General features: G+C 37.4%; 1 protein-coding gene and 1 long non-coding RNA gene across 5 annotated transcripts; one reads left to right on the forward strand and one right to left on the reverse strand.

Moving 5' to 3' along the window:
• The first annotated feature begins 34,281 nt into the window (after positions 1 to 34,281).
• Positions 34,282 to 36,040, forward strand: LOC137470693 (uncharacterized). Its single transcript, XR_010997208.1, has 2 exons — positions 34,282 to 34,837; positions 34,889 to 36,040. It is a non-coding gene; the product is annotated as an uncharacterized lncRNA (long non-coding RNA).
• Positions 36,041 to 37,846: 1,806 nt separating this feature from the next.
• On the reverse strand, positions 37,847 to 231,360 carry HS3ST5 (heparan sulfate-glucosamine 3-sulfotransferase 5). 4 transcript variants are annotated; one of them, XM_068184289.1, is made up of 4 exons: positions 231,064 to 231,360; positions 130,919 to 131,126; positions 44,176 to 44,314; positions 37,847 to 39,599 (listed from the first exon to the last, which is right to left on the reverse strand). In XM_068184289.1, exons 3-4 carry the CDS (start codon positions 44,280 to 44,282, stop codon positions 38,669 to 38,671), a joined length of 1,038 nt encoding a protein of 345 aa, XP_068040390.1. In that variant the 5' UTR covers positions 44,283 to 44,314; positions 130,919 to 131,126; positions 231,064 to 231,360; the 3' UTR covers positions 37,847 to 38,668. The 4 variants fall into 4 exon arrangements, with proteins under 4 accessions (XP_068040390.1, XP_068040388.1, XP_068040389.1 ...); XM_068184287.1 differs by having other exon boundaries at positions 229,974 to 231,360; XM_068184288.1 differs by lacking the exon at positions 231,064 to 231,360 and adding an exon at positions 229,678 to 229,848.
• Between the last annotated feature and the right edge of the window lie 56,998 nt (positions 231,361 to 288,358).

Below are 288,358 nucleotides of genomic sequence, written 5' to 3' on the forward strand. Positions count from 1 at the left end.
TTTCATTTTTCTGTGCAGTGTATTCATGTCTTTGTCATGTGCGTAAATAAAATTAATCTGTTTCATGTTGTGCCTGGGACAGATGTACACACTCACTGAATGTCTCCTGCAATTGCCTGAAACTGGTTCCGTCTGCAGTTGTGTGCCTGGCAGTTTGATAGCCAGGAAAACTCTGTCTTCAGTGCACAGCACATAAACCTGCAGATGCAGGTTTTATTGAAAGCGGCATAATTCAATAGTTCTAATGCTTGTCTTTAAATAAATAGCTAGAAGCATCAATATTCAAATATTTTCTATTAGAATCTTACCTTTTAAAGAGTTGTTAGGAGTAGGAAGGTGGATTAGAAGAAAACTGCAATGGTAGGTATAGTATAATGAGAGCAAAGTAATTAACTTTTCCTATTTGTATTGAAGGTTTTAAAAGACCTAAGGAAAATGTTACACATTCACCTTTAGAAGAACTTAGATGTCTCACATTATCTTTTTTAGTTTAAATGCCATTTATTGCTGACTGGCTAGAATGCCTGGTATATAGACTTTTTCAGTGGTCATTGTTTGCAGAGACAGATCAATTTAAATTATTCTTGTTTTCAGTGAGAAAACTGAATGATATCCTCTGTATCTGGTAATGTCTGAAGAAAGACTTATTTTTTTTTAGAAAATCTGACAGATATTTATGACATTCAAATGACATACAAAAAGACATTATAAAAATAACTATCCATCATAATATATTTCCTAGAGACAAAGACCTCCATATCAAGAACTGTCCTTGTAACTTACTCATGTCTGCTTTACTTTGTTTTATTCTATTTCTAAGCTAAATACTGAAGTTGAGTGGAAGACAAATTTGTAAAAAGTAGCAGACAGGTCTTCTCAACTTATAAATGGTGCTTTAATAGCTCTGTATTAATATGCTTGCAAATTGCTAGGGTTAAATATATTTGTTCGTAGCAACAGTATAATTTACAGAAACCTGTATGGACATAGACAGGTAAGGGTTTGTTTTCAGTATGTAGTGGGAAACTTGTGCCATGCTAGTGGAAAACAGCCAACTAATAGGGAGTTCCCAAATGAGGAGCATTGCAAGACAGAGATGAGCATGGTGAAGAGTATCATGGTTCTCCACCAAATCCTGAAGAGTGAGTCTTGTACTGCCATAACCTATAAATCATTTTCTTGTTTCTTCCGTGGTGTGTCAGCAGCTGAGCAGGTCACAGCTGATCAGACATTCTAGTCCCTGCATGATTCCCTCTTCCTCCTGTTTCCTTGATTAACCCTTGATCTCTCAAGAAAGGAAAACCAGTGAGCATTTATACAAACATCTCATCAGTGTTAGTTTTTGCATATCTGGTGTACCATGTGTTATTAAATAAAGATGTGTCTGTAAAAGAAAAATGCACCAATTTATTTTAAATCCAATTTAAATCTAATTTATACTGTCATGAGGCTTTGTATAAGCACTATTTCAATTTGACAGTGGTGGGTTAGTTTCAGTATAAACTGACTAATCTTTGGAGACTAATTGATATAAAGCAGCATCCACATAGTTATTTGTATCAATTAGAAAACAATTAAAGGTAAACAGGAAAAAATTCTCTTAGAACTGGTACCTATCAGTCTGAATTTCCTATTTGACTGAGTCTTGGCAGTAAAAAAATTGCCAAAGCATAAAATCTGACAAAATAAATCGAAATACGGAGTCTACAGATAGTTCACTGCTCCGCGGACAAGACCACTCACCACAACTTTAGCCATAACAGTAAAAGTTTTAATAACAGAAAGAGTGATCTGAGGATGGATGCGTCTGAGGAGATGTGCAGTTATCAGCATGGAGATGAGGTCCTTGGCAATTCTATTTGACTTTATTTCCTCTGTACAGAAATTGCCAGCAGGTTGTGGATCAGCAATCTCATTATTGCAAAGTCATGAATGTTCCTTCTTTCCTCATCCGTTGTTAGGGTGGATATATCACAGGTGCAATGTACCACGACATTTCTTTGCAGCACAACAAACCTGGGTGTCAAAAAACAGAAACAAAGATGAGCAAAGGTTTCTTGTTAGTTCTCTTAAATCTAGTAAGAAAAAGGTTATAATTTAGAACTTTTTATGCACTGATGATTTTTTTTTCAAGAAATACCACTAAAAAAAAATTAGTCATTATCTCTCCCAAATACCAAAATATCCGTTCTGCAGCACTGACTCAATATTACATTCTAGAAACCACATAAATTTACCATTTTAGGGCTTTGCTTTATTGGTAGTTTGTAAGAATTTGTCATATTTTATCCAGGTGAAAATACTGCATTATATATACTGTGCATATTTTGTTCTTTTACATGCAACACTGCCTTCGGTAAAGGAAGCAAATCCTTCTCTACACCTTTCTGCCATCATTTTTCCTGGAGCCATCAATGTTGATGTGCTGGCTGAACACTCACATCTCTGTTAATATTCCTGTTTCCTTGCCTCACCCCACTCAGTAAGTAGATTTCTTTGGGAATATAGTATTCATGCAGATGGTGTCTGGTAGAGCAAAGCATTTGAAGGGCAGGATGAAACATGTTTCTTGTCACTGGAGTGATTAAGGAGCAAGCTACAGAAAATAAAGGAGAAAGTCACTGTTACATATTTATTCCCCGTTAAATTGCCCATGGCATTTTATATGCTTTTTAATCAGTTTTAGCCCATGATATATTCAATATCAGGGTTAAATAACAGACATCTTGGAAGACTGTCTGACAGCTGGTATGGCCACAATCTATCTTGACCATACAACCCTTTTCTATTTTCAGGGTTGACTATACACCCTAAAAGCAGGCCACTGTATCAACAAAAGGGCCTACCTAATGCACCACCCTCATCTCTTCAGTCCTTTCCTGGGTTTCTGTGCAGGTCTGTGTGGCCCTAGACACATCCATCAGAAGGCCATTGTGGACAAAGGTCAGACAGGCAGGTGGGTGGGTGTGGCAAGCACATTTCTCTCTCTCTCAGGATTTTTATAAAGGTGCACAGAGAGAAGTGAAAGAGAAAACAATTTCTATTTCTGCTCCTTGTTTTTCTCTTGTGGAATGTGTTTGGAGAATTGTTTACCTAGAGTGAATGCCTGGTTGGATCACGGTGGATTGTTTGGGCCTGATGGCCAATCGGATCCACCTGTGTCTGGACTCTGGCGAACAGGGTCACAAGTTGTGAGGGAGTTAGGATAGTTAGAGAGAGTAGCATGTAGTTTTTAGTATCCTCTTTTATATAGTATATTAATGTATCATAGCATAATTATAATAAAGAATTCATTCAGCCTTCTGAAATAAGTCAGACATCATCATTCTTCCCATTGGGTTCACCGACATCTACAGCAGGTGGGAAGTGCCTCAGTGCTTCACCAGTGAGAAGACTGTTGGGACCCATGTTCTCCAAAGAAAAGAGCCATGCAGTGAGTCATATCTGCTGAGTATTCTTAGGATATTACAGTAATGTCCATTAGGCTACAGCTAAGAAAAAGAGAAAGAGTAAATGTAATGGTATAAGACTAATAGAAGTGTTGCCCTCTAAAATGATCAGGAGTGACAAGGAATCAGTGTGCTTTAGCAGGATCATAGCTGAGAGGCTGTGACTAGCTGTGCTTTACATGTAGCCAGACTCTAAAGCTCACCTGATTCTTTCATATCTCCAACCCCACGTGTGGTCTCTCATTCTTTCCAGTGTCACAAATTCCAAAGTCTTCTGGTTGGCAGCCATATCTGTATTTTAGGTTTTCCATGATACTTCCTGCCTGAGGAAAGAGGGCAAGTCAAAAAAATGCATTGAGCTGATGAGAGAAGCAGAGGAAGAAAGCTGGTTCAGGGCTTAATTATGACTGCTTTAATTCTAAGCTTTAGGTGTCTTCTATCAAGCATCTTTTTTTCTTCAAATGGTGGTTAGCTTAAGCCTGTCTATAATTATACCAGCTGAAGAGCTGGACAAGCTACATTCCAAATGATTTCCAAACAACTTAGTTTCACTGCAGTTTACTTAAATAGTCAAACCTATTTTGAGAGCCCTGAGTAGTTATTTCTGCTACTGTATTTATGTCAAAAGCTTTAACAGTTCCAAATATATGTTGAGTTTCCCAAGAGACCTAGACATCAATATCAAAATATAGGAAAAACCAAAGACTTTATTTCCAACATGAAGAGCAAATAACAGAACTAAATCTCACATCTTTTTTCAACTCAAGCATTTAATACTCTGTCATAGACAAAATGAAACCCAGGTTACTCTGTCATACATAACCTGATAGCCTAGCTCTCCACTACTTTATTCTTCATACAGTCCTGAATTAAAATTGAATTTAAGACTGTTTATGAAGTGTTCCTTGATTCAGATTTTTAGGTGGCAATGATTAAACATACTGAGATGTTAGTATGCAGCATTCACAATGTTGTGAACTGCATTTTTGAACCATAAGATGGACACATGAAGCTGCATCTGCCTACCTTCTGTTCCAGGTGTGGGAAAGAAGTAACTACAAATTTCTTTAACAAAAAGCTAAGGAGACAAATATCTCCAGATTTGGCAGTTGAAAAGAAGGGATAATAAATTTGCTAGTTATGAGAATCCACCCAATGAAGTCGCTGCATTTTGGACAACTGACAGATTCTCTGCACTGAGAGATTCTCAGTAAGTAGAAAATACTCCCAAAATAAAAACAAAAAAACAAAACAAAGAGCCAAAAAAAAAAAAAAAAACCCCAAAAAACCTCCAAATTTGATATTTTTTTCTTCCATCCATAACAATAGTTGCAAAGTATTTGCTTCCACAAATCTGCTTGAGGGAATTTGTCCTTATGTGAGAAGTAACTATGTTAGTAATTAAGAGCATTTGCTATTTATAAAATAAAAAACTCCTTTCATTAAAAAAAAAAATCCAGACCCAGTGCTGTCATATTATCAGGTGAATGATAACTTTTGCATGATCTCATTAATATGTACCCCACCATCCAAATTAACATTGAGGTTCCTGAACTCAGTCCTCCTTCTGACCTTCATGTGTCCTTGGTTCAGCCTCAGCTTGCAAAGGCAGAATATCATTGGTAAGTATTTGGAAGCTTTTTCCAGCCCGAAGTTTAGAGAAATTTGATGGTATATTGTAGTCATTCCTCTTCTGTCTCTGATAAGCAGTGATAGAAGGATGTTGACATTTAAAACATTATCAATGGGTAGCTAAGTTGATTCTCACTGAGAAGGATGAGGAAAATTGTTCCTCAGAACATTTTTAGTTAAGGTTCCAAAAGTGCAAGCAGATGCCACTACATCTGTTACATTCTGTTCCCATGTTTGAGAGCATGTCTCCCACCATGTTAGCTGGAAATTTCATTCTGATGCAAATACCAACAAACATAGATATTTCCCCTCAGCTCCCAAATCTTTATGATCTGGAGAACAAAGAAATAACATTTAAAAGATACCAATATATTTTACAGCTTACTTGCCAAATCTAAACTCTGCATGTATTTACTATTAATATTCATGCATATGATGCAGAAGAAACTTATTTTTATAATTTTTGGGTAAATAGCTAAAAATGTGTGTGCTAAAAACAATGTGAGACTAGAATCTAATGAAATATGTCTCTCTAATGTGAGAAACCTATCCAATGTGAGAAACATATAGGACAAAATGCAGTACGTGGTCTATATGGCCATTTTCACAAAGAGAATTGCAAAGGAAACAAGCTGTAAGTGACTAAGTAGAAGCAGCATATTTTCATGATGCTGCTTGCAATTATGGAATACTTATAGGTCATTCATAACAAAGAAATGTAGTGTTTTTTGTTAGTCCTTTTATAAAAGTGATTCAATCATTTGCATATATGTATTTTTTGGCATGTTGAATTAGTTTTCCTGGCTTTGAAATATTTCTATATGTCTATTAATAGCATTGTTCTCAACATCACATGCTTATAACATACAGAATTAGGGTCTTAGGGCTGTGAATCATAATTTAAAATCATATTCAAATCCTGTTGCTGACTTTGATTTATCAAGGCAATAATTTTCAATGGCTGCACAAGTTACCTTTTATTTTTACTTTTGTAGCATTTATACTACAGTAAATGCCAGTGGAATTAACTGTTGAAGCCAATGGAATAAAATGAGCACAGTGTTTACAGACAGTTATTTAAGGGTAAAATATCAGGGAATCTGTTATGAAAGTCTCCAAGAAGCTCTGTCAGGAATCAGTAGGACAGCCACATGTTAAGGGAGAGCCTGAGGAAAGGAATACTTAGTTCATAGTTACACACTGAAAACTTTACCTGTTAAACTACCATTCAGATGGAGAAAGGCAGCTCCAGACATGCCTTAAAGGAAAGGTTCAGGAGAAATTACAGTCAGCACCAGCTTTCAGCATCAGGCTGCGGGTTCCAACCAGACAGAGCACCTATCTTGGAGATCCTTCTGAGCTTTTTAATTAGCTGGCTGTAGGTGGCTTTCCATCAAACTGGGTTCCTGCAGACAGCCCCCATTTATCCTGCAACCTGATACATACCAAAAAGTCACTGAAGAGGTTAGCTGTCTCAAATTCTCAGACATTAAAGTTTTCCTTAGCAAGACAGTTATAGAAGTTCCAAAAATGCAAACAGATCCATGACTCAGATTTGAGTATAATTATGATCTTTTCCAATAGACAATTTGGATGTGGCCATCCGGTTTGGAAGGCTAAGGTAATTTTATGTTATGAACATGTGCTGTACTCTTCCATTTGACTTCAATGCCACAGAGCTGTCCTGAGCTTGATTAAATTACTAATTTAAAACATAGAAGAAGAATATATTGTATTTAGGGCTTACTGTGTTAATGCACATTGTCTAGTATTAGTTTATATTTCAGACAGAATTTAGCCTTAATAAAGATCCCTTGTGCATAAAGTCTCTTTTTGCAGGTTTTACTTCAGAAAAGTCATACTAAAAGTTTATTGTGTTGCTTTCCCCATGTATTATAAGGGATATTTTTAATTGACATGACAACACAATTAAGCAAAAAATTCATGCCAGTGGGGGACACAGCAATGCATTTTGTTTGGCTGGGGTATTTTTTAAAGCAATTCAAAGCAGAAAGTACTAAAATTCTCCTTTCTTTTTCATTAGGAGGAAGGAGCATTTTTTTTTAAATTCTCTTTGTTGTCATTGGTGACAATTCTGACCTTGAAGTCAACGTCTGCTAGTGATTTCTTTTCCCTAGACCATGCAACCACTTCTTTAGACAGTACTTTTTTTTTAATTGACTTGCTAAGCTTTTCTCCAAAAGATTTTTTCCCCTTTTCTTCTTAATTTCTTTTTGAATTTAGAGAAGGTAGTTTCGACTTCAGTCTGTTATAGATTCTGGAAATATTCCAGAGGCAAATACAGGACAAAAGCAAACTGGCAAAATAAATTATTTTAAAGGTTTTGCTTTTAGTTTAGACAATTTTGACAATAATGCTGAAAGGATGCTGCAAAATGTCACAGTCTGGTCAGGAAACTGCAGTATAATGTGTAGTAAATAAATAACACACCAAGTGACACTGATAAAAGAGTTCTGGGGAAAATAACATCCTCAAAATGTTTTCAAATTGTTATACTCCAATTTCTGGTCCCACTTACATCAAACTAAGTCTGCAGCAATTTCACAGACAACATCAAGACTGGATTCTTTATTGCCATAAACAATTTTTTTCATGAAAGGTGAGCCTCATTGGAGTTATTTCAGCAAGAAACAGAGATAGCTCAAACTTTAAGTGAAGGAAAGAAGCGCAGGGGTCATTATGTCTTCATTTCACATAAGCAGTGGGTGCATGGCACTGCCTGTTGGCCCATTTTCCTTTGCAGCAACCAGCAGCATTCCCTGGTCTGGGTGTCTGGGTTTCTTCTCTGTGAGAACCATATGAAGAGGAATGGGGCCGAGGAATTCAGCTGAGACATTTTGACATCCTTTGATACTGATATATGTACTAGTACATATATTTACTAGTGCTTCAGAACACATAATTCATCAACTCAGACTAAACACATTTTGTACATCATGCATGAAAATAAAAGGACTGGTGGATAAGAAACTCAACACAACCCTGCAATGTGCCCTTGCAGCCCAGAAAGTTAACTGTGTCTTGGGCTTCATCAAAAGAAATGTGACCAGCAAGGAAAGGGAAGTGATTCTCCACTTCTATTCTGCTCTCCTGGAGTGATGCATGGAGCTCTGGAGTCCCCAGCATAAGGATATGGAACTGCTGGAGCAGGTGCAAAAGGCTACAGAGATGATCAGAGGGCTGGAGCACTTCTATGAAGGCAGGCTGGCAGAGCTGGGATTATTCAGCCTGGTGAATAGAAAACTCCAGGGAGACCTTGTAACATCATTCTAGTACCTAAAGGAAGCCTACAAGAGAGCTGGAGAGGGATTTTTTTACCAGGGCATGTAGTGATAAGACAAGGGTGAAAGACTCTGAGCTGAAAGGCATTACGTTTAGATTAGACATTGCAAACAAATTCTTTACTGCAAGGGTGGTGAGCCACTGTAACAAGTTGCTCAGAGAAGTGATGGATGCTGCATCCCTGTAAGTGTTCAGAGCCAGGCTGGATGATGGGGCTTTGAGCAGCCTGGTCTAGTGGAAGGTGTTACTGCCCATGCAGAGAGCTTGGAACTAGATGATCTTTAATATCCCTTCCAACTCAAAATTTTCTGTGATTCTATGACTCTGCAATTCAAATACAATCCTTAATTCTGAAGATGTAGCACTGATTACTATATTTTCTGCAACTTACATCATTGTAGCTCTCTGTAATACTGTAGCTACACATTGTAGTTCTCCAGTGTAATACTTTCCGGCTTCATGAGCTGATGTTTTGCAGCTGTAAAGCAGGTGCAATGTTCTCCATCATCTAGCTGTTCACTGACACAACAGGTGTGTACAGATAGTCCCATATCTGTCCTTCTAGAAGAGAGACCAACTACCCTTCAAAGATGATGTTCAAAGACTGTCTTATTGAGTAGTATTTGGGATAATTACATAAAATGATATTTTAACAGACTTTCTGTGAAGGAAGTTAGGGTAGCATTCCAGTTTACCTGCATGTTTCCCCAAAGATATTTTTCATCTTACCTTTTACTTTTCTGTGAATTTCTTCAAGTACCACCTTCCAATGAAACAAAACCCTAGGCCTCTCAAGAATTCTCTGTCCCTTAAGGCATGAATTTGCTCAAATATATACCTGGGCATTTGTAAAGCCACAAAAATAGAAATAAACTGGTTTGCATTAATCTCAGGTGGAATGTTGTTTGTCATGAAAACAGAGTTTTGTCAAAGGTAAACCTCGAACCCACAAGATAAATTACTGAATATCCTTAACTAGTCAATTCCATACCAGAACTATGTCATTACTTTGTAATAAACCTAATGTGATCATTCTTTAATCCCTTTCTTAAGGTGCACATAAAATACTCAGTGTGAGCTGGTGAGTTGCTTACTTATGTTTTGCAATAATAATAAATGCAGCTTCTTTTTTTTTTATGTTTGTCTCCTAAAAGGTTCCCTATCACTACACACTATACACTTTCCTTTCTTATCAGAAGATGAAGCAAGTGTTTGATTTACACTAGCTGAGGAAGCAATCCTAAGCCTAACACTTTTCAACATATGGAATAAACCTGCCTTTATATTACTAAGAAACAAAAGACTCCAATAGCATAAAGTGCAGATGGCTAAAAATGGTAGAGGCGACAATTTCTGTCTTTGAGGAAGGCAGCAAATGCTGTTTTCTTGCCTTGTCTCCTCATTGTTCACAACCTCCAAATTCGTTGTCTGTCGTCTTTCACAGGGCATGAGCTTGGCAGAGTCCAAATGCCACACATCGCTATTTTTGCCAGCAGGAGAACTCTTGCGTCTCTGAGTGGATCTCTAGAAAAATTGCCTTTTATTATATTTTGATTCATCTGGCCCTGTGATGGAGTTCTGCTGCAATTGTTTGAACAGTTTTCAGTAAAGGAATAAATGTTCACTGAATCCTTGGGAATGAAAAGAATGCATCTCTCTGTTAAATGTCTCAGAGTTTAATTCAAAAGAGTCAAATGATCTGCCCAAGAGTATGCGCCTTATTCTCAGAATTTAAAATATGTTCTCCCTTAGGTTACTCAGGTTATGTATTTACTTTTGCTTGTTGTTCACTCTTGGCTGTCCACCATCCAAATGAACACCTGAAGTAGGTGCAAAATGAGCTATTAGCTCATTTTCTCTTCCTGGTAAGTGGCTTGGACAGCCTATGCATAGATTAGCCTTCCAACACCATTGGCATTCAGCTTGAGATGACTGAACTCATCTACACAGGGCTAAGGGATCCTCTTGGAGTATTTTGGGTGACTTCAGCTTTCACATGGCCATTTGATTAGCTCAAGCAGCACCAATACTTTCCTATTTGATTTGTGGCTTGGCATTTTAATAGAACAATTAAGCAAATCATTGACTTATCCTTAACTAGCACAGCCCCTTCGATTTTAGTAAAATAACTGTAAAGTGAAAAGTTTTCCAACACTTACCCTACCTTGAAACTGCTTGTGTAGCTCCAAATTGCATTTTCTCAGTCTAACAGTATTCCAGTCTACTGGATTTGAAAAAAGTAAGGACTATTCTAATGCTAAGCATAGAACTATTTTTTCAAGATTTTTTTTTTTTTTTTTTTTTTTTAAATGAATGACTATTTGGTTGTTAAGTGTTACAACCCTTTCTTCAACTTCTTACTGGAATGGGTACAATTAATAGGCTTGCCAGACATTTAGACCTAGAAAAAAAAATACCATTCTGTACTCGAAATAAAACACTGTTACCAGTGGCAACCTCATTGCCTGTTTTAGCAGACAGACCAAGTGCTGAAGAAGCACTGGGACAAATCCACTCTCCTCAACATGGGAGAAGACTCTTCTTTGTCAGGACAATGTAAGAAGGATGCTCAAGCTATACTTGCTTTGTGTAAAATTTCAGAGCCACAGCTTCTAACATGGGTTATTCTCTAGTAAATTACTTTTAGAGCCAGCCAGAAATAACCAGAACAAAGCAGGATAATAGCTGCTGTCATCTGCTTTCATGTCTCCAATGGGAACTAAATTCACTAAAATGAACTGTAAGAAATCGCGGGGGTGGCTCTGTTCCTTTTCACCTGAACCTGAATATCTGGCTTCATCCTTCAGCTGGGTTCAGGCAAATTAGCTCGTTGAGGGCAACAGCCATCTTGTCTTCAGACCACTGAGAACAATTTAATTTAAAATTAAATCTTTCTGCTTAGTGAAAATTGCAGAGGTCATTCACTGCCAAAACAATTCTGTGGGGACTAAAGGACTGGGAAATAGCTAAGAATTACTAAGAGGTAGGCATTGTCCAGTAGAGATCTTTTTATCCTCAAAATGACTCTGACAACAATTCAGAAGAAGGAAATGCAGGATATCCTGAGTACAGCCCTTTGGGTTCACCCAGATGTTAGCACATGAGACAAAACACCCTGGATGGAGATGCCTGTGTTCATCCCGCCTATGTTAGTGCAAGCAACAGAAACATGGGAAACAGCCAGACTGTGAGCTGAGAGCCAGACTGAGACATCCCAAGGGATGGGACAGCAACACTAAGCTGGGGGTCCACCGCACCCTCTGAACTGGCCAGTAGCCAAACACTTGAGCAGGAGGTTTTAGGTGTCAGATACTAAGCATCACCTGAAGCCAAGGAGAAGCCAGGCACTGCAGCTGCAACAGGGATCATAGGGACAGGAGCTGGAACAGCAGAGCAATGAGCCCTGAGAAGTCAGAGAGTCACCACAGTCATCACACATCTGCCCAGCCCTGTCTGTCATGGACTTGGACTTTGCTGCCGGCACAGACTGCTGTGAGAAATTGTGCTTGGGCTCAAGGGTTCAAAGGCTCCTGGAGACCTGAAACTGCTGGACCTGCTTCTCCCTCAACACCCACCACAGGCACAGTAATCCCGAGTAGCCCGTGGTGCACACAGGACTTCAGCACCTGCTCGTGCTGCATGCATCCAGGCAGAATTGCTTGATGATTTGTGCCATTTATGCTCCTTCCATCTTGGTTTGACATATGAGCCAAAATCTAGGCACACTTCCTGCAGCACATCATTCCATATATTTTTTTTCCTTTGTTCTTTGCCACTGGAAAGAATGGCAAGTTTCTCTTCAACAGAATTTTGCATTATTGTTGCACTCTCCTTACAATTGTCTGTATTTACTGTTTGTGTTTAATCTTTCCTCTTCTGTGTCTTAGAAACACATGCTTGAGAGGTCATCATTTACTCAAGACAATGACAAAATATTTTATTATGTTTTATTTTAGAATTATAGTGAGGAAATGATGCCTCAGTCCACAGGGTTTAGTAGCTCATAAACCAAGGATTATTTAGAGCAGTAGTTGACATAGCAAATTATTTACCTCTGAAGGCTCCAGAATGGATGAGGGATTGTTTTTATCAGTTTATAGTAGGATGGCATCAATCAATGGGAGAAACACTTCATTGATGAGCAATTACTTAGCAGATCTTTTACTAAAAGACAAAAAGTTACAGGGTGAATAAGAAAAAATAATAGGAAATTTATTCTCAGGGAGAAGCTTATTTGTGTTGTAAATATTTCAAGCAAAATAAAGCATAGATAGGATGCTGATGTAGACTTACCTGTCATGGAAATAGCTACCCTTGTCAGAGATAGCTGACCATCAATTACTGAACCACAAAATAACCATATTCAAAGCCTTTTTTAAGTGTTCTGTACTTTCTCCAACCACAGGCTGTTCAAGATTTGTACAAAAGGACATTCACACAAAACGTTTGCTAGTGTTACATATTCCTATGCTTGCAGACATTGCTCAATCTGCAAACTTGATTTTGAATAAATTATTTTGAAGTAATCATTTGCATGCAATCAAGAATAAATCACTGGTTGCATATTTAATTTTCCTGTCATAGTTCATCTTGGATTATAGATAATCCAAAGATTGAGATACAGTCACATTTCCACCTCAATAGAAGCAAAGACCACTTCACTGCATAACACAAGGGAGAAAAACCCTCTTGCTTTTGTGGAAATTTCACTTATAGTGTAAAAAATTACTCATGACACTTCTCATCCTATGCCTCTACTACAGGGGAAAATTCCTGAATCTAGGAGGAGACTATTAAAAAAAAAATTTAAAAAGTAGTTTTTACACAGTGATTAGAAAAAAAATACAAGTGAAAGATTGACAAAATGAAATGAGGAAACAAAAGCAAGCAAGAGAAATTTGAATTTGGAAAATATTTTCCGCAAAGAATATGGTTAAATAAAGGAGCATATTGGCCAGAGATGATGTAGAATCTCCATTCTTGGAGATTTCCAAAGCTGAGGTGGACAAGAGCCCAAGAAACCTGGTCTAAGATTAAAGTTAACCATAAAATGCAGAGGAAGTTGGACTAGCTAACCTCTAGAAATCCAACCAATCTGCAATAATTGATGACACTACAGGATGTTGTTGCTGAAAGGGGTTGAGGAATACAGATCATATCGGGAAATTCAAACAGGGATTAGACAAATCCATTGACAATATGTCCATTAATAGGTAGCAAAGAAAGAGGATGTGCCCTCCAACATCCCCAGTGATCATGGATGCTAGGGATGAACAAAACAAGCAGTAGATAACAATATGCTCATGATGTCTCTCTAAGCAGCATCTCCTGTTGACATAGTCAAGGGCTATGTCAAATTTAATTAGCAAATGAGCAATTAGTCTGATCCACAGGACATATAATTTTATCATTAATTCTTCTTACTTATTGGTCGAATACAGCACTACTGCTTCTGTGTCTCTGTTACATTTCCTGGATCCAGAATTTGAATTACAAACGGCGTTCAGTGCAGAAGATGTGGGCATGGAGATACAGACCTTGGCATTCTGATATTTACTAGGGGACAACTGAGCTCTGTATTTTGGGATTAAGCTAGTTTCTAATTTGTTAAGAGAGTAGTTTTTGATCACACTTCAGAAATCATCTGGGCTATGCCTCAGAAAACAAGACCAAACCCAGTGTATGTTTTAAACTTCAAAAAAGACTTTTTGTTCTTTGATAGGTTGTGAAAAAATCAAATTAAAATCTTAGGTAGCAAAGAAATACCTATAAGCATATCTCAGCATATATTTACTAAGAGAAGCCTGTAATAAAATGCTTGTATTTAAACTGGTAGTGGTAGTCAAGCTGATTGAACTATTCAGCAGGCCGGAAATGCTCTCCTTGAGAAGCATTCTTACTTGAGCTGGGATCTAAAGCCTTCACTCTGCAAAAGAGTTTGGTGATACCCAGGTTCTTCCCACCCTGCTGGAGACATTGTGGTTATCCAAGCTAGGAATGCCTCTGGAACTTCTGCTAGGCTAGCATGCAATCTCAGTCTCTCTGGAGTAGTCCCATCTGTCTATAGCATAATGATTCACACATTGCTCCTTAGTACAGGGTAGAGAAAGTCAACACTCTAGGAATCTGCAATCCCCTTTGGTCGTCCACTACGCCAGAACTTTGACAACAGCTTTCATTACTGTGCTCTAGTTTTAATGGATTATCCTTTCTTTTCTGACTGCAGTAGCAGTTCACAGAAATAAACCAAAATTATTCCTTATATTAAAAAAATTCCCTAATCTTCATTAATGTTGATCTCTTTAGTGTTATTTATTGAATGATAAAATTACCATTAGCAGATGGCAAGTGAAGTATATAAAATGCAAATGCCTACAATATCAAGCAAGCATATTTTACAGACAAAATTTCATATAAGTGCACATCATGATTGGTCTTTTTTTGTGCAGAGAATGGAAGATAATGGGGATGCCTCTCTTAGATTAATTAATCTATTTATTCAACAAAACAAGCTGATGCCACTAGTTAGGTTAACAACATGGAAAGATACATGATATTGGAGCATATGGGCTGCTGTTAAAATAAACTTTGTTATTCTATTAATAGTACTTTTTCCTTGTGATTCTAAATTTTAATAGTACAACACCCAAAGCACAAGATATATTAGATAATAAGGTTGTAAATTGTTTCTCAGTCTTACTCAGAAGCCTCAATAATCCTATTTTACAGATGAGATTCAGAGCACTGAGATACAGATTCTAAATACCTGAATAATATAGAGAATATTCTTTCTCTGGTCACCAGGGTTCTCCATATTCCCCATGCAGTTTGTTTGAACTTGTACATCGAATTCCCATTGATTTCAGTGGACTTAGACAAGTATCAAATATTCAGAGCTGTAGCCTTTGCAGATTATAATATAAAGTTAATGGGAATCATACAGAGTATCCCCATTGTCTCATTTCCTGATTCAGCAGGTTTAGTCCTTCCTTTATGCATCTAATTCAGCAGAAGCCATCTGAAAAGTCCTAAAAACATCAGGGTAACTGCACAGTGGGGATCCCCCCAAGCACATATTCTTTCTTAATGCACCTGTGAGTGGAAAGGCTCCCTCATTACAGAGACAAATGAAAAGTGTCTTCTTTGGCGGGAGTAGCAGTAGCAAAACCAATTGCATTTGCTGCACTCTTTGTTTCCTTTCTAATCAGCCCATGATACTAGAGCATTTGCAAACCACAAAGCCAGCTGACATAGGGCACAGAATTATTCCTACTGGCATGAATAGAAATTTCTGATGCAGCCTGGATTTTACAAGCTTGAGTTTGTTTCGTTGCACATTGTTTGTGACAAATGAGAGACCAATAATAATGAGGACATGGGGTATAAATGTTATGATAGAGTTACTGGACTCTGCTACATCTATATATTGCATGTCCATGGAAATGAAGGTGTAGGTGAGGAAGGAAAGGGTTTAGTCAGCTAACAGGACAGTAAGAAGAATCAAAACAAATGTTTTCTAGAAAAAAAAAGTATAAAGTGTTGCCATGTATGGGGGATTTCTACAGTTTTAATGTCAGAGAGTTTTAAGATCAGACATGGATCCCTCTACTTGGTGGATTTAATTTACATTTAAAAGTAAAAGAAAATCCTACTGTGATTGAACTGCTTTCAAAGTATAAACTATGGCTTCATGTGGCTGTGAGTAGACGTGTCTGGCTGCTGACCATTTCCCTTCAGGTCTCCTTGTGTGGATTGAATCATTTGGAGTTCCAGGTCATAGCCCAGAGGCCACAGAATATAGAAAATACGAGCAACATTGATTTTTTTTCTCAGTAAATGTATATGGGCAGGAAAGGACTATCAACTGTGGAGCAGTATAATTTCTGCTTTCCCTTCAAAGTCATAAATTTGTGACTTGAGCTGCTGGAGAACCAGGGAAGGGGTTTTTATGCTAGATGATTATAGAAAAGACAGCTAAAAACTAGACTGAGGCTTGGTTGTGATAGAGGGTCATATTAACATTAAGGTAATTCTTGAGAGTCTAAGGAATTATTAATATTTACTTACAGTTCTACAGATTTTGTTGTGTAGCATAGAAGAGTAGCTTTGTTTGCACCAGCTAAACAATAATTAACTAAATTTGACATAAGTAAGTAAATTAAATCCCTTCTGTCCATTTAGCTGCAACTTATTTCACTTTCAAACAGTTGCTACTCACGTTGTTTATTTAAAATTGAGCATAAACCACTCTTTTCTCTCAGCAGATTCTACAGCTGTACCAAACTTACAGGTAGGTAGGTACATACAGAGTAGGTTCCAGGAAAATCTCTGGTTTCACTGGTTTCACTGGCTGTGTCTGCCCTGCAGTTTCTGTTGAATAAATATGTATAATTTACAAAGATTTGCTATTAGATCTCTGGCAACCAGGCTCCTGAATGACTGAACACTCAGTCCAGCTGCTTGGGAGGAATAAAGGGCAGTACCCAACTCCAAGGTTTCAGGATTGAGCAACCAGTGAGGGGCAAGGCTGTATGTGCACAGTCTACTGCAAAACTCTGAGGGCCTACAAAATACAAAGTCTAAGTACTGTGCCAGGAAAAATAGTATAAAACTGTAGCTTTTAAGGGCTTTGGTGGAGTGACATTAATGGGGCCAAGAGGGTAATTTTCCTCTCTACCTACTGCATAACATTAAAAAGAAATCCAAGTGATAGAGACTGTGTAACGTAAAGCTTCATGAGTTAATTCACTTCCTGAAAGAAGTTAAATTAAAACCAGATTCTAACAGCTAATCATCATTCTGAACTGTATCATGGAGTCCTAAGAGTGGGACCAGGCCCCTGACGAACCTCAAAAACAGTATTTCTGAAGATCCTGTCAAAAATCTAGGGTATTATAATAATGCACAGGTCAGACATAAGCTTTATTAACTATGATTATGGTGAGCAAACATTCAGCCAGTATCTCCTCCTCTGTTTGCCTCTTTCTCTGTGAAGTAATTGCAGTGACCCAGCCTATGTGCAGTTTAAGAAAAAAATAAAAACCCTACAAATAAAAAAAAAAAAGAAAAAGGAAAGGAAAGACAATAATTTCAATATTAACAAATCCAGGTACCCATTCCAGGGAGGGTTGGACTCATTAAGTATCTTACTAACTGCCACAAATAGAAGAAGAAATCAAAGAGTAAATGATGTGAAAATATGGAGAGAAGAGCCTATAGGAGTGGCAAAGCCACTACTGTCTTTACTCAATATGAGGAGGTGGAAATTGTCACAAACTGCTAGTATTTAGTCAGCAGGAATGTTCATTTATTTAGGACAAACTTCTTAGCCAGATCAAATTTTTATTTAATAATAATAAATATACTATCTCAGTGTGACTGAATGTGGACAGGCAGAGAAAGCTCTAATGTCACTGAAAGTGTTGCAGAGGGCATCTTGGTCAAATCCCAAGAGTCACAGACATCTTTTCCTGTTTAGGATAATTTCATAGCTGTGTGACTTGTCCTATGACAAGTCAAGGTGAAAGGACACCGGGGATACTAGAAGCACAGAGAAGGGAACAAAGTCAAGTCCTGTTCCTGATGATGATGTTCTCACTCACGCTCACCTACTTAGTGACAACTGTTTGGTACTGGGTATTTGCTCCTTTCCCTCACCCCTCATTGTCTGGGTATTTTCACACTATTAATGATGCTCTGAAATTAATTCAGGCAGCTGATTGACATTTGACATATACTACTTATTCTTCTCCACCCCAAAATAGTGATGTGCTGTGTTTTGTGTGATATATACTGCTATTTTGATTGGATTTGGGTTTCTTTATTTATACTGAAAAATGTCTATATCGGAGAACTAAGGTTGAAGAAATGCAAAATTTAAGGCTAAGAGTCATCATGTCTTGGAAGAGTTCCTTCCACATTTTTTGGACACCATGGTCTAGACCTCCATGACTGTGTGGGAGACTTGTCCTCCTGTGTCCCCTTGTTTTAGCACTGGGTATTTTCTAGCCCCTCATCTCTCCTAAATGTGGTGTTTGGCTGACATTGGGCAGTGGGGCTGCTGCAGGGGTGCTCTGCTAAGAGCTCCCTGAAACAACCCATCTAGCAGGTCTCCTTTAAGCTGTGATGAAGGGTGAAGGACAGGGCTGAGCCAAAACACAGGCTTTTTGTACTACTTCAGGGTGTGGGTATCAGATATTTTATGGTACAAGAATTGGAGATTGAATAAAATCATACTTAAATCCCCAAAGTCACTCAAATAAATTTTCTAGTCTTCTCTGGCCTGTGTTTCTTTAAGGACAGTCTCACTTCTACATGAAATTGCTTTGCAAACTATATATCAGCAGTAAGTGAGAAAATATTTGGAATAAAATCTCTAAGATTTTGAAGGCTAGGATATAATGGTTCTTCTAGTCAAAATGAGAAATCTGTATCTTGTATTGCAAAACTGGTTTCCCATTGTATTCCTTGAGGGGGAGCTCCAGTTAATGAAAAGGATGCAAGGTGAAATCCACTGAAAAAAACCCCCAACTCTACAAAGTAAAGGAATATTTTCTAAAGATGCTAATAAGCCAATTGAAGGAATGAATCTCTCACTCCTTTGTAACAGGTTTTATCTTCTAGCTGTTACCCTGCTTTTCCAGCTGTCTCCCTTCAATTAGTACACAGCAAAGATTTGTAACCAAGATTTCTGTGCCATCTTCAGGGGAATACAACATTCTCCTGTACCTGCAGCTCATGTTCCTTGTGTGCACAGATTTCTCAGCCTCTCCCAGCCCAGACGGCATGTACTACTTTTCAGTGAATTCTCAGCTACTCTCTGGGGAATAATAGTTTTCACTAAGTTAAATATTTAAAAAAATATATTTTATGACATGCAAAGAGAAATTAATAAAATCTTTTGTATTTTAGGATGAGTTCTTCATCCCAACCTTTGAGAAAAAGGTAAAAAAGTGCTACAAATTCTGTATGGAGTACTAACCTCAGTTGTTTTGAATGCAGAATGAACTGCATTTTAAACTGCGGATTCAGAGGTTCTCATAGTAATGTAGAATCTTCCAGCTGTAATTTTTCTTCCTGAACATGTTTCTCTTTTATTGAAACAGATTGTCTTCTTCTCCCTCTGTGCCACTTCCCCCCCCCACCCCCCGCCCCCCTTAGGTTTGTTTTGTTTTTCTACTTAGAGATTCATTTTAACATGGAATTATAATTGCACTCTATGAGTGAACAGCTACATGATTAAAACCTTACTGCCTTTGAAATGCAAATAGATTGCCCTTGCAAGTGTGTCTGGGCATCAATTTTGTCTATTATGCTTAGGAACAGGCTAAGTTGCTAAACACTGAGACCTCAAGGATCCCTGTTCTTGTTATCCTGTATTTCAAAACACCAAAATATCCCAGTATTTGGATAAGAAAGCCATGAACCAACATATCATCGATTTGCCTCTATATTCTCTGCAATACAACAAAACCGGCAACTACTTAAATAATTTTATGGCCTTTGTTAGTTATGTAGTTTCTGTAATGTTTTAGGCAGGCCTTAGGCATCAATGACCTTCTGTACAGCTGGAAAGAAAGGAATCTTTACTTCTGTGTCCAGTTCTGGGCCCCTCAGTTTAGGAAGGACATTGAGATGCTTGAGCTCATCCAGAGGATGGCAACAAGGCTGGTGAGGGGCTTGGAACACAAGCCCTATGAGGAACGTTTGAAGGAGCTGGGGTTGTTTAGCCTGGTGAAGAGGAGACTTAGAGGTGACCTTATTGCTCTCTACAACTTCCTGAAGGGAGGTTGTAGACAGGTGGGGGTCAGTCTCTTCCACTGGGCAGCAAATGACAGAACAAGAGGACACAGTCTCAAGCTACGTCAGGGAAGGTACAGGTTGGATATTAGGAAGAAATTTTTCACCAAAAGAATAATAAAGTACTGGAATTGTCTTCCCAGGGAGGTGGTCGAATCACCATCTCTGGATGTGTTTAAAAAAATGACTGGACATGTCACTTGGTGCTATAGTCTAGTTGAGGTGTTAGGGCATAGGTTGGACTTGATGATCTTAGAGGTCTCTTCCAACCTTATTATTCTGTGATTCTGTGATTCTGTGATAACTATTTCTACATGAATAAAAGCCATAAGATTGACTTACTTTATCGCTGCTTTTCACCCGCCACGGCCTCTGGCAGCAGGAACGCCCGGCTAGAGCTGCCCTTGCAGAGACTGTGGCTTCCATGTGGACGGGCGCTCCAGGGCTATGGCGTTCGCCTCCCTGCTAGTGCTGAGCGCTCCAGTGTGAATTTGCAGCTTTGGTAGCTTCATGCTGAGAGGAAACGAAGGGACGAGAGAGGCACACTCTGCCGGCAAGGCTGAGAACTTTTATTTCCCGCGTGGTCACAGCGGTGGTCGGAGCGGCCGTTCCCAGCACAGTGCAAGGCAAAATGGTGCTGGGACAAAGAAAGCATTGGGTTAATAGGGGCGGGCGGACAGGGGTGGAAAACCCCCTCGCCCAATAGGGACAGACAACAGGGGAGTGACATAGAACATAACAACCTGTGGGAACATGACAGAGGTGAGTACAGCGTTCTGGGACAAATAGCATTGCAAAGGTGGGGTGATTGACACAGAACTTTCTGTGAAGAAACAGGGAGTGGTTACAAGATTGACGTGTAAGAGCTCCCGTGGTAGACAGCTTGGAGCAAACCATTGTGAGGGAAAATAGGGGTACAGAGAACCAACCTAACTTTTATTAAAATCCCTAACTAAACCAACCCAAACTACAACACTTTACTATACTCTCAATATGCTGTATTTTATCTGTTTTCATTTGCTTTCCATATACAAGCATAAGGGAGTTGTGCAGTGATAAGGCAGCCATTAGTCTAAAGATGAACTTGACCACCATTCTTCCATTGTGCAGCACGTGGACAACACAGGCCCAGTTTCCTGTGACTGAGGGAAGCTTTCTCTCAAAGGGCAAAGAGAGGTTGAAGGGCTAGAATGGGCCGGGCTTTCAGGATGACTTGGCATTATAAATCTTTCCTCTTAGGCAAGTGTGCACAAAATGAGGAAGAAAAGAAAAGGAAGATGCACATTGGCCCATTCGCTGATCAAAAGTTACCACATGTAGCTGGGTTGGTAGTTTCTAGCTTCTACTGGATTAATGGAGCTCACGGCTGACCAAGCTGCTCCCTACTGCAACAAGAACTGTATCTCTGGGCACTGCTGCAGTTCACTCCAAGGCATCACCTCCTGCCAACCATTGCTCAGCTGGAACAGGAGCTACTGCCTGAGGAAGAGCTTATCATCTGCTGCTGCAGACGTGGCAATGGTCAATGTTGAGGTCCTGCAAGTGCTTTGAATACAGCCATTTCCTTTCAGAAAGTGACTCCTGGTGACAGTCAATGCTGTCAGCTGTACCTCTGCAGCTAAGGCATACACTCTGAGTGTGGGGGATATTGGCAGTGTTAACAAGAGGAGAGGAAGCATGATATTAATTGAAATTAAGGCCTTGGAGACAGATTTCTGTAGATTTTATAGGTCCATTCTGTCTCAGCTTGGTGCTTTGTGTTGAGTATAAACAGAAGAATGTTTCTACGCCTTCTTTGTGACTCAGTAAAGCGTTGATGCTCATGATCTGGTACAAATCTGGTACAGTACATATTGTGGTATGTACCAGAATATACCTTGTGCTGAATGAAGGTAGCCTTATTGCTGCTTATCCCAGTTTTTCAGCACAGGATGGCTCCCTCAAGGGATTCTTGGTTTTTCATCTCCAAAGCATCTCCTTTCATGAGCTCTGCCATCTGTTTTATATTAAACTAGTCTTAATTATGATGATGCCTCTGGTGTTACCTGTGATCATGGCCAACAGACAGTCTCATTCTTGGAATGTGGAAGAAGACTGAGACCTCCCTACTTCATCTCTTAGGCAACATAAAGTGGCCAAGTTACAGCTAGCAATAGTGAAGGAAGAATATATTTGGCTTAGACCTGAAAAAAAGGCTGAATGTTTTTATTTGTTTATGTCACATACATTTTATCTTAAGCATATTGTAGCTTTTCTGTATGCTTTATACCCTGGTATTATACATATATATACATATACCAATATATACCAATATATACCAGTAAAGAAGGTGTCTGGAAACTGCTTGTTGCCACAAATCACTTCCTTGCCATAAGGAGTTCTAGCAGCATGCACCATGGTAAGGCAGTGCTCTACACTAAGACCTACCCCTGATTAGATTATTGATAGAATAATATAGTTACATAGATAGAGTAGCCATGGCACTAAACAGGTTTCTTTCCTTGTAACAAATTCTTGATACACTTATTATTATATCAACACCCTTATTTAAGTAAAGTATTATAAAACCCCAGCCTTGTTCTTCAGACTTCTAGAATTGAAATAAAATTAAGTATAAATATATAATGGTTTATTATTTCCTTAAACTGCATTTAAAAGGTGCTTAGTCTGTATTGGCTGCTTTTCACCTTTTTCTGATATGACATTTTGTGTTTTCTGCCCTCTATGTCCCACAAGGATGGGGTGTTGCTTGTAAAAAATATATTCTGCTAAAGCTGCTGCTCTTCTACATTCATCAGTTCTTCTTGGCATCAGTTATTTCCCTGACAAACAACTCAGAAATGATGAATTACATGGCCAGATTCCTCTGTAACTAATGTCTTAAGTAGATGAGTGATACATCTCTTGAAGACTTCATTATCAGTAACCTACACTTTTTTGTGTTCCTCATCCATGAACCAACGAGACTCTTCATTTGACTACTGGGCTCTAAAAAAAGCCAAGTTAGTCTCCTTCAGCCTCAAAATCCTGAATGTGTTTTGTGCAGATTGTTGGAAAATTAACATGAGCTTCATTGGAAGTATTCAGCTTTGATGAAAGATCTTGACAACCATGCCCTTGAGAGCAGTTGTACAGGGCCTGCTTAGGACATTTATTTCCACAACTACATCAGAAGGAAAAAGTCTCCTGACAATACTCCCTAAGTAAAAACATGAAATAATTCTGTGATGACAGCTTCACATACAGGTCTTGCAATGCAAAGCTGGATCAAGTCTGGTCCTGGTGGTCTGCAGTGAAGGCTGGAGGATAGAATAGCATGTTAATGCTAAGTGCTCACACTGGTAGCGCTGGCTGCAGCTTTCAGAAATCTGTGTCTTTGTCCTACAGGGCATATGTAGCATGGACAAGATTTTGACTTCATTTCCTTGGTTCTGTATAATTACACCTCTATAACTGCACCAGTGAGACCTCTGAGCACCTTTAGTCCCAAAGTGCTAAATGTACCTAGGATCTGGCCCTGCCTCCTTGTATTTCACTGACTTAGATGCAAAATATCCCTGTGAACAGTTCCCACTTCACAGTTAGCAAAAATCTCTGGACCATGAATTCCTGTATGTAGGTATAATGCTGTAATAGTAAAAATTAATAAACAATAAGATTAGAAACTGGGAATCTAGAATAATTTGCAAACAAACATAAATTAAACAGAAACAAAAGGAAGCAAATACAGCTGAATTTTTCCTTATCTCTGTAGATGTATGGTTCATTAGGCATGCTATTCAAATAAATTTTAAATGTGTAAATATGAAAAATGTAAATATCTCTTTTTATTTTAAATATAAATGTATATTTTTTTCTGTGGATTAGTAGTTTCTTCATGAAAGTATGCACTGGTTCCATCACAAAAGGAGTCTAAAAAAATATTTGAGCTGTTTTTCCTTGTCTTATGACTACTGCCAATCTTCAGATTTAGCTATTAGCATCATGCTCAAAGATCAGAGAATCACATAATCACTTAGGTTGCAAAACACCTCTGAGATAATCAAGTCAAATTTATGACCAAACACCACCATGTCGACTAGACCATGGCCACCTAGTGCCACATTCCTTAAACACCTCCAGGGACAGTGATTCCACCACCTCCCTGACAGACCATTCCAATGTCTACTCACCTTTTCTATGAAGAAAGTCTTCCTAATGTCCAGCCTAAACCTTTCCTGATGCAGCTTGATGCAATGTCCTCTTGTCCTGTCCCTTGCTACCTGGGAGAAGATACACACCTCCAACTGGCTACAACCTCCTTTCAGACAGTTTTAGGAAGTAATAAGGTCACCCCTGATCCTCCTTTTCTCCAGGCTAAACACCCCCAGCTCCCTCAGCTGCTTCTCACAGGACTTGTGCTCCAGACCCTTCACCAGCTTCATTGCCCTTCCCTGGACTTGCTCCAGCACCTCGGTGTCCTTCTTGTAGTGAGGGACCCAGAACTGAACACAAGATTCAAGGTATAGCCTCACCAGTGCTGAATAGCGGGGGGAGATCTCTTCCCTAGTCCTGCTGATGACATTATTCTTGACACAGGCCTGGATGCTATTGGCTTTCTTGGCCATCTGGGCACACTGCTGGCTCACATTCCGCCAGCTGTTGACATTCCTAGGTCCTTTTCCACAGGGCAGCTTTCCAGACACTCTTCCCTCAGCCTGTAGAGCTGCTTGTAGTTGTGTAGGACCTAGAACGTTGTCTTGTTGAACCTCATGCTGTTGGTCTTGACCCATCAATCCAGCCTGGCCATATCTCTCTGCAAAGCCTTCTTACCATCCAGCATCCCAACCCAAGTTGTTGTCCTCTGTGAATTTGCTAATGGTAGACTCAATGCCCTCATCCAGATCATCAATAAAGATATTGAAGAGGACTGGTTTGATCTCTGGGAGACACCACTGGGATGGATGTAACTTGATGCTGCACCACTCATCATCCGCATCAGAGATGGATCATTATCTCTTTCCTAGTCCTTTTGTAAAGTATAAATTATCCTGTGTATTTCTTTTGTGGTGACACTTTCTGACCTAATGTGACATGTTGGCATTCCAATCATATGTCTGTTTGACCTTATGAACTTCTCAATTTATATTTCACCAGCTGGTTCCAATTTATTTACACAAATGAGCTTTCTGTTACTGCTTTATCAAGCAATTTCTTGAAGAAAAAAAATTATCTATAGATTCACACAGGAATGAATGCACACACTCTTGTGGACACACACAGACACATACACACAATTTAATTGAGGAGGCAAGGCATACTTCACTTTCAATTCATTCAACACACTCTCACTGCTTCTATGAGTAGCTCAAGATTTTGATAGAGGCAATGGTTTGAATTTCAGGGGCTGCACATCTAAGTTGTTTTGCACATAATTACCTAATGCAGTAAGGGTGCAGAACAGGTGCCTTCTCTCATTTGGCATCTGCTACCTTATCAGACTGAAGTTCAGCTACTGAAGCTGGAAGATATTTTGGATTTTGGTAAAAGTCCAGCAACTCTAAATGTCAAGGGAAAAAAATATAAAACGTATTTATGATTTTTTTTCTGATAACACTAACATAGATTTTTGTAGCCACCAACTTCTCTGATTACGTGTCTAATTTATTAGCTCCTTACTGCTGTACATTGCCAGGCTCAGATGGTAATGAATTTACCTGGTATAACCTCTACACAGCATAGAAACTTGATTCCCACTTTGTTGAGAAGAAACTGAGACATAAGTGACCTGCCAAAGGTCATACAGGGAGAGTGAGGCAGAGCCAGAAATTCAACCCATAGTGCCTGACTTTTCAGAGAGAGCTTTAATAGTAAGATGAGCTTTTCCTTTTTTCATATCATGTATCTTTTTTAAAAGTCAGTGATTTCTAGCTGGAATATCTAAAGTTTGAAACATAAATCTGCATTTGTGAGTTCTTTCATAAATATTTGCTTTTCAGCTACTTCTTCATCTGCTGACTTGATGCTTCTTTTGAGATTTTTGTTGATGTTTTCTCTACATTGTAAAATATATTCCTGAAAGTGGCAATACCACTTATAAAAATAATCTTCCTATGTTTTACTTTGCAATTTATAAACTGGCATGAATATCAGTTTCTTGGAACAGTTAGGTTTTTAACCTTAAATAGGCAAACACATATGGATATTCATAGAAGTAATATTGTTGCAAAAATCTTATGGTATATAAATACCAGAAAAAATTTCTTCCACTTTCTTCCAACTCATTACTCTTTACAACCATTGTGAAACTTTGTTATGCAGTCACTGAAGTTTTATTATGCTGTCTATATCCTTTTGATCTACTGAAGATTAATGCAAGTCAACTGCCTTATTGCCTTTCTAAGTGAGACATGATTATGCTTCATTCAGGAAGGATGACTACTTTTAAATCAAGACATTTTCCTTTTTTTGAAGTGTTCCCATCTGATCTCTACAAAATGGTAGCTAATGCTTTACTGAAAAATAAGTTAGGCTAGTTGTTCTATAATTTCTGTAATACTCATAGGATTTTGTCTTAATTATGACATTAAACTGGTCCATTCTCAGTCATCAGAAGTCTCTGTTGAACATTGATTCAGTGGTTTCTTTTAAAAAACTATCACTAAAATTTTCATCAGATAGTTACTACAGTTGCTTTTAGAAACCTTGTCTGTTACAGAACATGCCCTTATTCCTGGCTCATTTTACTGTAATAGAATGTTAGAGGTTTTAAAATGTTACTCTCTATGAACAGGAGACCCTGTCACATGAATCAGCTGATAAGCAAAGGATTTGAAAAGGATATGAAGAATAGATCAACCTCGCTCCTCTTGTCCTGCTTTGTCCTGCAGTTATTGTAACATTGTAGAGAAATTCACTCTACTCTTGGCTATTTGGTGCTATTCACAGCAGTCAACAGGGCTGTCAAACAAACCACTTTGTTGTGCTCTGTGGATATGTTCTGAGGCTTCTTCATGAAATAGATGATCTTATTCTCCTAGAGTATGTGCACTTTTTTTTTTCCCCTAGAAATTTCCATCCAGTACAAACAATTTTGACTCATCCATGACCTAAGGATCTTGGCCGTTGATTTGGGGGTTCCTGATATTCAGCATCTCAAGTGAAGCTGTTGAACCAAAGCCAGCTGAGTTGCCAGAAGTTTGGAAATCCTAGCCTTGCCAGCCTAACTGCTGTGCATAATGGAATAGCTCATAGGCTGAAGACATTTGCAAAAGAACAGAAATATAGCAACCCCCAGACAGCTATGAAAACTACCCTGCATCCTTATAACTCATCCTGCAGGTGATATAGAAGGGACTTGCTCAGTATCACATAACAAAGTTGGAAGGAGGGATGGTGAAACTGAAGGAGATGTAATCTAAATGGTCTTGACACTGATGGAGCAGTTCCGCATAGAAGCTGACCCTGATCTTTTTTCTGTGTCAAGTTCAATAAAGCAGTGATGTATTTTTGGTCAAAATGACAATAAAATACAATCATTGGGTAGCAGTAGCTGACTTTCTGATTATTCATTCTCTCACCAATTTTTATGCTATCTGGAAATAGCTGGGGAAAGACTTTTATGAACATCAGTGTTGATAAAATATTAAATATCTTTGAGTCATTGAAGTTTCTGTGTTTAAAAATGAAATTAATTATTAAATAATTGTGTATTTAAGATATCATATTAAAAAGATGCACCACAGGAGTTATGTTCAATTTGATGAGCTTTACAGCAGAAATAACCTTGGACAAAATGATGAGCTGCAGTGCTACTCATAATATATATGTATAGATTGCCATTTTAGTTATGACTCTGGCCTTTGAATAGAAAACTGACACCTCTGCTTCTGCGTGAAGAGCAGAGAGGTCTCCCACCAGCTCTGTTGGATAATCCAGCTCTTACATTCTCATTATTATCACTATTATTGTTTTTGTTGTTTTTATTCTTAGAATGACAGCTACATTAGTTCTTCAGAATTAGGGCTACATGCCTTTGTAACAGCTTAAAGTGATCTAGCTATGAACCCACCTTAACAGCACTTTCAAAGCAGAGAAACAAGAGGCAAAGTCTATTCCAGAGACAACCATGTTCATCTTGGCCACAGTTACCCTTTCTATGAAACCCTGATCATGAGGTCTGCAGGTGGAGACCAAGAGTCCAGATTCCAAAAGCTGAGGAAATTCAAACCTAAGTATCCAGCTGCTGTGGAAGGTGCTTTTTTGGTCTTTCTGTAAGAGGTAGGCTGAGGTCAGGATTGCTTGGAAATTGCTGGGAACAAGGTAGAAAGCCCAGCTCTCACATCAGCACTCAGCTGATGTGGAGCAGATCCTTTGAAATGATCCTCTATGACTTATAGAGGGAAAACTGAAAAAAAAAAATCCTGTATTAAACTGAAAAAGTCCACTTGAGGTAAATCATTCTTATTTACTTATCATGTTATTTTCTCTGTTGTTTCATTTATCCCATATACCTGTAAAAAGCCTTTTTGATTCCTCCTAAATACTTTGTCTGTCACTTATTAGTTTTGCTTATTTCCAGTTCATACATTGTACTCTCAAATATAGAAATTTATTTATTTTGTTGTTCCTTTCTATAGTAAATATATTTTTTTCATGTTTGCAGCCATAGGCTTTTATTCCTTTTTCTTGCCAAGGTGCATCTATGCTTGCTTCTATGTATTCTTTCTTCTCAAAAATCTAATGCCTTTTTTCTATTACTTTTATTTTTCTACAAGGTCCTCTTTTTTTTTTTTTTTAATTTTAAAGTGGCTTTTATTCTGAGAGACAGAAGCTGGTTTTCCTTCCAAGATACAAGCTACAGGATTATAGCAATGATTCATTTGGACAATTCAAGTTGGTTAGCTCCACGCATAAAATTTCTCACCCACAAATTTTCCAGCCTCCCTTCCCTCCTGCAGTCTGACAAGTTCCCTATGTTGGAGAAATAACATAATCCTTGCCTGAAAGGTATGCATTAACTGTACCTGAGTAAAATTCATGCAGGTCAGGAATCACAGTTTGACCATCCCTGCTTTATAATAGCTCACAATGTGTGGGGACATCTTCCTTCACTTGAAACCTTGAGCTGACAACTGGAACAAGTTCCTTTTTAAGTGGTTAATTTCTCCTATGCTTTGATTAGGAGGATAATAAACTGTCAGTCATGTTCATAGTACCTTTGGCTTGACATACAGAGCTGCCTTTTCTGCCCCTCTGGAAATTTGGTAACTCATCCAGCAAGAAACTGAACAAAAGGACAAGATTTCTCTCATGTGAGAAGTCTTAGCAAGTCCATAACTACTGCTTTACTCAGCACACAAAAGTCACAGAGTCCCTTCTGTACTGCAAATCCACAACAAAATATGTGAACAAACAAACTCTTTTCAAAGCAAGAGATTTTTAAAACAGCCTTAAGGTGAGACAGAAAAGACCCATGCCAGTGTCTGTCTCCCAGGTGTATATAAAAGACTTAGAATAAAGCTTGCTCTCCATGTACATATACAGAAAGGTTATACAGCAAGGGAGAGACTTGCCTTTTATCCCGAAGAAGATGAGAGCAGTACCCCCAGGAATCACAATTCTTTGCTGAGTGATGGGCCAAAGTGCATCAGCAAACAAGCCTGTTTTGCCCTTGGTCTCCCACCATTGCAGATTTTGGTTCCTGCAGGAAAATCAAGCCTCTCTGCTAGCTGGGGAATGCAGACCAACCCACAGAGCTGCACTGAGGCTCCTTCTCAGCTCAGGAGCTTCCCTGCTTTTGTCTGCTTGTTACAAACCAGCATCATCTACAATCACCCACAAAGAGACACTGAATTAGTGATTATTCTGGATTTGTTCTTCTTTCTATAGAGATTATGGAGAGCCTAATGGTGTGGGACCTAGAGTGGAAAGGTGATGGAATAGATTAGGCAGAGGAGGAGGAGAAAGGCTGCACATGTGCTCCCACAGGTGCTGTGTCGGTCCCCCCCAGGGAGGTTTCTGTTGATTATCTATCAATACTCAGGCCATGGCAGCTCAACACCAAAGGACTTTTCTCAATCTGGGTGCAAGCAAAAAATTTTCTGGGATACAGTGGATATGCTAGGACCCAAATCAGTACAGAAAAACTATATTTACCACAAAGTCTTGGCCTGCCTTTCAGGATATGTTATTTTGAACAATGGCTCCAGCCACTGTCATAGTCCCCTCTTTTCCACACCTGAAACTTTCCTCAGGAAACTGGATCACAAAATTTGCTTTAACAGAGCTATTTCCCACCAATTTGGCTGTACATGTGGTCTCTTAAACCAAAAGCAATGGAGTTTTATTTTTGTGAGGTTTCATTCTGTCCTGGGTTTGACTTTCATTTATGTGGGAGAAAATTAGCTCCTTCTAGATTCTCAGAATGCACTTACAAAAAGCTGCAGCAGAAAAACTGAATTAATTGAATACCAAGTGCTACTAAACCTTCAGCTAGATTACACACAGAGCTGTGCAAGTTAAAAGCACATCAGAGCTGTTGAATTGTAACTATTAACATAACATAAAGGACCTGAAATGAGATCACCAGTGTTACTCAAATGAAATCTAACGCTGTTTTCATAATGCATTATCAGGTTGGACAATTGCTTGGTGACTAACAGAGGAATTCCAGCACCCAACCAAGCTCTTGACCAAACTAGTTAGAGTGGTTAGTTTTCCCTATGCCATGTGAACACCTACAATGAAATTACGCCCTGTAATTCACTATTCAGAGATGAAATATTGCAGAGGACCTGGTCTCATCTCTGTGCAGGAAGCAGTGGCAGTTTTGGTTTCCCTGTGCAGGCTTAGAGGGTTTTAAGTTGGCTGCTAACTGGCAGACCTAGACCGTGGTTTCACACATAAGATTTGCAAGTTCAAGGGCATCACTCCAAGACATTTGGGTAAGTGGGGATCATTTGTGCAATGTCTAAGCTTTTTAACCACCTCACAGATTTTGTAACAGAGGAGTAGCTGCTAGGTTATTTCTACACAAGTAAGGATAGTGACTTCTAAGGATTCAGCAACCATTACAATCAATCATGCCAGATATACGTTTATAACCTCTTACCTCTCCAAGACTTTGTGGCATCCATCCATTAGGCTTCCAGAGGAGGCTCTACAAGATCAGCTGGTGCTAAGCAAGCCTAGCAAAGAGTCATAGCACACAACCTTGATTTGCCACTGTTTTGTCTTTGTTTCTCAAAATGCCTACCTTACATTTGAGTTTCCTCAACTTAGGGAAATTTGAATGCTTGTCTCCTGTGTTCAAAGAATATCCTAATTATGGTACAAGCAACTACAGCCTTTAGGTATAACTCAATGCACTTTTGGGGTCGAACAAGAAAGCTTTTAAGAAGAGTCTTGTAGGCTTACACTTAGGAACATCCAGGAAAAGAAGGTACCTATCATTTTAATCGACTCCTGTGATTATTTTTACTATTTCATGCAACATAAAAACGCATTGCCACTACTTTTATTTATCAAGTTACTTAGTATTTTGTGCAATTGTTATTCAAATCCACTAAAATGGATTAAAAATAGAAATCTGAATTTTTTAGGTAGCTCCAAGCCTTGAGAAGATGTCTGCATAGTTATATTCTGGCTTTCTTTTAATATATAAGTGTCAAAAGTGAAAATGAACATGACAGCTGTGAAATACTCAACTTCAATTGACAGTATTTTAAAATAAAGCCTTTATGGCTTTGCAAAGGAAATTTTGCTGGATCTTGAATATAAATGCACCTGTATAATTAGCTCTGCTTGTTCCTCTTTTGTTATCAGTGGACAGAATGGCAGGCCACTGTGCCAGGGCAGACCACTTGCATAAAGGTGGAAATTTTATAGCCCTGGTCAGAAATATAGTCAGACTTTTTACCTCATCAGCACTGAGTGGAAGTTTCTTCTCCAGTTAATTCTTGGGGCACTTCAGAGCAAATTGATTGAAATGTGCCTGAAGGGGTAATAGTAGCTGCCCACTGTATGGGATATGCATTGCTAATTACTACTGATGGAAATGATAATTACTTGTGGCTACCTCTTGGAAGAGTAGACTTACCATTCACTTTATAAAAAAAAGAAAAAAAAGACATTGTTATTTCCTCCATCTCCTTGGTGCGGGCTGGCTGTTTCAATGCATACCAAATGTGGAGTTTTAAAGACAAATGATGATTTCACTTCACTATACTTAAAGGTTTGGGCTGCATCTTTGCAAGACACTGTTCTGCTACATAGCCATCCAAAGTAAAAAGGCTTTTTTTCTGTTCCTATAAAGCTGTATTACTAGTGGAGCTTTACTGAGGAGCTTACAACAACTGGAGCAATTTTTCTGAAGATGAAGTTAGTAATAGTGCTGCTTTGAGTTCCACCTCTTATGAAATGTGTATAACTTTTTTCCCATATAGTAGGGAATTGTAAATTAATTCTTATGTCTCCATGGGTTTAAATGAAAACGAAGCCTTCACAGTTCAATGAAGTGGAAAGTCTTTCATCAGAAGAAAATCAGCCAAGGAATTGGATGGCAAAGACCTCATACATTACAAAACAGTTGGTTGCAATTAAGGCCAGGGATAAGATGTTCATGATTCTGTCATGTTTCCTTTTGTCTGTTTAATCAGCCTGAGGCATAACATCAGATGGCTTGAAGTAGCATTGTTTCCTTGTCATATCCTATGTTTTGCTGTATATTATGCGAACTGTATATGTACTGTATCAAAGGACTACAGTCTGTTCAAAATATAGATGTTTCATATCCTGATCAATAATCAACACTTTCACAGAAACATTAACATTCTAAAGTAGTAAGCACTGCTGCTGAGGGGAAATTATTTTGGAGGTTGTTAGGGAATCATGTAGTAATCATAACGACGTCAGCAGAGTTAAATTCCTTGTACCACATCCCTTCTCTATGGTCACAGTGGCAAAGACAATGACAGCCTGTGCTGATAATTCTCTTTCTGTCTCATAAGACATACATTTCAGGGAGAACTGTGGATCACTGCACCATGAGAAAAAACTTTGAAATTAATAAGAAGATGAACGGCATCAAAGCTGAACTGAAAGTGAGCTAGACATAAACTAAAAAGAGTCCAGGAGTTTGGTCACAATCAGCTACTAAAGTCACGCCACGCTACTGCCAGTTTTACTAAAAATCTCAGAACAGCAGGTAATCTTATTTACCATATGCTAAGCACGGTGTAGCAGATGGACCATGGCATTCTAGTCTTTTCTGTGCTTTCCTTGCACTTGTCAATTCAAGCCCTGGGAAAAAGGCTGGTATCCAGATTGATAACACATGGATGTTCTCTGAGGGCTTGACTCTTTCATCAGTGCATTATTGCAGAAAGGACTGAAAATCCTTTCTCTACAAATATAAATGAAGTTAGGGATAGTTGGTGGTTCTGATGATAGTTTATTATGTCTGTCTCAAAGTTGTCAGAAGGTAAGTCAGCCTTTAAAGAACAGATTAGCCAGGGCTGATCAGCTGGTAGAAGAGTGCTATGAAATATCACATGTAATGTGTCTCCTCAAAGAAACTCATAAACAAAGGAAATATAGGTACTGTTGATGGTTAGTCTGGGCACATGACTGTTTCACTAGCATGCATGAGCTTTCAGTAACAAAATTAAGTCTTTAAAATGCAATCTTAGACTCACCAGATCTTAACTATTGAGTTTTAAATTGTTTTTTTTCTTTGTGAAGTAAATTTTATGTGGCAGACTCTAAATTAAATAGAAAACTAACAGCAGTGTGGCTAAGTAGACAGTTGGTGTCCTCAGAATTGAAGAGTACAATAACAAAAAATGTCTGAGATTACTATTAAAATCACTTTTAATAATTTACACGAAGTCCTTATCTCTGTAAACAAGCTCTTTCAAAAGGGAAATTTAACATTATTTATTCTGCTTCTACAGTCTTTTATAAATCTGAGGACCAAGCCTGCTCAGGGACCTTCAGTAAGTATAAAGTAGTGTGGCAAGTATTTTTTCAAGAAACTAATTAGACAATCCATAGCATTTTTGAGGTAAGGAAGGAAGATAAAACTTCTGTTATAATATCGTTATACTTATTATCAGATTTTAAAGGTACTACCCAAATTTCTCTGATTCACTTTGCACATTTATTCTAGCAAAATGATAACATAAGAAGGCTTAGAGGACTACTTGGGGACACCTCTTCAGTGGGTTCAAGGTATTTTTGGCTAAGTACAAAAAAGAGGAAGGCACTCAGTGCTGTTACCTCTGAAGCCTATCCTCTCCCGCTGGAGACATCCAACGACTGCCAACCACTCAAGCACGGAAATATCTTAATGTTTTCTTTGTTTTAATGTCCTGCACAGAGCATTAAATTACTGGCCACTTCTAGTGACAGATCCCGATTTTAAAAGATGTTTGCTCTGATCCAGAACAGTTTTAGTGACATTACTCATTTTTTTAAACAGGTTAGTCTTCTGGCTGCCTAGTGAACTGAAGTAGCTCCACATGGAAGGGGCAGGCAATCATGAGACTCAGTGCAAAGGGGTAGGAAAGAGCACATTGTATGAGGACAGAGACTGGGACCTTGGCAGGCATGAGCTGGGTTGACTTAAAATTGCCGTGGGAATGTAGACTCCTTCTACAAACCTGGTTTCTAAAGTTATTTTTACACAGGAAAGAAATAGCATTTTATCCCATTTTAAATGAAAGCAAAGATACCACTCCCTGTAACATTCAGCTCCTGACATCCCCTTCATGAAGAAGGGTCCTTTGTGAACTTCCTGGTCCCTGTAGTCTTCTCAGTCCGTACTGAAACTAGCAGCAGTGATCTGTAGCACTGCTATTAATGAAAGATCTCTTCTATCACAGGGTTCCAGTAAGTTCCAACATGAGTTAGATCAGCTGTACAGAGAGTAAATATGTGCCCTGTAGTGCTTCCATACCCTGGGTTTGAGCAGTGGCTGGACTGGCTTGTGACACTGGGCTTCCACTTTCTCTGTGGTCTGTACAACACTGAACCAATGGGCAGTACTCAATAAGAACTAAATGGTATTGAGAGATTTTTCACAAGGTCACAGCATAATTGAAGTTGGAAGGGAAATGCAATCCCCACTGCTCAAGCAGAGACACCCAAAACCAGTTGCCCAGGACAGTGTGCAAATGGCTTTTGAATATCTCCAATGATGGAAAATCTACAACTTCTCTGGGCAACCCATGCCAGTGCTTTACCTACACATTATAAAAGTGTTTCCTGATGTTCAGATGGTGGTCCTGTGTTTTTAGCTTGTGGCCATTGTCTTCTAAAAATCTTGGACTATTATAATGAAACATGTTGTTAAAAATGGTGTGTCTTTTTTATTCTTAGAGATTGTGGAAAAAAAAGGAAAAAAAAAAATCCATTAATATAGGGTACATGCATTTCCATCATATCTATTCCACTTTCCTGAAGAAAATGCATTATAGTGGGTTAATAGTAAATGAATCTCCAATTATCAGTCCTTTATTTACCTATGTACTAATTTCTGAAAATACAATTTCAAATTAATCTCTGATAATCCTTTATACTGCAAATTGTTGTCCTATGTATTTTAAATAGCAGCTGGGACAATCTGATAAAATACACAGAAATATTAGCTGTTTTAATCCAAACATTTACCAGAGCTGTGAGCCTGTAATTTTAGAGTACAGAAAATTGGAAAGATGCAATGTCTTTAGAGAACTTAAATGCCACAAGTTAACAGCTGCAACTTCATGTAGCTGTGCATCACTCTGAAATCATAATTTCAAGCTAAGAATGCTCTTCCCAGACTGAACACTCATGATCAATTTGAATAGAAATTATTCACTCAGAATTTGGGAAGCGCAGCAAAGAGGTTGAAGTGAATTATTCGGAAATTGCTCCTGAAGAGGAAAGTACCATAAGGTCAGGACTTTACAAACTGGTTATGAGCACTGAGGCAAAATCCCCATTAACCTAGGAGAATGCTTTGGGTGATGTATTGTATCTATATATTATGAATCAGTTTTAAAATTTTCTCTTCACTGGGTTATGTCAAGTAGACTTGACAACATTGCATTGAAGGCTTAGTGAAAATGAATCAGTCTCCTGCTCTTTTAGTCTTCTTAATATACATTATAATGCCTTTGAACCCTCTTTCCTCCCCTGCTGTTCCTGACTATTCTTCTGTGCATTTTTGAACCAGATTTGTCTAAGATATAGACTAAATTTATCCATGTCTCTCCAAAATTGCAAATGATAAGCTGGAGTTAAGCCAGTTGACTTTAACAGGAATGTGCGTAGTCGTGCCTGGTAGATCACAGTCTCTGTGGCTCTTCTGATCAATGCAGAGAGGTATTATATTTGAAATACATATTTTGTGCTTGGAGGTAACTTTGACCTAATTAATTTGTCCCTTTCACTGAAAATACATCTCAGTCTTCAGTCAGTTTGTAGCCAGGACCATATGAAGTATCACCCAAAGTATCACCCAAAGCTGCCTGGAGTCTGCCCACCTGAAGACCATAAAAAGGTTAAATTGGATAAAAACTCCCTGTTCAACACTATTATATAAGTTAAATATCTGTCTTTTTGTCTGGAAGTAGGCAAGATTAATGGCTCTTATACAGGGAAACAGTGAGTTGTATTGTAGCTACTGCAGAGAATTTCACATATGTTCTGCCGTGTTGCGCTGGCAAGGCTCCAATGCAGCATGAAGAAAGGGCACATTGCTCACAGTGTTAGCACATATGATTAAAGATACAGCAAGACAAGAAGCAGTCTCTCAGAAGAGTTTTAAAAACCACTTATTTAGAAAAACCAATGCTTCCAAATCATTGAACAAAATAAACAGCCCATGGGGAACACTTGATCTTCTTTTAATCTGAACTACCAGCCACTCTGCTGCCATAGCCCAGAATATTCAGATGTTCTGGACCCCTTCCAAAATTTTTGTCTCCATCAATCTCTAGATGGTGGCTTTAATGTGGTTGGGATTTTTTTTTTCTTTTACTTCACTTCTTTCTTTCTTTTTCTTCTTGTTTTAAAATACTTTTTAATTTGCTTTCATTGTTTTTTTTCTTGTGCATCTTTAAAAGCCATACAACATATAATGCATGAAAATATTAATTTCCTGAATTAATTTCTTGTCGCTTATTGAATGGAAACATGAGATATATGTTTATCCCAGTAATAACAATACTATTGTTGGTCTCTTCAGAGCAGATGCATGCATTATGAGACGAAAGCGAAGGTATCACAACTGTTTTCTATGACTTCTGAAGCATCACCACCTTTTGGTGATGAAATCACCAAAATCTTTCTTCTAATTTTGTTCTGTCTGTTTTTTTTTTTTTTAATTTTAATGAGGACTCAGCTTTTTTGATATATCTGGTTACAGTAGGCTTTTACAGTCATGCTTTAGCCTCAGGGGTAACTGCATTAATTTTAGCAAAATGCCACAACAAACAGCAACAATGTTCTCTGAGGTGCACATTACACTAGATTCCTAGAAGGATGAGCTTTTTAATAAACCCTGCCTCCCTGCATGTACCACTTTTCTCAACTGTCTATAAACCAAGCTTACCTGGGCAAATCTCTCTCACACATACCTATGATCTGTGTAAGCTAAGGGACCACACTGACATACATCAAGCAAAGATAAAAAGCCATTGCATGTATAGGTAATTTTAATCCATTCCATCTTTAAATACCACAATAAATTTAATTTTCACAATAAATTAAATAGCCATATTCAGTTTACAAAATAGAATTACTTAGTGTGAAACCAGTATTTACAAACATTGTACACTATGTACACCATGTTTATCTTTGTTGACACACAAGTATAGAAGAAAAAATTATTTGACCTTTTCTTGACACATGATTGACATGCTACAAGTGACACTATGGTCCATACAATAAAACAATAGTGCAAACTCACCACAGGAACTCTAAAATAATGTAGTTTGTATGAGATAAGATATTCATTTAAAATAATAAGAAAATAGTACTATTCACTCTCATTGTAAAAGTTCAGCACTGTGTTTAAAGTGTCAGTTTTCCTTTAGCAATACACATACCAAATATAGCTTCAAGATTATGCTTTCTCACAGCTTTACAGACTTTTGACAAGAATTTTTATGGCATAAACTAATGTTCTGCTTAGATCAATAAGTATGTCACATAAACACTTCACTAAGCGAGAGGAACACTGACCCTTTTAACAGTGTCTGACTTTGTTTCCCTAAATACTTCCTTTCCCTTTATTATTGTATCTTAAAAGATGCAACTATATTGACAGTAAATTTATGTTAGTTACTACTCTGTAGAAAAAATCAATCCCACCGTATATTTGGTCACACACTGCATTATGTACACGTATGCATGAAAAAAGTTACTTTGCTAGTCGTATCTATGAAAAGTGCATATTTCAGCAGAGACATCCTATTGCATGCCTCAGGTGCAACAGAAAGTGTTGTTTGAAGTTTAGTTTAGGGCCAGTTAAATGTCCTCCCCGTGATCTGGTAAAATTTTTGATTAAAAGGATGGAAGAACTTGCGCAATTTGGTAATGACAGAGGTGTCCACCTCTGGATGGATGCGTCCCTTGCTACCCGCCAGGCACTTGTTAAAGACAATGTTAAATCGCAAGCAGTAAAACCCTCTGGTGGCATTGAAGTATAAATTGTACTGACTTATCCTCGGAGGAAGATTTAGGAACTTCTCAACCAGCTGGAGTTCTGGCAGTGGTTCTGTGATGAGCCGGTCTCCGTCCACAATATGAAACTGCTCGATTGGGAAGTATTTTAACCATCTCTCCAGATGTTTTGTGTAGATGCTGGTTCTCACTGCCTTATACTTAGTGTTCACTTCGCAGGTATTAGGATCAATTGCCAGCTTCTCAAATTTGTAGTAAGTTTTGTTCTTTCTTTCCTTGCCTTCCAGCACCTGAGTGTAATCAGAAATAGCTCTTGTGGTAGGTTCCCTGACAATGATCAATAATTTGATAGATGAGTTCATTTTGTAAATCCTTTCAGGTACTTCCTCGGTGATAAAATACGCGGGGCTTTTCTCAATTGTTATTTGATGAGGGTAAGAAAAAGGCATTTTTTTCCGGTACCACTCAATTCCCTTGGCATAGTTTTCATCATTGTCAAAGAAGTGAATCTCTTGAGAAGCTTTGACCACTGCAGGGTGAAGGTTCAGCATCTCCAATAGTGCTCGGGTGCCTCCTTTCCGCACCCCAATGATAATGGCCTTGGGAAGCTGCTGAACCAGATTGTGCAGTCGAATTTGTTCCTTGGTGGCATTGCCCTTTCGAAATTCATGGAGCAGACCTCTCTTGAACTGCAGGGCTCGCAACGGCATTTCGTCCTGGCCGCGGGGTCCAAAACGACCATCAATGGGGCAGAGGGGCTGCAGTCTGCAAGTAAAATAAGAGGTACTTTTAAAAAGAGGATATATCTCAAGACAAGTTTTACGTACAAGGGAATCATGATTTTGGGAACATATTCAAATGTAATGTGATGTGCCCATCTTTCAACTTTTATTTTATTCTGCCAATGGTTAAATAATTTGCATTTTTTAAATTATTTAATTGCGGTTTTTTGCTCTGATTTAGTTGGGAAATTTCTAACTTGACCCATCTCTCCTTTGCCAGCATAGGAACTGTGAGTACTGCTCTTAGGTCTTCTTGAACCTTGCCTAAACTTCCACATTCCTCATTAATTTGTGATGGGTTTGGCAGTTTTTAAAGCATTCTAAGATGAATATATTTGGACATTTTGATCTGAAAATCCAGTTGATTTAAGTAATCTTTTTCCCACACTTTTCTCATTCTAGCCTGAAGTCTTCCCATTGTGTTGATCCAGAGATGGCTTTTTAGTGAAGAGGAGGAAAAGGGATGAAAACCAGCTTTCTAAGCATCACCTTTCAATATTTCTCGTCCACTTTACAATATACCCAGTGTTTTTCTGCCAGTCAGAAACAGAAAGTTCAAGGTTCTGATTGGTAAGATTAGCAAGGTACAAAAAGAATGGCAAGAAGAGTTTTTAAATATGTATTTATTGCATTGTTACACAGATGATTTTCTTATACTCACTCTTGTATCCTCCCACTGAACCTTATTTTTTGTTTTATTATTTCTTCTTTTGCAACTGCATTTTTGCACTATTCTTTCATATTCAGCTACAATTATTTCCCCTCTTTTCTACTTTCTAAATCTTTGTTCTTGTATCTGATACCACTGGATCCAAGAAGTGGTTCAGTAAGAAAAATGTTAAACCTTTACTTCTACAGAACCTTGAACAAACTCTCATCTCCACTCTCAAATCAGCACTTTGGACATTATACAGGCCAATATTTCACTGAAGATTAACTTGGTGGGTACAGAGAGCTTCCAAGGTCCTACAAAAAATATTATTACTAATTTTTTGGAGCCATGCTCTCCAAAATTAAGGCTATGTAAGAACAAAGGTTGCCTAGGCAATTTTAGTGTGAGCTTGCTGTGCACATATATTACGATACAGTTCTTAAATTACACAGCCGCATGCTATTATTTTTCACAGGACCCCTGCCTTAGCCAGTATACCAGATGGGCAATGCTCATTAATAGCTGTTTAGGTATTCAGTATTTATTCTAGTTTCTCAGCATGTGTTCCCTCACTCATTTACTATATATTATTCAAACCTGGCTTTCAGGACATAATTATTTATTTCTTTGTAGGTTTTCCATCCATCACTGCTTGTTGGGGTCTCTAATTTGACACTGATTCTAGCACAATGTATGGTTGGGACAAAGTAAGTTTGATCCCCCTGGCTGACCTGTTAGCTGCTTCCTTGATTATCCAGATGCTGAGAGATATAGCCTGTCCAGACAGAGCCAAAGAAACAATCCATATGACATTGCTGGGTTCACATGAGCTCTAGCTAAGTCCTGCAGACTAATTAGAAAGTGTGATGAAAAGTGAGTTCCTGTTATTTCTTTTCTCAAGTGTCTAGCTTCTTCTGTCTCTTTGCTCTCTGCCATCTACTGAAAAAGCCTGACTTAGTGGCAAAGACTGAATCATTGAAAAGCTGATGCAAACCCACCCATATTGGGAAAAAAAAAGTAAAAAGGAAGAAATGTCTTAACAATGCTACAATTTGGTCAGACTGTAGTGTGGCTGGTGAGAGTCTTAATGCATCAGCAAGGTGGCAGTTAAAAACATAAGAAACAGAAGCTGCAATTGCCGTCTCTGTTCTCTTCCCTCTCCTTCTGCGTATTTGTTATTTGTTTTCAAGCAAAGAGGATTCCACAACAGCAGACCCATCTCAACTAATTTTATCTCTAGCTAGCACTGCCTTCAGTGTAACACAACAGCTTGTCAAACAGGGTGGTTTCCTTTGAAAATAAATAAATACTCAAGATATCCTCTAGCCTAAGGGAAAAGATTGGATGTTGTTAGAAGTCCTTCCTCAGCCTTTATATTTCATGTTTTTTTACTCTTTCCCCCTGTTCTACTCTCCCTAAACAATAAAAAAGTAACTTTTAAAAGATCTTGGCATTTGTAAGTAAAGGGCATATCCTCATAGTTTAAACCAAGATGTAACTATTTACTCTTACATTGCAACATGCCAATATTCTTAATTGTCTGAGTAATTTTCCCATTAAATAACAGTTCTTTGCTAAGAAAGAGTATATGGCACTTATTATATCACTGAGTTGCTCTCCCAGGTAATTTCTCAAGCTGTTACAGTAAAACTCCACAATTCTTCTTGAGAGAACCCACCATAAGCCAATTAATCTCCAGGAACTGTATTTCTGAAAAGTTTAAAAACAGCTGAAGTAAGTCTGGCAATCTTAATGACCTGTCTCACCTGATCCAGAATACTTGCTAATTTTCTTGCAATGAAGGTGTCACAGCAGCAAAAGATTATACGCCTGGTTCCAGCAGGAGTATTTTGTAGCATGGAAATCAGATGTGGAGGCTCCTGGTGCTGCTAATCAGGGAGTCAGGTGACACAAAAACTAATCTAGATATGCTCAAAATTGCCACAGAATCTATTTGAGCTTCCACATGTGAAGCAGATTCATGCACTCAGGAGCTGAAGGAAGGTGGCCTCCCCTGGAGGAAGTGCTCATCTTATCAGATTTTATGACTCAATGAATCATATAAACTAGTGGTAATTTCCCTTTGGGCCTAAGGAAACTCAAGACACTGCCATTGGAGAGCCTAATCTGAGGCTATTAAACATGAGCCACCCCCAGCTCTCTCGTTCAAATTAGATCAGCATAAATTAAGCATAAATGAATCTGGCTTTCTTCCTGAACCATTAGTTATTCCAAAGTCTGTTGAAGCCACTCAGCGTCCTTTTACTGAGAGATTCAACAATGATGAGGCAGAAGAATATTTCTAGTTAATTCATCTGTGTCTTGTCTTTTTTAGTACTTCTTTCTCTCTATTTCATAACAACTCCATACACAGCACTGCTTTTTAGCAGTGTGGTATGCTTCACACTGGGTAAAGCAAGAGAACAAAACTGAATTTTACTGCCGTTGGCAACACTATGTATGAAACCAGCGGAATTCATTGCCACAGGAGGTCAGCGAGTCAAATACTGTGGAGAGATAATTTTATAGCCATCAGTAAATTCTGAAGATGTGCAAGCATAGATAATAGGAGAAGGTTAATTAAACTTCATGCCTCTGAGCATAAAATATACTTTTGCAGGAACCAATAAGGATTTCTGCCTCCATTTACAGAATCACAGTAGTCTCAGTGAAGTTTCTACTTCTGAAGCATCAGAGATGGTTTGACCATCAGGGGAAAGAAGATATAAGTTCCAGGGCTTAATTTGCAATGCACTTGGTCCTAGCTGAGTACATGTCCTCCTTCTTCTGGAGTGGATTTGAGGAGTCAAAGAAGGCACCCAGTGACTGCCAATGGGGCCCAATGTTAACTAGCAATGGACAATAGGTAGCTGTGTTTTCACTTCTCAAACACTGGATAGTCACACAGCATTGTGTGACAATTTTGAAGCCAACAATATGTTACATCATTTAAAAGAAGGACAAGAATATAGCATTAACACTTGCAATCTGTCTACCTGCTTCTGGAAATCTTGTAGGTTTTTTTTCATTCATTCTTTCTAAACAGCTTTCTTCTTTTCTTTGTTGTTGTTTTTTTTTTTTTTTTTTTTTTTTTTTTGTTTTTTTGGTTTTTTTTTGAGTCTGTTATGCCTTTGTGTAGCACCTACCCCAGCAATCCCAGGCCATTTCAAAGCTGACAGGAACAGCAGTGTCAGTGCAGGTAGCACTACTGTTGCATTGTCAAAAACCAGTCAAAACTCAGCTCGGTCAGAAGTGCCAAACACTCTTTGATTTTTTTCTTCTGTGGTTTCTACTACTCTTCAGGAAATCATTTGCAGAGAAAACCCACTTATTTAGCACATTCAGCTACAGAAAATACCAGCTAATTAACATAGTTAAAATTCTCAAACCCTGAAGCAATCTTTCAAATGAAATAGTATTCAAAATTTGACGAGCTGCTCTGCAGGCTCATACTTAATTTTAACTACCACTGTAGCACATTAATTGCTTGCTCACAAATTTAGAAAAGGAGATGTATAAATACATCATAACTGTTTTGCTGAAACTAGAGGTCAACACACAGATGTACACAGGCAAAATGAGCTACTGTAATGACATTTTTACTGGATGCTGGTTTATTTCTTCTCTGAAAACAAGTGTCAGTGTGCTCAGAATACAAATGGACAAACAGAAAAACTTTGACATGGATGACTGTGACTATTTTACTACTCTCTTCTCCAAAGGGTAGGAATAAATAATGAAAACCACTATTAAATTAGCCAGTCTTTCTGTCCTCCCATACAATAGACTCTAAGAAAAAAAAACAACAAATCAAAAAACAAAGCATGAAAGCAATCAGACCCCTGAAGCAAAAACTCAGACAGTCTTAGCCCATTCTACATAAGAGAGCAGCTACTTAATGACTTACCTATCCAAACTCCCAACTCTGGCAACTAGATATAGGAGACTTCCAATAGCAAGGCTGCCTAGCACAAAGAGCTTCTGTCTCAGCAACGCCTGCTGTTTGAATAGCATGGCCCTCCATCAATCTTCAGGACTTCTTCAGTCTGCAGAGACAAGAACACATAAAACACTCATCAGAAAGCATAGTACGTGCAGGGTAGTGTTTAATCAGGTGTTGCAGCTGATTAAGCCAATCTTGCAAAAACTTTGCAAAACTGCAAAATAAGTAGTTAAACTTCCTTTTTATTTTTGCTACCATTTTTCAGTCCCACATGGCAATGTATCTGGGGTAGGATGATAATTCTGGAAGCGATAGTTCAGCTGCATCCACCATTACTAGGGCTGTCAGATAGCCACAATGTAGGTCTATACTGTAGAAGCTCATATTGTAATAGGATATCTTCTTAGGTAAATATGTTTATATTTTAAGCCTTTTGGAATCAGACAGATTTAGATTTAAACAGAGATTTAAATGCCCTGATGTAAAGTAAAGCTGCAGTAACCAAGAGTTAGGCTTGCAGGTCCTGTGTAGAGTTTATGGAGGCACGTTTACACTGTCTCTATGATTATTAGAGTGTATGCTAGAGAGAAATCTAAGAAAGATGTCCTGATCCATGCCAGCAAGTCAATTATGACAGAACTGAGAAGCAGGTAGCTGGAGTGGGCATAATAATGATTTTTCAGCATCAGTGTATTCTATCAGCTGTGCCAGTGCTGGGCATCACTCTGGTCTGTTCTGTGGAGAGCCACTTAAGCTCCTCACCTGCATGACACCAGCCTTGACTGTCACCTCAAGACCTGATGGGACACAAACTTTCACCTTTGAAAGTAGCATGCCTACATCCCCAGTTTTTAGCAATACCGAAGCATATATTTAAATTTCTTTTTCTGATGTGCTTCAGAGACCATCTAAATCCCATAGCTGAGCATTTCTTCAAATACTATAGTTATTGAGGCAGTCAGGAGTAAAAATACATGACCTTATGCCAAGAAGATTTAACCAGGAGGTTCCTAGCCAAGGTAGAAAGAAGTGTTGAGTAAAACTGCTTGTCTTTAGTTTGACTCTTCCTTAAACATTACATTTATGTTCTGGACTGGATTACATGTGTGATCTGTGCAGACCTCTTTAGGAGACTCAGACTTGGATTCCTGATATGTTCTTACATGAACTGAGGAGAAAGATCAGCTCCTCCTTTCAGAACACAGTCAAAGATGACATGTTTCTTCATTCTGTACCAGTTCTGAGCTTTCTTGTAGATATGCAAGAGAATTAAGTTTCAATCATTTCACTGATTCAGGAGGAGTAAAGCCATACCATCTACCTACCTACCTAGAAGAATGATTTCATCACCAAATGGTACAAAAATCAAAAACATAAATTGTAATAATCTGAAATACTGATCCAAAGTCTCATTCCCTGTATCAGGGGATATTTACTGTATAATGGAGTAGTTTGAACAAAAACTTTTTTTTCCAGCTTTTGGCTGGACTTATTATGAACAATTTTTGATGTCAAGTTTCTTAAGTTTTACTACAGCAAAGCTTCTTCTGCAGCACATTTTCTTCTTTTTCAGCCTTAGGATTTACATATAGCAAGACTAGGATGCATTATTATAAGCATGAAACTATATACAGAGGCAGAATTTTTGGTGAGATTGCAAGGTTTGGCTGGCCACTGCTAAACACAGCCTAAAAACATCTTTCCATTTCTGGAAACATCTTTTCAATTTCTGCTCATGATGTTAAATTTTTGGCCCAGAAAGCTTTCTTAAAAATCCAGGAAACAGTAAGGGAGATAATACAAGCTGGATGCCTTTCCCAGCAGGCAGCACTCATGTAGCCTGCCTGCCCCAGGGCTGGCTGTGTTTAAAGGTGCAGATGCAGGTCATTCCAAAATGGTTTTCTTCAAGCGTGGTTGAAAAGCCATTCTGAAGCACATTTATTTTACTGTTATAGAGAAAGCTTTCTAATTTCAACCCACCATCTCTTGATAAAAGAGCCATGCAACGCTGAAGTTCGGAGTCTGAGTTGGTCTCTAAAAGACTTCCGGTGCAATAATAATAACTCCTTTTACAGCCAAGTCGCAGCTCAGGATAACCTATCATGCAGGATAACTAATCATACATAATATATTGCTTTCTACGTAGATAAAAGGAAGTCTATAATAAGAACTCTTAGATAAGATCTTTATTGCAACAAGAATAATAAAAAACACAGAGTAAAAGCAGTTTGCAATGTAAATAGAGAGACAGAAGAAGTATTACCGTCCTTTAAGAAATAAATGAGGAGCAGAGGTACAGAGAGATTAAGTGATTTTCTCAAGGTCACAGAGAAAACCTGTAGCACCAGTGAGATTCCTCTGAAATAATTTCTTTCTAGCATTTTAACTACATGGTAAACTTTTGCCTTTTTGTAATATACCTTTTTTTTCCCATAAAAAACATGGATAAATGATGAATTCTATACATTGAGCAAGGCAGAAAATATGCAGCCAAAGTTGAACTATTAAGAAAAATGCACAGATGCTGCACCTCTGTGTTGATTATGTTACTGCTAATTACTCTTTTAACAATTTAATTTAAAAAGATGAAAGAGAAGGATATGAAGAAGAGGATGAATTTTCATAGGTAATGGGTTTTAAATCTTTCAGTGCTGCTCCCTCTAAATGAAGGTTTCACTTCAGTGCTACAAAAAAGAACTTCGTCTCTCAGGAAACATATACATATGCAGCCCTCTATACATTAAACAAAAGTGTTTTCCATGTGTTCTCCTTTATACAGGCTCTTGGACCCCACTTCAATCCTGCCTGCAAGCCTTAGTGAGGCTGTGGAGGTCATCAGGCCACAACAAAATCAAATTAATGACAAGCTGTTTCCTGAAATATATTCCACAAGGCCTCATGACCTCAATATTAATGTTTGAAATTAGAGTCGATACAAAAAAACAACAACCAACCAACCAAACTACAAAACAAACACAAACAAAGCAAATAAAGCAAATCAATCAACCAAAAAAAAGCCCAAATGAGTTCCAGTTTTACATTTGCACATACCTAAGTAAAGAAAACTTTTCCACAGAATGACAAGTATTAAGCAAACACTAGAAATGTAAAGATGACATTATGTATTTGTTTGTTTCATTTTTGTTTTCATTTTTAGCATCTAATTTAAAGGCCATGGAAAGAGTTTTATTCCAGAGAGATGGTCTCAATAAAACTTTCCCTAGATATTAATTTTTCCTGAAAAAAACATAGAAAAATAATATCTTTACTCCAGAAAAGGCTACACCTTGCAATGGATGTACTGAGACAGCTCTGTGTGCCAGAAGAGAGGACTGAAAAAACATTTCTATTTAAGACAGAGTTAATACAACCAGAATGTGATTAAGGTGAAGGTCCCTAAGGCAAAAATGTTGCTGGAGACTAACACGGCAACACTTAAATGAAATGGAAAGAAGAAATTAAAAGGAAGAAATTAAAATTCTGGGAAGTATTATCAGGTGTACAAAGTTTTCTATAAGGAATGCATACTTTTATATTTTACAAGAAGCTGGAAGGCAAGATAAAATGTAATCCAAAGTGACAAGATTTTTAGCAGTTATTTGAGGCAAATAAGGGTGTTAAAAAAGTTTGCTCTCTTTTAGGGACAAGAGCTGAACTGACCCAAAAGCTGCTGACCGGTGGGAGGAGGGTTGGGAGAAAGTTGCAGGCAGAACTTTCCAAGTAGTTGAATGCTGAATGTAGAACCTCCCACCCAAAGAGATGACAGCACATTGTTGCACAGCTCCAATGGGCATATATTAAAAATATCTGTCTTGGACAATTTAGTTAAATATGCATAGAAGAAAGTTCTTTCCTGGCTATCTGAGAGAGTCTTAATGGACAAAGAGCAACACAAATTACTGAATGCATGATTCCTAGAAATGTAGAGCAATTTCTGAGAGAAATGGGTCACGATCTAGATGTTTATGATTTATGTGTTTAGAGTGAAGGTTGAGCTACCCCAGCCTAGGCCTCAGATGTGGGCCTTGGAGGCCTGAAAGCCTATGGCACAGTTAAGAATAAGTTTGTAGCACAGTCAGAAATTATGTTAAGGTATAACAGAAAGTACTGAGCTATCTTGGTGTGAATTAGTATAGGTCTGCAGTGTGAAACTTTAGCCACTTTACGACAAGAACAAACAATGTCTGCTTGCCAATGAGAGTGTGCTCACAATTGTAAACTATCTAGAAGTATATAAAAATTACTGTCTGTAAACAATAAATAAAGAACGTAGGATTAACCACATTGGTTTGGATCTGCGTTTGTTCCTGTCCAGCCACCCTTTTATTATTAGTCCCTGCTTCATAGAAATGTGTGAAACATCATGTATATTTAAAAATGTGGTTTGTAAATTCTGTGTAAATTAAAAGTAAAATGTGGTTTGTGATTTCAGATGTACATCTGATCTGAATTGTTAGACTGACACAGTACAGTTCAATAAAGAAATATGAGAAAGTGGCCTTACCAGTGTATTGATGTGAATGCCTCATTTAACCCCTTTCCCTACATTCCCATTTTGCTGGTGAGAGGACCAGGGTTATTGAGTGAATTGCCAAGAGAAGACAATACAACTATGTAGAACTCTGATGATAATACCAGCTGAAAAATAGATGGTCTGTTCCTGACAAGATGAAGGGATCATGGATAAAGTTAGATAGTGGGTATGCCGGACAAATAATGTAATTTTTTTGTGAACTGTTGTAAAAATTAGGTTTTGGTTCAAGTTAGGTCAAAGTCAAATGAGTAGGAGAAAACAGAAGAAGAAGCATACTAGTAATGATGGCATTACTGATAAAAATCTGAATTGTACAGAAGCACAGAAAAGAGAATCTGCTGCTGTAATCACTTATTCCAAATAAACAGACAATGAAACAAGAAATTGCCAGGAACTTGTTTGTAAATGATCAAAGGGAAATTTTTGGACACATGGAGCAGACATGAGAAGATGTTATAGATAAATGAATAGCATGTGATTGATTACGGATGGAAGGATAAAGAACATCAACATCCTTTCTTTTTGCAAACAGGCTGAACAGATACAGTCCAGATAGAGTTACGCAATTAATCAAAATGAAGTACAAACCAAAGGCAAATTGTGCACAAAAGAGGTTGGAAAAATAATAAATAGGATGTGTTTTTTATTAGAATTTATTGTTTGCTGTGTTTATTTTTTTTTTAATTTTTCACACCAGCAGGGGTCAGCTGTTGACCAACAAATATTTGTTGTCATAGGCTGCAGAATGCTCTTTGAGTTTATAGGAGATTTAAATACAGTGATAGGAAACAAGTCAGGGAACTTATCACTGGGCACGTTTGCATTATGTCTCTTGAATATTAACTACAGTTTCTTCCATTTCTCACTGTCACTAAAATTCATACAAATCAAGCACCTAGACTTTTTCTGGGGTATGAAATCATATGGTGATTGGGAAAAGAGGGAATTTCTGTCTCAAACTGTGTGCATTCTCATGGTCTTAGTCATGGTCTGCCTGGAAGACCATGACCTGTTTACTGCTCCTTCTTCTCCTCCAGGTCCTCCCCACTCCCTTTTTTCTGTCTCAGTGCTGAGGAAGGTCTGGGCTAGTGGCTAGGAAAAGACACAGTGCTGCTGTACTTTTTCCCCAGTAGCCTGTGCTTCGGTGGCTTCCTTAATTGCAACAGAACTATTGCACCACATGAACAGCGTTAAAGAACTAGAATGATCATGATAGAACATGATTTTTCATTTGAGAGAGGATTTTTCATTCCTAATAGCACTGAATGGTCTAAGAAGAGACAAAATGCTTCCCTTTTTTGACACAGTAAAATAAAATGGATAATGGGAACTGAAAGATTTAAAAATACCATATATTTTAGGGAATGATAAAGTGCTGACCCTGCAGAAAAGGAACTTGGACTTTTTTTAAAATTTTTCCTTAGTGGTTCATATTTCAATATAAAAAAGAAATTTAATTCTCATGAGTAATCACAGTTTTCAATTTTTTCTCTATAGTTTAAGACTGAGATGGAATGAAGTAAGATTAATGCACACTTGCCCAACTCAGGTTTCAAAGAAAGAAAAGAAGGAAATATAACATGAAAGAAGTTCATGTGTCCCTGTGTACTAGACCTGTCCTTTTCTCCTCATGACTCATATTGACTGAAAGAGTGGAGAAGAAAATATCAGCAAAGCTGATGGAAAACAATAAATAATGTAGATAAACTCCAACATAAAGATTTCCTATCCTGTTATGCCACAGCTGTGACAATAACCTAAAAATACCCTTTTATTTTTGTCTGCTTTTGCAGAGTTTTGAGATTTAGGACAGTCTTTAAGCTGCCTTTGAAGCCAGTTCTTTGTGTAAAGAAGTGGTGAAAGACTTTCTCCAGAAAAGCTGCTAGACTCTGAGACCACCCACAAAATCAGCATCTGTATGTGGATACTAGATAAGAAAATGTATGTTCATTTCTCAGAAGTTAGCACAGTATCAGTGCTGAAAGAGTATTTGTGACTCATAATCCCCCATCGGGGCTGGCTTGGGTAGCCAGATATCTGTGTTCTCTGGAGTTCATAGAGTGGCAATGACTATTTATTTAGTCCACTGCTCACAGGACATTTCACTCCAGACACATTGAAGACTCATCTACCCATAATTGTGCTATCTCTAGGAAGCTGCTGTTCAAGTGACAACAGTACAGAAGGCCATAACCAGCTCTTTATCACATTCCTTTCTCAGCCTGACCCTTCAAATTTTTATTTATTTTTTTTTTAATCTCACTTAAAGACATTGAGCAGTATGGTGCTGGGAAGAGAGAAACAACTCAAAAGCTTGCTATTGACTTTGTGGTGCCCTGTGCCAAACAGATCTGCTGCCAGATTGTCAGAGCAGTTAGGAATCTCCGGCGCTTTGATGCCCTTGAGGTCTCAGGCACATCTGCTTAGGAAAACTGCCTTATTGCATCTGAGCCGGCGAGGCGGGCGGCCACGTTCTGCTGAATGATGGCTGGGTTGCCATGATCCACACTTAGCTACAGTGTTCCAGGAACATTTCCAAGCACATAGATCTTAATAGAACTTCATTAGTCCAAAATACAGATGCCTGTCTTCTTGCCAGTATCCTGAGTATATTACCTAATACTGCTCTTCATAGAGCGTGAGATTAATCTGATAGGGTTGGCCCTTTTCTGTGGATTAATGCTACTTCCCCAGCTACTTCCCTCCTTTTCTTCCGAAGTGATCACTTTTCTGAAATGATCACCTTCCTTGTCTGCTCCATTTCTCAGGAATGGTGGAGCTGATGACACTGAGATAGAAAATCTGTGGAAATGTAGTCATTGTTATAGAGAAATTATAATGGATACTAATTTCACAGTCTTTAAAAGACAATACCAACCTTGTTTCTTCAAGATGGCACTAAAACAACTGTAACCAAAAATAACAGTGATACAGGAAAAAGGAAGCTGAGGAAAAAATTCAGTGACATGGAAGAGGGAAGCAATGACTGAAAAACCTATGAGAAATCATAAAGGGAGGCCAATAGTAGTGTCATGCTAGGAATAAGCAGTTTGCTTTTCAACTCTGGGAAAGACTTAAAGAAGATTATGAGTCTTCTGAGAAAAAGCAGGTAGATATCCAGAGCTTTCTTATTTTGTCCATCATTTAGAGTTCAGTCCTCATCATGAACAGTTTCACTGCATTGAGCAGTATAAGAAGGCAGAGAGTTATTGCTTAATATGGTTTAGTGCGAAATAAAATTACCTTTTGTCACATACTAGTAATTTTGAAATGTTCTTTTCTACTACTTAGAATCACATCCACAGTCTATTGCTCCTTTTTCTTTTTTCTTGGAAAAATTACCCTTTCCCAAATAATATCACATCCAAAATAAGACATATGAAAGGCTGTTTAAATGTTCCTTAATTAATTGAAACTGGCAGATAATTTAAATTAAATTTCTCTTAGATATAAGGCAAAAACTATGTGGCCTTCTGCAGCTTCTTGTGGCTCTGTTTTCCGGTGACTTCCCTTCAGAAAAGCAGCAAAATGGAACTAAATTGAGAACATTACTAGGAGTCAAAAGCATTGATGGGAAAACTAACAGTAAAAACTTAACCAAGCTGCAAATATATTTTGACGGTACACTGCATTTACAGTAAATCCACCTCATAGATTTTTGCTCCTGGCTTTTACCCCGCAAAGAGAAAAAATACCATTGCATGAAAGTACCCCCCATGCCTCTGTGCAGCTCATATCTTCATATAGTACACTTACTTATCTCTTTTCTCTTTTTCAAACTCATATTCTGAACTATCCCATTGCTGATGAATAGACATCACACTGTCTGATATGGAGCAACTACATTTGTTCTGAATGGTAGCATCTCTGTCTTTTACTCAGACACTTAATCTGAAACATGACCAGCTCAGACTGCTCTCTGTATGCAGGCTAAACTTCATAACGTCTTTGTCATAATTGTCCCAAAGATTCAGTCCATTACCCACCTATATAAGTCTAAGTTTTTTCCATGTGCTCTCTTCACCATTTTATGCCAACTACTGCAGTGGTCTTTTCTCTGCCCTTGAGCAATGTAACTGTCCTTCATTCATATCCATTCTGAACTATGCTGCAAAGGGCATTCTTCTATTCCAGCTCCCTCAATACACTTCTGTCTAGACACACTTTTACTATCTTCCCATTTTCTTTGTCATACCTTTCTGTATATTTTTGTGTCTGGATATCCCATGGGGCTTCTGCTGGGAGAACAGGAACAAATGGAATTCAAAAACTTGACCCTGGAGATCGTTATTTTTCAGAATGCAAAGTCTCAGTTCTTCCCCTGTAAGTCCTGACCACAACATTTTCCTTAGAAGTGCTGCAAATTTTAATGTGGAAATCTAAGTGAAAACATTAATGACAGTTTAGACAAGAACTTGTTAGTGTGCCTCAGTGAGAGAGGCAGACCTATTAACAGCTTTTTCTGAAAATGAAGGAGCTGGGATTTTATGCTGTGCATGTGTTCTAAGGGCCAACATTACACTGCTGTATTGATCTGAATGACACATCACAGATCATTTGGGTGGAAAAGAAAGGGAAAACAAGAAGACAGAGCTGTTACAGTGTTATGGTGTTACGGAGCTGCCCAGCCCAATGCCCAGTGCTGGAGAGCTCCTCATAAACGAGCTCTCTGGTCACTACACAGTCCTCTTATACTGGCACAGCCCATTCATTCGTCTTCTTCCCCTTGGGCAGCCTGAGCTGTAGCTTGGGTCTCCGTTCTTTCTCTTACATGTACTCAGCCTGGCAAATATGCCAGCTTCATGGTTTTAAATTCTAAAAAAAGAACATAAAAAGTCAACTGAAATATCTTTGCACATACTTTACGGGTAAGTTCAGACACAAGCAAATGCCAGCAGAGAGGTGTGTGCTTCTGATCTTTGCTGGCACTCACACCAGGAAAATTATTGAAAGGCTGCTCTTCTGCTGGTATGGGATGCCTCCTCTCTCTGTTTCTTTCTAAGCAACTTAGAGAATACTTTTCAGCATACTATTCATGATCCTTATACTGATTTCATGTTAATGCAGCTTGATTGTCTTGAAGAACTAAATTTACCTTGGGCTTCATGGAATAGAGAGGCTCTGATCCTTTCTTTGTGGGTGCTTGTTACATAGTATCACTTTCCTAGAGATGCATTTTTTAAATTTAATTTTGATTTTTTTCCCTGACCCATATATAAACATGGTGTGTTCATCTTTTCGGATATAGACGTATTTTACCTGCCTGGTAAAATATGTTAGAAATGCTGCCACTAGGAGAGGCTGTCGCTTGTTTCCCACATAGTTACTGGTGAATCAGTGAAAGAGACAGGAGGCATGGATGTAACTAGATGGAAAACTCATGTAGTTTATCCAGGAACTTGAAACAACTGGACTATGCAGTTCACATTTGTAATGGTAATTATTCAAGGTATCTCTGGTTTGACTTTGCTCCTGATGCTCATTTACAGAACCTAAAACCTGATATCTTTTGCAATCAAGGGATGGCTGGAACCTCCACCCTGACTATTAAATCCAAATATGGAAAACTGTAAAATTAGCTGCACAATTCAAAAATATCTTGGTTGGGTGAGAATTAATCCCAGAATATCTCAGCATTTTGTTTACTTGGCTGTGAAACATACAAAACACTTTCTCATGCTCTAAAGGACCTAATATTTAAAGCAACTGCCATTAAGTACACAATAAAGTTAAATTAGTTCTGTTTGTCCATGAAAGCATAGTTCCTAAAGGGTCCTGCTTACAAATTGTATAGCTATCAGAGTGAGTGACATCTTATGAATGTCTCAACAGATGGAATAGTTGATCTAATAATGAAGAAAACAATACTCACAAATAATTTATTTGTCATTTGGTGGGGGAAAAGAAAAGTGAATAATTTATTTGGTCAATATTATTCAATCATCAATAGAACTGGTAGAATAATTTATAAATTTACTTATGAATAATTTATTCATCAATTGATGGCAGGAGGAAATTAATGAAGTAAACAACATTCACATAACACTCAACAGGCTCTCAGAGGCAGGCAGGCAGGCCAGGCAGGGAGGAACTGGGAGAATGGATCCCTTTTGTTTGGCTCAGAGCACAGGTGATCACCAAAGGGCAGATGCCCCTCAGTCACTTCTGTAGCTTGCTGACAGTAGTGACCTTCTTCCTCATTTACCCACCCAGAACAAGAGATCTGCAGAGGTGCCCTGAGAGCACTGTATGGTTTATTTACGTGTTTGGGGATGGTGGAAACTACCTGGAAATTCCTCCTCTGGTGTTCCACTGGCTTCTGCTGTGACAGCTCAGGGCAGACGCTGCTTGCTCTGACATTTGGCAGCAGAGGCTGGGGGCCCTCTCAGCCTCCCAGCAGCATGGAACTTGTCATGCAGCTGAGTAATGTGCTGGGCTCTGCTTGTGTATTCAGAGTAGGAGGCAGAGGGTTTCCCTCAGGAAGCCACAGGACACTGTCTTCTGCTTTTGGTTAAAAATTTAAACTTCTAGGAATCTTATAGAAAACAATATTGGTTGTGTAACTGAATTGTGCTGTGCCATAAAATATGTTACAATTGCTGACATGCAGAGTTGAAAACAACCCTTTTGCCCACCATATCGCTTCAGAATGCAACTTCACATGTCTGCAACCATCAAAATAATTTCAAAGCAAAACATATCTGAATGTAAGTTTTAGATTTCTTTAACTTAGAAACATCTTTCCAATGTGGCTGTGGGTGGGGGAGGTCTCATTCCATGTAATTCATCCAGAAACACGCCACTGCCTTCTGATAGCGTTCACTAGTTTGCTCTGAATTTGCTCTGCTGTCATTGAATGAATCCCTAAGAAATCCAGTCTGAACATTAACCAAAAGCCACAACAGAATAATTTTAAAACAAATCACCTGGAAATGGCTTTTTGTGTTATAATCTCACATTGCAATAGCTGTCATAAAAATATAAATATAAAGTAGACATAAGGATGTGAGTAGAAGGCTTCTTTTTCTGTTCTCAATGTACTAAGTTTAATGGCAAATATATGTGTAGTTTGGGATGAGAACAGATGCCCTTTATGAATAGACTAAGTGGAGGAATCAGCTGGTTTATGTTCTCCTCTCAACTCTCACCAGGATTTTTCCACTCTGTTCCTTTGTTAGCTATAAACTGCAACTACTGAAAATCAAAAAATGAGGGAAATTTTATGAATTATACACAGTTGCAGAGTTTATTAGTCCTCCATGCTCATCCTCTTGGGAGACACTGCAGGAAAAGCTTTGAGCAATTTCCAAATTTTCAAATGTGTTCTCTATGTCTTTATATGATTCAGTTTTTGATATGATGCATAAATTATTTATTTGGACTACCATTATTTTGTTAGCTTGTGTAGTCCTCTGGCACCATATCTACAGAATGATATTAATTTTGCATTTGCAATGACTAACTTAAAAGAAATCAGTTCATTCTTCTTCTATTCAGCTCTCATTCTTCAAAATGATATGGGAAGGACTGAGATGTGGACAGAATTCCTTTTGACCTTGAATCCTTATTACTGTTTTCATCCTGCCATTTCACAAGAGGATGTAAATAAAGTAAATTTAAGAAATATTTCTATTTTCTTCTCTGTCTCTGTCTCTCTCTCTCTCATGGAAGAAGGACTAGGAAATAAATTCTTCAACACCATTAGAGCTTAGTGAATTATATACTTTGCTGGTTAATTCAGAGAAGGATCTTTTATTATATATATTTTAAGTCTGTTACCTTCAATTTAATTTTTGAGGCTGTCTCTTAACAGCTGCAATAACATCTGAATGGAACACCTTCTCAATTACATCCCCTTACCATGTATAAAGCAGAGACTAGTCCTTTTCCACACCTAAATGTACAATGGGTTCTTAAGCAAATGTTTGTTATGATTGACTTCCTCCTTTGTTGATCCCATAACACACTTACATTCTTTCCTGCCATCTCTCACCCTGCTCTGCTGATATAATTACCAGCAGGAAGGTAGCAGACCACCAGGAAAATTTCCATTTAACAATTTTTATAGGTAGCTTTACACGTAAAAGAATGTGATAATGCACTGGATCCAGATCATAGCCTGGTGGAAAACTTTATCCTCACTGTTTGATACAAGAGCAGACTCAATTACACCAGTCCAAAATAATTTTACTTCTGCTGGAAAGCACGACTGCAGTGCATCCCCTTCAGGGCTCCTTGACTGAAGCCCTCTTGCAAAAAAGGAGGATGTTCTAGTGGGAGTGGGCTCATGGTCATTTCTGTCCAGCTGTGGTTCACCTCTAGCAGAGGACCTGGTGATACCTGGTCAATAGTCCCAGCCTGTGAGGAGGTAACTAGACTGAACAGCTGGCTGGGAGACACTGTGATGGAGCTGCCTGTGCTTCAGGGCAGTGGCACATCCCCACCTGAGGCCCCTGTCAGGATGGAGGATGGATGGCAGTGCCACAAGTCCTTCCCCTGAGTTGACAGCCACTCAGGCAAACAATCTGCCTCCTGGCATCTCTGCAACAGACCCCATTTTCTGCAAATACAAGATCATAGCCTAGATTAAGGAGACAGTATTGCAGTATAACCTAACTCTATTTTGCTAATGTTAGCTATGGATTAATTCACTGATATCTTTCAAATTTCTGTCCTCTCTGCAGGTTCGCTTTAATCCTTCAGTCTTTAAAGATGCTACTCTCACGGCTCTATGAACATTCCTGTTGCTAACTAACCACTTTACTTGTTTCCAACTATATTTGTGGGGTTTGTGTGCATTAATATACTAATGTCCTGTATTACTTTCTTGAGCAGTTCTCATTCTTGAGAGTGGCAGGCACTTTTATTCTTCTGTGTTTGATTAAATTTAATGTATTTAGTAGTTCTGTGGTACAGATCACAACTAAGAATCCAAGCATGTTTGATGATGCCAGTGTCCATGCTGTTATTATCAACAGAACCAGACTTCTGGAGAGTGCAGAATGAGATAAAGCACCTCTTACCTCCAAGTTAATGCTGTCTATTAAATTAGTTGCCTGACAGACTGTGTTTGTAGATGTCTTTGTGTTGTATTAGGTGAAGGAAGGAAGTCACTAAATTCCGTTTTATAAAGCACATGTATGTAAGTAAAAAAAAAAGTGCCATGAAGTTGAATATATGCAGAGAACTTTGTTTTCCATTATGTCCTTCCTCTCTGTGTTTGTATAAGTTTTTTTTTTGTGGTTTTTTTTTTTTTTTTTTTTTTTTGGCTCTGACAGGTGATGTTTCAGTACCTTTACCAGGTAAACCTGCAGAAAACAGGTCAAAATAGTATCAACAACAGCAGATTTATCAAACTATCCCATATCAGAGGAACCATTCCTATGGTCCTGCTGTGACTTCTGGAGCAAGGCATTCAGGCAAGTACAGGTGTCCTGCTGATTCCCTGCCATGGGGTGACTGCTCCCTGCTGCTCTCTGCTTCTCCCCAGTTTCCTGCTGATAGGAAACCTGTCCTATGGAGAAGATGTGAGACTCCTGCCCAATCCACCCACACTCCTGGGCCATGAGGGACAAGCTATACAGATGGTAAGAGCCAGGGAGAGGGCATTTCCTTGCACCTGCCCAACTTGAGATCCCTAGGGGCTCCCTGTACTATTTATATCTGCAGGTCATGGATTTCTACATGGACTCTTAGGCTAGTACTACATAAAAACTGGCACTAAGCCTCATTCTGCCTAACTTACCCCAAAAGGTGCCACTCCACATCAGTTTACACAGTGCCGAGCTTTATTCACACTGCTGTGTGAAGAACAAGGCTGACTAAAAATATACCAGCACTGCATGTACATTCACACTCCTTATCCTAAATACTCACAGATCTAGCAAGGTCTGTTGGAGAAACCAGATGTATGAATGTGTTTGCGCCCTTTGATGCACCAGGCAAAAAAAAAAAAGAAAGTAAAAAAACCCCTCTTTTATCTCTAGGAATGCTAACAGTTTTTGTCCATCTATGAAAATATCAAATACTTGTTTTGAAATTAAGTCTGTAAGCTGAATATTAATGAAATACCTAAAAATTACTAGTGTTTAGTCTGCAGTGTAAATGTAAAAGAAAGAAAAATGAAGTCATCCCTCCAGTTGTCTCCAGTCAGTGAGAGATGGCTCTGCACAGAGCTGAGCATCCTGCTCCTTCCAAGGTCACTGAAGAGGCCAGCCCTGGCACTTGGAGCCTCTGCAAATGTTATATCTGTTACTGCAGCCTCTGTAAAGATATAAATGTTACACAACAAGAACAGCTGCTGGGCTTATCCCTTGAACAAACAGAAGAAAATGCAATTGAGTTTGCTTTTGGCCAAGAAAGGTCTGGCTTAATGCTTTAGATAGAAATGTGGATCAGATATTTCACACCAGTTTAACACCTGGAATTCTAGAGCAGGCCTTAGCCACTATATTGCTGCATTCCTACACGTTTCCCTACAGTGCCCCATGTCCAAGCCTTGATAGCTGCAATGCTGTGAGAGTGCTGTAGCCTCTCTTTCTTGTAAATGTCTCTCAGGTTGCAACTCTGAAAAGACAAACTTGTTACACTGGCAACTTCTTCCTTTGTTCAGTCTAACCATTTTCTTCCACCACAGCCTTCCCTTGCTAGCTAACAGGAGTAATGGAGCTGAGACCTCCGCTGTGACTCAGAGTGCTTTGTGCTGTACCAACCATCTGCCTTATAGGAGGGCAGATCTGTTTCAAATTCCCATAGAAGAACAATACTATTATTACTGCTAATTAATAGTAGGCAAGGACACAAACCCATTCCAGATCAAATTAAGTTCCAATCAAAAAAGTCAGCTGTGATTTCTAATTGATTGCATTTTAAAATCAATCAGCTGGGTTGTGTATGTTTTCTTCACAAGATTCAACAGCTTACTGATGCTTGTCTTTTTAGTGGGACTGAGATTCAAGCGGAACTGAGAAGGTTTCTTCTTTTTTTTGAAGTGGATTTTTTTTTAAGCATTTCTTTTTTTTTTAAGTGGAATTGACTTTTTAAATGGAAGATCTATTTTAATTAAAATTTTACAGTAAGATTTGTCAAGCTAACGTTTCTCTGGAAGTTTATTATGAAGCTAGGTGGAGAGAAAGATGCTCTATGTATTTATTCTCTCCCAAAAGGCCAGATGAAGTTAAAATGAACCTCTGTGCCTGCTAGCACACACAGACCCCATGGGCCTCCTAAATTCCTGCTCAGCCAAGGCTGCTTCACACTGAGAAAAGAAAATATCATCACCTCTCTTCATGATGGCAGATTAAGTTTTCCCTTGTTCCCTCTCTTTGAGAATCAGGCTCCAACATAACATTTATGGGTGCTAAGGAGCTGAGAGAGTTGGTCAAGTTTTAAACCAATAACATCAGCACTCCAGCCAAATGGGGCATGATACAGTTGAGTTTGCTCACCCCATCCCTTCTGTGTGTTTTATTAATAGTTTAATTTAGTACTTCTGGCCTTCTTCTCGCCCAACTTTCAGGGAATAGTTGTTGAATAGCAGCTACCTACAATTGGCCATAAACATTCAGAATTAGGAGGAGGGGCATTCTGTGGAGCACCTTGATTCAGACTGTGACATTGACAGTCTTGGTAAGTTACGATAGTATAACTAATGATATTGGAGTTAAATCTTTCATGCTGCAAGGGAAAGCTATTACAAAAGTCTAAGTCCCCAAATTCCTGGACTCTGGGTAGATTACGACTGTATTTTGAAAAGGTTCATAAGGAAAGAATATAATGCAGACTAAGCACTCTGTATTATGAAGGATGAATGAAGGAATCCCAAATGATAACAACCATGGATCAGAGGAAGTCAATACCATATGACATACAACAGCGATGCAGGTAAACATGTTGCTGAGGGAGCCTTTGGAAAAACAGGTCAATATTGAGTCAACCATTCATCACTATGGAATAACCATAAAAATGATGGGGTTCAGTATCAGAACACAAAGACTTTGGTTAAAGGCACATCATATTAGTAAAGAAGCCCCAAACAAATAATTCTACATTTAACTGAGACCAAAAAATCAAATTTATGTCTTGGGCAGAACCAATATCAAACCCTTTGGGACTTAGCTAATAGACTGGTATGTACAATAATGGTCACATTACCTGGGACCCTGGACAGATGTCCCTGTTTACAATGTACATTTTATTTACTTATCATTATTCTTCATGTTGCCAAAGCAAGTTAAAGTTGCTGGAGAATCAAAGTATATCTCCTTCTTGCTATTTCCTTCTAAGTAGGAGGAAGGACAGAAGCTGGCTTTGGTGTGTTATGTTCCAGTGTTCCTAACCAGGTGAACACTGTGAGTTGAAAGCCATGCTCCTGAGGGACACAATAGTGCAAACATTCTCTAACTTTGGTGCAACTCCGACACTCACCCTCCAGAATGTGATTTTCCTCTCTGAAGAACATACCTGTCAGTCAATAACTCTCTTCTCAACCCTTGCTTTTAGGAGAAGTGGAAAACTCATTATATTCTTCTTACACTCTCTCTGTTTTCTTTAACTAAATCATATTTGCCACTGTAAAAGACCTATTGATTAATTTAATAGATCTTTTGCTCTTTCTACAGATTAACATCTTTTTATCTTATTTTTGGTGCAATCTTCACTTCAGTCTATTTAAGCACGCTGAAAGCTTTATAGCATTTTTAAACCCTTCATTCTTTTGTCCCTTAGGTATCACCCTAGACAAGGGTGAAATCACACAAGCACTCAGCAACTACCAGCCACAAACAGGGCCCTTCTCCCTAGAGTGGTGTCTGGTGCAAGGATGACAAGTGCCAAAAGCACTTGTCACTCAGAAAGCTGACATCAGGACTGCTGGACTAAAAGTTGCCTCCAAACCCCAACGGGGATGAATAGGAATACATAAAATTTTCTTCTTTTTGTAACAGAAAAAATTCTGACTCCTCAGATCTCATCTCTTCTTTGGCTAGAGCCTTTGGAAATCAGTCTGGGTTTGAAGCTGCCATAAAACCTGAGGACTTCAGCAGAGGCAAGAGGAGGACAACTAATATATCGGTGTAATAATGTGGTGTCTACAGTGTCAGGGTAGGAAAAGCAGGATGCAATGCTTAATGATACAAGTATCTCCTCAGTCAGTGCCTTAAATGTCAAAAGCCTCACCAGTTTCATAGAGACAGAAATCTTGCTTCAGAGCCACATTCTGGAAAATCACTTTCTTCCAGATATCAGTCTTAAACCATGACCTCACAGTGTGCACTGTTCCCATTGAACTGAATTTTTAAGCTTTCTCACAGATTTCCCATCTGCAAAGAACAATTTGTTTGTTGATGTTTAGACATGATTGACATAATTTGACAATCTGGCTTATTAGCTTGCTTTGTAACTATGTAAAATGCTGACAATGATTATCCCAGTTGACTGAGGACATGCTTCCTATGACAGAGTAAACAAATGCAGCAAAGAAGTCATTTTTCCAAATGATTGCTCCAACCCCCTAATGAGACTGCTAACTTATTTCATCAGGGTTGCACTACACCAAGCGTCTTAATGAATCCTCAAGTCACAAAGCTCCGTTTCCTGAGCCTGAGGTACAGCAGCTAGCATTGTATGCCTATGGACTTTTCTCTTCTCTTTAGCTGTGTGCTGCATTATAATGAACCTATTTATTATACTGCCTGCAAAAAAGACATTTCTTTTTAAAAAAAAGTATTTTGCAGACTTAGTTTCAAAACCTACCAAACTCCTTAGAGGAGTGCTTCCTCCTATAAATCAGTGCCTCTTAATGGAAAGAACATGATGAAAGAATGAGTAATGGTTGGTAAAAAAATAAGGATAAATCAACCTGATCATTAACCTGCTTGCACAGTAAATTCTCTGTGCTCTGAAGGCCAGGATTTAAGACAGTTCCTCTAAATCAAAGGATTCTTATGAATCCTGTTTGCAGCTCCCTTCTATAAGTTATGTTTGGGTAGTCAGTGACCATGTGTAGTGGATATTTCTCAGGTGTTCATAAATATCAGCAGTGATTTATTTGGATAAAATAACACGTGGTGTTCCCAGGGGAAAAAATTATTACTTTAGTTTTGGTGCATCTAATTACAGTAAGTCTATCATCCTCACCATCTCTCCTAACTATCCAGGGAATTGGCAGAGTTTAACAATGAAGAAGACATGCTCCAGTGTCCAATTAAGGTTTTCTTTGAGGATTAATAAATCATGTCTCATCAGCCCCACTGACCCAGAGGTGTTAATCTTCACCTTATCACTCTAATCTTAAAGCAAAATTCTGCCGATCAAGTGCAGCACAATGGTTGAGATAATTGTTCCATTAGGCTGATGAAGTCTTTATACCTGTATCCAATAATACACTATTCTCTAAGTGTGTTTTGATGCTTTGTTACAGAGCAGAAAACAAACAGCAAAAACAATTGCCACAGCTATTTGGAATAGGTGACCAGTACCATACTCAACTCTTGCTATAACTGAGCTGCAATTACATACTGGAACAAGGCACTGAAAAGATGAGTAACAGCCAAGAGAGGTTTTAGCACATCTAAATGCAGTTGCAAAAGGAAACAAATCATGCAGTCAATAATGGAAAGAAGACTTAACAGTTATCTGCCCTGTAAACAATATCCTTGATTAGAAGACATTAAAAATACTGCTTTATTTAAGGGCAAGGATCCAAGTAGTTCACTGCAAAGATTTTTTCTCACTGACAAGTCTACAGTAATCATGGAGAGTGTGGCAAATTGAGTTAAAATATGCTCCTAAGCACTACAATAAATTAGAAATCACATTTTAACTTGTTTCCAGCCCACATTTATTTGCTCTTTTTTCTAAGTAATCAGGCAGGTTAAATTCTTTTGTCATGAACACTCACAAAAAATACTGAGCTTATATTAAAAATCCATTTAATAACCATTATTTTTCAAACAGTTCCTTCTCCTGATCTGAGTTAGGCAGGAAATGTCAATTGATACCTTTCAGGGTCACATACTTCTGTGCCACTGAACAAAGAGCGAGAGGGACGGGATCAAAGCCAGAATAATTTCATGGGGTGGGTAGAGGGAAAAGGAAGGAGGGCTGGATTTCTAAAGGGTTTTGAATGTGTGATCTATATTCCAATTCACACAATATTTGCTTCCATATATCTGTCTCCTTTTCTTCTAAACAAAACACAATACTTTCCATCTCCCCACTCTGTCCCACTCCTGAAGCAATGGGACTCAGACTCCTCCCTCTTCCAGATACATGACTAAGGAGTTTGTGTTGAATTCAAGAGAACAGAAGCATATCCTTGAAAGCATTAAAAAAGGTTAAAGTGTTGGGTTAGAGAGAGGAAAATGAGTATTTTTTCCCCCTCTTTCTTTTTATGTGTCACATACTATGCTATTTTCCAAAACTCACGCAAAGACTCTTCTTTTACACTCTGAATTTCCCCCTGAATATATGACCTGAAGAAAGAAAGAAAACATTAAACTATAGGTTTTTTTATATTGTTTGTCACAGAGATTTCTCAGAGAAAATGGACAGTTACTATTTCGTCCATACTATTATTTCACCTTTTTTTGCATATTGGAGATATTTCAAAAAGATTCATCCAAAAATAAAAACAGATAAGCTATTATCATGTCTACCCTCTGTGTCCAGTGCTGAGAAATGGAACAAATCATTATACTGACTTCAAAGCATTTAATCTGTAAAAAAGACAAGTAGCTTATACATAAAAGTGTGCATCTTATGAAGCCCCTAGATGGGATCATTTAAATGATTAATTTAACCAATACAATTTTGAGATAAATTGATTTGCTTCTTTTCCCCTACTTATCATCCTTTATTCTGTTAAACAATTTAGTGTTTAACAAAATACTACCAGACATAGACCATTCCCAAGGTCACTCTACTAACCCTCCTTCCAGACCCACGTTGAAATCATCCTCTAGTATAAGACTGTGAACAAAACAAAATTAATCCTCCCTTGCCCTCCAGCCTAAGAGGATTCAAACTCACATATCTCATCTCCCAAGAGAATTGCAGCTTCTTCCTCTGCGTGCTGGTGTATTTATGTATGCACATGCATATGCCACTACCCAGAGACAGAGAGATGGACAGAGCACTTTGTGCAGCTCCTGAGAAAGCTCTTTTGTTTTACATTAAATAATTAAGGATTCCTTGGAACAGAGAGCAGGACAGAGCACGGCCATAGGGCAGCAATTAGGGCACTCAGCTGGGAAAGAGGGCTGTTTTCTGCTCTTTGCTTCAAAAACTACTTGCCATTTAAACCCGTGACTGCTCTGAGTTCTTCCCTCTGCCCTGCCTGGTGAAGCATGCAAGCCCTCACCTTCCAGGTGACTGGTCCTTCCAGCAGGACTCCCAGGAAAAGAGATCTTCCCTTGTTTGCTGCAGCTTGTGTCTCCATTGGGGCAGCTTCTGATACTGACTGGTTGTTAGGTCATCATGTGGTCAGGTCACTGTCTTGACAAATACCCCAAAAAGGCAAATAGCATCTCAGAAAGCTCAGGCAGAATTCAGCTACAGCTGTTGCTTTTATGCTGTACTGGTATTAGACTGTCTTCTCCTTCCATGGGTTGGAGGAAATGCCAGAACTGTGACAGTGCTTGTCTTTGGGTAGGCTTAAAGAAAAGTTGTGGCACCTCAGGTGAGTCCTAGCACAAACTAAATAGCCCCAGGTCCTAAAGCTGAATACTCAAACAAGACAACTCTCTACCCATTTTTCTAGTAATGCAGGTTCAGAGAAGTGCCTTCAGAACATGTCTAAGGCCTTCAGAACATGTCTAAGGCTGTGGTTAATTACTGCCAACAAGTAGGTCACTCAACTAGGCTATCAAGATTCAAGTCCTTCCTCCTGACAAATAATTAATCACAAGCCTCTATTCACACCAGGTGAATGAATGAATGGATGAATGAAAGAAATATCAAGGAAAAATGAGAAATAACGTCTGATCCATAAAATACAGAAAGAAGGCTTGGCACCAATCTGTAAAGCAGGGTTTACAGTCAAGGATGTCAAGAGAAAGATGTTTGTCTGGCCAGAGGCAGATGCTTCTTTCCCATTTATTTCATTCCTTATTAGTTCTGGTGGTTCCTGCACAATTGCAAGGTGGAGCACCACACCAGGGAGTTGGGAGTCTGGGAGATGAGAGCTAAATCAAGTCAGTACCTATCTTCCAAATGTCAGAGCACCTAAGAGGGTATAACTTACAACCCCTCACCTGTATTCTTAAGATGTACAGAAGAAGTAGGTGTTTCCAAAGTTGGCTGAAGACACTCGTATTCAGTTGTTGTTCCCAGAATAGAAAAGTGTGAGACAGTACTGGAAATTGTGGTGTTGACAAAATAAAATAATTTTCACAGAGAACATTATTGTGAGACAAGTAAAATGTTTGGAAAGTAGTTAATGCCAGATCACTCCCAATCATACATTTTTAAAACAAATTGGTAAAATACATCTATTTTGTAAGTCTTTTGCCTTTCATATTTCTTGTTAGTTTCTTCTGTTATGGAATTCCACTGAGGGACTATCTCTGCACATTTTGTACAGAACATAGCAGAGCAGTGGAATACTTTTATATCTTCTTCTGTCTCCCTCTGCCTGAATTTTAATAATAAATGGTTAGAACACAAAATTGACAGCAAGCTGCCTGACAAAGCAGGCAGAATGTATGAACAACAGCAGTATTGCCTTACTTTCCAGATTTGTGACAAATTACATTTAGTTTATACAGAAGATGTTATTACTTTTGTGTTTCTGAAAAAAAAAAACCCAAAAAAATTACTACATTATAGTTGTCATTGTGCTTGGCAACAAAATGTTTAAAAAAAAGAAAAAAAAAGCAATTAAAAGGATCAAAAACCTGTCTGAGTTGATGAAAAATAAAGTGTGAGCCATGTGTACGTCTCTCACTGAACAACTTTCAGTTCATCAGCCCAGGCATCCATTTCTAACATTTATAACAGTTGCAGCCTTTAATAGAAGCCCAAATTCAATTTGCGGGAGCTTAAAAATGAACTTCTATTTTAATCAGCTGAACCTTAGCAACATGAAATTGATAGGAGCATTTCCACACACTTAATATATTTGGAGTTGCACTTTTGATTTGCACCTAGTTTGGGGCACCTTTTTCTGCCAGTAGCTGGAAGACTGCCATTTTGCATCTGTGATATTTACTCTGGTTTCTTCTCCAAGTTAGAATTTAATTTATCTGTTTATTTATTTTTAGTTTGAAATAGTTCTTTTGTCACCCCAGAAAGACTATAGTTGAGGTAATGGTTTCTCGTGGGGAGAAATGTTTCTCTTTCATGGAAAGAGGCAAGCAGAGATGGATGAATGAAGAGAAGAGAGCCACTGCCATAAATGAAGCATGTTTTTTCTGCCCAGGAAGAAAAGCCAGGAGCTGTGGAAGCATCCAAAATCCTTAAAAGTGCCAGTAAAGTAAAAAAAAAACCATCTCACAAGCCTTGCTTCACACTAAATATGACCCTCCCTTGTGGATAGCTGTTCATTCTTAGAAGATCAGAGCTGCAATGGGCTGTCTGCCACATCCTCTTGTCACCTCTAATTGAAGTGTAGCAAATTAGTTGCCAGATTCTGTGGCACAGATTGAAAAAAACATTATCTTGGCTACAGGGAAGGAGCTTTTGTCAAAGACTTGGAAGACTATTACTTGATAAAAGTTAACAAGGTAGAAATTTTATTTAAAAGAGCCTGGTTTCAGTTTCAAATCTAATAGAAAAGGGTATAGCATTGATTTTGAGCACAGTAGTTATTACAGTTTGCATCTGATTCTTCAGGGGAGAAAACATAGGCAACTGCTGGCTGTATTTTCTTAAACTGCTTTGTATATCCCTCACTAAGCATGGTGTGAAGTCAACAAAGAATGTATTTGGATTACCCTTCGGGGATCATCCATTTATTTTTTGCTAGTCTTCACGTGAAAGAGAGGCTCTTGTAGGTCTTCTACCTGTGAATGCCCTCTTTCTAAAGGGAACTCTTGCCAGGTTTCCTCCAGCTGAGTGCACACCCCTCTAGGGACAACAGGATTCCCTTTCTACCCTTTCCTTGTCCTTGGCTCTCGCTGAATATAATTTATATTGGTACACAAATCTATTGCAAGCAAAGATTTAAAAACAAAAATATTGGTCTACTATGCAAGTATTAGACTGCAAGCTCAGCCCAGCAAATTTATCTTCTCTAAGATTTGATTTCTTCTCTGTCATTTCACTTTCTTCACCTAACAATTTTCTCAAAAAACCAAGTTTTGTGAACATAGCTGCTCTCAGCATACTGTCCATATTACCTCAGTAAAAGAAGTAAATTTGATTTCTGGACATATGTAGTGTTGTGGAAAAGGATCTTACTTCACTTACTGACAAGCCTAGTGGTATAGCTAACAGCATTTCCCAAGTGGGGTGGCCTTGCTTTAAAAAAAAGAGAAGAAGAAAAAGAAAAAAATCAATATTGACTCTTGACACATTTTCATTTACATCACTGCATGGCTTTCAGACTGGGCACAAATCAATAAGCAGCTTTTAACACTGCTCAACCAGTTTGTTCTATGTAAAAGAAGAGAGATTTGCCTCAAGTGGCTTGTTTTTCCCCTTTGGGCTCCAGGCAGACTCTCTACCATTAACAGTGTGTGATTCTCTGAAATGAAGTTGAGTTTATTTGACTGCTCTTTCTGTGACTGATCAGAAGAGCTTGAACTGTAATATTAATCACACAACATTTTCTTCATCACTACTTACAGTCAATTGACTTTGTACTTAGTGAAAGCATCTCAGGCAGCCAACTCAATGTACTAGAGGGCAAGAAGTCAATAGGAGGAAGAAAGATTTAGTTTCAAAACACATAGGACACAGCCTGTGGAGCCACTGACACACACATATTGGGCACTTTATCACAGAGCAGGTGTGGTGCTGTCACATGTTTTTATTTGCGTGATGAAGGCACCCTCATCACCTTTTGTTCAGTAGACCCCCTCAGCTAACTGCAGCTTTTCCTTCAATCTCAGGGTTACGTGGAAGGTGTAGGGACCAAGTAGTTTCTCCAAATTGCACTGGGTACCGCAATTATTTAGTTTCAATTTAACTCTCTATATATTTCACCAGAGAACTGACCCATGAAACAGGCACCTCCTGCCTCAGAAATACTGATGACTGTTACTCAGATGCCAGGCATATGTCATGCTAATAATACTATCCATATGCTTAACAAATACCAATTTGCCTAAGGCACGATTAATGCCATTTTAATAACCACTTGCTTACAGTGGGCCTTCTAAAACCACATCATCACATATTGATTTTTGGATATAGAAGGGAGGAAGTACAGATGCCCAGGAGGTACAACATTATCAGTTTTGTTTCCTAGAGTCTCAGCATACAACCTCAGAGAATTTTTAGCTCATGAAGCCTCCACAGAAGTTTTCACACCAAAGAAGTGCACAACATTGAAAACAAGAGCCTGGAGGATTCATTTATTGGATGTGATCCCTTAGAAATGTTCTTTACTATAAGCAGACTCTGTGTGAAGTCCAACATGCCATAAAACGGGCAATTATGTCTTTTCTATGGCACATTTTAGACACGCATGATCAGAGTCTTCCCACTTGTGTAAAATATCCCGTTGACTTCCTTCATTGCTTTCATGGGGATTCTCCCTAAATAAAATTGATTCCTCAGTAGTGTGGAACTGATATAACACCAAGTAAAATGTTGTCTCATCTTCTCTGGGCTTTTCTGGATTAGATTTCTAATTTTCTACACACATAGATACAAGTAATATTGAAATAATGTATAGTAAATGAGTACATGCTCATATTAAACATGTTTAGTATCACTTTATTAAGCAAATACATTGGTTTCATTTTTATGACTGAACTAAAGTTTATTCAGCACTGTTTTAAGTGGATAAAATTAGTGTTATTTGGATAAAACACACTGAGAATATTTTAGACAGATTTTTTCTGGTTATTAAATTTTCAAAATTTCCATAGGCTGGCCCATACCAGTATGAAATGGCTGTCGTCTTAGATGGGCAAATCAATTTTGGTTTAAACATCCAAATTTTCCTGACACTTGTCTCCTACTAGTTTAGAGTAACAGGAAAATATGTGTTTGCCAGAGGAAAAGGGTACAGTCATAGTCAGATTAAAGAAGGACTTTCAAGGACACTCACAGAGATCAGTCAAAGAAGACAAGACTTTAAATCTGCATTCTTATTCTGTTGGGAGGGGATTCAAATCAAATCAGTAAACTAAAAAGTAAAATTAGCTCTCTATTCAAATCAATCCAAACATTAATCTGGAAATCAATTCTGTATACTACCAATTTTGCACAAAAATTGGTGCCCTCAGTTTAGCCCTCTTTAGCCCTCAGTTCCTGATGCAAATACAGCAACCACTTGTTCTCAACTTTATCCCCTGACATTTGTGAAATAGTAGGCAAAACTAAATTAATTGCTCAATTAGGAAGCATAAAATTGTATTTCTTGTGGAACCGATCCATTTCATTACAGTTTGTACTCCATGTACCAGTACCAGATACATAAGGCTTGTATCACTACTCACCAAAAAGCCCACTAAATGCCAAGTCCACAAGCATGCTCCAGCTGATCTATACTGCTCCACCAGTGGGAACTGAGGTAAATTACCCTGTATATTGTGATGGGCTGCCGCGCAGAAGCTGTGAATGTAGGCAGTGCACAGACACAGCAGCCAGCTACATGGAGCAGCAGGAAGGTGAAGGATGAGGGCAGGACTGCTGGGAAGTCAGCTCTGTCCCTATCAGATGACAAACAGTGGGCACACCAGAAAAGCTGCAGTCAGGCTGACCTGCTGCCCCTACATCCCATCTAAAATTCACTGGCTACTTAGCTGCAAAACGTGAGCAGTACCTTCATCCCCAAACTTGTAGCAGATATAACATTTCACACTCACCGTAAGAATACTTGCAGCTCCTGATTTCTTTTGTAGATCTCCGATACTATGTACTTTCAAAATTTATTCTGAACACCTACTACACCAAGTAAAAATGGGCACTATATAGCAGTTGATATAAGCATAAGAAAATCTGAGGTCTAAGAGGAAAGGTCACTTGAATAACCTTAAATCTGATTTTTCTGTAGATTAAATAGGCTCATCCTAATTGCTGAGACTACCACTGAAGATCTTTCACCAGGATAGAGGACCTCACCTTTATAATTTCCCCATTTTATAGGGGCACAGGTAGAAGGAAAATAGAGTTGAAGCATCTTGTCTGAGCTCATCTATCAGCCCAATGACCAAGAGATCACATGAGCCAACCATGCATCATTTTCCACTAGATCTGTGAGAAAATCCATAACTCTGGAGCTGAAAAGTTACTGGGGAGAGCTGAGGGAAATGATGGATACATGAAGCTGTGTGTAGAGTATAGAGAGAAAATACACTTGCCTTAGTGAATCTTGCATATCTGTTGGATTAAGCACAGCATGACAGACTGTGCTTCAGCTCTGACTGTTCCAGTTTAGTGGTAGAGTCTAGCAGAGATAATGCTAGGCAGGGTTTCAGTGGCTTTGGGGTGAAAATAAATTGTCCTAAACCTCCTGTAACAGAGTCTAGCACTCCCTCCCAGAGACCACACTACTGAAGTGCAGCATACGTTTAAGTGGACAGTCAGAGTTCAAACATATGCAATCACGCTGCTATTTCACAAAGGACTCCATTTGGAATGAAAAAGAACATGAGTATAAGGCCATGGGAATTTTTCACCATCTGTGATAATAACTCAGAAAAAGCTTGGCATGCAATCTGCAAAAGATAATTCTCTTTTGGGGATGCAATTCTAGGATTTACTTCCAGGATTCAAGTATTAAATTTTTTTAACACCTTATGATCATTCATAAAGGCAAATGAATTCTGTGCATGGCACAACTCTTTGAATGAATTGCTAATTGGTGTAAAACATTTGGCACAATGTATTTGGTCCAATATTTGCAAAAGACCAGACCCAATACCATGCTTATGCTGATTTCCAATACAATACTTCACTATAGGTTATCCTGGTTTTTCATAGGATGTTTTCTGGAATCAGAGAGTAAAGGCTGATGTGACACCAAAAAAAAAAAAAAAATCATCTAGTGGTTTTCTGAGTATTTTTCTTACACCTATTTACAAGCAGAAAACTTTTGTAACTGTAAAGCAACAAATCTCTGCAGGTGTACATGAATTAGGATTCTCAAAATCATACTGTTAAAAATCCCAGAAACTGCCATTAGGAACAGGGATATTACCAGTTTAAGCCAAACTGACAGCTTGCCTAGCTAGTGGTTGTCCATCTGTGCTCAGGGTAGAACTGTCCTCTGGGCAGGTTGGAAATTTCAGCACTAGTTTGGACCAGTGTCCAAAATGCCCAATAAATAATATGTCCTTTCATAAGGTGTGCCTGACCCAGTGCTAACTCTGCTGCCTCTGGGCACACAGTGTCAGACCTGTTTTCTCAGGACTGTTCTTTCCCCCTATACTGAGAGAATTCCAGTTATTCCTAGCCAGTTATTCCTAGCAGTTTCCATGGGAGACCAAAGTCTGCCGGCCCTTTCCTTCTCCCTACTTCTTCCTCTCCCTCAACTGAATGTCATGAAATTATTAAGAAACAACATGGTAAAATATGATCAAAATGTTCATTTGTTGATGAACTTGCTTAATGGGGAAACTAGTTCCTGACCCTCTCAGCCAGTGATTGGGTTGTGCTCAGGATATGGCACTTTTCTGCTTTCATTATTTAAAAATCTGGTGTCAAATTTAATCCTATTCAGTTTGTGTCCTCAATCATTTCTTTTGACAGCAAGATCCATTGCTAATAATTTATTCCTGAGTTAGTTGGGGCTTGCAACACACTGGTTATTAATCAGATTGGCTTTTGTATTCATTAATGGTGATATGCACTGAAAAAGCATTCCCCTTCCTCAGTCAGACTAATTCCAGCACAAATGTGGATGTGGACTGAAATGAAACCCCCACAGAGCTGAGAAATTCTGGCCTCAGCAGGAATATTAGAGAACTCAGGACAAAATCCTGCTCATGACTCATTCTCTGCTTTGGCTTTTTCTGAAGTTCAGAATTGCAACAATTCTGATCCTGAGACCATAGAATGCAAGGGCAGTCAAGATACAGCTAGAAGGAAAGTATTTGGGGAACATCCTCTTTTCTACTCATTACCATCATTAAATCTCATCTTTCAAACTTTTGTGTTATATTGGTGTTAGAAACTGGAACGCTTTGTGTGAAGCCATGGCAACATTGGACATTCAACAGTTTTGTTGGCCTGGGTGTCCAGTTCTCATCACTGGTGTCTGCCACTTGTTCCTCCCCAGCCAGGCTGGCACAGCACCAGTGTGCAAGTGCCTGCCTGTTTATATTTATAATCCTGGTCCGGGCACACAATGGCAAGCAGGGCAACGTGAGCGTTACAGGCAGGGACATAAATAGGTAAGGACATGCAAAGGTACCAATGAATGTTGCACATCCTGTGTCTGCTGTGATATTTAAGTCCTTTGATCTCAAGTAAAACTTACAAAGCAAAATAAGGATAACAAATGTCCCAGCATACACACCAGCAATGTAAACATCTATGAGGGAAATATATTGGGGTAATATTTAAACCTACTTTTATGCAGAAAGAGAGTTTTAAAAATACACTATTAACTGAATTCTGTATTAGTTTGCAACAATTAAAAGTCTAATACTGATGAACAAGTCTCTGTAGTATAGTGACAAAATTGCAATGGCATCCCTTCAGAGTCCAGGAACTAATATCAATAACTTTATTTCTTTTATGCTTCTCAGTAGTACAAGATTAGGAGAACAATTTTCCTGCCACAAAGAGTACTAAGAGTTACTGAGCACAATGTTGCATCTTTATGCTGCTAAAAAACATTTTAAATAGCCCTCTGGAGAGACAATTTAAGGGAGATGGATTTTCCACTAAAAGGTGCACATGCTTGTTTTACATAAGCATTTCTCCCAGGACATGCTTATAGCACAACCATGTATCACCGGAGACACAATTTTTTCATGCTAAAGGCTGATATTCCACCATGTGGTAACACTACAAGGCAGAATGCACATGGAGCTGAGAGGTGTTAAAGCCATGAAGTGTCATTGTTATTGCAGTATCCAACACTACATTGGGACTGGCCTACTCTCTGATCTTAAAAGAAGTTTGCAACCTGAAGGCTAAATACCTTTTAAAACAGCTATTTTACTTACAACCTCCTGAACAGTGCTGGAACACTGGCTTAGGGGATTCTAGGTGGCATGAACACAAATGCATGTCAGGGAGAATGCTCTCTGTTATTGAACAACCATAGGACAAAGTTTTATCCTCTGTCCTGGCACTGTCTTACCAATGTGGGTGCAGCCCTTGGTACCTATGATCCTGAGAGAGGATATAAAATGAGAGGATATTGTAACCTTGGACCTGTACTGAGATCAGATTATCTAGGGTATGGGAAGGGTGAAAGTAAGAAAAATAAATGGGCTTTTCATCAAAATCTTCACTCATTTATTGCCTAGAGAAGTTACATAATGATTACCAGGTACTACAACACTTTTATCACTTTTTGAATTTGATTTAGTGAAAGATTCATATTGTGTTGCCTGACACTAACTTACACAGATGGTTGCTTGGTTTATGAGCATCAGGTATTTATATTCATTATATAAGCATAAATATACATTTAAAAGATCCTTTTGGAAAAAAGCAAGGTTATGATTTCACAGAACTACTGCAAAACCAAAACAAAATTTCTCCTGTGTTTGGCAGGCCTAGGAAAAAACTTTTTGAGGACCATCAAATATATTCCTATAGGAAATAGATTTGCAAAAGCCAAGGATAATTTTAATTCAATTGAGTCATACTCTAGGAGGGAAAGATTAAAGTGACACGTTATCTTGTGGTTTTTCCATGCAGGCTTTCTGCTAACAATCACTTTTTGATGAAACGTCCGATTTAGTTTCAAAAATCTCTAATCAGATTTGCCCAGCTTTTCCAGAGGAAGATGCATTTGTGTAAGAATTACCTGTTTTTCGGTTCTTGCTGCTGTCTCCATCCAGAGATGGATAATTTTAAAAAGTAAGATGCATGTAAAACACTTGTTTTACTAGGTATACCCTAGTTCTTGTACAATATCTTCTGTATCTGTCATTGTCACTGTTTCTGCAGTTACTGATCATTTCATGGAAAGATTTTTTTTTTTTTTGTCATCAATATTATGATTAGCTATATACAGAGTTGTGTGAACGTAGCCTTGTTGTAGAAAATATAGAATCAAGGAATTACAGAGTTATTGAACAGTTTATGTTGGAAGAGACTTAAGATCATGGAGTCCAGCTGTCAGTGCAGCCCTGCCAAATCCACCACTAAGCCATGTCCCTAAGTGCCATCTCTACACGTCTTTCAGATACTGACTCCGCCAGTTCTCTGGGAAGCCTGTTCCAATGTTTGACGGTGCTTTCCACAAAGGATTTCTCCAAATAGTCAGTCTAAACCTTCCCTGGCACAACTTAAGGTCATTTTCTCTTGTCCTAACAAGAGATAATTCTTGTCTGAAGAATAAATGAGGGATCATTCCCTCCACACTGACAGTTAACCTTGCAAAACTGATCTTATCATGCTGAAGTTACCAGACTACCAGAGGTGTGTAGAAGGCACTGGGGGCTGTAGGGCTGTCAGGATAAGCTGCTGCAGAGGCCGCTGAGTAAAGGCTGGTTGCATGGGTGCCCTGAAGTGCTCTAGCTTCAGGGCCAGGGCACTGCCAGCACTGCCATAGCAGAAATCCCCCTTTTTCTCAAGCAGAGTGTGGGTACTGGAGGCAGCAAAAGCACCTCCACCAGCAGCACTCTGTGCTCTCTACTTTCCTACTTTGCTTTTCCCATGGTGCACAAGGATGCTCCTTTCTTTTACTTGTCACAAGGACAACTCCTCCAAGCAGGCTTACCATGCTATTTTTCTGCAACAGTGCCTGAAATTTCTGTTTTCCCACCAAGCTCCTGAAACTAGGGCCAGAACTTAGAAATTTGCGCTGAAGAAATCAGGTGTCCAGTTTCTACTGTCCTTTCTTTAAGGTGCTGTCACTCTCCATAAGAGCAAATGATCCCCCATCCTGCTATTGCTAGAAACTCAGTGAATCCCATGTTTGCATTGCAGCCCACTTTAAAGGAAACTGAAATACACAGGCAGAATGTATCCCATAGCTACATTTTTGGAAGACAGCCATTTTCTAAGGAAAATGTTTTGATAAATTAGTATGTGGTGGGAGGGTTATATTAGGAGTTAGTAATGCATCAAATTCCCAGATTTTTCTCTGTGAAATTAGGGAGGTCACAAAGAACATAATATACGTACATATATACACACATATATGAAGAAAGGTGTGTATATATATTAAAAATATTTGCCTAAAAAAATATATCTGCTTCTATTGAATTCTGGAGATACCTTATTCCTATTTATTATCAAGATTTGTTTCAAAACTATCATTCAATGTGGATATATATAATTTTTAGCAGGTAGCAGTACTTAGGAACATAAGAAAAACTCCTATATTTGGGTTTATGTGAAAATTTCTGAAGAATTCCTGCTCCAATATTTCAACATGTGCTATTTTCCTCTTAATCTCTCATGTAATTTAAAATGGTAAACCATTAATACATATATATTATTAGAAAATAAAGTCACAGAGCTTCTGCTAACACAATTAAAAGGTATTTTTTATTCTACCCTCCCCCAGTAATTGTTTTGCCTTGTACTTCCTGATACAACATGTGCTTACACTAATTGAATATCTAAATCACAGTAAAAAACGTACATGCTGTAGGCTCTACCTTCCAAAAAATGCCAAATGTCACCACGTGAAATTACAATTGATGTGCAGACAAGAGAGAAAAGAGGTGTTTTAATTACAGGACAAGAAAATCTTGTTCTGATCTGGTAGAACTGTGACCATTTGTGTGGAACAGAGTATTTGGCTAAAACACAGATAAGAAATAAGGTCCTTCTCTCAAAAAAAATAGCATAAAAATATTCTTCACGTTTCAGCTCCATTTGAATTATACCTGCTGGCCATACAAGCATAAAATTGCTGTTTGTCTCAGTAAGAGCTGATTTTTCTCTCTCTATCCCACCTTCATCTTTTTACAGTGCACATTCAGTGACTAATTTCTTTTATAAATCCTAATTTTCTAGATCCATGTGATTAAAGATGAGAAACAGAATGAAAAAAAAACCCACCCTATTCAATGTAGCAGCAGCCAACTGACCAGCTTTAATGGCCATAGAGAACAGCTTGCAAACAATATTGATGTGGTGTCCAAAAGATAAGCTGGAATCTGATAAAAAGACTTTTTTTTTTCAAAATTTTTTAGCAAATCGTGGGTTTTGTGACCTAACTAGATATTCTGGCTGACTATGCTGAGTCCAAGTGAATCCAGTGTCAGAAGGCTGCTGAAGGTGGTGCTTTAAATCTTCTTCCTTGGTGCTGGTGCCCAAGGTTACCTCTTCAGTGCATGTCTGAAAGACTGCAGGAAGGGAGATAGAACAGCTCCCTGGAAGGCATCCCACAAAATACAAACCTGCAGAGCACTGGGGTCATGACAATGCTGAGCAACAGCACTTTAGCCTTCATATAACATCAGCCAGCTTGATGCCCTGGGCTTCTTGTTACATCTTTTGAGGATGAATCAGGGAAATATAAGTTCTGTCTTAGTTTTCTGCTGCCATATCTGCAGTCTTAAGAAAATAAATTGGTAACAGCACCTGACAGCTTGTTAATGGAAGTTCTATCCTCTGGCACTTCTGGTATTATCTTTGACCATTATATACTCTGGCTGAAAAAAAAAAAAAAGAAGTACAGAGCAGGATAAAATAAGATAAAAAGGGGAATAACAGAATAAGATGGACAATAGCAGAGAAACATGATCACATGGTCACTGAATTTAGGATACTTCATTAGGACTCAGAATGTCCAAGTGAGTTTCCCTTTCACCTAATGACTATTTGCTGACAGCAAAGTGTTTAAGAATATCTGTACCCCAGCTCCATGTCTTAAAATATATTCTTTCTTCATTTCATCTAATTAGATTCAATCTGTTCAAGTTAGGGGCTTTCTCTAGCTATGTACAGTGATTAACATGAAAAGATGTGTTGTACTGAGTGCATTGGCTACATATGCACTAGTAAATTAAATAGTGACATCTACATCTTTAATAATATTATCTTCACAGAATCACTAGGTTGGAAGAGACCTTCAAGATCATCAAGTCCAATCCAGCCTTAACAACTCAACTAAACAATGGCACCAAGTGCCACATCCGATCTTTTTTAGGCACATCCAGGGACGGTGACTCCACCACCTCCTGGGCAGGCAATTCTAGCATTTTATCACTCTTTCTGTAAAAAAAAAAATTCCTAATATCCAACCTATATTTCCGTGGCGCAGCTCGAGACTGTGTCCTCTGGTTCTGTCAGTTACTGCCTGGAGAAGGACACCAACCCCCACCTGACTACAACCACCTTTCAGGGAGTCGTAGAGAGTGATAAGGTCACCTCTCAGTCTCCTTTTCTCCAGGCTAAACAACCCCAGCTCCCTCAGTCACTCCTCACAGGGCTTGTGTTCTTCTAATAGTGGTCATATGTGCAGACTTTATTTTAGCCTTTAAGTAATGCTTAATATAAAACTACATTGTCCCTATCTACAGAAATCATATATAAGATGAAAGAAGTATTGTCATAAGGATGTGTAGTATACTTATATTTTTCACTATACTGTATTGTTCACTATTATTATACTTTTGTTACACTTTTGTTATAATTTTTGGTATATAACTACATATTATATATATATATATGTATGAAATTGTATATTAAATTAAGAATATGAAACCATATGCCTTATACACAACCTCTTTTTTTCTGTCTCAAGATGCAAAATTAGCTGTTTAGCCCTTATGTTTTTAAGATTTATAAGACAGTGCCAGTTAATCCCACTCCTGACTCTAAACCAGAATAGATAGCTGCATGTTACAACTTCTACATATGGTACTTTCATATGTATGGTTTGATTGGAATTGTGTTTTGCTGTTAAATATTTATTAATCTAGTGAAAATTTTTCTGCCAATAAGATAGTTCTGAACATAAAAGGAATATGTTTCTCTTTTTTGTTATATAAGTTTTTGACTTACACACATTTATAAGAAGTCTCTCTCCCTCTGATGTAAATAAACCCAGAGTGGTTTCAAGGAAAATATTGTAAGAACTCCACATCAAACTTTGTGCAGTCATTTGGGGAAAGAATTGAAATTATTTCTGCCCCCTAAAAGCAGCTTCTGGTACTTCTACCTACTTCTGGAAAAGACTGTGTAGTGGTATGGATTTGATTAGCTCATCTCTTTTCTTTTGAGTCAGAGACAGGGGAAATAATGAATGACTAATCACTACAGGTAACTGTTTTTTACACTGAGGCTATTACAAAACCAATTTTAAAAGTCATACAGAAAGCTATAGAGATGTGATTAGGTTATAATACTAATGCAGGGAATTGTGTATAGATAATTATTCTGCAGTAGAGATAATTCCAACAAAGACTAATCAGAAGATGTATCAAACACCTAACGATCACAATTTTGTCTGAATTCCTTTTAAATATTCATTTAAAAAGCTGCAGATATATTGTGACTTTAAAAAAAAATATGCTGGGCTCTTTCCTTCCTCGCCTTGCACAACATTACCAGGCAGTTTTCACAGAAGCTCATTTCCCACTACATTCCTACATTCATCACAGCTGGGGTGTAATTCAAAGCAGCTTTGGACTTTCTTTAAATTCCACCAGCTGGTAACAGTTTTCTAGGGACTAACCCAGGCAGCAGAGGCAGCAGAGCACAGGCCAGAGTTCAGCTGCTGAAGGGGATCACGCCTCTTCATCCAGGGCTGCTCAGTGAGAGGCCAGCAGTAATGACACACTTGCAACAGCCTAGGTGCAAAAGGGAAAATGACAGACTGTTAATCGAGGTACTGCTGTGCTACCCTTTTTTTCTGATTTCTAGGAATGGAGAGAAGGCTGGAACAAACTTTACTGTTATTATCAAATATGGCTCCTGTGCTAACGCCATATTTTGAAATGCGGAAGACAAGTGCTTCTTGTGTGTGTGACTCCTCCTGACCTTCCGCACTGTATTTCCTTCTCTCCTCCCTTGTCACCTCTCTCTTCTGAGTCCTCTCCTCTGCAGCCATGCTCAGAATAGGTCCTGCATCTCCCTGCTAGTGACTCATATCTTATCTCAAAATGTATGACTCAGTACGATGTCTCTTTCTCTTTTTCATTGTTTATGTGTGCTGTACACAAAGTCATGCTACTCAGTTCTGAAAACCTCAGTGCAATTCAATTCACGTCAAATCAGCCAGTTTGTCAGCTTCTCCATCACCTAAAAGCTCTATATTCACTGACTGACCTCCCTGAGCATATCTGCTACCTTCCTGCCTTCTGTCACATAAAAAACCCCAACCTTGCTGCTGTGGTGCTTTCAAGGAATTGACTGATTTGATATATAAATTGTCTGTTGTTTTCCCTTTCTTCAGTGTCTGCTGACTTTTTAGCTGTTTCTTCTTAACATGCTTGTTCCTCAGGGCAGAAACACTGCTCAGAAAGCATTTAGCATGCATGGTGAAGTGTTTAAATCATGACTACTGCAATGTGTGGCTGCACAAAGCCAACATTTATAGTTGCTGTTTTATTTCAAAATGTGTTTTTAGATCAGTCCTTGAAAAGTTTCAAATAACAACATTTTCCCAACAAACAATGCTCTGTGAAAATCTTTCAAATAAAACCTTTTAAGAGCTGCTTTTTAGGATCTATTAATCAGGAGACATGTCCTGTATAAAGACCATTTGAAAAGCTTAGCACCAGCCAAGCCCCTGTGAGCTCTACAAGGCTGCCACATCCTGCTTCTTGAAGTGTCCAGCTGGAAATCCTTTTCTGGCTGAGCATGATCTGTAGTCTGAGTGGCTTCTGAGGGTGACATGAGTTGTAGCATGAAGTACAGTAACAACTTAATAAACACATAGAAAATCACAGTCTTCTATCTTTCTGAGGTCATCTAAAAAGATAAATTCTAAATACAATTAAGCCTTGATTTGACCTGTCTCATGGACTTTATCTTTCAGTAATTTTTTAAATCTTAATTAGTATTTAGCATTTATGCAAGTATGTGTGATTTAAGAGGCTGTGTGATATATGAGTGCAACAGAGTCCTCAGCTGAAGGACAAGTATTTTAGTGAATGCGAGACCTGACCCAAAGGCTATTTGCAGCAGTTTGTCATTTAGTACAGGGAAGGTTAGGTAGGTTACAGTGATATATGATCTCTCATGCTCTGGACCTAACAGCACAGTTGAGCTGCTCCTGGGACTTTCATTAACTCTGTGCAGCTCTTTTCATATACAGAGTAAACTGAAGATGTGACAACCCTTCTCCCTGTGACTGAAAGAAAAGGGAAAACTTCTGATAAGTTTGGTCAGTCCATCAAAACTCCGTGCTCAGTCCATGTAAGCCTGAATGCAAATTTCTGCTGAGTTTATTTTGCACTCATTCATACACCAAGAGGAAGAGAGGGGAAATCTTGGCGAGTGCTCCACATGGAGCACTGCCAACATGCTGCATTGAACAGTCACCCCGGTGCAGGAGCAGCCCAGGGAATGCCAGGGAAAAACAGCACCTGCAAGTGTTCTGCAAATGGCATGGGGCTATGGAAGGGGTGGTGAAAGGATGTAAATGGGCAAAATATGATGAAAAACTGCTAGCAGCCACGGGCAGGAAAGACATATGGGCAAGGTTTTCTGCTTAAGGGGACAAGTTAGTGGAACAATTCTTCTCTTCCTTTCACGTATACATAAGAAGTAGAGCCGTTAAAATTTCAAGGAGTGAGAAATGGACATTTTTTCTAAACAAACAGTATTTTGAAAAATGCTGCTTTGTTTCACATTGTTGCCATTTTCCCCCTCAACATTTTCCATCAGAAGACTGATCAAAAAAACATAGAAAGAAAAGCTGAAAGACAATTATTTTTCTCTAGCCAGCTGGACAGGTACCAGCAAAACCAAATAAACAATCATATCAAGAGGCAGTTCATAATATAGTTTGTAATCACATTTTCATCAATAACGCTCCTGGTTTATATTGAAAATATTTTCAGTTGAAAAATTTCCAGCAAACTCTAAATATAGTGTCGAGTGCCAGATTTTCCCTGTAGGCTGGTGAAATTGTTCTGTGGAACTCAAGTTGCCTCGCATAAAACTAAGCTGGATGTCTGTTGTGTGTTACTACACCAGCTGGGGGTTAATATATGAAATTCCTCATTAGTGGCAGACCTCTTAACAATTCTTCTGGTGTATGGCAACAAGAGAAATAAATGTTCAGGTATGAATATGAGCAATAAAGGAAGCAAATGTGTAGTAATCTTTAATGACAATTTTATAATTCCTCCTCACCTGCAGCCCTCCAGGTAACAGCTGAAGAGGAAGACAAGTTTTCAGGAAAAAGCAAACTCAGTCCTAAAGGCAGAAAAATTATAATAGCTATAAATTAAGAAAATCATCAACTGGTTTACAGAAAGTCAAGAAGTGTGCAAACAAAATTTGTGTTCTTGCTTTCCATTCAGTCCATAGCGGGAATGGGCTGCCCCTGTCTGACCCTTGCCTAGCTAATGTCCCTTTCCACAGTAGGGTTGGGAGGAATTAAGGAGGAAAAACATAAGACTTCTCCCATCCACACCATAACATCCTCACCAAGGCAAGACTGAGAGTAGCATGCTGGCAACAAACAGTGAGAGATCCCTTTCTCTCCTACATTTACTCACAGGCAGCTGATACCATCTGATATTAGCACCGATATGGATCTGCCTGGTGAAGCTCTGGGTGGCATCCACAGGACAGCATTGATTGTTTAATTCAAGCAAGTCATGTCAGTGAGAGCATGAGTCAGGCATAATGTGGAGGGGCACATGCCAGCCTTCAGCCTCTTCCTGCTGCATGGCATCAATTTGCTTATGGAGCAGGGTTTAGAATCCCTTTAGTCCTGGGTAGCTGTTTTCTATAATGATTTTACTAAAGTGACTGAAATAAGCTGCTCTTGCTTCTTATTCCTGTAAGGCTGATTGTCAGTAGTCATGTGTGACCTTGCAGCATGCATCCTTCCTTTGCTCTAAGATGCTGACTCAGTGCCAAGTACAGGATGAGTCAAATGCATTATTGCAGTTGCCTTAACTTCTGTAGCTTTGGAAAGCAGCTATTTCACAGTGCCTCCCACCCCCTCACAGCAGACATCTGCATTTCTTCTATATATAGACCAGAAAAAAGCCTTAGAAGGAAGAAAGAGAACTGGCATAGTGAGCAGCTGGAGGAACTCATGCTGGGAAGCTCCCCTTTACATCACTGGCTACTCCCAATCTCTTCGGGGAGTCTGTGGCTGCACCTCTCTGATGTCAGAGGGGATTGTAGCAGCACTCGTTGCACCTCTGTTTTTCCAAGATGTTGACATTTGTGGCCAGCAGTGTGGCCTGAGGGGTAGGTACTGCCTTTCACTGGTCTTGCATCAAGGTAAAATCTTTATGCATCTTTATTTTTTTTTTAATTTAAAAAAAATTTTAACCCTGAGGTTGAAGTACATTAGGCAGCATGATTTCTAGACTCCTTCTCTGGCTCTGGTAATTCTGTAATTGTTACTTGGGGTACATGATGCCCTGCTTGTAAAGGGAGGACATATTCTTTTCATTCACACAAAGCAAGTCTATAAAGACTAGCTCCTATAAAGACTCTATCATGGGACTTTCCATGAAACAAATTCCCTGTATACTGGACCGGAATATCAGACAAGAAACAACACTAGGCAGAGCAACCTGTAGCTGTGGTTATCTGCATCCTTTCATGCAATGTGCCACTCATCATGTTTAGGTGCAGCAGCGAAGTGTGGGAGTCCTCCCACAGAGTGCTGTGGTGCTGCAAGACCAAGGGAACTTCCTCCACTTCCACAGCATTCTTCTGGGGGGTCCAAGATTCTTTGTTAACAGAAAAGCAATTGCAATCGTGGAAATCTGGACTATAACTGTGATGTTTCTTATTAGATTCTTTACAAAAAGAGGTTGTGTGGAGATTTAAAGGACTCTTTTGCCAGTCTATCTAAGGAAGATTAAAAAAATAACACTTGATAGACAAGGCACTCATTTAAGAATGTTACAAGTAACCCAAACCAGTGAAAATCACATTTGAAATCTCTGAAAATTAAAATGTCTCTGCTTTACTGCACCAGTCCTCCACTTGGCTTTTAAAATTCAAAAATTCTCTGCATTTCCCTTACCAATTTGTGACATTTTTACTGTTTTCATGATATATTTGTTATTTCTAACCTAAATTTTCAAGACAGCTTTGCTGAGAAAATTCTAGCACACAGAACCGCTTCATGAAATTAGAATGGCCATCAGGAACTAACAAATCTACAAAGCTTTAAATTATATATTAAACTCTGTTTCCAACTGCCTTTTACAGTGGAGTGATAAGACGGATAATTCTGGGGATTTAAGCCTCCAAATATTTTTCAAAATTTCAGCATATGAAAAACACGCAAATCTAAAATATATCATCTGAGGTGTTTTTTGTTCACCAAAAGAAAGTGATTTGCTGTTTGCTAGAACAAAAATTACCTTATCTTCAGATAGTTACCAGGGGAAAAAAAAGTCTGAATTAATCAGAGAAATTAATCCAGCAAATTTTATTGGCACAAAATGTCACACTTGTGAAACTGCTCTCCCTCGACACCCAAGAGTGAAGCCTGGTGTCTCAGTCCTGTGTCGTGTCACACAAAGCTGCAGAGCACCACCCCAGATGTCACCTAGGAGGTGAGTTGCAGGTGGTTGTGCTGTGTGCTGTGGAAGGGGATGAGGTGCTGGTGCTGTAGCACGGACCAGGGATGTCCTCCGAGGGAACTCACTGCCCAGCTCAGGACAAGGGACCTGGTCTATTCCCCACCTGTCTGCTGGTGTTGGTTTTCACAGTAAGTGGTCCAAGGTGATGTCTGGGATAAGAGGCTGGATTGTTTTGTCCTTTCTGTTTGGGAACTGGAGCACTGTGCAGCAGGATCCAAAGGACTGGAGGCAGCCCTCAGCAGCTGGGACAACTGATGGTGAGGGTAAAGCTACCTCAAGCTGCACAGCCAGCCTGTTGCCAAATGTGCTGACAAAGGAGTTTTCAGCTTTCCCTAACAGCTGTTTTCCAGGGTGCCAGCTCTGAGACAAACCTTTTATCTCCAGGGAGCCAGACCTCTAGGTCCATAGGGTTTTCTCCTTTTGGTCCTATCGCTGCCTGGCCATCTTGTTTTTTAATGTTCACTTGTAGAAGGGGCTGAGAGTCATTAGCTCCCTTTGAACTCACTATGAATAAAAATAATTTAGCATCACAAGCATGACATGATTTTGAGTGAAATCCTGGCATATTTGAGGCAATTAAATGAATGGGTTGTTATTGGGTCTTTTGTCCAATTGATGCATAATTTTACCACCTGAACAGGAACCTTCTCTATTCTTGCCTCTTTAGGCACATCCCCTGCTCCACTAAAATAGAAGGACTTAGAGGTGGGGTAGAAATTGCTGATCCAACTAAAAATTTCCTGATGTTTCCTAACAGCAGAGGATGCTTTTTTTGTCTTCAAACTCTCCTAGATTTTGAACAAGCAGGCTTGAGATTTCTGTCTGGTGTCTTAGACTCACTTTTGGGCATGGAAATTTCATAATCAAAATAATTCATCAGTTTCACAAAATGAGAACCAGCATTGAACTGAGCCTCAAAATAGAATAAAATTGGAAAAAGCATGGGGAAGTAATGATACAAAGAAATGGGCTGAAGTATAGGAGCCAGCAAGTAGAGTAAGTAGAAAACTGAGTATGAAAGAAATATGCATGCCCAGATACAGAGCAGAGGATCTGAATTGAGTGCTAGCATGCTCATAAAGTGAAAATAAATTGTGTTGCCAGTTTTCTACTATATGTCTAGGAGTTATTTCATGCAGTCTGTTATCAGACTCGTGCAAGGTGACTTGCAGACACAAAGGGGTAGGCAATGAAGGAGCATTGTTTCATCATCATCTCTTCCCAATTGCATTTGGGAGAATATTAAATAATTGTTTCTTGGAGAATATTAAATAATTGTTTCTTTTGCTAGCAAAACGCATCTCTGCTCTAAATATATTCAATTTTTAAATCTGTTTACGTGACAATGGCTACTTGCTTTTAGAAAGTAAAAATCATTATAAGTGTGCAAACTATTAATTTTGTTTTAGCATGACTTCAGACATCCTGGGGACAACTCTAATATGCAGCTCAGCTATAAGATATAAAAAAGAGGGAACAATCACATGGAAGATTGAAAAATCCTGTTGAAAAAGCACTGAAGAGAGATTGATTTTTTTTTTCTGACTGAAAAAAAACTTATGCTAGTTTTTGTTTGCCATTTTCTCAAATATAAAGCTCAAAATTTTCATCTGGAAGCTAATACTAGTTTTTACTCTACAATATATTCTTGACAACTGTCAATAGCAGTTTTTAGATTAGTATTTTCTCTTAAAATCTCTTTTCTCCCCTTTACTACTATATTTTCTGTGTGCTCTGCATATTAATATATCTTTGTACTTCTATGGGTAGAAAAAGTTGAGTCCCTTCCCTCATTACAGAGGAAATTCCTCTTGTTTATGTTTGTCATATTTTACTTACATTGGAGCATTGTCATGACTTCACCTTAGAGCAAAGTCCTTTTTCTTAGCATGAATCACAATCTTTTTTTTTTTAATCCCTCATGGCATTGAACAAAGTCATTTCACTCAATGTAGGATTTCTGAGAAAGAAAATTATCTAAATATTTGCTTTCAAGGAAAAGCTTTTTGTAAGAATGAAGGTTATCTGAAAGGATATTTGTAAGGATTGCTGTGAAAGCACCTGTAAAAACACCTGGGAAAGCAGAGTAATTAAGTGATGATTGCTAACTATGCTGTTAATGTGCTCTCTCATTCTGGGCAGCGCATCGACCCATCTAAAATAAGAAACCCTTTCCCTTCACCTTTCATTGTTTCTATGTTAGCTAGACATCCTACAAATATAAATTTGCTTTTCTTGACACCACTGTCAGGATTTCTATTGATATGAAGGTACATTGAAGAGATTAGGAGAAACACAGGGTCATAGAAATTGCCAAGGTAGATTAAATCAGAGGTCTATGTAATTCATTGCCAGCAAAAGTATTAGATAATCCATAATCTTTAGGTAACTTTCTTCCATAGAAAGTTGATGGCTGAGATCTAGACTGTAAAACAAATTGGAAGAGAACTGTGACCTCTTTCATGGAAATGACAATCAACATGTGAACAACCAATATTTTTTTGGAGGATATCTTAATGTACACATTTTTAAATATAAAAGCCTCTTGAAAGAAAGTATTACTTTTTTAAACACGAACTCACATATCACGGTTCATACTATCAAGAGAATGACAGCTCTTTTCATTGGCATCTAGTGTTAGCCATGTTTCCTTTTTTACATGAAAAATTACATGGAAAAGAACAGTTTTCATTTCTTAGCAATTCAGTATTTCTAACAGGAAAAAATATGTGGAAACCTTTAATAAAGGCTGTTGCTAAATGTAAGGTCCATTACAATTTCAACATCTTGAAACATTTTTCCTTTCATTTTTTTTGCAGATGTTGCTTCTTGCATCAACAAGGTGAAGTATGCAGCACAATCTTGTGATTTGTTACAGGGAAGGATAAGTTTACCCAGAGGATACGACACAACACACCTGGGACAAAAAAGCTGTTCTTTAGGGGTAAAAATTTCACAGAAATTGAATCAGTGCAGTCTGCATCTTGCTTTCCATGTTCACCTCCAGGTACAGACATATTTGTTTGAAAAAAAATTAAACAATTTGTTTTGCTCGTTCATATTTTTTTTAATACATCACTCTTAAGTATCTTTGTAAAGAAGGTAACAAAATCTAATAAAGCTTTGATATTTAAGCCTAAATATGATTTCTAATACCTTCCATTTTGATTCAGGAACAGAACCTTTCCACACAGTAGAAGCAAATATTCTAATAACAAAAATAGTCACTTTCTATATTCAAATTATTTTCCCTCTGTAGCTATCACTGACTCCTCTACCTTCTCTCAAGTTTGGTTAAGGGTTTCAAAAATTAACAGGAATGCATAAGAGCCTGACAGACAAATATGGACAGCATATTTAAGTAAATCACCTTGTCTTCAGAAAGGAAGGGAATAAAAAGCAGATTTCATTTATCTTAAGGAGTAACTCACATAGCCTGTTGTGTCAGTGTCAGCCCTTATTCAGGAAACATATTCACATACAGGACAGCTTTTTACTGAAAAAGTGTACCTCCCAAATTTCATATGCCAAATAAACTGAAAACTGCCTCACAAGTTTTTGACTTTGGTGGACCCCTGAGAAAGAGGTGTTTCTCATCTGCTGGCAAGGCATATTTGTCACATTTCAGGCAAGAGTATCTGACCATGTTTTAGCTATCTATTTGCTTGCCAGAAAGAACAGATGATGTTAATCAAAGCAATGATGGAAGAGAGCATCCAAAACGTCCACATGGCTTTTGATTAAAGTGTGTGAGATAGTGTTTCAACTTCAAGGGTTTGGTTGTTGTCACAGATCCCCATAGGGATGCCCCTAATACAGCTGTGCTTTTTCACCAAGTATTTATTGTATATGGTATACTAACTCTCTTGCTGTTGGTTTTTTTTTCATATATCTTTTTCTATTTTCGTTCAAATGGTTACTAGAAACAGTTTTGCACAACACCCAAAATGTGCCACCCTGTCCAGAATGTGTCAAATGCCTTGCTCAGACAAGCTTTGCTGGCAGTGCTAATAGGGTCTCAGAGGCACTAAAATTTTCATGGTGAGTGCAGCAAACAGAGTCCAGCTTCACTTGAGAGTGGGACTATGGCCACTTGGAAGGATTGGCATAAGACTAGCTGAAGTGACTGAAGGACATCACCCCTGAATGCCCACAATTGCCTCTGAAAGAAATTAACACTGGTTTAATCCTAAATTAATAATGTGAAGGATATCACCTGCCTGGGGTGAGCGAACAGGTGAGGATGTATCAGAGAAAGGAAACTTTGAGGATTTGGAATTCCCACAGAAACCCATCACAGACAGGTGGGAAGATAGAGCACTGTAAAACTGCAGCTCAATTACTACATCAAAATTCCAGTTCTTTCTGAAGAAGAGGTTTAATAAACAACCAGTCTCTCTGAGGAGTCTTTATTCTGATTTGTCATTACACACAGACAAAACTGACTTAGAAACTGTGTTGAATTGTGAGGCTGAAGAGTGAAACTGCTGAATTAAAAAATTTCTGGAACTGTTGGAAACAAAAATTTCACTTTAGTCTAAAAAACTCCCTGATTAGGAAGACTTGCAGAAAGAATTTCTGATCAAGCTAGTCTAGTAGAAGCTGTACATGCTCATGGCAGGGGTGTTGGAACCAGGTGATCTTTAAGGTCCCTTCCAAACCATTCTATGTATTCTATATATGGTACCAAATAATAGAAAAATGAGATTGCAGAAAAAATTCAGTAATTAAAAAGTAAAACTAATACTTTGTATTATGCATGTAGTTTACACTAAAGCATAGTAATGAAAATCAGCTCTTGCTTCATAAGAAATAGCAAAGAAATGGTAGGAAAAAAGGGCTAGTAACAGTGGAAACTGTGTACCCCTGTGTGTATTCCTGGTGTATCTACATTTTAATTCTGCAAATAGTTCTTGTTGTGTCGCTTCAAACGAGACCAATAGAATTACAAGTTTTTCAAAGAAGCTGGGTAATGCCTTTTCTGTGAGAGGTAATTGCATAAACTGGAACTCTTCAGGTTGAAAAAGGAATATTGGTAGAAGGAAAATATGATTTAAATCTATAAAATTGTGAATTTCATGTAGATCTGAACATGACACTGATTATTCATTATTTTTCAGGATGCAAGAACTAGGAAGAACCAAATGCGATTATTATTAGGTGGTTTAAAATAAACAAAAGGAAGTACTTTTTCAATTAAGGCATAATTAAGTTGTGGAACCCTTTGCAAATGTCAAAAGTATAAGTGGATTCAAAGGCAGATTGAAGACTTTCAATGAAAAATCCATCAAAAGCTATTAAACACAGTGAAGTGATTATAACATACAGCTCACAAAGTCTCTGAAATGCAAATTTCTGGGAGTAGCAAGGGTACAAGTTAAAGTATCCTTCTGTATTTGCCCTGTTTCCATGATTCCTTCCATAAGCATGCTTTATTTATTTTTGGCAGAAGTGGGATGCTGGAGTAAATGCACTTTTGAGCTGGTCCTGCACAGCTGTTCTGTAAGCAGTATATAACTCAGATTTCACTTAAGCCAACAGGGTAATTTCATTGATTTTAATGGGAGTTGAATTAGGCCATCTGAGAGAATGAGCCTCCCAGTCCCATGTTTTACTAAGGCTGTGAAAACTCAACTTCTTAGATTGCTAAATGCAAATTCAAAGGAATCGACAGTTGCCCAAACCATGGAGCATGTGGAATTCAGCTGCAAAGAGAGATCACTGTAGGGATTTATTTTAAAACTGTATGCAAAATCTCTAAGTTTATGATTGATCTATCCGTGAATTTAAGTGACTGGTCAGCTGACTGCTTTTGCTCTCTTGAGTGGTAGCTGGCCTGTTTGCATGACTGTTCATCTGAGGTTGTAAAATGCACAGTCAATGCAAGGTCAGCCTATAGTTTTGTGGAATTAAGATGATAATAGATCTGGCCAAACTACAAACATATCACCTCCTTTTTCCCAAATTATTTGCTTCCCTGAGGCACTCATTAGTAAGTGCACAATTAGATCAATTTTATTTGGTTTTCTTTACTTTTAGAGAAAGAACTCTTTTAGACCACAAGTCATGTATTTGCAGACAGAACGTGTCCTTAACAAAGAAAGAAAATAAAACCAGACCAGAATGTTTTGAGTGCAACCCACTAAGTTATTGCTTCAGTCATACTACCATGAATAAGTTTGTTACTTAAGACAAATTAAATACCAGTGATGTACTAGCATATATAAACTTACAATTTTCTGATAAAAATATTTATTATTTGAAAGAACAATATTTTAAATTTCCAGGAAATGTTGCTTTGCATATGTAAGCATGTTCTCAAGACATCTCTCATTCAAGAGCTCTAACAGAAGGGCACTTCTTCATGAGATCCGCTGTATGCTATCTGAGGAGGAGGAAAAAATTCCTTCCACTGCAGTGCCCTAAAATGTGAAGAACAATGCGGGTACCTAGCATAGCCATTTAACACCAATTGAGATGCTCTATGGCAATTCAAGATTACATGCATGATGTTAACAGCTTTGACACAGGAATGATGCAGGACTCCCACCTTACAGAGCTGCAATACTCTGGGGCACCACAAAATGCACTAAGGACACATATTTAGGTATTTGATTACTCCCCTAGGTTTCAAGTGTAAATAAGCTGTAAGGGCTCTCTCAGTGGAGAGTAACAGGTATGTTCCAAAGGCAGTTCATCTCAGCCTGTGGCATCATTTTCACACAGGTCACACCTGCCACTTGTGGAAGGTTGCCTTTCTCTGTAGAGAGAAGATTTTAATGGGTAACTACTAATTCAGACTTGACTCCTAGTTCTTCTTCAACCAGTTCCAAGAGAGGTCAGTCCTGCAGGGGGACCATTACACTGTTACAAAGCAAATACTAGTGTTGCAATGTGGTTTTGTTCCCTGAACTCACAGCAAGGTCTAAGGATTTAATGTGAAATGTTTCTCTTTTTTGACGTGGGAATGGTGTAAGGGGACTGAAATGACTTAACCCAGGCTCCTTGATCAGTTATCAGCAGAACTAGCAATTCAGTCTTTGCTTGAGAACATCTAAATAGGGTGTATAAAATCTACTTTATCCTAATAGTGACTGGTTAGTAACCTGGCTCAAAACAGAGATGGCGCTAACAAGATTTGCTTCATGTTTCAATAGTCAAATATTAACTATAACAGATATAGGTGAATGAATTAAGATTCACAAAGATGTTTATTATAGACAAATTCAGGAAATTGAATGGGAAATAAGAGCAGTAGGTTTTACCTTTATTGTATGGACTTTACTGGGGAGGTGTCAATACAAGCCACCTCAACCACATATCACAATGAAGAGAGAAAATTCACTACTGTCAGAAGGGATTTTATTAACTTTACTGCAGTCTTCCACCACTCATTAGAATATCTTTATAAGGAGGTATGGAAGAATTTCTATACTCTGGGAACACTTTGATGGTCCAAGTACAAAGGAAACTGTTTTAGTTTGATTTTTTTGGGTATTTTTTGGTTTTGTTGTTGTTGTTGTTTTTTTTAATTACATCCTATTATAATGAATGAGATAAGTAGAAGTGAGAAGAGTATTTCTACATTTCTCTGAGTAAGAAAAATATATTATTCAGTTTTATGTTGATTAATGGTGTCTTTGTATTGAATTTTTGTATTTTAGTACATGGTAAGAAAGATGTTTTTTAAAAAATCTTTCTTTTTTAGAAGAAAAGAAAGAGAAGGATGTGTTGGAAAATATAATTTTTAAACAGTGGATGCACATACAAACCCATACCATGTCTGTAACAAAAAAAAAAAATCACTCTGCATAGAAGTTTCAATATGAATATGCATGGGGGTGATATGTACATGACAAAAGTGTTAATACTTCCATCTGAAGTTCCAAGAGGTGTCAATATGATATCTAAATGCAGTATGTGCCATATTTTTACCAATTTGGCCTTTACTAAATGTATTCTTTGAGCAGATTCATACATTGCTCAAAAAAGGATAGTATAATCTAATTTCTCATATATCTATGTATATTTTTATTTGCCTGTACTCAGACCTGCAAACTTACATATCATCAAAGAAAATTATGTAGCAAAATTGAAACTCATGAAAAGGAAAACATGTGGGTTTTATTTCCCTATTCCCTTTTCTCTTCAGAAAAAAAAATCCTGTCTATAAACATAATACTTTTGAATGAAATAGCCAGTCAATACAAAATAGTTTAGATAAAAAATTTTGAAAAACTTCTTCAGAAACCAAACAATGTCGTATATTCTGTAAACTTAATTAAAACTAAAACCAGCAACAATTTCACCAGTTCTAAAAGCTGGGTTGAAATATGACCTAACATAATCCTTTTAAGTTTAAAACCTGAAGGCTAGAATCACTACAGAGCTCCCAATAGGCTGGGAAAATCTGAACAGCAAAAGTGTTGGCTGTCCTTTACTTCTTGAGTTTTCCAGCTGTTGAGCTCTTCTGGATCCATCTGTACTTCTTGGCAAATGTTTGGCATTTAGATGCCTCCCTGGGTGATAGATCAGGCATGGTTTGTTATGCATCTGGAGTCTCCCTGAGATGGTCATGCAATATCTCTTTATTTTTTAAGTAATTTTATGTTTATACATTCGCATTTGTACTAACACACAGTTCTTAAACTCATTTTTCTGCAAGCCCAGAAGCCCATAGGACTGCATATCAATAATGGGCTTTGCCAGCTCTGAAGACAGAATGGAGCTCCTGTGCTGTTCTGATGCATCAATATGTAAGTACTCCATTGACAGCTGGATTAGTGCACAGCATGCATTTTCTTCTTTCTGAGTATTTTTTTTTAAATTCAAGGGTAAATGTCAAAACAATGCTGTAAAACCAATTAAGGAGAAAGAAAACAAGATTAGAGGTGCTACTTGAATTATTTATTGTTGTTCACTGTTGCCAAGTCTTTAAATAAGTCCTTAATAGACCTTACTGTAACTCTCTGAGCAATACAGTAATCTATTTAATGCACAGTTCAGCAGTTTCTTAACATTCAAATGAAATTGTCCATATAGTATGTTGTGAGCCTGTGTGAAGCCTCCTAAACTTGGACTGTTCTCCATTTATGAGTCTTCATGCAGAGGTACCTTTATTAATCTCATTCAATAATCTGATATATTAAACAGGTATTGATCTCTGTGGAGGGAAATATCAAGATTTATTGACCAGAAAGACCAATTCTGACCAATTTAAAGCCAACTTCAATATTTATTGTGATGGGAGATAAATCTCCCTATTCAGGAAAACAAGAAGCTGCTATATACATATACTGTTATTTATTATTGTTGTTTTAACCAGAAATATCTGGAAATCATTCCTCCATGGATTTGAATTTCAGGTATATGACCATGACATTGATATTAATATGATAAAGTGGGAAAAATATTGATAGGGCTGAGGAAAATCATCTTTCCTAACCCTTACCCATCAGCATTTCTAGGGAATAGACTCAGAAAGAATTTACTTTTAAGAATGAGCAGACTAGTCAAAATAGCTACAGATTTACTGATTTGTGGTCTGCTAAAACCAGCAGTGCAGGCACAGCTCAGCAGCCTCCTGAGAGTATTCACAAAGGCTGCATGTGAATTTTGTGGGGGTGAAGAGGGCAGCAGCCATGGATGAAGCTGGACACAGCTCACCATGGGGCACACGGGATGCACCATTTCACACAAACAGTGCCACCAACTTGTCCCAGCTACAACAGGAGCCATGCCTGTTCTCCTACAATAGAACCTGTTTCTTATCCATGAAACCATTCCATTTGTAATCTATTGCTTATATAGGACCTGTGGTTAAGATGTGATGCAAGGATCCAAATATTGCATGTTATGGACTATAATTATTTTTCCACATCATACATTATGAAGATAAATTCATCAAGACTTTACCCTCCACATTGCCATGGAAATCAGCCTGTGGAAATGAGAATGCAATATCTGTAAGGTGCTCAGGTTCTATGGTAGGTTTCCCTACCCACAGCCAACAGAAATTTCTGGTTGTGGAGAGGAAGAAGTTCTGGGTTTGAAGGAAGATTATTTTTGATGCCATTATCTGACTATTTGAGCTGTAGGTGTCTTATTCTCTAAACATTTGGGCTGAGATCCAAATCTTTATCTGTACATGTGCCTGCTTGAAAAATAGTGTCAGACACTCATTAGCAGTAACCTACTACTTTTGAAATTGACACCATTTACCTACAGGAAATTGTCTTTTTGAAATAGTACTTTGTACTGAACCATTCTGAGATAATTGTTCCAATTAAAAAATACATGGGGCATTGCTGTGCACCTCAGGATGGAAACTTTATTGTGCTGTGAAAGAAGTCAATAGGAGTTCAAAGTATTCAGCCACCTGCAGAACTGATGATAGAGAGCCAAAAAATTTGTAATTCATGCTGGAAAAAGAAACTGTTTTACAAGCAGATACAGTGCTGAAAAGGATGAGGGTTTTAGCTTTGTTTCTTCTCCTCCCCCACCCCATCTCCTCCTCTCCCAGCTTCCAAAACAAAACAAAAAAACCCAAAAAAAACCAAAAAAAAAAAAAGAAAGAAAAAAACCCCTATGAATTTCTTATGTCTTTGAGTATTGCTGAGCTCTACATAAATAGGAATATGCTCGCTGTAGGGAAACAGTGAGATTCAACTATTCCCATTAAAATGCTAATTACAGTCCTTTTATAGATTCATTGGAGAGGATTTGGGGAACAAAATTAGCACCCAGAGATTATCACTGAAAGAAAAAAAATCAAAGAAAAAACATGACATTAAAAAACTTGCTTCTAAATTTAGAAGCCCACTAAAGTGAGCCCAACCATTTATTCTCCCTGGAGCTGCTCCATATATTAAACTGATACTGAGAAATCATGAATTCTTATACTTAAAAGCACAGCTCGCAATTAGGATTATTGTACTTCCATAGATTTTGTGCCCTGTCCAAGCTGCCACTGACAACTGGAGAGAAAGTCCACCAGTCCTTACTACATAAAAATAAATATTGTGGGGAAACAGCATTAAGCAATACAACCATAAAATTATCTGTTATTAAAAACAGAGCAAAAAATTTTTAGAGGGAATATATTACTCAGCTGTAAAATAATATGTTTGCTATGCACTCTAATGTTTCAACATTATGATTCAATCTTCTAAAAAGCTGACATGGAAAATAACGGTGTAATAAACCAATTTATCATAATGTGTAAAAGAAACTACTGGAATAAATTGGAATAACCTTTCAAAAACTAGCAGCTTTTAAAAGTATTAATTTCTACTCCAGATAATTGGAAAAGACACCTGGGTGGCCAAGCAATATTTTTTATGGGATTGCCCTGTCAGGCACTCAGATTGTCTTCAGAGTCAGGAGCGATCGTTTGGCACTAAGTGACAGTGAATCTTGCAAATTGGTCTTCCTGGATGCTTTTTGCCATAAATTACCAAACTGAACTCCCCTTCAAGGTCAACCATAAAGAAGGCAGATATCAAATGGCCTTCACAGATACACAAAGTAGTCTTCAGGCTTCACGTAACCAGGTGCTAGTTATGTTGGATCATATAAAAGTGACTTAATGGACACACAACATAAATTATTATCAAACTTTGAAGATATTCTTGGGAACTAAATAGCAGAAGAACATAAGTGGAAGTTGTAGTTCATAGGAGAAGGCCTAACACAAGTTTCTGCCCATTACAGAGCAATATGTGCAATGAAACTAACTTAATAACATGAGTATAAAAGATAGCAATGTTTCAAGGCACACATGCAAAACAGCTTCTTAAAGGAAAGTAAAACACCCTAAGTCTTTCATCCTTTTTTACCTTTTGCCTTTCACAAAATCTCTTGTCATTTTTTTTTTCTCAAGACCATCTGTGTTTATATAAGCAATATTAGTTCCCATGTTTCTTCTTTAAAGTCATAGGTTTGGATTAAGTAAAGTTTAGCCAGTTAGGTTTATAAAAGCAGCCACTAGTGGCATAAAACTGTGCTATAAAAGTGATTTTAGTGTTTTTTTCTCTGAGAGAGAAGGAATAGTTATAAACAATCTGATGTCTTGAGATGACAGGAAGTTCTTTATTGTCTGTATTGTCATCCCTTCGGATGACAATATGGAAACTGTGTTTCAACAGAAACAAACATTAATTCACATTAAAAAAAAAAAAAAAAAAAGTGTGGGCAAGATTTATGACCTGGCCTCTTTTGTGGTATCTGCATTTAAACAGAGCTCCCTGTCACTCACCACTGTAAAGTCTGGACTGATGGTGTGTTACGGAGCACTGTCTTCAATGCTGCTTACTTGAACTTCTATTGCCATAAAGGCAGAGAAGTCATGCTCAGTAGTCTGTGAAAAGGCAGGGAAAGGCAGGGAAAGCAGGAGGGTATCAAGAGGCTCAATGAGTGGCACAGTGCAAACAGCTTCTGCTGCAGGGAGACAAGCAAGCCCATGGATGCCATGGTGCCAGAGAGAGCACTAAAGGTCATAGAATTGTAAAATTGTTTAGGTTGGAAAACACCTCCAGGATTGCTGAGTCCAGCCATTAACGCAGCTCATCCAGGTTTACCACTAAACCACATATCCAAGTGCTACATCCACACAGTATTCGAAAATTTCCAGGGACGGTTATTCCACCACATCCCTAGAAAGCCAGTTCCAATGACTGACCATCATTTTGGTGAAGTAATGGCTCCTAATATCCAACCTAAACCTTCCCTGGTACAATTTGAAGGAAGGTACGTCTCCCCTGAGCCTCCTTTTCTCCAGGCTGAACAATCCTCCTCTCAGCTGCTCCTCATAAGACTTGTGCTCACGACCCTTCACCAGCTTCATTGCCCTTCTCCAGACATGCTCTAGCACCTGAAGGATGCTTCAACCCTTGATGTGTTTTGGTTCATGTCATGCACGGGGATTTCCCAATCCCATTATACCCTTCCCACTGTCCCCTTTCTACTTCACTTAAGTGTATTCTGATGCTAATATGCTTTTAAACAATTCTGTATTGGTGTGCCGCAGCCAATCGGAAATCTTTCAGGAGCTGCTGCAGCGCACAGAGCAAAGCTTCAGCTAATTCAAACTGCTGGCATGTTTTTCAGAAGCCTCTCAAAATGAGAAATTTCTCTTTGCATAAGTTATACTCTTTAACCTTAAAGCAGCAACAGACCTAACGTTAAAAATAATTTGAAATAAAGGTTTGAGGATTTATGGAGTGAACTCCAGCTTAACTATGCCACCTCAGCCAAATATTTCCAACATCATTCTTGTCATAACTGTGTCATATTGTGTAGTATGAACACACACTTCTTTAAATTAAACTTTTGATAGTTTTACAATAGTTCTGTAAGAGCCCATGAAAGGATAGAAACTTTACTGGACAAAGCAAAGGCTTTTGAACTCCTGTGGTTACCCATATGAATTAGATGATTTAGAAGGTGTCATACTGTGTACATACCTTTCTTTGCTCTGCAGTGCTGCTTTCCTCCTTCCCTCCCTGTACAGTGAGCCAGTCCTCCTTGTGCTATGATAATACTTTTCTGTCTGCTATGACCTCTGGAACTAAATAGCTGTTTCGTGTAATTGCAAAGCTACCCCACTCTTTCCCACTAGCTTCACCTCAATTCTGAGAAATGAAACAAAGAGAGATTCTCCTCACAGCCGCTCTTCAGTGAGCTCAGATGTCTGAGCCACAGCCAAAACTAGGTCAAACAGCCCGTTTCCACATCACATACTGACCTCTTAACAATTTTGCTCTGTGATATTCCTAGTGGGTCTTAGCACAGACATTTACAAGAAATGAGAGGAATAAAATCCTCTCCAACACTTTCTCTAATTTTAAAATAAATTGGTGACATAGTTTGAAGTTCAGTCTAAAGATGTGCTAATTATACAGGGAAAAATCTAATTAACCGAATCAGGAAACCCATAGCAACTATTGTCACATTCTTGTATGACAGAAGCATCAATCTGGCAGTCACTGGAGCATACGCTCAATAACTGCCTGAACTCAGATCCTTTTTCATCAAGACCTGCAAAGTTAAAATGAGATACCATCTATGACAACAGTTCAGCTTCACAGGCCATATTGCATGAAGCAGCATTTCCTTCTCTCCTCTTTTTTTTTTTAATCTAAAAAATAAATAAATATATAAGAAACCTCCCAAACAAAATACACTTAGCATACTTGTAGGTTGAAAGTGTTGAAATGTTATGAAAATGACATTCCCTGAGAGTGAAAGGGGATGAATTTGTAACATAATGGAATATGTATTTTTTTCTTTCTGCAGCACTTAATATATTACACTGAAAAAACATGGAATTCTTGGTAGAAGATAATGGGACATTAAAGGCAGAGTGTGAAAATGCCAGGAAAACAAAATCCAATGTATGTAGGAGAGATGAAATTGCACCACTGATAAAAATGATCACTTCTGCTGTAATTTATTTCTCTCAACACTCATTACTCTGACTACAGGAAGAAGTTAAAATATTAGGGACATTTTGAAGGCTCTTCCTTCTCCAAACTTATCACTAAAAATGGGAGGAAAAATGCTAATCTCAGAGGGAGGGAAAGACATACAACTTGTGAACTGCAATAATGTAGAACCTATTTAAATAAGTTTGGTACATATGTCTTCCCAAAGCTTTTAAATTTAAAAGGCTCATCCAAACAATCCCTGGCATAGATAGCATTGCTGATTAAAGTCTAGAGGAGGCTTTTAGGGAGTGTAAGATTTTTTTTTTTTTAACCAGCTGATATTGTTAGAAGGAGCTTTTAGGCTTAAAAGACATTCAATACACTTATTGGTGTGAGAAGAATGATACAGGGCAATGCAGTGTTTGTGAAAACCCAAAACTTCCTGCAAGGCTGATGTATGTGCTTCTGATATCCATGAATTAGTGAGCTAATGTACAAGATACATGTAAAGAAGAGACTATCTATGAAGCAGTAAATTCTTAGCATTGTTTGACACAAGAACTAACAAAATTCTGAGTCTGGAACACTTTCCCAGTGGAAAGGCAAGATCTGAAATAAAGGTCAGTCTGTGGCAAGGAGCACTCAAGGTGTTAGGTAGGATATGGCATGCAAATGAAGATTGGGCAGAATATTGAAATAAAATCGATGAAAATGAGCCTGGCTAGACAAGATTTTTCAGGACTGATACAATTGCTGCAAAAGGAGGTGAACTGTGCTAAGCTTCGACTGATCAGCCACATTCTTCCACAGAAAATGCCACGTATGACATACATTTGGTCAGTAACATTGCATCTTCAAAAGACTCACCCACACTTTCTATGAAGAAACTGAAGTGTTATACCCTAGTTACTCATCTATGAGGCTTCACTTAAGGAAAATAAGAATTATAAATCCATTTCTGAATGTGTGTAGATTATAAATTCATTTAACAGGTAATGTCAGAAAGGGATTTATGTGTTCTATTTCTACTAAGACTTAGTAAGCAAAACAGCACAATAAAAGAACACAAGTATACATTCTATAGATTACGGCAGTCTTTTGGATAATGTATTACAGAAGCCACTGTCACAGACTTGGTAGAAGACACTATCACTGTCACAGACTATCACTACAGATTCAGTGGCACTTTCTGGGCTTCAAATACCTCATGTATTACTCTCAGCTAAAAATTGTTTAAATTAGGAGATACTAACTCACATTGCTAGAAAGTAAGGTTTCTGCTCTGCCATGAAAATTACCTGTTTTGCCACAGCAGTGAGGTCTGAGTTATTTGTAAGGAACAAATATATATGACTTAATTTTACAGGGGAAAGATATGGTACCATGATCACTAGAATTATAAATAATTATTGCCATCCTTTCCTTCAATATTTTAGCTTGGTCTGTATGAAAAAAAAAAATCAAAATGAGTATGTAGATTGTCTTTGTTGATCACAGCATCCTCTTCTTTGTCATTTTTGTCAAGCCTACTCTTTTATGTAACAAAAGACAGCATCAGTTTCTTTGAGTTTTATATTATAGATTATCAACCCCCTTTGGATTGTGTTGGATTATCAGTTATTCTCTAGAACCCGGGCTGTGAGAAGCATGAAACCCTCTTACAGTAATTTTTAAGGCAAATGATGACTTTGCTGCTGAATCCCTGGTGCACAGAATAGCTACCACTCAGTACCCAAGACATTGTTTTCAGGAGGCACTTCTCACTATGAGCTCCAGGACACCAGTTCCTCTTATTTACAACACAATGAGTAAATAAATTGATATTAATGAAATATTTGCTTTAAAACAGTGACTTCTGTAGCAATCTAGAAAGAAAAGAAACCCATTAAATCCTTCCTTAATTAGATGAAAGAAACCTGATCCTTGCTGTATGGGCTTGAGTCCAACACACCAATAGAGGGCAGAATCAAATAATTTATTAATTGTACCCTACTCCCTGGTTTCAGGGCAGGTTCTTGCCAGTCATCAGCAAACCTACAAGTTATCATCTGAGTCATCATCTAGAGAAAAGTTTATGTCCAAGCAAGTCCATTGCCCCACCTACACTGATTACAATATTATTTTCTTCAAGGATATTATTCAAATTGGTAGGACTCCTCAGTCCTTAATGAAGACTTAACTATTAATCTCTTGTATAGGAGCTGTTATGTTTCTCCAATAATGCTTGCTGTTGTATCCATCTCTCAGGATTAGTTTTTTTCACAGTGAATCTCCCAGGAGATCATTTTTGTAGTGCTTTATGCAACACATTAAATTCATTGAGCATTTACCATATTTACTTGTGATTTTTTTTTTCCAATAGGAAGACATAATTATGAATCTCAACATAACATTGGAATGCATGCAGCAGGTGTTTTTCAAAGGAACTAGAGTAATTAGAAGACTGGAAGCAAAGACCAGCTGCAGTAATGCTTGTTTTCTTCTAACCCATACAGGGGAGAGAGATGAAGGTGAGAGACAACTTGTCAGTTTTACTAGCAAGTGGTAGTAGAAGGTATTGCTGTGGGTCTTAGCAGGCATACACAGAGTTGGATATTTGCAGCAGTACCTATTATTGGAGATTTTAAGGACCTCAGTATTTAAGTAGCTAAACTGTCCTTTTAAAGATGTCATCACATGTATGCTCTGCTTTACTGTATTTTGTGAGGCACCTTCTCTTCTTGTTGCCCTGGTATGTTTTGGGAACAAATTTTAGAATGTGTCCTGTGACATTTCTCAGTGCCTTGGCACTTTCATTTTGGTTAGAACTGTTCTTCCCTGTACTGATGAAATAGAGGGTAATGCTTCACAGGGAGACAGGAGCTGTGGGGTTTTAAAGAAATATGCATGTCTGTGTATAGGAAAGTCCATGATGGCAGAAATACAAAGCCAGTGCCATATCTTCCCCATATTGCCACTGAACAGGCAACAGGGACCAGCCACCTTCTTTCATCCTGTTGTCAGACAGATCTAGCAGGTTTCCACACATGAGGTGGAAGAGATAGCACAGCCCCTTAACTTAAGAGGGTTCCACATTTCTGTGCATAACATCTTTAAATATCCATAAGTATCTCAGAGACTGTGATGTGTGGTTTCTTTTCAATCATCATTTTCTAGGATGTGAAGACAGGCTGGGTGCTGTCCTTCAGTGGTTCTCATAAAAAAATGCAACATTTTAAACCTGAAGGAGCCAAATGTCAGGCATGAGGGAAGAAGTTTTAGCCAAGGTGTGAACACATCAGCTCTGGAGTCACTTCCAGGGCACACTGAAACTCAACAGAAGAAGTCAAATATTGATACAAAGGGTCACTGGGAATAATAGTGAGGGTACTCTGTGAAGCACTATGAGAAATCCCCACACATCTTCTAGAGCATCACAGAGTTGTGGAGGTGCATTTCCACAGCACCAACCACTCCCACAATAGAAAAATCTTCAGACCTTGACAGTGAAAAATTTGTCACATCCCAATAAGGCAATAATTTTGTTTCTGTTCTGATTTTTGTCGAGAAATATTGAGATTCAATTAGGGTTTGTAGAAAAGATTTCTGTTGAATTGTCTTTCCATTTTAGGATTGACATTACTATTACAAGTATTTTACTAATAAATGTTCAATCAATTTAAAGCAGCTGCAGCCCAGAGGGCTTCTTTTAGACACTACCCTCAGAGTGTTGACAAGAAAATGTTCAGAACTTTCTCGGCCCCAAGGGAACAGCCTGGGGTTGATCAACACATTTTTGCTTCGTTGTAATGCACATCTGGAAATTAACCCCCTGTTTTCTGTAGCTGGTCTGTCACAGAATTTTCTCTGGCATCTGTAATAGGCTGGGCACTATCTGAGCAGTACCTGACCAGCTTTGTGGGGCAATCAGGAAGGTGCTGAGAAAGCAGGAGACAAGTGCCTCCAAGCAGTAGTGGGATGCTCAAGCAGACATTTAACCCAGGTTTCATCAAGAGTCTGCACAGTGTAGTTTTAGACATAGGTAGCTGAAGTGCTCTGTGTGAGTGTATTGAACCACTGCTTGACTATTCCCTAACACCACCTTGTGATAAACTGGGATGTGAGCTACACTCAAAGGTAATTTTTTTTGGCAAAGGCCTGACATAAAATAGCAAGGACATATTTAATGAAGATGTAAAATTACACAGTGCAAACAATGAGCAGAACACCACGTTTCTTTCACTTTTCTGCAAGGACGGGGAGAAGGAATAACAAGCATAAGTGTTTTCGTGGGGTGAATTTGAATGGAACGATGAAGATATTGGACTGCTGGTGATAGGTAAGTTACAGTATCCTAAAAAAGGAAACAACTGGGAAGGAAACCATAGTTCCAGACATAAAAATAAAAAGAAAATTGTAGTGGACTTTTAAATAACATTTAAACCAATTTTCTTAAATAGTCTAAAGTATACACAGGTAAGCTGTTCCTAAATTTTCTGTAACAAAAGTCTGTAAATGTTTTGCATTAAAACCTGATTCAGCTACATGGAAAAGTAATCTGGATTTTTTTTTTTTTCAGTTTTGGAAGGAGGACCTATCTTGTACAGTTTTTCGCACCATTAGTACTTCTCATGTTAAATATATATATATAAAGTAATTGACACTGTCATTGAGTTGAAACCATTAGATCAATATTAGCTTGAGAGGTCCCATAATTCTTGCAGTTTTAACATTTAAATGACAATGCTGAATATAAAGTGTATCAAACGTAGATGATTGAGTATTAATTCCTCATTATTGTGGAAAGGATGATTAACTTCATTGAACCTTAACCTGAATTTTTTGGCAGGGCATTAAAAATTGATCTCTATTTTTGTATTTTTCTTTAGAAGTCCAGGTACAGATAATAGTGGTCAAACCTCAATGCTTTTTTACTATATAGAGACAAGGATGCCTATTTTGTGATAATGTGAAATAATAAGGAATTTTATGTATTCTAATTTGAACTGCTGGTATCATTGCTGCTAATGAAGTCTCTTCAGTTCACAGAAGATGGTACATTATTTCAACAAGACCAGCAAAAATATGTAAATCAGCATGTGTGAAACAAAAAGAGAAAAATAAATCCCGGTGCTGTCATATTTCCTTCTGAAGTTCTGCAACAAATTAGAAAGAATTCCAAAGAATAGGTTATCTTTTACTATATGACACTTTTATGAAATTGTTTTAGATTTTCTCTTTAGTGCAGGAAAGAAATCATTACAAATAGGATACAAGTGACATACAGATGATAAACCTCCTTCTAGATATTTCTTTGTGTTTGGCTCATTGGGCATTATATATAATAAATACATTAATTTTAATGTTTACTTAGATTTAATTTTGAAATAATTACTACAACAATATATAAGCCTTGATCTTATTGCCACAACCATTTCACATTCATAATTTATGAAACAGCTTATAAAGCATATTAAAGCTTTGATGATCAAAAGGCCTCGATGTAATCTGGCCTCTTTGTTGTTTTTGGCTGGTGATTGTCTACAGTAATCTGTTTATATCTGATACTATCACAGTCCTCTAAGATACTAACATACAGCAATATTAGACAACTACAAAGACTGTGGGATGGAAATTTCCATTTGCTCCAGAAAATATTCATTAACTCTGCAATGACAAAAACCATAATCACTGTAATTAGGTTGTTCAATATACAACAAATTTTGATTCATCATTCTTAGCTGTATTTTCTCCAGTACCCCCTACTCTAACTCAAATACACTTCCTTTTTGTCTTTTCCATATGTCTTTGTTGTTTCAGTGATTCTGTGAGATGCTTTGGAAGTAACTGTAGTCATACTGAACCAGCTAGATATTTTAATATCAGAGTCTCTTTAATTCTTAATATCATTACAACTACTTCACTTTTGTGACTTGGGTTTGGTCATTTAGAAAATTATTATTTTTTTTGCCTCACATACCATTGAGAGTTTTCGCTAGAAGAACCTTTGTTGATGTTAGTAATCTTTAGATCAGCAATTTTGGAGTATTAGTTGGTTGTTTCTATGAATAGCACGACGATATCTGGACTGATCTTTCCCAAGTATAATGTCTACACTTGAGAAATCTACTTAGGGGACAATGAAAGATAGAAATAGAGAATTATCTTCTGAATTGATTGTAAAAAATTAGTTCTCAAATGCCACAGTCAGAAGGTCATGGTAATGGCAGTGGCACAAGGAGTCAGGCAGAACAAAAATTTTACTTTCAGGGAAGAAAAGAGTGCCCAGAGGAGGCCAGGAGGCATGCCTTGGGCAGCAGGATCTCCCGGCTCTGCCATCATCACCTGCACTTGGGCTGGCTGGCATATTTTCAAATGAGTAGAATTAAAACCCCAACAAAACAATCCACTACAAACCCAACAGGAAAACATCCTCCCTTGGATTAAATGACCCAAGAACCTCAGCATAAGTTTTAATTCTCTATTTCTTCTTTAGCACATTGAAATGCAGTTAACAGTAGCAAGTGTTCATATTAGATAAGGGGAATTGTTGCTACTCACATAATTACGCTGTTTCTGTAGCTGAGTCTGGCAGTGAGAGAGAGCAAGACATCACATCACACTGTCAGGACAGTTGGTGCCTTTGACTAGAATCCATTTTCCAGTGATCAGAGATGCAGTTTTTATAACTACTTCTGTGCAAACTTAAACATCAATGAAACAAACATCTTTCAGAAGACAAGCTCCTTTTAAACCTTTTTTGAAATGCTGATGTGCTTAATGTGTTTTTAAAAAACTGCAACAAAGACAAGTGTGCAGATCAAAAAGTGCATACTAATAGAATCCTTAATCTGTATCTGTAATAGGAACTGAGCTTTCTGAGAATTGCAGAGATATATTTTTTAATGACTCAGACAAATCCTTTCCCAAATATATTCATTAATTTGGGGTCTTTTACTTTTTCCTTACCTAGCATAACCTCTTCAGAAATCTTGATATTTAGGATCATGTTCAAAAGCTGTTCACAGTAAGTCATCTGGGGCACTCAAGGAAGTTTTGTTGTTTCGTAACTCTCCTCCCCCCACCACACAAACCCCATTGCTGAGGACTCGTGCATGCCGTCTGCTGGCACTTTCTAAACCTCTTATAAGCACATTCCTGTTTTGTGGCCTCTCCCTTGTTCCTCCAAGCGACACAAAGCACCCCCCGTACTGCTGAGGTCAGGCACAAGTTACGGGTGTCCCTAAAAGGCAGCATCTCCCGAGCGGGATGCCCAGATACTGAACTGACCACATTTGCTGGAAACTTTACCTGATTTTTTTTCTCTTTGAAGCATGTTTTTTTTAATAATGCTGGAATAACTACTTCTTGTTTAACTAGGAAAAGCATTTTAAGAAATACTAGTTAGCATTTATGAGAAATATTTTATTTCCATGTGATTCAGCGGGGTTTTGATATGAAAATGTTTTGGATTCATGCCAGTATGCCTGCTCACAGCAGGACACTTGGAACTAGCTGGTATTTAAGGGTTCCTCCAACACAATCAAAACAATTCTACAATTTTATGATTTATAAAGTCTTTTAACACTAAAGAAAAGTTGAAAAAGGCATGCCCACATTATGTAAAACTGCATGCACTTCCTTTCAAGATTACATGTTAAGACTTTTCAGTCACTTTATTAATATGGCAGTTATTTGCAATTTTAACCATATGCACTTGAAGTTACATTTTTTTGTGAATATGTTAAAAAATGCATGTCTGTGCATGAATATGGAAATGCATGTAATTGTATAAAGATAGATGTGGATGTTTGTGTGTCCATGTGTTTCTGTATGGCAAGGAAACCAGCTACAACTGAAAAATTTTGAGTACCACTGGAATTTCCTTGTCTTTAAAGGGATAAGCATACATGCATTCATGCACAGACACTCACATTATATCCCTTCATGTGTGTCTTGTAAAAGAGCAGGTAAATAGAACTGCTTTCTTCTGTTTCACATTACCGAACCTGTATTCTTCAGGAAAAGATTGAAACCCACCAGAATTCTTGTTCTGTAATGATAGCTGTCCCTGGTAGGGAAATTGTTAAGTGGCCGAAGTGGTAATTTTAGAGAAGCACTGCATAGCAAACTTTCATTTGGATGAGGAAAATGTAATGTGATAAGACTGACAAAATAAACGGGGTCTTCCATCCTCTTTGTACAAAATGATGAGTCCCAGGGGTGGAGATGAGGACTTGTGCTCTCAGCTCCTACACACAAATGTGCCATTCTTAAATGAACCATTTATGAACAATTTATCACACTTTAATTTCTGGCTCATCAGCAATGCTATCAAAACAGGGATGAAGAAAGGACATGGCTAACTTGAGGTAAGAAGTAAAACTTCTGGATATCCTCACTGACTCTATTGAACTAGTCCTGCTTTGTGTCTCTTTAAAGGAGAAAATATGCTTATTTGCTTTTTTGCAAGGTGTTGATGAAGTAGCTAGTTCTAAGGAAGGAGAAAATAAAAAGGCAAACAAACATGTAAGAGTAATTTTGTGTAAAGAAAATATTGCAACACTCAGACCAATGCAAGGATGCCTGAATCACACTTCCTGAAATGCAAGACATGGCTTCCCTGAGTCAGCCTGCCAATCCTACCTCTAAGGATGTCATACTGTGGAAATTCAAAGCTTAAATGACAAGGATTCCAGTCTAGAAATTGTAATAGAGATTAAAAAAAGTAAAAAAAAAAACTCTTAAAACACTAGCATATGAGAAATAAATGATAAATCCTATAACACACATTGAAAAAATACAGGGAAAGCATAAATCTTCCAATCTCTGCCCCTCACTCTTCCTCCCACATTATTACAACAATGAAAATCTTACTTTTTGGATTTTCTTGTTTTATTTAGGTTATCTCTGAAATGGAAAAACAACACACATTGAACTTGCGTTAGTTTCTGAAAACGAATGTATTATATGTTTTTAAGAATTGGTCGGATAATCTTATGAAACATTAAAGTTAAGCTTCTTATTAAGATCATATTTAGAAAAATGTCACAGTGACATATTTTTGGGAAGCTTAATTATGAGAAAAGACACTGATAGAAGACATTATTCTTCACAGAGGAATAGAAGAAGTAACATAAAATAATTTTTCTGTTACTTATATAAAAAATTTGGTACAATTATAACGGTGTTCAAGGATTAATGTTGGAATGTTAGAATAATAACATTTAAAATAATTGCTTTTGTTTCTTTAATCTCCTGGTTTTATTGTTCTTTCATCTTCTGCTTAAATCCAAATGGCTGCATTTGAAAACTTTTAAAAACATTTCACCAGAAAATCTCATAGAGATATATTATCTCACTTCCATTTCTGTCCTGAGGCTATCATGTTTGACAGTGACACAAAATAGTTTCAAGGACAATATAATGACAGAGATGGAATAAATTAAAGAAAACTATAATCTACTTAGTTGCAGAAATAATTTGCTCTTGTTCTAAAACTGAAATCTGAAATAAATATTTTAGACTGAAAAAAAGAAGCCTATAAACAGGAGCAAGCTTTAAAAAAACTGCCACTATTTAATTAATGATAGCAATATTTTGAAGAATTCCTAGCATTATCCAATTGCCACTTTCTCTGCCAACTATAAAATTTTGGTGAAAAGTTGATTACATATATATTCTGAAAGTATTTAAGCATCAGCAATGTCTTGCTAATCAGGCATAAATGTGAGGGATTGGTTAAAGTATGGTGATGGTTTTCTCAGTGCTGAAATACAGCAGATGATCCTCCAGTCCCTAATTTTACAGGGGCCAAGGCTACTTCCACATGTCGATGTGGGGCTGAGAGCAGCAGACTTTCTCCTTGGTACCTGCAGGTCTTCTTCGCACCCTTTTCCTCTCCCCTTCATACAACACACTTTGGTAGCACTTTTGCTTGAGCAAAACAGAAGGAAACACCAGGCATGTGGGGTAGGTGCACAGTCTCTGCCACAGCCCTGGATTAAGGCTGGAGAGGTATCTGCATGACCCTGAGACTGAGAAACCAAAGCTAAGAAAATGATTCAGAGTTAATGAGGCCCCTACCAATAACCAGTGTGCATCCATTAGGCCTGATCTTACTAATAAGTTTGAAAGATACTGATTTATTTCAGATCTAAAGGTTGACTTTTCTAACTTTAATGTTTTTAAGAGCCTGCTGACTGTATTGTGGCTATAGCAAAGTTATAGTAGTGCTTGGTGGTTCTTCCTGATTAGAGGAAATTTTTAAATTCCCTTAGGCCGAAATCTTTTGGCGCCTCTGCAGAAACATAAAAAATGGATAATGAATTTTAAAAACTGAAATAAACGACAAGTTAATAAAGGTTATCAGCACCTCAGAGGTGGCAATATTAATGAGGACATCTGTTTTTAAATAAAACATTGATGTGGAAGTCCCTATGACTACTTTCTGAAATCCATTCAAAATCCTTTATTGTTTCTAGCTTTCATAACTAGGCTGATGTTGTGGTGTGCCTTCATGGTTTACCTCCGAACCCTGGTTTCTCCCCCTGAAGTTGTCCTCCCAGGTGTGTCAATCACTCCTCCTTTCCCCACTCTGACCCCTGCTGAGCACTGTCTGTCACTCCTGGAATTCCAGAAAGGGCATCGAGTAATTGAGCAGATTCAAAAGATGCCCTCCACCCCAGAGGGCGCTGGGCCATCCAGGTGTCCTTTGTCCCCTGAGACCTCCTCTCTGGTACCTGGTTGGTGGGCTCCCTATCCCTTCCCCCCTCCCATCCCACAGGTAAAAGAGAGGGGAACCACACGGTCTGGAGAGTTCTGGGGGAGCTGTGACTGGATTCAGAGTTCTTCTTGGAGCCATTGCTACATTCAGGGGCCTGCGGGCCAGAATAAAAACTCTGGATTAAACCCTCCATCAGAACCGACTCCTTTCCTTCACCATCGCCTTAAAGGATTCTCCGACAGCGGCAAACCTGAGGAGCAGATCCTCTGCGAGAGGAGGCTCCATCCCGCCGCCACCTGAGCTCCGGCATGCCTGGGCTTGTCTCCATGTGCCCAGCTGCAACATCCAGCTAGCCAAAGGTGTCTCTGGGGTGAAACACCACAGTTGCCGCCATTTGGTCCAGCAGCAGGGACCAGACAAGCCAAGGCACATCCGGTTCACGATATTGGTGCAACCAATAGGCTGATTTACTCCAAGGTGTCCATTTTGTTTTAGTCATTTTGAAAGTCTCTACCATAATTAATAGTTTGTATAGTAACAGCAAAGGTGGCTGTTGATTACTTTAAAAAGAAATGTAAATATTTATGACCTAATATACCAAATTTGATTAAGGATGTCAGGTAGCTAAGTTTACACACTTAAAGAAATCTGCTATTGAATGCTGATTTAAGACTTAGTGTTTTCTTTCTATGCATATCAAATGGACCACTCACTGTGAATTACTGACTGCTTTCTAAAGTGTAAAGCTATATGTCTTTCAATTTTGATTAATATACATAAAGGTAGCAGTATGCAATTCTGTTCAGAGTGGCTGTGCTTGCAAGTCCTAGATTAAATAATTTTGAAGATGTTATGAATTAAAAAAAAAAACAGACAACAAACCCAAGACATAACAAACCCAGAACAGTGTTACAGCATTTTAGAAATAGTTATTAATTTCTTTATAGGTTTAGATTCATTGTGGTTTCAATAAAAACACCAAGTAGAAAAGATAAAGACTTGCCTTCATGAAGAGAGGTTTATTTTGGGGAATCATGGCATAATTTTTAACTACAGTATGACTTTAATGTCTCTGTAATAATTACGTAAATGAATCCTGCTTTATATCACACTGTATTCCCACAATGCCTTGCCTTTTCCTCAAGTGCCATACTCCTTCTAGTTTTCTTAATACTTTCCCAATCACAGTTTACTAAAAAGCTTTTAAATAACTTATGGAAACCTTTTTTTCTTTTGTCCTTTTTTAAAAAAATTAATCACCTATAGAACTGCATATTCTCTAGATACTATGAGATGAAGATTGCCCCCATTTTGCATAAATTGCTTTTTGTTACTACTACAAGACTTATAGACTCAGCTCCTTGTTAACATGGCTCACAATAAAACGGAGTTTGCCCAGGTCACACTAGAGACTAACACTTGCCCAAGGATATTTCTGTGCTTATTGCCTTTTTTCCCTGAGAAATCCTCCTCATTAAGCAAAAATAACATTGTTAAATTTGCATCCAGTTCACCTGGGTTTGCAGTCATGGGCTTTTCTAATGTATTGCCTTCTCTTGGCTTCACATGGGCCGTAACTTGCACTTTCTAATTTGTTTTGGCTGAGTGACAGCACAGAAGTGGAGGAAAAAGACGAAACCTTTCTCCATTCATCCATCCATGAATTCAACATTGCCTTCCAACTTACTTCATTCTATGTCCTTCTGTAATTTTGGTTATGATTGTCCTTCCTGAGTAGTGACAAAAGTTGAAAAGAAGTCACTGGCAGGGGTAAGGCCAGGTCAGACACTGCTCTGGTGGGTACCTGCCTCCTTGGCTGCTTGTTGGAAGGTGGCAGCAGGATCTGGGAGGCTGATATTTCCTTTCCTAAGCCTGAGGTATCTCTGTAGTTTGCTCACCAACATCAGAAGGAAAGGTACAGAGTGTCACCTAAAATAAAGAATAAATACTCATTCCTCCACATACGACCACATACAAAAGCATGTTTCTTAATTTGTTCTTGTTTCTTTTCACAAAAAAGTGGCTGCAATTCTTGTAGAAATCAGGCCTTTTGATTTTACTGACTTGTTACTCTGTTACCTAATCAGTGTCCTGATGTTTCTAAGCAGCATCCTTCAATTCTGGAACAATTCTGTTACAGTGACAATTCAGTTGTGCTTAACATAGAGCGTATTTTCTCTAACTTCCCCCTTATTTGCAAAATGGATTCTAGATAAAAAATACAAATTCCTAATTTTAATACACATAACACTGAAATTCCTACCTCTCACCCTCCTTGATACATGAGGTAAGCTTTTTCTGAACCAATATGTACCATGAGTAGAAAATACAGTCAAGTGGGAAAAAAAATCATTGCTCAAATAAGCAAGATATGTATATTCATATCTTCACAAGGAAATTCAGCAATGTTTTTAAAATGAGAGAATTTTGGAGATTTTCCAGCTTTCTTCTGGCACTATCAGTAGGGGATATTTCAAACTGCTGTTTCTTCATCACAAATGCAGTGTCACTATTAAGCAGCATCCAAAAAGATAACTGAGCTGGTGGGTCTTGCCTGGTTCATTGTCTGATGATTGTATCACAGGAATGCAAACAATTTTTACATCCAGTGATGATGTAAGGCAAATTTCCAAAAAATAAATCAACCATGCATTTTATTACACTAACATCTAAAATAGTACTGAGAAAACTTGCTTGTGGACAGAAATCAACACATTAGATACAACTTGTTAGCAACCATATCAGCTTCCTAATCAACATTACTTTTTGTTGACAGAGTAAAGCTAACCAATGCAGACAACAGGGCACACGCAGAAAGGCTCTGGGTAATACTGGGAAAGGAGGCATCACATGCTCGAATGAAGAAAAATAAAAGGAAAGAAAAGGCAGACAACTCTTTTCATACATCCCTTTGCTCACACATTGAAAGTGTGAAAAGGATATCCAAGAATCATTTGCCACATGCTCTGAAGAGCAACTTATAAAAAAAAATTGTCATATTTTTTGTCACATTCGAGAGTTTTACAAGTATGAGCGAAAAAGCTGAAATCGGACAGCGGTACACAACAGATGGGCTGAATTTCACTTTCTACCTCTAATAGGAATGACAGCTTCCTCAAATGAAGATTTTTCTCTAGTGACGTTCTTTTCAAGGCTCAAAAAATGTATCTTAACAATGCCTATGTGAGATGAGAGTATTGCTAGTGTCCCCCCACAAGACAGGGAACTGACCACAGGTGTTCAAGATGAATTGTAAAATATAAAAGCAAACTTTAAATTTAGTCTGAGAAGCCTTTAACCTGACCCCTTTCCAATGGCATGCTTGGGGAGAGGCTACCCAGGACCTTCAACTGCAGATGAGAGTTGTTCACTGTTTCTGCCAATAGGCCCCAAATGTTTCCTTTTGCTTAGCCAAATGGAATGAATTGGGAGTAAAATGCACTTAGGGGACAACTGTGAGAAAATTTGAGTCACCTGCCCACCATTACCAGGAAGCCTGTGGCAGAGGCCAAGAGAGTTTTCTCTCTAGGTATGTCTTCTTTGGGATAGAGTTGATGCAATTTAAGGTGTCGCCTTCCCTTGCAACATCCAGAGCCACCTAATGCCCTCACCAAACAATTGAGTCAGCTTCAGCAAAAAGCCAATGGGCTTGCTGTTAACTGTGAATACAACTCAGTTGTGAAGGCAGAAACCTTCAGCTAAAGCACAGTAATGAACAGATGGTGGGCAGTAACTCCTAAAATTGCTATATCCACTTTTGAAGTCTCAGGTGTTTTAATCTTTTCTTTCTGCATTTTTCTGCCTTAACTGACATAATTTCCATTTTTCCTACACAAGACAGGCAACTTACAGAGATTAGCATATTTCATCTGTGTATGCTGGTTTGTTCTCAGTGCATAGTCCCTTCCTGTGCAGTGAATGAAGCAGAGGTCTGAAAAAACCTCTATGTAATCATGAACTAAATATTGTGACATAACACATGCAAATAAGAGAAGTGAATGCTTAAATAGGCTACCCTAGTCCCTCGGTGCTTACCTTGGCTGCATTTCAGGGCAAAAAACCTGCCATTTTAGTATGCACCCTTGCTTTTCATGGCACAGAGCTCAGGCTTGTGTGTAAAAAGCGTGCTGTAGCATTCTCCCCTGTGTAGGAGTGCTGAGAGGTGCACAGGAACACATGCAGCATCTCTAGGTCATTACAGACAAGGTCTCCATGTGGCATCAGTCTTTTCTCCTTGCTCTATGCGTGCAGTTGAAACCAGACTGTGCACCAGACCTTTGTGAAGGTCCCACCAGGGAAGAAGAAACAAATATTTCAGTAGGTGGAATGAATGATTCAAGTACAGAGAAATACTGAAATAAAAAATGCCAGCTTTAGCTCTTGCTGATTGTCCTTCCGCTACTGACCCATACACCTGCCTCCAGCAAGCCCTTGCCTCACTCTGGCAATTCTCATGGGCCTTACTCCTTTCTCAATTTTTAAAATATACCCCTTTCATTATCTCCAGCCCATCATGCCCCAGATTTTAGTCCTTGTAAAAGCTTGTTTATGTGCTCTCCAAATGTTCGTCTTTGTTTAAAATGATTCTTCACCATCTGCAGTAAACAATAGGAAGAATGACCTGCAAGCAGATGCCCACTGTATTTTTTCATATAATTTAATGACAGTCAATTTGTGCCTTGAAAAATCCATATTAATAACACATCTGTAGAGTCACAGAAGTACACTTGAAAGTGCCAATTCACTTTTATTTGCACACTATAGTGGAAAACCAAAAGGCCAGAGGCAATAGAATGAGGAATACTGAATTGTTGTTTGCAATGAAATGTTGTTGTAGTCTGTCTGTGTCTTTCCAAAAGGCTAAAATTATTATTACTATTCTCTCAAACAGTAACCCTATGGATCTGCTCGTATCTTGAATTGTGAGCTTCCTATTTATGGTTTTTCTCAAGTTCTGTCATTTGCCTTGCTTGCAGTGTTTGACTGTGGAAGCTGTACTCTGTAGAGCAATTGCAATTGTTGCTACATATTATGAACAAGATCCCATAACACATCTGGCAGTGCATTTATTAGCATAAGCTTGTTACCCTTTTGCATGAGGTAAGGTCCTGAGGAAATAATCTTAGAAATGCCAAAATAATATCTGCTGATGATGTCTGGTAACAAAATATCCTCTAATGAAACTGGGAGAACTGAGAAATGCTGAGTGGAAAAATAGTTCTTCCTGCACTAAGGGATTCCAGCAGCTGAGGTGTTAAGAAACCCACCAAGTATCATGGGACTGAAGATAACTAGGGATAGCAGAAGTGAGCAATGAGTGAGTGGGAATGACTTGTATTTGCAAGACTTGCTGCCTGTTAGTGGTGTACTTATTCATACAGAGCTTGTCTTAGGTAGTTGCTGCTTTCATTCATTTTAACCTGCAGGCTGTAAACACATTTGTTATGAAAGGTATAACAAAACAAAACAAAAAAACAAAACAAAGAAAGAATTCACACAAACCCCATGTGAAGCCTCTGAAATCTGACTACTGGACTATTCATCACCTTTCTATCCTCATCACAAAGACACTGCACTATTTGTTATTAGTAGACAGCATGAGGACGAGAGGAAAAAAAACAAAAAAAAGGAGAAAAAGACAACACAGAAAGGAGTTGGGAAAATGAACAAAGGCAGAAGAGAGATGCTGATGGTGTTGGAGGGAAAAAAGAAGAGACATGGTCATGACAGAGAAATAAGATTCAATTCAATTTCTTCTTTATGAAGAAATGCATTTATGCTTTCTCTTGCCTCAGTACTTTTCCTATTGTGATAAGGTGAGGCTTTTGAATAAGTTTGAATGTAGTAGTGTCGTAGCAGTGATTATCAGAACAGTCTCATGTGTACTTTTAGCCAAATAGTCTTCAGAAGTTCTTAGAGTCCATTTTGTCAATTCAATGGGAATTTTAATTGACTATTAAAATACAACATTACACAATAAAGACATTACTGAACTGCTGCAGAAATACCAGAAAATGTGCTGTCAACACAAAAGTGATTCTCTTCTGTAGGCTTATCCGAACTGCTACAACAGCAGAGATAGCCTGGAGCAGCAGTAATTGAGGATACAGAAGAACTTTCTACACATGCTTTTCCCCCAAATATAAGCAAAGCAAAGTGAAAGTCCAATCATTAAAACATTAATTTTGCATGATTCTCCCTTCTCATTACTTCATACGCAGTAGGTTATAATTTCACTGTGTGATAGAGAATGATGGGAGGCTCATGTGTACAGCAAAGGGTAAAAATTATATGACTAAATGAAATCACCTTGAAGACAACACACAGAACCGAGATCTTTGAGCACATTTGTCCTCTTTTTGTTTTCCAGAGCAAACCTGCCAGTTACTGCACTGATTTAAGACATGAGGATTTTTGTGTCCTTGGCTTCGTGAGTTCACAAGGGACGGCTTGTCGCAGCACGTTTTGGGGGTGACCCCGGGGGCCCCCCTAAGCCGTGAGTTCACTGGTAGCAGCAGGCAGGCAAGAAGACTCCACACGGCTTCTGAGGGTGCTCATTAGATGAGGGTTTATTGGGGGTCCTACCCCTGGGAGGCAGCATGGTTTCTGAGGGAGAGGGGGGAAAGGGGAGTGAGGGGGGAAAGGGGAGGGGGAGAGAGGGGCTGAGCGGGAACCAGCCAGGAGAGCCAGCGAAGAGAGAGTGAGCACCATCCCCCCAGCACACTTAACAGGGGGATTCAAAGTGGGTGCAGAACAGATTGGGCCAATGGGATTACAGACACAGGATACTGCAGGGGAGGATCACAGGCTTGGAATAAACCATACATTTTCCAGGGGTGAGACAAAGCATACCATTTAACTAAAATATAATACCACAATGGCTTAATCCAAATTTTACCAGAGTCCTGTCCCAGCTAATGGTTCCATCCATAGCAAGTTTCTCTGAACAACCCTACAGGTGGAAATGTGCCTCACTATTGCCCGTGAGCTGTCCCACATGCACAGCTCAGGTGATGTGTCAGTGCACCAGTCATCAATGTCAGTCACAGTGTGTACCAAAGCCAGCTCATGGGTGAGGCGAGTGAAGTTTGTCACAGCTCTGCTGTCCTCACAGAGGGGTGAATGCCACAGTGTGAACCAGTGTAAGTTTTAAACAGACAGCTTGCGCTCTGAAGAAATGATGTGTTCACAGGAATGGTAATATCACCACATCACAGCAATCATCTGAAATTGCATTTCTGGAAATCAAATAAATGAAACTGAGCTTGTACTGAACCTGTGTAAAGAAGTGGGTGACCTTCCATCTAATCCTGAGTTTCTCATTAAACAGCAAACAGTTGAGAAGAAAGTGTGGTAGATTGACAATGAGCAGCATGAAGACCATACACAGACTAAAAGCAGTATGAATATTACACCACTGCTGGTCTCAAAGGGCTTTATTAAAAACAAAAGCATATAAAGTAGCTCCTGAACAGGATGATTTTTAATTGTGTCCTCCTGGGAAATCTGTACAATACAGACTTGCTTGCTTGCCTTGTAATCTAGAGGGACCTGACAAGCTCTGAACAGCTTCCCTTTGGTCTAAAATGAGTTACTGCTGGGTTTCTGGACTCTAGTTAGTCTTAGTGGTGAATAATGTTTACCTGGTTCTAAAACAAATGAAATTTTATTGACAACTTTTTGATACTAAAAGAAAAATACATAAAGGGTTCAATGTGACATCTTCTAGTTCCACTTCCTTATTAGCACATATCTCTGAGCATACACAAACAGCAGTGTAAAAGCAGTAAATAGCAGCCATTTAGATGATACCTGCAACATGCCCAAGTGTCATGGTATTGGTGACCAGCCTGCATTGCCTTACACTTCTTAGAAAGGCAGATTACATGTCTTCTTTGGATTTTAGGCGGTGTAAGGCTTCTTGAGCTGGATGTAGAGCAGACAGCTGGGCAAAGCACTACGGAGCCACACTACAGTGCCCTCCACCATCTACACACTGTGTTCTGTATGTAGTATAGGCAATCCATTAGGAAGGCTGGGAAGAGGAATATCAGTAATAACTACAGTGTCTGAATAACGTGGGGGAAAAAAACCCACACCCTGAAAGAGAAACTCTCTGCACGTAACCATGCTAAATATTAGGAAGCACCAAAGGAAAGGATTTTAATTTTGATCCTGCCTCTGTGTCATTTTGGATTTTTTTCCTGGGCTAGCAGGGGTGCTTCCTTCCTATTGGGATTTACAGGCTAACATCTCTAGCAGGATCAATTCTTTATCACAGAAGATAACCAGAGGAGAAAGAGCAGAACCCTACTCTACTACCCCTGGCTTATTTCACAGCTTTATAGCTAGTGCTAGACAAAAACCATGCACCAGACAGGCAGGACTCTTTCTCTGATGATGAGGCACCCACTTGGAAAGAGACAAACCAGGCTCCAGTGTCTATATGACAGAAAAGGGAACAAAGCACTCCAGCAGGGAAACCTGGCACTCTTCAGTTTATGTTACTGAAACCTCCATGCCAAGAGGTCTCTGCATAACAGCCTGTAACTGGACAGCTTCTACCAAAATTGGGTCAGCTCCCTTCACAGGCACCAGCTGAGGATCTGCCCTCCCAATTATTTATGTTTACAGTGCTATGGTAACGATATGGTACATTCCCCAACCATCCCATTGCCTTACATTGATCTTTCAGATGCCATGTCGGTTGATGAAAGTAGCAAGATGAAAGAAAAAGGAAAAGCACTAAACAAGCTCATATTAAATATTCATAACTGGTAGCAATTACAAACAGAAAGTAGGAAATAAAGCAGTAGTGATTATACAGTGTCCAAATCATCTATCTGCAACTCCCTCCAGGAATTTTTCTCCATAGATTTCTGTTGCTGTAGTTGGAAAATGACCCAATATTTTTGGCCTGTGTCTTTGGTCAAACTTTGCTACCTTGTTTATCTGATACATAAACATAGGCCAGGGTTAGTTGAGACTAAAATTAAGGCTCTACACCTTATTTCTCCTCTCCAATAAAACTATAATGAACCTCTGTCTTCACTAAAAACAAAATGGCATTTCTACTGTACAAAACTTTTGATTTCAACAGCTAAAATGTTGTGTTGTCACTTCAGATGTTAAATACTGTGATTTCATAAAAGGAACTGACCTCTAATTCTTAAAACTTCTTGCTTTATGAATTTTTTAATATGACTTCTGCTTATTTTTATAACTCAGGCAATTCTGATTGGTCATTATTAAGTCTGTTAACTCAAATCTTTTTAAAACCTACGTGTAGAAAAGGTTCCTTTTCAAATGTAAGTTGAGAATAAACTAGGAGCTTTATCTGAAGGCTTCTCTTTCGTGTAAAAATTGATGAATATGCTGACTTGCTTGGAATGACCACTTTTCCAACTACATCAAATCATAAGTTTATTCCATTCTGTCTATATTTCTGTGGTCTAAAAACTGGTGCTGCTTAGTCAGTGTTAAATACCAACATGTGTAGAAGAACCATGAAATATGTCTTAGCCAATATTTCCTGAGCCATACCAACCATCTCAAACCACAGAAGTTGCAGGTAATTCAACCTGTTCCTACTTTGCTTAATTTTAATGTTCTCATGAAGTAGCTTTTCCCTGTGATAGGGAACTTCAGTTTATGGAAAAAAGCAAGAATTCTACTTCTGTGGTGAACTTGTCAGTTTTTACATCTGAGCACTCAGCTTTGGAGACTGCAGTAGCCTTGTTAAGTTTCTAAGGCACCCTAATTACACACATCTGAGATTGCAGAATGCTTCAATTTAAGCCAGCCTACAATCAAGTGCTGTGCTTTCACAAATACTCAGAAACATCATCTGCCAGGATCAAGAGAAATTGAATGAATGTCTACTGGGTTTTATCTGCAGCTTTGATGCATAATTTTTCATTTTCTTTAGATGGGTTTAATACAAAGAGAGAACATGCCTAGAGTCCCACAGAGGTGTTTTGACATTACGCTTAATAAAGCATGAAGAAGTCATTAATAAATAATGTTTTGCTGGTTAACGAGTAAAGCTGAATGCATTCACGAGACCCAGAAGTAGATCACATCATGCATGCAGCCAAATAACTTGCTAAAATGACTGCAATGGTTCCATTTTTTCCATTGTGTTTGGCACAGCCCAACACATTGCACAAATAAACAAGCACTGCACCATTTACACATGCACCTTCAATTACAGTGTTACCTGTCAATTTTTATTTGCACTCAGTGGGATTGAGGGGTTTGTAAACAAGCATTCATGAAAGTGACAAAGAGCTATTTATATATTGTTAAGCTTTGCAGAGATTGAGCATTGCTGTCTGGAGTTTCAAAGGAAAAGATCTCTTGTATTCATTGAGTTATGCATCATCCCATTGCTGCGTCAAAGCTACAAGCTTAATACATTTTACTGCAGACACGTTTGAGCTACAGCTTTCAAGGCTGTGTCAATATTTCCATATGTCCTTTTTTTTCCAAGGTTTAACATTCTGGCAAGTTTTGATAAAGGGTCTGAGGAGAGTATCTATGTGCTTGGGGTCAAATACACAGCTCCTATCTCCTTTGGCTACAACCAGGTTTCATGTGGAATCTTGATTGAGAATGTGGCAGCATTAGGGTCGGATTCACTCTCCATCATGATGACTTTCTCAGCAAAATGGCTAAGGTGGGAGATGAAGTCACCTTAAACTCTCCCTGTAATCAGTGCCAAGAGACAAATGTTTCCAGAATGTGATTCAGATCTGGGCTTCTGATTACAGAATCAGCTTAAAATGAGCAAGTTCTCAATTTAGAGACTTCTGCTACATGCTTATGCTTGTAGGCAGGAAAACTCCTCGGTCCCTCCAATGAGGCCAAGGAACAGATTGTACAATTCAAGTTTGGGCCTGTGAGATCTATGCAGTTTGTGAGGGGAAAAAAAAGATAGGAAAATGTTTCCTTATTTTATTTTTAGTTTGAGATATAGTCATGTTCTAAATAAAGAGTCATGATATTCAGAAATGGGGACAAAGATTCCAAATGCATGTCTTCAAGTCTCCAGCACAGTTTGTATAAGTACAAAAATGCTCCAGTCCTCTATGTTAGTTCACTTCCATTTGTAGGAAGTGCAACTATCTTGGAATGAACATTGATTAAAAAAAAAAAAAAAAGATGTCATCTATTTACTGAAAAACCAACTTCCAACATATTTAGTGTGCTTATGAAAATTAGATTATTTTTCACACCTGATTGAGCTGCCAGGTTCCAAGAGTTACTGAGAATAAGAGGACTGGAAGAAGCTATAATAACTTCTGAAAATGACTTAAATCTCTGATATATGTGAGGAAAGGAATAGCTATTTAGGTTGGGCAATTTTTCCAGTTGTTTGGAGGGCTTTTTAAAGAGAACATATGAAGAAAATAAACTTCAGATCCATGCCATTTTTAGAACATGAAATTGAAAAGTACCAAATCTTTTAATCTGAATCACAAATGGGTGATTTTCCTGTGACATTTTGAATTTTGCAAAAGTAGAAAAGCCTTTTTTCTAAACACCCGCAGATTTGAGGTGTTCAGGGATTTGAAATATTAAATAAGCATTTTTGATATGGAAGAGTAAGTAGGAGTGGATAAAATGCATGGCCCATTTATTTTCCAAGTTTTTCTTCCATTTACCACTGAACATAATTTCTCTCCATGATAACCTAATAATGCAAATGCATGAACAAAAGTCAGTGAAAACAGAAATATTTTAGTGAATGCACTTTCTATATATTATCCTATGGCTTCACAATCTCTGTTGACTTGGTATTGGGAAGCAGACTTGGGTGTGGATTACCTCTGAAATGAGATGTAAATTTTAGAATTCAGTCTCCATTCAACTTTTTTCCTAATTAAAGCCTAAATACTCAAACCAAGAAACAGCTTGCCTGTGCTCTCAGGTGAAAATCACAAGATTACTAGGAAACTGTCACTGTACAAACAATGCAGAACACAAATTTTTGGAGATACCTGTCTTGTGAAACCTGAACTGCCTGTGGAAGGCAAGAATTAGCTGGATACACAATAAAACCAGTAAAACAATGCTTCTGGGTTAGGTGATGACAGGATTTGAAGTGACAAGCTTTCCTGCAGGCTAAGATGCTTGTGAATCTTCAAATGGTGGTTTTCTCTATTCAGATTCTGCTTGTATTATACTCCAGGTATTTGCATTCTTCTAGGACCATGCCAATAATCCTGAAGCATATATGAAAACATTGACTTTTGTTCATAAGGAGATAATTTAGGAATAATTTAGTGTTACAAAACATTGGACAACAAAATTACATCAGAAAGTTCTATCCATCGTATGAACTTACATAGTTTTAGAATGCTACATCCACAAGATGTTAAAATAACAAACATCAAAACTTTGTTTATGGTTAGGCTTTTGACTTCATGAAGGTGTAGCTGACACTCTCAAAGTTCCGACAGTTATTCACATAGAAATATGTATATACTACCATGTGATGGAATTACACAATTTATACAGCTGTAAAAGGAAGGGCTTTATGGAAAGAAAATGCCATTACTACCTCATTTCGATGCACATTAACCTTGAAGGAGGAAAAATCAAATAGTATTAAATTTTCGTAAGTGATGTTTACATAGTTGTGGTATATTTGAAATATTAAGAGGTATTTGAAGCAAAAGCTGTTAAAGCAGGAATCACTTTGTCAAGCCCATTAAGACAGTCGTTTTCTTGATCTTCATCAAGATACCAGCAAACTAATAAAGGAGAGAAAATGCCACCCTCTATCAGAACAATGAGGAAGGACACAGAAGACATTTGGCAAGCTTTAGTATATACATCTTTCAATTGGGTTGGTAGCTCTCTCTTAGGGAAGAAAGAATGATTTAAGCTTTCAAATAACCGTTCAAAATATAGGAAAAAGCACCAACCAAATCAACAGGCATAAAGTCCTCAGGGAACCCAGTATTTTTATGGCAATATTTCCTGTGAGTCTCCTAGCAGATCAAAGCATGTCAGCTTTCATTATATCCCCTCAAGAGCGAAATGTTCACACTGCAGCTTCTGATTTGCAAAGGTTCCAGGAGGCAGAGGCTGATCAGGAAAATGTTTTGGAGTATTCACTGCCCTGTCTCTGCTGGGACTTCTTGCAGTGACAGAGCATTTTGGGAGAGACAACACCAGTAGACCGTGACATGGATTGGCTGGCTGTTCATTCCTTAGAGGAGCTGGGTTATACAAGTGGTCATGGAAAAGAAATTCCCAGATTTCTAGTGGAGTCCCATGTGTCCTTTTAGCTGGTCAGACTGCACCCAGGATTTATGATTATACATTATGATTTGAACACTGAAACAGGAGAAATTCTGCATTTACACGACTTCTTTAGCAAGCTCTGTCTTTTAAGTGCCCCTCTAGGAATACATGTACAATTTAGCAAAACAAATGCTTTATTCATGATGGCAATAAGTACAGCATGGCTGTGCACATACCAATTTAATAGTAGCTTTGCATTTTTTATTTTATTCCTCCCAATAACTACATGTTCCTACAAGTGTTTCACAGGCATGCACTGAGTTTTCTACACTGCTTTTAATGGAAAACATTTTAAAGAGTTTTCAAAAAGTGAAAGAAGCTGTGATAAGCTGCATAGCTAGCAAGCCAACAAGAGACTACAAGGAAGGCATTAACAGGAGGAAAATGTTCTAGGAATGTATTTTCCTTATGAGGCCTGAAGATTAACCAATCAAGATCCATGCTTCAGTTAATATACGCAACACAAACATGGAAAATAAACAGGACAACTTGAGTATTCTCTGAATACATCTTTGCTTTTGAGACAGAAATTTCTGACAAGTATCACCCAATAACCAAAACTATGCAATCATCAGTAAGAAAGACAAAAAGCTGAAGATCTGTATTTTTATTTTATTCTTGCTTACTCCTGAATGTGAACTGGAAGAAATGCAAGGTAAATATTTAGAGGACCACATCTTACTTGGTCATGTTGTGACCTCAGTAAATCTAGGAAACAAAACTGTAGGTGACTGCTTATACCAGCAAACCTCTCAAGAAAAAGACCCCAGGATGCCTTTTTCTGCTTCCTGTTGAGGAAACTAAGTAAAAAAAAGATAATGCTTCCAGGTAGAAGGTTCAAGGTTTTTACAGTGAATACCAGCAGTTTTACAGTTACTTCTCCTTCATAGTGACACTCATAACTTTTCATCAATGTTTGGGACCTGGTTCAAAGACCAGCTCCATCCTGAAATTGGATTCCCACATCCCCAGAAGTATTGTTTATGGTTTCTCCAGTTGTGTGTTTTCATGGGACATTACTTGTTTATAGTTTTCATGTATGCTTTCATCTCTACTTGCCCGTTATTTGTTACTGTAGGAGCTGTTGAATCCCGAAACATCCCTGATGAAGGATGCTTGTATGACCTCCCAGAGTTTAAATCACCCTTCTTTAACATTTTTGCCACCAAGAGTAGAAGTCTTAATTTAAGCAGACATACAGGACCTCTGGAAGTAAAATTCTTTGCTGAAAGGCTTCTGCAGTATGTACAGATTCTAAAAGCTCACTGCATAACCAGAAGAGAATCATTAAACCTCTCTCAGGAACCTTCTTTGCTCAGAAGGTTTGAAATTGTTTCTTGTAGAAACTGCCCATTTGCAGAAAATGAAAAAGCAATTGTGGATATCAAAAGATCCAAAATGGCTGTTCCTTTGAGAACAAGATTAGGGCTTACTGTCCTTATACAAACAGGAGCCTTGGAGACACTGCACTGCAGGAGCAATGTTCTCTTACTGTGAAGAGTCAAACAGCCCTGGATACAGTGAGCTGCAGAAATGAAGCAGAGATCTTTATGGCTAGGCCTTCTTGGAGGCGTGCAAAATTTTCTAGATTTTGTTGCTTTTGCTGCCTCATATTGTAAGCAAAGTGAAAACTAACACAGACTTAAAAAAAAAAAAAACATGTTGCAGATGCTTTTAACTGGACAGTGAAGAGTTCTTGGTTCATTCTCTGGGGCCACAGCTGAGCAATGTGCTTATCCTGCCTTTTTCCAAGGATATGAACAGCCTCATTGCAAGCTAATGCTTAAGGCATGAACATAGGAATCTTGCTCAACTGGCTGTCTGGATCATTTCTGTCTTTCAACCAGTATTGTCTGGATCTCACCCAAATTTATTCTCAGCCAGATGCTCTTCTCCAGGAGCCATTTTCCTCTAGGCAGTGCAACATCTTTATGATGGCTCTGGTTACATCTGTAGAAAGTGAGATATACACTTGGGTGTCACTTGCAAAGCCTGTAGCAGCTTAGCACATCTCTGGAGTTTTCTGGCACTACTGGGAAAGGGATATAGGCAAAGGATTTGTAGTTCTATGGTCAGACTGCAGGTGCAGGATATTGGGAAAAAAGCAAATGATGTTACCAGTTTATCTGGGGTCCTATTGAAAATAGACTTTGTGTCTGCAAGGTATGTAAGATTGGGGTATATTCACTCAGCATTTAAAGGAGGAAGAGAGATAAGTAATTCCTTGGCCCTGTCTGAAATTAAAGTCCTTGCAAATTAATACAGTCACACCAAACTGGATATTGCTGTAATACTAGCAAACGGAAACATGGTGCACAATATAAAATTGCCTGCATAAAATAGATAGAATGAAGAATATTGTTTCTTACTGCAATACATTTTGGACACTGTGTATTTTACTTTTAATTTTACAGTGCAAAGGATATTACTGAAAGAAGAGCTTTAGTTGATAATTTTCTTGTTTGGTAGAGCTGATATATTAAAAGGTTAATGTGCTAAATTTGCATTTTTCTAGACTGATTACTTCTGACTCCAATCTGTCTTTCCTCGTTCTTAACCTCTTTAAAAAGAAATGATATAAAATAGGACTTCTTTTTGACAATTTTAGCCAGAAAACCTTACTTTCCCTGCTGATTTTCATGCTCTACAAGCTTTGCCATCATAAACCACTTTGCATGTATTAAGGAGTATTATATTAGATGAGGCAATTTAAGTGTATCCCATTTCACTTGGTGAAACTAAGCAGCTTTGCATTATAACTAAGTTGAACTAATGAGAATACATTTAAAGCATGTGTTACCTGAAACTGAAGTTAGCTAGTCATTCAATACTGCAACCTGTGGGTTTGCAAAACGATGGCAGGAATCCTGCTGTGAGGGAGATAGGAAAATTATTATAATCTGCATTCCTAAATTGAATGAGTATTTTGCTCAGCAGAGGCCTCTTGACTGCAAATAGTCTGAAATTACATCCTGCTGTTTAAAATGCCTTTTTTCCAAGTAAGTAAAAATGCCCACATTTTCTTAAATCAAATATTTTTTTAAATCTTACATGAATTAAATTATTGAGAGAAGGAAAGCCATAAATTCTTTACTACCTCTTGTAAAAACTGTTTGATATTCACATTTTTAGTAGAAGGGACAAAGTGTCTAGAATTTATGGATTTATGTTTTAATTATTTAATTATATATTGTTAAAGCTTATCATCATATCTCGCGTCATTTTTTTACTGAAAAAAATCCATGTTTACAAGTTTTTCAATTTGTATGGAGAAAATTGTATGAAAAATATCAGAATCAGCTAATAGATGTGATGTCTAACGTGCTACTAAGGTAAATTCATGTTGAAAGTTTCTAGAAAAAACTACACAAAAGAGAGCAAAAGACAATGATTTTACAAGAAGACACAGGGGATAAACTTCTGCCACAAGAGTAGCATGGTAAACATAACTTTATTCATGTGAGTTCTTTATCTCATTAAAGCCAGAAATGACATGAAAGAAAACAAACAAAAAAAAAAAAAAAAAGGCCCTGGAGATAAGGATTAAAGGCCTTTTTCCAAGGAGGCACTGTAGCTGTTTGAGCAATCATTTTCTACTGTGTGAAAGCAAGATATACTGCAAATACTTTTTGTTACATCCTATCTAAGAGTTCAAAATGGAAGAGGAGGTGTCTCAGCTTATCCTCCTCAGATTCTCTGTCCTTTAAGTGGTGACCAGTGTAAACATTTACAAGAAAAGATGTCTGTGCTCCCACTGGAGTCAATGGGGGCCTGGGCTTTGCAATACTTGGCAGTGTGTGTGTTTCTAAGTTGAGCAAATCAGGACTAATTCTCTTGCCCAGAGTGTGTGTGACCCTGTCTCCTTACCCACAAAAAAGGTGTCTGTATTAGCTGCTTCTTGGAAACTGTCCCTTCCCTACCTGCTCCCTGAAATCTACTGCGCATTGAATGGACTGTTGGGCACAACCAAGGAAATATGTCAATGGGATGGATGGAGGAGCAGGAGCCAGGGATCAAACTCATGCCTAAGCCTTGTTTTGCTGTTATGGATAGATGTATGTAGCTTTATGCTTTCTCATAAGAAGTAGTGGCTGAGAGGAAGATGAGGTCACTCTTGTGTGAAAGGTGGTTCTCAGGGGGACCAACGAGACAGGCAAAGGTGATGACAAGGGTACAGACATATCTGAAACACAACCTGTTTTTCTAGGTCTTAAGGGACCTTGTGCTAGGTCCCTTTCAGTCTTGTTGCTTTAGATTAGGATTCACAGCTCTGACCAACTTCTGAAATGGTGGATAGATCACTTCTGGGGTTTTTTGTCACAAAATAGATTTGACAGAAGACATTTTTGTTTCCACACATTAATTCAACCTCCTAAGACATGGAAGGGCAGAATTCAGTCTTTCCTGTGTCAGGGGACTCTCCCCCCAACTTCTGGGAGGAAGTTGTAACCTCCAGGATATAGTCTGTATGCTGTAGGCTTAGCACAAAATCTCCAGGATCAGTTTTAAATCTCAGGTTATGCCAAATGTTCCCAGTTCACAAAATTTTTTTCCCCTCATTAAATGCAATATAGGTACTCAATTCCATATAAACATCATTTTTTCACTTACATCAGGGTAATGTCTTACTTTTGCTACCTAAGCTTTTGCAGGTCTTGTGTATAAATCACATGGCCTGCACATGTTTGATAAAATTCAGCCAGTAACAAAAATTAACCATGAAAAATTTGGACAGGTGGAACTCCACTGGTTTTACAGCCAGTCAGATAATTTAGCTTATTCATTTTGATTTGCACTGTTTAAATGAACATGTCTATTACCTGTCAAAGACAGTTTGTTCTCCAATCTATCAAATAACGTTTGTAATATTTTTGTAACATTAACCATGAAGTCCACAGAAATGAAAAATAAAGCAAATCTTTTTACACCATTTTACATCCAAATTTATATATTGGTATTAATGAATGTATGCTTTAGTAGCAATACTGTAAGCAAAGTGAAAGATGTGGAGGATACTTAACCTCATTAAGTACAAGTCCAAGTGCAAGTTGCACCTAAATTGGGGCAATTCTGGATATGAGTACTGGGAGCCAAACTCATTGAGAGCAGCCCTGTGGAGAAGAACTTAGGGGTTCTCATGGAGGAAAAACTGGACATGAGCCAACAGTGTGCTCTCACTGCCCAGAAGGCCAAACATATCCTGTGACTGCTTCAAAAGAGAAATGTCCAGCAGGTCAAGGGAGGTGGTTCTCTTCCTCAGCTCTGCCCTTGTGAAGGCCCCACCTGAGTGCTGCATCCAGGTCCAGAGACCTCAGCATAAGAAAGATATGGATCTGTTGGAGTAGGTCCAGAGGAGAGCCACAAAGGTGATTACAGGGATGGAGCACCACCCCTATGAGGAACAGCTAAGAGAATTTTTGTTGCTCAGCTTGGAGAAGAGAAGGCTTCTGTGAGACGTTATAGCAGCTTTCCAGTACCTTAAGAGGAGGTATATTATATTATACCTTATAAAAAGGAGGAAGAGGGACTTTTTATATTGGCAGATAGTGACAGGACAAGGGCAATGGCCTTAACCTAAAAGACGGTAGGCTTAGATTTGATGTCGGGAAGAAATTCTTTATGCAGAGTGGTGAAGTAGTGGCAGAAGTTGCCCAGAGAAGTTGTGGATGCCATGGCTATATTCAAGGCCAGGCTGGATAAGGCTTTGGCAAGCTGGTCTAGTGGAAGGTGTCCCTACCCATGGCAGGGGGCTTGTAACTAGATGATCTATAAGACCCTTTCCCTCCTAAACCATTCTACGATTCTATCTTTCAGCATTATCTATCGTAAAACAGCAAGGTTCTATCAACAACTATGCTGAGCTAGCCCAACCCATAATCCTATCCTTTATGCTTATTTATCAGTCACACACAGACATATTACACAAACCTCCCAAGCACAAACATACACACAGTGCAGGAAGATGGAGTTTACAATGCATTTGGCATTTTAACTCTGCAACTGAGATATTCATTCACCTCATAGTTTGCACACACACGTGGGTATAAAAGATGTAATATTATATTAAAAGTCCACATATTAAAGCTACAACATATCCTCTTATATCAATTTTACTTTCTTGGAAAATATTTAGGTATCACATTGAGGACATCTCACAGAACAAACACAGCTCTCCTCCACACAGTAATCGTTATACATTCTTGCAATTCCTCTAACCTTCTGCTTTTAAATGGTGTCTATATTTTTATATTCATGTTCTTGTTCCTATTGAAGTCTGTTACAAAGATTCTCCATAACTTCAATAGAACTTAGATAAAATAAAACTGTGTTTGTTTTTTTGTTTTCTTTTTTTCTCCTCCTATCTGGAGTAGCTATTTGATGCCCATGGGCAAACTTCTTTTTGATGAGAGATGATATTTTTATCTTTTGTTTATTTTATACTGGGACTTGGTGTTTAGAATACAAACTCAAAAGCTACCTAGAGTAGCAGACAGAAGATTGATTAGAAAGCTATTATTCAGGTGATAGCACTAGAATCCCTCCAAAAAAGAAAAAAAAAAAAACTCAATTCATATAGTTTAATTACATCAAATTTGAGCTCTGTCTGCTTTAGCCAATAGGTTTCCTGAAATTATTTTAATATATTTTAATAGATTTAATAGGAGATGCTTAATAAGAAAAAGTAGCATCTGTAAAACTAGGGTTTTTTTAATGTCCATATGAAATAAGATGAAGTTGGCAGAATGAAACTGAAAATATCTTTTCCCCCTCTTCCCCCAAACCCAGATAGAGCATTAATCATGAAGAATATTCTGCAAAAAATGAAAAACAGATGGCAATCATAGAATAAAATCAAGGTTACATGATTGTTCACTTTTCTTCTTTACTGCTCATAGCATGATCCACATCATTATAAACATAGTGGTTTTTTATAATGTTATGATTTGTGCTGAAAATCCTGATGTATCTTTATGATCTTGCTACTTTACTTGTCAGTTATGTGTCTGAGACATGACTTGATGAGCCCATATGCCCACACACATTCTACCACCTTTCTAAGCATGTATCTGCTTACAAAATTATTTCTTCTATGTTTTCAATCATACCATAGAAAAATTATGTCAGTGAATTGTTCTGGTCAAGGTTGATTTCCTGAGGCAGCAAAGTAGTGTCAGAATAATATCAGCAGATTATATAATATTTTAAGAGAAATCAAAGGGTAGAAAAAGCATTATATCAAAATCTCACAGTTTCCAGAATATTAAAAACTGCCATTAAGAAGAAATTAATTTTTTCCAACAGGCTATGAATGTCTTTGGCATTCTCCTGAAGCCTACATACCATCTAGAACAAACAAGCACACAGTTGAACAAACACTCTGGTCCCCACTGACTGTAAAGAAGAACCATCTCATGAAAAAATATAGAATTTTTATCAGTTGTAAATCAAGCGAGAGTGATTGAAATGCACTAATGCAAGTCTAGAAGAACTACCACAAAAATGGTTAATGGCAATCAAGCTCAGAGCATGGGTAGAGCTTTCTCTTGGTGGCCAGCTAGTCATTTAGAAGCCTTTAGGTTGCCTGAGCTCACTAAGCACATTTATTACGAGGCAGTTAAAAGCATGATCTCAGCTACATATATGTTGTGTTAATCACCATTAACCATAGCACCATAGTTCCTGGTGCTAAAGATGAAATGAAACAGTCCTGAAACCTGAGGCTTTTAAAGAAGACACTAACCTTTGTGTCCTTAGGCACATCCAGAAAGTCCAGTACATCTATGTCTGATGAAGAACATTCCAGAAGTATTTAACTCATCTGTTCCAGTGTTCAGTCCCAAGAAGTCTTTAGTGGTTACTGAAAAGACCATGCAGGGAATAAAGCACTTCCAGGTATGCAGATGGACAGATCAGACATCTCTGCTGAAATGTTGTACAACTCTCGGAGCCTGTACAGAAAGAGAAGACACTTGACGCATATTTGAAGATTAAAAAACCCCCCCCAAAAAAAAAAAAAAAAACAACAAAAAAAAAAAAAAAAAAAAAAAAAAAACAAAAAAAACCCAAAAAAAAAACCAACAAGCCAAACCAAAGTACTGAAAGAACCCAAAACCTCACTTTCCCTGTTTAAGAAGGAAAATAAATTTTTTTGCAGTAGGGCCCCAGAGACAGTGCATGTCAGCTCATGTTTCTGGAAGTACCGTGTCAGTATCTTGTAAACATTGGCAGCCTGGAGCACAGGTTAGTGAGGAAGGGGAAGGGGGAAGGAAAATTACAGCAAATGCATTTCACAATACTAAGTCCCAAACAAAAGTCATACCTAATGGCAGAAAATGGCTAACTACATTTACTTTAAGTGGGTTACAAGAAAAGGAATGTTAGATATTTACTGGAAAGAGGTAATATATTGCTCATGCTACTGCTACTTTGCTACATTTCGTCCTTGACATTGGCCGGAAATGTATTTTACAGCCATTTTGTAAATCACTGGAAAAAATACTTTTATACTGAGAACAATGACAAACATTCTGGAGAAAATGGTAACAGCCTTTAGTGAGAATTGTTTAGGTGATCTTGTCTTTTTTCTATTTCTGTGGCTTTTTAGGTTTTTTTTAAATAATCTAACTGTGCCTCCATGTTGAAGACATGGGTCACAGAGAAAATCTTGAATATGGCATTTAATTGCAAACCCCGTACTACAATTTCTAGCTTCAGGCATGAACATATCTACTTTCATTCAAAGTAAATCAGGTCCCAAGGAATTTGGAATACAGTTAAGCCCTCAAAATCATCAATGTCTATGTGACCTGCCAAAAGACATTAACTCTGCAATTATTCTGTAAGCTGGGAAAAAATACTTATGAGTAGAGGATCCACAGAAATCAAAAGGTTTCTACAAAAATATTGCAAAGAATGACCAGTCTGAGCACCTTTGCAGTATGGTTGGGGTGTAAAAAGTGCAGATGCCTTTGCACACTTGAAACTAAATTTTACACCTTTGAAAGAATGTATAAATGTACAAGAATCTTGTAAAAGTCTAGGAGAGTAGCAGCCATTCTTTCTTTGCAATGAAGTGTTTATTTCAACATATAATTTCCATCTACATTACTTAAACCATTTACTTGGCTCTAGAGCAGTTTACTTCTGACTGCTGTTGCCGGTAGGATACATGATTTGCAATGCTGAGTATTTTGTTTTTCCATCACAAACATTTATTCATTAATAATTTATCAGATAAATGGCTTCTGATTGAACAATTTAAAAAATGCAGGTAAATCAATGGCAAAAGACACCAAGCAGCATATTATAATGATACAATAATTCGAGCTCATACATTAGACCAAATTGATAGTGTCCCAAATGCCCTCTTTTGATAGCTCAGTTTCAGAGAGTAAATGTTCAGCTGAAATAACTAATAAAACATCTCAACTACTGCTCTGAGAAATCATGCTAGTATCATGTACAGTATCTTTGAGAGCTAATAAGTTGGCTTTGGAAAGCAAACAAACAAACAAACCCTAGAAAATGCCTCTATAAAGCCGTAAGGTCCCACTGGGGGAATATTAATAGTCACATGAAGAAGACAATGAACTTGTCTCTCAGTTGTGTGAATGAGACTTTGAAAATCATAATGGTCTTATTCTTTGATGCAAGTGATATTTAGAGATATAGATTGTAGCATTAGATCCAAACAGTGCTTGTTATCACTCCTATGTGTGACAGAGACAGTGAGGGAAGCAAATGTGATAAATCCCTTAAGAGGGTTCCTAATGTATCATGAATACATTTCCTGCTCTGACTTACAGGATTTTCAGCTGAGTTGTTCACAAGGAAAATAAGATGCATTCTAAGGGCTGTGCCATGGCAATCATCACCACCTTTGAGGTTTCAGAGAAAAGAAGGGAGATTTGGAAACACTTTTGGAGAAAAGCATATAAATATTTTCCCTCTTTCCAAGGTATATTGTATGAATTAAATGACTTAAATTTTTCCAGGGCAATAGTCAAGCTCCCTGAGAATAATGTTAAAAGTCCTATCATTTTACAGGCATTGTGTATTTGAAGAAAGGCCTGTTTTCTCATCAGGCTTGAGGAGATTAGTCAATAATGTGTTGACAGTATGTAGATTTATTTATAAAATGGATACTGTTTATATTCTACAAGGAATAGATTGTCTTCAAACTTAGATGGAATTTATCTTCCATTATTTGATGAAGAATCATTAATTATATGCAATAAATTTCAGGAATGACAGATCTACCAATAAAAGCCACAATTCAATGTGGAATATATATGAACATCAATGTATGTAATTTATAAATTATCACAAATATAATCAGTTTATTTATTGTAAACAGTTTAAATGAATACATATGAAGTAAAAATCAAATTAAATGGGGTAATAATTGTTTTTTTTTTCTGATTTGATTTCTAACTTAACTGTTTCTGTTTGTGCTAATGTGAACACTAGAGCATCTTGTTTAGTGACTATTTTCAATGTGTGTTTATCCACTCTACCTAAGAGTAGAGTCTTTGTCCATGCCAACCTAAGACTTGCTGAAGATGATGTTTGTTTATTTTAAATAATGGACTTGAGTTGGTTTACAGGTTTCCTTTTCTGAATCTGTTAGCTGCAGGGGATTTTTGAAAAAGGAAGCACCCTGCAAGAAATATTATAAAAACAGATTACAAGAGTCTCCTGATCCTGTAAAGGAAGAATTTAAAAAGAAATTTTCAATTATTTTATTTTGGTTTGATTTTTAATTTTTTTTTCTAGTCTAGAAAATAACAAACAGCTGAACACTTGGACATTGCAAGTGACCTTCTCTTTATACACATGAAAGTTACTCTTCTTCAAATCATACACAAAATCTGGTCATGCGCCCACACCATGTCCATTTCAGTGAAAAATAAAATGAGCTAGATTAAACTATGAGAGCTAAATCATACTTAACAGTTCTACAGAGTTAGACAGAAGACATTAGCTCTCAAAGTGTCAAAGTTACTCTGGGAGGTTCAAATCACCATCAGAGTTAGCCCCTACAAAAATAATGAATTTGCCGTAACATCGTTAAAATAGATACAGAGAGCCGTAATTATGTGACTGGGGACAAAGAAAAATAAAATAAAATCAATGATCAGTCACTTACACATATTTTCATTTTCAGACTTCCCCTGACTTCCCTCTGCTCCCTAAAAATAATTTTCAGAAAACCCCCAAATTTATGAGTCTATGGCATCTGTTCAACCTTGATAATCAGACTGCCCCAACTTCTAAGAAGCCAGAGCTTCTAGTGTTTGAGTCTCTGGGATAGTTCTTCTTTCTGACAGACAGCCTTGGGAAGCCCTCCAGCACAGTCCTTCAGAGATGACCATACATAGTCCAGGAGCTCTTGATGGAATCTGGGAGGAATTTCTACAGATTGCTCTTTCCACCTGCTGCATAAATATGAAGCATACTTACCCTCAGGGAAACAACCCTCCATTCTTGCAAATTTTGACATGAGACATATTACCTTTTCAGCTCTTATTCAAAATGTTTTAAAGCTGTGTGAAGCCATGGCAAATCACAATGGTCACCATACCACTGTGTTTGTCATCAGCTTTTCAGTTCCAAACTAGTTCCGGTTTTGATTGTATGATAGAATTAATTTCAAGCAGCTCAATGATTTGCTACCAAAAAGGTGAATACTAGCAACCTGTATTTTTAAAAATATATATTTTTCCTTTTGAAGCCAAATTTCAGTGTGATGAAACATGGCTGAGAAAATTTGCATCAAGGTAATAAAAGCTGGTAAACACTGTGCTAGTGTGTCCACATTTCAAAATAAGCACAAATCTCCTCTTTTTCCTCTATTTAACTGTCAGTCAAAAGGTGAGATCAGCATTCCACACTGAGTAATGTGTTACTATGGTGTAAACATAGTGCAGTGAGTCTACACTGAGAAATTTATAACAAGTCAAAAAATTATCAGACTAAAATTACATTAAAAAAAGGTGTGAAATGTGCAGTAAATCTCTGAGGCAGTAGTCTTAAATAACAAGGCTGTGCTGCAAAAAATATTTAATAAGAAAAACAAGTATAAAATAATCATGAACAAATATTCTCAAAGTACCCTACAACAGGGGTATGCACAGCACACAAAATCTCATTTATACCAAAGTATAAATGTTCAAAGTACCACAATAGTGCATGTATTTTACTATAACCCACTATATTTCATATGTACAATAAATATGTACAGTACACACTTTACGTGGGTTCTTGTGCATGAGCTCTGCTATGATTATTCAGTACAAATTGCTACCTGTGACAAGAGTGGCTGCTTTACTGATGTAAATCCAGCACATTAGCACAACTGTACAGGCAGCTACAGCAGCGGAAACTGTCGCATGATCTACAGAAATAGGTCAGCTTTATGAGGAAATCACTTGTTCTTGGAGGAAATAAATAATGAATTTCCACTTGGGGAGAGACCTCCTTGCAGAGGCGAGGCCAATGTGAATTTTCTTGGCAGAAAACCAGTTTTATCTGAGAGTCAGGAAAAGGGACAGCCAGTGGCCCAGCATCCCTGCCTGGGTGCAGAGAGATACCTTTCATCACACAGGAGGCACAGTGCAAAAGGGTACAAGGAGAGGATGGGGCTATGACAGGACTCATATCACAGCCCTGGCAGCAGGAGTATACTGTGCTCACTGGGAAGGGAAGGCTACAACACATGGTGACCCTCAACAGCTTTGTGTGACAGTGAGAAAATGACAAGGGCCAGTGGGACTCATACATGCTCATCAGCACATTACAAACTGACAACCCAGTCCAAAGATTTTATGAATGCAGTTAAGGTACCCATATCTAAAAAGAAGACATTTTTTATGAATTTTTTTCTCATAATATATGTGTTTTTATGTTCAAACATATTTAAATACATGTATTCATAACACAAATTAATTTTGGGCAAAAGGAAGTGTGTCAAATCAGTATATATTATGAAAATTGCTATGAATTTTTTTACCTTCCACATCTGTGTATGTATTAATATCAGCTGCTTCATCTCTTCACAGCTGTTTACTACATGTTACCATGCAATGCCTGATACAATCTGTAAGTGAAAAGCTGAAAAAGCATAATAAAGGATTCTTCTCTCCTATATCATGGGTACTGTCTTTCCTATTCCATGAGTTCAAAGGCAAGCTTTTCCTTATTTTAGTGTTAGGCAGTGGGAGGATAGCTATACTTTTGGTCTTGTTTCCTGCCCTCTCAACTGCAGCTTCCAAATATTCCAGTTATCCATATTTTTAAACAGAGGCAAGAAAATCCACAGGAATAGCTATTACTGCAGCCTATGAGATACGAGGGAGGGACGTGAGGGAACTGGGTTTGCTCAGCCTAAGAAAGGAAGAGACCTGGTCTGCAGCCACCTGAGAGGAGGGTGTGGAGTAGATGGAAACACTTCCAAAAAGTCTCTCCTCAAGGGTCCACAGTGGGAGGATGAGAAGCACAGGGATGACATTGAGGTACTTGCTGTGTGACTGGCCTGTTTGCAGTGAGAGGTTGGACCTGAGGCACCCTGAGGCCTCTTACCCCCAGGTGACTCTGCTGAGCAGAAGTCCTGGTTCCCCTGACAGATCAAATGCTGCTTCCCACAAAAATGCTAGGCATTGCTCAGAAGAAAGAGCTTATCTTTCTGAGTGGAATCTACACAGCAGTACTCTGAATCCCAAATCAGATTTTATGCACGAGACCCAAAGAGTCTCAGCCTCATCAGCTTTCCAGAGGAAGTACAGTTCCACGCAAATGTAACTTCACAGACCTGAGCTGACTTACAAAGATGCACAGATTGTAGAGAGCAGTAAATATAATCTGAATGAAAATATCACTATGACTTAGCTTTTCAGTACGTTTGCCCATTAAAGTAAGCTCTTTTGGAAATGAAGTATTGGCCAATTGTAAAATCAGTTCAATGTCTACCCTTGATCACTTTCACTCCAAAAACTGATAAGCATATAAATTAGATGAATTAATACTTTTCAATTCTAATTTCTCTGACTGGACAGCTTATTTATTTAATCTGTGTTTATAGGAGCTTCACGTCTTCTCATTGTGAAGGGTTTTAGTATGTTTCCAGGCAGGCAATGTAACAATGTAAGGCTGCATTGAACCTCCTGGTATCTGATTCAACGCCCTTCTCAAAGGCAGCATCCTCATACTTTGATCTCAGTATCTTGCTTCCGGACCCCTTCTCTCTCCTGGCTGCAGCAGCAGCAGCAGCAGCAGCCTCATGTGACACCTGCAGCTGGTGGGGGAATGGGAGTTTTCCACAGGCATGCAGAGGGACAGCTGCCAGGTGCACGAGACAGCACTCTGGGTATGGATTCATTGTGTATCAGTCTGTACAGACTAAAAAAGCAGCCTATCGCCACCCAGTCAGTTGTTTAAGCAGAGTAAATGGCCTCTTTTTCAGAAATTGGTTCTGTACTTTAAGTGAAGGTACTGTCAGCCATGAAGAATCCAAAACCTTGCCTGTGCTAACAAAATTATCTTGCTGTTTCCTGATTTCCATCATAAACACACAGAGAGTTGCTCGGCACCATGTAACAGCCACATTTGAGATAGAGCAGCAGCCTTTATTTCCAATTTGCTTTCATGTCAGTCCCCATCCTGCCCAAATCCTGTCAACCATTATCATATTAACAGCAGATTTGAAATATGTTTTTTCTTTGCAGAGCAGAGATATTCAGTCCATTCTCAGATGATATGGTTAAAGTTTCACAGTGTTCTCCTGTCACATATCAGATTAATTAACTCAGCCCCGATTATTTAAACTTGAAGTTTCTTTTATTCCACCTTCTAAAATACCAAATTCCATGGAATTCCTGCAGAGATACACAGGCACAACAATTCCCCTTGCAATCTTCCATTATTCTTTACAGAGATACTGTGCCATATTCCATATTCCCACTAGAATTGCAGTGATGTGGCTGTACTGACATTGGTAAAATTATTCTTGATTTACTTTGGCACAAAAGAGATCAGCATCATGTCTACTGGGATAAGATAGTTCCTCCCCATGTTCATATTTACTTTACTTAAGACTACAAAAAAAAAAAAAGTATTTCTCAGACTGTTTCAATACGACATCTTTTCTCATAGGAAAAAAAAGGAAAAAATATATTTACAGCCTGCTCTAAGGTGAACTGCTGCTTTTTGTGATTACCTGGAAGAATGAGAAGAGTATCAATCCAGCAAAATATCTCTGATGTTCAGTTTCACATATAGTCACAATATTCTTTATCCAATACTGCTAAAGAAATAATCAGGCCTGAAAAAAGATATTTCCTCACAAAAAGGGAGACAGCTTTCATTAAAAATTGAGAAAGCAATTGAAATTAAAATAGCGTAAGCTCATACTATTTATTTCTACTCCCAAGTGTTTGCCAGCTTTAGCAAAACACCGGCAGATCCTCTAGAACAGATCACCAAGAATTGCTGTCTTTGGCTTGTGGTTTCATCAGCTAAGCAAATAGGATAGCTGGGGAAAACAACTAAAAAGAGGCATTTGATAAATGAAGATTGTCAAGGATAGGCAAGCAAGTGACGGAAACTGCTTCATTGAGAAAGGAAGATGAATGCTTCAAAAACTTTCTTTTCACATTGGTGAATATCTTCCACTATTTCTATTTAACATATCAAGATTAGTGCTATCTGAAAAATGAATTGGCTTTTTAGAAGCCAATTAGCTATAGTGAATAACCATTTTACATGTTCTGCATATCAGTTTTGGAAATTAAGTGTACATCCTTAGGGTGCTCGGACACCAGAGTGGTAAGAGTAACACAAGACCTTGAAATTAGTAGAAACTGCTCAATATGTAAACATATTGAAAGAATGCTACTTGTGATAATGTTCCAACAGGCTGTGGAGAAGAGTGACAGAGCTTCTGTGGATGGACAGAAAATTTGTTTAGCCACAAATCTTGGCCAATACATCTTCTCTTTCAGCACTAGTTTGCAGCCCTAGCGTCTCCTAATTAATCTGTGAACCTATGAGTTACATGATGCAGCCAAGAAGACTTAAAAGCAACCTCCTAGGCCTTTCTCAGCTGGGACTTCCACTAACATTAAAATGAATACTTTGCATAGAGAGCTTGCAAATGAAGTTCAAAAAGTTAAGCAGAGGCTCTGTTAACTCTTCATCCTGACATAATAAGCTGGACATGAAGAGTATTGATTTAGCTCCATGTGTGTACTACTCAACCCATGAGCTTCAAAAACATGCAGATAAAAATTTTCTCAGGAGTTCCAGCAGTGCTGTAGCACAAAAAACTTTGGCAGCTGAAAAACCTTTTTAGAATTAAAATATAAATAGTGTATTTCTCCCCTCCTCTGATGACAGAGCCATTATTTTCTATTTTATGGTGATCTTCCCTGCGCAATTAGGGCATACATTCTAGGTTTTACATTTCCTATAACTTGAGGTTTATTTTAATTCATTCCTCGATGGAAAAGGAGGTTCTTATGTGCTCCCTTGACTCTGGACTTTACAAAACTGCAACAAAATATTGTGCTTAAAGAGCACTAGCAACACTGAAAAAAATCACAAAACAAAATCAGCAAAACACCACCTTTTCAATGGTGTTTATGGAGAGGGAGCTCTCTTTCTGGCTTGCAATCCCCTCTTAATTTTGCATAACAGCTATGGTTAGGTGGCAGATTGGGTGGATCTGGCGCAGCATGTGACTCAGAAAGATCATCAGTGGCCATTCTCTGGAACCTAAGGTGCTCCCTGCATACAGCAGCAAAGGCTGAAATGGATGTCAGAGGCAGTTGGATGCCAGAAAATGGAAATAGTTTTGTGAGTCTATGAAAATGCTGATGTCAGCTCAGCACCTTATGTCTCCTTGCACTCAGGCTGAAATGACTTCTGATGTTCATAAATCCTCCACTTCTACCTCTGGTTTTCTTAAGGGATCAACAGCAAGGCAATGAAAAAAGCACCAGGCAGAGTTGAATTAAACATACAGACATATTTTCAGCCATGCTCTCTACCCCCTGCCCTGAACAGGTACCATTTCAGTACAGGTAGGGACTGATGCATGTCTGAGGAAGGGGTTTAATCTACCAAGTTTATTCCTTTTAGGACTACTTCCAGGACTACAAAGAAAGAATAATTCTTAAATCAATATCTCAGAAGATCTATGTCCAGTAAATGCTTACTGCTTTCTTCATACTCTTCTCTGGAGACCCATGAGACAGATGGTTCAAAGGACCTAACCCTCATTTCTCCAGGACAGAAGGCTTTGCCCTTGGGCTTATTGCAGTCACAGCATGCATATAACCTCCACTTCTCTTTTTCTGAAGCTGAACTTGCCCATCAGTTGTAGGTCCTGTGGTGACTCATATGGACAATGATTATTTGTCATCAAATAAGCTTAAAATTATACAGAGCCAGGAAAAAAAATGAAATAAAATAAAAATAAAATTTAAAAAAATCTGCAAAATTGTATCATTATTTTGGGGAAAAATTTTTGAACTTTTCAAACTAGCTTTGCTGAAAGTCAAAAGAGTAATCCTTTTGAAAGTACAAAAGAGTAATTTGCAAATATATATATGCAAATGAACTATATCTCTCAAATGAGAACTTGCATAGACAAACTTTCAGGTTCAAGAATCCAGGTGTAGCAGCTGTGGTCATTTAATCTCTACAGACACATTTCTGATGAAACAGATTAATTTTAATATGTGCAATATGGACAGAGATGCAGCAATTCACACTGCATTTCAAACAATTTCTGCTCAGCATTGCTAATTAGGAAATCCCAGCAAAACAAGAAATATGATACCTCATAGCACTGTCAAAAGACTGAAAACCAACAAATTCCAAACACTCCAAAGAGAAAGTCTTAACAACTCCCAGTGCAACAAATCTGTTACATATGAAAGCTTTATAGGTCTTGTTCAAAGATTCAACAAATGCAAATATCATCACTGCATATAGGCTGTGAGCTGATGTAATTTGCTATACCTCCATGGAAGTCAGTGATGATAAAATGATTTCCACTAATGAAGGTCGGACCAAAAAAAAAAAGCTGCATTCATTCACCTAAGAAATGCCTTTTTCCCTCCCCAAACTTTATTTAGCTTTTCTCCAGGGGAGAAGAAGTGCTGAATTAGCATTAAATACATTCAGCATCCTCACCCAGAACCAAACATACTGTAAGTGCAAGGAGGGCACAAAAAATTAACCACTGTGTCTCAATCTTAGCATAGATTGAGATAATCACTGTCATAGAGATGAAGAAAGGGCAACATAGAAGGTGTTCTGAAAAGGTTTTCAGTTGTCTAGGAAACCCATGGCAGTAATTGGGAAACAAGTTAGGTAGTTTTAGGACTCCAGATACAAGTAAAGGTATAACATTTAGGAAGAAAGAATAGTAGAAAAGAGTTTAGTTGGGTAATCCCTCAAAATTTTTAAAGAATAAAACTTTTGAGAAACAAGATAAACTGGAATAATAAAAATAAATCAAAATATATCCTGCTGTTTTAGAAGTATTTTTCAGTCCTATCAGAGTACTATGTTTTTTCTGATAAAGTGAAGAATGGAAGTATAACTTTTCTTAAGAAGAGTGATGAGTGACCCAGTTTTAGTGGTAGCATTCATGCTGTTATCCTCTGGGTTTTATGTTTAAAAGATTATCTTGACATTAGTAAAGAAGCTTTATTGTATTTTTCCCAGTTAAGTTTTGGACTCTATGTTTACAGGGAAAGCTAAGCTGATAAGAGAGAAGAAAAAAGGTTTCAAACAAGAGTTCCATTAAAAAAAACTCCAAACCCTTTTAAAGATACACATTTCTGTAATTTCCTTTTGGATTCCATTTCCTACCTCCTTCTCTCTCCAAAAGCATTGATTGGATGACTTATTTGATACTATCCCCCATCTAGAACTCAAAAGTTATGCACAGTGAGGCTCCTTAGGTTGCAGCAATTTTAAGTAGGACACTTATTCTCCCCACAGAAGAGAGCAAAGCCCCAGGCACCCAGTGTACTTTCCTGCCACTTGTCAGAAGTACTCGCTTTGTTTGGTTTGGAAGCTGAGAATATACCAAAGATGAGAATCAGGGCTATGACTATTAAAAGAAACCATTTTATTCTTGCACCTCGATAGAACTGGAACCCACATCATGGTCGGGTCATCAAGTTCCTTCATTAAAAATATTCTTTCACCAGTGTCACAGATACAAAACTCTTGTTATCCAAGAAAGTAATGTACAAAAGTAATTTATGCAAGAAAAATAATTTACCTATCCAGGTAACAGTTAAAAACATACCCATTTTGCTCACATGCTTTTTTTCTTGATGAATATTACAAAGAGGGTCCTTGTTTGAATTTTTCAGTAAACAAATTCTAGCTGGGAACGAGACTTGAATGAGATGTTGGTTGCCAGGCTGGATAAACAGATTCACCCTCATTTCAGTGTTTCAAAGGTTGTTTGCAAATGGAATACCTTTTATTCAGGAATTATATATTCCAAAGCTGTTCTGGAGGGCTTACTGCAGTGGTTACAACCTGCAACCTGCACAGGTTGACCTGAAATATACCACAAACAGCTTGATTTAAGGCCAGAAGGAAACTTTTACCCTTTACTTTCCTATGAGAGCAACTTAGACATGTAATGTTATTATAATATCTTTATAGTTTTGAAATGCAAAAAACCAACCATATAATCATCACGTTCTAGTCTACATAATTACAGTAATTTTGTAACATATCCAGAATGTAAACACAAAGGAAATATAATTGCAGTTTTCCCCAACAGCTGGTAAAAATCACTGTTTTAAACTTAAACCTACAAAACCACTGTCATTCCTTACGCTACTGATGCCTGGAACAGCAGAAAACAATCTTTAAACTTTGTTGGTTTATGAAATATATCGATTAAACGGTTGACTCAAGTTAGAAATTTCAAATAATGGAATGTCCCAAGTGATATAAGAAGGGTTTTGCATATTGTCAGTGGAACAAAAGAGCAGAGAGCAATTGCACAAAGTGGTTTTGATATCAATAGGCTGAATTGTCACAGCTATGAATCATCATAAAAAACTGCTGTAACAAGTAATACAAGGCTTTGTATTTCTTTAGTGACACAAATCTTTAGTGAATCATAGATTTAAAAAAATCCCAAAACTAAACCCCAAACCATTTAACTTCTTTTATCTTTTTTCCCCTCCATCAAAATAATATTACACAACACAGAAAACTAATTTTCACATTCTAGTACCATATTTTGCATGCCCTCAAAAGAAATATAATTGTTCTCTTTTTCTTTAAGGTAGCTATGAATATTTGAAAAAATATCAAGACTAAAACCACCCCAGCATTTTGATTGATTGAAAGGTTAGTATCTACCGAATAGTTTTTTTTTTTTGTTTGGTTTTTTTTTTTTTTGTTTTGGTTTTTTTTTTTTGTGGTGGTTTCATAGTATAACTTGCATTTTATCTACCTATTTGTTATTTTCTCAGAACATGCCTTTGTATCTCCAGAAGGGGCATAAATAGTAGGGAAGTGGTATTCTAGTTATTTCAGTTTTTGCCATCAGGAAGAAGACAGACACTTTTGTGTGGGATAGGTAGGCTGCAGGGATACAGCACATCAAGCTTCCCATGGTGAAGGGAAATGCGACTGGTGTAGATAAATCAGACAAATGGTATGCTCTGTATACCCATGTGCAATCTTCTGCTTTGCCCAGCACTCAGGCTGCACCAAACACAAAACAAATTTATACTTATTTTAAAAAAGAGGTGTGTAGCAGCAGCTCTCTGGCTACAGAGAGTGGCACACAACTTTCCCAGGCATCATCCTGGGAAAGGCTATGAGATCAGAGAAAAGAATGAGAAACAATTCTTATCTTCACTTGCTGCACCTGTTGTTGTGCACATGTGGAATGTGTTATGGAGATTTGTTTACCAAAGAGTGGTTTCTTAATTAGCCAGTGGTGATGGTGTATGGATTGGTGGACCAGTTAGGTCCAGTTGTATCGTAACTTGCTTTAAGAGCAATGGGTTTCTTAGTAATGATATAGTATAATAGAGATTGATCAGCCTTCTGTGAATCATGGAGTCAATGCGAATTATTACCCAGTTGGAGATCATCTGCTGTCACAGAGGTGAGGTTCCAAAGAGGCTGGGTGGCACGGACCAGAACTCTGTGGTGGCACAGACATACAATTGTTGGAGCAGGGGAGCACAGCTGATTTAGCAGGTGCATCTATAGCTGTGTGCAGGACACCAAGGATTTCTTCCCCACTGTCCCAAGGGAAACCTCAGTTACAAGACCAGCTGCTAGAAACATTCAGCTTTGCATGTTTAGTTTTTCTAATATGATAATTGCATTAGGGACAGAACTGAATGATGAAACTAAACAATGAAATTTTTTCCATTTTTGAATTTTTCTTCTTTAAATAAACCAGGATCTATTGTCTCATAAAAAAGTGTAGAAGCTTTGCAGCAGTAAATACTATATAAAACAAAATTATTTCTTATTCATGGATATGCTGGCAGTTTTTGCATGATCTTGGTTAGCTTTTCAAAAGAAGCATTTAAACAGCCAATACAAATTTTATGAGATTACTTGACATATAACTACTTCTTTTCCTTGTTCTGGACCACTTTATCAAAAATTCATAGGGAAGAATACATAACCCAATGGCTTTTAAAGTCAGAAGACAACATTACAGGTTTTCAATGCAATCTGAAAATATATTAAGATTAATTCTTCAAAGAATTTCTATGGAGCTTGGAACATGATAAGTGTAAAACCTCAAAATCTATGATGACAGTTAATCATCTAACACAAGGGAGTCCACTTCCTAAAAAAGACACCTCCTTGAACTGAGCTGCCTTACCAAGCTTTAAGTTTAGAGCTTAAAGATTAATTTAAAAAATACCTCAGTGAAAGATGGTTTTGACACATCTTTAGCATCCCTCATGTCTTCTTATGCAATACTTAGCAAGTGTTACCGCGTATTTAGAAAACAATAAATACAGTATAGAAAACCAGCTCTGAAGGGATACAAGTATACTTTTTGGCTGTTTTGCATCTCTGACCTATTTCTAGAAAAAAAAGCCACTTACTAAAAATTTATACTGTTTCTGTACATGTGTATAATTATCAATTAGTTTCAGTACAAAAAATACTCTTTAATTGTTGACTAGTAGCTGTGAATTCTCCCAATAACACTGAAATCTGTGACATCCATTTTAAGAATATGTGAAATAATTCTTATACAAAGCTCCAAGTATTAAACAGGGAAAAAGATAGTTTAGACCTTTAGAATTCCCCATTGATGAAAAACTGTTCAGAGGCAAAGATTTAACTGTGTGAATACAGTCTTTGGCCAACAACCATACCAAGAAGCTGCTGCACTGGGCACAGATGTATGCAAAGCCCAGTCATATGACAAATAAACTGCAATGAACCCACAAGGGAGTGAGCACTGAGGAAGAGGGGGGAAAAAGGTGTGATCAAACAAAAAAGAGTCTAGGAAAATGCATTGAGATCAGAAATCCAAACAGAAAATGAAACTGATATCTGCAAAGCTGGGGTGTTAAAACTGATTTTACAATAATTTCTGCCACAAATTTTATGTCACCATAGCATAATTTTGAACTCAGATTAAGTCTCTATTTTATCAGCTCTTACAAGCAGTTTTCTGGGTTCTCCTATCTAAAGAATGAGTCTCCTATATCTGTGAGATGCATTTTCCCACCATGACCAGCTAGACTCTTCTGATTTCTCAGCAATGTGACTGCTCTGCTTGATGAGGAAAGGCTGAACTTCAGCTGAGGTTTCACATCACATTCAAGGAATGAACACAGAAATGAATGCTGATGGTGAACATGTGCTCTGGGAGGTAGGCGAGGGCCATTCTGTGAAATCTGACCAATTTTACTGCCTTGCAGAACAGTCAGGCCAGCAGAAAGCACTCAACTCTCCTGGCTTACACAAACATAATGGTTGGATAATTGTTGGATTTTATTAGTCCTTTGTCATCATCTTGTGACTTTCTAAGGATTTTTAACTGAATCTGTTGTCATATCTCTTCAAGTGCAACTAGCAAGACCCTGATGCGACTTCCAGGAAGGAAAACCTGCAGGAAGTCTGCAGAAAGGGACTGGTCTAAGTAGACAGCACAGGCAGAAATCTCCTTTGCTTTATTTTCTGGCTGAAGAGAATTTTGGAGCTGTATGTGTTGGGCAACACAGTGTAGAAACATTTGAGCTGAAGGAGAAGCATAACCCTGGCCATGCTCTCAGGCTTTCTCAGCAGAACCTAATTTTAGGCACAAAGGTGCTGTTCTGCTTTATGTCCTCCAAATTGTTGGAAGTGAATGCATAATCTCAAGTCAAGAGGATCACCATCAAATACAAATTCTACAGATTTTTTTCTCCTTCACTGTCCTTCAGAATGGTCTTAAGCACCTGGGATCAGAATTCATCCAAACAGAAGGGTAGACTCTTATTTTTCAACCATCTTTCCTATCGTGGTTCTCCTTTCCTTCCTCTACCTCCCTCCAGGAATATAGACACCAGGAACACTCTTTCCCCAGAACTCTTGTTACCCAAGTCCTGGATGAAATGACTTTGAACTTCTTTGAAAGTGAAGTACTGAAGATTTGCAGATCAGAGAACTCTGAAATCTCACAAAATGTGACAAAACCTTATGAGGAGTTAGACATTTTTTAATATGGACAAAAACTTTTTTATTTTGGTACAATACAAGCTTATTTAGAATAGAACACTATTTTTCTTGAGCCCTTTTGTTTAATGGAATTCTTTCCTCCCCCAGTGTACCTCAGTAACATAACACTTCTCAGAAATTGACACATAATAACCTAATTTGACAAGGAGTTTTATTAATAATTTATTTTGGCTCTGGAAAAAAAAACACCCAATGAGCCCTAAAAGACAAGGACTATTTCCTTTGGGCTTTGATACCATGTGAAGTCTTGCAGGAAATCTTTAAAAAACAACATTAGAAAAGGCCAAGCAACAATGGAGAGGTTATTTTTTCACCAGTGGTGATGATTTTGACTCCTGTAAACTCCTACTGGTAGCTCTCTAGGACATCTCAACCTGTGATGTTTACTCCTTGTGCCTCCAGCTGTGGGGGCAGGGAGGAGCAAGCAGAAGTGTGGTTTTAGCAGAAGCACTAAATTGGAGAATACTGTTCCTAAACCATGACAGCTGTAAATTTCACTCTTTTCTACTATGTGTATTTGTTCAGCAACAATCATTATTGAAAAATCATAGAATGGTTAAGGTTGGGAGGAACCTTAAAAATCATCTAGTTCCAAGCCTTCTGCCATTGGCAGAGACACATCCTACTTGACTATGTTGCTAAATGCCCATCCAACGCATCCACAACTTCTCTGGACAGCCTGTTCCAGTGCCTCACCAACCTCACAATTCTGCATACCTACCTAAATTTTCCCTCTTTTGGTGTGAATTCTTTATTCCATGTCCTATTGCTATGGTTTCTGATCAATAATTAAAAAATATTAATGAATTGTATGCTAGCAAGTCCTGTGCTCTTATGCAGTAGGGAACTTACCATTTTCCTGTATGTATTACTCAAGGTATTAAATTCACCAGGAAATTGGAGCTGCTCTTAGAGATAGTGCAACAGATATTGCCTTCTAAAGCCTTGAGAATGAAAATTATCCCAGGTAAGGGAGACCATTATTATAGCAGTTCTGCTGACTGCTATCTTTTCAGCTGACATACAGGAAAACAGACCAAATCTGGAAAAAAGTGGTTCACTGCTGTACCAGCCCCACATCTCATGTTGCCCCAGCAAAACTGGCTGACACCAATATTAACACCTTCAACTGGTGCTACACACAATCCTACTTACTCTGTGGACCACTGTCTGGTGCCTGTGCATGTGGACAAGACAGATACATTTTTCCTAACACTGCAAAACTGTCTTTGTGTGGCTTTATCAGGGATAATGCTGACTCAGCAGTTCCACTTGTAGATCTGCTCAGTCTGTCATAAATCTGATGAGGGATATGTACATTTCAAATGCTCTCACAGTGTAATATCTTCATAAATAACACTGATTTCTACTCTACACTTTTCCCTGCTGCTGCTCCCATAGACAATACAGGACAAGCTCTGTGACAGTGATTGCAAACACTGACATAAACAGCAGGATTGTTATCTGTCCTTCAACAGATAGGAGCACTGCCAGCAGGAACCTATTTAAGCTTATTAAACAGGCAAGGTCATTTCACTCCTGTCAAAATTTTGTTTTTAAATTTCTCTGTGGAAAGAAGTTTTCTTCATTTCTATTATCATTCTCCTGATGTTTTCATTCACTGATGAAACTTCTCCAAAGAAAGGAGGAAATGTGGCAATTTTCATTTTAGTCCCTTAGCTACATATATTACTTCTACCTTATCAACAAATATGTATTACTTTGCACAGTCATGTGTTAATCTCTATAGCAGCCAGCACAGCAGGTTTTGTAGTCATCTTTAGCACTCTGCAGATATGTGTTTTCCATTATACTGTACTCAGAAAGCTTTTCTCCCTGGGGGGGGGGGCTTCTAATGTCATATTTAGCTTGAATCCTAATGCAGCTAAGCTGCATCAAAACCATGCATATGGACTCAAGGGTAACTGTAAATAATACAAAAATAGATCAATACTAATCTTGACTTGTTTGTGTGTAATTCTCACAGAGCTCTTATGACTCCAGCCACATCCTGTGCCATAGATTCTGACTGGCTGCTCATTCCCAAGTTGTGGCAGAGACTTCTGGGGTATGCAACATCAAAACTGCTCTTACAGATCATATGTGAAATGTAAGGAGAATTGCATTCTCTCTCTCTCTCTCCTATATAAGGATATATTGGATATAATCTCTAGAATATATTATTTTCTAGAGAAGAATGACGTTAAAGATGTAAAATAAATAACTTTAGTGCTGCTCGCTACTGTGGGACTGAACTTTCTGATCCTATTGTGTTGGGTGATTGTGTTTTGTTTATCTAGCTTTTCAAGAATAAACAAACTTAAGAAACAACTATGACTTATACTAAATCTTAAGGGAAGTAAACTGTTTTTCTATATTGTACCTGTTATATCAGTAGATTATATTTGTGCATATGTATTCTATGCTAGAAAAAAGTCAATCATTCATGATCATTTATTGAAAAACTATTTGAATCCAACTATTAGCAAATAGTTTGACCCTATTAAATAATAATAAACATTTAGTTATTAAAGTGTGTATTTTGATTTTAGAGTCCAATGAAAAAACATCTAATTTTCTTCTAACAGTGTTCTATTTGGGAATAATTCTGAATTATGAAATTTCCTGGACAAAGAACTACCTTTACTCTGCTACCCCCATTCTGTTTATCCGTTGTGATTTTTCTTGTTTTGTTTTTCTATTCACCAGCTCCCTTTAGTAATACCAAGCAAAAAGCTGCTTTTTCAAACATCAGAAGAGCCTTATGTTGAGAAAATCAGCTCCTTGCAGGGTTCTAGAGGTAGATTTTGCTCATTAGAAAGTAGCAGACAGATTGCTGACGAAGGTTCTAATAAGCAAATTAAAGCATTAATACCATGAGCTCAGGGTTTTGTACAACATAGCAAACCGTATGCTGCAGAACTTGGGATCTCTTTCCAGCTGTCAACTGCCAGTATCCCTGAGTTCCTGCTAATTGGCGACACACCAAGGCAAACAAGTCAGCTAATTCCAGAGCAGTGAACTGATTAACTTTGGGTGCCTATACATATTTATAAAGAGAGTGTTGCTTTTGTCTCAATAATCAAAACCAGATTTAATTTCAATTTTAAAAGTTGTGGACTACAAAAGTACTAATGGCACAAAAACCCCAAGCCAGGACTAATTCTTTCAAGTAAATGTTTGAAAGTTGTATTGATGTCAAAAATAGAGAATGTCTATGTATGTAGAAAACTGGGATTGATGAGTCGTTGTATCATTCCTATCTACTCATAAAAGCACCACAATTATCTTTCTACTATAAGATAAAGACATTTTACAATATAACATTTTTTCTGCTTTAATTCTGAACAATTAGATTAAAATAAACTAGTTTTCAATTTTTTACCTCTTTAAATTCATACATTTTTGTCAGAATGACATACACTGAGAAAATAATGTCTTTTTAGATCTATAACATCATAAGATATTTCCTTTGATTCTTTTCAGTATAAATATGAATGTTTGGGTCAGCAGGTGCCGCTCTCCACTGTCATGTACACTGGGCAGTCTCTTGGCTCCACAATCAAACCTAATGTTTGCAGGGTACAAGACCCTATAGAGCAGTCAGGAAAGCAGTTCTACTCTATGAATAGAATTTTGTGATTTGGTAAAGAAAACAAACCCAAAGAAATCAAAGAGCTGGGAAAGGAAAGCACATTGATTGGTATGCTGCAGAGTGATGCCCCTAGATGCTGTAGATGGTGAAGACAATAATAAAGCAACTTCTGATTATATTTGTCTCCCATGCATGCCTGATCTCCTTACAAATCAGAATGTGCATCTAAGGATAGGCCCATGACAGGGTTACCCTTTTTTAAGACTATGCTGAAAGAAACTGTTGTCTCTTTTCAATATAACAGAAGCACAAAGAGTTCTGAAAGCAGAAGCTGAAACCCCATGTCCGGTTAATAGCAGCTGTGTCTTCCATTTTAAAGCAGAAATAGGTGTCTTGTATTTGTACTTTTGTTCTCATCACTTCTGCATTCCTGGTTTCAGTGTGGCTCAATTGGAAGAGAGAGCTGGAAAATGTTCCAGTAGTCTGCCTTGCTCTCCTGATGAAGTGAGCTGTGATTTTAAACTCCCTGAAGATGAGAATGGCTTTCAGATTTCGCTTCCCAGTTCCCAGCACAAATCAGTAGAACACATCAATGGTTAAAAGTAGAATTATTGCACTGATACATGGTCAATTATCACTGGTTTTTCTTATTTTTGAGAAAAAAAAAATCAGACCCTATTTGTCCTGTTTTTTTTGGTCAGGTTCTCTATACATTTATTTTTGTGACTTAGCAATTTAAAATTAATCACCTTGACCACAACTAAAATTAAAGAGCCTAAAAGATTTGGGATATTGTTTTGTTATAGAACAGAAGATCTTATTCTAATACTACCTCTCCATGACCTCTTTTCTAATTTAGAGCAACTCCACACTAGCAAACAAACCTTCTCTGCCAAATCCTTGTTACTGTGAGTTTCCAAACAACCTTTTTTTTAAAAAGGTGTTCTTGCTGGTAAAATGCTATACCTGGCAATTATTTTTAAGTGCTTTGTTTTTCTTCTTTTGCCCACCAAACTAGTCTTAATTTTATATGAAATTCTCTTCCTTGAGGTCATTTTGTCCCTTCTGAACACTGTCTACACTCATTAAGTTGAACCATTGTATAGGACAGAATGCTGCTATGGCTGCAGGCAGGAGCAGGAATCCTAAAGGATATGTATTCAAATATTATAAAATTATATGCAATATTTTCTGTTTCCTGGATAAGCAAATCAACAGAGGAGAGGGTTATGCTTACATAAAGTATCTCAGCTTGAGTGTGACAACATTAATTATCCACTGTAACATGCTGATTTATAATTATGAAATCAGTAATTTAATTGGCATCTAATGCAGTAAAAACATTCCTGCCACTGTCATTATCTGAGTGCCAGTGCTTGACGCTTTCAAACTTAGTTAAGCTGTCAGAAATTGTTATTCTGTTAAATGCATATACTTGCAAAACTGATCACTATTTAACAAAAATGTTTTAAAAGGTGCATAACCAATGAAGGCATTATCTACACATTTCAGACAAACCAGCCAAGCTCACTGCTGGTCATCAAACACCTCTCACTGTTGATAGAAATAGCATCTATACTCCTTGGGAAGAGAAGCTGCCACTGAATCCCACCATTGATATTGGGATCACAGATTATGTCAATCTGAGTGTCAGAGCTTAACTCTTGGGTTCAACTGCATCTATGTGTTTGTAGGTTTGTGACAGGTGGTAAAAAGTACAGATTAATGCACCCATCAAAAGCTGAGAGTGGCCACTTTGAATGAAGCACAGATGAGCAGTACAAGAGCTGGAATCAGGTAATCCAGTTCACTATACTCGAGGTATTATATTTAAAGAACCTTGGGACTAGTTTGGCTCCTGTACTAGAGATCATAGCCAGAACAGCAGGCAGTTCTTCACCCTTGTAGACTTGGGTGAAGAGCCTGATCTTCACAGAGGGAGTCACACAAAGGAAATATATCAAAATAACCTTAGCAGGACAGTGATCTGCATGAAGGATGCTCTGTCAAAAGAAGAATCTAGCTTAAAAACTAGATACAGCAGGTGGTAGAAAGGAGAAAAGAGAATAAAAAAACCAGTGCTGTAGTCAGTAAATCATTGTACAATGGTTTCTTAGCCTTGCTCTACATGACATATTGTGCCTGTGTAACTATTCCTGTGATTGAAGGGATTCCTTCTGCTGAAATTGTTTTACATCTCCAGCTGCTAATAGGTCTGAAGTACTACCACTCTATGCAGTTCATTAAACCCTATGGGAATAAGCCTGGATAAGCCAGATATAACTGATGACATAACAACGTGAGCTGCTGAAATATTTAGGCATAATTTTCAGTTATTGCATACTGGACTTTTTTGGCTTCCTAGTACAGTTGAAGTGCTGCAACTGCTGAGTGTGAACAAGACCATTTTCTCAGATCATTTTAGAAGAGTGTCAGTTCCTTAGAGAATACGTCATTTTGATATAAATAAAAGTATTCTACTAAAAGCTGCTAAGCTATAGATAGATATAAGTATAACCAAGAAAAATATAGTATTACCAAGAGCATGGCCTATGAGGAGTCCTGAAGGCAAATAAAGAACTTCACAGTAAAAGTATCATGCTGTCAGATGTGTGTATATAGAGTAGGATTCAACTCATATTAACAAAAAGTTAAACAAACTTCAATGGGAATCCCTCTGCAGCAGCGGAGACATGCATTTCCCTGGGGTGATCCATCCATTCCCAAGGAAGTGTTGCACAATGTCTTTGTGTTTTCTATCACAAAGGGCTTTCTACTTGCAGTCTGTCTTTCACTTGCAGCTCAGTTCTTTCATTGAAGTCACAACAGAAATGTTTTTGCATTTTCTTATGACAATATTTTCTCCATGTGTGAATGACCACCACCATTGTGAGAGTCAACCTTCTTCCATCCTTTCCCAACATTCTGGTTACTCAGTGGACCAAATGGGATGCATGCAGGCAGTTTAACTGGTTGCAGCACTTGCTCCCAAAATGTGCTGCCATTAGCACTTAGCAGCATTGTGCCCATAAAGCTGACAGCTTGAGCATGTCTTGAAGACATCCGTACAGGTACCACTGAAGCTTGTGTGCATGTGTGCTGGTAAAACACCTGATGCTGATGGGAGCAGGACTTGAGGGTGCTCAGCTATGGATCAAGTCAATTCTCTCCCCTGATGACCACCAGGGAAATTTTTCATTTTCCCTTTTCTCTCTCTACTGTTTTTATCTTTGCCCAAAAGATACTTTGACTGCCCATATATACCACCAACTATAGAGCCTGCTGATAAATCTCTGTGCATGTAAATGTGTCTCTTTTGTGCCAGAACAGGTGACTGATATTTTTCAGACACCTAATTTTCTGGCAGCTGGAGTTAGGTCAAACAAATCCCACCCTCAGGCAGTGCTAAGATGGAGGGAGCTGGCAGAAGCCCTTTCCTAACATCTGACTTTTAAATACTTATGTGCAGAGTCCTGAAGACTGTGAGCAATACACAGTAGCAATAGGATTACAGCCTATGCTGGTAGAATAACTTAATTGTTCATGATCAGTCTTTCCAAAATTTCTCACCGCTTCTGTTCAAAAGTAAACCTCAGCCTCACAAGCACTTTTAAGTATGTGGTAACATTAATAGACCATAATCACAGAAGAATTGGAACAGTGAGAAGTAAACTCTCAAGTTTAGTACTTGGAACTCAAGACTCACAAGTTGCTTTGATCAATATAAAGGTAATTAACTGGAACATGAAAAAGAAATAAATACAAAAAATATAATGAAAAAACAAAGCTATTATTAAGACAATTGAAAAAATAAAAAACCCAGGAAATGCAAAAGGATGTGGAATACTTAATTCAATTTCTTTGTGTATTTTTATTATCAATCGTCATCACTAAGAAGATTCACAATAAGAGCATCATCCCAATTTTTAATCACATTAAATACAGATTTGTGAAGCATTACACAATTACCTTTTATTCTCCCTTTTCTCCCATAAGAATGATAGAAAAATAACTGTTTTTAAAGTAGCATGCTGCAATACATAATGGCCAAGTATTTATAAAATATTAACTGTTGGTGAGACTCCTCAGAATAGTGAATTGTTACCTATTGTCTAATGAAAATGAAGCCAATTCAAAGCAGTCACTGCTGCAAGGACACCCACCACAGCAGAGGGTACAGTTTATAATGAAAAACATTACATCTTTAAAAGAATAAGAAAGAAGTCTGAAATGAAAAAAGTTTCAGTTTAAGTGCACAAAACACAAAAGTCTTCTATTAATGCATTCTGAGAGATGGCTGACCCACCAGCTTTCCTAACCAGGCAGACAGTAAGTGAGACACAGCAGAGCAAATTAGGAACACACAGACATAGTTATGTAGTTTCTGGAGCAGAGCTGATTCATATTCAGCCTAAGAGCAGCCTAGAGAAAAAGCTAGCCTGGCAGAAGTAGTCTGTTAAAACATTTGCTTACTCATTTTGCTATTAGATGTAATCCATAATTGAGCATTAAGTAGTTTGCTTGAGACAACTCAGTGCTGAGACTGCTCATAACTTTTTGTGAGTGTCCTAATGTGCTTTTCTTAAAGAACTAGCTTCTAGGAGTTATTTTCACTTAATTGCTGAGTTATAATTGTTAAGCATATTTCTGGCCTCAATAACTGCTAAATTTTGAAAATATTATCAGACGATATAAAACCAGAAGGCAAATAAAAACAAGTGCAAGTGTTATTGGCTTGTTTTGGCTTATTTTTACATTGTGATTTTTGTGCAGCAAAGATTAAGCACATGCTTATATGTTTTGCTAAAGTTGAGTTGAAATCAGAGAAGAGAAAGTTGAGTTGAAATCAGAAAGCAGAGAAGAGAAGAGGAGTGAATAGGAGGCAAGTAGAACTTAAGGCTTGAAAAATAAGGGCTTTCTGGAACTGGGACTTGATCTGTCTTTTGTACCAGCTAATTTAGATTCTACTTCACTAAAACACAACTCAGTGACATATTAATTTATTCAAGTTGTTTGAAAGTAATTAGTGAACAAGTCAAGAAATAAAATTAATCCATGTTACGATACAGTATGGTCTGGGGAAAAAAAGCTACAAAGTATATAGAGAAAAAGTAGCCTTCATTTATATTAAAGAAAACTCACTTCACATAAATAGTAAATGTCAGTTAAAGCCAAGGGAAATATGTACCCTGTTCAACAGTATTAAAACTGACATAACACGGATGATTGTCAAAAACTGATGGTATCTGGCAATGTTAAGAAATATTAAATAGGCAAGAGTTTTTTTATACTGTTTTATCATTTTGACAGTTTATATACCTAGAAAGAAGCTTCATTTATAGTTGTAAAAATGCAACCTATTCAGTTTTGTTTCATATTCTCTGATACACTTGAGCAGCTATGAAAAGATAATTTGGGTTCAAATAAAGGCTTTTGTAATTGCTGTCAGCTTGGCCAAATACTGTTTTGAGCAATCTGGACAAAAAGTCTGACAGTATACTTAGTTCAACACAAAATTAATAAAGGCAACTGAAAGCAAAAGCTGTTTCTTACAAGGGAGGAAGTGAAGGAACCTGCTATTTTCACACATTTTTTCATCTTTCTCTCCTGTTAAGGACTAAAATCTTTAAATTTTGATCTACAAGTTTCATTTGCATGAATGGAGGAATTAGCCTGTGTCAGAAATACCAGTTTTTTAAATGAAAAACAGAGTCTGACACTCAGTGTTGGCTCAACCCCCATTTACTCGGGGTTATGCGAACACAGCATTTGCAAGTTGTTTTCTTCTTCCATGTATATTTAATAAAATATGGTTGGTTGGTTGATTGTCACTTCCACTTTTAGCCAAGTGAGACACAATTTCTGTTTTCCAAAACCAATCCTGCTTCTTAATTCCACCATCCCCCATCTTCTCCTCACACGCCAATTTCTAGTCTATAAGATGAATGGCACTCAGGAGGGGAATGGTGGCACAAAATTCCAATTCTGTGTCTTAAATTAGTTGATATAATTTTATTTGACTGTTAGGACCAACATTGCCTTAGTATTTATGGAAAATAATGATATATCTATTTGAAAACATAACCTGTACATACATAAAAGATGACTGGAAACAAAAAGTCCAAAAATCCCACACTTTGCCTCCCTTATGGAAGACAGAAATTTTGGAAGACTATAAAAAATTAAAATATTATATTAACCAAAGAAAGTTTTAGCAAGCTAGAGATGTTCGGAAGATGTTGCTGTATTGTCTGAAGCTGCATATGAACTTCAAAACAGAAATTCTCAAGAATATGCACTATAAATATGCACACTGGAATGAGAAAAAAAAATTGAAATCCATAAGGCCGTTCAGAACCACTGCTTCTGCTGTCAGAATTAATGATTTTTCCTTTCTTCCCTAAGGGTTGATTGCTAACACTGTACAGCACCACAGGCTTCCATCAATGTGATGAGAAAAGAAGCTATTCCAAGACCCAAAACTTACTGCGCCCCACTCAGAGTTGTATCTACAAGATCACATTCTTAAAATTAAATATTTTCTGATAACTTTTGCATTACAATATCTTTTATTTTTTTCCAAAACACTAAAGTCTGAACACCAACAACCCTTGAAAGGAGAGCAAATATAATCACATCATTTTGAAAACACACACACACACACATAAAAAACATTCAAAAAACCCCAGACATTGAAGAAGTAAAGAAAAAGGTAAAGACAAGGCTGCAAGAGTTGTAAGAATGTGAACAGAGCACCTCACATCAAAGGAATATTTGTGTAGTGTTCTTCTGCTGCACTCAGATACACGAGCTAAGACCTATGGTTCACATCCTCTGGGAGAGAGATGTGGTTGAGTCACTAAGGCAGGACACAGAGGGCAACTGGCCTCACATCTCCCTGTGCCGTTCCAGGGCAGCTGTACCGCTCCTGGTATACAGCCCTGAACAGAGCCATAGAGACATCTCAGCTCACCTGGCATTGATGAATCTCAGCAGTTTTTGCTGAAAGAGCAGCTCGGTCTGCGCTTTCCTTTGTGGCTTTTTCCATCCATTTTTGTCTGTCTGGAACCTAAAATATTATCCACTGAAACATTCAATTTTACTGATGTTTAGGCCTTTGTTATCTGGGTTACTAAATAGGACTGCCTAAAAACTAAAGAGTTTTATTTGGAACAACACTTCTCTCATTTTGCAGCAAGGACACAGCACTGAAAACACCTTTTCCATTTCCAGTTTTCCCCTGATTCCTTCCAGGAGGTCAGAAATCACCACAGCACCTTGCATTTGCATCACAAGAAGACATAAAAATATTCCTCCAGAAAACATACCAGTGCATGCAACAGTGTATAAATAAATAAAGAAACATAAAGAAACATTATAAATAAATAAACATTAGAAATAAACATAATAAATAAACAATGCTAGCATTGTTTATTTTTTGCTCAGCAAAATGACCTCTTACCCTAAAGAAGGTATCCAGAAACTGCGGTAAGTTTGGCAGACATTTCTGAGGAGAGGTTGCATAGTTGGGGTCTCCAAACTAAATTAATTTTGTCCCAGGTTTAATTAATGAATGCAGTTTGTATGGGAAGACAGGAGGCAAAAAAAGTGCTTTCAACATCACCTCTCTTAGAGAGGTAAGAATTTTCAGGCAATGTGCTCTAATGGGGTCTGGTTTACATGCATCTCTTCAGGTATATAATGACAGCCTTTAGTTATCTGACTCACATCCTACCTCTCTCTGTTAGGTATGAATCAAAACCATCCTTGGTCAGAATGAATTATCCTTTGTCACTGGAACACCATCTGATGGAACAAGAATTATATAAACTTTCATTTTAGGCAGTCCCATATTTTCTCTCAGTGGCAAAAAAAATCTTTAAAAGTTGAAAGCAGAATTAATTATGAATTTACTTGTTCATGTAGAATAATCTGTCTTTAAAATAGCTCAGCATTGAAATTGCCTCAAAGGCAGAAACATCTGCTGCAGAGCAGAAGCACATACACCCTGGCTAAAAACAGAAACCTGAGATTTTACTGTTGATCAGCTTTGCCATTGCTTCTACTTAATATTGGTGCCCAACTGCATTGCAAGCACAATAGAAGTTTAATGATTACTCTGAGTGGCACCTAAAACACAATATGTAGGTAGGATGAGTATGTGAAAGCAGAAAACCAGTGTCAAAATGCATTCACGTTAAATGTTACAGTCCTAGGAAACCTGCCTCTTCAGCACAAAAAGCTCATGCATACATAGATCTCAGAAGGATTGTATTCAAGAAACAGATGGAAGTTTGCATATTTTTCAAAATGAAAAGTGAAGAAAAGGAAATAGCCTGCAGAGAGCCAGACAGTCCAGATCGCTCACCAGTAGCTTACCATGCAGGGACTAGGAGGGCAGGGAAGGAAAAAACCAAAACCAACAGTGGGCAAAATTTGCTCACCACAATAGACTGTAGTATTTGACACTGGGATTATTAATTTCTCTTTACAAGAAGGAAGGAAAGTTCATTGTGCTGGGGTGAGACACTAGCTGTGCAACTGAATAGTGCTTGCAGTAATGACTAATCAGCTAAAAGGAGCCTGCAGTGGGGAGTGAGTGTGTTACGCAGCCTCTTGCCTTGAAACAGCAGCTGGGCTGATTTTGAGAGAGTAGAACTTTGGCAGAGCCTTTCATACCAATAGGAAAATGCACAGGAAAAGGTAAACACACAAACACACCACCTATGACCATTCCTTACTACTTGGAGGCCAGTGGGTGACTGCAGATCTCCAGGAAGCTTTGAAGCTCTGCCTGTGTACTGCTCCGAGCCAGTGGCTCCCAGTTTTGGTTTCACCATGAATGGAGCACTGAGGACATGTTCTCCTCACAGAGGCCTCTGTTCTTCATGGTTTCCTGCCCTGCTCACAATAACACAGGGCGAAGGCAGGCTCGCCAAACAACAGTTCTTGTGTTGGACAGACTCACTGGAAATTCATTGCTGTTTCCTGTTCTAACCTTCTGCAAAAACATACCTGTTAGAAGCCCTGTTATTATAGCTTTCAGCACTCATGTGCAGGCATGTTATAAACAGCTCCTGATTTTCTGAGATAATTTCTGGAGGGCACCAGAAAATGGAAAAAAACAAGAACACAGAAGATGCGTATTATAAGTATACATATTCAAAAAGTAGGTGGGAAAACAACAACACAGGCAACTCAAGGGAAATGTAAAAATGCAGTTTTGACTGTGCACCACAGATATCCTAAGTGATGTGAAAATGGCTAGTGATGCTAACTGTACCACAGGTGACATGATGTTCTGTACTGTAGTACAAAGCATCTGGTCAACTGTGATACAGTTAATTCCCAAGCCACATAAATTCCCTATTCAAAAGCAAATTTATTGACTTTAAATTATTGGCTTACAATAAGGGCACTATAACATATCTTTTCTGATAGCTGTAAAGTATTGCAACTATCCTTCTTTCTCTCTGTACACAATAAAGGAAAGAAAAGAAGAGAAAATAAAATTTAAAAAACCCCTCTTGTATACCCGAATATCAGTCTTATTTTGCCTCTGATAACAAACAGGAAAATCCATGTAGAATTAGTCTTTTTGTGATGTGCACCTGAGAAGCAGACAGTAGAATTTTTTAGCATAATAACTAACACTGTTAGATTTCTACTTTCCATGCATCAGTGACAGGGAAGAGAAGAAACCACATCTGTGCTTTTTAAATAGCTGCAAACTTAGAAAAACCCTTCTAGAAATAGGGAAAGCCAAAGTCCCAGAAGGAGAGAGCAGAAAAGAGCTTGTCTGAAGCATTTTAACTACTGATTTAGTTCTGGCCTTGTTAACTGCTGACTCTATTAAATCAGCTGAAATGACCACCAGTATGGTCCTAGCCCATCACTGGTTAAGAGATTAAAAGAGACTTGGATCCCTCTGGCTCTTCAACCTGCAGAAGAGCTCCACTACCTTTACAAGGGAATGAATGCAGTTCATGCAAGTGGAAATGAATAGAGAATGGTCATATTTAGCAGTGGATTTATACAACCCACTGCCTGATGAGTTGGAAATCAACTTCAATTCAAGTGCAACCATTTTGGAATTCAGAAAGCCATCCTCAGAAAAATCACTCATAAAGGATTTAGGCAGCAATCAAATAACAGGTTGTGGTACTGAGCCTATAATGGCAAAACAAACAACACAGAAGAAACATACTGAAAAGCTACAAAAACTGATAAGATGGAGTTGCTGTTTGTATTTTTTTTTTCCTCTCTTGTTTTTCCACTGTGTCTTCTGGACAAAGAAAGCGAAAAGCCCTAGCCAAGGAGTTCCCCTGTGTCACAGTTAGCTCAAGTGCTTTCCCCAAGTCCCACTGGTGCAAAGGAACATATTGGCAGGGAAGGGACATGGTTATACCGTTCTGGCAAACTCCATCTGGCATCTATGTCCCAGGGGTGTTGCAGACAGCTGGCATTAGTTTTAATAGTCGGATTCAAATCTTTCTCTGGATCAATGTGTACAAATCAGACCTGTAACTCTGTTTGTTGCTGTATTCCTGCATGAGGCAGGCTTTGCCACAACTGGAAAACACAGAGTTTTCTTATTTGTTCCTTTTTAAACTCAGAATATTGTCCACTGAAACACCAGTCACTCAGCATCATCTTCCCATTTTTGTTGTTCTTCTAGCAGAGAAAACTGAGTTTAAAGCCCTTTAAAGGGAATCTATCTGTCCTAATCTGCTGAAAAGAAACCATTATAACCATAGCTCAAACCCTACAAACTCAGGATATTGAGCTCTCCTAACAAAAAGATTAAGTCAGTTAAAATAAACCTCTTCTTCCACTGGCAGTACTGAATACTGACAATAGACTGGATCAAATGTCCCTACAAGATTCTTCATAAACAAAATCTAGCTGAAATTATACCTGAAGAATTATACGTGAATCTGTGTACTACCTGAACATTTTAAATTAAGAAAAAAATTTTAAAAAGCTACAGCTGTTACTTCCTTCTTCTTCAAAAATATCCTGAATGAATACTTTAAAATTAATTTAATTAATTATTTTAATTAATTTGATAATTTAAATACTCATCAATACTAGAGCAAGGAGTCTAATAATATGTATGAAAATAGGTGTTCATTGCAGATGGTATCATAATTCAAGACTGTGGTGCAATACCACAGAAACATGGGCAAAATAAATGGTTAAAAAATGTTAATAATGATAAAAAAGATGCCTATCTAATGCTTATCTATTGCTGTGGAATTTTACTAGCGGGAAGAGGTATAGCAGCCAAAAGACTTCACAGCCCTGCATCAGGGACTAATAAACTGTCACCCCAATACTGCAGACATTAGTCCTTGAGAACAGTCCCATTGAAATTTAAAATGTCAAACTTTCCTTTTAAATTTTGCTTAAAAAAGGTCTTTCTTGGAAAAAAACAACTTTGGAATCATTCCAATATCTAAAGCTATTGTAGGACCAAATTGCTGCTTCCATATGAGAATCTTTCTAATAGAAGATTATTCAAAAGCTGTCTTTCAAAGTTTAAAAAATGCTTCCATTTATGTAAAATTTGCTAATAGTTTGAATAATGATACAGAACTGGGTAGCAAAAATATTTTTTTAAAACAAGTGTTGGGTTTCCCATCATGCTGTTTTAAATTACTATTATTCTCAAAACAGTTACATATCAGCACAGCACCAATTGAGCATTAATTCTAATTCTTTCATGGCTCAGGTATTTAATCTGAAATTAGTGTCAAATGTTTATGTTCTAGTAAAAAACAAGGATTTGCTTGAGCAGCTTCTGTGTGGCATCCTATCCAAATATGGCAATTCTATTACTTAACATTTCAAAATATGATCAAAAGCGTAATTGGTCTTGAAAAAAAAAAAAAACAAAACCCAAAATATCCCCTCTTCTCCAAGCCAATTCTTTCTTCTCTCATGGCTATATAGGAAGCTGTTCAAGTTTGACTCTCTAAGGAAGCAACAAAAGAACGAGATAGGTTTTTAGATCTATCTGATGTTGCAAGACAAAGGAGGTACAGATTTTTGATGGTATGTTTTTTCCATTATCCATATAGAAAATATTCTGGTTTATGTAACAGAATATTTTATCCCTCTCTGAGACACTGCTTTGAGTGAGATACTTGAACTGCCTCTCATGCACCACTGTAGTACTTTTCTGATATATCCATCAGAACTTCGTTGAACAAACTGAGATTGAAGGGTGTGTGTGTGTGTGTGTAAATCTTAAAAATGGAGTGAGGGAAGAAAGAAAGAATGAGAGATTGGCATAATGTAGTCGAGTGGAAAAAGAGGTATCTTTCATAAAAATGGTGTCCAAAAGTTATCAAACTTGACTAATGACATTTCCTTCTTTGGATTGCAAAAGCATTTGAAGCAACCATAATATTAATTTGCTTGTTTAATATATGCTCAAATAATCTCTCTGCATATCCCAGAGTTTCTCAGTTTTTTCCTCCAGATAAATAAAGTCATTTTGAAAGGACTAAGGTAGACATTGCAATGCAAACAACTTAAATTGTAATAGTTGTGATCAAAATAGTTGTGATCAAAATAGATGTGATCAAAATTCAATGAAACATTTTCATTGACCTTGGTGAGTTTTGTCTGAGATCTAAAGGCAATTATTAAAGTCTTTTGATTCAAAATCTGACTAGAATATGGAAGATTAAGACTTGTAAGGGATAGGTTTGTAGCTGCTGTAAAGTTTCATAGCTCTATTGACTTCGAGAATGTTTAAATAATTTATACTAGCAGATGATTTACCTTCAAAATTCACAAACAACTTACATTCCCCTTCTATTAATCTTCCATGCTATACATTTTGGAGAGTAAATATGAATGTACGGTCAGTGCTTTGATTTTTATTTTTTTTTTATTATCAGCTCTTAGAAGATGAATAAGTTGTGTGCCCATTGATTTCCTGCTGTTCTGTATGTGGAGCGGATAATAAATCCATATCACATCAAGAATGCTTTAGAAAAAGATGCACTTTGGATTTTAGAGCACATAATTAGGTCAAAAAGGCAGCCTGGGTAGCTGCTTTGTCTGGAATCAAAGAGAGTATCAGGAAACAAATTGAATATAGCTTGTAGACATTTTCATACACATGATGACTGAGATTTCAGATTTTTATATATTTTAGTAAATCCATAAGTAGTAAAGAAAACAATTTGGGGATTTTTTTTTTTTTTGAGAGATAAAATCCAAAATTTTGATTGCTATGAGTTATTGGCGAAGGAAACAAAGAGCTCTTTTCTAACTCAACAAAGAAGAAAGATTTGAGTGTGCTGGTAGGGAAAGATTATGAAGTTGGGAAGCATGCAGGTTTTTTACTGGAATCATAAAATAGCTTAGATTTAAAAAGACCTATGGAGGTCACCTGGTTTGACTCCCTGCTCAAAGCAGGGCAACTGTTAGATTTAGATCTTTGAATTTAGATCAGGCTACTGAGTGTAATATGGTGTCAAGTTTTAAATATCATCAGAGAAGAATCCTCTCCCAGCTTCCCCGGGCAGTCTACCAATGGGCTTGACCCTTGTTACTGTGAAAGGATCAAAAAGTGGTTTTCACAGTATTTAACTGAAATATCAATTATTATAACTCATGCCCTTTTGTTTTGCATCTCTCAGAGGACCCTGGCTCCACCTTTCTTTCTATCACCCTTTCCATACACCGCATGTGCTTCATCCCCTTTATCATTTTGGTGGCCATCCTCTGGGCTTGCTCTACCATGTCAACATCTTTCATGTGTTGGGGGCTCAAAACTGGACACCTTTCTCCAGATGAAGTCTTACAAGCGCCAACGTGAGGGACACGGTCACTTTACAAGAGTGACTGTAAATAACTTGGTAATAGAGTTTAGCCTTCATTGCTGCTACAGCATAGAGCTGACTCAAGCAGCACATTGCTGACCATCCTCAAAAATAACCCAGGGCCAATCTTTTGAGTGTCAGGGACTGAATTTTAGGATGTCCCTTCCAGGTTCGTTAGATATGGCTGAGTAAATACCTTCCCAGGTTCCAGCTTGCCCTCTAGGCACACTTTTTGCTTGTGGAGGGGCTGTTGCTTAAAAAGAATGGTGAAAAAAAGATTGTCTATTGAAATGTTGTCTATTCCTGAGTTTACTTAGCTGCTGTTTTAGCTTTTGTTGTGAAAGTTTAAAAAAAAAGATAGGTGTTGAAATGCCTTTGAGATATACCTATGTTTTAAAGAATGTAGAAGGTTAGACATTAAAACAATCATGGAATATTAATTGTGCAATAAATTGCTTTCTTATCCACCATATGGGTCATGAGGTTTCTCAAAGGGATAGGGAAAAGGAAAATTATTGTCAGCAACATGTTCAGGATACTCATACAGGCACTGGAACTTGGATGAGCACTGCTATTAATAAAGAAAAAAACATTTGAAATACAGATTGCACCACACTTGTAAATGCTACATAATGCAAAGTAGTTAAAATTTTTTTTTTCATTTCTATTAAGTGTTCACATTGCATCTAAGTAACATTGAGTTCTTCCACTTCGGTATGATGAGACAAAAACATTTCTTTCAGATGGGAGTGCTGCTTCTGTTATCTGTGCCTTTGTCACCTTGAGACAAGGCTGCCAAAACACAACCTGTGTGAAATTACGTATTTGTGAGAGCATTTTCAAGCTAAAACAAGCTATGAATGCCATTTCCTGAATATTATGGGTCAAATCCTAATGTGAACACATAATTATAACAGCTCAAAAACTACATCAGCTGTTAATTTAAAAGATGCATTTGAACTTCTAATGTCTTTATTATTTAGATTTAGGCAAACTGTCTCTCTATAAATTGTGAGTAGACCTAGGAAATTGTGAGTAGATCTAGGGCAGTGTGAGTCAGTTAAAACTGAGCTATATATCAGAAATATTTGTATTTAGAACTGTTCAGTCTTGGACTCACTATTCAGTTTTGGCTTTTTACCCCACAAAATTATGCAGTTTTTTAAACTGTGGAAATATTATCAAAGATATAATTTATGTCATATATAGAAAAACTTTTACCAAGCCAATCTGTTCAATGTGGACATGACCTGTGTAACTGCCTTCTAAATTTTTTAAAATATATAATTACTTTAAAAAATATCTTTCTTTATAAATCTTTAAACTTTGTTAGATTCTCAGTGACAATGAGAGTGATCTAGTCAAGTCAGAAATGCCTCTGGTTTACACACAAATGTTTGCAAACCTATGGCTTGTAGACCTGCAGGTAGACCACAGTGGAAAGCAGGGTGAAATTCACAACGTGATCTGAAACTCATTGAAGCTCTCATTTCAAGTTTTTGAAGCTGTCTAGTTCAAGAGGCTTTAGACTAGCTTTAGAGATGAGGTTGTTTGTAAAAAACAAACCTTTGCACTAAGATACTTGTAATGTGAAATGGCATAGTTAAGAAATGCACTGTGTGCATCACCTTTCTAATGTGTCCCAGCCATCTGAGCTATGACAAAATATCAGCAGAAGAATATTTATAATATTATTTCCTTTGCTGGAGTACTTTAGTATTACTAGAATCACTTTGGGCTCTCCATGCATAAAGGTCACTGTTACAGAAGAGTCTCAGTGAACAAGCACCCCTCCCGACAGCTCCCGGCAGGCAGCTGCTCAAAGGACAGGGAAAAGAACGGAGAGTAAAGTACTTTGACTCCAACAGGCTACTCTTTACACTGATATAAATTATTAAAGCTGGAGGTGGCCCTTGAGAATTGGAAGACTTAACTGGGTTTTTGTAAGCTCCACTGTTTCATTTCCCACAGAAGAAAGAGGAGATATCAATGAATCTCATTACCATCACAAGTGAAAATTTTTACTGCATTAGTCTTTACCTGGACACCTTTTAAAAATACAACCACATTGCAGAAAATGGTATAAAAATTAGTTGCTGCAGTAGCTAAAAGAAAGCTTTCATAAGAAAGCACAAATCTGGCCTATTTTACAAACTTTCTAATCTCGAGACAGTGTTGCTGTACAACAATTTTAAACAGAATTACTTACCTTGTAAGTCTTTTGTTCCTCGTTTTACTGTGTGATCCCTCTCAATGCAAGTACGCATCAATTAAGCATCAGCATTTTCCATTCTGCTTATCTGGCAACAACACACCTGGTCTAAAATCTGTAAACCCAGTCACCCACCCATCCCACTGTCTCGCCTGAGCTGAGTCACAAGAATTCAAACTTGTCCTTTTTTTGCATCAGCAGCAGACAGTCTATATTGATGGAAACAAACAGCTGCTGATTTGTCACTGACCCCAGGGAGAATACAGAGAAATTTGATTCAGTCTCTATAGTCTCCTGTCTCTGAAACCTTGTTAAAGGTTTGCACAGACACATATTACATAATCTCTTGGGTAGGGCATGGATTTGCAAGATAATTTTTGAGATGTTCCAAGATTTGGCCAAAGATAAAATATACTGGGGAGATCTTTCTTTAACTTCAAATTAGTAATTAGTGTTGCTGTTTATAAACACTCCATGCATGGTCTTCTTTAAAACAGCAGAAGGGAAAGATATGAGAACAGAAACTGACTAGTCTGAACACACTATCTACAGCACTCTAGGCTTAATAATACTGGGGATCTTTGACCCCTCAGCAAAATGTGTGGATATTGAGATTCTCTAGTGAAAGGTCCAGGACTTTGGTGTTTTGTTGCTTATTTCTGCCCCCTCCCTTCCCCCCCCACCCCTCCCCGCCTTTGTTTGGCTTTTGTTTTTTAGCTTGTGTTTTTGGTTGGTTGGTTTGGTTTGGTAATTCTATATTACAGTTTGGGATGTTTTAGTAGCAAGAACATTCTCTATTATTGGCAAACTATTTCCAGTATAATTTTAAAACACAAAACCTCTATTTTTAATCTTTTCCAAGCTGCTTTAAGCATAATTTCAAATTAAATAAGGAACTGCTTTCTCCTGTTAGAGACTGCATGAATAAGATCTGACCCCTTAATTTATGCCTTATTCAGTACTCTCTAGTTTGATGCCTCTCTCAGCTGTGAGCTTTTCACTTATCCAACAGATCACACAACACCTAAAATTCAATATACCCAGAAAACAAACATACTAGCAAATACAGCTCTTGGAGCGTAGAATCCAACAAAATTTATTTCAGGTGACATGCTTGGACAAAGTTGAAAACTGCTAATTATCTATTGTGGAAAACTTTGAACACCATTTTCCTGCTAAATGTGACTGGGTAATCTAACTGTATTTAAAGACTAATAGGCTAAAACTCTTCCTATGGGGAGGACAGGTGCCTAGAGGTAATTACAATTACAAAACTTTACAAACCCCAGAATACTTAAAAGTTTTGGATTTCCATTCCCTCAATGATTAGGGAAAAAGAAATTGATCGGAGTAATAGAGATTACTATTCATAGGGAGCAGCATGGTCTTAGGAGAAATCAAGGACCTACAACAATCTCTGCAATGCACAGTTTGCACTACTCTCTTTCACAGGAAGAAAAGTGCCATTTGCTTCAGAATTAGTGATTCCTTATCATTTTATTGCTTTGTATTCCATATAGATGTAAAACCTGCCCAAGTAATTTATATGAGTATGCTATGAATCCAGGATGCCAACAGCTGCAGAAAAGTCTTTGTCTGTATAATCGTAAGTATCTCTTAGAAATTAATTGCCAACAAAATCAATGGGTAATTTTCCAGTTACAACTAGAAAACTGAAATATATGCTGTGCCCCACAGACTGCATTTTGACCATGCAGTGGATTTTATATAAAAGACTAAAAGTTTAATATTCTTTTATCTCTGTTTCTGTTAGAGGATAAGAATGCTGTGGAAGAATGGAAGACAGAATTCTTCCTTTAGTCAATACTTGCCAAAAATGAGATAATGCAGTACTAATCAGACAGCAAAATATGGTTTACCCTTTTACAAACTAAAATAAATGCTTATTGCTTTAGGCTACAGGTAATATAATTTAAATCTCATTTGTATATAGCAAATTAAATAAGTTCTAACAAGTAAACAGGATGAATAGGAAAGTCAGATACTTCCTCATGGGATTTGCCTTACTTTTCTGCTCCATTTTCCCCTGTTAGTCCTTGTGATATAACCACAACACAGAAAATCTGTTTTTCACATGGCACTGTGAATTTTTACATTTTCATTTAATTTCATGATTCATTTCAATGTTTGTTATGAATTTGATTAGCAGGTAGTGGTAGAGTAAATACAGATTGCTAATGAGTATACAACTGACAAATACATAAAAATAAGGCATTCCAGTTTTGTTTCTTTGCTTGTTTTTCCTAAGAACAATATTTGTAAAGTTAAAGGAAAATAAAATTTTAAAAAAAGTATAACTCAATGAATCATCCCAAACAGATGATTCATCTTTCAGATGATGAAAGAAATTTTCTACTGTCATCAATACATTGCCTCAACTCATTATTCTGACTTGTACTTTATGTCATCAAAAATATCACGATATTATAGAAATTACTTTAGAGATCAGGCTGAAAAAAAGGAATGGGGAAACTTGGTCAGATTTTGACGTTGCTGGACTTTGACTGCATCTACAACAAATCAATTGCATGGCCCAATATGGATCTCAAATCTGCAAAGCCTTGATTTAAATTACTTGCATCTCATCTCTAGAGACTGACCTCATATTAGTCAATATATTTGTGACAATATTACACCCTTTGACCTTCCAAGAACTATCTACCAGTAAGTTTTCTCTCCTTTTTTAGATCAGCTTTTGCTTGTCAACTTTATTACAAATAACTTTTTTTTTTAATTCTGAGAGCAAGAGGCTTTTTTGTTCTTCCTAGCTCTGTGTACAATGTCTCTGTGGTCTTTGCTTTCCTCCCACATTTTTTTCATGGCAATCCAATATATTTTTCCCTTTCCCTATTTTTTCTGCTTATCTGGCAGTCATTAAACAGCATTGGATTTAGACATACTTGTCCCTTGTTCTATTTCCATAATAGTGGAACAAGTTGAACCTATGCTTTTAAAATTACTCATTGAAAGCTGCCTGTTCCACCTCCCTCCTTTCCCCTTAAGCTCACTTCTCAAATCTCAGTGTTTGCTCACTGCCTGCTCATTTGTTATTTGTTATTTTGCTCTCTGGACTCTTTTCTGTCAATTCACTGTCATTCTCATTCACGCTGTCTTCAGCCCTCATAGTACCAGAGGATATCTTTCTGTTGGCTGGAATCAGTCCAGAAAAAGGTCTCCCTCAAATATTTTTTTGAAGTTTTGTACTGAAGTCTTCTCACAGACACATTCTTAGAAACTGCTGGACATCATATCCCTGCAGCACTCTCTACCCACAGTTGCCAGTGTATAATTCTGCCACATATTTATAAAAAATACTCTCAAAATATTTGATCCATCTGGTCTGTATTCAGTCTACAGTCTTCTAGGGATCTAAATCTGAAGTCAAAGTGTGATGTACTAGGCAAAGAACTTTTTCCCTTTTTCCACTGTCTGTGCCAGGACAAACAAATATTTTAATATTTATGTAATTTTTATGTAATATTTATGTAATATTTATGCAGTTTGAATTAAAAGTGGTAATTGGTATGTCTCTCTTGTAAAAATGACATCATATTTTGTTCTTTTAATGTGACTTCTAGCTCTTTTTCTTTATTCCTGTATTATCTGCCCCAGTATATTGTTATGTATCTTTGATTTTCAGTAGACTGAACTATTATCATCCTTCACGCTCCTCTTATGAATACATTAATTTTTTCTTTCCTGCATTTTTTTTTTACCTTTAGGCTTCCATTCCTCATGCGCTCTGTCCTTTAACTTGTAAACATCTTTTCAAAAGCTTTGTAAAAATGTTCTTTTTTTCTTTTTCTTCTCTGCCTCACTGCTCTTGGAACTTCATCTCAGATAAAGCAAACTGAAGTCCCCTGAGTAGCATCCTCTGTGCAGCCACATACCAGTCTGGAGTTTCCAGGACACATCCAGTCTGCAGGTGTCTGCATATTGTTAGATTATATGTTTGCTTTCACATATTTTCAACAGATCTAGCTTTTCATGCCCCTTAATGTGGAAGCTTGTCACTGTCCCTTTCAAGATATTTCCATTAGTTAACTTCTTTCAGAAAACATTTCAGTTTACTGCCTTGCTGAAATATTTGATTTCTGAGACAAGATAAAATGTAATCCCTTGTAGTTTGATTTTAATATACTCCATAGTTGGAATGCTCTCATATTTTTACACACTAGACAACCATTTCAACCACTTTTACATCCATTTATGACCTTTAAATTTGATTATATTTGTGGAGTTTTTTTGCATTCTCACAGTCCTCTTAACTCTGAGATAATCTAAACAATACATTTTATCGGAATATCCAAAGTTAACTGAGTAGTCATTCGATCATCAATAAAAAAATAATTAGTGTTACTAGGCTTAGTATTGATTGTTTGAAATGCCAAAGTATATGCACATTCTAAAACTAACACATACAATATGGTCATCATAAATTATGATGAGAATTCCCAGAAAAAAATGCAAAGTTTTGGTTTTTGAATGTGATTTATCCATCCCCTAATAAGATGTCAGCAATAACTCACACTTTAAAGATATCTTTTTTTATAAAACATAGACCAAATTCTGAAGTCCTGTACTGGTTTGAAGGACAAATACTGAGTTCAGAAGCTGGTTCATCAGTGCATTTGAGATGTTAGATACTGTATACCTATGAGACTTCTTGTGTCACCTAAAATTTTAAGACAGTTAAATATTGAGCTATTTTTGAAGCTCTGGAGTGGGTATTACTAATGAACAGAACCAGAAAAGACTCTAAAATTTCTTAATTCTGTAAATATTCTTACTTGTACTCTTAATTTTCAGACTGCTGTGAGGGTTTTGTTTGTCTGTTTGTTTGTTTAATTTCATCAATATTATAAACTATTTGTAGAGACCAAAGACATCAACCAGTGTGAATGAGCAAATTCAAACATGCATTTTCTTCAAATTAAATTGTTTGCCTTTAAAAACTGTATCTTTCTCTACATGGGTCTTTATCTTGAGTCAACTTTGAAAATTTGGATATCAGAGAGAGTATCTGACAAATTACAGGGATTCTGATTACTTTTCATCAGAATCTTATCCCAGCCCCACTGCTGGTAGAGTGAGCAGTAGACTCTGCTATGCCTTTCTCAACAACTGTGTGCAGTGCAGTGATTGACACCAGGAAAAGCCCACCTCCCTGAATTAAATACAGAAGAAACAGACCAAGAATTTCTTGAAGATGCATCCTAATCACAGAAAGGTCTTCCTCTCTCATCCAGCATGGCAGAGTCTTGTTGCATATTTTGTAATGGGTAATGTAAAATGGACTCCACTGTAAGTAGTAATTAAAAATGGAAAAGGTAATATTAAATTTACTGTTTTTTTCTCCATTTTTCAATCTTGTTTCAATGTCTTCTGCTTTCATTAATTTATTTTTTCTATTCAGAACTATTTTTGGCTTTCAGTTTAAAATAGCAAGGATCAACCTGTGTTAAAATTATAAACAGCACACTTTTATACACTTTTCAGTCTTCATAATTTATTGAATCCAATCTCTGTGACGGTGCAGCTTTCTAGTTTACTCTTATTTCATACTAAATCTCAGTTGGTAATTGAAAATAATTCTTCTCTTTAACCTTCATTCTCTTCTCTCTTTCATACATGTCCAATGACATGATGACATAAGATATATATATAATACACATAAATCCTTTCTTGTACTTAGCTATTGCTGTTATATTTTCTGGTTCAATCTAATAGGCATTCAAAAGAGCAGTCTAAAAAGATATGTTAAACACTGCATGAATCAGCTTTTAAAAGTGTTCACTGTACCCAAAACAATAACTGCTGCATATCATGCTGGGGGTTGAAAATGACAAATACTTTCTTGTTGTTCTTTTTGTAGGCTCAGAATAATTAGCAGTTGATTAGACTTAAAAAGGAAGGTTCAGAGATTTCTTCCAGATACAGATAAGAAAAAAAGTATGGAATGGAGTATAATTCTAAAGGCCCTCTACAAACTATAGCTGTTACCTTGAACTTTACATAAAGCTGATCCTGCATTAAGAAAAACCCAATCAGATTAGACAGCAAAATAAAGATATAAATATTTTAGCCAGCCCTTTATATACTGTTGCACACTCAGACTTCAGAAAATTGACTTAACTAAGTAAATGTATGTGTTGTATATCGGTTCAATATCTAAGGAAATTCATACTGTCACATGATTGGTGTTTTACAGTATAAAACATAAATTAGAGGCAATATATCAGTACTCTTTGGTTGTACTCTTGTGTCTCCTAAGACCATTAACTAGGAATCCACTTTTATTACCAAGAAATCACAATGATGACAGTTGACTTCTGTACTTGTTGAAACAAGTACAGAAATTCCTATTGCAGCAACTAAGAAGGGATCTTAGTGATCTGCAACACTGAAAGTAACATTTATCTTCAAATATACCATGAAGAGTAGTTTGTAAAAGCAACAGTGACATACGCTTGCATTGAGGGATAAACCTTCAAAATTTTTGAACAGACATTAAAAATAACATTTCTTAGAAGGAATGTTCTTGTATTGATTAATGTTTTAGGACATATAATAATAGAGTCATTGGAACAATTTGTTGCTTTAAGGGTGAAATTCAAACTTTGAATTTAGTCGAAACAATATGACAATCCAAAGCAGAAGTGTACTTTTTTCCTGAAAGTTATAAGCTGACTGAGGGATGTTAAATGAGCTATTCTTTACTACAGAAAAATTGTGTTTGTTTCAGTATAAATCCTACTGGAAATAATACTATAGAATATACAACTAGATTTGAAACTGTTTTTTTTTTATTATTACACAATGCAATATTACCATAGAAAAACAAAATTTAAATACAGATTCATTTTTATAAATCCAGAAAAATGTCTACATTATCAATATTTCAACAAGGTATTCCTTTATTTTTCATCCTATTGTATCTATAATTAGTCTTATATAAGGAAATAACTCTATAGGATAAGCAAACCATAATACCAATCTAATTTTAACAAAAAACTTCAAAGGGGAGAAAGAGTAAATCAGTGACTATGGCCAGCTATTGTTTTTCAAATGTACAATCCACTTTTCCCAAGGCTGAAAACAAATGTGAAGTATCAGCCACATAAATAATGAGCATAACCTTTTGCTGTTGAGGCTGCCAACATGGAGCTAAATAGTAAGAAGAAAAGAGCACTTCATTAATCATTAATGCAAGATTATATCTGACATAAAATTATATGTATCCTCTGGTATATGCATTTGTTTTGTTTTGGTTAAAATTAAGTAGTCTAAACACCTGGACAGAGGTTATGGTTCTAGATGTTTAGGAATATATGAAAAAACTTTAGAGCACTAGTGAAGAAAAGAACACTTAAAAATTTAACTGGGGGGAAAGGAGGATTTCCAGTGTTGGTCTCTGCAAATTACTTCTATTTTTGGCACAACCAACTGTATAAAAGCTCCAGCATCAAAGTCCAGGTCTAGCCTACTAAGACATTCTTATAGTAAGATGCTTTAATAACAATCTGTTTGAGGTTTTCTTCTCGGTACTTGTCCTTTCCTGATGACTTTGGTTGGTTCTCCTGTCTCTAAAGGTCTAACAAGATGAGGGAGGCCACCCACATACCAGGACCCCAAGTGGAGACCAAGGGTATGCTGACCTTATCTCAGACAAAGACTTGTGCTCAAACTCAAATCTGTCACTGCCTTCAGGGAAAGAAGCAAGGTTTGCCCCATACTTTTTTTCAAACGCTGCTGTGTATTTCTTATGTTCTGTATTTTCCTTGGACTGTACTTTGTTTGCCTGTTTTGCAGTCAGTTTGTTTCTGTTAGACTTAAGGAAAATGAAGATCATTCTATTGATTAAAATAATGACCGTTTATAGAATCTTTTTTTTCCAGTGTGAATACTTATTAACAGTGCTGAGTTTACTTGAATTCAATGGGTCTGGTCAAACAAATGAGAACAGAGCATGACTGAACTAGACTGCAACCCCAGCAGCCACAGCTTTACAAATCCTGAGGTTTTGCTTGTGAAAAGCCATGCAAATAAGACACCATCCTCGGCACATGCTTTATTTAGCACAAGGAATGAATAACATCTTGATATTTCCTATGGTGTTAGGGACTTTAAAACCCCTCTGATGGGACAGCTACACACAGTGACAATGCAGTTTCCTTCTCCTACTCCCACCTATGGCACAGACTCACCTGCTGCTGCTCATCTGACAGTGTGCTGAACCAGGGCAGCCCATCATCCCAGCAAAAAGGGTAAGTACATTTTTGCCAGGGTACTGGCAAAAGTCAGTAAAAGCACTGGAAGGTGGGAGGCACACCAGAACTCATCCAAGGGAGAGGGCAAGACAAGTGGAAAAGGGGGCAAGGAGTGGCTGGGCACAAGAGCAAGAAAACAGAGCAAACAGATAGTTTGGGAACCAAACCTTTCATGATGTCTGTGTGGTTACACTGCTTCAGCTTCATCATCTTTTTGCTGTCTTTCATCCATGATAATATGACCTCCTGACTACTTTCTACTTTAAATTCAATTTCTGATCAGGAACCCACAGGGACTAGGAAAGCAAGTAAGGAGTTGATCCTGTGATGATAACCTGCAGACTGTGGTTTAACATTAACTATGCAATTTTTAACAGCCCAAACATGATTCATCTTTTCTACATTTAGCCATTCATTCTAGTTTCCCCTAGGAGATTTGTCTTCTCTCAGTTATGCTGATTTAGCTCTTCACATGGCTGACCTCTAAACTGGACTTGTGAAATGAAGCACTCAAAACAACAAAAAAAAGTCTTTTCTTTAAATAAAAACATGCAATTTCATCAGTCTGATTTATAGTCAGAGCATAAAACTGCAGAATTGGCATAAATAAATGTCAGTGCTCAAAGGGAGGCAGGAATGTATGGCCATTTGTGGGAAGGGAGGGAGACATCTTATGGTATGCTCCAGACAGAATAGGAGCATGAAGAAACTGCAGGCTTAATTCAGGCATTCGTTTAGACTTGTGAATGGTGTAGACAGGCAGCAGATTAGACCACTTGGGGAGGTTGTGTAGTTTTCTTTGGTGAAGGTTTCTAAGACCAGATTAGACATGAGCCTGTCAGGATGTGCACAATTATCTGAGCTTGGGAGTTTGGGTACTATAGCTTTGTTTTCTACTATCTGGTGGAATGTTCTGAAATATTGTCAATGTCTGGGTTTATCTATTTCCCAGAACATCTTCAAAATTAAAAAAAAATAAAAATTGATGTAGCTTTGTTGGAAGTATCTAAAATGTGTCAGAATGTTGCATTTTTTTTTGGATCGTGTATCTCCATGAAGACTCCTTCTAGCAAAGGGATAATAAAGCCATTAAACAAGAGCTACTTAAAGCAAAAGAATCTAAAATGTTTTGAACTTGAATATCCACATTTATGTGTACTTGGCTTATGTCAATGGCAGTAGTGTTGAATTGTAGAAACTTGTTATAATTAAGCAGGCAATTTGCTATGGGCTGTCAAACAGCAGCTTTACAGAGCTGAGTACACTGCAAATGTGAGGTGTTACACTGGGTGCTCATTGCAGATGGCCTGGAGCTGAATTACAGGCTCAAAGTGGAGACAGGCAGCTCTTGAAAAATCAAGGTACTTTGGAGACTCAAAGATATCTGTATCTGAAATACTCAAAATGAACGCCATAGGTTAGGACAGTCAGACATTTTAATGTTTCATCTAGAGAGGTTTAAGCTTATTTGGATGCACACTCCACCTTTCACAGCTGTCATATAGGAGAATATGAAGAAGATGAGAATGCCCTGTTTGAAAAGTTAAACCTTTTCCAGTTAGATTTTTTCCCTGGAGACCAAATCTTTAGGTATTCAAATACATATATATATATTTTTTTTAACAGAAGCTATTTAGGCTTGTGGAAATGGAGTGATGGTGCATCAGGGGATGTTCAGATTGGACATGAGAAAAAGGTTTTTCACTGAGAGGCTGGTCAGTCACTGGAACAGGCTCCTCAGGGAAGTCACAGCACAAGTCTGTTGGAGTTCAAGGAGTATCTTCAGGATGGTGTTATTCATATGGTTTAGTTTTAGGTAGTCCTATGAAGAACAATTAGTTGGATTCCATGATCCTAGCTGGATCCCTTCCATCTTGAGATACTCTATGAGTCTATGATTATTATACAAGTAAAACTGGCCTGGTCACTTCAGGTTGCTTTGAATTGTAAAAACACAGTTTCAGGAATGCTAGGTGTTTAGGAGTCAAATATGAATGTCAAATCAGGCAACTTGTTAAGTTTGGACTTTTTCCGTATAAATAATGGATGTGATTTCGTGTCCTTTTAGATATTAAGAACATAAACACAAAAATAAATTGGATGTTAGTGATAAATTAGGTGATGAAAAATAAACACTCTCCTGATTTTAGAATTGTGCAAGCTTCCTCATGCTTTATTTTTCATATTGCTTGTACCTAACCTAAAAATACAGACTTTCATTTGCAGTATTATGTTTTGTTTACTGAAACAGTTTGTGCTAATTTAGAGTCTGAAGAAATGAAAGCCAAAAGGAAACAGATTCCTAAAGACAAAAAGCCTGAATACTACTCTTCAGGTGTTAGATGCCAAGGGGAGAAAAAAAAGGACGGAAGGAAGGACGGAAGGAAAGGAAGGAAGGAAAGGAAGGAAGGAAAGGAAGGAAGGAAAGGAAGGAAGGAAAGGAAGGAAGGAAAGGAAGGAAGGACGGAAGGAAGGACGGAAGGAAGGAAGGACGGAAGGAAGGAAGGAAGGAAGGAAGGACGGAAGGAAGGAAGGAAGGACGGAAGGAAGGAAGGAAGGAAGGAAGGAAGGAAGGAAGGAAGGAAGGAAGGAAGGAAGGAAGGAAGGAAGGAAGGAAGGAAGGAAGGAAAAGAGAGAAAGAAAATAAAAAATATTATAAGTGGAACAGGATTATTTCTCTAGTCTTGTGTGTATAGCATTTTAAAAAGCAACAGCATTTTATAAATTTGTGCCAAAGCTACTAAGCTGTTCAAAAGATTCCATAGAGAGCTGATCGATTCTTCTTATATCTTCTGCATACTTATTAACTCTACAGCTATTAATCAGGTCATAGTCTGAAATTCGATTCAATATCAGAAAATGTAAAGTTGCCTAATGCTTTCCATTGAAAAATCTTAAATTCTGTTGTTTGTAACCTCCCCAGATTTGAATAACAGGGGCTTAGAACATTCATCCTAAGTATCTGTCTCAGCATGAAATATTTCAGTAAATTCCAGTCCTTTCAATGAAAGACTTTGGAAACACAACACTAAAATAAACACTAAACAAACAAATATTAAAAAAAAACAAATAATGAATGCCTGTGGGGACAAATAAGTTTTTTGATTTTAGAGTACCCAGTGGTTTGGGACCAAGGTCCCCAGATATTATACAGATATGGACTTAATGCCAAAGATGTGTCTTTTACTTTTTCTCACATGAAATCAAATATTTTCATGGGGAAAAACAAAATCAATACTCATACTTAGCAGATTAGATTTTTAGATGGTGTTTTTTTTTCTTGATCTTGTTCTCATGTGGCATGAACCAGCTTTACACTGTGGTGTGGCTCATCCCAAGCAGTGTCTGAGGCTGTGACATAAGCTGGCCCCAGTCAGCTTGGTGGGAGAAAGGCACTTAGCTCACATGAAAAGCAGGCAAGAGGTAAGTATACTTGGGGTGATGGATGAGCAACTGTGTAGCAAGAAGAATGTTTGAATGTCTGGGGGTGAGGAGGGAACCTGAACAAATGATGAGGCAATGGAACAGCAGGATGTCAATAGGACAGCTCAGCCAGAGGGGTAGGAGACAGGATGAGGAGAGTCTTCCAGATTTGGATCCATTAAATTATGAGGATTTACTGGGTATCAATAGGCCTCAGAGGTATATTCAACAAGAAGAAATGGAAAACCAAGCATGAAGCAGATGTGGAACCAGGAATCTAAGTTAAGAGACAAACAAGATAAAAAATTTGGAATGGGGTGTCCATGACAACCTTCAAGCTGAAGATGCTGAGGAAGAAGAGACAAAGGGCAAACTGAGATAAGAAAAAGAAAAACTAGATGTGTGAAGAGGTAGATAACAGGCATGTGGTCAGGGAAACTGCTATGGGAGAAGGTCTCAGAAAGACACACCACAACGTGGTAAAACATGGGAATATATCAAGACAAGAAAGACTAACAAGTTGCCTTAAAAGAAAGAGAATGAGATGGTCTAAGGAGTAGCATTCAGAAGTCTGGGAAGATAGCCTGAAATGGCTGTCAGGTGATTTGTGAAATCACCTGGCAATCTGAAATGCTTCTTTCTTGTGCAATGCTGATCTATAATGATCACAGTTGTAAGTTCTAGAGTGCTATAGAACTCTAAGTGCTCTCACTCTCTATATAGAAATAAATATCTCCCCAAGCAATAAGGGAATAGAAAGTCTCAGGTCTGTTAGGAATGCTTAAGTGTCTTTATGATGCCATAGGATGAATTTTTGAGGGATGAAACACATTATCTTCAAATTTTATTTCTGTTTTCTATTTTAACAAGAACCTTCTTTGGTCTGGTGACAGACATGCTGTACAAGTGACTCTGGAATATGCAGAGGAGAAGACTGAGAGCTGCTTTTGTTTCACCTCCTATGGAAGATGGAAGGTGCTTAGGATAAGGAAAATGATTCCAGAATTTTAAGACAGCCTATTTTAATGGCAAAGCCATGCTGGAGATATGATTAAGTCACAGAATTTGTATGTGAATATCTGAGAGTTGTTTAAATCAGATTAATCTTTGCTCATTTTTCCCTAGCTCACGTTATCCTGGTGTCAGATTTGCAAAAATTCTGGCAGCAGCAGGTGCAAAAAATGTTAAGTTTTGATTAATCAAACTGCTGTATAATTCTGTAAAAGGTCTATTTTTCCAACATCTCAAACAGTACTTCCTAAATCAATGGACAATTTTAATTTTAATCTCCCTATGTATAAAATTTTAACCTGTAAATCGGATCTGATACTTCACATTTTAGAGGTCTTTGTGAAGAAGAACTATTAATATTTGCAAATCACTCAGGCAAAATGGTAATAAATATCTCAGTAGGGAAAAACACAGGAAAAAACACACTGTTATATTCAAAATAAAAATAGCTTGTACACAGTTCTGGGTAAAGGCATACTGGACCATGAGGACAAACTACCCCATGCAGCTGCACATGATGGTCTTCTGTGCCCTGGAAAAGTGCACAAAAACCAGGCTGTGACTGTGTGATTCCTGTGTCCTGATACACACCCTGGGGAACTGAATGAAGATGTCATAACACCTTGATTCTGGTATTTACTGGGATACCACTCCTACAATAGGGATGTTTTGAGTGTGTATATTTGTATGTCCATGTTTCTTTGCACTGTGACTGTTGGTGTAAATGCCAGAGTTGGTAGTTTTGTAATAGAGCAATAACTGACATAAATATGCTTCTACTCTCTCCTTCAGACTTTAATGACAGGACAATTTGTATGTCAGATCTTAAAGGAAACTGCTTCTGTATCCTGATTAAATCCCTCTCCTCCATTCAAAAAAATACATTTCCAATATACGGTGTTTTCCATGGACCGCATAAATAATCATCTTCATTCTAAAATCAAGTATTTTTAAGCAGGGAGAAAAGCCAACTAACAGACTAGACCCTAAATATTGAAGCTATTTTAGGATCTGTTAATAAAAATGGGAATTCATTGTGTGCAATGGCCATTGTGCAAAGTGTTACCATCAAAATCTTAGAAATTAAGAGATTGACTCTTACTGTAGAAGAACCACAGAGATCTTTGACTGGGATACATCAGAAATCAAGTAGCCACCAAATCAAACCAATTTATTGATGGGACACTATCCTGTGACTTTTGAGAAGTTCAAGTGAGGCTACCCTGCCAAGTGCATTCTGTGTGACAGAAGCAGCAGCACCACCAGTGTAGTGACAGGTCCTTGTTATAGGAAGAAACAAGCGAGGCTTGAACGGGCTCAGAGCATGAGGATGTACTTGAACTCATCTACAAGTTAATTTCTGTGTTTCATACAGCAGAGTGCTTGTACCCATGAAGAAGTCCTGTCTTCTTTAGCCTATTAACTATTTGGTTTGCCCCCCACTGCCTTCCTTGAACTCACTGAACAAGGTGAACTTTACAGTAGAGTAGGGAGGTAGATTAAAAACTGCCTCTAGTGTCAGAAACTATTTGCATTGACTACTTTATTCAAAAAATTTGCAGCTCACAATAACTAGAACTCTCTATAAAGAGATACCTTTAAATTAAGCGTAATATGTATACAGCTTTTGCTTCAAATCTAGTTATCTGATAACTGATCTCTATGCAATATCTTGAATTTTGCAATTCACAAAAAGCTGTCCTTGTTTTGAACAAGTTGTACTGTCACTACATTGTCAGACTTGTCTTCAGTCACAACTGGGAGACGTTGGCCTAAGAGGACTCCGAAGGCTTATTTTACAGACGGTATCTTCAGACAGAATTAGGGTTTTTCTTAGCTAATCTAGTCTGCCAAAATTCTTTCTATTAGTGGCATCTTGGCTTTTTACAATACTGATGTCATAGAGCCCTATAATTATAGGGCATTTATGTCTTCACATTGCCATAAGCATAAAATTTACTTCTATGGCCAAAAACAAGTTAATCATTTGGTTGAACCAAAGTAGCTGAGGGAAACTGATACCATTAATCTCTCTGGACTGTTAAAACCATTTCTAAGAAATAAGGGATGATGCTTTACATTTACCTGTGCTCATATAAAATATGCTGCTGCTAATTCTATGGAACCTGAATTAAAAATGACACCATTTAATTCTCCTATAAGTTTTAAGCATGCTATATTTTCTCTCTTTGAGCTAAGGAATTCTGGACAGCTGTCAGTGGAAAATTTTTCTGTATTTTCCATACTTTCCTCTAGGAGAAAAAGCTGCCTACTCGACAGAAAACTCATATAAAGGCTAGCTGTTTAAAAAATGCTTACTGTCTATGAAGAGTTCCTAAGAATATCAAAGTTCAAATAATAGTTCCTGCATCTATAAAAATATTAAATTTACTTTTCTTCTGATCTTGTTAGCATCATGTGAATGCTGCCTATCTGTATTACCAAATACTCAAGCAAAGGTGGCTGTCAAGTCACAGCATCTTCATACATCTGAACTTACAGTAGGAAAAGATGACTACTACTGAGTTTTCCCTCTTTCTGAAAAGTACCCCAGCTACACTTCTACTTTTGTACTGGTTATGCAAAGATAAGCATCAAATTGCTGATGCTTTTGTTGGTGTGCAAGTTTTGTGAGATATGGGAAGTGAGAATAAAGTAACTCTTCCATGTTACGTAGTTGATTATAAATACATTTCACGTGTGTATTAGCAATGTCTAGATCAGGGATTCTTTGTATCGGATGCTCATTTTCAACATGATACAATAACTACGGGGTCCTGACTCTGTTCCATTGTGAAGACAGAGGATGTCTCTCTTTTGAATTTGATAAATGTGAGTTAAAGTGGCTTATCTTTCAGAAAAAATGAGTAAAATTATGTGGAATAATAACACTGCTAGCCTAGTCTGACACACCTCAGCTAAGGCAAAAACAGTGAAGGACAAGATTCCTGAGGATCCTGAAAGCAATAGCTGATAAATTCTGGATAAAAACGAGGAAGAAATACACAGTATAGCAAAGGGAATTGCTAAAATTCAAAAAAAATACATCTGAAGAGACAGGTTTGCTTTGAGCATTTTCTTCAATTGTTGCAATTAAATTAAGTCTGTAGATTATGTTAATAAAAAATAAACAACCCCCAAACCAAAAAAAAACCAAACCAAACTTTAAAAACCCAACTAATTTTGGAGTTTTGTCTGGACTATACCTCTATCTGTCAATATAGTTATGTGAAACGCATTGCAGAGAATTTGAATATAAATTTGGAATTTTCAGGATGCAGCACATTGATATAACCTCAGGCAAAGGAAGATATAGCAGAGGGGATCAGAACCTTGGTTGCAGTAAAAAAAAAAAAAAAAAAAAAAACCAACTTTATTTATTCCAGTTAAAAAAAAACAAAACAGCAAAGCAAACCTATGTGGCATCACAGGTTAACCAGACCAGAAATGTAAGTGCTCATGTAAAAAAAAAAAAAAAAAAAAAAAAAAGAAACCAGTTACAACTACCAAAGAAAAGATTTTGGAGCCTAAATATTGGCTTAGACAGAATTTTTAAAATAAAACTTTTTTTTTTTTTTTTTTAGAATTTTTTTTAAATGGAAATTTACATAGACACTGCAGTTATTACTCTAACTTTTTAGTGAAAGCAATATATTGGTATAAGACCTGATGAGACCACTTACACAGTAAAAAGTTTTTTTCAGGTCAGGGGAAGTCTAAGAGTTGTCTATGATAGAATATGACATGCAAAATACTTCTTTTGACAAGGCAGTTTAAATCAGCAAAACTATATTCCAGTGAGTATAATTTACTCCAGAACATGTTTCCTCTTCCTCTGATAAATAAGTTACCTTGAGAACCTGGTTGCACTTAGCAGGTTTGGTGATAAGAGCTGCACTGATGGAATTACACCAGCCACTCATTTGTAGTACAGAAATACATCACTGATAAAATAGCTTTCTTTGGCAGTACAACTTAAGCCAGCTCCTTGAACAGAATAACATATACAACAAAACAGTTTTTGTTGATTTTGTAACTAAAACTTCTGCCTTCTTTACTGTTTTGATCAAGGGTGTTATATCTAGAATGACCAGAAGAGTAAAAGCTTTGAATGTAGATTACTGCTGACAAAATCTTAAGATTCTTAATGCCCTTTTTACATACTTCACTTCTATAGTTGTGTCTACCAGAGTGTGTACTGTCAGGCTTTTGGCTAATGTAGAGATGCCAGTAAAACCTGTAATGTAAATTTGGCCTTAGACTGGTGTAACTTATTTCCTTTCCAGGTGGGATAGAGCTAATATATGCCCACTTACACTTACCACTGGGTGACTGTTCAAGTAGTAGATTGTACCAATACAGATTTTAGTGCATACTAATGTAGTAATCTTAACGTTCCACCTGCAGGGGAGAATTGCACTGATTTAGCTAAAATTGGATTTAAATCTCACATAAATCTTTAACACAAAAATGAAGTCCTGGGAATCAGCTGCTCTGAGGTTCCTACGCATTATCTTACTCTGCAGCAGCAGCATCCTCCATACATGTCAAGAAGCTTACTCTCCTTAAGGAGGGTAACCCATATCAAAAACCTCCCATTTATCTCGAGGAAATGGAGCATGCACAATGCACTGCTATCATGGAGCCACTGATGCCTGGTAACATATTGTCACCCGGTCAGTCACTAATATGTCAAAGCTGATAGTTATATTGAGATAGGCACCTGTATGGACATTAAAACACAGTATGCCTAAATGCTTCACACAAGTAGGGTAAATTACCCTGTCCCAAGGTTTATGTTGCCATTACTAATGCAATTTAGTACTAGTCTATAAAGTTTAATCCTAGATCTGTGCCTACATGGTACACTAGAATTGTCTCTGTAGCTGCACTATGGACATATCCTTTATGCTTCAAGCATATGAATATATTAATTTCTGACAAGGGATGACATCCTTTCCCTGAAGAGTTTCAAATTCTTTAGAGTTATAAAGCAGCTTCATTAAGAGGTGGGCACCCACACTGCCCTAAATGATGGTTAATATAAGAATTTTTTTTAATGAAGTTAGAGTGATTTAGTTTCTGCCTTGACCTCTGCGTCTGTGTTCATATGTCTATCACTTTATATCAGTGAGAGGGTGATTTAATTCATAAATCTTGCCCCTGTTGTATCATAAAACATGCAACTAAGATGAAAAAAATACCCACAGATAGATTTTCACCTATTTACCAAGGTAATTTTAATTAATGCTTTTGGTTTGTACCTATGTAACTGTCCTGTGTGGCCAAGGACACAGAAGGAAATGCAAGTGGTAGGAAGATTTTTTTTTCTTTTTTTTTTTTTTTTTGCTGTGTTCTCTTTTTGAAGAGATAAGTGGGAAGAAGGAATTTGCATTTTTATTTAAAGCAACAAAAGCGAATTTGCATTTTTCCAAGAACTGCAGTTTCTTTTCTCAATGCCTAATAAAATATTGATATTAAAATAAACAATGAAGGCACTTGAACAAATAAAAAATTTTAATTAGTGCAGCTAAATGATGAATTCAATTTTCTTTTCATATTTAGAACCCTTTTGGATGCTTCCCACTGCTCATTTTGGATTCAGGGAAATGTAGGTTTTTAACTATTGCATCTAAACAGAGACAGAACTTAAAGAACTGGAAATTAAAAATAAATAAATTAGCCCTCTGCTGTTGTGAGCTGGACCTTCAAAGGTCACATTTGAGCTTCAAAGAGTGACTAGAAGAACTATCAGCATGGGAAAAAGGTTTTCTGAGGAGAGCAATAGGTAAGAGTGCCTCCAGGAAGGACTTGTGAAGTTTTCAGGAAGGGTTCTGGCAGACAGGAGAGAAGAAGACAGTATCTTCTTGTTCTCTTTCTCTTCTTATGAAATAAAAGATTGGTCTTGGCTGAAGGTGACTGTTTTTTTGGTTTTTTGTTTTTTTTTTTTTAATATCACTCTTTTTTTTTATAGTGACAAAAGGACTAAATTAAGGCTTTCTGTTCCTCCAGTTTTTGTAGACTAACTTCTGCCAACTGCTTCACCACAATTCCTTGGCTTGTATTAAAACTGGAATCTCCTGTTTCCTTTCTCAGCACTAAATGAGTCCAGCCATGCTTTACATTGAAGAGCAAATTGCAGTGTACAGTCAACACAGTGGAGCAAAGTTCCTTGATTTTAATTGAGTTTTTTGAATTTGCACTACTGATTCCTTATTTCCAGATCAGTAAGAGCAAATGGATAAATTTCCTCCAGAAAAGAAAGTGAATACTACAGATGATAGATGGGGGAAAGAATTCATTGAAGACAGCAAAGAGCCCAAAGCAAAACTAGAGCAGGTTTAAATAATGGAGTGTGCAGCAGCCTCTTCTGTGACTTCAAAAGGACACTTGCAATGCATACATGGAAGCACTTTTATTTAAATTAATAAACACTGTTATAAAAATAATGCATTTCCATCAATAAATAAAGCAAGGATTTTAAAGGCATTCTGGATGCATTTGATGTCCCCCTGGAGCGTGAATTACATGTTCATGTGATTCACTTACTGTACATGGGCAAGAACAAAGACAGCATCAGCATTTGTGTTAGTGGTGTTCCTCTTTATAAAATTATTCAAGATTGTGTTATTAGTGATCCTCTTTATAAGATTGCAACATAGTTTATATAGCAGAAACATCTACATGAAGTTTTTCAACCCCTCAAATGTTATATACCTAAATTTTTCTTTATCCAAACTGGCACATGTTGAGATATCAATTTGAAAAGGACTGCACAAAATTTGGACTTTTAGGATTATGTCAAGGTGGACATACAGAAAAAAATCAGAGTCATTATTCAGGTTGTGCTCTTCCAGCTGCTGTGCATAGTTTTGACATTTTTTATGTCAGAAAAAATTATGGATTCTTAATACAATTTTTTGGGACAAAAATTCTTTTGAACCTTTAGTGGACTTTCAGTTTGTATTGACCTATGTTACAGTTTATGGCCTTCTTCTATTGGCTGTATCCTGTGTTTTAAAAAGAATTCTTGCAAAATTGCTTAAGAGAAACTAAATAACAAAGAGAGTGATGTGTCTGTTTTCTATTGCAAACCTAGTACGCTTAGCAGTGATTTTTTTATCAAATAAATAATATACTGACTACCAAGCCTCCTGTTTATGATGACTTTATGAATGTAAATATTTTCCCCAGTAAGACTAGCACATGACCGCCTAACAGGCAATCACTTTGTCTCTCATGCATTGCTAGATAAGGATACATATATTTCTGAAAAATTGCAGATAAACCTTTTGCTTTCCTGTAATGTTATACTCACCTAAAATCAATACCTGGTAATCTCAAACCTTGATAAAGTTTTGATAGTTACGCAGCTTACCAAGTTGGACAGTCAAATATGAAAGATTATGTTACACGTAGTTTCAAAAACATCCCCAAAAGCTGAGGAGTAGGAGGATTAAAAATAAAGAAGCAAAATATAAGATGAGAAGAGTACTGGAAACAAAAAAAAAAATCAGTAACAAGAGAGGCTAAGATGAAAAAACTCTTCTTTCTCTTTGTAAAAGTTAGTTTGAAATAAAATGTGTATACGTATTTGGTGATTGCTGTCAATGAGAATAATCTCCAACTTTGGGGTTTTCAGTGCCTCTTTCTGTTTTTACTTTTCTCTTTCCTCTTTTGTGTTGCCATTTCTACGTACTTTACAATTCTTGTAACTCATTTATTGCCTTGATTACTGCATTCAAGGCTAACTATTATAATAGCATGCTCCCGGTCCTCCCACTCTGTACTTCACCAAACTCTGAGAACACCGTATAAATAGGATATGCTATCTGAATATATTTGCCAAACAGGACATTATGCAGAGAGCCAAGTAAGCTGTACAGAGCTCTGAGCTCCAGCAATATGCTGAGAGGGCAGGTGCATTATGGTTTTAGATTCCAAACTTCTGTGTACATAGTGTAAGCCAAACACTGAAGAAAGGCCAAATATAGGAGCTTCATGAACAGATCTTGAAAATTTGAGAAGTAAAACAGACTAGAAGTCAATTAAAAAAACAGACATAAAGATGTGGGGTTTATTTTCTTTTCCTTCTTTTTTTCTGAGTTGATGTTGTGGAATAAAGAACCTTTCATTGCATGCTCTCTTAGCGTAAAGTTAAAGAGGTCTGGATGACAATAGGCATAATAGAAGAGGGCATCTCAACTGCAAGCAAGATTATCAGGAATTAAGGGTAGGTCATAGGGCACATGTGACTATTCTTATTATCCTTATTGTTAATCTGAGTAGCTTTATGTGTATATTTATGCATGTATGTATGTATGCATGCATGTATTTTTAAGGAGCTATGATGCCTGACCTCTCTTGTCTCTTTAGATGCTAGTACAACCTCAGAATTGAAGGAAACCTGGAATTTTCGTGTCTCTGGGTTTGCTAAGGAAATTGTGCAGGAAATAACTTGCTCCATGCTATTCCCTGAAAGTCTCACAAGAGAGCTGTCTGGGAAGCTGTATTCCCCTGAGCAGTATAAAAGCTTATGCTTTGAATAGTCATTTCAGGGAAAGGAAAATGCCTTAAGTGTCTAACACTGCAAATCAGGCAGGACTGGCTAGATGTCTTGGATTTTAAAGAGAAAAAAATCCAACCTATAAAAATGATCTGATAATTATCTAATTGCAGCTATTTGTTGAAACCTTTAACATGCAGGACCCTTCCCTGAACACTCCGTAAATCAATTTGTTTTACTAAAAGCTCATCCCCACCCTTCTAAAATCTTTGCCAGTTGGAAGAATTACTCACTACCCCAGCCAAGGTAGGAGCCACAGAAAGTAAATGAGCTTTGAGTTTCAGCAGACAAAGGAAAATTTTTCTCCGTCCATACAGTTTTCCAGTTCCCCTCACAAAGAGGGTAATGAGGCCTAGCAAAATAAAACCAACATTATGTCATGCTGCAGAGATACAGCACTTGTCTTTATCTCTTCCAAAATCTTATACTGAAAAGTGCTGAACCCAAATAACTCCTCTGAGTTTTCAAGGGAACAATGGTTTCTAAGGTCCTCAGAAAAAGCCCATGTTTCCCCAGTCAATGCTGTACCCAACTCAATTATCAGGGGAAAGAATGAAGTTTTGACACCTTGAGGAATTCACTTTGACATTTGCAGATGGATGTGTGTTGTGTGGATTGTATTATTATTTCTTCTGCAAAGAGAGACAAGTGTAAGTGACATTAGAATCAGGAAAATGCAGAAGAACAAAAGAAAATGTAATTTTTTCCTCCAAACATAAGTCATCAAGTCTCTCTTTATTTTAAAACTGTTAAAGTGAAGGCTCTGGAATGGACAGAAAGGTGACAATATTGTCTGCAGTTCATGAGACTTCTTACAATGGTGTTGCTAGAACAGTCAAAAAGAAAACTTCTTCTCTGTCAGCAGGGCACAATAAGCAGGACTGCAGCACCTGTTCCTGAAACACTATTATGTTTGAAGCATGGACTGGAACTTTCAGCTGTAGCTAGTTAGTTCTCACACTATGGACTCACCTCCTTAGGGTACCCACCTGTAAAGCAGCACACATCCAGTCAAGAAAGGGATCCAATGAAGTGAATTTTAATACTGAATATATGTATAAGCACTGCAGCTGAAATATGTGGAATTTTATTAGAGATTGAGCAGAACTTTTTATCAGTATGTAAATAACCATTAACTTATGAGAATGCTGCTGACTGATTTTAAGCCTGACTTTTTCGTTCTCATTCTCTGAAATAGTCATTGGTATCAACAAAAATTTGGGGTATGTAACAATGCAAGACTGGGTTAGGAATACTCAGGCGTAATTGAAATATTAAAAGGTTATTCCTCATACGTAGTGCTCTAAACTGCAGAATTCTACAGCTAGAGGTACTTGGAAAGCATTTAGATTGTAGCAAATTTACTACTTGCAGCCAGTGATTTATTTCATGCCCTAATGCACTAAAAGGTCAGTAGCCTAAATTTATCTCAGTGATTTTCAACAGATTATGGCTTCTACAGTGTGTTCATACATCAGCTACCTTTGGATATTAATGTTCATTCTAATCTCCAAATTTTTCAAGTTAATGGGAATTCCTTTAGATCTGAACTTAGCCTTTTTTTTTCTTCCCCTTTAATCTGAGCATAAAATCACCTTGCAGCAAGATGCTGTATTCTGACTTTTTGCCTTGTTTTGAGCTGCTAGTAATAGCTTTTAATTTGGAAAGACTATCTCCGAGTTTTCTGCGCCTGACTGATTTCAGCTCAATTGTTTCCTCAGCCAACAGAGCATTTCATTTCTCCTGAAGGTCACTGCAAGTTGCCAAGGCATTGAAACACATCAGCTTTTCATTCATACTGCAATCTAATGTTACAGTACCATTGAGATAAATAGTAGTAGGCATGTATGTATTACTTTTTTCTATCAAAAATTACCAAATTTATTATAATACAAAACAAGTTATTACATCAGTGAATGATGAAATGGTAATAACCTCCCTTCTTTAACTCCAACACTTTTTCAAATCACTAGGAATTAATCCTTTCATTACAGTAGTTTGACTGCATGCTGATAATTATTTGTATAAATTACACCATCATGTAATTTGCTTGTGGAAGTGGCTCTTCCAACTGCAGCACAACTAGTTGCAATAAGATGGTGATGCAGAAAGCTGCATGGATCCAAACCATCCCATAAAACAAACACAGTGGCCATCTGTTGGAAAAGGGCAGCCATTAACAGTTTTAAGGGCCTGGATGTGGTCCAGTATTGTTCATTCTACCACCAAAATGAAATGACTATTCTAATCAACAATATGCATTTTAAAACTGGGTCATCATATGTCTCCAATGCCTGTGTTGTTTGGAATCAATACATGCAATGCTGACTCACACTATCAAAGGCCAAACTAGTCTGTTTTCAAGCTTGATGATTTTCATGCATCTCTGGTTTGTGGAATTCCTTTAATATTAGATATTGTTAAAAAATTTGTTGGAAAACTGAGACTAAAGAGTCTGCCAAAAGAAGCTTAGTTTCTTAACAGCTCCACTGGACATTACACTGTAGCAGTAAAATAAAGTTGTCAATAATGAAAATAAGAATAAAGAGACCACAATAATATTAAGAGTAAAAAAAAAAAAAAAAAAAACAATCTTGGGGAAAAAAAATATATTGGAGTCTCTACATGAGTTCTTCCAGTTTATTTAAAATTGTTACACTGAAGTTTACTTAAAACAAAAAACAAGTTTATTTCCTTGGCCTTCCATGTTTCCTGTTAAATAGTCTGTTTAAATTTAGACTTCTGGGGGATTTTGGACATTTTTAAGGACTTCTTAGCTCTCCTGTTGCAGCGGTAGGAAACCCATTTACTGGATGCGAGAACAACATAATGTAGACACAACATGGCAAGTTTCCTCACAAAAGCCTGCCAAAAGGCATAAAATGGGTCTATCAACACCTTTGTTGTTTTACAAGTGCTACCTTGGGAAATGTTGTAAATTATGCCTAGGTCTTTGATAGACTTGTCATACAGATAAATACTTACTACAATCAAAATAAATTAAGCTAATTTTATTCATGTTTTCAGTCAGAACTAAGCTCAAATCTCAAGCAGTGAATAACTAGCACACTGCATGCCATCCAGACTGAAAAGATTCTCAGCTGAAAATTACAGATACAAGGAAAAGAAGGCTGGCCTGTTTCAGACAAATACTTTTCTTGCATTTGTTCCTTATGTAAAAATCTAATTAATGAAATGTTAGACAAATACTAGAATAACTAAATATTGTTTGCACTTGAAATTCAGGCACAGAATGCTGGATCAAGCTTCCATGTCTGAACACTGGTACTAATGTATTTATAATGTAAATAAGAAAAAAATTAGCCTTTTATGGGATTTTTATCTATCAAACCAACCATATTACAGATATATTACTTGCTGTAAAGATCTAATGAAGTAATTCATCAGTATAACGGGTCTATCCTTGTCTAACAGTAAGGCTACTTTTCTCATCTGACTAAAGTTCTGAACTGGAAAAGTAAGCCAAACTGTATCTAATCACTTGGGGTTGAATCATTCTCAAGGTATAAGGAAAACTTGCTCAGATACACCAAGCCCAGAAGCACAATTCCAGATCACTCTTTTAGCTTTTTTTACAGAGAATGTATTTCTCAGCTAAGCATGTTGAGGGAATGATAACATTTTTTTGTCTCCAAAGGAGTGAGCTAAGTCTGAAGTTCTTGAGCTTGCAGAGGAGCTGAATGATTTTTGATGCTTTAAGAGGGAACCTTTTCAGCCATAGGCACTGAAATCCTATTTTAAAGATGAAGGTTATACAAAGAAAGATTTTGAAGTTATACTGGCTCAGGCACAGAGGTCTTCTGTAAAGCTGAGTTGCAGCTATGTATTGGAGAAGAAATTATCCAAAATGCAATTTTTTTTTACCTGGTATGTCTAGGATGTACACAGTGGATGTGCAGCTAGAGTACCTGTGGGTTTTTCTACTCACTGTTGGGCTCATTCTATGTGCTCACTCTGTATTTCATGGAATTTTTTATACTGGGACAGTGGCTGAAACATGCATTGTTATTACATCAGTATTTTGAAAGCTATTTTGTTCATATTTTTGGTCATTTGAACTGCTGTCCAAATAAGAAGTGAATTCAGAAAGGGGAACAAATGTGCATTTTTTCCCAAATACTTTAGTGTTTTATGAAAAGAAAGGAATAGAGAAGCAGCAGTCTCATCAACTATTTCATTTCTATGTGTACAGCAGCTATAAAGAGCAATCATTCCGTGATACATTCGGATCTTTTCAGAAAAGAAGTATGCCAATTTTGAGTACAGTAATGGTGGGCACCTTAATGTCAGCATGAGCATTTGCTTGCTGTCAAACAGAAGAAGAGCATTTACAGCAGCCAGAACAAACTCAGAACCAACATAGCTCTAAATCCAGCTTAACCAATGTCTGATCTGTGCTGCTAAGACATTTCAGCCCCACTCCATAATCTTCTCCTACAAAAAAGAACAGTATGAGTGTCTGATTCACTGGGATTCCTAGGTAAGAGATTGCCTGTGTTTGTGGCTCAGATTAGAAATCTAACTCAGAGGGGCTGTGGGAGGACTGCTCTCCCTCTTCCTCTGACTGTGGATCAGTTTGCTCATGCCTTAAATTAGCCCTTGTTTAATACTTCCCAAGACAACTGGCTGCCTCTCATACTGACTCTCCTGCCAATGTATATTTTGTATCTGTCATGTTTACCAAGCACTAGCCAAAGGATACAGAACTAGTCCACAACTGAATATTGACGCATACATGGCAAAAAATTACCTGATGGACTCGGTAGAGCCTCACAAACATCCTGTTCCTTTTTGCTGATTTTCAACTTTGGTGAAAAGCTGAAAAGTCTGATCCTCCTGCAGAGCCAACAGCACAGTTCATACAACCGCTTCCTAATCCAATGGCAATAAAATCACCTTAGTTCAGACTAGAAGTTTAAACTGTTTAAATAGTCTGTTTCACTCTGCTGGAAGCTGGTGAGGCACTTCTCACACCCACTCCACTCAGCAGGGCAGTGACAAGTCTGGAGCAGTGAGTGCTGCAAAGTGTTCACCCCTGCATGAGGAAGAACCCAGCTGTCATCTCATTTCCTTCTGGTCCAAAGGTTTCAGCACCACAGAGACAGCAGAAAAAGAAAGAAAGAAAAAAATGATTCCTATTCTTTTGGAAAAATTATAAGCTCTTATCTGAACTTTTACCTCATTTACCTTTTCACTTTATCCTTGCTCAGAAAGAAACAAGAAAAATAAGAAAACTCTCTCCTCTAGTGATTTGTTCTCATTGGAATTCAGTCTCTGGCTAATTAAATAGCCCCAGGTGCCAGACAGAACCTTGTTTGCAATAACTTATCTTGTTTTGGTCAGTTCCTCAGCTCTGCTAGCCAACAGCAAAGCAATAGATACTTCTTTCCATTGCTGTACTACGGTATAACAAAATTAGAGGTAATTAAACTTTCCATTTGAATCAGAGTAAGTGGCATGGCATATCTCTAGGTCCTGCCATTTTCGTTACCTAAAGAAACCTTCAATACGTGCAGGAACTTCTCTCTTCAGACCATGGTTTGTAACAGTTAATAGTGTGGGTTACACTGTTTGACTTAAATGACACAGCACTTGACAGCCATCAATAACCTAACATGATAAGAGTATAATAAATTTGTTTCTCCTCATGTTCTCCTGTCTATTGAAAGAATTAACTCTGAGATAACACATATAGTGAAAGAACAGGGGTGGCAAGTTATGAGGAATCTCCAGGATAATGTATGTAATGTTATGTTGGTTATGTATTAGAAATCTCCCAAAGGAATTTTGCAATATTTAGCAGTAAGAGCAAACACCATTAAGGTCTTGGCAGAAGATGAGATTTTCTCACACCTCTCATAAAAATATCTATTAGACACAATTGTATGAGATCTTGTTTTTTACTAGGCGTCACTCTCATCACACTGAGTTTGCGGTGCTGAATCAAAGGGAAATATAAGTTCAGATGGAATAGTATCATGTTTCTATCACACAAAACTATGTCCCTTGGTCTTACTTTAGCCTGGATCATTTTTATAGATGTAAAGAATAATAAAATGGTCATGCTGGAGTAACTGGGGAGACAGTGTAATCTGGTGGAAGAGAGTGTCCAAGCAGCTGGAAGCAGGCTTTCTCTTTTTCACAGGCAGCCCATAAATGAGTTAGAAGCAGGGAGACTATTTTACTGGCAGAGATATTTGTTGGTTTGATAGAGTAAAGGTAGTCATTGGGACAACTCCATGCACAGGAAACGCTGGTGTAACCACATTGCCAATTATGCTAACATAGGGTATAAATCAGGATCCCCCAAGAACAGCAGTGCAGCTTTGACACACTCAGAAGATGAGGGATGGCTTGATAAGCTATAAAATATTCCTTGTCTGAAGGGGCTTGTCTGGACACAGATGTTTTTATTTATAATTCATATAGGTATAGTGCCTCATATGAATGTTCTCATTAAAAATGGTTCTGGGTTTTTTTTTTTTTCTTGTAGTTTCATATTTTCTGTTTAAATTGAACAACAACAATAAAAAAGACTCAATCCAATTTAAAGTTATTAAAATGAGATAATTTACAAATTGAATTTAGGTCTATAGACTTAGACCATTCAAAATCCATCCTGTCTCTCCTTATACTAGTTTACTTTCCCAAAGCTGATAAGACCATATTGTTCAGCAACCCACCTGTGCTCTGACTCCAGTAAAAGCTAATGTACTCAAAACAATGTGGGAAAGGTGCTGTACTCTTTTCCAGTGCACAAAGCAGCATGCACCTTCGTCTCTCAATGCTAGGAATAATTTCTGTGAACTTTTCAGAAGATTATGGAACCAGGTATTGCCTGGATTGCATAAAAAGAATGTCTTGAATATGCAAATTCTTCTATCTTCTTGAACTAAATACCCTCAAGAATTAAACATAGCAGTTTCTTGATAAGTATTTGACTTTCTCCCACCCACTGAAAAGGAAGAGATAAAGGCTCTGTATAACATATGTCTGGATACATTCAGGTCGTGTATAATGACAAAACACAATATGCCAAAGATTACTAAGTAATCTTCTTACTGTTTGGCAGAAATGAAGAGAGGAAGTCATAACATTTTGGCACACATTCAGCTAGACAGCATATCTTTATTGAATGAATATACATATCTGATAAGTGACCACTCAAGAAACCGGTATAAATTGGCTGAAAAGGTCCTCAACAAAAGGTCAAATGAATTTGTTCCAAATATGGCATGGAGATATTTTTATGTGGTCAATTAAGAAAAAGGTTTTTCATTGGAGCTGATTCATAAGGTTATCAAAAGCAAGAATTTAAGGATTGATGGTTCTGAAAGGCAGAAGCTATTCACTAGATTTACAAGGGTTCTCTGGAAAAGCATTATACTGTGTCGTGAGGACCTAAAGAACAAAGTTACATGTCTCAAAACACTCTCCCCACAAGATAAGCCACCACAACAGAACTTTAGATAGGTGCAGACAGCACAGCAGGAAGGAGCTAATTCCAGGCCTAATTGAGGTAAAGTTTTGGTTAGCATCTGGACAAAAAATCCTGCTGTGCAAAGCTGTGAGAAAGGAAATTATGGCTTAAACCCATGCCAACCCAAATTGTGGGAACTTCTGTGACCACCCCTTGGATACCTGGGGGTTGAACTATGTACAGGCATACCTCCAAAAGAACGACTTAGGTTCCTAGAAGATCAGAAGAGGACCAATAGGACACCATTGGAATCCATGTGGTGGTGACATCTTTGCTTAATCTCTCTCTCTCTCTCTCTCTCTGTCTCTCTCCCCGCCCTCCACATCCCCTTCCTATTTTGATCTCTCTCTCTCTACCTCACATTTACTGTCAAATAAAATCTGTACTGTTGTTTTTTGGCATATGTTCTCCCTTGCACCTTAATTCAGGAAGAGGCATCTCTTAATAATCAGATCCTAATATTTGTTCATATTGGTAAATCTTGACCATGGAGATAGAGCAACAGCAAAGGGAGTTTAATTCCAGGAATAGATTAAGCCATACTTGCAAATTAGCTTATTTTGCTCTTCATGAAACATTTCTATAGCCAGGACGTTGCTATCATACTTATGTCATTCAGCATGGTGAAACATCTCACTTCTTCCTAGTCCAGATATGTCAGCAAATTGCTTTAAGGGCAAATATGGTCTAAGTAAAGAAACTGTCATAGGCAATTTTTTAAAAAGTTCTGCTTGTTTTAGTAAGACATATTGGAAATTATTTTGGATTTATTGTATTAGATTTTATTTACAAGGTATCTCTATAAATAATATTTTGGATTTTAGAAGATTCCTACTACTCTCCTCTGCTTCATTCTTCATTGTTTTTTCTAACATTCTCCCCCTAGACAATAATGGCCTGTCACTGAAAGTAGAGTTTATTTGAGGGAAAAGTCACAAAGAATAATATTAAACATTGTACAAGAAAGCTAACTGCTTCCTGGGCTGCATACGAAAGATGGCCAGCAGGCTGAGAAAGGTGATTCTCCTTCTCTAACTTGCTCTCATGAAACCCCATCTGGAGTGCTCTGTCCAGCTCTGGTGCCCCACATAGGAAGGATATGGACCTGCTGAAGTGAGTTCAGAGGAGAGCCCTGAAGATGATCAGAGGGCTGGAGCACCTCCCCTAGGAATACAAAAAAGAGAGAGCTGTAATTCGGCCTGGAGAAGAAAAAGCTCCAGGGAGACCTTATTATGGCCTTTCAATATTTAAAGATGGTCTATAAGAAAGAAAGAGTAAAACTTTTAATGAAGGCATATCATGACAGCACACAATGATTTTAAATTGAGTGTAGATTTAGATTGGCTGTAAAGAAGAAATATCTTTACAATGAGGATGGTGAGACACCAAAACAAGTTGTTTAAAGAATCTTTGGATGTCCCATTCCTGAAAGTGTTCAAGTCAGATTGGATGAGGATTTGAGCAATCTAATCTAGTGAAAGATGTCCCTGCCCATGGCAGGGGTGTTGGACTAGATATATTTAAAGGCTTAGGTGATAGAGATTACTTGTATATTATCTCCATACAGAAGTGGATTTCATTATTCAATTCTAATAACAAAGTTGAAATCCCTAATTTAAGTCAGTGCAAAGACAAGGAGAGTTTCACATCTGATCTAGTCCCTCTAGGTTTTCTTTGGAGGAACTTCTCTGTATGCTTCATCCATTCCTGAAGTAGACATCTGAAAAGGGTCAAATGAATCATACCCTAAAAGTGCCTCTTGCTTTTCTTCAACTCTAAAGACCATCTAAATAAAATACTGTAGATGTTGAGAGTTACATTAAATCAATTTCAATCTTACTATCTATAACCATGACAAGATAAAAGACAACAAAAAATGGAAAGAGAGACCTGGTCATAGAAAGTGAGAAGATAATCTAAGCAAGCTTCATAAATCCAATGGTGAGAGCTAGGCCTCAGTAGATAACCATAATTACCTATAAAAACTAAATAAAATTACATCCTATTTCTTTACTCACTTGCTTATTCATGAGTGGAGGAAGGTAGACAGGAATATTTACCTTTGCTTACTGACCAACTATGTTTATAAGAAATCTGGTTGAACTTAATGCATTTCTTTGTCCATGCACTTTTGCATATTCTATGTGATCCCTGCTTCAAATTCCAGAATAAGTGGGCAAAAATGTATTGATTTCTCAGAAGAAGAAAATAAAAATCATAAAAAGCTTTAAGTCTATGCCATGTATTTACCTACGCAGTTAGAAGCACCTTTCCAATTATTTGCAGTTCAAAGAATAGAACTAGTAACAAATTAATACCTTGCAGCAAAACTACTGCCACCTTGGCTCTAACCATCTTTCCTGTAGATTTTTGTTGGCTAATGCTTTAAATGATACATCTCTCAGAGCTAAAAATAAGTTTTAAAAGAAAAGGAAAGAGGGACCAGAAGGTGAAAGAGCCACAGGGTAACTTTCAGGCACTATTAAAAATTGCAGATTCCATGGAAATAAGGAAAACAGTCCCCAGGATGGCCATGGAGACCCAAAGCTGTGGGTACATGAGAACCCAAAGCTGTGGGTACAATCTTGGTGTGAGGCTAGCAGAGACACGGGAATATTTATATAGGGAAAGAAAGCTTGGGGAAGAAAAAGTGGAATGGAATGCACAGGGAATCACATCAAATGTTGAAAAGCGGACACCTGGGATGGGAAGCAATGAAAAGCAAAGTGGGATAAGTGTCTACAGGGACAAGCAAACAAAAACTGATGAGTGGACTACAGAGCCCTTGAAACAGAAAGTAGATGTTGACCAGTTCACAGAACTCACATTGGTTAGGGGCAAAACATGAAGAAGTCACAAGTGGAAATGCTTTACAAACCAACAGAGTTTGAAGAGGACACTTATTTTTCTGCCGTGGCTCAGGGTTTTCATAGGACATGTCTGCTTTTAAATCTTCAGATCAATATCAAGGAGATAATTTAGCTTTAGCATATTTATCTTTACAAATTTTAATGACACTGTGCACTTAACATATTTTTTCAAAAGACAGGTGGCAGTAGAAACTGTTTGGCATTTTGTTTTCAGGACAGTACACCGACTTCTTTTGGTACTTTTTAAGAGGATTTATGAGGGTCTAATTATATCACACCTATCATCACTGTCAATTGCAGTGTCCTCTCAGTAATTAAGGAGTTTATTTAAGTGTACGTAAAATACATTGGTCCAATCTCAGTACAGTAAATCTTCACCTTTATTTTAAGGACTTCTAATTTTCTTAGGAAAATTAATTAATCTTTTGTTAGAAAATATACTGTCACCAATTATTTATTGTGGATTCAGTTCTTGGTAAAGATCTTACTGCTGAGTTCAGTGAGGAACAATGGAATACTTGGAACATGTTGCTTTGTTTAATATGATCTTGTTCTTTGTAGCCATAAACTTTTTTAGCTTAAGGCCTGTAAATAAATATTTTAGAATTACTTCACAACACGAACTCTGCAGTACCTACAAGTTAAGCTGGGTTTAGATTCTGAAATGTATTAAATATATTTCTTAGTTTTCTAGGGATTTGCACATCGTTTGTAACCAGTTTACAAAGGCTTTGCGTGTTATTGCTCCTAAGTATCAGCCAAAAACTTACCCTAGCTTCTGAAAGCCAAGCTGTGCTCTTTCCTTTTCACATATCATCACTGCTAATAAAGATTCCAAAGGTAAAATTAAACCCCAAGATAATTCTAGGCCACCCCAATGTATTTTAGAGCCTGCAATAACATTACATAGATATAATTGACTGGAACTTAAGTAAATAATTCTGGTAGGGAAGAAAATGGAGACCAACTCAATCCATATTCCTTAAATTGGTCTACAGTAGTACCAGAAATAAGATAATTCTATATTTTGACTCTTTACATGTTTTCTTTAATTATTAAATCTTTTTTATTGGACGACCACTGTTAAATTTCATTTTATACAACTGCATTGAAATAACTTCTATAAGAATTTCATTTTCCAGAGTAACAAATGCATCTATTTGTCCATATGTCCTTGATCTATAATGAACTTGAAGATTCTTCGTGAAATTTTCATTCTTTTGAGTAATTATCCTGATAAAGAGAAATTAACAATCGGTTTTAAGCACAAAGTTAAAATTAGTCTAAATTATTAATTATTGCAGAAATGCCTTTGACTAAACCAATACATGAAAAGGAAAAATGCCTTTCTTAAAAATTCTATGCTAGAAATAATGTAATTTGGCATTTTGCTTCCTACATAGGAAGATAAGGAAAACCTGCAGCTTTCTGGGTTTCTACAAAAAATTGCTACATTGGATAACACTAAACAACAACCTCAGTGCTGAGCAGAACAATCTATAGTTCACACTCTTGTTACTCTTCTCCCCCAAAAGATGTATTTGTTTCTGCCTAAATGTAACTGTATAATCAACATGGTGCCTGAAGAATCCAGTCCAAGGCAAGGGGTGAACTACAGATTTCAAGACAAGAAAGGGTGTAAGACACAAAGCATTAGAAGGAAACTATAATCTCTTTGACACATGCGGCTTCTGCTTGGCACTGGGGATGAGAGCACGAACAAAAGCAAGGACTCCTGCAGAGATTATATAACCTCATTTTCAAAGTCACTGAACCTATACGTCTCCCATTCGTCTTAGTGGAGCAACTGCAAGCAAACACATAGGTCCAGGATATCTCCTAAATTTTTGCTTTCAAAAAACTGTCTATGATCTAGTGCCTCTGCCCCTAGTTCTATGGATGTCTAAGCCATTTCCACCTAAATTAGCAGCTGTCTTACCTCTAGGAAATCCAAAGAAAAAATTATCCAAAAGTGTAATTAAAAAAAAAAATGAAGGCCTATTGCTAAGATAGTTGTGCACTTCTCTGTACTACTATTTTGTTGTTGAAGATTTCAGTAGGTAAACAGAGGTATTAGTTAAAGATGATAGAGTGGAAGAAGGAGGATTATATACAGAGATAGTAGGTAAATTCCAAAGGGCCATGCAAGCCAGAAGAGATTGAGAGACAATTTTGCTTCTCCCAGTAAGGCTATTCAGTTTTGTATTTCACACCTTCTTGCAGCTCCTCTGTCATGGTTTAACCCCAACCATCAGCTACACACCACAGTCACAAGGTGGGATGTGGAGGTGATTCAGAATAAAAAAGTAAAACTTGTGCATTGAGGTAAGAACAGTTTAATAACTCTAACAAAGTAAATTATATTCATAGTATTAATACTGATAATTTCTCACCACCCAATGACTAAGGCTTAACACATCCCAGAGTAGTGATCAGTGGCTCCTGGTCAACTCCTTTCAGTTTATACACTGATCAGGGTGTTCTATGGTGTGAAATATCCCTTTGACCTATTCAACTCAGCTGTCCCATCCATACTTCCTTCTGGCTTCTTGTGTACCTGCTCACTGAGAGAGCATGGGAAAAGTCCTGGACTTAGGATAAGCACTACTGAACAACAACTAAAGCATCAGTGTTTTATCAACATTATTCTCATACTGAATCCAAAACTCAGCACTCTACCAGCTACTAAGAAGAAAATTAACTCTATCCCGGACAAAACTAGGACATCCTCCTAATAAACCATTATGTTTGTGGGCTCTTCAAAGTCATTAGAAAAATATCAATGACCGTGTTACAATGTCCACTTTACAGGATGAACCACTAAGCCACATACAAGTTATTCTATAATGTCAGAGGAAAATACTTATCCCTTATTAATCTTTTTATAACTAGGACTGATAGAACAGTGAAAACATAGTTCAAAAATTTTTTAATAATGGCCACTAAAAATTAAGCTCCAAGTGTTAAAAATCAGAGAAATTAACTGAAATTGTAGATGTGAAGATGTGTGTTTGGCCATAACACTTCAAGTAATATTTGCGTCAGCATCAAGAAGTTGTCACATACATGTGATCGCTGCCTCCAGGTACACAAGGCAGACATTGAAGAGACATGTCAAAATATGTTGAAAGCTTTGTATTTATTAATTTGTTTGCTTGTTTTATTTTGTGGACAAAATTCAGACTTCCCTACTTCAATAATGAATATAATCCCTTTTGACTTTTGGACTAGCACCTTGTGATGAGCCAGCCTTCTGGGCCTCTACACACCTTGGTCACAAAAATGTCCTCCTCCTTAATATTTTAGTTATCTGTTGACAGATTTACATTGAAGTGTCAAAAAACTACTTAATGCATTCATTAAAGCCAGAAAACACTCTCTCCACTCATAAAATCCATATTTGACTGGAAACATCTGTGTATAGAAGTTTTCTTCGTATTTCTTTTGTGCTGTTTCGAGATGCTACCTGGTTTTGAAATAAAAAAACAAACAGCCAAGCAACACAACAGGAACTGAGGGGTGATATTCCTTTGGGGAGGGGGTTGGATGTTCGTGAGTTTCCATAGGCATACATGCTGCTGCCTCACAGTGGAGTGACCTGAGAGAGGCAGCAGTTCCCAGTCCCTGCTGAGTTTCCCTGGAGCAGGGAGCCCCACACTGAGAAAAATTATCAATCTATGAATAACATCATTAAGCAAACTCAGAAGGAAAAAATAAATTGCCATTCAGAAAATAGCTATTTGCTAAAAGAAGCTGTAGCTTAATGTACAACCTCATGACAGTTCCTGCATTCACTGGCAAATGTTTTCTTATTAAAAAAAACAGTAATTTAAACAAAAAAAACCACTCAATTCTTTTTGTTAAGAAAAAACCCACCACTGCTTAAAATTAGGATTAACTAAGGCAATATATTCAATTTTGTCTAATATCTTAAAATGGTCTGTGAGATATTCTGTCCTACCTAAATCTAAAAGAATACATAATAAAAACACATACAATTGTGTTTGCCTCAGATTAAGTACTTTCATAATCCATTTGTGGACTGCATAAATGTCTCTACCAGCTTTCAGTTATTCAGACTAATACACAAAATTCCACTACAGTTTCTGAATACATAATGGAATACCATTATCACAGCTATCATTAAAGTAACTTGCAAAATTCTTGGAGTTAGCATCGTATAAAAAGGAATGTGAATTACTCTATGAAACTTTCAAAACTGTAGACACATTTTATTGATTTTTTACTACATTTTCAAAAGACATTAGCCCATAATACTTTCACTATGATAAAAAAATACTTTTATGTCGGGACTTGCCGTTTAAAAATCTGTTTTTTCTCTACATTAAGATCATTTGCCTCATTGACAATGAGTGCATCTGTTTTTTCTTAATGAACATACCTAAATACCATATATTATAGAAACTGGGGTAATGGTATGGAATGTCACGGTAGTGAAGTAAGCCCATAAAATTTTAGAGAGTGATACCTTTTGTCGGCGTTTATTTACAAAGATTTCTTTTACTGTAAACTTTAAAAAGGCTCTTTGAAATGAATTAGTGTTACAGTTATAAACTAATAGTTATGGCACATAAAAAATATTGACTGTCAGTCCTTTTCTGTTCTGGCCTGGAAAAGATAGCCTGACCCATAGCACTACCATTCACCTACCATAACCTCTAGATCAAGAGAAAAGAATTTAAAATGAAAGGAAAAATTGTCAAAACTCTTAAAAGGGTCAGATATTGGGTATACAACATTAAAAAGTCTAACCACCACAGCACATTTCCTCTACATGATGGTAACATATGACCCAGATAATTATACTCTCCCAAACAGAAAGGAGAGGAGTGAGTTGTGTCGGAGCACTGGAACCAGTCCTTTTGAACCTTATACCTTGTGACAGGCATCCTTAAATAGTGCATCTGTCTCCAGACCCACCAGAGACTCTGGCACAGTCTGATTCCAGTGGCAGAGCTCTGCTCTCATAGATTATTTCTGCTATCAGTTACACAGGCTCTGTGACCCAAAAGACAGGCTCCCATGCAGCCACCACGCTGGCTCTATCCCAGCTTCCCTGTGCACCATGTTCTGCAGCAGGGCTCCAGCACCCATCCACAAAAAACTCTTCCCAGGAATAACTTGTGCCAAGAGGCTGGAGTTTTCAAGAGACTCAGTAACAATATGGGGACTTGATGACACAAGGTACTTGTGTCTACACTGGAAGAATATATCGTTCTCTCTCTTTCTAGCTTGACAGAGTGAGTGTAGAGAAAGACAGAGTTCTGTGACACTTGCACTGAATAAATGACCTTTCCAAAGGACAACATGCTGTAATAAATACATTTTTTCTGGCTTTCCCAAGCCTGAACATTGCTTTGATGACTTTTAGACAGCAGCTCTGACCAATGGGTAATAACTACAGGGTAATGCACCTGCGTGTCAAATCCCTGATATTAAAAAGGCACAGTATCATCAGGAATCATGAAGCTATTAAAACTTTCTGACAAGAGTCATTGGGGTTTGGGGAGATAATGTGTGGGGGCAGTGGCCTCTCCTTGCCTCACTGGTCCTGCTAATAACCCTGCCTTGCTGCAGGCTAGGACAGAAGCCAGTTGCAGTACAATGTGGCATCAGGACCTCTGCTTTTTCTCCACCATCAGGGTTTTACACCTGCTCAAAAGACCACTACCAGCCTAGACAAATGCTATTTTACCCAAGTATTTTTATTTCATGCTTTATTTCATTTTCCAAATACAGAAGCAAATAGCTTATGGAAAGCTGTCCTGCCCAGACACGTAATGGCCTCCTGCCTCTATTATTTATCCTTTTTGTTACAAGGCTGTTTTCCAACTCCAAGTGAGATTAACTCCTCAAATCAATGTCTTCTCAGTGTTCTTTAAAGGGGAGGTGACAGACAAGGACCAAGCCATCTAGTTGTGCTAAAGCAGGTGAGGCACTCAGTTTCACCAGGATTATGTGACTTTGATTTAAGACTAGACCTTGCCATTTGGAGACTAGCTCAGATAAAATAAGTATATCAAAAGCTCTGAAAATTCAGGTGCCAATGGGTTGGCAGCCCAAGCTGCCAGGAATATTTTTTACATATATCTGGGATGATTGATTGTTCTGGCTCAAGTATGACAAGGAAAGATACAGTAACCTCTTGGAAGCATAGAACACAATAAGAGGGAGGAAGCAGTTGTCCTAAAGAGATCATCTGAAATCTCCCAGCCAAAGTCCATCCCAAATTCAGAAGCCAGTACTCCTCAGTACCTGACTTCAATTTGATCCTAATTATCTTGATGTCGGTAACTATGTAATTCAGAAACACATGGTATGTCCATAGGTTGGTGTGGTTAGCATTTTATGTTACTGAGGTGTATCAGAAACAACTTCTCTCAAAATCACATCACAAGACTTCTTTCAAGAAAGATCCTTGAGCCACTATTTTCTTCATCCTACTCATACCAGTGGAAAAGACTCAACAACTTTGAATATAATCAAATATAACATTGATTTTCAACACCTTCACAATGGGATTAACTGAGTTCTTATAGTTGAAAGATAAAAGAGAGTGGGAAATAAGAGAGCTGGTTCATTAAGGGCATACTCATCCTTTGTTGTCTCCCAAAACACAAGATGAAACACAGCTGCAGTACTGTATTTTTAGTTCCATCTCTATTTATGCAATTATATGGTTGGATTTTGAAACTGTAGATTTTCTGTTACGAATTGCATAATTTAGTTTCTGTATTGCACTGGGGTCATTCTCAGTTCTATTATGTAAGTGACAGGTGTGGGAATCAAGCAGAGCACAGAGCTGGTGGTAAGGGGACTGTGAAGCAGTGTTGCAGGCGGGGCACCAGATGCTTTCATTTGCCCAGGACAGCTGTGACATTCAATAGAAAGGCAAGTGTGTGCATCACCCCATCTCCCCTCAAGTCAAAAGCACCACTTAACAACCCTGGGCACATGTGTTACCAAGGACTCTGATTACTTCTGTCCTCCTAGGGGTCAGTAAGGTCACAGGAATCTTCAAATCCATTTTGGTCCATCTTTATGTGATAACATTGTCATGTTACTGTACCATATGTACCATACATGACTCATTTACAACTTGTTTTTTCACACGAATTAGAATTTACAATCAAAGATCTGATATCCTGCAACAGGTAAGCACTGCTCTGAACAGACAAACTTTTCTTCTTGGAACACACTAACACTCCCACAATTATTTTTCCTCAGAGTTGATGATTCTTCATGATACTAAATTGCAGCAAGAAATGCAGCCTTTTCTGCAGGGCACTATATGATACTCTACTTGCTACTAGTCTAAATTAAAAACCAATCTTTTAATTTGAAATTTTAGGGAAACTATGCAGAATATTAATTAGTCAATCTGGAACATAGTCAAGACACCAGAGTTTAACAACCTTGCTCTTGTAATAAGCAGCAAAGCATATTTTTCCTAGGACACTAGAAGCTGAGGACCTTGTAAAAGAACGTCCATATGAATACAAAACAAAGTGCACATACTGGGGCCATACTAGTTTCATTAGTTCCTTTTGGGGATGGTGGTAGGAAACCAAACCAAACCAAACCAAACCAAACCAAACCAAACCAAACCAAACCACAAAGATGAACTACTAGAAACAATAGTACCCAAAGATACTGTATTTTAAGAAAATTCTTTAATTGCATCCAAATTGAGTAATAATTGGAATTTGATATTGTAATTTATAAAACAAAAAAGTCTTTACAAACAGAGAACTTCTGGTAGGAGAAAAGCCCTATACAGTAGCTATTTCTAACATGTGATATGTGGAAACAAGGGATTCACAAAAAATTATTGCAAAACGTATTACATACATCCAGCTTATTGATGAAATACGCAGCAAAAAAAAAAAGCCTGTCATTTTAATTCCAAGAATCTTGAACTGATAACAGATCTTCAATATAGATCTTAGATAGACCTCTACATCTGTTATTTATTAGTATTTTTATGGACATATAGAAATGCATTAAAAATTAAAGACAAACAAAAAAAAAAAAAAAAAAAAGAGCCAAACTGTTTTTAAAAAGTTAGACCACCACTCTGGTAGTGTTAGCATATCACCCAACCATTGCCCCATCTGGTCTCATGTATTTTTTGGGTTTGTTGCTTCTTCATGGATTGGAGAAATACCATTGCACTCTCCTAACATGTGCACATACACAAACTTCCCCCATCCCAGAACCCCATATTTCATACACTAGAGCTCTCAATATTTTTTCATTTGGGGTATTTTTTTGTTTTTTAAGAAAATCAGTTCTTTGGTTCTGGTTTTAAAAGTGAGAAATTTGCTTGAATGAGTCATATTCTGGAAATGAACATTTGAGCAGCTGTAATGTTCCTTCAGGGATTTTTTTTTTATATATATGAAAGAAACCAGGCATCTTCTCTGCCTGGTTCTTTTGTTTTCCCTATGAGGTCTTCATACCTGCATGAATAGTAGAATTTCAAGCTGAACAGCAAAAATTAGTTCATGTCCTAACATTTAGATGAACTTCAGTTCTGAACTGCAAAAATGTATTAATGATAACCTATTTACTCTTCAGGATATATGAAAATTAATAATTACATTAATCACTTTTGCAAATCTCAACAATGAATACTGAAAAAAGCCAGTGAAAAACTCAGGATTTCTATCTTCAAAATAAGACCATAACAGCATGAAGTGAACAAGGCATGGACTCACTTGGTAAACAACAAAATGAAAAAAAAAAATAATTGAAGCACTGCTCACTGGAGAGCCCATTCTAATCATCATACCAGATGAGTCAAGATTCCTTCAGAAAAACTACTGCACACTCATGTCATCGAAGTCTGAATCATAATGCACCCTTATAAAAGGGCTGAAAACAAAGTGTTCTGGTTGTGATATTTCCTAAAATTTGAGCTCTTGGTTTCAAAACCTTCCTAGTAATTTTAAGAGTTTGCCATTTGTTTTATGGCTGCTTACTTACTTTACGTCTTGGTAAAAAGGTAAGTTACTGGTTTGAAATCATGATCCTTTATTTTAATTTCTTCTTGTTTTGGATGACTAAATAAGGTTTCTCAAACTGCACATCTGAAAGCAGTGGTTATTTTTAAAATTGTTCTCCGTTTATATAGACAAGCTGTTAGTGCACCCAACAATTATATATATTCCCCATCATTGTAAGATTGTGTAAGAATATACAATACAAAAAGGATTATTAAGAGCCAAAATTAGTATACTAATGATTCAATTTGACAGTTTCATTATGTATAATGTGGAAAAAACTGAGAACTCTTATAAATTGCTGCTGGAATGTTCTGGAAAAGACCACTAAACCAACTTAGAATCAACTAGTTTTTGTTTTTTTGTAATAAATTGATCAAAATGGTGCACAGCCATATATTTTTCTTTTTATACAAAATGTTCAGGACATTATTTTGATCTAATTATATTTCTCTAATTATAGTTCATCATGGTTAAAATATCAAATTTAATGGTATGTCACAGATTAACAGAATAATTTGATTTATACACTGGTAATTAGATATTACATTTACATGATTATAGAAATTTATATGTGAATTACAAAATTAATACTTAATTTTTAAAAAACCATTCTGCCTGTTTCTAAGAGGATCTATAGAACAAATGAAATTATTTGAATACATATATAGGTATTGAAGGTCAACTAATGAGTTTATTGAGGAACTATGCTCTACCATAGACATCATAAAATTAAAAAACTAGTTAATAAGAAATTAGCCACTCCTGCCTAACAAACTCAAACATGAACTTGTAACATCCTAGGGATTCTATAGCTAATTGGCTCTCTTGCCCTTCTTGTCTGATGCATATCCAGTCACTGAGACAGGAACATCCCCCATCCCCCTGGTGCACCCACTCTGCAGTTCAGACACAAATGGAAACAGGAGTCCCTGGATGTGAGCAGGACAAGCCTGCTTCCAGGCTCTGTAGTGCAAAGCCACACATTTCTCATCACACCATCATCTTACAGGTGGGAAGGACTTGACAGCTAGAGAGAAAAGAAGTGTTTGTGATTTCCTAGTGCAGACAAGAAAACACAGCCATTCTCACCCAGAGATGCTAATAACTCCATGGAAATGGGCTGTTTTGCCCTGCTACAGACCCACAACAGATGAGTTTCTGCTGCCACCATCTGAAGATGTGCTGCTGGTAGTTGGGGAGATAAGTTATTCCATGCTGTAGGGCTGGGTGACCTGTGCTGTCCTGCAGTTATGTCTGCCCTCAATATTTAGCCAAGAGGAGATCCTTCACCACTAGCTTCTGAGCTGAAAAAATGATCAGATTCCCTACCTTAAATGCATCTAGTGCACACTTCCCATGCCAGAAAGGATGAGTATGTCAACAACATAATGGTGACAGTCACTATGCAGGCTGCAGTCAGTCATTGGGGCAGTGGCATAAGACATTATGAACTATGCAGAAATGTGCAAAATACTGAAGAGATCCAGCATTCATCTGGAGGGACAACCAGAGATTTAGTTCCTTCCCAGTGACATAACCATCAGCCCTGTATGCAGATTTAATACACAAAACAATGAAGTCCGGCATTATTATAGTGGGTGAAGAATATTGGAAAAGGAAAGAAACAAATTTTTATTTGTTAATGCATGGCAGGTTACATTTCTGTGGTAAATTAAAGCACACTTGATATGTCAAGTGACACAGTGTGTAACTGACTGTAAGAAATCTCCACATTGTGGGGATGGTTTGGTTCTGGATCATTTTAGAGTACTTTAACACATCACAAAAGCAATTTCCTGTCCTTTTCTGCCTCTTATTTTTCCCTTCACAAACTCAAGTGCCAACTCACTATGCAACTTTATCTACTGCCAAGATTTAGCACAAATATCAGTTACTTGTGTACAATTGTAGAAGGGTTATAAATATGCAAAAGAAATTTAAGTACAAAATTTTGCAAAGAAAAGAAGGACGCAACTGAGCTCTTGGCTGTCATGACCTTTTTCTGAGGTTACAATCAGATTAACAATCTAGTACAAATGACACCAAAGAATAAGAAACATATTAAGTTTCCTAGTCCTTTTTTTATTTCCCTTTTTTTTTTTTTTAACAAAGCAGGATATCTCATTCAATATCAATTGAAAGAAAAAATCACTTCCATTAGGATGATGTGCTTTTATTTCTTCTGCTATTGCACTAGACTTCTCTGAATTCCTCCCAGGAAAGAAAACTCATGAAAAAGCAAGATGAAAATGTAATACAGTTAAAAAATTAAAAATTAGGAGTCATCTGGTTTGGGTCTTAATTGAGTCCTTTAAATAGTACTGGTTCAAACACACCATTACTCTGGGAAGCCTTGGCATTATATTACACTTTCAGAAACCCTAGGATGATAGAAAAACAGGCGACAGGTGGAAAATATGTAAATAAGTCTTTTCATCATGTACTGACGGAACCAACTATCAAAGCCTGGATAGGGCTAATTAGCTACCAAGGCAGCTGTTGAAAATTTGTCCTACCTGAGCATCTCAAAGGTATTCCTACACTGCAGTCATGCTGGGAGCTCATGTCACACACTGGATCACATAGAGAAGAGTCGTCACCCCGGAGAGCCTGATGTCTTGCCATGTTCTCACCCCAGGTGGGACTGATCTCAGATCAGACAGAGGCTTATCATCAGAGCTAGCTTACTTACTGGTGTAGGGGATATTACAGTCTCGAGCTGGGTTTACTTGCTGGCTGCACATTAAAACTCCCCCCCATTATGCCACAGGTTCTCTTGAGTAAGAGCAAAAGTGATGCAGCTATCACTAGCAGATTGCAGATCTTTCTTTTCTGCAGATTGCAGATCTCTTTCTTTTTCTCTTCCTCTCTTTCAGTGCACACCCAAACTCTGATTGGTAAATTATGCTTAGTCATTTGGCACCTACAGGTCCAGCCAGCCATACAAGCTATTTTGAATGAAAAGAATCACTAGTTTTCCTTTGAGTTGACACTCTGTCCTTTACCTGGCACCCTCAGAGCCCTTCCACACTTTCCCTTGACTATACATGTTCACATTAATGCCACAGAGAAAGGTGTCCACTGCAGGTCTTCCCACCTGACCACAAATGTTGAGATTGTCCCAGAAACTTATAAAGTAGTTTATACATCTTGTCCTAGACTTCACCTTTACTTCTATATGGAATTACTGTCATGGACGTTGCAGAAACTGCAATGAACTGTTTATATGATAAATCAAATCTTTAGATCTCAAGGTGTCCCAAAAGCGTGGCAGAGGTTCTGTGTTTAGTGAGAACAATAGTCTGATGATGGGACCATGCTCCTTTTACCACACTGGGAATGGAATCTGCAGCATTCTCTTTTTTACCTGTGCTGTAGCAAGCGAATACTCTGGTAAATAGCTTGGAAAATAGTGTCTTCTCTTATTTTAGATGCAGGAAATACCTGAAAAGTCCTTAGGGTGGATATAGTAAAACTTGGGGAGGTCCCCCCTTGTTTTCTCTTGAAATATTTTTTAAAGCTCATGTTGTGAAAGAATATCCTGAAAAGAAAGTCCCTTATTATGGAAATGACTATAATTTCATTTAATTATGGATAATTTCCAATAAAGCTCATTTTTTTCATTGGTCACCTATTCTATTGGCAGGTGTGTGAACTAATAGATGAGAAAGTTTTATGAAATAGCATCTGTCTTATCAGAGAGGAGCCTATGGTTTCAATCATATTAAAAAATTACATGTGTTGGAAGTTTCTAGTACAGATATCTGTTCTACTAGTAGAGTAGCATCCTTTTTTACCGGGTATTTGAACATTTTCAGTCCCATTAACTATCTTTTGTCTCCTTATAAATAGTTGTAAACACCCTATTTTGAAAAATGAAAATGCCCAGATATATAAAAGGAAGGTAAATTCCAAAACTGAGCTAGATGAAAGCCTGATTTGTTCAACTGCGCAATCTAAAGGAATGTAAAAAATAATGAGCTTTATTGATAGATAAGTCTAAAAACTTTTATTCAATTTTATACACTGGAAATGCCTAAAGAGAAATAAATAAATAAATAAATAAAAATATCAATGTAAACTAATATTAAAGTAGTAATATTTCAACATATTTTGAAAATTCTTTGTCTTTTGAAATAGAATATACACCTGTATGCTGTAGTTTATACATGTAAAGAAAGGAAAAGACTGAAATATTAGACTAAACTTTTAATCTCATGTAAGAATGTTCACACTGGCACAGCCAAGGGACAGGCTCCTATGAAATCACAGATGTGATAATTTTCGGAATATATGACCAATTAAAAAAAGAGAGGAGGTATTTTTAAAAGTTCACAGTGAAAAGAATCTAGTGTACATACCGTTTGGAGAGCTTCATCCTTCACCCTGTTCATGTCCTACATTGAACACTGTGATAAGATTTGGTAAATTATAGAATAATTAAACTAAAATATAAAATTTATAGAAAACCATGAATTTCTGGAATTTGGCAGATAAATCAACTGTAATGGTTTCTGCAATTAATTTTTCATATATTTTATAAATTAATAACATATTTATCTAAAATGAATGCAGCAAAATTATTTTTCTAGAATTAGTTTCTTACCTAATATACTATGGAGTCATAGATATAGTTTTCAAAAATTGCATTATTATACCAGGGAAATATCCTGCATGTGAAAAAAATTCAGAGATGATACTGAAAGTCATGCCATGATTTTATCAATTTCTATCACTAGGAAAAGTATATGAATGATGGGATACTGATTATTTTTGGAATCTCTCCTTATTTAAATTATCTTCAACTTATATTTCTTCAGAATGTCTCCTACAGCATAGAAGTTTTTTCTTAATTAACTGGAAAATAAAAGGGTTGGCTTAGTTTTGTGGCAGGTTTCAGTCAGTAAGAAATGGACTAAGAATTCTTGCACAGCACAAAGGCAATCTCAGGCCCAGTGTAGATACAAAGAGCTTTGCAATATGACTATTCACACCAAAAATTAGACTATATCAAATAGTAAAATTCAAGTGCCAGTCACTTTTATAAAAAAAAAAAAAAAAAAAAAAAAAAAAAAAAAAAAAAAAAGCAAAATCTTTACTCTTTGAGGGTTTTATTAAGTTTTCTTTTCATGGTCACAGCTAGAGATTTATGCTTTCCCCCTCCACTTTGCCCTCACCCCCACCTTGATTTACTGCTTTTATTTAAAAATAAAAGGTAGAACTTTCAGAAAATCACCAGAGAAATGCTGTGCCAGGTTCCAATAAAAAATAAAACGTGCTGACATAGATTTTAAGGTCAGGAGGAAAAATATGATAATTCAGTCTGACCTTTTTCAAAACACAGAACACAGAAAATTGGGAGGCAATACTTGCAATAAGTTATTTTTATTAAGTTTACAGTTTTGCACAATGACAGTTTAAGTTTTCTCTCAGTAGTTGTACTTTTAGTAGGATTTTTCCACAGTTATCTGGCAATATTTTCAAGGAAAACTTGAAGGTAACAAGAGAAAAAAGGATTTCTTAGTTTGAAATATGCTGACTGTGTACTACACAATGTCATTTGACTGCCTGTATCAGATATAGCCTCTCCCATTTTCTGTAAGCAATCCACAGGATAGCATTCTTCTACAATGAAAAGCTTAAATGTGCATTAGGACACCCTTCATGCCAAACACAGAGGATAAGTGATCTCTTTCATTCCTTTGAATGCTCAGAATATTCCAAACAATGACAAAAAAATACAGAGAGAGCTACATTTATAAATAAATTTAGAAAAAAAAATCTTTTCACTTTATACTTTTTGAAAACCTGGAGCTCAGTCAAATATCACTGGAATGAAGAAATGCATTTTTAGAAAAAATAAATTTGTGGGACAATTTTGGATTTATCTTTTTCAGTTTTTCAGCTCTGGAATTTCAGTTTTCATATGCATTAAAATATTCAAGTATTTTGCTGTTTAATTATTTGCATGATTGTGGAGTTTTCCTCAGAGATAAAAAGAGAAACTGTTTTCCTTCACTTTTCAAGATAGGCTGATCCTGGAAATTTCTGTTCAGGGACATTTTCAGAGATTCTAACCTTTGAAAACCATGTTTTGACTCCTCAGGGTTATTAAACATAGCCCAGGTTGTTAGAACTTGCCCAGTGGTGATATTTGTATGGCAGGTGACACCAAGTGGTGCCGTCACTGGCAGTGCTCCTGCTCTCGGTAAACATACACACCTTCAGCTTTGGCTGTGTCAGGCCCTGTGCAAAAGGATTCAGCTTCCTCCAGCAGCTTTTCCCTACAAGTACCAAAGGAGTTTGTTAACTACAGGGTCACTTCTTATCACAAAGCTACCACCTAAGGATGAGGTAGGAGCTTAGAGCTATGTCTCCCAGTGACAGTGCTGGATGTTTTTTGGCCAGGAGAGATAGATATTCATTTGGGAACAAGTTACACCAGGGAGAGATCTAGATCATCTGTCACTTAGTTACTTTCACGCAGGGATGCCACTGCACCTCTCCAAATAGTTGTAACTCTTCATAAGCAACAGTCACATCAGTGTGCATTCCTCCTGCCTGCTTACATGTGCAAGAGCTGTATACTTTATTCCCCTTGACATGTTATATAAAGTTTGAGAGGACTAAAGTTAATTAAAAAAGGTAGTCATGATCTGTTAGGTTTAATATGAAACCTTTAGAGTGACAATGCAAAATCATTCTGCAGAAATCCCAAGACCTCCACACAAATGAACTCAGTTGATATTTATTGACAAAACACTGGTATAATCTCATTAATATTTGCAAATTTCAATTACAGGGAGGGCATGAGCCTGTTTAAGTAGTCACAGTTTTCCATCATGATTGAAACAAACTCCAATTTATTAATTCATCTTCTAATTTTGAAAAAGGTGAAAGTGTGATGCTGCTAAGAATTATATATGATGGAGTAGATTATTTTTGCATAGATGTAATGTTATTTGTTTCCTGTGACATTGAAATTCTGTGTCAAATTCTGGGAAAGAGGAAAGGATAAGAAAGTAAAAGTCATTCCTCATAATAATGAAAATTGACATGGTTCACTAGCATTATGAAAGCAAGTAATACAGTATTGTGTTGTTCAAGACCTGAATCTTTTGGATAAAAATCACAATTGTGGTTCATAAAAAAGGGGAGGTAACTGTATTTCCCAAGAGGAAGTGAACAGCAATGAAATTACTTTTTTTTTTTATTTTATTTTACAGTAAAAATTTTCCCAAAATGAGAAAATTAACTACTAAGTACCCCAACCAAAACTTTTGAAGGAGGAATCTTGCAAAGCATCAAAAGACAGGGATTTTGTGATCTATCTTTACATCTTCTATACAACTGTATGCTTATAGACATTAACAGAACAATTTATTTACTAAAGTAAGAGTTTATTTCCTCCTGATTTGTAAATAATATAAAGCATTACCATTACTTTCTTTTTTGTATTATTTGGGATGTATTTGTACCAAAGGGCTGCAGTGCATAATCAGAGCCACTGTCTACCTCAACTATCAGAGTCACCCAGTACATATGGAGGCAATGATGTTAGTCTAGGACAAGGATAAAATAAACCCTCTGAAGCAAACTGTGCCCTCCTTCTACTCAAAGAGCAGAACTGGTGTGTTTATGCATCACACATCTAACACAAAAGGCACCATTCAGCCCCAGAAAGAATAGCTTGCAGATGTCACTGCCAGGCACAGTTTGCTGTCAATCTAAAAATAAGATACATGATCTTAAAAGGAGCTGAAGAAGCATTCTAGAAACTCTGCTAGTTAGCAAAAGGCTGGACACATGGCAGAGTGAACAAGCCTTTTCCAACACAGTGTAGATGAGAAGTCATTAAACCTTCTTCGTAGAGATTGCTGGAGCATTCAGAAAGACTGTGACTTATCTGAGCAGCCAAAGAATCACTTTTCCTCACAGTCCAGGTAAAGAGCATGTTGCAAGAGTTCACTCTAGCTGCCATCCTAGGCTTTTTATTTCATTCTGCTCCTGAAAGTACAACACTGAAACACGTCTGCTTTGGTATTCTTCATTAGACGTGACAAAAAAAAATCAACCAACCTAAAAAACCCCCTGAGGTTGGAACCACAGCCTCATCACCTATCATGGAAGATGTCACTCTGTCTCATCAGGGTGCACAGTGTGAATGGATCTGGACTCACAGTTCCTTGGAGGGAAGATGAATATGTTTGGTGGCAGCTGGTAGAACAAGGAATATATTGAGCTCATCCTTCCTTTCCCTCTGGCTCAGAGAGGCCTCCTCCCAAAGGAGAACAGCTCCAGTCAAGCTGAGTAAGAAGATGTGCTGTGAAATGGGAACAGTTTACAGCTTTTCAAAATCTCATTTCAATACTGAGAATAAAGAATACTTAGCATGTATTTTAGGCTGCAAGCAAGAGAGGGCTCAGATAAATCAGAAAGGTACACTTGCTCAAGGCCTTGCTAAACTCTACCTCTGGGTAGCCCTTATCCCTAACGATCAGGCAGAACAGATGGCTAACGTGTTTCAGTCCCTGCCTGGAAGCAGTGGGGTTTATTTTGTGCCCAAAATCTGGTCCCATTCCATGGCTGGATGCCCACTGCAATCTGCACTCTGGAAAGAGTCTGAGGGCAGGGTCAGATCAGAGGAGATAGGTGGTAGAGGAGCAGAAGAGGAGCCCAATTGGTTGAGCTGGACAAGCTCAACTCATCAACTTTGCAACAGAAGAGGCCACCGCAGAAGAAGAAGCTGTACAACACAGGCTGAGGGGTATGATGAGAGTCAGTAACAATTTGTGCAGATCACTGGGAGAAGCAACAAATGCTGAATAAGCTAAATATTAAATACTTGCATTAATATTTCCAAACGCAAAGAGGGGGTAATCTTATTTTTTCTGTATATACATGTAAGGAAATGGATTAAGAAGAGCCATTGGTTGGAAAAATGGACCTGTATCTTTCACCTTGTCTATTTCCAGACTATAAAAGAATCAGTTCCTATGCAGATTTCAAAATAATCTCACATATTTGAATAGGTAGTCAGCGATAAAACTAGCAATACAGAACAGTTAATTCAGATGCAAATATTAACAATTACTGTAATACAGAACTCATATAGTTAGCACTGTAGGAACAGATACTCTGATAATGAAAACTAAAATAACTGCTGGTATCCATAAATTCAGAGATTCGTACCCTACATTTTTATAAAATTCAGTCTGCATATCAGTGTGGTAACTGAACAGAGTTAAAATTCTGTGTGCAGTCTTTAAGATAATTTTTGAAAAGGGTAGCCTTCTGAGGATAGTTATTTAAAATTCAGAAGGCTGCCCAGAATATCAGAGTAAGTTCAGCATTAGTGTAATTTTTCAACCTGACCCCAGAGGCCTACGAACTAAAATGCCAGCAGATTAAAATGCCTTTTAAGAGCCATTCTGCACTAAGTGTATGTATGACAGAGTTATACTTTGAGTTATAAGTAGGCAGTATCACTTTGGAGGTGGCAGCTGCCGCAGTCAGGCAAGGACAATTTTGCTGTAGCATGTGTCAAACAGTTGCAGGATCAGGCTAATTGAGAGGTCTCCATCCCTGTAACAGCAGCTTCAAGGTTAGTTCAGGGAGTGGGGGTCAGAGTCAGGCCTGCACCCTGCTGAAAGCAGTCAAGGGGAAGGCACAGTTTTGGCCAGAGTAACATCTGTTTCTTTCACAGCTTATAGGAAGCTATTGGCAGCAGTACCACACTGTCACCAAATGTGTCATGATCTTTCTCCCTGAATGTTTCAGCCTAACATCTGTTCAAAATACCTTTGTCAAATGGACTGAAATATTTAATAGACAATTTATTGCTGAAAAATACAATGTTTTGATATTGAAGCAATCTGCAAAGTGATTTGCAAAGCTGGATCTTAATTTGGAGTTTTTCCCAAGAAACAGGCTGGAGAAAAAAGCCTCATCTTTGAAAGAAAGGCACTTCAAGAAATCTCAAACTTGTGGAAAACTCTTTGTCTGACCCAGATTTGAGGCTGGCTACTCATAGTTCACTACCCATTAACAACTGCTTGGTATGAATCCCTCTTTTTCTGGACTGCATGAGTTGTATTCATCCGCTGAGAGCTATCATCCCTGCAGACCAAATTGAAGGGAAGGAAGAGATAAAGGCAGAGGCACCAGAGGCATTACAGCAGGATGCAAGGAGCAGGATGCTCTTTAGATAGTGAATTATAGTTGTAGTTAGTAGATATGCTTCAGACACGCACCAAAGAAGCTCCAGGCCAGCTTTAGATCTACTTACTTAACTATTCCTTTTTAAGTATCAGTGATAAATAACTAAAACTTTTTAGAACACTCTCAGATCTCCTTAATCATTATATGCCATACCAAGAGAAAAAAATCATTACTATTTAGGTGAGAGTGTGCACAATATATATTAAAGTATAAATTAGAAATCAATATGCAGAGGTATATCATGAATAATTGTACAGTACCTCTCTCAAATGTTTACAAGGGATCTTTAATATCTGCTCCTACCCTACTGTTTCTAAATATATTTATGGAGTTGCAAGCTACACATAATTTTCCAAGCATGAAGAATTTTAGGGAACTCAGTGATTTCACTAAACAAAGTAAGTGACTTATATATCATCTCAACTTCTAAGCTAAGCTAAGCTAAAAATCCTGGTATGCTTTATTAAGTTTCAATTTTCTAAATAATCTTCACTTCTTTTTTGGTCAAGCCTAATAGCTCCTACTGAATAATGAAACTGGTATTAGACTACTGCCTATTTATCAGATTCAGATACAGGTTTTATTTTTAATTTGGTTACATCAAGTTCATTATATATGTGCTTGTGTAATAATTAAATCAGACTCCTTGAAACTCCACTAAAAGCATCAATTAGAGAAAGAAATGTTTAAAGTATTTGGATTTGTTCTTTCTCCTAATTTGAAACCTCCAGAGGTATTAAATGCAGCTTGCTGAAACCCCAAATGGAAGTAATGTCCGGAGAAGGCACTGGGACCTCATGATCTTCCCCCTGCGATTCAGTCTTACCACACACCTGGGGTCACAGCGTTTGGAGGCAATTATTTTACCACTGGTGGGAAATTATTATCTCTCTGATAGGTAACTTTCCCCCAAAGCACTGTAACGTATTTATGCAACTCATGAACCACAAAACTGATATTGTAGGACTATGCTGAGAAGTAGAGTCTCTTCTAGGCAGCATTTCAATGTATCCTCACCCAGACTAATATTCACTGTTTTTGAAGTTGTGCTATCCTGCATCAGTGAAAGAATAATAAAACCTCACAAAATCTCACCAATAAAAGATGAAGAAAGATTAGAAATGATGACTTCTAGACATTGCAAAAGATGCACAGTGATGTTAAATATCAAGAAATAAAAATTTGTTACAAGCCACTCTAAATTTAATGTATTTTCCCCCACAACTAAATTAAATATTATTTTTTTATGTAATTAGCCCACTGTCGTTCAACTACATATTAAAACTATCCAAATATCCTGTGTAAGCATAGTTTCCAGTTAGCTAAAAGGTGAATATTTTAAAACTTAAAGGAGTTTGATTTCTGAGACCCCGCCCTAAAAGATTTGTCATTATTTTTGTTTTCTTGACACAAAGAATACTGATAGTCACCAAATAAAGGTTTTTGTGTCAGTTTGCCTTCTTGGCAAAAATTAGTAATGCATCTTTTAAAAGAAGTGCTAGTACCCTCAATTTTTTGTACCTCTGAAAAAAACAGATTTTTCAACACTGTATAAGTTTCTGAAAACAAATGCACTGTAAATAGATAATAGCTTTCCAATAACAACAATTTCTAGCTAAAATGACCCCAGCAGTTGATAAGAAATGTAACTATAAGTAATGCAGAAAAGTATGTAGAAGAGTAGCCACCATTTTCTAAAACATTTTACCACATTCAAATCTTCAACCTGCTTTCAGAGTATTATTATATATTCCACAATTAATGGCTGATTACAAACAAATATTAAGCCCCTGCTACACTATTTGTATAAATATTATGCTGTGCTGTAGTAGCACCGTTTAAATCAACTGAGTTCATTCATTCCTAGCAAGCAAATTGAATAAACAGCATCTATGTGTTTGGAGTCACGCTGACCTAAATGATACTAAGATTACATCTATGGAAATGCGTTAAATTGTAGTAGGGCATGAATTCATGCCCTGGAACTACTTTTTTTCCTAGAACATAAAATGTCAGGGCAGGCCCTGACACTCTTTTGATCTTGGCTACTTGACCAGCTGTCTCCCAAGGGTTTCCTAGGCACAGTTAGGGCACTAGCCCAGCTTTGGGGCTTTTCCCAAGAGGGAGGCTAGATGCAGCCTGTGCTTGGGAGGCTAAGGGAGCTTAACCATATGGAAGTGACTGTGCTCTGCTCCAAGCTAGAGGGAGGCCTTGCATCATTCAATTTATTCATAAAAATTACGGGCAAGGAGCAGAAATGCAGCTGTAATAGGAAAAAAACCCAACCAAACAAACATGCAAACAACAAACATTCCCAATTAGTCTCCCAACAGTAAACACTCCCAATTAATCTCTCATAATTACTGGAATAAAAGAAACAAACCCTGACAAATCTGTTCTCTTGTGCCCCTGGGGGATAAACAGACGTGAGTGGCCGACTTCTGCCTACCAGCGCGCTGGGGATTTGCGCTGCCTGTCCGTGCTGTGCTTCCCATATTGACCCAGAGCACTGGTGCTGATGCACAGCCAGGTCTGCGGGCAGCTGTCTGGCCCGTAAGCACCACTTACTGACACGTGTCAGCTCACATAAACAACAGCCATGCAGATTTAGGTGCTCAAACACCACACCAAGTAAAGCAGATTTCTTCCCAGCTGCACACTTAGCTTTTAGCCACATTTTAAACGTACATCCTGAGCCTATATATTGTTCAGCTGTAGGGCATTTTCCTCTTAAAAGTTTTTAAAAAGACACACTTAATTTCCCACTCACTCTTTAGTTATGGCAAAGAGACACTTCCTTTCCTTTTCTTTCTCTTCTCACCTAAAGTCTTCCTCAATGTATGAGTTGTATTACCAGGAATAAAATAATCAAGCTCTACTAAACAAGTACCTTTCAAAGAAATCACCCAGTTACCTTCCTAATACTTCTACTTTGTCCATTAGCCTAAAACCATCACACAAGGTCGTGTCTGCTCGGAAACGGGGCAAGGATTATTCTCCTCATCAGGAAAAATATTTGGAGCTTTTCAAATGCTTTTTTATTAAGTTGAAAAACTAAGTTTAAAATCTTCAAAGTCTCAGAAGAAAAAAGTTTTTATTAGGGACAGATCAAGAACCTTGTGTCAATATTTTGGGGGCTTCTTTCAGTTTTTAATTTTTTTCTTATTTTCACAAGAAAATTGCATTATAGATTAAGAAAAATGAAAAATATACCTTCTAATTAATATATTATCACAGTGCACAGAAAATGTATGAAAATATGTCTTTTTTACAGAGAGCTTAATTTTAAATTAACTTATGTGTCAAAAAACCCTAAATTTCAAAGAAATTTGAACTAGCTTCAAGTTTTACTTGAGACCTGACAGAAATATCTTCAAAGACAAGACTTTTGTGATAAAAAGTTTTGATCCATTCTGAATTGACATTTGAAAAATTGATTTTTAAAATTTAATACAGATTCTTTCAAAGTGGTCAGTGACAAAGAGGCATTTTTCAGATATATTACCTTTGTGTAAAAGAGAAATTGTTTGAAAGTTTAGAAAATATTTTTATCCCTTTCTCATTTTTCTCTTCTTTTTCTGTTGAAATACTTTCATGCTTCCACAAAAGACGAGTTGTGGAAAATAAAAGAAAATTACGCACTATCATTAAAAATACTTATATACTCTGTTTCTGAAACAAACAAAGCAAAACTTTCTAGTTAGTTTCTTTGTTCTAGAAACAAACAAAGCAAAAGTTTCTAGTTAGTTTTGTTACAAAAGAAGAAATGAGAAATCTTAATGACAGATAAATCTTTTCAATACATTTTTGTTAAAGAAAATAATTTCTGTTCAAGGATAATGCTCACAAGTAAAGCTTCTGTCATGGAATTCATCCTTTGTTATTCCTTGCTATTAAGTTGTGGAAGGTATACAAAAACCTCTCTGAGGCATCTGCACCATAAACAATCCCTTTTTTTGCCACCAGGAGGGAAGCAAGGGCAGTTACAGCGCTGTAGGTCCAATACAAAAGGGAGGAAAAGCTGTTGCTTCACGCTCACCTAAATCTACTTTACTAGCAGCCAGGGAGCAGTCCTGAAGGAACTGCTGGGAAAGCAACCAGAGAAATGAAATATGTTTTTAGGCACATGAGAATGAAGGCCTGAATTCCATTTTCTGCAGTTGTATTTTGACTTTTTGAAGCCCATGTTTTTTGCCGTATCTGAAAGAAGTGAATTTCATTCTTAGTTCAGAAAGCACCAAATACAGCATGCTGGAAGAGTAGCTAGCAATGTCATTGGTAACCAGAATTTTTTCATGTGCAAACTGAGAACTTTTAATGCCAGGATAAATTTTTCACTAGCTCTCCTCAAACCTTTTCTACCTCTGAGTGAAACTCTGTTTGGTAAAAAGCTTATCAGTCATATTTTCTTTTTCAGAATTATTTGCCAAAAAGATTATAATAGATTATTTTATACAGATTGTGCATCACCACTCAGGAATGTAATTTTCCACCAGAAGACAAATAAAGACATGTTTGACTATACTGATAGATTCTGCATTGGCAGACTTTTTACTTGCTGCAAATCTGGTTTACTTTAAATTTGAGATTAATCCTTTTACAAGAGGCAGGAATGTGAAATTATGAAGAGGAAGAATTTGCTGCTACTTCTGACATTATTTATACTTACACAGCACTTATAAAGGTAGGACATGCAGCAGCAAATTATCTAAAATATTTTTCCTTAGATCTTCCTTCTGACATCATGACAAAGTTAGCTCTACTCAATCCATTCAACAGTCTTTTCAGCATCAAAATTTTATATGAAAAAATGGTATATCTATTTACTGTATTAAATAAAATGCAGTATTAAGTACTCCTCTGCTCCACTGTCATCTTCATTTTTCCTAAAAGCTCCACATTACAGTCGCAGAAAATATGTTTTTATTTCTCCAGTATAAGACTGTAGTTGATTTTTCAAGTTTAAACAGGAAGACATTGACAGTGATTGTAGGCGACACTAGCCTGTAGTTGGCAAAATATCTTTCAGATTCATGTTTTACAGGATAAAAATGTAACACTGGCTTCAGGCACTGAATTAAGGATTCTTTTTGTTTTCTCCTGTTTCAGGATTTCATTACTGTTTGGGGGCTTTTTGTTTGGTTGGTTGGGGGGGTTTTAGGTTTTTTTTGTTGGTGGTGGTGGTTTTTGTTTGTTTGTTTTGTTTAACAGCACTGCCTTTTATTTGTAGCCTTGGGTTTAAAACATTCTGCAGGAGAACCATCGGACCCTACTGTTTTACCTTCAGGAGACAATTTAACCACTCTCCGCTATTCACTGTGTTGTCAAATCTCCCTCTGCATCTTCATGGTCAGACAGAAAGAAGAACCAGCAAATCCCTGCTGGGATGAGGAAATCAGTCAGTAACAAAGTAGGGCATTATACAGATTTGGATATTAAAAGAGAAAAAGTATATACGTACGCACATGTATACACGCAGATAAATGTGTATACAAATGCACACAAAATCTGTTAGGGCCATCTGGATTTCCAACATGGGAAATGGTTATTTTCTGGCTTTGGTCTTCTTTTTAGGCTCCCATCCTGTTGTTATGTCAGCTTTAGTTACTTCTCCCATGGCCAGAACATGTTAGGTAACTCAACTTTCATAATCTTATTTTTAACCTCAGTTGCACTTTTTTAATGTCTTACTTCTGTCTTAGGGATCTTTTCATAAAGTAGTGCACTTTTCCCTCTCTTGGAAAAAAACCAAACCAACAACATAACACATCCTAATATATATTTTTACTTCATTTTGCTATGTTTCTACCATTTCCAAATTTGTTTCTAAGTTCATTCAGGGTTTTGCCAAACTCATTTTTGTCTTCTTACCTGACAAATATCATGCTTTGTATAAGTAAGAGGAAAAATAAAAACAAACCTGTCTGCAAAGAATCCAGGATAAAGTGTAAATCCATTTCCATTGATGTAAAGTGACTTATCTCTCAAGAGATGCCAGTTTTCTAAGGCTGCCATCACAGCAGCAATGTCAGGTTGGAAAGGGAGGTTTTGATGTAAGTTAAATGTCCATCAGTTAGTGCAGAAAGTTTACATGCTGCTGAGCAAGCTTAAACACTTGTTGTAGAGGACAAATCCCTTATTTGTCATCTCATTTTTCATTTAATTCTACATAGAATTAATTCATTAATATTAATGTTGCAGTTGCACACTTTAAAAGAAAGCTAGCACATATATATGTATTATAAACCAGTTTATTAAGTCCTTTTACCAATAATTTTTGGTAATTTGCAGACACTTTTTACCATATTCTTCTGTAATGTAAAATCCTGTCATCCCTTGGTAGGCTCTGAATATGTGTCTGCTATAATACAGTCTAATAGCTTTATTTATGACAGTCCTTTGGAGACTCCAGCAACTGTGTGCAGTCAAGATTGTTCAAGCCATTATAATACAAGATTATATTACAGTGATTTGAATGGATAAAAGTTCTTTCATTTCCAAAAGGGAAATAAATTGTTACACACTGTTCTGTAATGTATGAGGACAAATGTGTTCCTTTAGTCCCCCAGACACAGAGCTGTATTTTCTTAAGCAACTCTGTTGCAAAAATAAAATGCCTAAGGACTAAGAGGGTAAGCGAACAAAAAGTATAGGCATTATCTATTTATTTTTTTACTTATTTTGTAGCGTGAAACATCGTATATCAACTCAGGTACCTTAAAAATCCTTTGTTTGGGGATATTCAACAGTTTACCCATGGAGACATTCCTTCAATTTGTCTCCTTGAAAAATGTCTTAATCTAACAGAATTGGCTATTAAAATCTACCTTGTGCAGTGTTAGTCCATTATTATATGTAAAGTTCACTTTGCAGTAGTCCTTCATTATAAACATCATCCTTCACATCTTATCTACAAAAGTTCATTTTGACTAGAAATATGAAAGAGTACAGCTGTGCAACCCATTTTAAAACAGTTAATTGCTTCCTGTACTTCTAAAGTATATAAAACATTAAAAGAAAAAGTTAGCAATATTTAAAGATTTTCCCCTGAAAGTTAAATTTAAAGTTGTCTGGTGCTGACAAAATTTTATAACCACAGATTTACATGTTTGAATAAACTTGGGAAAATTATTACCTTTCATGGTCATCGATCACAAAAGAATCTTTGTTCAACAAAATGTGATTAGGTCCCCTTGAGGTCAGCACATGCTTAAAGACTAATATTTATTTAAGGGTTTTGCTGATGTGAATCTTTCTGCAATTACCATTTCATCTGATTGTGTTAACAATGCACAGTAATGCTTGTTTGTTCAGGAAAAAAATTTGTGCTTACAGACGTGTAATACTTGAGAGAGAGAGAGAGAGAGAGAGAGGGACGATCTAACACAGTATTTATGCAACAGGATAGAAGCACTGTTAAGTGCTATTGCTTTGTTGGGCAAACCAAGAACATAAATAACAGAGAAAAACACAGTCCTGGTAGTAAGTGATGTCTGGCCATTTGCCTTAAACAATTGAAATTTCTGTTCTTGATTTTAGGGTTTTTTTTTTTTTTTTTTTTTTTTTTTTTTTTTTTTTTTTTTTAATTTCCATGCATTTGTGCTCTGCTCCCAAACCTAACTCAGCTAGTTTTTCTTGTATATCCATCTTTTTATTTCATTTAGCCAGTAGCATATAATTTCAGTCTGCATGCTTTTCTAAGGAAGAGCATTTTATCAAGGAAATGTCCTGGTTGTCATAAGAGAAAATTGAAAACACACACACACAAATACACACACATGAAAGCAAAGCACAGCTGAGATTAGACATAGTCCAGTGATTGATATTTTAAGTTGCACATGATACTCTTTCCTTGTTCTGTTGCACTGCATTTAGATATTGTATGGCTTTCCAGACATGCTATGCATAATTTTACATACCATCTGCTTTACGTGCCAGGTTCCATATGTACAATGTATAACCTAAAACCAATATTTTGAATGATTTGAGCTACAGTGGAGGCTTTTGTTCTTAAATTGTTGAATAGGAGAATACAGTCCTAAATAAATTATCTGATTAATGTGTTCTGAGTCTAACAAACAATAAAATTTATTTTGAAAATGTTCTTAAAGTTGTAGTAATGACAAAATTTAGGTGACTTTCAAGAATCCCAGTAATGCTGCTTCTTAGATTCAAATACCAAGAGACCTGTAAATGCTTGCCACCATTCACTTAACAACCATAGCAATACAAGGGCATAAACATGTTTCAGAGTCAGGCAGGAGACAGTAAAAATAATCTTGAAATATTCATCTGAATAAAGATGAACAACATTTACTCCTCAAAACAGGATGAGATTTATATAGCTGCTAAAAGTGAGCAATGGTTATTCAGAATCATGTTCTGGAGTTTCCTGGTACTTCATTATCTGGCTTCATGCAACTCTGCCTTAAATACTCAGATCTTATAGTCTTTAGTTACAGGTAAGACTAAAAAACCTAAATTTCTGTTTTGGACATGCTGTCCATGGGATCTGTCTGAATGTCCATATGCATCTTTGAAGAAGAAGTACTAGAACATCAAAATTAAAAACCCCATAGAATTCCAAACAACGGCTCTCAGACAAACCCAAAGATTTATTCAAATAATATCTTAGTTTTTAGAACTGCTGACAGAAAGAAGAAGAGCATTGCTTTGGAACTTAAAAAAGCACCATCATCACACCCTGCCATACCACTCAATAAAAAAATCCAAACCTCTTAATATTGAAGTAATTACCATATTTTTCACATTTGACTTGAAATAGAAGTATTGTCAACAAAAATAGGTTGTAGCATTACAACGTGTTAGCAAACAGCAGATATAGTGGAGAATAGAAGAAGCAGCAAAATAGTTCAAATAAAATTTTACTCCCTGTAAAGTCCCATAAAATATGTACCCTCAGCTTCCATATATGGCACATGATAAAAGAAACATTAGAATTCACAGGAAAATTAGAAAGAAACCTGCAATATGACATTTTAAGAATGAGGTGTCTGTCTTGCTTATAGATTTGCAAGGAGAGAAGAGATAATCAGTGAAGCATTTGTCCATTTTGCAGGTTTTTTTTTCTCGCTGCAACATGAACATCTTAATCTTTTCACAGTTAAGTATTAGTGACACATTCAGTTCACTTCAATGACAATTCTACCAAATGCCTGCAAAAAAAACTGCACAAGAGATGCAGCACTTCAAACTTTGCTTTTATATTTGCCTATTACCACAAAGTTGTACTTAAAAGGGAAACATCATTATTGGACCATAAATGAGAAAGGTTTTTTTCTTCTTGTATTGCATTTTGTTAGTGGTGGAGGCTACAGGGGTGCCTTCTGTGAGAAGCTGCCAGAAGCTTCCCCTGTGTCCCACAGAGCTGATGCCAGCCGGCTCCAAGACAGACCTGCTGCTGACCAAGGCTGAGCACCAGCAGCAATGGTGGCAGCACCTCTGGGATAACAGATTTAAGAAGGGAGAAAAAAGATCCTGAGCAACAGAAATTGCAGCCAGAGACATGAGTGAGCAATAGAAACTGCATTCACAGAGAGGACTGAGAACATATGAAAGCAATAGGTCTGCAAGACACCAAGGTCAGTGAAGACAGAGTGGGAGGAGGTGCTCCAGGTGCTAGAGCAGAGATTCCCCTGCAGCCCCTGGTACAGACCGTGGTGAGCTAACTGTGCCCCTGTAGCCCATGGAGGTTCATGGTAGAGCAGGGATCCACCTGTAGCCCCTGGAAGAGCAGGTGGATGCTCAGAGGAGGCTGTGACCCCTTGGGAAGCTCATGCTGGACCAGGATTCTGACAGGATCTGTGGCCTTGTGGAGGGAGGACTCCACATTGGGGTAGTGTCCCTCTTTGGGGGACCAACACCAGAACAATCTGCATCTGAAGGAGCGCACCTTGTGGAAGGACCCCACACTGGAGCAGCTCATAAAGAACTGAAGCCCATGGGAGACTTGATGGAAAAGTTAATGGTGGACCACCTCCCATGGGATGAACACCACACCAAAGTAGGGGAAGAGTGTGAAGAGTCCTCCTCCTGAGAAGGAAGGAGCGGCAGAGACAACATGTGATGGAACTGACCACAACCCTCATTCCCTATTCCCCAGAACCACTGGCAGGGAGGAGGTAGATAATCAGTGTGTCAAGTCAAGCCTGGAAAGAAGAATGGAGGGGGAAGAAGGTTGAGAGGGGAAGGGTGGATGTTTAAGGTTTAGCTTTTATTTCTTCTTTTCCTACTCTGGTAATAAATTAAAATTTTTCCCCAAGATGTGTCTGTTTTGCATGTGACAGTAACTTCTGAATGATTCCCCTGTCCTTATCTCAACCCATGAGCTTTTTGTTAAATTTTCTCTTCCCTGTTTAGCTGAGGTAACAGTGATAACACAGTTTTGGTGAGTTCCTGGCATCCAGCCAGTGCCACCCCAATACACCTATCAATATAATAGTCACATTGTTCATGAGCATGGGCATATTTGTGATACTTGATAAGTTTTTGACCAAATTCAGCATGTAGGGGTTCTTGGGTATTCCTTCAACACTCAGATTTGGAAAAAAAATTTGAAAATCACACTTTCCTTCTTAAGACATTCCAAGTAGTTGAGAGTGTTTAGTCAGGTTACAGGAATAAGTAGCTTTTGCCATTTGAATATCAATATTTGTATTTGGTGCTTCATGATATATCTGACTGCTCCCAATCTAAATACTGTACTGAACAGAGGACATTCTGTGAACTAGAACTTCCATTTGCTAATGGAATTTTTTTTTGCATAAAATCTTCTTTGTAATCCATATGAATATGGGCATTTAAATTATTAATCAGAAGCATTCTTTCTTATTTGTATCTGTGCTGTGAAAGACTTGGATAAAATGGGATAAAAAATTAATGTACATTTAGATTTTTCTCCTCTCTAGAGGGAGGGTGTTCATGAGTTAAATGCTTATGCAACACCTTTCCTTACAAACTGTACTATAGTTCTCTTGTTACTTCTCTATTGAGCCTTCCTGGGCCCAATCCACAGGCCACTGAAGTCAATGAGAGCCCATCTGATTGTCTCCAGCTGCTTCCAACTTTTAAGTGAGAAAAAAGATATACTGGAAAAAGTATCAGTTACTAAGAATTATGTTATAATGTCTATGGGTAAAAAAATGGGATTCAGCCCTCTTGATTTCCAACATATCAAGAAATCATTCCAGTATTCTCCAGTGCAAAATGGCAATGAAAATCTAGAAGATAATCCTGACACTGCTAAAACTCTTTGGTTAGAGAGCTAGCTGCTAAGAGGAAGTTTCTTTTATGCATCTCTTTTGCTTTGCCATCTTTCCATCTTCTGCCCAGTCCCTTTCATTCCGTATTGACCATAATTGCCTTCCTCTGAAGTCAATTGGGAGTTTTGCCATTGGCTTCAATGGCAGAGTTATCATACCCAGGATTCAAAACCCAGTGAGAAGAGATCATTGACAAAGTCCACCCAGCAGAAGTAAGAAAAAAGATTTCAATGATTTACCTAAGACCACTTAAAAATCGCCAGCAATTGTGAGCTTTCATATATGTTTCCCACAAATCGCACCAGGCAGTCTAGGAGAAGAAAAAGCCCCTTGCACGGTGTTCTTAGCATTTGGCAGCCGGAGCTGAGCCCCTGCCTGAGCGGAGTTAGCCGTGCGCAAACCAGAGCTGAGCGGAGACACCCGCTAATTGATAGCAAACATTTCACAAACATTATGCTTCCCGAAGGGACAAGCGTTTTCGCACCGGAGCCCTCTGCAGCGCAGGAGGACAGAGCGTGCAGGACGGGGAGCGGGCAGGGGAGCCGCGGGCACCCTCTCTCTGCGGTGCCGGGGCACCGGCCGGGGCTCCACTCTGCTCCCCCAGTGCGCAGCACCTGGGCGCTCCTCTCCGCAGGTGAGGCGCCCGGCGGAGCTCCGTCCCAGTGTCCGATCGGTGGCACCGCGGCGCCCGAAACACCGGACCGCGCTGGCAGCCCCAGAGACGTGGCCAAAACCGAGGAGTAGCAGCGGGCAGTAGCCGGGGCGTACGGGGGACACCGTGCCCTCCGTGCCCCGGTCCCACACGGCGCAGAGCAGAGCCGCCAAGGAGGGAGCCCCAAGCGCGGCAGGGCACCCTCCACACCTTACCCGCCCCCGAGGGACCCCGGCGGAGCCCCGTACTCACCGCGGTGCTGCAGGCAGCAACCCGCAGCGCAGGCGAAGCGCCCCCGCCCCGGCCGGTGCCCGCTGCGGTGCACAGACCCCGTTCCTCGGCGCCCACATCCAAGCCCCGGTCGCTCAGCTAAAAGTCCTTCTGAGGAGCACACGGCGAGCCCCGCCGCCTCCTGCCTCGGATCGCTGTCACCTCCCCTCCCCTCGTCCCCCCGCCCTGCGCCCCCCCGGCGGGCGGCAGCAGTATCAGCAGTCCCTAACCCCTCACATCACGCACCGGCAGAGGTGCCGGTCCTCGTCGCTACTTACCGGGCATCCTTCAGAGCGGCGGGCGGGCGGGCGGGAGCGAGAGAGGAGGAGGAAAGAGGGAGGGAGGGATTGAAGGAGGGAGGGAGAGAGGGAGGGGGCTCCAGGCGGGCTGCGCGACGCTGCGCTGTGCTGTTCGGCAGCCTGGGCAGCTCGGCAGAGTCAGTGAGTGAGTGCCTCCGTGCGTGACGGCGTGTGCGTTTGTGCGCGATGCTGGACACAAGCGAAGGGAGACTCAGGAACAGAAGGGCGGCGGGAAGCGGCGGGGGAGATCAGGGGGCGCAGCCCGCGCATGGCGGTGGCACCAGGTGCGGCCCAGCGCGCCCCCGGCCCCGCGGCCCCCAGCGCCCCGCAGCCGCGGCGGGAGCTGCCGGGGAACGGCTTGGGGGAGGCGCGCATCCTCCCCGCTGCCACACGCAGCCCGAGGGAGCGGAGGGAGGGATTTTAAAAAAAGGGTAATAAAAAAAGCCCAAACAGGAGGGAAAAAAAAAAAAAAAAAAGAAAACTCTGTCTCTACTTCCCGGCTGAGGTTTGAGCCCCCCGCCCCAGAGCTGCGGTCCCGCGGCAGCGGCGCGCTCCTGCCGCGCCGGGAGCCGTCACCGCCCGCGGTGCAGCACGGCAGAAGCTGCTGCTGCCGGTAGCGCCCAGCTGAGAGCCGGAGCCGCTCCCCGCGCACGGAGGAGCCTCCCTCTTTCCCTCCCTCCCTCCTTCCCACCCTTTTTCCTCTCCTTCCTTCCCTCCCTCTCTCCCAGTTCGCTAAGGCGGGCAACGCGGCCAGGTGCTGTCGACTCGCCCTGCGGCCGAGCGAAGAGCCGGGCAGGGCCCTCCGCCGGCGCTAGCTCCTCCGCGGGAAGCGGCCGGGCTCCCGCAGGCATTGGGGTGGCGCTGGGAGGCTGCTGCCGCCGGGACGCGGTTGGAGGGGGAGAAGCGAGGGGCGCAGAGGGGAAGTCGGCTGCCCCCAAGAGCTGCCGGCGGGGCCCAGAAGCGACGGCGGAGGAATGAAGCAGCAGCGGTGAGGGCCCGCCTCTGCCGGGCAGCGGTGCTCTGCCCCAGCGCATCCCTGCAAACGCCGCTCCCTCGCTCGGCTGCTCACCTCCCGCCCGAGCGGAGTGACCCGCTGGAGAGGACCGAGGACGGTGCATCATAACTGCTGGATGTTTTGGGAGAAGAGGGGGGAGCAAGCGGAGAAGGGAGGGAGGGCATGATTAGAGGAATCAAATGGAAAGGAGCGGGGGGAAAGCAACACGGACGCTAAAAAAAGCCTGTTCTTGGGAGAGAAATCAAAAATAGCCACAACAGCATTGAAAGTTGCTCGCTTAGTGATTTGCATTATAACGCTGCCGCTGCTACCTGGCTCCTCCAACAGTGTGCCCAAGGAATATGCAAGATGGGAGAGGGGGAGCTATATACTTTTTCTGTGATCTCTCTTTAAAAGAACCCAAAGCAAAACCCAATGAATCACACCCCGCACACCCCACTCCTTTGATGGAGAGGTGGCTGCAGGTGGTGGTTTCAGAGGTCCAAAAGGAGCTTCCTGGAGAAAGAGGTGTGTGTAGAGGACCCACGAGAGTGCTCCTCTGGGATTTTGGGCCCTCGAGTTTGGCAGCTCGGGGAGAGGGGAGAGCAGGCGCTGATGCCCGGCCGGAGGGATGCGAGGGAGTGCCCGGCGGCTGCTAACGGGGACAGCGCTCTATCCTGGGGCACAGGGCGGCGGGGAGCGCGGGAGGCCCCCGCCTGCTTCCCCTCGCTCCTCCTGCCGTGCCATTCGAGATCAGTGATAAGTGGCTCTGTTTTCGGGAGCAAAATAAAAAAATAAAACAATAAAATAATTAATAAAATAAAATAAAATAAAATAAAATAAAATATACTGGATAAAATTTTTATTTAGCAATGGTTCGTTCCCTGACTTAAAAAATAGCACCAAATCTTAACCCAGATTATGCAGTTAAATGTATGGAGCCGGAGGCAGCGTGGCTGTTTGCCAGACCTATGATCCATTAACCTCTTTAGCTCATTGTTGGCAGGCAACAATAGCACACGAATAAATTCTTACATTTTAAAGACAAGCCATTTTCTTTTCATAGTAAACTCTCCTCTCCTATGCTGCAATTAAAAATAGAGTATCAACAATAAAAATTATAAGAAAGAAATAATACTGTGAGTTTTTAGCTATTTTGTGTCCATTTTAGGGGCAAAAACGTCATACTATGCTTAAGGCAATATGTATAAAGGTGGACAGAGGCATATTAAAAATTATTTTATGAGAAGGATTTTGGATAATTTTACCTTCACCACTGGATTAAATACTACTTAGACTGTCTAGAATTCAAAGTTTTAGTTCCATTTCTCTTTACAGAGAGAAACCAAGCAAAACCCTATAGAATCAAAATAAAAGCATGAAAAGAGGATACATAGGGCCTTTTTCTCCCTTTCATGTGTTGTAAATATATATACACATGTATGCCCTGTAATCAAAAAGATTCTGTGTGAAGCTATATATTCATACATAAATGTTTGTGATGTATACATGCTTTATAAATAATGTATTTCAAAATCATTGAAAAATTAGAATAAAAAGAGAGAAAGCTAAAAACATAGCTCTCAACATCCTTCCGAGTGCTATAAAAAAGTGCTACCACTTGGAGGAGAAGTCATAGAATCACTGATACAGAAAGAATATGACAGTTATACCTTGCACCTTATTTTTCAGACAAACAATTTAGGTAGTAGAAATACATCTGTGGGAAGAAAAAAAAAGAAGTATACAATGTTTTCTGTGTTTCTCTTTTTTGTGTAGGACATTAGGCTGTGGTCCTAACAGCCAAAATATTTGTTTTGGAAAGTCTACATTCAGAGAGGTTGAATCTGTCACTGCTAAATCAAACTGTGTCTCTGGGAGTGGAGGATAGGTAGTATATGCAAAAGGGATGACTGATTGTGTGAGGACCTGGGGAAAAGGAATGGGAAATGTGGTGGGAAGGGGGAGAAGGGTTAGCTGGGTGGCTAGCCCACTGAATTCAAGAAGCTTGTATGTTACAGGGGTATCTGGGCCTGTAACAAATGCAATCCTGTGTGGAGCAGGTAGCAGGAAAGAACACCTTTATGCCTTTTGCCATGGTCAGGCTGTGCTGCAAAACGCATCCTACTGTTCATTAGAAATGCAGAGTGTAAGATAACACCTACATCTTCTCAAGACCTCATCACATTGTTTCTAAATCCTCTGTGGTTTAGGAAAAGTCATCTCAAATACACCAAACGTGAGATTCTGGGAAATGATAAAGGATCTAAATTCATAGGACTCAGCTTCTTGAGGAAAGTTTTAGTGGTGTATTTTTTGTTACCTTAACAAGCTCCGCAGACATAGTCAGCTGGCACCGTTCTATCCTAGCTCAAGGAGAGAAAGGCCCAAGGCTTTTTATTTAATTCATGAAAATGTAGTCTTGATCCCATTTTCATTAAGATCAATAAGAAAAAATGACTGCTACATTAGCATAGAGTTTTGAGTGTGAGAGACTTCCTGGCTTCAGGAGCAGATGTTAGGGATGGGAAAGAAATAGAAATCTACACCATAGTGTCAAATTTAGGCTGTATTTCCACCTGTTGCAGCAAGAGTAGTAATAAATAGCCCAAAAATTAATGAATTATTATTGCTACTGTGGATAATATGTCAAATGATTGAAAGCAGGTATATTCTAGCTGTTTGCTTTTTTTCTCTGTTGTCTTCACTAAATCCAGTATTTTCTCCTTACTTAAGAGCCATCTACTGTAGCAGGGGAGACACACATGGGTCCATCTTTTCATATGTTGTGTAGGATAATCACATCGGCATCAGCTGATGTAAAACTGTGAAGTTTCTGTCTATCCAAAATTCACAACTTTCGTGTGATATAAAAGTAACAGGTATTCGGTAGTCAGAATTTTAAGGAAATAGAAAATTGAGACCTCTATTCTTTAATAAAATTCTGTTTGTTTCTTTTGTATATTTTTCTACCATAAAGCCTATTATCCAACACCTTTATTGTATTAATTTTCAGTACTCTAACTTGAAGAAGTACATACCATTTGTTACAAACAGGCATGGATAATAAATAAAAAGCAAAACTTGTTCTCTGCAAATTTAGATAAAAATGGCAAGACTAAAATGCCCAGTCATTATTATACTTGCTGTATTGCATTGGTTTGCAATCTCATTAACAACTTGAAACCAAGTGAGGTTCTGACACTCAAGAGGATTTTCTAAGACAGTCAAAATGTCAGATAAAATGTGCAGATTGGTATAGGATGTCTACTCTTCTATATATAACACTATGGAACCAAGATTTTTAGTTCAAAATTAAAGTTTCCTTAATAGTTCTGGGAATTGGACTAGAGTGTTTCTTTATTTTTAAACATCTGGTCTGTCATAAATGTATGTTTTATGCAATTGTCTCCCAAATTTTAAAACTTGCATTCTGTTCTATGTGAAGTGTCTCATATGCCAACCCTTTTTTTAAATTATGGCAGGCTGACTTACTTTTTGGAAAAAAAACATACTTTTCAGTAACTTTTAAAAAACTTAAAATTTTTAAGAATCTCATAAGATTATGTAAACTTGTGCATTAAAATAGAAGATTTCTTAAAATTTATAACCAATGTATGTCTATTAGGTTGGAATTTGCCTTCATAACCCATTAAAAACATGCTTCACTGAATCAGTAAATACTATATGTTTGAGCTGTCTGCATATTATTATTATTGACTTTTCTGGTTTCTGCAAAGCATTACATCAGAACTCCCTTCCCCCCTTTGTTTTCATACCAGAAAAATCAATTCAAATCTTAGATATACAAAGCAACAAAGGTAATCTAACCTTGATATATTTCAGAATTTATACAATCTCCTTCTTTATTTTCTTGAACCTCTGCTTTGCAGGCTTATCTTCAGCACCTGAGAGTTTTGACAACTCTTTCTGAATATATAAGAAAACATACTGAACAATAACAGTCTGAGAAGCAGCTTATTTAAAATTGTAGGGAAACATGACTAGCATGTTAAGGAGAGACTTTCATTTTGGGGGAAAAAAATTCAAAGGTACTAGGCTTAGAATTAAATTCTGCCTTCAAATGTCCATGCATGATTCCCTTTAGGAAGAAAAAAGATTATATTCAAAGACATAATATCAATTTTAATGTAAGATCTATGGATATGTGCAGAGCTCTTTGGTCATTGGGCACCCATACTAGTCATCATTTTCACAGAAGTTTATGATGTTTTTTCTACTTTTTTCAGTTAAAAACTAACATACAAGGCCTATTGACCCTTGTTTTCCATTCAGATAATCACTGACAAAATAGCTGACGTTTGCACATAACAGGAATAATTCTCAACTATTTACTGTCCACTCCATGTTTCTTCCTGACACTTACACTTCTTTCAGCTTACTATAAGTTTGCTAAGCTTCAGCGATTCAACCTGAAATTCTGAGTGCTGAAGTTCTGTCTTAGGCTGCATGTTTTTAGCCTACCCAACCAAAATGGCCCAGTTATACCTCAGAATGAGATTGAGGAACAATATTTTCTTATATTTCTTGCTAATATATTCATTTTAAGGCCTACCTTTTTAAAGAACTCTAGCACCTTCAGATAACGGAGAAGAGACTTACAGTTGGCAGGATTTAATTGAGGATTACTTGGTATCTCCATGAAAATTCATTTACGTTTTTCCAGTTCATGAACATTTGGAAGCTTAGTTGACACAAGTGAAATAGTGGTTTGTTAGGGTTATGCAATTAAATGCATATGTTTAAGAGTTCTCCACCCAGATACATTCAGAAATGGCCTGGAATTGTCTCTCCCAGTGTTGCTGCTCTAAACCAAGAGGGTCTGTTTTTCCTCTGCTCTTAATTTTGTTTAGAGCCCAAGAAGAACTAGAAAAGTAGGCTGTTTCAGTGTTGCTGGAATGCAAGAAGTTTTCCCTGGATTTCTTGTGACTGGGAAGCTGTCCAGGATGAAGTGTCAGGGATTTCAATGGTAAAAAGTATGGAAGAAAGTTCTGAGACCTGTGAGGAAGTGGTAAGGAAGAGACAGAATTCAGATGACTGCTAGGTGCAGAAAGGGAGCATAGGAAGAAACAAAGGATCTGACTGTGTGGCAGTCAGATGGGAAAACTATGTGAGAAGCTTAAAATTTTGGATATACTGACAAGGAAAAAGAAGAAATCAAAATACTGAAGACCGTAGCTGGCTAAGTGAAAAGTCAGGTGGAAAAAAGCCAGTGAAGATGTGAAGATGTGAATGAAGTCACAGAAGTGGGGGAGAAAGAGAGAACTGAAATAAGACATAAAAGCAGAAAAAGAGACAGAAAATTCTGTAGTACTGGAGTATACTGCCATGCAGATCTTGGAAATGAACCAACCATCCGAAACCTCAGCATTTCTTTGTTATCAATAATTATCTGTGAAACCTGTTGGCAAAGTGTGCTCCTCATTCTCCTCTGGTGCAGCTCCACACAAGAGGTGACCATCTGTTGCCATTGTCAGGCCTGACAGTAGCTCTACATGCAGAAATATACCCTGCAGGTCTAACTTCCCAATCTCGATGATGAATCTTGTTGGTATCAGGCCACTTTTGAGATACTTGTGTTCATTTTTCTTTGAAGAATAGAAAAGACATAGAAAATTGAAAAGAAGAGAAAAAGGAAAATGAAAGGGAAGAATGGAACCCCTTAATTCTTATTGCAGTAAAATGCTGCTCTCATGTATTAGGCAACATTAGAGCTAAGACTGCCTTTACTAATTCTACTCAACTTCTTCCCTGTTTGTGGATATACATTATAACACAGTTTAAAATTGTGAAAACATATACTATTTCATCTTTCATCAGCATTGGATATCACTGCAAAAGATGAGTCCTGATTAATGGCTAAGCAGGTGTATAATGCTTTATTTTATTTCCATTGGCTTTTGGGCAAATCAGACACTTTTAACCAGTTTATTTAAACTCTATTGAGAAAATGTATGAATTGCTTTTTCAGAAGATTTTCTGTGAAACCAGCCAATATGACACCTGCATACCTCACAAAGTATTTACTTTACAGTGCTTCCACCATTCCAATTGCAGAGATCAAACTGAGACATAACCACTTAAAGAATGAGTATCCTCCACTTTTCAGCCTAAATGTAAATTATCTAGAAATATTTATTTTACTCTTTGAAAGGTTACTGTGTGCTTGCTTCAGCTGAGAAGAGAGAACTTCTACAAATGAAACACAGACTTTGAAGTAGGGCATTACAAACAAAAACATTCATAACTTTTGAGAAGTAGGTGACCAGCTAATTTTTGGTGAATTTTCTAGCTTATCACTAGAATTTTCTAGCACTGCAAGGGGATAATATCCTGCATTTCATGTCACAATTCAAATGGTTTAAGAATGCAACATTAATTGAAATGCATACTGAAACTTCTTTCACTGTATATGTGCTAAAAATAGTAATAGTAATAGAAGGCAGCAAGAATAAAGATGACAGCATTGTTATAAAACTCATCCCACTTTGTTCCTAGAGGTGATGATGAGACGTCCTGCAGAAAAAAAAAAGATATTTTCACAATCTGTGTGCAAGCTACCCTGGAACCCACTTATGCTTTAGACTGAGGTCATAAATGAGTGTAGGTTCTTCAAGCATAGCGAAACTCTAAATCCCAGAATAATCTGTTACTGAAAAGTTTGCTGAATATTTATTTTTGAGCCAAACTGAAAAAGTTTGTCTACTGTCTAGAAGTGCCTGTAAATTTTCCAGCTTTGAAACTGACAGCCTACTTCCCTTTTGGTTCTGTGATCTCATTTTTTTTTTTGAACACTTAAGATATTGCACTTATAGGAGGAGAAAAGATACAAGCAGAGCTAGAGGAGAGGGAAATTGCTCAGAATTGGCGGGGGCTGGAAGCATTTCCTTCTCTTTTGGCATTTTCTAACAACATCAATGCCAGGATAACCTTTCCTGTTTTCTGATTTGGAACATGCATTGAAGAAAAAGTAAAATTGTCAATTTCTTTCTTTATTGTCCACAATAAGAAAATTCTCTTGCTAAATTAGGTCTTCAGGAGATTTCAATGGGACGTAAGATGTTACAGTTACTTTCATACCTATTTTTGAAGGAACCTGGAAACCAAATCCCTTTACCTTAACAAGTATTGATTGATATACAATAGGAAGGGGGGAGGGGTGTCAATTTCTTTGCTAAAACCCACATGTGGGAACTTCTATTTGTAAAAATGACCCAGTGACTATTTCCTCTGAATTGATATATTTTTGGTTAAGATCTTTTTGGCAAGGAATTGCTTTGCTAGATAAAAAACCACCTGATTAATCTGTAATCCAAAACCAGGTTAGTTAAGGTCAGGCTTGAATAAAGTTGAAAGCCCTGTTTTTTTTAAAGCATGTCTGTAATCATCAGCAGTTTTCTAAGTTACCAGTTCTTTTGAAGCCATACTACAGACTGCTACTCTGAACTTTGACTGATCCAGGATCCTGCTTGAATCCACATATCTCATTCACAGTGGACAGGTGCTGCAGAGATGAGGCCTCTGCTCTTCTCCATAGAATTCAGAAAATACATCATGCACATCTTGGCACTCTCTCCTTGCTGATGTGTTTTCCTCCTTGAACTGTTGATCCACAACAAGCTTTGGACAATGGAAAAGCTGAATTTCTTTAACTCAGACCCTATGTGTTTTGGAAAAAAAACCCAGTAAATATATACAAGTATCTGTTTAATAACATATTTCAAGTACTGCCTGTGAGCGTGACTGTTTACATTTACTGACATATTTAACAGATTCTTTTGGGAATAAATCTAAACGCTTATAATCACATGCTTAGTAAATTTACATGGTAGCTGGCAAAACAAGAGAAAGATAAGAGGCCATTGTATTGCAAGTGACATCATATAAAGAGGTCAAAGTCCTTCTAGATTCCATATTTAGAAGCTGATGTACAAATAAATTTTAATCTTTCAGGTCCAGCTTTGGTAATCTGAATTTTCCTTTGATTCAATTTTTTTATGAGACACACATGAATAAATACATGGGTTCAGTCTCAATATATTTAGGTATTATGGAACTGTATATTACACTTTGAGAGTCACTTAGGTGCACTGATGCACCTGAAATCTTGCTGGCAAGAGTGGAAGGGACATGTGCCATATATCTCATTTTCCCCCTTGCTCAAGCATATACCAAATAATCCCATTCATAAGAGGCTACAAATACCTCTTTCAAAAACTTTCTTCATCTGTAATATAACTGAAAAAAAACTGTAAAATTTGCTTGGTGTAATGGCTAGAAGCTTTTTCAATTTCCACTTCAGCACATTTATGTCCACCTAGAATGTTCTCTGTTTCAGTATTATGATTTAATGAGCTCTTTCTTCTTTATTCACTGACGTATTTATGGAGCTCAATCACCTCCCTATCTGCTTCATTTTTCTATATATTTTTATACCAGAAAACCATTTTCAGGGTCATCATTAAAACTGATCCTTTTCTCCTGTTTTCCTCCATAACCTTCTCTCTGCATTTTCTTTTTCAAGGTAACCTTCCTGACTAGAAATCTCAAGGCTGGATTGCAGTTGAGGTTTAACCAGAGCCTAGTACAATGATACCTGTGCTTGCCTGTCTCTGAAAGATTCACCTTTTGCAACAATTGTTCAGTTTTTGTTTGAGATTTTTATGCTGCATCACACTGTCAGTTCATTAATGAGAAACTGACTGTCATATCCCATTTCTACAAAACATTTCCATATGATAAGCCTCCAGCATACCAGAGAACTTTTTTTATTATTAGCTCCATGTGCATGACCTTGCATTTCAATCTACTCCTATTTCTGTTCATCTACATCCTTTGATATTCATTTCTGATCTCCTCTGTCCTACCATCCACACACATGGTTTATCATTATGGATCTAAACCTGTGCCTGATGGAAAGCAATAAACCACATGAGTTCCTGGAGTGCATTCTGCAGAGGCAACTAGGAACCACCTTGATAATATCTTCTGAAACCTTTGTGTGCTGCTCTCCCTGAAAAATGCATCTTTGCCAATTTTACAATTTCTACCTTAATTGTAATCCTTTTTCCAGATATATTAATAATACGTCATGTGGAACAATATCAAATATATCTAGCCAATGTCTTAATAGAAAAATCCACTACAATATCTGGGGAAAAAATGTTATCTTGTCAAATAAATACATGGAAAAGGAAAAAAATCTCATAATAATTCTTTAGGAGAGAAGGAATGGTTGTCACATTTTTTTATTGCCATGAGAATGCTCTTTCAGCTGCTTGAAAAAAACCCCAACAAATAAATCACCAAATCTATTTGTGGCTGCTTAAATATTCACACAAAACTCTACTATTTGGATGCTAGAATAGGTAAATGCTTAATGATATGTGGTATTTTATGAAATCAAAGTGATCCTTTCTAGTTTTCTGTCTGTGAATGAATGTAGTTTTCTCAAAAACTTACCTTTTGAGCTGAACTTTTCAACAAGTGACCCCAAGTTTTTCACTGAAATCCCAGGGTGATTTTCTCTCTGGTTTAATTGGAATAAAAAACAATTAGGAGTGATAGGTAAGGCACTTCTGGAAAAAGTGACCAAATCAAAGTATGTCTCATCATAAGACTGAGATAGTAGTCCAGGAAAGGATTAATTTCCACAGACATTTAATAAAAAAAACAGTTGACTCTTGTTTTGTTTTGAAGAGCTTTAAAGGAGTGGTGACACAAAGAATAATAATAATGAAAAAGTCATAGAACTAGGTCCAAGAATCGGTCTACAATATGCGGTAACATCGTAAATATTCTCTGAAGTCCTGCGAGCAGGATTACTATGGTGGATAGTGATTACACAATGTTCACATAAGATCTTTTTCCCAGTTAATTATGCATCCCAGAACACACTTTTCATATAATAAAGGGTATATGTTGTTTCCAACCTATTTCCATTATGTTTTCTGTCAACATAATTCATATATCTGTATTTCATTTGTGACTGTTCATATATATTGCATAGAGTTTGAGATGGATTATTAAAACATTCATGCACTTTGTATAATTTCTTTTGTACACAGCTGTGTGAGCTGCCAGCATTACCAAATATTCAAGTGTTGTCTTTTTTCCACAGCTCAAGCTCTCTTTTTTAGCTTTATATATATATATTTCCTACAGAGAAACAAATGTTCTCATATACATCCTAAATAAGCCTTTTAGCGGGCATAAGTTTTGCTTATTCGTGTCAAAGCAAAATTAGATATTAATCCAGTGCCAAACAGAGTTTACAAGAAAGAAATTCAGACACCAGATTGCAAAGTGTTTTTAAGTACCCCTGCACTATTTTCATACAAAGATTGGTTTCTTAACACTCTGAAGGGGAAAAGCTAGAGAACGCGCTATGAAAATATAGAGAATATTTCTTCCCTGTTAATTTATTATGGTGAATTGACATAATGAAGGATGACAAATAGGTCTTTTCTTTTTCACCTGCACAGCACTTCCCATTAAAATGTGAATATTTTCTGTGTGAGCATCTAGAGTAACACATTTAATTGCACAAAAGCCATGCATCATATGTTGAGAATTTAATATGAAGAGCAACAGAAAATGTACTGTGGAATAAAGTGTTAAAGGAGCCTACATTTCAAAAGAAGCTTCTCTGGTGTTTGAAAACATTGAGAATTTTTTTTTTTCTTCTTAAAGGTGGAAAAATATAAAAACTTTGTCTTGAGCTTTCCTTCTATCCAATAGGATTTAACTTTTTGCTGTCATTAAAATTAGAGATTGGTGTGCTGAAGTAGCCATACCTAATATTTTCTAACAATAATATATTCCATGTAATACAATAGTATATAATGATACTGTGTTGATAATATATCTACACTGTTTGTTATTCTCAATTTGGATATAGAATATTCACACATATTTTTAAACACATAGTAAAATACATCAATTCAAGTCTTCACTGAATTTGATGAAAATAAAATGGACGTGAATTTAGCCTTGTTTATTTTAATTCTTGTCTAGAAGCTCATTACGAAACTTCATAATTTCCCATGTTACTTGTTGTAAAGAAAAGTGACAGCCATTAGCATTGCTCATTCAGTAAAAAACAGGCTCATATTAATAAAGTATAGAAAAGGAAAGCACAGTTTTTCCATGCTATATGCAGTTACAGATATTTGATATCTATCTTTTATCAGCAAGCCAAGTAGAAATAAAGTCAAAATATAAGGAAGATTTCAATAGTTAAAGCACAGTTAGTAGTGTTACATATAACATTTTCTTATTTGATTTCATTAAGCATGGCACGATTTTTATTGTGGTTATGTCCAACTGGAAGTGAAAATTACCATACATAATGCAACAAAGCTTAACCTCTATGAACTTTGAAATAAATGCAGTATTAAAAAAAACACCAAATAAATTGAATGTCCTCCTCATCTTCTGCTTATATACCTCTGCATGACAGAATTTCAATATGTTTCAATTTTTTTCCTTGCTTTTCTTTATATGTCAAGGAATAAGAAAACAAAATTGGTTCTTGCATGGTTGGTTAGTTTTCTTCTTCACCTAAGAAAAGGTTTTTGTATAGGGCACTGGGACTTCAGGAAACACACCTGCCTGTGGCTTAGTGAGTTCCAGAGGAGCCACTGAGTCTACAGTCCTCTTAGGCCATTTTGTTGCAGAGTGAAATTTTGGTAGGATGCATGGAGCATTATTAATCTATTTTTTTATTGAAATTTTTTGCCCCATATTCAGGAGTTTTTTATTCTTTTTTCAGGAGTTTATTTCTAGCTATTATATTTTGCTTCACTGGTAAGGGAGGAGCAGCTGTAGTGCAGTGACAACATTACAAACATAAGAACCCAACTTTCATTGCCGCCTTAATCTAAACAGATGTGTTCACAGGTCTTGCTAACAGCCTTGTTTGTATCTGAAAGCATTTTCTTTTCCATCATGTTTCTTCCCTCTGCTTTGTCTTGTTTAAAGACTCTCATAATTGTAAGGTTTATAGGGCAGTACTACTTCACAGACTAGTTAGCTTAAATGAAACTGAAGCTAACATGACAACATTTGCAAACCAAGTGTCATTTAAATACTTTTTTTACTCCCTGCATGCACAAGCTTACAGGAGATTTAAAGTACTACCTCGATGCCTATCTTGCAAGTACACAAACACCTGAAATGCTTTATTTTAGAGAATAAACTTGCCTCTTCTCAAAGAATCAAGCTGTTAGAAAGCTTTACTATCCATCAAGATCCACTGGCACAGAACTTTATCAGAGTGTGGAAGGTTTGGCTTAGCAAAAATAAAGCAATTTAATAGTCTAGAGCCCTTGTTTTCTTCTGGCAGTTATTTCACTTTCTTTGCAGAAAGCAACCTTTTTTCTATTTTACTGTTCAGGGTCCTATATTTAAAGTGCTTTGTCATTCATGTATTCCATAAGAACTGTGAGTGCTGACCCTCTGTAGTTCATAAACATTTTGGATTTATGTTATAACTTTATTTGAAGTCATCACACAAATTGGTATATTTTAGCTTAATGCAATTTAATAACACAAATCCTTTAGATCACTTGTTCTTATTCACTTCTTTTGTGTGTCCACATCATCTTTTAGTGCCTACATTTAATGATTTTTACTGGATCTGAGTATATTAAAGTGAATGTACTACTACATAACAGCAGGAATATGTCTGAATGGCTTTAGCAATCTCTAAAATGCAGGGATCAGATTCATGCCATGAAACCACAGACAGAATTTGATGTCAAGCCAGTGTTTGATGGTCAGAAAAATAGAGGTTATGAACCCAAGGAGATTGGGATAACCCAGCCTACCCACAGTCAGGGAGATGTGAGTGCTGCGGGAAGTAGTCAGTTATGGGTGGCTGTGAATGAAGACAGCTCATTTGAAAGGGTTCCTGATGACACCTAACCCTACCCTGAAGAGTAGGGTGCTCTTCACTGAATGGAAAAACCCTGTTGTTATGAGATGGTTGTGTTTGTTGTCCCGTGCTTGTGAGGCTGAGAGGAAACCCTGCCAGCAGAGTGAGGGCTGAGGAGGTGAGCTGAGGCACTTGAGCAGTCAGATGTGAGGGTGGCTTTACAGCCTGACAAGGCACTGCTCAGCTGAGAGAGGCTGCTGGAGAGCACCTGGGAGCAAAATTGTGCATTTACGATCCTTGTAACAGAAGGGTGGTTTTGTCCCCATCGTTTCCTGACAAGTTAACAACTAATACTGAATGGGTTTATTCTGTGTAATTAGTACAAGGAATGAAGGGTATTAATTCAGCAGCACGTACTGCTACTGCGATGTATATGAAGCTCAGGCAGAAATGGTGGCGTGGAAAGTCATTGATACCCTTGAACACACAGCAGATACCAGACCCAACCTATCAATAAGGCCAGGTAGCTGCTGCTGCTAGATCAAAACAAATCAGAGAGTTTTCTCTTGCAGCCTGAATTCAGTAAAATTTTAAGGGTGTTTACTTTCATTTTAAACAATAGTATTTCTTCATGACTGTTAGAAAATGTCAATCTATTATGTTTATTTTGTGTCATATAGTGTCCTTTTATGTGTGTCTCAGTATGTATCTGTTGATTCCTTTAATATTTAGTACCATCATATGAAAGTATTTTAGTAACACAAAAATCAAGGCAGAAAGCGAGCTTTTGAAACATAGTGACAGGCACAATAAATTCGTATTTTTCATAATATGGCATGTATGTTTTCTTGAAATAATTATATATAGCTTTCATCAACAAAGTGATATGCTGCTTAAACAAGTCCACTCAAGCTTATTGTAAATGGTATTTTTGTGGCTTACTTCCTTATGCTTTTGTCATTCTACACTTGATTTATAAAGAGATTCATGGAAAGTCATAATTATTTTAAGAAGGCAGCAGGGAAAGTGTTCTTTCAGCATGTCTATTAATCTTTACTTATGCTGTACAGAGAACTCTGCTCTCTATGTCTACTTTAACAGTGTATGAAGAGTATATCATAATGCCTTGAGTTGTCAGAGATTCAGGAATCTTTATAATATGAGATCAAAAGTGGAGACAATTTCATTCTAATAGTCCTGGCAACAAAGTAAAAAAAAGATACCAATTCATCTGGCACACTGACATGATAGCAAGAGTATGTTCTTTCACAGAGTTAAAATATGTGTGGGATTGGAAGGTGTGTGTGTATGTACATACAGACACATATGTGCACATACATACATATATCTAGGAAGCTAGTAAATTTGAGGTGTAGAAAAGGAGATGACTACCACAAACATGGTCTATTTTAAGGATAATATTTCTGGGAGAATGCAGAATACCCCTCACTGAGTGGTAAATCTCTGCTGTTCAGAAGAAGAAAACACTTTTCTTCCTGATGAAATCCACAGCATATAGCACTTTGGCTATTGCTTTTCATTCTTCTAAACACACATTTTCAAAAGAAAATTTTCCTTTTCTTTTTCTCTTCTGCAAGGAACTATCCCTTTGTAAGGCTTAAAGCCTATAACAGAAAAGGTGTAGTTATGGTGGTTACATATGGACACAGATTTCTTTTGAAGATTAGTCAATATCTTTCTTTGAAATTTGGAGAAGTTTGTAGACAAATATTTATCAGGAATTTTTTAGGTGCAGCTAATTCTGCTTTGGGTAGTAGTTATGTTAAATGGTTTGTTATAGTCCTTCCCCTTTTTTTTAAATCTCCCTATGAGATCATGCTGCTAAGCAAAAACAACTAAAAAGTGTTCATCAAAACCACTTTGTTTTAAAAGCAATACAATATTTTATGTCTCTGTTTATGTAAAGTCGCCTTATGGTCATTTGTAAAGAGTTTTTGAGAATGGTTGTCTCAAGGACCTGTCTATAGTTTTAGTGTCTACTCTGCAAGACAGGTGCATTACACAGTAAATACTGTATTTTGAGTGCATATTATAGAATCACAGAATAGGGATAGGGTTGGAAGGGACCTTAAAGATTATCTAGTTCCAAGCCTTTTGCTGTGGGTGCTCACTAGATGAGATTGCTCTCCCTACTCTGGGCCTTGAACCCTGCCAAAGATGGGGCATACCCAGCTTCTCTAGCTGGGACATCCCCAACCTGTTCCAGTGTCTCACCATGCTCACACTACGGAACTTCCTCCCAACACCTGATCTAAACCTGCTCTCCTTCATTTTAAAATAATTTCCCCTCATCCTCTTACTATCTGCCTGTATAAAAAGTCCTTCTTCCTCCTTTTTATAAGCCCCCTTAAGGTACTGGAGGTCTCCCCAGAGCCTTCTCTTCTCCAGAGCTGAACTATCCCAGATCTCTCAGCCTTGCTTTACAGGAGAGGTGCTCCAGCCCTCTGATCATCCTTGCGGCCTCCTCTGGATTCTAACAGGTCCATTTCTTGTGCTAGGGACTCCAGAGCTGGATGCAGCATTCCAGGTGCGGTTTCACAAGGGCAGAGTAGGTGAGGAGAACCACGTCCCTCCACCTGCTGGCCACTCCTCTTTTGATGCAGTCCAGGATGTACTTCTGAGCTGTAAGCCCGCACTGTTGACTCATGTCCAGCTTTTTATCCACAAAACCCCATGTCATATTAATGATATGGGTTGAGAATGAAATAGAAAGGACATGAAATATATTATTTGTTGGATTCTGACATATAGCTATTTCATTTTCATACCTTATTAAAAAAAAAGGAGATTTAAATAATAATAAAAAAAGTCTAGAGAAAGCTGGGAAAGCTAAAAATTAGGATGGTCAGAAAAAAACAGGTGGAGTGCCAATACACTTTTAATGAGCTCCAGTCTACAGCTTTCAGAAATGCAAAAAAAAATCGAATATCCTAGTGCTCATGTAAAGAAAGCTTAATCCATTTTTATTGCATATATTTAATATATAGCTCTCTATCTTTCTTTTCTTTTATTTGTTTCCATTAGCAGTATGGCTAAGAAAAAAGAAGTTCTGTCACACTGCTGCATAATCTTTTTTTACTCTTTAAGTATGAAAAACATATGTAGCTTAAGGATGTATTCTTCCTGAGTGAAAAGTTTGCAATAAAATCTGTTTTATTTACACTGGGGTAAAATTTAAGAGTATTCTTTAATGCCAGTCTTTCAAAATGGTACTGCAACTGAAAAAACCCACCAACTTACATGTAGAATATTTTATTCTTCCTATTAAATCACTGAGGTTTTTTTGGTTTTACCTTAATAAAATATAGCAAGTAGTAATTTTGGTGAATATTTAACTTGACAGTTTATTAAAATTTCTAATATTTTGGTTATTTCAATACAATACATTTATAGTATTTAGTACTACAGCATGAAATGTTCCTCTTTGTAAACCGAATAATAGTCTTTCTTTATAAAAGGTCCAGACACCAAAATTAAATTTTATAGCAGATTTTTAATTTAAAAAAAAATTATTTCCTGGTGCCAAGTATAAATATGCTGCATATAGTTTATGTACACTTAAATTAAGAAAATATTATGGCTATCAAAAATACTAAATGTGTATCTAAAGCCATTGAATAAAAAGAATTTATTTTGCTATGTTTCCTCTTTAATTTTCAGAAGCTTTTCAAAATCTCAGTAGAGAAAGACACAGCTGTTACAGTCCTCCTTCATGACTGTGCAGCTTTGAAGCAGCACAGATGAGTTCTATTGCATAAAATAACTTTGCCCAATTCATACCTAACCCAATTACTGCCAAGACAGGGAATTTGTGTCTAAAGACACTGTTTGACTGATAGAACAAGTAGAGAAAGAAAGAAGCACTTGACATCAAAGTAGAGCAGAAATTTGTTTTGTTAGGGCCTTTTTTATGTGATAGGGCTTTGTTAAACAACATAATTAATAGCTTTTGTTTCCAGCAATGTACAAGTAGAGGTGTTGGTGCCACTGATTTGAGAGACTAGAATTCCTGAGATTTAGCCAACCTGATTGCTATAATCTTGGGACAACTTGGTTTTGTAAGACTGTTGCTACTTCTTCCTAGCCTAACTTGCATCCCTTGTGCTGTAAGTCCTCTCCTATTATTGTCAATGACCTAGGTAGGCCTGGTCACTTCTGAGATCATGAAAATGTCCTGAGGTGCTAAGTAATTGTGATTAGCAATGTTCTACAGGAATCTGGTAATTTTCCATGTTCCTTAAAGAAAGATCATTATGTGTTTCACTGTCTCAAAACATTTCCCATATCCAAATTAATTAGGTTCAGACATAAAGTTTGGGTTTTATTTCCTAAATACCGTCCTCACACAGAACACAGGAAATATGGATATCCCATAGACCTAAGTCTGTGTATTGGTCCCAAACCTTAAAACTGCAATAACATCTTGTATCCGTCTTGGCTCTGCTGAAGACAACAGGTGGAATTAAATCTGTCCACAGAGGATTATGGTGTAGCTGCCATTCAGGTTGGGACTCAGCCCTTCTCATACTCCAGGTAGATGTGCCAAAGAAGTATTTGTGCCTTATGGTACCAAATCATTACTGAAACAGATCACTCACCAAAGTTAATGGGAGTTACGTTTTTTCTGAGAACTGTATACATAAAACATATGCAGGACTAATACATTTCCATCTACTCTCAATCCTAAATACTCAGCTTTCAAATATTATCAAACTTTGCAACATATCTTCCTTAATATCTATCTAAGTGATGTTTTTCTTAATTAAAAAAAGTACAACCTGATTATATTTTGCATGTATGGGTAGTTGAATACATAAACAGAAGAGAAAAACCTTGTATTCAACCAGAACAGGCTTTCAAAGCAAACTCAAAGAAACAAATATCATATGTCATGATTTTTTTTTTTAATGACATGCCAAGTTGTTCAAGTTTGGCTTTCCATTCCTCTGGTGGTAAGATAGCTGCTAAGATCTCCAGCTCTCCCATATTAGTGGTTTAGGCAAGATTACAGTGTGGTACATTCAAAATGGAATCGACAACCAGTTCAGAGAGAGGAACAGGGGATTTCTAATATGAAAAATTGTCTGCTTCCTAAAATTTTAGCAGTCATGTCATGTTACATTAGACAGAGTAATAGAACATTAGCTGTGTAATGAGACATGACTGCTAAAATGTAAAGGAGAATGCACTTTCAGATTGGCTAGTCCTGTCGAAAGTGATAGCTTGCATCTAATCTGCAGCGCTTGTAGATATTATGCAAACCAGCTGTTTGTGAATTCCACATCATTTGGAAATTGGAAGAAGTGTCAGATACCTTATCAGCTTCTCAAAATATTTCTGTATCTTACTTTCTGTTTCTAGATAACAAAAGGGTTTTGAGAAATGCAAATATAAGTCATCTTCATTTAATACTTGACAGTTTTCTTACATCCTTTGGGTCAGAACTCCAAGTGAATCAGTCATAAGGGGGTTTATTTTACTGATGTCAACAGAGCTTCAGACATTTGAACAACTTTAAATCTACTCTGTTTTAGAAGTGCAGCAGCATAAAGTTTCACAGTACTTAGCAATGCAGCAGCTAGCAATCTGTCTCCAAAAGTATTTTTACTTTGTTATGAGATGATGTTTAATTGCAACTAAAATATTTCACAAAAAGACTTCAGAGAAATTTTATCAAGCAAGAGGAAGGTGGAGATTTTAATTTCAGATTATTTTGAGTAATGAACTGAATAAAAATCTGACTCTTGAACTTCAATGTGCGAGGCATGCTAGCTGTTGAGTTGCCAGATATTGAGGCATGCTAGATGTTCTCCTCTGCTCCATGACAAATAACAAAAGGTTTTCTTTCTTTTCCCTACTCAACCACTAGAAAACAAGAACTAATTTCAGACCACTGATGATTTTGTGTGCTATAATTCTGTGTTTCAGCCATATCGCACAGCAAGTCAAACCAGCTGTTTCAAAGTCTGAACTTTTTTAATATTTTACCTTTGCATTACTACTACTTACCACATAAATACTCTGCCTCATGCAGGAAACCCTTAAAACTTGATCACATCCATAATTTTTTGTCTGGAAAGGGAGAACAAAATGGTTGGCAATGAACCCTTAAGAACTAGGCACTGGATTTGTGTTTTGGCTGTTTTGATTAATACTAACAGAATAAATGATGAAAATAACCCCAGCAATGGGAATACAGGATTCATTTGGTCAGAAGAAAGAGCACTTGAAAATTTAAAAATTATATATATGGAAATGTACACCTAGAAAAATCAAGAGACGCAAACTTCTAATGCTACCAAATCAATCTGCTCACTATGCCCCTTGCATTTAATATTTAGAAAAGTAACTCTAATTTTATATACTTCAGTTTATTCAGACTGTTGCCATTTTATTTAGATTGTTGTGTTAGGTAAACCTAGCTTCCTCTAAAATCACTAGAGATAGTCAATCTCATAAACAGCAACTCAGAACAGGAAAAATAAAAACATGAAAGAAAAAAAGATTGATTTTTGCAATGTTGATTGAAGATAAACATTTAGATGGAAAATGGAGCTGGCTGAGTCTATGAAGTGCTATGTATGTAGTTTTTGTGAAAGTTTCTCATTTATTATTACTGTGCAATTACAGTCTTATATATCTATACCAACCATAATTTAGCACCAGTGTAGATGAATTGCCAATACTTGGCTACCTCTGAGCAAAAAATACACAACTCCTGAGCTGAATTATACTGTCAAGCAACGTACAAATTTTAGTCGTTCTGTCTTTATTTGCATCTCAAGAATCACATTGCTAAATCTTCACAGAGTATTTTGAAAGAGAACCCTTTATGACTAAATTCTTCCTACATATATTTTTTATTTAAATTGAAGTTGTCTCAATTTTTGTCTCTTACATTTTTAATAGCAATTAAATCCTTTGGGTTCTTATTAGATAGAATCTAAGCAAAAAATCCTCGCATATGCTGTGTTCTACAGATCTTTGAAGGGTAAAGAAATCTCTTTTATATTTGCAGTTGTGGTTACAGATTGATATGCTTACGTATTTGCCAAAATGACAGTTTTATATATGCAGTTGCAGTCACTCTCAAACCAGCACGGAAATAAGAGGGGAAACTAATGCATGCATTTTCCAGATCCTGGTTTATGTTTCTGCAGATACAGACCTCTTAGAATTTGCATTTACAGAATGAATCTTTGTTCAAGTTCTGATCTGATACCTTTTTTGTTTGGTTGGTTGGTTGGTTTGTTTTGAGGGGTTTGCCTTGATCTTAGTAGAAGTCTTGCACTGCAAACAGATACAGAAATAGGACTAACAACTGGGCTGCTTGGTGGTGTTTAGGATCTAGGTAATGTACTTTTAAAGAGAATTTTGGCTCCAAAAGTCTGCATACTTGGCCTTAGCTTATCAAAGACTAGAATAAAATGCATTATAGAATCTGTATGACTTATGATGCTGACCAGAAATAGGCTAACTGTACTGTCCAGAGAAAGTGAGACTAAGAGAGCTTTCATTTATAAGAAAGAAAGAAGAAAAATTAAGTAACTTGGGATAAAAGGAGTAAGAATCTTGACGTTATTAAGCTATGCAATTTCAGTATCTCTTTCCCATCTAAAATCTCATTATAATGACAATGATGACAATCATTATTATTATTTACACAGGTAGATGCACACACATTTTAGTTGCAGGAGATTCCATTGTAGGATTACTAATAAAATATGCAGTGATTTTTTGTGGGAGTGTAACATTTTACAAATCACCACGCAATACAGAGATACAGACTCTTTCTCACTGCTGGCAATAAAATAAAACAAAAACAAACAAAAAAAAATCTGGTCTACATAATTGAAGTTCCTCTTCATTATTCTGACATTAGCTAGCCTCAGGCTTTAGAATCTGCTCAATTGCAATGAATCGTTAAGATTTCAGTTGGACCAAGGAGAAGATAGCACCTCATTGTACTTTGTTGTTAGCAAGATTTTAACAAAATAACATCTGTTCTCTTATATTGTGGATGATTTAATTTTTAAACACTTGTTCTCAACCTTTAATTTTCTGCAAAACAACCACATAAATTATTAATTCATCTATATTTCCTCAAGGCGAGTTAGACTTAAGGTCCTTCATAAATATTTAAGAATTCTATTGCAAAATAAACAAAAACTTCCACTTAACTTTTAATTGCAAGTCCCCAAAACCAGCAGCAGCATCAGCAACAGTAAAGAGAAAGATTTTGGATAAAAACACTTTTTTGTGAAAGGATTCAGCCTTATATGTTTATGGAAATTCAATATGGTTTTGCACCAAGTTTGCAAAACATGCATTTCATTAGCAAAAAAGTCAGAAAACAACAAAAAAAAGACCCATGTTCAAATATAATCCAGTCTTGAATTAAAAATCTCCCTAGTGGTTCCCAGGAACACAAAGTGCAACAGCCATGTGTATATGCATTTTCCAGGGATACATCTGCCTATATTCATATCGAGCGTTATCCAGGCCCAAATCTGAGCTGCTGTTTAATTCTGGCCCTGGATCTGAGAAGCAAAGGCAGACTCAAGCTTCAGGGTTAGCCTAACATAATTTCAGCTACCAACTCCTCCCTTTCACCCAAAGGAATTGTGCTAATAACTATGGATCACTGCATTTACTATTTCTCACCCTCTCCCCAGAACAGTTCTTACCTCTTGGAAAAACAGAGCTCTCTGAACCCTTTGAAGTGGTGCAGAGATCACAGCAAAATTAAGATCCAAGTTCTGTGAATGTAACAAATTTGCTTATATATATATATATATACACACACATATATATACATTTTTATATACTATTTTCTTTTTACAAAGAAAAAAAGTGTTATTTTTCATAACATTTGTTGGGATTTTTACCCATATCATTCATGAGAAAAATACTATAAAACTGTATTTCAATGTTTTCATGTTTCAGCATTGCTTTGAGATAAATCTATTATTTTGAAAATATTTATTAGTTCAATTTATGTATATAGACATAAAAATTATCTTAAGAAATTTTTTTACCCCTTAAGATAAAACCAGTGAATTACTTAGTATCTCATTTCATGTAAGAAATAATTTTACAGAAATGTAAATATGTAAAAATTTCAGTCATTATTCCAAAGGAAGGAGAAGAAAAAGATTCTGTCATAAAATGCAAAACCAAAACATCAGCATTTTCAGATTTCCTCTGAAATCTGAACTTATATATATATTATAGAACTATAATATTCCTCTAAAAGATAAAACTTGATTAAAAATCCAAGTGTGTGTGCAAAAGTGGAGAAGTCTAAATATTTTGCATAATACAAAAGAGCTCAGCTCTGACCACGTTTACTGTTTCCCTTCTCTTGGCTGTGGTTCCACACAGATATGGACTCATGGATTCGAGCTGTGCTCTCACCTTTTCCAGTGCTGTCCAGAACTAATTCCAATGAAGTAAACAAAACACAGGGATGTGAGAGTGGGGTAAGGGAGACTTAAAAGAGGCTCATGAAAGTATTCCTCCTGCTTTGCCATATGGATATTGATTTCTCCCCCTCAGGGTGAATATAATTGCCTGCTCTAATTTAGCATTGATCTACCCACCCAAGTTTCTTAAAGCAGTGCACAGGCATCAATTAAATTGTTCCTAATGCCACCTTTGTGAAGTAGGATAGCTATAATTATTCACACTTAGATGATGGTGAGGGGTAAAAAGTGATTCGTCCTGAGCTATTCAGTAAGAAAAGCCAGGAATAAAGCATGAGACAATTATACCCTGCCATGTGCCCATTATCAGATCATTCAGAGTTTTTCAAAAGGCAAAATATTTGCACATGTAATGACTTGAGATTCCAGTGAAACCTAATTGGTTAGATAATTAGTGTACTATGACTGCTACTGATCATATTGGATATGCCTCTTGCCTTGACGTCTCTCTTTTGTGGGATTTTTCCACTGTCTTATTTTTTGTCTTTTTTTATTCCATCCAGGCTGCTTAAAATGTAAGGGGCTTTTATTTCCTATGGTACAGCTCTTGGCACTTGATTGTTGATATGTTCTCTGATAAGAACTTTTATGTTTTATTACCTGCAAGAGATAACACCTCTTGCTGCTGATGATGACAAACATGGTTTTGCTGCTCTGCTTTTTAATGTCATTTTATTTAGTAGTTCAAGAGAAATCAGCTAGGGTGCTGATGAGGAGAAACAAGTACAAAGTATTTCATATACACATCCGAGAGTTCAGAAAAATTAAAAGTTCTACCATATTTACTATGGTAGTAAATGCTAAAGCAACACATGGGTATGAAAATTCTTTGAATCAGATAGCAGCAATAAACCAAAGTCGTTCTGGATACCAGATTTAGTTTAGACAGCTTCTCTGTGAAATATGTGACTTGTAGTCAATTAAGAGAAAAACACAAACACCCCCCCCCCTCCCCAGCACACTATCACAAGGCTTTTAATCTGCACATGGGAAAACATGGACAGATTTGTTCAAACGTAAGTTGGACACAACCTTTACCCTTCTGATTCAAGCTTTATCTGAAAGAAAATCATATTGATATTGGAAAGCTCTACAACATGTACAAACTTTAATTATCAGCTAGGCTATGCTACCCAATGCTTTTGCAGAGAAACCACAGGAATGTCAATAACTCAGTACATATTATTTGACCTCATCTTGCTACACTGCTTGGCTTGAACAATGTAAGTCTGCATTTTTGGCTAAGAATTTCTGGCTTCAAAGAATCCCCTCTGGGTGGCACTTAGGGCCCTGGGTTAACTTTAAACATGTTCATAATATGATCCAAGTTGCTTTAGGCTTAATTGTTAATATTCTGGAAAATTAGAGACATGGAATACAAATTCCTTAGGCTGTTTCTTCTGAAGCATACATTTTTCAGAATAGGAGATGCGAGAGATAGAGATGATCTCACTCTTGATTCCTGATGAAGTTATGGAAATTAGGCAGTGTTCTCTTGCTCTGACCCTTACAAATATGCAATATATGATAAAATAAAAGTGTGATGTTTGTGGATTTAAATTTTGTTCCATTTTTGTTTGTTGGTTTGATTTGGTTTAAATAGGACCTAGACCCATAATCTTCTTCCAACAGACTTTAGTTTAAGGACGTAAGGCCTTTTCCATGAAGGTAAGGATTTACAAATGATCAAAGAGTTGCAGGCCTAGGTTTTACTTTCTCCACTATATTCACAACTATGTGCACCTCTGTACATCTCTTATGTATATGATGATATATTCTACTGTAAGAAGTTTGAACTCCCTAATCCTTCCAAGTGGCGGGCCTTGGAACAAGCTATCCCTCTTGCCTACCATTAGTCTACATGTAGAGCCTAACAAAACTGCATTGTGGAGGAAGTATCATTATTTTTATAAGCTTACCCATCTTACAACACAGTCAATCATGTCTGAAACTAAAGAGAAAGTACAAGATTATCACAGTCTGTCGGTATTTACTGCATTTTGAGTTCTCCTTGAAACACATCTGAGTCCCAAATCGCACAATTACCATGAAGCTCCAGCATGAAATACTTGATGAAACAGTTTGGCATGGCTTTAGCATTACCAAAAAAGAAGAAAGAGAGGGAAGGGAAGGGAAGGGAAGGGAAGGGAAGGGAAGGGAAGGGAAGGGAAGGGAAGGGAAGGGAAGGGAAGGGAAGGGAAGGGAAGGGAAGGGAAGGGAAGGGAAGGGAAGGGAAGGGAAGGGAAGGGAAGGGAAGGGAAGGGAAGGGAAGGGAAGGGAAGGGAAGGGAAGGGAAGGGAAGGGAAGGGAAGGGAAGGGAAGGGAAGGGAAGGGAAGGGAAGGGAAGGGAAGGGAAGGGAAGGGAAGGGAAGGGAAGGGAAGGGAAGGGAAGGGAAGGGTTTTCCATCAAACGTTGACTTTCTTACCTTGACTGACACTGCCTTTTCCTTTCTCAGAACTTATAAGAGCTAGTACTGACCTTACACAGAAGTTGCTGTCCCACCTACCATGAAAGTCTAGGGAACAGGTTGACTCCAAACTAACTGGACTAGGAGAGTGAATATTGCATGTGAATTTGTTGTTTGGAAATAGTACTTCTGCTATCATTTTTCCCCCTCAAGTAACAGTGAGGTTTGGCGATATATAATATCAATATTCAAATAGCACATTTTGTTTATATGCTATTTAAAAAGGGATTTGTGCCAATAAGGGCAATTAAGTAAGAAATGGAGATAATTGCTATTGTTAATTTTCCACTTGCAGAATGAATGAGGGAACCTAATGTATATCTATATCTATCCATACACACAAAGGGAAGAGCACGTAACTAAAACCTTTGTAAAAATAGCAGCAAAGGATCTTGTGCTTCATGGTGCTGTTCGGGAGGTAAGGCAGATAATAGCTTTCCCTGATAAAAGTTTCCCAGTCAAAGAAAACATTTAACACAGCAATAACTGAAGCCCATACTGTGCAACTTTAAGCATCGCCTCAGCCATGGAACAGCTGGACATATTCATAGGTGTTTTTTGATATCCGCAGGACATAATGTGTGCTGTGATCATCTACAAGAAATAGAAATGCTTTTCATATGCATGACCCACCATGCATTTTAACTGGGAGAGGAAATGTACCTATCAAGATAACGCTGACAGGTGGCAGAGCAACTTGAACAGTACAAGATAGAAATTCTCAGCCAGAGGGTGGCAAGAGAAAATGAAGTAATGCTGACTGGTGTAAGCTGATATGTCTCCAGTTACAGCATCCTGACTGTGTGGAATAGGACATTGGGAGAGGCTTGGATTGCTAATGTTGATAATTCATATTTTCTCCCTTTTGGAGTTCCTTTATTTTCCTTGCGTTATTCTTTCACACTGAATAAAATCACACTTTGTTCAGGAACATTTGGGATAACTTTAGGGAACTGAGAACAGCAAGTTTTTTCTTATCTGCTCGCAAAAGAACAATCATTAGATTCTGAATCATGTGTCTCCAACTAATCTGCCTAAAGGAAAAAGGTATTTTTCAGGCATCCTTAGTCATGGTTCCCTTTTATACAATTTTCTCTTTGTCATAATTTCTTTTACCTTCTCTATGACCTGAAAAAGTTAAAAATAACTTATGGACAGTGTACTATCCTTAGTTTGTTAGCTGTTAAGCTTAAAATAAGTTATCTATCTTACACTTTTTCACTACCAAACAAAATCATAACCCCAGTTAGACTTAGATCTGAGCTTTTATTACAATCTCATGGGGGGTTGATTTGGTTTGGTGTTTGTTTTTTGTTGGTGTTGTTCATATTTTGTTTTCTGGGAGAAGCCAAGCATTTGATAGATGGAAAGAGACGGCTTTTCCAAAAGTTTTTCTTCTTCAGTCTTACTGCTGTGTAATGAAAGTGTTTCACTAAAGTTATTTGCAAATATCATCAGCAGTTTTTAAATGTTTTAGACTATTTCTGTAAATCAAAATAGTCAGAAACCCAACTTCATCACTACCACCAATTCCTTTGCTAGCTATTTCAGATTCACAGTGCTTTTGTTTTGGCATGAGCTATAGCACCACATAGACATGTGAGAAAACAGGTGAATTTGACCCCCTATATTTTTGCCTAAAATAACCAACTTCAGTACTATTTCAGAATTAGTAACAAAAAAACAAACAAAAAAAAAAAAAGTAGAGGTGAGATTTCAAGTTGCTCTTTTAACTTCCTTTTAGCTTCATACACATATGTACATGCACATGTGAACTATTAATACACAGAAATCTCTTGACAGATATTTATAATTGCTAGCTTTAATCACCTCTTAACAAAGCAAAATTGTTTAAAAATGCCTCTGTATTATCTGATAATGTATCGTGTTTGTTCCAACATGTATTAAGTGTGAGTTAATCTCTCACACAACAATGCTTTACCAAGTCTCAAGGTTGGCTGTAGGACACACTGTTTTAGCTAATATCACTCAGGAGATCAGTTATTTCCCATTGTGATTCCCAATTGGCATCTTGCAGTGAGCTTGTTTACTGCTCCACAGAAGAATGGATTCTCTGTCGTTAAGTACAAAAAAGCTGCTTGAAAATAGTGTTAAGTCTCTGGTTTAAGCTGACAAATTCTAGGGAAGTCTAAATTAAAAATGAAGTATCAGAACAGCACTTTTTTTTTTTTTTTTTAAGCAATATTACCTTGGAATGGGAAAGGAAGGCAGCATAGGCAGTAGCTTTTTCTGGCCATTACCATGTCAGTCTTTCACTTAAAATCAGAAAAGAATTTTTACATGGTCCTTGTTTTTCCTTTTCAGACATGAACAAAGCAGAATAAGTGGACCAGTACTTATAGGCCAGCTTTTGGTACAATTGTAATTTGAAATGATTGGGATATAAGAATAGTATTTCTAATGGAGATGTTGACTGAGCAATTAGGCAGTACATTTATAATACTGACATGATAAAATCAGTCAGGAGAAGAGTAAACCTACTTGACTTGAGGGGTATTGGATTAACTGATTTAAAAGGTCGGACATAAGTAATCCAAAAGTAGTATTAGAAATCTGGTATAATAAAACTTGTACTTTCTCTGTGTCAACGGAATCCTTAAAGACAGGAATTGAGAAAAATAATATTTAGATATAAAACTAAAAAGCAAGTATGCCAAAGCAAACACAAAGAAAGGTACATATTCTGGTTGGTGAGGTAAGAGTAAATGGGTGGCAGGGGAAAAAGTGCTCTTCAAGAAGGGTGACCACAGAGCAGAAAACATCAAAAGAAGGTGGGCATGCTTGTGAAACAAAATAGGAAATAAGACTCCAAGAGGGTTAATTAAGAGGGAGAACAAAGAAAAGTAGTGTTTTTTTAGATATATTACTTGTCTAGAAGAAGAAGAAGTAACAAATAAAATTTTCTTTCAGGGCAGTATTATGCATTTTGTTACTACTATGCAGAGAAAACATAAAATGATGAATAAATATAAGACAATTCAGATCCCTCAAAGTTCTTGGGTTCACAGCAGGGCTAGACTAACAAAATGATTGCTATCCCACCAGCTGTATCTCTTCCCAGTACTGTTCCCAGGCATTGAGAAACCTGTATTTGTCAGAAGACAAAATCCTGAGCAGCCTGAATGGGGGAAAGAATAAGCATTCATCCAAATGAAACATGAGTAAAAAAGGAGTACCTTATTCTAAACTCAGCACACATGGGTGGCAAAATGGAAACATTTGCAGAAATGATATTTCTACCAGTTACTATTCTAGGCTCTGATTAAATCACCTAGCATAGACCTCTTAGTCACTTAGACTTTTTTGTATGGGAAGCAGACAAAAAAGCCAGCACCTCGAGGCCACTAGTGTTCTAATTTATCTGTGGAAATGTCTTTCTCTTTTGGCAACTATGGTCCTAAAATAGACGTTATCAGCAATGGAAGGTGAAGGGATTTGCATCTGTTCTCTAAATTTAGCTAATTGTCCTTGCTCTTTGTCATCATGTTTATTCAATACTTCAGTAATAGTAAGATTTTTTTCTATGCAGTGACTTTTCTCAATAAAATCTATCTTTGTGAAGCTGCACAACTTCTGCACAGGTTCTGCACGCAGTAGTTGCTATTTTTCAGCCAGAAAGTGGGTTGCAGCTACAGAGAACAAAGTTTGGCTTCTATTTTCGAAGCCCGAGGCTCTGGTCTGCAGTCGAAGCCAAACTCTCACTGCTTGAGTTGTGCAGTGTTTAAATAAAAGTAATCTCAGTGTTAAATTCAAGCTCTCTATGGCACAGCAATGAAAATAACATACTGTGCCTGGGAAGTGCCTGTAGGGATGGAGCCATGCTGCTGGAAGCAGGTGTGTGCATACAAATGGCAAGCAGGGAGAGAGGATCTCTCAGAAAGCACTGGACTTTCTGTAGTTCCTGGAAATTGTGTGGCTCGGTAATTCAGTCTTTGTTGTGGGTGGCTGAAGGAACCCTCCACCTTCTGTACATAGATCCTAGGAAGCCACTTAGAGAATTTTTCTTCTTATTTTCCAGCTAATTTTGTGTAGGAAGGTTTGAAGCACAAATAAACTGCTGTCACTGAACTAATATGACCCAATTTCATATTTATTTATGAATAGGTATTGCATATTGCTCTTTTTGAAATGAAAAAAACCCATGTTAATAAGAATTTTAAGTACTTGAAGAGCACAGCTGTACATGTCTGTCAAAATATAAGAAAAGTAATTATAAGTACATGCCAGAAGCATCTTAGTTAGCATAAAAAAAAAAAAAAAAAAAAAAAGAAAAGAGAGTCTCTGTGTCAATGCCCCAAGGGCATCAGTGGTGCACAGTTTCATACTAGCCTTACCTGGGACCCTCTGGGACTCTCTTCCACACTGTACACATGGGCCTGGGCACCTCATTTCTGCTCAGCCTGCAGTTGTTGCTGAGCTAAAATTTAGATGTGTCTGCGCCTTGTCCTCAGCTGGTGCTGGCTGAACTTCCTGTGCTGACTTGACCTTGGACCTGACTTGTCACCTCACGTTTGTCTCATTGCCACTGGACTGTTGATAGGATGCACTGCAGTGACAGCCCTGCTGGCCTGCTCAGCTCATTCCAGGGTGATGCCTGTCGATGAGCTCAGTCTGTCCTCAGATCCTGCTCATCCTCTTCCTTCACAGAGCAGCTCCTGCCGCTCCCTGACACCAACACTCCTTGAAAACTCCTTATTGACATGAATGGTATTCAAGGCAGTTAGTTCATAAGGATGAATATATGGATATTATCTCACTAGAAAAGGAATGTAGAAGCAAAAGTCTGTTCTGAAACACTGTAATTGCTGAAGAAACAGCAGTTGTTGATAGTGCTCATGATTTATCTGCACTTCTTTTATTTTTGACATATTTCTATAGAGCACCATGGGTTTTACCATAAAATTTATCTAAGTAGTTCCATTAAGAATATTTTATAAGCTTTATTTGCCATTTTAAAATTTTTTAGATTCATGATTCTCTTTATTGTTAACAATGAAAAAAACTTATTAAGGAAGTTGCTATTTTCTGCTCATAGATATCTACTCTATGAATGATTAGGAATATCAAACAAAAATGGTTTCTGATCCCTTTTTAACTCCTTTTCATCAAACAGGAGAAAGGGAATTATTTTGGCTTTCTAGTCCTTGCATTTCATTTGTCTTCAGGAACCATCTCATTTGAAAATCCAAACAATGTTTTTGCAAGCGGTTGATACTGATAGTCTTGTACTAGACCTTTTTTTGTCATAAGAGGTTTGTCAATGTATGGTTGTAGCTGCCAGATCCTGAAGGCCACACTTAGTGCCAGGCAGCCCTAAGTCTCAGATGTCCTTTACAGGCTGGTGCTGTGTAGCTGGGTGCCCTGCTGTGAGAAGATACTCTTGGAAGTATTGATACCTGGGGATCTGAGGAAGCTCAGATGTGTTGACTCTAATGATCTTCTGATGTAAGGGTCCCTCAGGTTTGCCATCTATTTGAAGCAGAAGTCTGGCCAAAGTATCTAGACTTCTGCCTCTAAATAGTTCCCTTTTCACAATTTATTTTAATTCTGCTTAGACTTCCACACACCTGAAAAGTCCTGTGTTTTGGTGCAGGTTTTCAAACATCAGCGGGGAGAACAAGTGCATCAATATACCTGGTTTCATGGTATAGATGATGCGGAGGAAATCTATCTAGAAACTATTACTGACACTTATACAACCTTTAAAGGGGTTTTTAGTGGGTTCTTTTTTACTTAATAATCTTCCTGATAAAGTAAGAAATATATCCTTTTTTGTGAAGCTAGCAGCAGTGATGAAGACGTAGTAACAGGAATTAACAACCAACAAAATGGAGATGTGTTTGAAACCAACTCTTGTGCATTTTGAAGTCAGATTTATATAACATTATATTATCAATGTCCCAAAACTACAATTGCATTGTTAGTAACAGTCCCAATTGAAGGGACTAGTACAATGCTATCTTATTTTGGAATCTTTGGGGATTAATGCTGTGATGGGAGAAATAATATAATATGTTTGCTCCTCTGTATTGTCTGGTAAACTTTGACTTTTAGCATTGTAATGCCACCATTTCTGTTCATATTTAAATATTTATTGTCACCTCCTCCCAATATTTCTTTTAAGAAGTTTCTAGCTGGTTTATAATCTTACTTAGCATGCACAGAGAACATCCTTCCAAGCACTGATTCTGCATTCCAAAATAAATGCAGGGATCCTTACACTTAGACTTGGGTTTATAAAGACTTAATTTTAGAAGTTTGAAGTTTTGCTGCACTGAAATATACATCATTAAAGCTCTTACATGCAACATCTGCTTACATCCTATAATGCCATCCTATTGTAAGTGAACATTTAATCCTAACTCATTATGCCTCTCCAAGCAAGCTGCAACCCTGAAACTTAGGAAGGAGATTTGCTTCTGTTCACAGAGATTGATGCAATCTGTAATTAGAACCCCATACTCTTCCCAGCTGCTGTTGCTGGCATAGTTGCATTTGAGAATGATGTAATATATCTTCTATTGCAGCACTTCCTACTCTTTTCAGTCAAATGTACAGGCTTACTAGCTTGGAACTCACCCGTGCCAGTCACTAGCCCTTATCTTCTATTTGACTTTGTGCAGAGTGAAAAGGAGCTAGTGCTAGGTTCTAGTGCCTTGCTAGCACCCTGTGCAGGAGTTCATTATTAAATGAAGGAGAGAGACAGCTGAAGATCAGTGCAAATAGCTTGAAATGCATAGCAGTACCATAAGATAGGATCATATTTGCACAGGTCTAAATCACATGTCTAAAACTGAATTATGTCACTATTAGTACAGAAGGAGGGGCTGCAGCTCTGGAAAGTAACAATTCTGAGAGGTCCTGTGTGGCGGTATATTAAAAGGGCAAAAATAATTTTAGATGTATAGATTAGGAAAGAATTTATTCATATTCAGGATACATTTAAGTAAATCTACATCTGAATGTGACTGTCAGCTGCAATCTGCTCTTTTGCCATGATTTCTATATCTGTGTTAAAAACTGTGGAGGAAAAAGAATTAGATATTTTTTGCCTTCTACAGATATGTGATTCTAAACTAGAGAAACTAGTTCAAGGTAGCTTCTAATTAACTAGAATTATCTGAGGATTAATGAAGACAGAGAAAGATGTTTTGTTTGCTAAAAAGAGAACTGAAAAATTATGTGCTTTCATGAATAAGTTTCCAAGGAAGATAATGGATGGTAAAAGGCTTAAACTTATCAATCATAAGAAAAAAAACCAGCCAGTTTCTAGAAACATAAATCAAGGAAATTTGTGCTTGAAAACATAAATTTGCAAATGTCATTTTCTCACAGATTTTAATCTCTGAAACAACACATGTATTGATGTGACTAGTCCTTCAACTTCTAAGGTTATAAAATCAAGGTTGGATGCCTTTTTGAATGATAAGCTTTAGCCAAAACAGGTTAGTGAACACAGTTGAAAGTTAATTGGATGAAATGTAATATGAAGACATTCAGAGTAGAAGCTTTAATGATTCATTTTGGCCATAAAAGTCTGTGAAGCCAACTAAAATACTCCAGTTGACCTAAGTAGATTTTTTTTCTGTAAGAATAATGACGAGCATTAACCTTCTTGGGCCATACACCAATTATTTAATTACTTTCCATTCTCAGTAAACTTTTCAGAAGAAACACATTCTTCCAGGATTAAACACATCTATTTTTTAGTGAAGAGATAAGAGACTTCACACAGAGGAATACATGAGATATTGAGCTGTATGTACACAAGTGAATTACAGCCTCTGTATCCAATCAATGGACAATCTCAAGCATACATAGGAGGAAATGACTTGATGGCCTTCAAGTTAGTTTTACAGTAGGTTAGAAACAAATCTGAATTCTGCTGGAAAAAGATATTGTGGTTCAGTATCTGTTCACTAAACAGAGTAATTCACTTTAATTGCCAGTCCAGCACATCTTCCTTAAACTTGTTTTGAAAGTAGCTCTACATGATGACGCAACTGTGAGGGAGGTATAATATTTTGTCCATCAAAAGAGCTGAGAAATCAAAACCTTGAATATTTTCCTTGTCAGCTGATATGAGGAACATGAGTTAATGAAATAAGTTTTGAGATTGTTTCAGTAAATGGCTTGCTAAAATAGGTTTCCTCCCATATACAATGTGAAAAATTGGAACAGAAATAAGGTTCTGTAAAGCTTCTGTGATGTTTGGGTAGTTTGGTTTCGGTTTTTTTTTGTTGTTGTTGTTTATTTTTGTTTTGGTTTTTGTTTGGTTTTGGTTTTTGGATTTTTTTTTTAACTAGATCCCATATCTGCATATAGAAGTTTCCATTTTTCTTATTGTTACTGCAGAATGAAGACCTGGAAATTATCCATACACCATTAGTCATAATGACATTTAAAAGAAACAAGCGGACAAAATGAGCTTCCAGTTCTTCTTCCTTTTCTTTTTTCTCTCTCTCCAAAAACACTCTTGTATGGTACTGCATTAAGGAAAATAAACTGGATAGACTCTGTTCCGTGTTACATCCATATAGGGCCCATGCCATCTGTGAGATGGGTATCACAGAATTTATTTCCACATATCTTGCAATTAATATCAAGTGCTTCTTTAAACATGTGGTTCAAATTCTGCAGGGAATTCTATAACAAGATTTTAGTTTCCTGACAACACTTCAAACTAAAATAGTTTCAAATATACAGTAAAAGGGAAAACAGTTGCTGTGGGATAAACTTAAGGGTCATTTTTTGAAAAGACGCATTTAGATACAAGAGTAATGCTCTCTTCTGAGCTAAGGGACTTATTCTCCAGTCTGTGAGCCTGTATTTCCTGATAACATTAATCAGAGTAATGTATGCATGCTGAGTGGAGGCTAAATCCTTAATTGTCCTAATGATACTGTTTGTAGTGAGGTGTTTTCTGGGTTTTTTTCATTTTTGTTTTTTCTTTTTAAAAGCCTAAGTGTTTCTTCCATTCTTACTGGATTTAGAGAAATGCGTAAAAAGGAAGGGCAAAGATGGCCTATGAGACTTTGATTTACTGAAAAGGATGTTGACAGCAAGAATCAAAAGAACAAGAATACAACCCTGATTTTTACTATGAATCAACAAAATTTAATGCAAATATAAAAGCAATTGTTCTTCCCTTAATGTAGTAAACTTCAGAGGGAATTTGAAACAAGTGAATACAAATGTTTTATTATATGAATAATGCTGTCATTTAATTACTTAAATAAATGCTTAACACAGCATCATTCCAAAATTCCTCCTACAATCTGCAGAAAAGTATCTATATCAAAATAAAAATATAATATAGCTAAACCCACATTGTTTATATTGACCTATGAGCAACCTGAATAAGGACTTACCACAGTCTTTTTCCTGTAACTCGTCCTGACGCATGGAAGGTATTTTCCCTAAAGAAAAAGCCTGTAAGCATCTGTCATACTATCACCCTACTCATTCTCTGCAGTACTAATGGCAAGAAAGAGTGAAGTCAAAGTACATATGTGTACATGGAGCAGTCACACTCTGGGACCCTGTCTAGATCTATGTGCAAGCAAGGACCAAAAAGCATCATGGAGCTGGAATTGGTTTCTCACAAAGGGGCATTTCTAGCAGCTGCTTCCTACCAAATAAATGGAACTTGGAGCACAGAATATCTATTTTGATTTGCATAGATAGCAGGACTGATTTACTAGGATGCTATTTCAGTTTTATGGTGATACAAGCAAGTGAATCACTGCATCTATCTCAGCAGTTTATTTTCTTTTGGTCGACAGAGGACAGATTGCATGATTCTATCTATATCTTTATAGGATACAGATTATCTTCTTCCTCCTTTATAGATTATTTAAAAGCAATTAAAAATTTATTTAAAAACTGGTTGACCCAGTTGTACAAGACATCCAGATTTGTGAAAGGTCAATAAAATACAGAAACTGTTGTGTTTGACCAAAAGCTCAGTCACTCTTTTTGATTTTCTGAGTTAGATTGTACCTTTCTTTAAGAATGGACAGTTACAGTACATGTGTTGCTCAAAACAGCCACTGGGCAGGATGCAGTGCATGTATGCAGAGGGGTTAGGTTGCTATTGTCACCTCCTTTTTCCCCAACAAGTTCTTGAGACAGAGGGGCAGATTATAACCAGGATTTATCAGAGCAGCCATTTTTTATTAAGATTTTGCTATTAAAATAATCTTGCTGTTGGTATTGATACCAGATAGCTGTTTGCACGGTACATTTACTTGTTTCATCACACAGTTCACAGTCACTCACAATTACACAGTGGAAGCCACAATGAGGAGGCCAAATGAAAAGTGAGGCCAACAGAAGTGGAAGGTCATACTGAAGCACCAGTGGTCTCTTGGTACAAGCTCAGAAAGTCTCCTAAGGGGTGGTGAACATGTAATCCTGTTCACTTCACCCATAGTAGCCACCACACTCTTCCTCATGTGGTCTGTCATCACACAACCTGTTGTTCATGTGTGCGTTGGTCTTCTACAAATTTGGCTAACCCTTGGTGTCCTGAGTTTGTCAGGTCTCAGATTCATCAGGAGCACTAGACTCCAGAGGTTATATATGTCCTTTTAATCACTTCTTGCCCACTCCCTCACTTCCTGCCCTCATGTCCTTTTATTTTAAGATTAGCATGAAATAAAAGCAAAGTTGTATTATCATGGTATTCTTTTCCTTCCTGGAGAAAATCTCTTTTCCCTTCTCCTAGGAATTATTTGTATTATGCCACCTCAGAATTTTTACATTTCAGAAATTCCAGTATAGCAGGTGTATATGGGGTTAATATAATGTGATCTGGTAATTTGCAAGTATCGTTTTATCACTGATAAAAATTGTCAAATAGTCTCCAAGCCTTTTTGCACTCAGGAATCATGGAAAAGTTTCTCCAGCTAGGGAACTATGAATATCTCCTGCTTCCCTATTCTGCAAATTAGTGAACACTGTTTGTCTGTTTATAAATGTGAGAGAAAGCGAAACAGCCCAAAAAAATTACACAACTAAGAAAAGGCCCATTGTTCTGAATCGTAAAACTGCCAAAAAGGTAAATTGCAGGTCTGAAAATGAATTTATTAAAAGAAGATGGAAGACCTGTTTTTTTCAAACTTTCCAATAGAGGCACTAAATCAAATCCCAAATCTTCAGTAGCAGATATTAGACGTCAGCCTTACAGCTCCCACATTTATCTCCCCATCCTCTGGGTGTAGCTTGATTCAGTGCTAGAAAGAATAGGGCTGCTATAATTAAGATGCAAAGACACTGCCTCTGTGTTCTTCCTCACACTATAGTCCTTGAAGCCTAGGCATCTGAGACTTAAAATAAACTTAATGTGAGTAAAAAATAATATTTATTAAAGTGAAAGCTGTTGACAATTTACAACACACTCAGGAAATTAGAGCATTATGCTTTCACTGTTTCTCAAAAAAATCTTTATTAAGTTGTTCTTCTTAAAAAAAAATTAAATTTGATTAATCATTTCTTCTACTAGCTCTTATAGTATCCTTCTGAAAATTATTCCTTTTAAAATTGAAACACAAAGCTCTCTACTTTTCTGTTAGATACTGCTGTGGATATTTCTAAAAAATGATTTATAACTCATAGATTCTCTTGCAAGTAAAAGGTTTCAAAATGAAAAAAGATCACAGCAAGTAGCAAAGCTGACCTAAAAAGGTACAGTTCAGGCCCAAATCTTTGATTTGGTAGGTTGCACTTCACAATGATTACAAACTGTTAGAACACAATTTGGTTGCTCTTCAAAGGAAAAGAAATATTCTCAATGGAAAAGTCTTGAGAAGGGATGCAAGAAGTAGTTTACTGGGATGAGGCAGCAAAATTAAAGTTCCATCTATGGAATTCTGTCAAAACTAAGCAAACAAACTAAGTGTCCCAGTGATTGTAAAGTCCTGGACAAATGACACTGACTCTAACATCAAATGATTACATCTCTCCAAAAAGAGATTAAGCTTTACAGAATGTCTGTTAGTAGTAATGCAAAGGAGCCATTTGGAGAGAGAGGCAGAAAATTTTCAGCAATCTGTACACTGCTGCAGAATAAAGAAATATTTATTAAATAGGTTGTATCTGAAAGTGCAACAGTTTTGTAAAAAACCTCAATATTTTTTCTGGGTATATGTTATGAGAATTAAAGATAGATGGCTCTTAGTTAATTTTGCCTTACTAGTCTGTCTTGATTCTACCTCCCAAATGGTGCATTCACAGTTATATGATTCTTAGGTAACAGACCTGACAAGGTCCTCACCAAAAGATGTTTAGGATACATGGTTTCAAGGCACACTGGAAAATTTGAAGAAATATCCATTGTAGGCTACTAAACAGACAAACTCTCTCTATGATTCAGGAAATGGCCTGAACTGTTGAAGTCTAGGGGATGACTTGGGAGAAACAACGGTGACTAGTTCTTACTTCCCCTCTGCCCCTCTGGTTAGGGTTGCTGCTGGAGACAGCACATTCAGCTGGTGCTGCCAAAACATGACATTCGAGAGAAGATACTTTTGCTCCAGCAAAATACATGTTGGATTTATAAACTACTTGCAGCTGTTGTTGCATAATTCTTTTGTTGTATATTTCTCTCTGAATTGCCATTGTTATCTAGGAGAGTACCTTCCAGAGTAATTTTGATAGAAATTACCATATGGAAATTATAAATTAATATATTTTTCCTAGCAAAATGTAGTATCCTTAGACTAGTGGTCTTATTTTATTTTTATTCTTTATATAAATATATACAGACAAATACATATTGAAACAGATTGAAGGAATGACTCCTTTAGGAGACTTAGTTGCTGTACACATTGTGTTTTAATGAACAGCTGTGCTCTTCCATCTCAATTAGTGTCCATAGTGCAAGTGGAACTGAAAACAGGAGAGAAGACAAAGAGCTGCATCAGCAGTATCACGAAGTTCCTATATTTGAGTCAAAGAAAAAGGTCAATTTATCATTTTTATCAATTTCTGTGAGGAATGAGAGAGGAAGAAGATTGAGTGAAGTATGTGAAAAATAATTAGAAAAAGCAGGCTGAATAGTATCCTCTTGAACACAGAGTTCAAAGGAGAATATGAGAAGTGTAGTTAATACCTATAGAGAAATTGTGATTGGTGAGAGCTCATGGCACCCATAGAAGGATTGTACATATCAGCCTTGTGATGATTTCTGCTCAGAGTACAAAAGAAAAGGTCTGTGGTTTATAAAAGTCAACAAAATTATTTATAGTTTTTCACCTTACACTGTAATTTTCTGTTATTTGCTATGGATTGAGCTGAAGCATTTTCTGAGTGTTTTAAATGTGGTTTTATTTCTTTTACCAAATTCCCTTTTCTGTTTTTCCTGAAGATCTTAACTTGTAATTTTTCTTATTCTCCTATACTTGAAATGATGTACCATTATCCAGTCAGTAAGTACTCTTCCCATACGGACTTGTGTCTTACAGAATTTGCCAACAGAGACTGGGACAGGACACACGGGCTCAAGAGGGTCATCAGAGATAGTTTTTTTTGTGCACAGCTGCCCAAGAATATAGAGCTAAGTTACTACCAGAGTAAGGGGGCATTGCAAGCAGCTGCAGATGTGCTCAGCTACTAATGCTGAGGTGGTAGCTAGGATGGGATTCTTATCACAGACAAGTCAGAAAGTACAGCAAGGACATCTGCATAGACTCTGGGAGAGAGCAGCACAGTGGAGAGAGACAGGCATTTTTATTCCATGATTCATCTGACCAAATGTAGCTGTTTAGTTCAAAAGATAGGATTTTCAGCACAGAAATGCCTATTTTTTTGTGGGACTAAAAGCCCTTTTGTTCGAATGAATCCCATGCAGAGTGTCTGCAATGGCAGAGCATTGAAGGGTATCTTCACCCTGATTTGCTGCAGAGCTTCCTCTGAGCAGTAGCTGGTGCTTGGATTTTCTGCAGAAAAAAGGAATAATCTTCAAGGGTTTCACTTGCTGGTTTTTTCCTACTAATATTCATTACATTTTTGTTCTCTCTGCTGTGAATGTATATCAAGTGTCAGCCATCCTAAACTAAATCAGAGCTTAACCATTAATACATTTTAGCACTCATTCGTTAATTTTTGCCCCTCAAAAACTTCTATAAAGCAAGTTACCCTGTTTCATTAATGGAAACAAATTTGTGGGGGGTTTTGTCATTTGGCTGTTTTTTTTTTTTTTCTATATTCTGAAGTCAATGAAATGCTGTGAAGCAATTTATATCTGCTCAAGCATGTGTGCTGATGGAAAGTTCCTTATATACATTACTACATTGAAAATGGAGCAACCTCTGGAGAGTATGATTTTTTCCAAAATACAAAGTGTTAAACATACAATCCTACTCCAGTGTGATTAATTACGTATCAAGTTGCACAAGACAGACATTTTGAACTTGCAAAAGTGTTCAAGTTCAAAGCATCTATAGTGAATACACTCAGAAATATGTAGGAAAAACAAGTAAGCATCTCTTGAAATTTCATAGATTGAAAAGATAAATGAAACTGTATAAATGTTCTTCCAAGAACTAACATTTTATTTAAAATAACAAGACAGAGGGAAACACTGTCTCCTTATTTGTCCTTGTATTTTATATATGATGCTGCCTCACTGTGTGACCTGAAGGAGCTGTTGCAGTACAGAAAGAGCACCAATACAGCAAAGAACGCCTCGTTTCTTCTGTAGGGCCTTTAAGTGTTAATATACATGCTAATTGACATTGCTGTACTCTCCAATACCTCCCCTACCTGGTCTCTAATCCCTTCATGTCAATAAGCATGACAGGCCTGGTTCTAGCAGAAAAATAGGAGACTATTTGACCTGTTAATTTAGTAGAAAATACTACTCCAAAGGGAGAAGTGAAATATACCTTTTATTCAAATAACCCTGCACTTGCTGTCATTAAATAGAAAAGAATTTTTTAAAAAGAGGCATTCATTTTTTCACGCTTTTAAATATGTGGGAAATCCGATATTTTGAATGCTTATACTGGTGTCAGCAGAGAATTAATTCTTTCTAAGTATCTGAAAAAAGTCTAGGGTGAGGGTTCTTTTCAGCCATTTCCCTATGATTTTATAATTCCCGTTTAGTGAAGAAAATCTGCTCTGTAATTTAGGATTATTTTTAGGTTACTCTAATTTACAATGTTGCACATATGGACAAGGATCAAATGGGTCACTGCACATGGCAATGCACATTCTACCTTTTCCAAACCCCATTTTGCTTCTATGCTTCTCCCCTCAAGAATACTTTTTAGAAAGGCTGAAGACTGGGAACTGGAGCAAGTGGGTCAGCTTTGTGCCACATCAGCAACATAAAAACTCTGGAATAAAAGCCAAAAGTTCTGCCCTGACTATCTAACTGACATTCTCTACCAGGAAGATACTCATAATTTCAGGTAATTAAATAACTAGGAAGCTCATTTTGTGCTTGGCAGCCAAAATTAAACATGTCAAATGAACAAAGCCTGCATAAATTAGTGAAATACTAAGGGCTGCTATTAATTTCAATTGGTTAATTAGTTTTAGGGAATATTTTGATCAATTTTTGACAGCTGAAATGATGTTGTAAATGAAAAGCCAACATTTTCTCATTTTTTCTCTTGTTGGGACTGGAAGAGAGGTTAGTTTGTATTTTTCTATTGCAAAAATATAGCTACATAATGTTGGGTTTGGGTATTTCTGCTTGTGACAAAATATCTATGACAAATTTTGAAAAAAAAATTAGAAAAAAGTAAGAATAATTGTTTGGTAATTACACATTCTCAGAAAATGTGTTAATTCTTCAGCTAACATACTACAAAATGTGGATATATAATTCTTTTAGCCATTTTTAGAACACACTTTAGATAGCGATACCTGACTTAACAAGCACTTTGGACTACTGCATTATTCAATGAAAAAAAATATTATTCTGTAAAAAAATTCTTCTATTTTTAAGTTCATGAAATAAAGCTCTTCAGAAATTCAGTGTGTGCAGTGACCAGATCTGGTTTTAGAATGGTAAATTCAAAAGAAGTGTTATAGACTCCATAACATGTTTTGGCAGATAATCCTTTCATTATGTCATGAAAAATATCTTCTGAGAGGCTTTGAAAGTTAATATACATCAAATGGCTTACATACATATGAATATATTTATATGTAATAATATGCATTGGTCATAAATAAATTATTTCATACTTAGAACACTATTCATAATTTTGGCCCTTTATTTCTCAGAAATAATATTTTACTTCACAGTAGTCCAACGGGTTTGAGTTCTAAGCACCCACTAATTTTCCATTTTAAAACTTTGCTGGAAGTAAACATGTACAAAATGGATTGCCAGAAGAATTAATTTTCATTCTTTGCATTTTTATTATTTGAAGCCTTCTTATAAGTAGAACTTAACAGTGAGGGAAGTTGAGACTAGGAATTGCTACAGCTGCCTCTATTATAACTTCAGGTAGAGTAGTGCATTGCAGGAAAGCCCAGACTCTGCTTTTAAAACATTTCTGAGATTGGATGGCCTGGATGTGCCTAGTATGCTAGAAATCTCTGGAGACTTTGTTTTTAAAGATGCAGCGAATTGATGAGCAAAGGAAGTGAGCACAGTCTCTGTTTGCTTTTGAGTGCTACACCTGTTCTTCCAAACCTTTCATGTCAGTCGGCCTTTGATTACCATCCAGCGAGTCTGATGGCAGTGGCCTGCTTTTCAAACTTTATTCCTTTGAAGTGCTAGAGATGACTTTTCCACAGAACATGTAAGTAAAGAGCTTCTTGTGCACAGCTATTGCACACAATTGCAAACAATCTAGGGAAATCTTGGCTCTTAAAGTTTATACCCTCTGATCTCGTAGGCCCTCAAATGTATGTAACAAATAAATTTTTTATTTGCACTGAACACAGTGGGTTACACACACATGTAAGAGCTTAAGGGGCTTGGAACAGAGGGCTTTTAAACACACTCACCATCTGATTTCACACCTTCACAAATGTGCTTTGCTGAAAGCATGATGAAGTTCACATGAATCCCTTTGACACAGTGATGGAGAGAATTTGAGCTTCACCCTGATATGGATGTGCACAGGCAAGAGATTTTTTAAATCAACTCAGCTCAATGAATATACACTGCGTCCTCTGCAGAGCTGCCAAGGTCAGTAAGAGTGCTCGTAATCTTCTGTATAAATGCCAGATGCACAAGGTATAGTGCCTCCAGGCATTTTTAGTTCACATTGTTTATAATGGAAGTCAAACGCCAAGGTTCATTACAGTAAAAAGTTTAGTGTTTCTTCCTGTCTTGTTTTGACATAAATCCAAGTACAAATAAATAAATAATGGTCTAAAGGTTCAGGCAGCATCCTTTTCCAGGCTGGCACAACTCTCTAATAAAGTTTAAAGGAGTCACATAGGAACTTTACATCATGGGTAATTTTTTAAACAGGTTACACAGCAGGATTTGCCTTTCTGTACAATCTCATTAATTAAGAGGGAACTTAAAAAAGCATTTTGCAGCTGGGCATCTTTACCTTTTCACTTTTTGTTTTTTATTTAGTTCCTCCCCTTCACATTTTGACCCATTAGCCAGCAAAGACAGAGAGAGATTCAATGTATTTTGGTTTGTGGTATGACATTTCGTGTGTGACAGGTTTCCTTTATTTAGTAAGAAAGGAATGGGCATTTAACCTAGTGTGGAAACTCCTGGATCTTTGGGTGCCAATACCAACTGCTGCAGAGATTTCTTCTTTGCAATCCCTTCTACAAACTTATGGAGTGGGCATGGAATATCATTCAACCAATGACTAAAAATCTTCTTCTGATTTCCACACTAGAATTATTTATGGTCAGTTTGTATCCATTTGATTTTGTGCCAATGCTGTCCTTTAGTCTAAGCAGATCCTATCTTGCCCTGGTGTTTCCCTGTCTGTGTATTTATAGAAAGTAATTCAATATCATTCAGCCTCTGTTTTATTAAATTATCCCAAACAAACCCAGTTTTATTCTTCTTATAAGACTCATGGTTCTCTGATACTCCAAGAGCCATTTTCTTCCCCTGTTCTTTTCTGAGTGATCCTAAATATTGCATAGTTCTCCAAAAACAACCAGCAGTACCTTGTGTAAAGACACTCAGTTCCCATGGCTCATTCTGGAAATGCCTTGCCTGATCAAGTATGAATTACCTTTGCCTTTCTAAGAACATCACTGTGGTACATAGGCATTATTGGTAAACACAGATTCTCTTATTTTCTAATCTTTTGAGCTTATAAATAAATTCTTAATGATAGCCCTTAAGTGTATGGCATTGCCCTTTGCTTGATTGAATTTTTATCTCATTACTATAATGCAATTCTCTAAGGTCATCAGGTCTTCCAAACCTCTTTTGTACTGGGGGTGTTTTCCCAATGTAATGACATCAGTAAATTCCATTGAAACAAGCTATCTTTTTACAACAAAGTCACTGAAAGAAGTGTTAGCTAGTTTCCAGAAATTATGTGTGACTGGTAGGCTTCCTTCAGTATCTTCAACTATTTTCTCCCTTTCTCTTACTCTAACTTCTATACTAGTTCTAAGCTTTTCCATGTTAACCAATTTGTTTTCCCAAAGCACCATATGAAATGCTTAAAAGAATATCTTAGAGAAATTCCTTGCATTTCCAAGGTATATTACCAAATCAGTTTTGCATAATCTGTTTCATAAGGTTCTGCCTTGTTTTGTGACATTTTATGCCCTTGATTATTTTGCACACCCACTAAGAATTATTTAAAAATTTTTAACTCCATTCTTGCAATAATACTTGCATATTATTGGGAGCTCATGCATAGGTCATTATTTGCCTGGAAAAAAAATATCCTCTCCACTACACTTCATAATTTTTACTCCATGCCCCAAAAAGATAAATATGTGAAACAGAATGCCTGGGAGTATGCATCTAGATGAAATTCCCAGTTTGTGGTTTAGTACTTCTCTCACAGCATGCAGCTGCAGCAACTCACAATAAACACTGGCAAAGGAAGTCACTGGAAGACAAACAAGATTCTTAAATTGAACTTAAAATGAAAACAAGTAATATGGACTTCACTTTCTTAAATATTATTTGTATATTCTAATTGCTAAAATTTGTTTATATTTTCTTTAGTGGGTTTTCTACCATTCTTTTCTTTGAATTCACAAAGAAAAAACTAAAGGACAGTACAGAATTAGGGTCCAGATTAGCTTTCATTGCAATTCAGATAAAACATAAAAATTATTGGGGAAAGAGGTTGAATTAGTGAAATGCATTTCTCAGCATCTCAATTTTCTATAAAATATTGATTTTCTAATGAAAATAATCACATGGGCTTTGTCTCTTTAGAGCAAATGTTTGATTTTATTGTAGTTTGGGAAATCTGGAGCATACTGGTTATATGCTATGCTCTTTTGGATTTTGATGTTGGTTTAGATGGCACATTAAATAAAATAAACTAAACAATGCAAAACAATTTCCTTATGCCAGATTAGGAAAATGATATGCATAGCCTCTTTCTACCTTGACAAGGAGAGAGAAGCAATGCCATAGTTTACGGAGGGAAATGTATGATTTAAATAAGGGCTGTGAATTAAAAAAAATATTTTGACATATTAAAGGGAAATATCAGAGACTAGTAGGCCAGAGGAAAAAAAATGCAGCAAAGACACTAATATTTTTAGACCTAATATTTCCATTTTCAATAATTCAGGCATAGACTTTGCCATTTTGAACACTGTGAGCCCTACTGTTGGAGTTCATGAATTTTTCAATTATTTAATCATCCAACATACATAATTTTATATGATCTATAAATGAGCAGTACTTGATAGTCCCAGAGCACTGAAGAACTTCAGAAAAATAAGATTTGCATCCCTTCCTGATAAAATACTGTTACTTCTTTGACTCGAGAGCTTCCTTGCTCATACTGTGAGATGGAAAAGCACAAATCACTTTACCGCAGTATTTTCTCCATGGCTGAGTTACAAATCTGATGTTTACCAAGTGTAGAATGATCTGGTGGCAAAACAGAGAGTGGGAGTGAGGAAATTCATATTCTAATGCTGGCTGTGCCCCAGGCTTCTGTATGAATCCATGGGCAAGTAGTTTAACCTCTTTGATCCTCAATTTATTTTGCAGGAAACTGGGGGGGAAATGATACAGTCTGTCTCACAAAGGTGTCATGAGGGTACCTTCTGGCACTTTTAGATGGAATTGAGTGCTCTAGAAAAGCAAATCTTATTACCTTTTAGCCCACTTCTATCTATCAACTATCAGTTGAGATGGGATCAGAGGCCTTACCACTTGCCAGGGGAGGTGTATGAAAACTCAGTTGAAGATTTACCTAAATGTTCAACATTTACTATTAAAGCCTTCATTCATGAATTCCAAGCAGAATAATATTCCTTTGGTGCCATAATTAATTTGGAAATTTAATTATGATACCTGTGATCATCCAATATAAATTTTAAATGGGAAGTTAATTATTGCTACTCAGCATCTCCCCTCTCACAATTGTCACTTGGAACATATTTTCTAGACACAACCCACACTTCAAATCACTTTAGATTTATAAACTAATGCCGATAGTGGAAAGATAAACTTGGCATCTGGACATTTGAAACTGCCAGATATATTGTATATGTGACCACTGCTTCACTATGGTAACTGCAGGGGAAAAAAATGAGAAAAATAGAGATAGCTATTAAGAACTGCCAAAAGTCATCATTAGGTTGTTATTTTAATTACAAGGGGATGCTGATTTGCTTTGTAATTCCAAAGTGAAGTTTCTGTTGAGTGTCCAATATATGTTTGAAATTAGGTTTTCATGCCAGTTTTCAATAAAAATTGAGGCTGCTATTAGGAAGGTTGTGTAAGCATACTAAACAGAAAAAGAGAAAAGTAGAATTATGGCTTTTTGCCATAATTTTGGAAGACCCAGATCCATCTCTATGTCCAGGAAGACGTAAGATTAATACAACACAGGAAAGGGAGCATAAATCTCAAAATCACTGTTATAGTCTATGGCATAACATAAATGTATCACAGATCTCTGTCATAAAGGCAATGCATTAATGTAGAGGCTCTTGTAATTATTTGGACTTTGAGGAATTTTTTCCCAGCATGCTATAGAGCAATACCTCATGCTGTATATGTATGCATTAGGAAAAGTTAAGGCTCCTGCCCCTCAAAAATCCTAAAAAAAGATGAATTTCCCATTCCCAAGTAGTGCCTCAGGTAAGTTGCCCATCTGGGACCTGACCAAGAAGCTCTTGGGTCTTGTTGAGCAGCACGGCAAGAGAACATCCCACAAGGTTTTTACAGTGGCCCTTTAGTGACTACACTGAATGGGTTCTTTTCCAACTCTTCCTTTTTCAGATCATGGTAGGGATGTGACTTCAGCGATCTATGGAAGTGCTGAATTAAAAGAATATATGTATATTTTGAATGCACACTTTGTTTGCAGGAAAGGATTTTTACTACTGAGGTTAGGAAGGATGGTCTTATGACTGAAATTTCAAAGATAAATATCCAAGTCCTAGGTCTGTGGTTTCACAGCTTGTCCTTGAGCAAGTCATCTGATTTCTATGATTCAGATAGTCATTTGTTTTCTTTGATCTTCCTGACAAAGGATACTTATTCCTGTGTGTTTGTACAGTGCTTATCATACAGGACTCCCAGTCTTTCAAGAGGTCAATTAGGTGTAAGTTATAGTTTGAATTTATAATATCAGATTCTCTGCAATAACTGCCTGTACTTATGCCATGCTAAATGTAGGTAGTTTTCTTCTTCAGTCAGGAATAAGCTGTCTCACTTTTACTGCAGAGTGACAGCAAGGACTCAGACTGTTGTTAGAGTATAGCAAAAATTCTATAAATCTACATCCCACATTACCAAGTGAAAACATATGCATGTAGCAGTCTTTCTGTGCAGGGATTTTTGAACTCTGCTATAACCACTACATGTAGATAACACAACTCTGAAATACAACAGACTTTTAAATGTAAAATATAGAAGGTCAATAATTTTTTTTTTAATTTTTTTAGATGCATGACATCTTAAGGTTGTCATCTTATTTGCCTAGGAAATTTGTAACTGACTTTTCCTATTACTTTGATTGTTCTCTAAGGACTTGTGGTAATTTTCTTCATTATCATTCTCCTCATCATCCTCCAAACTTCTGAATCACAAATACACCAGAAGGTGAAGATTTTAGGTAACCTGTGTTTGCTCACAAGTGAAAGTTTGGTTATTGATGGTAAATAAAAGGAGTTAAATATTTCAAAAGTTAAGAATACTTAATGATAATTGAGGGTGAACTTTTAAGGAGTTTTATTGTAAGTATATTCAGAATTACATATTTATATTTTTGATAGTTCTACTATAGCTTTTGTGACTCAGGAATCAATGTTTCTTCCTTGTAAATAAGTTTTTTTTCATGTAGTTACTTGAAGTGGTGGAACATTTATAAGCCTAGTTGTCCTTTCTGTCAGGAAATCATGGTCTGAAAAATTAAAATGATTCATAGAACATGTAGATTTTTGACTGGTTTAACATCAATATTTATCATTTCAGCAAAGTCAATTTTGTTGTGATGTGTAAAATACATCCTATTGAGTTAATCATTGCAATCACCATTTATTAAATTTATCTAATATTTTCAGTACTATTTCATGCAAAATATAAGGAGTTTCTAGACTTACTGGCTAAGCCAGAGACTGAAATTCCAGATTTTTCTTGAAGAGAGAAGTTCCTACTACTCATCTATCAATCTAAATTATCCATTGAATTAAGTTATGTGATAATATCCCTGTAGTTTTCTTTATCTTGTTTTCCAGGCCCCAGACCTGATATGCAGAAAGTTCAAACCACAGATCCATAAGAATATTGTCTTGTTTTACAGAATCTTTAATCCTTTAATTCTTTACAGCCTTTTAATTTTCCTCTCCCGCTTTCCTCAGTTCAAGAATTAGTGTTTGTCCTTAGGCTGAGTTAAAAACTAATCTTCCTTCTCATCATAATGATACAGAATACTGAAAAAAGATTTACTGTCCTTGTATCATGTCCATGTAGTAGGCAATATCCTTATTCAGATTGCATTACACTTCATTTCCATTTAACCTAATTTGTACCTGTGTTTTGTTACCTTTACTTTTTTAATCTTCAGACATTTGAAATCCAAAATAAATAAACACTGGCTTCTGTTACCAGCTGGGTGCTCTTCTACTGTCTCTGGCTTGTCACTTTCCTGATCAGGCTATTTCTTTTAATCTCCATATTGACTGCTATTATGCTTTGTCACTCTTTCCATTCCTTTGGTCTCTGAATCTGCAATGGTTTCATCAATATAGTTTAATCAACTTGCATTTCTTTGCAACTTTACCTCAGGGACTTCACCTTGATTGCTGTTTTTGACAAAGTTCCCAAGATGGTTTTCCTTCTAACACAACCTCTGTTTCCCTTTTAAAATTAAAGCAAAACTGAAGAATGCACCCATGCCAATTGCTGCTTTAAAGCTCATACCATTTATTTTTCTAATAGGATCATTATTAAGATTGTTCCTCCTCAATTTTCATTGCCCCTTAATGTTTCCTGTTATCCCAAATTAAAAGAGACAAGGGAAATTTGTTCCAAATGTGTTAGAAATCAGAACACCATGAAAAGCTCTGAGTAGTTCAAAGTCAAGAAAGGAAATTATATTTCCAAGTAATTTTTAAATATTAAAAACACATTATATACAGTAACATAGGTTGTTCAATTGAGTCTTTGGAAACAAGATACAGCGGCTGACTAAGATCTGATTCACCATTACTCCACAGCAATGGAAGCTACTGAAGATAATCAGGGGTGTTATCAGCTCTGACTTTTATTGTTTCTGTGTAGCAAGCTAGGCAATAAAGAAAACTGTAAATGCAGGATTTATTCTTTGTGGGGGTATACCTCATGCTTGGAAGATTAATGAAGAATTCCTGCTTCACTGTTTACTAAAGATACCTCTATTCTATAGTATTTTAATTGTAAATCCCTTATTTGACATAGTAACTAATAGCTCCTGCTGAATTAATAAAAGCAACATATTAACTTTAAATCCCAGATAAAGTAAAGATTGCTGTTTTAATATCCCATCCATATCCTTTATCTTTCTACAGGGGCTTTCAGGCCAGTAGTTTTAATAACATGCATGAATGAAGATGCTCTTTTTTAACACAAATGGTGGCAAAGAGTTTTTCCTTTATATTAGGCGGCAATCAATTCCAATAGCTTTTTAATGCTTTTTTAAAGAATCAATTTTAAAGCAGAAGCTCTTCAGGGGACCCTCTTAAACTTCTTCACAGCCAGTCTCCTAATTTTCTATTACAATACAATCTAAACCAGCTACAAAAATAATACAGATAATGTTTGCTGGATAATGATTTCCAATTTCCCCATTCCATGTACCCTGTTATTAGGAGGATCATCTTCACTGTGTAAATTAATTTTCAATTCACTTCAGGGGAACATTACAGTGATTTATTCAACACTGATGCTGAAGAAAGTGTTGGGAGGTTTTTAGCAATCTGAAAACCAAAATCAATTTGTTTTTATTATTACCATGCTAAAAAATGTTAAGACAAAGAGTTCACAAGACTATTTTAGAGGTTAACCTTCACCTTACAGAAGAAGTCAGTTTGATCCTAGGTGTAGTTACCTGACCAGAAAGGGCAAGAAAAATATCTGAGACTTGCTGGTTTCTCCCCATGTTTCAACACTATGAAAGCACTGAGCATATTCTAGGGGCTTTCATGTAGATAGAAAACAAACAGATCAACCTTTCTGTCACTAAAACTGTCTCTTATCAGTGAAGAAAATGTTTGCTCTAAGTCAGATAAGGAACAGATTATTTCAAAGTCAACTGTGTTATTGGTAATGATACCCAGGATTTGGGAGAGTTCCAGGCTAGGAAGAAGGACAAGAAGAATTTTCACTTTCACAAATAAAGGATTTGTTGTAGAGTAAGCATCTGTTAACTAGTGCTCAGGAGACTTACAGCGAAATACTCACTCACTGGAGTGCTCATACCAGGTAAAGCAGTGCCTGTAGGTGAATGTTTGGTTATTTTGTTTTAGCTGTTGCATTTTTAAAAGTGAGATTTGTGTCCCTGGACATTCAATGAGCACAAAAGAAAAATCCGATCCACATGAGAGTCTCTTTGGAGAAAAGAGAGAGAAGTAGAGAATCTTCAGAGTCAATAACTCTGATTTGTTTAGAGGCCAGTTAGCCAGTCTCAGGCATGAATACTTCCTTCAAGTCACGGTAAAGAGGATCTGGAGTGATTATTTCAGACCAAGCTGTAGATTTTGATATAGAAGATATTTGCATTTTATTTACTGATGTGTTTTGCTGTGTTGCCTATGATATTCCAACATTTTTCAATAGTTAAAAATCAATGGAAATATTATTTTTGTGTGAAATTCTTTGAGGGAGCAGTTAAAATGCCCCAAGTACATCAGCATCAAAATTGTAGGAGAAAAAAACCCAATAATTTCTGAATTGCAGAACTGAAAATTACCAGTGTCTGTTGTTACAATGGTAAGAAGAATACCTCAAACATAACCAATAGCAGAAAATCCACTGGTCATAGTCCCAAAGGATTTTTTGGAAAGATAATTGTGGGCTATCACTATTGCAAGTGCTTCCGCATATCACGCAAAATAAAAAAAAAATATTATTGAACTACAGATGCATAGTTTGAAACTGAAAGAAGCTTGATTTCACTGGGACTTGTGAAAGATTAGGACAAAAGCTGTTCAATTCCATTGCAGTAATGTCTTCTGGGCTTTTACTTCCATATTGATACTTTATTGGAAAACTGGAAAAGAATTGCCCTTTTTCTGTCTTGTGCCTATGATCAGGCATTAAATATATCTCAGTTATCATGCTTCCAGCATGCTAGTAGCACAGTTGTCACATCGAGTTTTTAACAGCATGTTGGCAGGGAGCCGAACTGACAATATTTATTAAAAATAAAACAGTAAGGAAGAGCAAACACTTGTGACAAAATAGCAAGTGAAGGTACTCATAGGACATATATCTATGTTGCTGGATTTGAAAGAAACTGAAGACTTTTCTGAGTATAAGATTTTGAAAATAAAGAGAAAATAATTATAATTTTTTTCCACTGTGAGCCATGGTCAAATGTCTCATACTAGAGGAGTGATGTAGCAGCCAGAGGCCCTGTAAGACCTCCCTGGTGGTCACTTGCCTAAGATAAGAAATGCCTAGTCATGATGACTGGACCAAAGAAGCCCGTCTTCTACATTCAGACCCTTGTTAGCTCTTTGTAAGACCATAGGTCATATTCGCCTCGACCCTTACTATTGGACCATTTCCAAAACCCCTGTCCCCTATATAAAAACCTCATTTCTGCCCAGTACAGCAGAAGAGCTGTCACTGGAGCCCTTTGCAGGAGCTGCCAATAAAGACACTACTGTGGAACCTCATACAGCCTTCTTCTCTCTTTCTCCCTGCATCTGCCCGGGGCACTTAGCAAGCAAAGAGCTGAAATTACTGAAGAGTTGAATTCACCAAAGAGGTGATCTCACTTAAGAGCTGAGCTGCTTGCTAAGATTGCCTGCAGCTGGGAGCTTGCCTGAGGGACCTGGACAGGCTGTACTTATCATCCCGATGCTATCCAGGACACCTACTGCAGCTGGGGTCAGATAGATCCCGGGAACCCCAGGCTGTAATAGAGTGAGACTTGTCTTCAAAATATTTTGTCAGCTTCGGTGAATTAACCTGGTAGTCTAAGTTTGTAATTATAACATACTCAAAATGTTATGGACCTGTACAGTTGATTATCTATAATTCTTTATGAATATTTTATGTAGAGGATCTTAGGAAAGCACTCATGAATAGAAAAAGCATACTGCGATATGTTCCTAAAATATGATGAAAGTTTTTGACAATGAGCTATTTGTGGGCTTCTTATTGAAGAAATTATATTTGATACACTTTGATAAAACTAAATGCTTTCTGAGTCCGCATAAACTATTGTCAACAGCAACATCTTACTGCAAAGAAGTCTCCTGTTTCAAACAAGATGATATGAAATGGTATTCCCTTTTTCTGTTTCAAACTTTTTCCCTAATGATCTTGCTCTATTCCTCCAAGTCATTTCAACATATATCTCAATGTGCAACGTGTTTATTTCAATTTCTTTTTTCCTACTTTTCTGAACTTGTCATCATTTTATTCTCCCTCATATTTCTCCCTCAGATTGGAGAGTCCTGAGTCTTTATCTCCCATAATATGTAAGTTATTCAAAATATTTGATCATCCCTATTGCTCTTTTTGATATAATTTCTGCTAAAACTTGATGCTAAGTAAAGGGAATCTTAGACAAAGAGAAATAAAGCAACTTACTTTAGATCTCATGAAACCCACATCAGTGCAAACCTCTGTTGTATTTTAAATTGTGTTTTTCTTACCTTACAGCTATTATCATCGTTTGTGTTTTTAATAGACAGTTTTATAGTACATGTTCTCACCTGTAATAGTAGCTTTGAAAAGAATGTTTCTTCTGTGCCTGGAAATTAATGTATGAATTTAATTTCATTACCCTTACTTGTAAGCGTCAGTAATATGAGAAAATTAGAAGGAAATCCATTTTGCCTGGATCTATCTAGGTATCCAGTCACTCTCATCACTGCTAGGTGTCTACTGCTTCCTTTACAATCAGTGGAGAGAAATAAGGGCCTCTCTGGAGACCTATTCATCCCATTTTAAGAGAGATGTTTGTGTTATGTGGTCTGAATTGGTCCCCAGAGGATGGGAATAATTGCACTATGGAGGTCCCTCACTTCTATTCCTCTAGGCTCTTTCAATCATGGATAGCAAGTAATAACTTTGATTAAAATGTGAACTTTCAGACAACTAATTAGATTAAATTACTCCTATTCTCAGCATCTAGGTTTGTAGGGGAGAGACAAATACTGTGATTTGGTGTTTTCATGGACAGCAAGATACAGTTAAGTAAAGGTATACAGGAAGAGTCTCCTTCTCAGTTCCCACACCTGCCTCAGAGGATAAGGGGAGCCTTTCCTCTCTGTGCAGCATGCTTCTCTTCCAGTGTGCAGTCAATCTTCCCAGGCTGCTTTAGATACACATTTTAGCAATACATTCAGATCAGATTGCTCCCCATCGCCTTGCAGGGCACAGGTTGCAGTGGCAAAGGAGGTCCTCTTGAACTGGTAGAAAGGTTATTGGAACATGTGCTTCCTCACCAGACGCCACCATTCCTTCCCCAGACTCTTGCAACTTCTTCTCTTTTCCTTTCATGTCAGCAAAACAAAGAAATCATTTTTAGCTAGGCTCAACCACAAATTGGCAAGGATAACATTCTTAAATATCACTGTGCTATTATGATAAGCACAGCATATTCTAGGCAGAAAAACTGCAGATTATGGCAACATTCAATAAGTATGGATAAAAGTTAGCATTTTCGTGGGGTTTTTTTAACATCCAAAAAGCTATTAGCAAGCTTGTCAAAAAAAAAAAAAAAAAAAGGGAACTTATCAGGATTTCAAATAAAAGAAATGAAAAATCCATTTTTGAATGCTTATCTCCCAGATGCTCAGTGCATCTTAAGTAGAAAATGATATATGCTTACTTCAGAAATATAGTTACTGTATTTGAACATCTGAGCTACATGAAAATACCAGAAATATGTTTTCTTAAATTTTCTTCCATTTTTTTGAGACTGTAAAGGTGTAAAAAGAAAAATATGTATTAAAAATCTATGTCATGATATGTCCTCCTTTCCAAAAAATAAATGTGACCCCTTCACTACTACAGTAAGTCCTGCCTTGTCATAAGCAAAAAAATATTCATTCCATACTCACTGCATATAAGGAGATTTGTATAAAAGTCTAGTAAAGTATTTATCAAAGAATATTGAGAAAGAAGAATTGTTATTTTGAGATTCTTTCTGAAGCTAACTGAAATCCTCTTACAGATTAAATTCCTGAGTCTCTTACATTTTTTTAGTTCTTCAATTATTGCCCACAAAAAGGAGCAGGTTAAACAAAGAATTATTAACAGATAATTGTTCAGTAATGAAAGCTGATATAATACTAGTTATGAATAATATTTTTATGTCTTTATAGTAGCTTTTGCATCAGTAGATACTGAAGCCTTTATCACATGTAGACTACTTCGTCTTGGTACACAAGACAATGCCAGGTGAGATAAGATTGGCCCCTTCTGTATAATTCCCCCCCATACTTTTCTATGATTTCTCTGGAGCTCAAGGGTCTGCAGGACCCTATTCACAGAATTGCATAGGTTTGGATGAACTCTGGGAAACCATCAAGTCTGATCTCCTGCTCAGTACAGGGTGAGCTTTGAAATTGCATGAGGCTGCTCAAGGCCTTGGCCAAGAACTTTAGGTATTTCCAAGGATGGAGATTCCCTTCCTCCTTATGCAGTCTTTCCAGTTTTTGACCATTATCACTGTGAAGAACTTTATACTGGATTTACTACTAAATCTGAGCTCAGCTAAGTTCTGACGACCCAAAAACCCAGTTCTGCTGTGTGGTACTAGGGGATCTTCAGGCCAAGAACTTCAGAAAGCACCAGAACAACTCTATTCCCTTTCCAGGTTACAGGGCACTAGGCCACCAGTCATGAATCAAAATTCTAAAGGCCATTAAAACATATTTATTAAGTGAAGCACAAATTCCAGGCTAGCTATGTGTCTCCTTTACCCACTTGGCAGAACCTGGATTATCTTCTGGAAGATACTAGGGCAGATGGACATTTCAAGAAGGATTGATAGCAAGTTCTTATGTTTCCACTTTCCACTTTACTTAAAGCATCTAAAGATATCTTTGAAAACTTCCGCCTCTGCAAATTATTAGAGGGATCTTGTATCAAAGGAAACCATCCAGCTGGGTACTACAAGGAATATTAATGGTATAAGGTAAGGAGTCTGCCGTGTGAGGATGTATTAAGATATTAGATATGTTTCTAGGCTAGTTCTAGACCAATGAGGGGAAATGGGATAAACCTAAAACTTCATGATGATTTAAGGGTTCATCCTATTTTTTTTAAAAATATTGTCCTATTTAAGAAATTATAGTCAATTAATGAAAAATAAATGTAGATAAAAAGGTACTGCAGATCCTAAAATCAATTAATTACCAATGAGACAAATAATATTTGCATTGCTTTTTGGTCACTAACCAGTCCAATGAGGTCTGCCTTCAGAAGCCATCATATGTTAGGCAAAAATGGCATCTAATAATCAAGAACAGGATATCAAGTTGTCCTCAAAGCAAGGTACATTTCCGTCAGAGGAAGAAGAGAAACACATAGGAAAGATGAAGTGCAAAATTGGACACTGTATATCTAAAAATATATTTTCATTTATGTTCTGACTGATAGGGAAATCTGCTGTTGAGCTGGATTTCGGCTTTCTTTTGTGTTTATTTTCTCACCCAGAACTGTTACTTGTTTTAATAACGCTTCTCTTTTTTTCACAGGAAAGTTATATAGACAACATGTGTTATATTTAACTTATAGTAAAACAAACCACAACAAAAAAAAAAATCTATTTTAACAACACTGTAATATTTTTAATTCTTTCCCTGAAATTTTTGACATCTCTCAGTAAAATAAACGCCTGTGAAGATTGTCTTTGTAAAAAAGTTGCAACTGATTGACTGCATCTGCAAATCATGCAAATCTGCATGATTTCAAAAAAATAAAATATTCCAAAATAAATATTATTTTTTTAATTACAAGTCTCAGCAAAATCCAACCTCTTACTCTATCCTCATTAGGATTTTGCTAAATTAAAAGGATAATACAGTCTGTAATTATGTTTCTTTTTTAATAAAAATTAGTGGGGTTTAGTTCTGGATTGAAAAAAAAACCCCAACAAAACTATATGTAAGCATAACTCAAAACGACACCATTTTCATTTACACTACCATCAAATCTGGTTGTTTTTCTTTCAGGAAAATACCAGTTTGGCACAGGTATTTTGGAAAAGACCTGGAAATCTAATTGAAAACAATAGATTTGCTGACTTTAGTTTTCTATCCTTTGCGCAATCTGAGAGCACAGCATGCCACGCTGAAGATGGTGGCCATGAATTCCAGTAAAGAAAATGTCAGGAACAGCGGCAGTGACATATGTCCTCTCTACACTGGGCTTTTTATTTGCAATGAAATGCTTTTTACTCAACAGCTTTTGCCAGTCCAATGTGTGGATTAATTTTTTTCTTCTTGTATCAGAATTGGTTCCAAATAAAAGTGGGCCTACATTTTTGCAGTGCTCAGTGAACTAAGAGATGTGCAAGTGCTGTGCAAATAGATTAGATTTAATAATAGAAGCATATGTTCAAGGTCGACTGGAAGTTTTCTCCAGTTTGATGAGATCAAAATACTGAACATAACCATGTTTTTGTGCAAACTATACACAACACAAACATTTTGTCATTAAAATTACAGTTTGTTTTTGGCTCAAATTACTGCAATATCACAGCTGTGTTTTATGAGAACATGCATAAATTCTTTGCAATGATTTTGGGCTGGATTGACAAATGTCATATTTCCATTTCTATTTAGAATGATGTCATTACAGTTGATTGTTGATTTTAAATTTTGATCTGAATGAGATTAAAAAAAAAAACCCAACCAAAAAAAAAAAAAACCAAAACCAAACAACAAATGAGAAAAGTCACTCAAAATTAAAATTAAACACTACGAAGAGCAGTTTTGTTTTATTAGTCTTGTGTCTTATAGATTTTGTTTACCATGGACCTTATTCAGTTGTGTCCTCTTTCCAAAAGTCATTTCTGATGCAGAGAAGATGGAAGCTATTCTGCAGCACAAAGACCATTAATTTAGTATACATACATTGTAAGTAGATTGTCTTGCTTTTCCTCTGTTTATTACTATTTTCACTACCTTTTTTAGGAAAAAAAACAACCAACAAACCAAAACCAAACTCAAAACCCTACATAAGTCTTTATGTTCTTGTATCGGAGACTTTGTGATAGTGTTTAGTAGCTAGAATATGGCACACTGAGAATGGTAGTGGTGAATTACTTTGACCTTTCCAATGTTCTTAATTTTGGTTGGCTATTCATTCCACTCATCAACATTTATAGCCACACTCATTTCTGGGGAAGGCAGAGCTAGGTACTAAAACAGAAAATGTCAAAAGCTCCTGTACTCCAAGGACATGCTAGACATTCAAATTCTCATACTTTATTATCATAGCAAAAAACTCCAACAAGAGTAGGAAATAACCTTACATTAATCTACACACATGACAGACAGTAACAAAGAGGAGAAATGGCACAAGCCAGCCTATTACAACTCTAAAGTGTTCACTTTGTGGTTACCTTCAGATGCTGCTCATCCGTTCTCAGATGAGTCATAAACAGTGGAGTCACTGAACATAATTGCTGGTCTGTACATGCTCT

This window comes from Anomalospiza imberbis, chromosome 3, assembly GCF_031753505.1.
Source record: "Anomalospiza imberbis isolate Cuckoo-Finch-1a 21T00152 chromosome 3, ASM3175350v1, whole genome shotgun sequence".
In the NCBI taxonomy this organism is placed as follows: Eukaryota; Metazoa; Chordata; class Aves; order Passeriformes; family Viduidae; genus Anomalospiza; species Anomalospiza imberbis.

Bases quoted from the DNA above. Each gene is read 5' to 3' on its own strand.
- HS3ST5 (XM_068184289.1), bottom strand. From the start codon at position 44,282: ATGCTATTCAAACAGCAGGCGTTGCTGAGACAGAAGCTCTTTGTGCTA. The intron at 39,600-44,175 runs GTAAGTCATTAA...TTTTACTTGCAG, and splicing joins AGAGTTGGGAGTTTGGATAG to ACTGCAGCCCCTCTGCCCCA.